Genomic DNA, 234,445 nt, shown 5'->3' on the forward strand with positions numbered 1-234,445 from the left:
CCTATGGTGGGCAATGTTCATGATCAACTGTACAAATACTAGAAATCACTTCCATGAACCAGAACAAATGTATGACAATACAATTAGAAGTTAATAATAGAGGGGCATATAGGGAAGAACTATATACCTATTACAAACTATATACTACAGTTAGTAGTATTTCAACATTTTTTCATAAACAGTAACAAATGTACTATATCAATACTACGAGTCAACATTGAGGGGGGTTGGTTAGGGATATGGGAGGATTAGAGTTTCCTTTTCTTTTTTTCTTTTTTCATCTTTCACTTTATTTCTTGTCTGGAGTAATGAAAAGTTTCTAAAAATTGAACAAAAATTAAGTGTGATGGATGCACAGCTGTATGAGGGTACCCAGGGGCAAGTGATTGTACACTTTGGATCTTTGGATAATTGTATGGTATCTGAACAATCTCAATAAAAATAAAAAAAAAAAGTTCTACGTGGGAAATTAAGACAAGCCCTTTTCCATGTTCAAGGAGATTTTAACAATAAGAAATAGATTTATATTAGAATATATTCTGGTTTGACTTAAGGAAAACCTAGTCAACATTTCAGAACTAAAAAAGATGCTTGGTAGTCTTCTAGAACAATATTTTAGTAAGGAATAAAACCCAACCTGAAATGAAATAAAAATATCCCTAGAGATCTTTGAGACAATTGGTAACTATCTATTCTGAGGGATACCTTTCCCCCTCTATGATTAATTTCACATCATGTTCAGTTAATTTGTTTGTGTATCTGTCTCCTTCACTAGAGGCAGGAGGGGATCTTATTAATCTTTGTTTTTCCAAACCTCAGGACAATGCCTGGCATACAGTAGGCATATAATCAGTGCTTGCTAAATGATATTGTGCATACCTAAAATGCACAGTCATGACACAGGCAAAGGGTGAACTGAATTCATAGGGAGTTAAACAAGCTGGAGAGTTTGGTACAATTTAGCTTTTGTTTAACCAGTGATTCAAGCAATAGAGCAATCAACATATTATCAAGCATCTGTTCTTATTTGCTGTTTTATTTTACTTAATGAACATAGCACTTGTCTTTAAAGGTGAGATATGTGTATACAACATGGATCCTGCCCTCAAAATCTTTTTTTCCCCAATAAAACCTAATTTTGGAAGACATTACCAAATTATAAGAAATAAAAATGACCAACCAAGCTGTAGTTATACTTTGATTAAGAAGTCTGCTGGATTTGGACATTTTTAATAACAAATTATGTGTGAAGCAAAAATAGAGATGTCCAGCTTCTGGAAAACATCAAATTACCTTGCAAACATCTTCTCTTTGCAATCATCCTACTGAAACCACACAGGATTGTTACATTCTAGTGTAAATAAGTCTTACCTTCACAGACAAATGCCTTCTAGCAATATAATTTTAAACTCTATTCAATGAAAAGCTTTTCCTTCTATTAAAAGAACTTCATAAACTAGCAAAAAGTTATATGCATTTATATAAATGCATTTCTATTTTAGTTTGGCTGTCTATTTATCTATTATCATCTATAGTTGGTGGGTCGTGAGGCCATTAGGATTGTGCCTCTATGATCTCTACCCTAGAATGGCACTCTTCTCTCTTATGGGGATGCCAGGGTCCTTCTGCTCAATACCTGATTGGTGATGTTTCTTGGACCAGAGGATACTGTGTGTATTCATTATCAACTCCATAAGAGGTTTGGACTCAATGTTATCTGATCTCATCGATACCATCTGCCTGAGTTTTCCTGCCTCTTTTGCTTCTACCATTCTCTTCCCTTTCTAGACTACATGCATATCAGATACAATTGTTAACATTTCCTAAACCTAATCAAAACTTTCCCTCCCTTCCTCTGCCCTGAGATGCACATTTTATGGTCCCCAATACTCTTGACATTATTTTAGCTCTGTGCAGTTTTGCACAATAGCCCCTCATATTTGACATTTTGGAACGTACACTTAATGTGTCTAGTATTAATTTCCATCTTTGAAAATTCATTAATTCACATACATATATTAACTGAAAAGACATGGTCCCAGCCACAAGATGTTGAGAATCTGGGAAATAAGTTTTTTACAAAGAGGCACGTTATCAATTAAAAAATGCTGTTCATTAATGGAGGAATTAACATGTAGTTATAAGAGCTAATTGCATGATACGCATGTTCAGTGTTTCTGGGGTGCAGGGAAGTGAGAGTTTAGTCAGGGCTAGCATAATACCTGCGAACTCCCTGTATTAGTAAACCTTATGCAGGGCTTTGAAGGGTGGGTGTGATTTAATTTTATGCAAATTATAGTAAAATATAACATCATAGGTGTAATTGTTGTTACCAAGATTTTCTGAAAAGTTGTTCCTGATGTGGACAAGCTTCAGAATAGGAATTGGTATGGTATGTTTCAGTGGGGTTTTGTCACTGGGAATGTGGGTAGAACGTCTTCCCATCTAAGTATTCAATCAGGCATGAATTCAGAGTGCACTTGAATTACTTCTTAAGTAGATACAATGAATACACCAATTATATTCTTTTTGTAAACTGAATTAATACAGATTTAGTATTCCTTTATTACAGTGCTTTTTTTTTTTTGGTAAAGGAAGTTCACTCAACTGAGACTTTCTTTTTTAGAAAGCTCTGCTTTGCATAAAACAGCTACATCATAAGAAAGAAAAAAATAAGATGGGAAGAAAAACGCTAGCCATAGTTTGGGAGAGAAATCGAGTGAGTGAAACTAAGGGCATGTGAAGAACAGTCAATATCCAGCAACAGCAGCAAAACAGTTTCAATTTTCTGGATTATTAATTCAAATTCACATGCACATGCCAGTTAAAATTAAAGGCCTCTTTTTACTGCACTAGTTTAAATTAAAGATTATATTCTGCTCCACAAGTCTGAATTAAATAGCTTATTTTGCACACCAAGCTCTCATTTTAAAGCTAATAAAGAAAAGACATAGCATGTACGTGCAAGCTCGAGACAGGAAGGGTCTAAATTACTACACCTGTTTCACTTGGGAGCTACTTTATTAGTGTTACAAAACTTGGCTTTCAATTTGGCACTCAGAAGCACATTTAGAACAAGCATTTCTTTGTTTTGACAGAGAAGCCACAGTAAATGAATGACGTTTGAGCTAGGTGTGAAATGTGAAGGTACAAAATTAACTGGTAAGGTAATTACTGTTCTAATTCTGCATAAACAAGCATTTTGAAAATCATTAATAGTTCAGGGAAATAATGTTAGTGATTAAATAAGGTGGCTTGCATCACTGAGCACAACTAAGCTCCTTTAATTATATTTGAAAGCAAGGGAAAGCAGCTAATTAAAATTAGCACAAGGTTCCTGAATGACCAACACTGCATTGTTGCTCTAACCTGTATAATTGTGTGTTTATTAATATGTCTTCATTTTCCCTCTTGAGAATTTAAGAAAATTATTTTAAATAACTAATAACCTTTAAGGAGTAAATGTGACTGAATCCAGTTATCAAAATGAATACCACAGACCTTGTTCAGTCCTGCCATCAATCCTCTTTCCCAATGCCCGTTAACACTGGTGGGAGCTCCTTGGTTGGAACTCAGTAAAGGGCTGTTCTATGCTTTGTGTTGTTGGAGTGTTAGCATCCAAGGCGATGCTTGGATGTTGTTTCCTTTATGGGCTCCTAGCTTGGTCCTTCTTTGTCCCCTGAAGGAAAAAATAAATAAATAAATGTAATTTGGGTTTAAGTGTCTCACTTGTTGACTGAACTTTCAGAGGCATTCATTCATTCATTCATTCATGCTTTTATATCATTCGTTTGTTCATAAATATCATTCTTTCAATACACATCAGGCTTTTAACAATGGGTTCTGGATTTATAGAGATGAAAAAGATATGGTCTCAGGCGGAACCAGCTACATAATTTTGTGGGGTACAGTGCAAAGTGCAAATGGGATTCCCTTATGCAAAAATTATTAAGGATTTCAAGATGGTGATAATAGAGCATTAAGCCAAACACAGGGCCCTTTTGGGTGTGGGTCTCTGTGTGTGTCTGCACAGGTTCCATGTCCATGAAGCCTGGGACTCAAAGAGCTCGTCAAATAGGAAATATGATAATGCACATGCCAACAATGGCAAGAAAATGTGATTCCTGTACACAATGGTGGGGGTGTGGGCAATGGAGTGATTCCCCCAAAAGATGGTAGCCCTACCCTTACCTACCAGATCAAAATTCAGTCTTCACACCAAAAGCTTCCCAAAGGCAGGAATCTTAGTTTATTTTTCTAGAACTAGGAATTCAACAAAAGAATTTTAAAATGTGTTGACTTTTGAATAAATGGAACATAACATTATCGATTATGATATCAGCTAACATATTTTTAGTGCCTGTTATATGCCAGGCATTGTTCTAATTACCATACAAGAATGATTTCATTTAATATTCCAGATACTCTATGAGGCAAATGCAGTCATTAACCATATTTTTTAGGTGACAAATTTGGGAAGACAATTTAAATGACTTGTCCAAGTAACTATATGATAGATCTGGGATTTGAACTCAGATACTCTGACTCCAGTATCCATATTCTTTATCTTAAAGGTAATGGGGGTAAGGATGACTTATCTTTTCCTGCATTTCAACTGTGTACACTTGAAATGGTTGTTGCATGTCAATCAAATAATTTTGTATACATGAGATATGGGGTGGAGGAGAATCAGTTATTTTTCAATTTCATGAAAATAATTGTTACTCTGGTATTTGAATGGAAATGTATATATCAAGTAGAAATTTTATGTTAGTGTCTTTGTTATAGGCTTCTTAGGAAGTGTTTCAAGGGACACAATAACTACTTTCTGGTCCAGCAATTCTGGGAGAGAGAAATTCTTATTTCTTTATCTGTGGACAAAAGGTCTAATCTTCAGCAATGCCACATTTGAGAAGGAGGCTGCAAAAATTTGAAGCATTCTTTTGTGTGTTTTAGTTAAGAACTTTGAGTATGCATAAAGTTTACAATAAACCCATATGATGTGGAAAGACAAGCCCTCATTGTCACTCTAGCTTCTAGATAATTTGGGGGTTGTAGGGGGTGGCTGCCAGACTTGATACACTCTAAAACCACAAAGGAAGCCTGGGTTGGAATAATAAACTTTGCTTTTTGCCTTTGGAGGACACATTTTTCATATAACTGCCCTAAACAGCACTCTTAAAAGAAAGCCCTTGCTAGCCCTTCCCTTTATTTGGCATGTAAAGGAGGTGGTTTCTGCAGGCTCGTTCTCAAAAATCTTTTTTGCCTTTAAATTCTATCAGATGTGGGGGTTGAGCCAAATGACACAGCATTTTAAAAATTATATTTTTGATTCTCCACTTTCAACTACCCACACTTTGCTTCTCTGTCTCTCCATAGATTCACCTAACCACAGGCCAGATGTATTGACTCATTTGACCACCCAGATTTTGATGATTTTTGTTTCTGTGGCCACATGTTAACATGATGGACATTGATTTCAGGTGAATCAAAGGAATTGGAGATACCTGAGGCTATCTGATTTCCCAGTGATGCTTTGTTCTGTTGTAGCTAGATTTCTTTTAGTACCGGCAATTAAGATCTAGCTATTCTGCATTACATTTGCTTCATTCAATATTAAATGTTCTGTAGTCTGGTGGGACTGAAACACCCTGGAACTATATCATCTCTACCTTCCGTTTCTATTTCCTAAGTTGTCCAAACCCAAAGAAGCAGAAGATAAAGATTCCTCACCCAGCAAATGTAGAGGGCTTTAGCTGCTTGCTTAATTGAAAATTGAACCATCAAAAGTTAAGTAGGGGAGGAACATTAGGATGACAAATGCTTTTAAATTAAATGAAACATTTGAAGTGTTCTTTGATAATCCCAACAATAGTATCAGCTTTACTTTATTATCCTATAATGTTTTTGAAATCTTCCGCCCAAAGGCACTTGGTACACCCATTCTTCATTTACTTTAACTTTGCTGACTTCTTGGACTCTAATTTTCCCAATAACTGATTTGAGCATTTGCCTTCATGCCATTTCCACCCACTTTTCCTAAACCCACTGAATGTTGACTATTTCTCTGCAACTCTTCTGAAAATGTACTTCTTAAAGATATTCAGTATCTTCCTAAATGTTGAATTCAATGTTTGCACTACTCTTCTTTCTCCTTGACCTCCTTGCATCATTTGAAACTGTTAAAAACTCCTCATTTTCTGCAACACCCGTCTTCCTTGGCCTTCACAATACTACTGCACACTGGTTTGCACCTTATCACTTTGATGCTCCTGTACCTCATTCATGAACTATATTATCTTTCTAATTGCTTAATGTGAACCACATTCCAAGCTCAGTCTTTGTATGTCTTTCTCTGTACTTTCCATTGGATATCTTAGCTATGCTGAGAGTTTCAAGTATGATTTTTAGGAGAAAGGTTTTTCCTTTGTGTCATGTATCATAGTTTACCATTGTTTCTTTATGTGGTTATTGGGTTCACAATAGATTGTTTGCTGTGTGAATTCAACATCTGTAGCCATTTTGTTCACCATATTTTCTTCAAAACTTTCTTAGTGGTTGGTATGGGGGAAGCATTCGGTATATATTCATCAATAAATAAATGAATGGAAGAGAAGCTTCTGTATCTCCTGTGCTCTGGTCTCAGGTCTTCAGCTGTCTACTGGATGTCTACACTTTAAGGTCCCTTGTCTTGTAAATGCAACATGTCCCAAACCAAACTGTCATCATCCTCCAAAGCAGCTCTGGATCTGGCCTTCTCAGTTTATCAGTGACCCTGTTATTTCCCCAGCTATGGAGATTTTAAATCATGGAGTCACTTTACCTCTTTCTGTGTGTCTGATAATTCACTAACTGCCTTATATGCATTGTCTCATTTAGTTCCCATACAAACCAATGCATATATTAGTATATTGTCTAAACATAAGTATGTATATCAGACTTCAGAGCTTGGATGCTGAACCACTTTTCATTTTGTTTATTATCTGGAAGTTTTATCCTTTCATTGTCACTACCCAATCCATCCTCTTATCACCGTGGGCCTGCATTTATACATTTCTCAAAAAATTTCTTTTTCTCTCTATCTTCCCTCCTCCCACTTTTTACAATGTACTCTACATACAGTTTTCTATTTTCCATGCCTCCCCAGTGTCTTTGAAATAAGATCCATCTCAAAACATCATTTTTAGGGACGTCTGCAATCTAATCTCTAACTAAATGTTGAGTACAACTCCAAATGTATGTGACACATGCTGGTCAAATGGACTTACCCCCCACTAACCTCTATTGTCTAGTGTTCTTTACCATTAGTGTCTTTTACATACATGTTTAACCTGTTTACTTTTGAATAAATATTAATCTTATTCTAAGTCCAAATTATGTCTTAACTTCCCTATGACGTCTTTCCCAATTGCTTCAGTTGATGAACATCTCATTCGCTTCTGCAGTTCTTCAAAAACTTACCTATAATGTTCTTCTGACACTCATTGACTAGAATGCCTTGCATACCATGCCTAACTAATTCTTGTTGAATGAATGAATGTATTACTTTTGAGTTTTCCCAGTGAGTCCGTAATCTTCTTAAAGTTACAGATCACATCTCATGCATGTTTGCATACATTAAGAGCAGGGCCTGGCTTACAATAGGTCTTCAGTAAATAATTTTTGCTGAGGATAAACATTATCTTTGATTATGACTCAGTTGAAACCCACTGAAAACCTAGGTATTTTATTCTACTTGTTTAAAAATTATTCTATTTTATATGGTATAAGAATATAACTTTCTTTTTGCTAATTCAACACAAGAAATGATTATTAAATACTTATTATGTGTCAAACATTATGCTAAGCCCTGGGAACACAAAGATAAATAAGACATGATTTCATGAAACCTAAATGTCTCTTAGGAGAAACGAATAGGTTCAGTTGGCTACAACACAGTGAGAGAAGTTCTCATGGCATAATAGTGCTCTGGGAAGACAAAGCAAAAAGATATTATTTCCCCTAGGAAGTCTTCAGGAAAGGAAACTTTTGACTTGGACATTGAAAGATGACTAAGATTCCATCAGGCAAAAAATAGAAGGAAGAACATTCCAGGCAGAGGAAACATCAAGAGCAAGGCTCAGGGATATGAAGGTGTGTACATGTTTAGGGATGGGCAAGTAGTACAAGATGGCCAGAGCTTGAGAGAGGGTGGAAGGAGCTGAAACTGTGGAGAGAGGCTGAACCCAGATTGTGTAGGGTGTAAGGACTTTAGGTTTTATCCTGGAGGCAAAGGGAAGCCATCAAAGTTTTGGGAGCTCTAAATGGCATAACTAGAACTATGCTTTTGAAAGATAATTCTGTTAGGAATGCAGTAGATGGTTTGATATGTAGGAAACTAGTAGTAGGGAGACCAGCTTGGGATCAATTTTAATAATTCCAGCAATAAATATTGAGAACTTGAATGAGGGTGGAATGGATTCAATCACATTTCAAAGACAGACTTCTTGGATTCCAAATGTATTATTTGGATTCCAAATATATGGAATCCATTTATATGGATTCCAGATGCATTAATTGCAAAATATTGTTGATTATTTTTTCCCCTTATGTTAGTGATAGATTTTCAGGGGTGTACCCACCCCCATCATCTACTTCCCTTATGACCAGGCACACCTAATTATTTCTAAGGCTAGGGCTAAGGAGAGGTATATTAAGAGGCTACAGGATAGAGAAAAAACAACTCACCTACTCCAAATAATGTTAAAGCTGAGACTTTGCCTCTTTAGCTCTATATTTTAACCAGTCCTACACTTGAACAAAAGGAAGCAATAGAATACATTATAGGATCTCTTCCTCTAGTGTCTCTCGTTGCATTTCAGAGAGTTCTGAGTCTCAAACTTTGTAGGTAAGTCATATTTCACCAAACGAAATTTCTTTGATAATTCATGGTCAGTTGTGTGGACATAATTTTCATTTGCGTGACAACCGTGAAAGGTTGACATTCCTGTGATCAGAGGTCGGGGAAGAGTTGGGGAGAGGGTGGGAGTGGGTATCTGGGAACAGAGTTTGATTTGGTATTGTAGCCATCCTGACACTTTCCACCTCTGAGTACTTATTTTATTTTAAATCTCAATGTCCCATTCCATTAGTGTTTTGATTTTTTTAAAAGGTACAGACTCCTTAACCTATTCTCCATTTCATCGATATTCTCTTTGAGAACACAGAGCCAGCAAATTACTTAAAATAGCAAAGTGTCATGATTCAATAGTCATAACTTTTCTCCCTATTAATAATGGTCCCCCCCCACCTCGAATCATATCTGCGTGTCAATCACATCAGTAGACTAGAAAAATGATGTTTGGCAATGTTACAAAACGCAGACATCTTGGATCCTGGTTGTTTTCTATTTTTTAAGCCTTTAATCCTAAGCTAAAATTTTATAATAAATCTAAAAACATAATCAATAAGGGTATATTACATTCTTTTAAAATTTTAGTGTAAATCTGTCTTTACAAATTTTGACCTTATGATAGTATAGACAGGTGAATTGTAAATTAGGTGTTTTTGGAACACATATATTTTTAATTAATGCACAATATAATACAACAATAAATACAACCAAGAATAAAATGCTAATTTATATTTTATATTTAGGTATAATCAAGTTGGCTTAAAACAGACACTTGATGTTTCTCGCATTGATTCAGCATTTATATCTCAGATGCGAAAGGATCCAATGAATAATAATTTACATGTATATACATTTTAAACAGTTAAGATAGATGGAATCATATATAGATCTGCAGGGACAGATAGTGGAACACTAAAAAGCAGTTCAATTGTGAGATGTAGAACCTTAGGAAATTGATAAGCTGTTTAAGAAATTTTAAATTATAGCTCCAATTAAGTTAGGAAATGAGTTTTTGAGGTTCTCTATTAGCATATTCCATGTGTTTCATGTTCCTTTACCAGTAACACTTATATTTTTCAAAATTCATAGGGACTTAAAAAATCCATTCTGGCTTGAAAAGTTTCCATCTCTTTTGCTTTTAGGGTGGGGTCTAGAAAGGGGTTGACCGACCTTGCAAAGGTAGCCAGTGAGTCACACTCTGGTAGAGAAAGGGTCACTTGAGGATGTCTATTGACTACAACTTTTCCCCTTTATGTTGGTGGCCTGACTTTCCAGGTATAAACTATTCTGACTGATGAAACTACACAGTATTATAGAAGAGTGGTTATGAATACAGGCTCTGGCATCACACTGACTTGTGACCTTGGAAAAGTAATTTAATCTTTCTTTGCCTTGGTTTCCTCATCTGTAAAGTATAAATCATACCACTGGGGTTAAATGATATAATCTATGTAAAAGCAAAATAGCATGGTTCTTAGCACATGATAAACGCTCAATAAATGTTAGCTATTGTTTTCCCTATGAACCTGAATCCTACCTTTGTAACTCTGATCACCTTGAGTTTCTTCCTTGATTTGGGGAAACTAGTTCTGGGTTTGCTTTATTTTAGCTGAATCAGTCTCATCTCAAATTGACCTTATTAATCTGACTTGGGATTTTATCTGCCTAATTGTATGATTATTCCTTTTGTTTTGACATTAGCCATGGGCTCCTTGCCCAAAGATTTGGATGAACAAAGCCATATAGGAACTCAGAACTGATTTCCCTCTTCGTCTCCATTGCCCTTGCTCTTCCAGTTGTAGCAACTCCAAATCCTATACTTATCTTGGACTATTTACCATCTCTCTTTTTTGCATCATATTCATGTTTAAGTTCAAATAATCGTTCCTTTATTACACCTTTCTCATCTGTCACTTCCTTTATAATCCCATTGCCACCACTCTTTTTCAAGTTTACACTATTCCACAGGTACACTCCCTCCCTTTTCCTACTCCTCCTGTACCCAGTTGCTATATTTATCTTTCCTGAATGCTGCTTTTCATTTATCACTCATTCCCACCGCCTGAGCAAAAATCATTGCCTATAGAAATATAGACACATTTTACCTTATATTCAAGGCCAGCAATACCTCATCAACAACACATCTCACCATGACCCTACATTTGTTTGTTCATCAAAAATTTATTTTATGCCAGGTGCCATAAAAGCCAATGTGATTGCAATGCTTTAAAAAATTAGCTATAAAGCATGCCCAAAGGAAACTTACAGTATAGTGAAGAGAGAAAATAAACCTGGCTTCCCCTTGACATCACACGTGTTCCTATTCCTGTGTTTAAAGGCCTCTCCCTCCTCTCTGTTGATCCAGTCCCTACATTCTTTCAAGTCTTCCTGGAAGTTCTTCTTCCTTCTAGAAGCTTCTTTGAGAGCAAGATTGGTGTTCCAAGAGCCTAATTCACTGTTGGCTTCAGGCAGTGTTGCTGCTGGTTACACTTACCTTTGCTCTCTAACTCATTACCCTGTCCTCTCCAAAATGGGTAAGAGCAGCAAACATCTCTCTGCTCTGCCTCTAAGATGCTCCCTCGAATCTACCACCTTTGCAGAACCTCATGGAAAAAAAGGGGTAAAGCACTGAAAACAGCTTGATTTCTGAATTTCTTTTCTTCTTGATTTCCTTGGACTTACTTCTGTTTAAGTTTAGGTCCTGAGAACATGGGTAAAAGCTCATTAGGATTATCTGACATTCAACTCAAGTTTCCTGAGGGAGTGAAAAAAAATAAACTAAAAGTTTAAACAGTTATTGGACTCCAGAACATTTATTGAATATGTATTATACATAAGAACTCCGCTGATTGTTATGAGAGAATACAGAAGTGAACAACTGGAAGTTCCTAACTGTTGTCCTCATAGAGTTATTGCAAGGAGTCGAGATTAACTCTATGGAGGAGAGAGAGATGAAAACAACCAACAACAAATATTTCTTAATATCCAGTCACTTAATATCTAGTCGCAATTCACATCCAACCTTACTGCCAGTATCATGGCTCACTTTTTGTTATTAACTTGCCTCTCTGCATCAGTTTCACACATTCTCTCCTATCCCAGCCAGAGAGATTTTCTTGCAATGTAAATTTTATCATGTCTATTATATTGGTCTCCTCTTTAAGATTTCCCAATGATTCTCCATTACCCTTAGAATAATATTCAAACTCCTTATCCTGGCATCCTAAGTCTTTCAAAATTCATTTCTCTCTCTAACATCATCTTTTTGTTTGTTCTTTCAACAAATATTTATTGATATCTAAAAGTTACCAGAAAATATGATAGGCAGTAAATATACAGTGGGAGGGGGCTGATATTTGAGGTCTCTGTTTTCAGAAGGATTCAAAACAGTAAATAAATAAGATAATTTCAAAAAAGTTGTTTCTGTGAAAAGTAATTTGAAAACTTGGAAAAAAATCAATAAAGAAAAAGTGCTAAAAATTAGTTGTCAAATCAGGTGTAGGCAAGACAACCATAAAAAGTTGGTGGAAAAATTGTAAAGATCTGCATTCACTTTACTTCCTAAGTGCCCCAAAGTTCTTTTTTTTACTCCAAACCAAATCAAACAAAACTAACAACCTAAAGTAGAAATTGTTGAAAATGTATTATAGTATGGCTTATGCAACAAGGAAAAAGCAAAACTCCAATCAGAGGATTCATTCTCAAAGAAAAGGTCTTAGGTAGTCTTACATCAAATCGTTGATAAATGAACATAATTATTGCAGTCATTAAAATAAAATGTTGAGGGTTTATAATATCAAGTTTTCATGTTTCCTCCCTTTAATGCCATTTTAAATCAACGGTTCAACTACAGTCTCCATATCTTATTGGTTAATGAGCTCTACTGTACTGACAAGAGCTATGAATAAAATAAGACAAGCTAATGTCATGGAGGGCAGCCTGGCAGTAGTTTTGGGGACAGCATTAGCTCAGGTGATCAATAAAGGCCTCTTCTGGCACTGCTGAAGGGAATGCCAGTTGTTCTTTAAGTTATTTTAACATGCAGTGCTTTTTCTTCTGTTTCTGCATCTTCATGTATGTTATTCTTCTGCCTGGATGGTTTGAATATCTTTCCACTTTTCTCCCTTTTCTCAGGCTGATGCCTGTGTACCGGTAGGTCAAACCAAGATATCATTCTCTTAGAAGCCTTTGCTGCTTCCTCCAAGCCTGGGTAGGGTATCCCTCCTGTGTGGCTCCTCTAATACTTCTCATACTGTCTTACAACTGCCTGTTGACTGGTCTCCACCCCCTGGCATATTAAGCTTTGTGAAAACCAGAGGCCCGGTAGATTTTATTCACTCCTATATCTGTGTCCCAGCACCAGCATAGTGCCTGGCATATAATGCTTATCAAATACATATTTATTGAAAGAATGCATTTATCCTGATAAATGAATAAGTTTGAGATGAAAGAAGAGGGGTATGCCTAATTAAACAGATAGCATTGAGCAAATATTTAAGATTTCTAAAGAATTTTCAGTAGCATTTTCTAACCACAACCTTGTGCAAGAAAAAGGAAGAGTCATCTAATGCTTTTCCACTAACTGCTGAGCAACATGTTACAACTTTATAGTGAAGAGGATGTACTGGGTACAGCATGCATACACAATTAAGATTTTGGGGGTGGGGGTGGGGTGGGAGGAACAGTAAACAAGGGAGGGGTAGTAGACACATGGCAGGGGGTAGATATTAATTATTATGAGGAGAAAATCTCTTGCCTTGATTGCTTATAACCATTGTTACCAGGGAGAAAGCTTGGCTCTTTAGTTAATAATTTGTTCTTAAAGCAACATAAAAATATGAGATTCATTAAAGACAGGAATCAAAGTATGGAGGGAATAATTTATAAGCACCGACAGGCAATTTTAGGCAAAGCAGTTCATTTTATTATTCTAAAATGGAGGTTATGAAGTGCAGATTTCTGATTTTAATTTTTAACTTGGATAGTATTAGTGCCAATCAACTGACCTAACTATGTAAACCGCAAGCAAAGTGAAGGAATGCCCAGGCCTCAATAAAGATTTTGATTGGCTGAGAAGAGAGGTTAAAAAGAGTAGGTATACAAATATAATTATACAGGGTAAACAAGTTATTAATAAAAAAATAGGAAGAAAATATTTTTAAACCATATTGTAAAACTACTCATTATATGTCTGAATTAGTGTAAAATGGGGCGCCTAGGAACTTCTGCCTGAGGGGATTAATTTACTGAAGTACCAGTGCAATCTCAGAAACAGCCAGTCTCAGCTCTAAGAGCACCTCTCAGTGTGGATCCGTAAGGCAAGCATTCTACCAAGACTCCAGTGTGTTCTCTACTATTCATTTACAAGCCCTTGGCATTGTACCACCAGTGGTCTGTATGCAACACGTAAAAGGCAATCTTGTTCTTTATCTGCTAGCCCTACATAAAATGGGGCATTTCTAAACCAGCAAAATGCCCTGGGATGTTAGACATGTATGCTGAAAGTGGATCTCTTCTTGCTGTGAGGGTCTTAATTTGGTTTACAGACAATTTATAAAGCTTTTTGTTGTTGAACATGGGCACAAAAGCAGATTTTTTTTGGAGTACTTTGGTTAAAAAAAAAGCCTGCAGACACATATTTTGTATTATTTTGAACTGTAATTTGGCAGGAACTCATATATATAAGTTCTTTTCCCCCCAGACTTAAGAAGAAAGAACTAGGAAAAAGCACTCTCAGCTGGAATAGGGAAGGATGCCAGGTAGATTAGGTAACTTTTTAATGTGTCTCTTTTCCCACTAAAGCCCTGATGTTAGAGGACATTGACTAGTGACAAACAGTACAATTTTCTTTGTATGTGAACTAGAGCATTTCTGCTAAAAGCTTAAAGGAGTTCACAGGTACGATGTCTCGGCAAGAGTTTCTCCCCTGAAAGAATACAACTTAATAAATGTGCAGTGGCTCCGTTTGGACCCCCAACCTGTCTAGAAATACAAAATCACAGTCTGTCTGCTGCCTTAAACTCATGCCTCATGCACACATGAGCTGTCCCCCTCTGAGGTTTACTGGAGTGTATTTCATTAGAACCTTTTCGTGGCATCATGAACCTGATTGTAATGAATGGGTTGAACTCTGAAAGCACTGGGCACTGACCTCCCATCTGCTGATATCCTAAATCAGGCCATTAAAAGATTCCACAAGAAAGAGCATGCTGTTCATAGGTTAATTTATCTCTCATTTGGTTCAACTAGATGTGTGCTTATAAAGGTCCACTAATTGAATCTTATAGATGCCACAGAGATCTTTCCATTTTAAGGAAGTCTTTGGAAATACAGTCAGTTTTCAATTATCTATGGTAATAGGGACCTGGCCAGCACAGATAAATATGGTACAGATGCACTTCTCTCTCCTTATTTATACAACTTACTTTAAACCCCGTCCTCATCAAATACTGAGCCAGAGCTACTGCAATGGCTAATCATAGTTACTTCCACTTTCATTTTAGCCAATAATCTCCCCACTGAAATGCTATAAACAAGCAATTAATGTCCAATTCCTGAAGACCATATCCTTCTCTTTAAAACATGGAGTGTAGATACTGGTGGAAACAGATCTAGAAACTCACTTAATTAATGACACAGTGCCATTAGAAAAGCCAGGCTTTCCTGGTCATCTATAGCATATGTACAGATTGAATGACACAACAATAATAATAAGAAGATTAATAATAATAATAATGACATTGTTCACTCATTGACCAGTCACTCTGTGCCAAGTACTAGTCTAAACCTTCACATTTAATCATTTACTCTTCATAACAAACTGCTGAGTTTGGACAATTACTATCCCTATTTTACAGACAGGAAAACTGGGGGTGAAGTGAGGTTAAATACTTGTGTTCCCTTCAGCACTAGTGAGAATTTGGTGGGGACTGGCAGCCAGGTGTGCCAACTCCTGAGTTCTCCTCTGACTCACAGAATTGGCAAGCCCACGTTGCCTCCTACAACACGTGAGGCTCTCAGGAATCAGTCCCCATGATGGCTATGCCATCTACTTGCTTGACATCCTCTTGGTACTGAAATGCTTCTCTCTCCACATCTTAATTCACCACTTTTTTAAAGGTTGGCTCACTCTAATCTACCAGTTCCTGGTACTGAAATATCATGAAATTGTATTGATGTGCAAAATGACAATTTCTAGTCTGTGCCTTGGAAATCATCTCTGTGCTTTATTTTGGTGCTCCTTGAATTCTCTATGTGCTTTTGCACCTTTTGCCAGAACCAACAAATAAATGATTCATTTTTACCCTGTGTTCTTTTTTTCATATTTCAACTATGTAGAACACCCATGTCAAAGATTTATTAAAATTATTGTTATGACTAGAAAGTATATTAATAGTCTAGAATGCCTACTTTTTGACATGATGCTGTCCCTGTATACCTTGCAGCAGTCAATTTCTAAGTATTTGAAGGTTCGTGCTTCTAGTACTCAGTTAATTCATTTATCGCTTACCTTTGAGGTATAATTGTGGGTGCATAATTTTAGCAACCTCATTATGCCTGTTGATATAATCCAGAGCTGCCACGGTGGTACAGCCCCTGATTATATGTTCAATTAACTGCCACATGTTGTCGGCACATCTCTTCCACCAGGTTTTCTTGTATTCGATACTTGTAATAGTTTAGAGCAGAAATATCCTGTCTAGAATTGTCCCAGTTACCCTGTGGCCTCACAAACTCACTCACACACACGTGAGACATAGCTTTGTCTTCTGTTCTGCAGTTTTGGTAAAGGCAGCACTGATGTGGGGTCAGACAACCTGATTTCTGATTTCGGTTCTACATGACTTTGGACCAGTCATTAACTTTTCCCAGGGACTATTTCACTTGGACATGAAATGAGCATGAAAGTGTTTGGCCTGCCTAACCCCACAGGACTAATGTGAAGTTCAATTGGAACAATGTATGTGAATGCACCCTTAAACCTGCAAAACAGAGGCAAAATGTGACTGATGATTATTCTGTCTTGACATGTTTTCCTGATATTATATTCATATACACTAAAGAAATGTTTTTGCTTTTCATCTTATGTTTGTGCATTTGAACAAATTTTATCCATACTTTAATGGTAGAAAATGGCTATTTTCACTTTTTTACTATATGTAGATTCTATAAAGTCAGGTATAAAAATCTCATACCTCTGTGTTTGTGAAACCTAGATGTGGAGAAGCACTTTAACTTAAAGTGCTGTAACTCAATGGGTTTGAGGTTGTTTGGTTTGAGGAATATACATTGCTGACATTAACAATGCCCTTTCTACGTTCTTTATGCATCGGGGTTGTTAAATTAGAGCTTTCCAGTGCTATATGGAGCTTTGTCACGAAGGTGTTACAGTGATGCCTCTTCATCTAGAAGAGGCATTAGAAGAGCAAATTATAACCTTGCACCTAAGACCACAAAGGCCTCCATTGTGATAACATTCCCATCCCCAGACAAACCCTGCCACATTTTTTCCATTTTTGCACATGTAGTCACTTGGCTTAGTACTGTTTTTGTTTGTTAGTTTGTTGTTGTTTTTGTTGTAGGACTGAAATCATTAGTGCAAAATATGAAACTGAGATCCAAGTAGCCTACAGTTCAAGGGGAAGAGGAATGAAAAGAAGACGGGAGGGAGCTGGCTTATACTGGGCGTTACGGGGATTGAAAAAGGCATCCTCTGTAGGTGAACAAATGCAAAAAGGATGCCACGTCCATGAGGTCAAAGCCCAGTGCCAAGTCATTGAACTAGGAGGGTGGAGTCCAGGCTTGTTTCAGTTTCCACTCTCTTGCCTCTTCTGGATGCCGTTGTGCAGTGTATGAACTGCATAGCTAGACACAGCAATGCTGTATGAAAGGATGTGGGGGCTCAGTAGCCATCGAGTGGAGAACGGAGCATAAGAAGACCTTATCCTGCCATGCGGACAAGTAGAATGATTTCCCTAGGTCTTGGCTGTTAGGGAATGGAAGCAGGAAAAACGAGGTGATGTATTTTATTGCTGAAGAATCAGGCGTCACTGAGAGAAGAAGGGGGTATCTTCTTCTAGTGAGAAAACAAAACCCTCCACCTTCCCTAAACTCATACTCAGCAACAAACCCAATGCCAGGTGACCCTACAGAGTAGCTACTGTCAACATTGTATCCTCTCCTCTCCACCTGTTTTCAACCCTACCATTGACTTTCTCTTGCCCTTTAATGACATCTCTCCTTTTCTTTATCCTCAACCTGGAATGTTCATCTTAGATTTAATCTGTGCAGGACTCTGGGTGAAAAAGGGAGGAGGCTGAGTGGGCCTGTCCTGGGAGGGAGGCAGTTATCATTCTCCAGAAATGGCTCTGGTATAGGAAGCCAAGTACCTCTGGAAACAGAATGATCGACATTAATCTATAGCATGAATATTTATCATATATCTACAATGGTGTGGGCAAGACAGCAGTGATCAATTTTATAAGCTCTTTTCTCTGTCTGGACATTTCTTTATGAATTGTCCAACTTTTCCTCCTTTTCCTTTAGGTATCAGCTGACATGCCCCATCTCCACCCTCCCAATCCAAATTCCTCTAAGGTCCTGTGATCTTCTATGCTTTGTATTTTATAACCTTCTCCATTTCGGTGATGACTTGTGCAATGGCATCCTTCCCTACTAGAAGCTAAGTTACACGAGGGTAGGGACCAAGGCCGCTGTAGTTCCGGGACCTAGGCAAGTGCCTGATACATAGTAGTCCTCAGTAAGTCCTGGGTAAATGAATGAATGGAGAAATGAATGAATGAGTGACTACCAAGAATAGGGCCCAATTAATTCACACTGTGATAAACCTTTGTGTAGACTGTATTATGCATTTGAGTGGGAGGTATATATTCATCCTTGAAATCTAATGGACTTTTAAATAAGCACTAAAACTTCCTTCTTAGACTTTTCCCTGTACTCTTTGCATAATAGATCTTTTTAAACAAAAGTATTTTAAATTAGAGTATCAGGATAAAAATGTCTTTTCATCAGTTTTAACAATAACACGACCATCTTATTTGACAAAAAGAGGACCCTCAGAATTTAGTTCATGGGGGTGATTTATATGATTAATTGTGAGCTGCTGCTGCATTGTGGCATTAGTGATAAATAACAATGTGTTGGAATATTTTAATAGTAAAATGATCATTTCTCCTGGCCTTTGATTGATCATGGTCACTGTAATCATGACTGAAACCTTTCATTAACCTTTTTATATTTAATTTCTTCTTTTGAGTTAACATCATTATAAATCCTATTTCCATGAACAATACAACAGCAGCCTTTCAGGCATCAAGCACCTAAACTCCCTGATGCTGTGTGGCTGCTGAACAAAGGGCAGAAACTAAACTTATTCCCAAGCAAATCTAAAAAAGAAAGGGTTTCTAATAGTCTTTGTTGCCCGTCTTCCCACCAGGGAGGTCTCATCACAAAGTGGGGACACCCAGTGAGTCTAATGTTCTCAAGACCCATAAAACATTATTTGACATGAAATTTTGCCTTGCCTACGAGCTGCCACTAATCAATTACATATGATGCAAGAGGCAGCATGGCTGAAATATTTTTATTAATACTAATAATAGTTTTTGCTTATACAGCACCTTTCATTGGAGAAAACCGAGTTGGAAAGGAAGCTTTAAAGACATACTCAGGGTTAAATTACTGGCTCATAACTTTTTAGACTTGCCGCTCACTGCTCTTCCACTGTGCAGGGTGCAGGTAGCACAGCTGATGAAGTTCACCTCAGAGAATTCCAGTAGCCAAAGATTCCTGGTTTACAGATTCCACAGGAAAACAAAGTAAAGTTTTTTAAAGGAGAAAAGACGTCTCTCTTTCCTTATGGTGGGAAGTTAAACAAGTCATGCTGAAGCAAATGTCATAAGTGGTTTGGTTGCTATTTTGACGTACACCCAATCTGGGAATGATAGTATATAGGGCTCTTTAAATTGCAGGTGATGAGAATCCAATAAAAAATGTCTAAGAAAAGATAACTTATTGGATCAAGGGATCAAATACAGTCAGTTGTACTATAAACTGCCATATGCATTCCTAAAAAAGTCAATGTGGCAAAGGTGATAGATATATGATCATTGTTTAAAGCAGCACTACTGAGTAGAAATAGAATGCTAATCACAAATGGAAGCCACGTATGTGGTTTTAAATTTTCTCATAGCCATAGTAAAAAAAAAAAACAGTGCTATTAATTTGAAAATATATTTTATTTTACTCAATGTATCCTAAATATTATCATTTCAACATATAATCAATATAAAAATGAGCTATTTTATATTCTTTCTTTTTATCTTTTTACCAAGCAAAAAATGTAAAGGAGTGCATATTTTACACTTGCAGCACATCTCGTTTCCAGCCAGCCGCATTTCAAGAATTGGTACAGTAGCCACAGGTGGCTAGAGGCAGCTGTATTGGACAACGGAGGTGTAAGGGCCTAGGTCACATAACTCCCTTAGAGCAGGAAGTGACGTCAAAGCCCCAGACTACATGGGGAATGAGTAAATGGAAACTGAGATCTTCTGTTTGTCAAAGAGAGAATGGGTTTCACAGAGGCAAAATCAACTTCTTCATCACCCCTGTAACCATCATCATCATCATCATCACAAAATTTCCTAACTTTCAAGTCTTTTTAGTCTACATTCCATTGAAATGAATTCTGTATTTCAGTTACAAAGTAGCAGCTGTACAGAGAGACTTTTGGACTGGGATTTAAGAGAGAGGATTTTGGTCCTGGCTCGGTTATCCATCAGCTATATTTTTATTTGAGCTGCACTCTGAAGTTCCTTGGTCTTCAGATTCTTCATCTATAATATAGAAAGGTTAGAAAAGCTATTTTCTAAGGTGTTTCCCAACTCTAATACCGTTAAAATCAATTTTATCGAGGTATAATTTATGTGTAATAAAATGTGCCCATTTTGGTGTACATTTTAATGAGTTTGGACAAATTTAATACTCTCATAATTATCACTACAATCAAGAGATAGAACAATTTCTATCTCCTTAAAAAGTTGCCTTGTATTGCCTCCCAGCCAATCTTCTGTTGAACGGCACTTGAGTAGTTTCACTTTTTGGATCAAGTTAACTTCCAGGCATGGCTGAAATCACAGCTGAGATGGATTTGAATGGATTTTCTGGGTCATATAGTAAGTATATCAACTTTTTAAGAAGCTGCCAAACAGTTTTCCAAAGTGTTAGTATCACTTTATACCAGCAATGTATGAGATTTCTAGTTGCTTCACATCCCTGCCAGGACTTGGTATCGTTCAGTCTTTTTAATTTTAGCTATTCTAATGTGTGTGTGCAGTGGTATCTTAAACCTCCTGCCATGCATTAATTAGACATTTGTATGTCTTATGTGAAGTGCTTGTTCAAATCTTTTGCCCATTTTAAAAACTGGATTGTTTATCTTACTTTTCAGATATGCGTATTGCAAATATTTCCTTTTAGTCTGTACTTTGTCTCTTATTTGTTAAGGAAATTTTTTAAAGAACAGAGGCCTTTAACTTGAAGTCCAATTTATAATGTTTTTTTTTTTTATGATTTGTGCTTTTTGTGTTCTACCTAAGAAATCTTTGTCTACCCTAAGGTCATGAAGATTTTCTCCTTTTTTTGTTTCCTAGAAATTTTATAGCTTTGCTTTTATATTTAGACCTACTATCCACTTTGAGTTAATTGTGTGTATGGTGTGAGGTAAAGATTGAGATTGATTTTATTCCAATTGGATAGCTAATTATTCCATTTGTTAAAAAAAAAGATTATCTTTTACCTTTTCAATTATCTTGGCAGCTTTAATTTTTTTTTAATTCTGTGAAACTTTTACATAGTACATAATTTTATTTTCGTGTTTCTTGTTTAAAGCAATTTGGGAACAAGAGAGTTGAGAGCATGAACTTCTTTTCTTAATTCAGATCCAGCTGCAGACTGTCTACAATAATTTTGAATTTAGGGGCTGTGTCAGTTTGAATGTATTATGTCCCCCCAAATACCATTATCTTTGATGTAATCTTGTGTAGGCAGACCTATCAGTGTTAACTAGATTGTAATTCTTTGAGTGTTTGCATGGAAATGCACCCCCACCCAACTGTAGGTGAGAACTCTGATTAGATATTTCCATGGAGGTGTGGCCCCACCCATTCAGGGTGGGCCTTGATCAGTGGAGCCATATAAATGGGCTGACAAACAGGAGGAACTCAGTGCAGCTGCAACTGTAAGTGATGTTTTGAAGAGGAGCTACAGCCAAGAGGGACACTTTGAAGAAAGCACAGGAGCTGCAGATGAGAGACAGTTTGAAAATGGCCATTGAAAGCAGACTCTTGCTCTGGAGAAGCTAAGAGAGGACAAATACCCCAAGTGCAACTAAGAGTGACATTTTTGAGGAACTGCAGCCTAGAGAGGAACATCCTGGGAGAAAGCCATTTTGAAACCAGAACTTTGGAGCAGATGCCAGTCACGTGCCTTCCCAGCTAACAGGTTTCCAGACACCACTGGCCATCCTCCATGAAGGTACCCGATTGCTGATATGTTACCTTGGACACTTTATGGCCTTAAGACTGTAACTGTGTAACCAAATAAACCTCCTTTTATAAAAGCCAATCCATCTCTGGTGTTTTGCCTTCTGGCAGCATTAGCAAACTAGAACAGGGGCTAATCATGCCTGGGAGACACTGACTGCTGACACCATCTCCCAGCTTTGCTCAGGAGTCAGCCATGTGATGACTGAATGTTTTCAGGATCTTAAACAGAAGCAATTACCCATCTGGTTACTCAAGGAATTTTGTACTTCTGCTTATTCTTTCTGTCCTCCATTCTATATCTTCCCATTTGAAGCTTCCTGTTGATATGGCCACCATGCTGATTTCAAAACCTTTACCCTCTGTTTACATGGATCCATGCTGAAATTTGTAGGGTTTTATGCTTAAGTAGTATGTATCTGTAGGACTACAATACACTAAAACTATTCATACTAGACTTGTATGGAATACAATTTTTAGTACGTTTAGTAGTCTTTGAAAATAGTTTGTAGGGCAACTCTGGATAGTGCTTACCATACAACTCCAAGACTTAGGATGTGTTTTGTTTTGAATTTCCTTGGCAGAAGAAATATTAACCTAACCCTCTCTCTATTTATTTGCATTGCATTGAGCTGTTACATTGTCCTAAATCTGTGGCAGATTTGATTTCTTATAGTGCTGTGCTCCGTTTTTGCTGTCCTTCTCATTACTTCTTCATAGCACCCTGTCCTTGTCTTCATAATACTGGGAGGACCCAGCTTGCAAATATGCTTTTGGCAGAGTTATATATCTTCATCTTTGAGGTCACGTTTCAGGCTTTTGTTCAGTCACAAGTTCTGTTTGGATTTATCCTCCGTGTGTCTACTTGAATATTCAAAAAGTCATCAGCTAGTCTAATTTGTTTTTTTTTTAGCCATGTAAAAGACTGATTTGCTTTGACAGGTGGATCAGAAACAGAATTGGAGCTATTTTATCTGGACCTAATTAAACAACCTTCATTACCGGCAGATATATGTTTGTGACTTAAAATTAGCATGATTGGAATTAAAACTCAAAATATAAGGCATTGAATTCAGATATGGCTGATTTAAAAATAAATTCCATACATTTTAAATGCAGCAAGTCTGGCTTTTAAATATCCTATAGAGACAAATTCCATTTAGGGTTGGTTGTGTGTGTGTGTGTGTGTGTGTGTAAACGTGTGCATGTTTGTGGCCGTAGATAACAGTAAAGATATAGCCCATGTTTTCTGAACAGTTCCACAGCAACATTCTGAATTATGAACCTTTAATAAAATATTTTTAAAATCTCATTTCTCCTCACACAAGTAGTGGGTTCAGCTTTGAGGATTTTGTGAGCTTTGTGGCCTCAAAGGTTACATTCTCTAATCAAATTATTTCTATTCATCATTGTCGAGTGTCTGAGAGTTTGTGATTGCCTTTCATTGTATGTATCCTGTGTGTGTGCAGACATATATATATCTAGACACAGTGGAACCTGCTTAAAATGATCTTTCTCATGTAACATTTAAAATCACATTTGATTTTTCTTATTGTATTTTCCTGTGAGTGCTATTTCCTTAATCTTTTGAGAACTATTTTAAAAGATTTTGTGTGTATATATATATAAATATAGGTACATACACATACATATATATGCACATAAAATTATACATGTTGTAGTTGTAATTATAGAAAGAAATTTAGCAATTATTAAATAATTATAAAATACAAATATATATTTTTGTCTTTCTTTAGACTTTTCAGGATTATTAGGTGCTTAGATATAGGAGCCAGATTTTACCTTATGAAGAAAAAAAAGGTTGAATAAAACATATTGACATTTCTGTTCAACATTAAGGCAGCAGGAATTATGGTGGATTCCTTTTCCTAACAAACATTAATATGAGATTCCTGGTGTGATGGGAACTGGATATCAAGAATCTAATCCCTCCCCCTGCCTTTGTGCATCAGAAGCCCTCTCCAAATTATTAAAATTCCATGTCTTTTGTGATATCTCTTGATGCATCCTTGCAATTTTAACCACTTAAAAATGCAAGCAAGAACACATTCTTTGTATTTATAGACTCATATTTTTAAATAAAATACAAAAGAACACATTTGTGTCTATCCATATCCTTTAAAAAATTGAAATTTCTAGATGCTCCCTTCTTTTTTATGCTTTTCTGGGAGTCAAATATTTCCTGCATATGTTTGTTACCTTAATTTGAATTTGCTTAACTTTCCCTTGTTTCTAATGAGGAGGCTATTTCAACCATTGCTTTTCCTCTTGATCTTTGTTCAGTCATTTCCCTTGATTTAAAAGATGTCTTGGCTCAACATTTGCTCAGTGGTAGGCAGTGCTTTCATTTGTGTTCCAAGTAGAGTTATTATTTTTGCCATGTGGATTGTTACTAAATTTGAATCCTTCTTGAATCCCAAGTTATAAAGACATAAACTACTGGTGGTTGGAATTTAATTTGGGAGAGTCAGGATGAGCTAACTGGCCATACTTTGAAGAAAAGTTCTTGGTTTTTTCTTCCTCCTTAAAGGCAGCTGTGTCTCTTCCTACAGGGGTATTTACCATTCTTTCTTTCTTTTTCCTTAATGCAGTGGGGATGATATTTAATGCAGTTTTTCTACCTGGGCTTCTTGGTGTCACCAAGCAACTCCCTTAGATCTGGAAGAACTTCCAGAGAAGTGGTCACACCTGGTGAGAGGTTGGACTAGGGATTTCTGGACTAGGGATTTTGGATGGTTGCCTTAAACCCCTCAATTGCGAAGGGCTGTGTGTTCATAAAGTTTTATCAGCCTTGCTTTGTCAAAGCCCAAAGACAAGTTTAAGAGCAAAATCAAAAATCTGATTAAGAGCACAGGTTTTTTTTTATTTTTTTATTTTTTTTATTTTTTTTATTCTAGTAACATATATACAACCTAAAATGTCCCCCTTTTAACCACATTCACATATATAATTCAGTGCTGTTAGTTACATTCACAATGTTGTGCTACCATCACCACCATCCATTACCCAAACTTTACAATCAATCTAAGTAGAAATTCTGTACAATTTAAGTATTAACTCCCCATTCCCTGCCCCCAACCTGGCAACCTATACTCTGGATTCAAACTCTATACGTCTGATAAGGTTTAATATCAAGAATATATAAAGAAATCTTACAACTCAACAATTAAAAAGACAAACAATCCAATTTAAAAATGAGCAAAAGATTTGAATAGACATCTTTCCAAAGAGGACATACAAATGGCTAAAAAGCACATGGAAAGATGCTAAACATCACTAGCTATTAGGGAAATGCAAATCAGAACCACAGTGAAATTTCATTTCACACCCACCAGAATGGCTATTATTAAAAAAAAAAAAACAAAAAACAGGAAATTACAAGTGGAAGAGAGGAAATGGAGAAACAGGAACACTCATTCATTGCTGGTGGGAATGTACAGTTGCTGTGGAAGACAGTTTTTCAGTTCCTCAGAAAGCTAAGTATAGATATACCATATGGCCCAGCAATCCCACTACTAGGTATATACCCAAAAGAATTGAAATAGGGATTTGAACCGATACTTGCACACTGATGTTCACAGAGGCATTATTTAAAATTGCCAAAGGATAAAAGCAACCCCAGTGTCCATCAACTGATGAATGGATAAACAAAATGTGGTATATATATATACAATGGAATATATTCAGCCATAAAAAAGAATGAAGGCCTGATGTATATGACAACATGGATGAACCTTTAAGACATTATGTTGCATGAAATAAGCCTAACACAAAAGGACAAATACTGTATGACTCAGTGATATGAAATAATTAGAATAAGAGCACAGGTTTTTTAGTCAAACAGACATAGATTTGAATCACTGTTTCTCAATTTACAAGCTGTATGAGATCTTGGACAAGTTATTTAATGTCACCAATCCTTACTTTCCTCACCTGTGAAACTAGGATAATCATAGTACCTCATTCTAGGAGAAGTAAAGTGTGCTGGTTTGGATGTATTATGTCCCCCAAAATGCCATGTTCTTTAATGTAATCTTGTGTGGGCAGATGTTTTAAGTGTGATTGGGTTGGAATCCTTTGATTGAATGTTTCCATGGAGATGTGACTCAATCACCTGTGGGTGAAACATTTGATTAAATTATTTCCATGGAGATATGGACCCCACCCATTCAGAGTGGGTCTTGATTTAATCACTGGAGTCCTACAAAAGAGCAGAACAGAAAGAACACAAAGCAGTTGAGAGGGACAATTTGAAGATGGCTGTTGAAAGCAGACTTTTGCTGACATTTTGGGGATGCTAGCCCAGTGTTTGCTCCGGAGAAGCTAAGAGAGGACAAAACGCCCCAAGAGCAACATTTTGAAGAATGCACAGGAGCTAAGAGAGGAGCTGGAAGACAACCCAGGATCAGCAGATGCCAGCCACGTGCCTTCCCAGCTAACAGATGTTTTCTGGATGCTATTATTGGCTTTCCTTGGGTGAAGATATACTAGTGTTGGTGCCTTAATTTGGACATTTCATGTCCTTCAGACTATAAATTTGTAACCAAATAACCCCTCTTTATAAAAGCCAATCCATTTCTGGTATTTTGCATAATGGCAGCATTAGCTAACTGTTAACATAAAGGTTAAATAAAAGAGAGTATAGAATGGAGGCTGGGGGCACAAGTGCTTGGACTGGGTGGCCTACCTTCCAGTCCATGTCTTCAATGCTTGCCGTGTGATTTGGGGCAACTCATTTAACCTTCCAGTCACTTGCAAATGTGGATTATAATCGTATTTACTCACAAGGGTTGTGAGGATTAAAGCAGATAATACTCATAAAGCACTTATACCTCAGCTTGACACATGGGGAGTCATTAGTAGATTCATTCATTCAACAAATATTTGTGAGGTACCTACTATATGGCAAACATTATTTTAGGTATGGGAGATACTGCAGTGAACAAAAATTCCTACTCTCTTTAGTTTTCATTCTAGTGGGTAGAAGTTGGCAAAAAAATAGCAGGTAAATAAACAATAGGTGCTACGAAGAAAAATAATGCAAAGAAGGATAATGAGGGTGAGCAGCAGAGTTGCAATTTGAAATAAGCTAGTCAGGGTAGACCTAACTAGGAAGATGACAGTTGAGCAAAGAGCTGAAAGTTGGGAGGAATCAAGTCATGTGGCCTAGGAAAGATTAAGTGTGACACTTCTGAAGCAGGAGACTTAGAATAAATAGAGGTGGGAATTGTAGGAGATGGGGCCAGAAAGGAGATAAAGACAAGCTCAGAGTATCAGCAAACACTCTGAGGGAAACGGGGAGCCACTGAAGGATTTTGAACAGAGAAGCAACATGATCTGAGACATTTTTAAAGGAGTACCCTGGCTGCTAAGTTAAGGGTAGAAACAGGGAGAAAGAGATATAACTATAGACCAGGTGAGGGGTGAAGGTGCAGTGGTGCACAAGAGAACTAGTGGAGGTGGGGAAAAGTGGGCAGAATGTGGATATATTCTGCAGATAGTGCTGATGGAATTTGCCATCACCGTTATTAAATGAGATAATCCACAGTCATTTTGAACATTGCCTGCCACAGGGTGAAATATTTAATAAATGGCAGACTATTAACAAATAAACTGGCATTTGTTTTATAGTTTCTTTGTGAGTTTGGGAGGCTTCCTAATTGCCTCAGGAGGATTTAAGTGTGATGTCAGGAAGGACTTCACTCAAACATATACAGAATGCCTTACTAAGCACTGGATTATATAACTAAATAACTAAGGAGACTTAAATCCTACTTTTCTAAATCCTTTCAATTAAAAAGCCACTTATGTAAAGATTTTTTTAGGTTGAAAAATCCATTATATCAGGGGAAGACAAACCATAGCCCAAGGGCTAAACCCAGCTCACACCCTGCTTTTGTAAATAAAGTTTTATTGGAACACAGCCACACTTATCCGATGGCTGCTTTCATGCTACAGCAGCAGAGGTGAGTAGTTATAAAGCCTAAAACATTTTCTATCTGCCCCTTTACAGAAACTGCATTAAATGAACACTTATGTGTGCTTCAGAATCATGAATGCAGACTTTCTATAATTCAGGGAATATTCATGAAAGTATATGGCACCTGGCATAGAAAGAATGTACGCAGAGGTACTCACAAATATGTTCAATTTGGAGGAAGAGACCAAACTTTAGAATGCAATCACAAGGACTTATCATCATAATAGTACTATTTATCAGTGACATACTATATTCCAGATGACTGTCCTAAACACTTCACATTTACTAGCTCTCATTTAAGTCTCACAACAATCATTGGGAAGATTCTATTGTTATTTCTATTTTACAAATAAGAAAAATGAGGTACAGAGGGATAAATTCCTTGCTCAGGGTTGTACCTTTGGTAAGTAGCAGAATCAGGGATGCAAACTTAGGCAATCTGACTTCAGAGCCCATGCTTTTAACCTATATGTTTTACTTCCAAGCACGCTTTGAAGAGTTTGCTTGCTGGATGCTCTCTGTGTATGCCTGTGGGTTTGCATGTCTGTGTAAATGGCTTTCCCCATCAAAAAATCCCTAAATTTGAACACTAAACCCAATCTTGTGAGGTTGCTCAGTGCATTGATTGTCCAAATCACTGTTTGCTGTTTATGTTGCTACTGCACAATGATACCATTCAGCAGCTGAGTGGTGGAAAAAGAGGAATTACCACATCCCTAATTGTGTTCTTTCCTTTTAAGTTTACAGAATAACAGAAAGCTGTGCCAATTTTTCTGCTTGTCCGGTAAGTGTGAAGTTTCAAAGAATAATGCAAAATCAATTTTTATATGTTTATGAGTTTATCCAAGATGAGGGGTTCTTAACTCTTGAAATTTCAATGTTGGGATGCTAAAAACGGATGTCATTTTCCTTTAAATAACAGGCCATTTTAGAACAGGGTTGTATCTGTCAGAAATGAAAATACTGTATTTATGCTTCATTGTCACCCATTCATTGCTTTAAGGGCTCTAGGTTCCCAAGGGAGCATTAAGAATCCAAACGATGTCCCTAAGTGCTGGATTTTGCATTTGGATCTCTGATTTAGCTTACATGTAAAAGCATGAGTCCTCTGACAATCACCTATTGACAACACATTTGAAAAGAAGCAGTCTAACTTCTTCTGGTTACAGTCTACTATAATTTTGGATCAATATATTCCTCCCTTTCCGTATTCCATTGCCTATTTCAGATGATAGCATGTAAATAAATATGTTTTCCAGCTAATTTCACTCATTTTTGGTTAGCTGTCACTCTGAAGATATAGCTTCCAGATCACAAATTTCTAGAGAAGAGGGTGTTGTGGTTTCTCAGAAAGCTTTTCTCATTTCTTGATTTAATGCCAGAACCCCCAGTGCTTGTCCATTGGCAGAGTCTGATCTAAAGCCCTGAGATATGGCTTCTTGTTGTTTCCCTTTTGATGAAACTTGCTGTTCTCTCTCACACTCAAAGTCAATTCCTAAGGCAGTGATCCACTCTTCAAGGATTTTCCCCAAACTGTGAGACTCAAGGAAAGGCATTAAGGTAACCTGATTTACATGTACACATTAAACAAGTTGAAATGAAGGAACTAACCAGATTCTAGCATTCTCATAGCTTAGTGGGAAATGCAGGGAAATAACCTCAGAGAATTCAAGAGAATAGCCATCATGCAGAATAGTGATGGTGTCAGAGGTGTTTCTCTTTCTCTCCCATCCTCCCTCCATCCCTTCCTTTCTTCTTTCATCCCTCTAACAGCTAGTCATTGTGTGTCTCCTATGACAGACTCTGTACTAGACCCTGAAGATACAATTATAAGCAAGACTGATGGAGGTCATTGCCTTTGTGGAATTTTCTGGAAGAGACAGAAATACAACAAATAATTAACAATAAATTATGTACATAATTATGTGATTACATTAGGTAAATTCTGCATAGAGTAAAGAACATGATGGAAGGGGATAATGGGACCTTAGAGTGAGTCTGGGAGACCCTCAGGGGAAGGGCCATATAAACTGACACTTGGTAGATAAATAGGAGTCATTCAGGCCAGAGAAGGCAGGGGAGGAGGTGGAGGGAAGGGCATCCTTGACTGATGAAGAAGGGCCTATGCTAGAAAGGACTGAACAAGGGCCAGAGAGGATTCAGCACATCAAGTGAGGAACAGACAGGTGTGAATTGAACCTTGAGATGTCGTCAAGGGCCATAACTTGCAGCATCTGGTAGATCTTTATTTATAACTCTGGATTGTATCCTAAGATCAACGGGAAAAATTTAAGTATTTAAGGACCTGTGTGTGTATGTGTGTGTGACATATGGTGAGAATTGAAATATTTGATGAAACTTTCCTATTGTTTGAGAATCTCGCTGAAAACTCCATGGAAGTCCATGCTCATTCCTATATGGGGAGTTGCCAAGTAATATCCTTAAGTGCCTAATCCCAATCTAGAAAAAGGAGCATTTGAATATAGCAAAACTAAGCATTTTCTCTATTTGTCAAGGCTTCAAAAGTCTTGTGAATCATTGTGAGTGATTATTGAGGTTGAGTTATCTAGGAGCATTATTGGAAGACCCAATGAGTGGACAGGATGTAGCTCATTGATTTTTGACTTGAGGGAAACTGGGGAATTAGAAAATGCATGCAACAGAGTCCTAGAGTTCTTGGAAACTAGACTTTTAGTTTTTATTTTGTTGTGTCTTGTTTCTTCCAACATATTTAAGGACTGAAAATTCTATTCTTATTGTTGTTTAAATAATATTTGCCCTAGGTTTTGACTTTCCTTGCGGACTGTGCCAGATCATCTGTTGGCAACTCAATACCATTTCCCATCTTCTCTTCACTACCTTGTATTGCAGGGGCTAGAAGCCTGGGAACTAAATTTCTCAGAATCCCTACTAGCAGAATTCTGCTTTAGATTTTACTAGTGAGAGAAACTTGTTCAAGAGTCAGATGGCAAACAGCTAGAAACTGTGATTGCTTCTGGGCAGCATAAGGCAGGTGTTTGGGCTATGGCAGATGCCAAAAGTGAGGTTTTGCCGGAGGCTTCTGGATGTTCTCCTGCAATTCCTCTGCACCACTTAGGTGCTGGAGGTAGCTGAGATCCTTGTCATTTTCCTGAAATTTCTGCATTTCCTTATTTTCTGAATGATAGTGGTGGCTTCCCCAACTTTTTTCTCCCTCAACCTTTCCAACAGATTTTAAATCTCTAGATTCCTGTCTCGAATTGCTATCTGTTTTTCTGACTGACTTCTGATGAATACGTACCATTATTGGTCAGTTTTTATTGGTAAAACTGCATTAAATGTGTTCCATGAATTGACATCTGTCCTATAAACTACTATTTAACTAGCCTGGATGAAACTAGTATTTCCTTGAATATTCTGTTGTTGGTCATAACCTACACACCCCTTTCTCCTGCCTCTCCCTCCACAAAACTCTCTGATAGGTCTATACAGCCTGCAGTTTAAAATTCCAAACTCCTTAGTTTTGAATATAAGACCTCAATTATGTTTTGCTTTGTCATCTCTGACCGTGCCCTCATGAGGCCCTAGTACCGTAAGTCTCTTGTGGTTGATGTTTTGTGTTTTTCTCTCTGCTTAGAGTTCTGATTCTCCCTGCCCTATTAAACCCATACCTATTGTTGAAGATCCAGTTCAAACATCTCTTCTCTTTCTCTACTTTTTTTCTCATGACTTTCTTCCCAAAAATCACAGGCATAATTATTTGTTCCTTCAACTAAGCCCCAATAGCAATCTATATGTAAGCCAAATTTTAAAAAGTTATTACATTATTTTCTGGCTTTTTACTTTGAGGGCTGGAACTCTTATTCACTTTTTAATCCCCAAAACTTTGTGATACTCAATAAATGGTCAAGGGCTTGAAATATTAAATTGCATCTAAATGCAAAATCCAGCTAAAAGGGCTAACAGAATCTTTATTTTTAAAAAAAAGCAAAAAAACCACAACAACTTAAAATTGAATCTAATGCTTCATGAGGTAGCCTAGGGAAAAATTTGACTTTACTCTTGTCTTGCAAAAAGAAGCAACTACAAAAGGAATTTTCTTGCTTTTCAAAAATTGATGTTTTGAATATGTATTTTTTTTTTTCAGGATTTAAAAGTGTAACTTCTGTTAAAGCCTTTGGGTATATGTAAAGTTACAACATTAAAATAAAAGTATACATTATAGTTTAACTGTACTATTCAACACAGGGAAGGGAGGGGGAATAGTGAGGACTGGTACATGGCATACAGAAGGGGCATCGCATGGAGAGCCAGTAGTGTGGAGTTAGAAATTAAACAGAGCATGAGAGGGCAGGGAGCAGTTTTCAGGCATTAAATAAGATTGCACTGAACAGCAATGTGGGGACTTCAGCTTCCCATCTGGCTACACAACCATACATAAATCTTCCCAAAACAATCATCGATGAACCCAAGGAGCAGTTTTAGATCTTGAGTTTTTGTGAGGTGGATATATGCACAAATAGCAATAACCTTTGCGGTCACCTTCTGAATGTCAAAGGAACTAAATTCTTAGTCTGTGTGTGTTCCACTGGTTCATTGTGGAATTTTGAAGTTATTCAATGTGTTTGGGCCTCAGGTGCCTCATCCATTTATGGGGATAATAGTAGTGTTTGACATTTACTTACTTAACAAGATTGTTTTGTACTTTCCTCTGGACATTTACATATTCAATTCTAAGGCTGACTCCAGGCAAGATTATGAAGTAGAGATGTTTTCTTTTTTTTATTGTTGCCTTCCCATCTCCAAAGTCAGAACACCATCCTTCTTTTAGTTCCCCATTCTATCACAGTTTCTATTCCTACTAGGCCCTCCTACATAGCATGTTAACTGTCCTCTGAATTACAGGGAACACTTACATAGCATTTTATAATATATGAGATGCGAGGATTTATTTTATCCTTGGCAACCTTGGAGGGTAGTAATTATTATGACCCACATTTCCAGACCAGAAACCGAGGCATAGGTAGAAGTTAAGGATCTTGCTCAGCACCGCATACCCAAAAAGTGTTATGTCTTGACGTGAAACTCAATAATTTTACTCAAAAAAGCTAATACTTCTGTGGAACACATGATTTTAATAAGAAATTCTTGAAGATTTAAGTGTTTCAGACCATAAAAGAATGAGCTTTTATAACAGCTTTCCATGAGTAAGGTTCATATTCATTTTGTACATGGTTGGATCCCAGCCGGTGGCAAAGTATCTTACACATAGTAGCTATTGTTTCAAAATAGTAGAGAGTGAATGAATAAAATACTGAGTGAATGAATAAAATATTAAGTGAATGAATGAATAGAGAAATGGCAGTGATAGTATTAATCCATCTATAAATGTGTGTTTCTATGATTATCTATCTATATGTCTATATCTGGTATGGGATATATATATATGTATATACACATGTACATATACATGTGTATATGTATGCATTCATGTATGTGTATGTATATAAATGTGTGTATATGTTATTTTGTACAAATGGGTTATCCCTTATTCATTTTATACTTTTTTTTAAAACAAAAATTCTTCCCTCTACGTTTTTATTCCCTTTCTCTACTTAATCAAAAAACTCCAGGCTGGTCATTTGTAAGATTGTTTTAGATTTTTTAAGTAAACTTTTTTTCTGGAATAATTTTACATTTACAGAAAAGTTGCAAAGAATACAGAGAGTTGTCATATAACCCTCACCTAGCTTTCCCTAAGGTTAACATCTTACATTATCATTTTATATTTGTCAAAACCAAGAAACTGATATGATAAATTACTATTGACTAAACTCTAGATTTTATAAGGATTTCACTAGTTTTTACACTAACATCTTTCTTCTGTTCCAGGATCCAAAACACCGTGCATTTAGGCATCATATCTGCTTAGTCACCTGTAGTCTGTGACCGTTTCTCAGTTTTTCTTTGTTTTCATGACCTTGAGAGTTTTGAGGAGTACCGGTTATTTTGTAGAATGTCCCTCAATTTGGGTTTGTTTGGTGTTTTTCTTCTAATTAGACTGGGGTTATAGGTTTTTGAGAAGAATACCACAGAGTGAAGTGCCCTTCTCATCACTTCCAATCAGGGTGTACGTGTTATCAACATGATTTATCACTGGGGATATTAATCTTGGTCACCTGGCCCTGGTAATATTTGTCAGATTTCTCCATGGTAAAGTTATTAGCTCCATGCTTTACAGACTTTATTTTTTCGAAGCAAGTTGCTAAATCCAGGCCAAGCTCAAAGGTGGGGTAAGTGGATGGAACAGTGGCAGGGAGGAGAGGTATTTAAGCTCCACTTCTTGGAAGGGGGAGTATCTACATAAATTATTTGGAATTCTTCTGTTAGGATGATTTTTCTCTTCTTCCCTTTATTTATGCAATCATTCATCTATAACAGTATGGACTCCTATATTTTATTTTATACTTTGGGTTAAAATCCAACCTATGTTATTTATTTTGTTACTGAAATTCCTCCAGCTTTGATGGCCACTTTTAAGGTTTGCAGTTTTGGGATCTCTCACTTACCTATTAAAGGGCTCCTGTCATGTTAGCCTGGGACCATCAACATCGCTTGGCCAGGGATTTAATCCCGTGGCATTAAAGGCTCCCATCACATATTCACATCACAATTAGTCATGGATTTTCTTCTCTGACTGCTCAACAACTTACTGAAATCAGTCCTGTCTCCCTTCCTCAAGACCACTGGTGATGTTTCTAGAACCACGATGTGAGGTTCCTAAGGCTGCTTCCTACAAACAAAAATGTAGAGAAAGTGGTAAGGGGCCAAGACCCTACCATTTTCAGTATTTCAAATGATCTTTGGGGATGTATGGAGGACTGGGGAAATAAATTCACATGAGATTCCATTCACTCTTCCTTTGATTTCTTTGATTTCAGTAGCAGTTGGAGGCCTCAGACAGATGATGAATTTGGTCCAGAGTGAGTTTAGTTGAGAAGGAAATGAAAACAGAGGTTTAACAGGAAGATTAGTGGACTTCCTACCTCTGGGCAATAAATGTCTGCTTTGGTCCTCACTAATCAGTTTTCCACATGCCTCATGCCATTTGCTTTATTTAGGATGAGTTCTTAGAACTCCATTAGGAAGTGTTCACATCACTGTTTTGAACAGGATTTTTTTTTTTTTTTTTCCTAATGCCCTCCATCTAACCCACTTCCTTTTTTTTCTAAGTGTATTAACATAGAGGGCTGGTCAAGGGGGAAATTATGCTAATTAGGAAGCATGGTCCAATTAAATTGACATGATGGGGAAATTGCCTTGGAGTCCAAATATATGACTCCAGAATAGAGAGGCCTTTTTAACACCTGTATTGAGAGTGTACAGATTTCATAACTCATGGCTCAGGGCAAAGAGAATTGGTGTCCGATAAATTTTCATGTAGAAAACTACTGGAGCCAGCTAAATAATGTGTCTCTTGACAGGAAAGGAAAACTGTACAGTTTCCTTTAGCCTTATGATATTTGGCAAACAGCTGCTATTACAAGAAACAAAGACAGAAGTAGAAAGATGAGAGAAAGATAAGGAGTAAATAGTCATTAGATTTGTTCTTTCTCACCTGTAACCTCTTACTTCCTTTCTCCCCCTTCCATACCCACCCCAAAATAAACAATTTTTCTCAACCCCTTCCCCTCAATTTCTAATGAACATTTGAATTATAAGGTCAGAATATAAGCAATTTTGGAAGTCTAAAATTATTTTAGATTTAGGAGGGAGGATAACAGAGAGTCAGGGGACATAAAGGAGAAATTGTCCATGGTGAAATTTAAGTACTTAAGTACTCCTGTACCTTCTTTTTAGTTTAGGGAAAAGCTGCATAGTAGTGATGCATTATGTAATCTGCTCGCCCACTGATTTTTTTTTTTTGGTTTGGGAGAGATTGTACAGGTATTTCAATTTTAGCCAGTCTCTAGTTAATAATCAATACTCCTGTCGTCTAATGAAGTGATGTCCTTGACACCTGCCCTTTGTACAGTGTTAAAATAACTTTGATGCCTATCATTATCATATGCCCTTGATATACTGAATAAGGACGTGGTTATCAATCTCGGAGCAAAGGAACATTTCATAAATCTTATAGAAATAACCAGTATTGTCCAAAGAGGCATATGCTTCTTGACAGCAATGTGACAGAGGTGTCTAAGACACAGATAATTTATAATTTATCTCTAAGCCCAGACTGAATAAAGACTCAAAAGTACCATTCAGTACAAAAAGTATTTTCTCTACATGCCAAGAGGACTAGGGAGTCTTTTGATTTTCTTTTTTGTAGTAGATGGCACTGGGAGGAAGGGTCTGGGGTGGAGAGAGAGAGGAAGAATTGAATAATTGCTCTTGGCCATCCTTTCTGGACCTGATTTTAAATTTGATGTTACCTTTCAAATGAGTTGCTTATAGGAATCTTCTAATTTGAACAGAGAGGGCTCTAAACGTGATAGGCTCTCATCCAACTGGGCCAGGAACTGCATAAGAAAGAGGATGTGATAAGATACTCTGTTTCATGAATTCATTTTTCCAACAGACTCTCTTCATCAGAACCTCAGAGTTCAAACTGTTTCCTCAGTTTGATGCTTTAATCGGTTCACAACTAGTTTCTACTTGACAGTTGATAATTACTCATGTGATTATCCTGATTATTCTGGTATTAAGGGGCTGGATTATTCCTTATTGCTGAAAAGCAAATGATACAAAATCAGGAACATTGGCTCAAAATTCAAACTAACATTCTTTCTTACTTTGGTAATATTCCCATCCTAAATAATACATTAATAGTTCACGGTCTTTGGAAGGCACCCTCCCCACCAATATAGAGAAGTGAGCCTATACCCAATAATTTTCCAGCCCAGAATAGTTAAAGTTCTTTGAAAATTTTGAGATTCAGGGTGTGAATAATTTACAGTGACTAACTTTTGTTTTAAAGAATTATCCCTGCACTGTCAATAGCATTCCAAAATGGATAAACATGAAGGTGAAGGAACAGTTCAACAATTGCTTGAAATTTGCTGAATTCTCAAACAGAGAAACCTATTCAAGGATGGCAAAAGAGGACAGGAGCCTTAACCCAGCATGTAGGCAGATGAAACCTCAGGATGTACTTAATGTAATTAATGTAGAAATATAAAGTTATTATTTTTATATAGCTTTTATTTTTTAATGTATTTTTAACTATTTTATTTTTATTTAAATGTACTTGTCTTTAATTTAATTAAACTTAAAATTAACACCACCTTTTTATGCAAGTTTATTGAGATATATTCACATACCATAAAATCATCCAAAGTGTATGTACAACCAGTTGTTCACAGTATCATCATATAGTTGTGCATTCATCACCACAATCAATTTTTTGGACATTTTCATTACTCCAAGAAATAAAAATAAAATAAGTATAAAAGTAAAAATAAAATTAAAAAAGAATATCTCATACTCCTTTTCCCACTCTATTATTCATTTACTTTTTGTCCCCCTATTTTCTACTCATCTGTCCATATAATGGATAAAGGGAGTATGGGCCACTAGCTTTTCACAATCACACAGTCATCCCCTATAAGCTATATAGTTATATGATTGTCTTCAAGAATCAAGGACACTGGATTGCAGTTCAGCCATTTCAGGTATTTCCTTCTAGCTATACTAGTACACTTAGAACTAAAAAGAATAGCCTCCAGAATGAACTTTCAACTCAATTTGAAATCTCTTAGCCACTGAAACTTTATTTTGTTTCATTTCTCTTCCCCCTTTGGTCAAGAAGGCTTTCTCAATCAAAAAAAACCTGATTTTTTTATCAGGTCCAGGTTCATCCCCAGGAGTCATTTCCCATGTTTCCAGGGAGAATTACACCCCTGGGAGTCATGTCCCACGTGGGGGGAAGGGCAGTGAGTTTACCTGCAGTGTTGGCTTAGAAAGAAAGGCCACATCTGACCAATGACTCTTGGATACATTATAAGTAGGCTTAGTCTATTCTTTGCAATAACAAGCTTCATAAGGGCAAGCCCCAAGATTGAGGGATTGGCCTACTACAATGATAGTCCCCAATGTTTGTGAGAATATCAGGAATTTCCCAAGTAGAAGTTTAATATTTCCAATTTTTCCCAAGTCCCTCAAGGGAAATGTGCATATACTTTTTTTTCTCTGCCAAAATTACTCTGGGATTGTAACAGGGTTTCATGCTAACCTGTACAAACCAACCAGATCTCACCTGCTATTCAAGGTTTTATGTAATTATGGTGTTTGAGTAAACTGACCATACAAGTTACATGAAATAACGTGTTACACAAAATATAAATTTTCCACCAAATAAACGTCTCTTCCTTTGGTCTCACACAGAAGTTGAAGTTTTAAAACACAGCCAATGTCATCCTTTTCCCTTTAGTCTGGTTTACCTTAGTCCTAACCAAGTCCGTTTTGTTTATATCTCTAATTAAAGCCTGATCTCTTTTTTAGCTTCTTTAACATTTGCTGCATGGAGTAATGCTGACATTCATAGCTATTGAACTCTGGCTCTAAGTCTCAGGTGTCACACAGATACCCAAAGTTCCAGGGACCGACCAGGTCATACACAAACAGCTCATCATCTTAGAATTTAAAAATAACCATTACAACTCATGAATAGATGTGACTGCTGTAAGAGCCTACAATCTAGGAACCTTTACCATAAGCCTTCCCCTGATAACTCATGCTGTCAGATTCAGTTCTTAGAGTTTGCACATTATAGTTAGTCCATTTTAGTGAGTTGTTTGTCTTTTCTATTCTGGCTTATTTCACTCAACCTACTGTCCCCAAGATCCATTTACCTAGTTCCATACCTCACAACTTCATTTCTTCTTGCCCCCACTCAATATACTGTTGAATGTATACACCACAGTTCACCATTCCATTTATTGGTCGATATACGCTTAGATCACCTCCATCCATGGCGAATCATGAATACTGTCACCATAAACACCAGTGTGCAATGTCCATTCATATCCCTGCTCTCAGTTCTTCCAGGTATACACACAATAATGGGGTTGCAGAACCATATGGCAACCCCTTAGTTCTTAGTTAGCTTCCTGTGGAATCACCATACTGCCCTCCTGATTGGCTGCCCCATTCTACTTCCCTACCAACAGGGAATGGGTACATCCCTCTCTCCACATTTTCTCCAGCACTTGTATCCCTCTGTTTATTTTTTAAATATTTTTATTCACACACCATACAATTCATTCTAAATAAACTATCAATGATTCTCAGTATAATCACATAATTATGCATTCACCACCACAATCTATATGATTGTGTCCTATATGAGGACATTTCCATTTCTTCCATAAAGAAAGAGGAAAAGGAGGAAGAAAAATGAAAAATAAAGATTTAAAAGATAGAAGAAAAATAAAAATAAAATACAATGGAAAGGTCAGACAACACCATCACCAAGAATCCTGTATCACTCCCTTATTTCCCCTTCTTCTAGACATTTAGCTTTGGTATATTGCCTTTGTTATAATTAATGGAAGGATCTTGCAATGTTACCATTAACTGTAGACTCTAGTTACACTGACTGTATTTTTTCCCCTATACCAACCAATTTTCAACACCTTGCAATGTTGACATTCATTTGTTCTCCCTCTTTAAAAAACATTTTATATTTGTACATTTAATCACCATCATTGACCACTGTAAGTTTTGCTAAGTTATACAATCCCATTCTTTATCTTCTATTTCTCCTTCTGGTGTCATACACGCCCCTAACCTTCCACTTTCAACCATACTCACAGTCATCTTTGTTCAGAGTACTTACGATATTGTGCTACCATCACACAGTATTATTCTATCCATTTCTGGATCTATACAATCGATCCTATTGAACCTTATGTATCCCTTTATCATCAAATGCCCATTTTCCAACTTCCTTCTATCTCCTGATGACAGCCTGTGTTCTCAACTTTAACTCTTAAGTTTTGCTCATGGATGTTAGTTCATATTAGTGAGTCCATAGGATATCCGTCCTTTTGTTTCTGGCTAATATCACTCAATATAATGTCTTCTCTCTACCATTTTGTGTTTTGGATTTTATATGCCATATCTTATTTTTATTTTTTCTCTCTCTTTTTGCTCTTGTTGATAGCCTTCATTTCTACTCTCTTCTCCAAACCTCTCTCTCCTGTCTTTTCCTATATGCCTGTAGTGCTCCCTTTAGTATTTCTTATAGAGCAGGTCTCTTGTTCACAAACTCTCTCAGTGTCTGTTTGTTTGAAAATACTTTAATCTCTCCCTCATTTTTGAAGGACAGTTTTCCTGGGTATATAATTCTTGGTTGGCAATTTTTCTCTTTCAGTATCTGTGCCTGTTTAGATGTATTATGCCCCCCAAAATGCCATGTTCTTTAATGCAATGCTGTGGGGGCCAATGTATTAGTGTTGATTATATTGGAAACCTTTGATTGAGTGTTTCTATGGAGATGTGACTCAGTCAACTGTGGGCAGAACTTTTGGATACTTTCCGCGGAGTTGTTACTCCACCAATTCTGCCCCTTTACCCTTCTCTTCTTCTGGGACACCTATGACACATATATGCCGGAGCTTCATGTTGTCATTCAATTCCCTGAGACCCTGCTCATATTTTTCCATTTTTTTCCCTATCTGTTTTTTGCATAGGATTTCAGATTTTGTTTCCCCCAGTTTCTGAATCCTTTCATTTGCTTCTTCAAATCTGCTGTTGTATGTCTCCATTGTGTTTGCTTTTCATCTCTTCTATTGTACCTTTCATTCCCTTAAGTTCTACTAATTGTTTTTTCAAACTTTGGAATTCTTCCTTATGTTCACCCAATATCTTCTTTATATCCCTCACCTCTTTTACCATATCTTCCCTCAACTTGTTGATTTGATTTTTGAATTGATTTAGCATATTTGTTTGAAAATCTTTAATTTGTTGCTTCAATTCCTGTATATCATTTGAAGTGTAAGTTTCTTCCTTTGACTGGGCCTAACCCTAACCCCAACCATAACCTAACCCTAACCCTGACTAGTGTGATTCATAATTTTTTGCTGCCTTGGCATCTGGTTTCCTTGGTCACCCCAATCAGATTTTCCCAGACCAGACTGGCCCAGTTCTCAGAAAAGGGTGTAATCAGTATCAGATTTCCATGAGGATGAGACCCAGAAAGTTGTCAGAGTTTCCTGTGATGCCTCTAGACACTGTGATTTTCCTGTCTGCCCAGCAGATGGCACTTGTCAGCCCACAGCTCCCCACTGGTGTAAAGATGTGTGTTGCCATTAATTCTCAGTAGACCCTGTCCATGTCAGGGGCTGAGAGTGTCAGAAGCTGAGGTTAAGCTGTTTCTCTTTTTTTTCCCCAGGCCCTAGGTTCTGAGTTCTATGAGGGAGGGAAGCCACTTGAATGGGACCCTGCATCCCCTTTTATTATAGAAGATAAGTCCTTTAGGGATTTATCTCCTACACTCAATTTCTTCCTTTGACTTTCTGACTATCTTAACTCCACCCTTGCCTGGGTCATCAATGACAGTTGAAAATGCCTGAGACTTTCTCTGATAAGCTGCTTAGACAGGGAGAAAAAAAGGAAAAAAGAAAGAAATTCCCTTTTCAAAGCCAGTCCCCAGCCCCCCAGTTACCAGTCAAGAACCGGACTTGGTGCCAAGTTCTATGTGCCCCTTTTCTTGGGACACAGCCCTTTTCCAGTATTCTGAGCTCAGCTGATTCCAGAAGCCTCTGTTTCTATTTATTTATGCACCTTTTTTTCTATCTGCCCCACCTCCTCTCTGCCATGGGGAACCTCCAGCTCCCTTTCTTGTTTGCTCCAGATTTATCTGTGCTCATAACTTTTATTCAGTATATATTAGTTAGGGTTCTCTAGGGGAACAGAACCAACAAGAGATATTTGCAAATATATGATTTATAAAAGTGTCTCACACAACTACAGGGATGCACAAGTCCAAATTCTGTAGGGCAGGCAGCTTACTGGAAACTCCAATGAAGTTGTTCAATGAACTCCTCAGGAGATGCTTCACTGGCTAGCTGAAGAAGAAGTGAAGGTCCTCTCTCTTTCTCCCTTAAAAGTCTTCAACCAATTGGAATGAATCCAGCTGACTGAATTCTCTCATCACAGAACACACATCCTTCATTGATGTAATCAGCCACAGGTACAAACAATTGACTGATGATTTTATAAACCAGCTTTCTGGTTTATTAACCAACCACAAATGTCCTTGCAGTAATGGTGAAGGCAATGCCTGCTTGACCAGACACCTGGGCACCATCACTTGGCCAAGTTGACACATGAACCTAACCATCACACAGTAGTCCAAATTTGTTAATTAAAACCACAAGTGGAGAAGAGGGCAGAGCAAGATGGCAGAGTGTTGAGGTGTGTGTTTTAGTTACTCCTCCAAAGCGGTAGGTAGAAAGCCAGAAACTGCATGGACTGGACACTGCAGAGCAATTTGACTTTGGGCATACTTCATACAACACTCATGAATGCGTGGAACAGCTGAGATCAGCAAAATCTGTAAGTTTTCATGGCCAGGGGACCTGTGCCCCTCCCTGCCAGGCTCAGTCCCATGAGAGGAGGGGCAGTCAGTGCTGGAAATGAGGAGGGAGAACTGCAGTTGCAGCTCTTATCAGAAACTCATTCTACTGATCCAAACTCCAAACATAGATAGACCGAGACCAGACACTGGAGAATCCAGGAACATCCTGCCCAGCAGAGAGGAGACAGGGATAGCAAAAACAGCAAGGAAAACCCAAAAATAACAAGGAAGGGCAGAGCTCAGGCAGAGTCAAGCAAATATGCAAATCCAGAAGGTGAGTTTTTTTGTCTGAAAAACTGGTTTCTCTGCTCCCTGGGTCATTCCTTAATGGCCCTAATCTCCCTATCTCTTAGTATTTCAATAGCCCATTAGATCTGCAAGGAGGGCCCTTCCTTCTTTTTTTTTTTTTTTTTTTTTTTAGTCTTTTTCTCTTTTTCTAAAACAATTACTCTAAGAAGCCCATTACAGAAAGCCTCAAAGACTTGCAATTTGGACCCAGACAAGAGCAGAGGTAAGAGAGCTCTGAGACACAAGGCAATAAGTCCAGTGGCTGAGAAAATTCAATAAACATCACAACTTCCCAAGAAAAGGGGGGTGTCCCCTAACAGCCATCTTCCTGGTGGGCAGGGAACACTCCTGCCAGGCACCAGCTCCACAGCCCAGACAACCCACTGTGACGGGAAGTGTTTCCAACAACACACGCACACACCAAAAAATCAGGCATGGACATTAGCCTTTCCCACATCCTGAGCTGGTTGTCCCAGAGTTGGGAAGGCAGAGCTGTGTGAATTAACATGCCCCATTCAGCCATTCTTTCAGCAGATTGAGAACGCCCCTACACAGCCCTGCAGCCCAGAACCACCCTGGGGGTTGGTGCTCACTTGTGACATAGCACAGTCATCCCTCAACAGAGGACCTGGGGGTGCGTGGCTTGGAAGAGGGACCCACTCGCAAGTCCCAGGGGCCATACATCAATACCAAGGACTTGTGAGTCAGCAGCAGAGACAAACTGTGGTGGGAATGAACTGAAGGATTAGACTATTGCAGCAGCTTTAAATCTCCAGGAACACTAGGGAGATTTGATCGTTAGAGCCACCCCCCCTTCCCTGACCACTCAGACATATGCCCCATATACAGGGCGGGCAACACCAACTAAACATGCAAGCTTGGTGCACCAATTGGACCCCACAAAACTCACAAAGACAAAGTGGGGGAGAACTGGCTTGAGGGGAATAGGTGGCTCATGGATGCCACCTGCTGGTTAGTTTGAGAAAGTGTTCTCCACTAGCCTGTAGATCTGACAAATTAGAGATAAGGGTTTTAATCAGTCTACAAATCCTAAAAGAACCCTATCAAGTTAAGCAAAGCCAAGAGGCCAAAAACTACAGAAAAATTTAAAGCACATGAAAAAACCAGACTATATGGATAACCTAAATCCAAGCACCCAAATCAAAGGATCAGAGGAGACACAGTACTTGGAGCAATTAATCAAAGAACTAAAGATGAACTATGAGACCATGGCACAGGACATAAAGGACATGAAGAAGAGCATGGCACAGGATATAAGGGACATGAAGAAGACCCTAGAAGAGCATAAAGAAGAAATTGCAAGAGTAAATAAAAAAATAGACTATCTTATGGAAATAAAGGAAACGTTGACCAAATTAAAAAGATTCTGGATACTCATAGTACAAGGCTAGAGGAAGCTGAACAGCAAATCAATGACCTGGAGGATGACAGAATGGAAAAATGAAAGAACAAAAGAAAGAATGGGGAAAAAACAGAAAAAATCAAAATGGACCTCGGGGATATGATAGATAATATAAAACGTCCAAATATAAGACTCATTGGTGTTGCAGAAGGGGAAGAGAAGGGTAAAGGTCTAGAAAGAGTATTCAAAGAAATTGTTGGGGAAAACTTCCCAAATCTTCTAAACACCATAAATACACGAATCGTAAATACCCAGCGAACTCCAGATAGAATAAATCCAAATAAACCCACTCCAAAACATATTCTGATCATACAGTCAAATATGGAAGAGAAGGAGCAAGTTCTGAAAGCAGCAAGAGAAAAGCGATTCACTACATACAAAGGAAACAGCATAAGACTAAGTAGTGACTACTCAGCAGCTACCATGGAGGCTAGAAGGCAGTGGCATGACATATTTAAAATTCTGAGAGAGAAAAATTGCCAACACAGAATTCTTTATCCAGCAAAGCTCTTCTTCAAATTTGAGGGAAAGCTTAAATTTTTCACAAACAAATGCTGAGAGAATTTGCTAACAAGAGACCTACCCTACTGGAGATACTAAAGGGAGCCCTACAGACAGAGAAACAAAGAAAGGAGAGAGAGACATGGAGAAAGGTTCAGCACTAAAGAGATTCGGTATGGGTACATTAAAGGATATTAATAGAGAGAGGGAAAAACATATAAGACAAACATAAACCAAAGGATAAGATGGCTGATTCAAGAAATGCCTTCACAGTAATAACATTGAATGTAAATGGATTAAACTCCACAATTAAAAGGTATAGATTTGCAGAATGGATCAAAAAAAATGAACCATCAATATGTTGCATACAAGAGACTCATCTTAGACACAGGGACACAAAGAAATTGAAAGTGAAAGGATGGAAAAAAAATATTTCATGCCAGCTACAGCCAAAAGAAAGCAGGTGTAGCAATATTAATCTCAGATAAAATAGACTTTAAATGCAAGGATGCTTTGAGAGACAAAGAAGGCCATTGCATACTAATAAAAGGGGCAATTCAACAAGAAGAAATAACAATCATAAGTGTTTATGTACCCAATCAAGGTGCCACAAAATACATGAGACAAACACTGGTTAAACTAAAGGAAGCAATGGATGTTTCCACTATAATTGTGGGAGACTTCAACACATCACTCTCTCCTATATATAGATCAACCAGACAGAAGACCAGTAAGGAAATTGAAAACCTAAACAATCTGATAAATGAATTGGATTTAACAGACATATATAGAACATTACATCCCAAATCACCAGGAAACACATTATTCTCTGGTGCCCATGGAACTTTCTCCAGAATAGATCATATGCTGGGACATAAAACAAGCCTCAATAAATTTACAAAAATTGAAATTATCCAAAGCACAGTCTCCAACCACAATGGAATATAATTAGAGGTCAATAACCATCAGAGACTTAGAAAATTCACAAATACCTGGAGGTTAAACAACACACTCCTAAACAATCAGTGGGTTAAAGAAGAAATAGCTGGAGAAATTGCTAAATATATAGAGACAAATGAAAATGAAAACATAACATACCAAAACCTATGGGATGCAGCAAAAGTGGTAGTGAGGGTGAAATTTATAGTACTAAACACATATATTAAAAAGGAAGAAAGCCAAAATCAAAGAACTAATGGATAAACTGAAGAAGCTAGAAAATGAACAGCAAACCAATCCTAAACCAAGTAGAAGAAAAGAAATAACAAGGATTAAAGCAGAAATAAATGACATAGAGAACAAAAAACAATAGAGAGGATAAATATCACCAAAAGTTGGTTCTTTGAGAAGATCAACAAGATTGACAAGCCCCTAGCTAGACTGACAAATTCAAAAAGAGAGAAGACCCATAGAAACAAAATAATGGATGAGAAAGGTGACATTACTGTGAATCCTGAAGAAATTAAAAAAATAAGAGGATACTATGAACAACTGTATGCCAACAAACTGGATAATTTAGAGGAAATGGACAATTTCCTGGAAACATATGAACAACCTAGACTGACCAGAGAAGAAATAGAAGACCTCAACTAACCAATCACAAGCAAAGAGATCCAATCAGTCATGAAAAATCTTCCCACAAATAAATGCCCAGGGTCAGATGGCTTCACAGGGGAATTCTACCAAACTTTCCAGAAAGAACTGACACCAATCTTACTTAAACTCTTTCAAAACATTGAAGAAAATGGAACACTCCCTAACTCATTTTATGAACCTAACATCAATCTAATACCAAAACCAGGCAAAGATGCCACAAAAAAAGGAAAACTACAGGCCTATCTCCGTAATGAATATAGATGCAAAAATTCTCAACAAAATACTTGCAAATCGAATCCAAAGACACATTAAAAAAATCATACACCATGACCAAGTGGGGTTCACTCCAGGCATGCAAGGCTGGTTCTACATAAGAAAATCAATCAATGTATTACAACACAGTAACAAATCAAAAGAGAAAAATCAAATGATCATCTCAATAGATGCTGAAAAAGCATTTGACAAAACCCAACATTGCTTTTTGATAAAAACACATCAAAAGGTAGGAATTGAAGGAAACTTCCTAAATATGATAAAGAGCATATATGAAAAACCCACAGCCAGCATAGTACTCAATGGTGAGAGACTGAAAGCCTTCCCTCTAAGATCAGGAACGAGACAAGGATGCCCGCTGTCACCACTGTTATTCAACATTGTGCTGGAAGTGCTAGCCAGGGCAATCCGGCAAGACAAAGAAATAAAAGGCATCCAAATTGGAAAGGAAGAAGTAAAACTGTCATTGTTTGCAGATGATATGATCTTATATCTGGAAAACCCTGAGAAATCAACGATACAACTACTAGAGCTAATAAACAAATTAGGCAAAGTAGCAGGATACAAGATTAATGTACATAAGTCAGCAATGTTTCTATATGCTAGAAATGAACAAATTGAAGAGATACTCAAGAAAAAGATACCATTTTCAACAGCAACCAAAAAAATCAAGTACCTAGTAATAAACTTAACCAAAGCTGTACATGACCTATACAAAGAAAACTACATAACTCTACTAAAAGAAATAGAAGTGGACCTTAAAAGATGGAAAAATATTCCATGTACATGGATAGGAAAGTTAAATGTCATTAAGATGTCAATTCTACCCAAACTCATCTACAGATTCAATGCAATCTCAATCAAAATTCCAACAACCTACTTTGCAGACTTGGAAAAGCTAGCAATCGAATTTATTTGGAAAGGGAAGATGCCTCAAATTGCTAGACACCCTAAAAAAGAAAGACGAAGTGGAAGGACTTACCCTCCCTGACTTTGAAGCTTATTATAAAGCCACAGTTGTCAAAACAGCATGGTACTGGCACAAAGATAGACACATTGATCAATGGAATCTAACTGAGAATTCAGAGATAGACCTTCAGATCTATGGCCTACTGATCTTTGATAAGACCCCCAAAGCCACTGAACTGGGACATAATAGTCTTTTCAACAAATGGGGCTGGGAGAGTGTGATAGCCATATCCAAAAGCATGAAAGAGGACCCCTACCTCACACCCTATAGAAAAATTAACTCAAAATGGATCAAAGATCTCGATATCAAAGATAGTACCATAAAACTCCTAGAAGATAAAGTAGGGAAACATCTTCAAGACCTTGTATTAGGTGGCCACTTCCTAAACTTTACACCCAAAGTGCAAGCAACAAAAGAAAAAATAGATAAATGGAAACTCGTCAAGCTTAGAATTTTCTGTATCACAAAGGAATTTGATAAAAGGTGAAGAGGCAGCCAACTCAATGGGAAAAAATTTTTGGAAATCATGTATCTGACGAAAGACTGATATCTTGCATATATAAAGAAATCCTACAACTCAATGACAATAGTACAGACAGCCCAATTAAAAAATGGGCAAAAGATGTGAAAAGACAGTTCTTTGAAGAGGAAATACAAATGGCCAAGAAACACATGAAAAAATGTTCAGCTTTACTAGCTATTAGAGAGATGCAAATTAAGACCACAATGAGATACCATCTCACACCAATTAGAATGGCTGCCATTAAAAAAGCAGGAAACTACAAATGCTGGAGAGGATGTGGAGAAATTGGAACTCTTATTCATTGTTTCTGGGACTGTATAATGGTTCAGCCACTCTGGAAGTCAATCTGGAAGATCCTTAGAAATTTAGATGTAGAGTTACCCTTCGATCCAGCAATTGCACTTTTCAGAAGATCTGAAAGCGGTAACACAAACAGATATCTGCATGCCAATGTTCATAGCAGTATTATTCACAATTGCCAAGAGATGGAAACAACCCAAATAGCCTTCAAAAGATGAATGGATAAATAATATGTGGTATATACACACGATGGAATACTACGCAGATGTAAGAAGGAATGATGTCGTGAAACATATGACACCATGGATGAACCTTAAAGACATAATGTTGAGCGAAATAAGCCAGGCACAAAAAGAGAAATTTTATATGCTACCACTAATGTGAACAGTGAAAAATGTAAAACAAATGGTTTATAATGTAGAATGTAGGAGAACTAGTGACAGAGAGCAATTAAGGAAGGGGGTTTGATAACCCAATAAGAACAGATAAGCTATTGAGGGTAAATTTAATGTTCTGGGAATGCCCAGGAATGACTATGGTCTGTTAATTTCTGATGGGTATGGTAGGAGCAAGTTCACAGAAATGTTGCTATATTAGGTTATTTTCTTGTGGTAGAGTAGGAATATGTTGCAAGTAAAGTAGTTATCTTAGGTTAGTTGTCTTTTTCTTACTCCCTTGTTAGGGTTTGTTTGAAATTTTTTTATTGTATGATTAAAAAATTGTTTTTTATATAGTTGATTTTTAAAAAAAGAGTTAATTAAAAAAAAAAGAAAAAAGAAAAAAGCAATCAAAAAATCTGCAGAGCCCCCTTGAGGAGCTGGTGGAGAATGCAGAGGTATTGGGCTTCCCCACCTCGATGGTTGCTGACATGCTCACAGACTTAGGGGACTGGTGGTTTGATGGGTTGAGCCCTCTACCACGGGACTTGCCCTTGGGACGACTGTTGCTGCAAAGGAGACGCTAGGCCTCCCTATAACTGTGCCTAAGAGCCTCCTCCTGAATGCCTCTTTGTTGCTCAGATGTGGCCCTCTCTCTCTAGCTAAGCCAACTTGGCAGGTGAAATCACTGTCCTCCCCCCTACGTGGGATCAGACACCCAGGGGAGTGAATCTCCCTGGCATCATGGAATATGACTCCCAGGGAGGAATCTAGACCAGGCATCGTGGGTTGGAGAACATCTTCTTGACCAAAAGGGGGATGTGAAAGGAAATGAAATAAGCTTCAGTGGCAGGAGACTCCAAAAGGAGCCAAGAGGTCACTCTGGTGGGCACTCTTACACACAATATAGACAACTCTTTTTAGGTTCTAGTGAACTGGAGTAGCTAGCAGTAAATACCTGAAACTAACAAACTGCAACCCAGAACCCATGAATCTTGAAGACGATTATATAAAAATGTAGCTTATGAGGGGTGACAATGTGATTGGGAAAGCCATATGGACCACACTCTCCTTTGTCTAGTTTATGGATGGATGAGTAGAAAAATGGGGGAAGGAAAACAAACAAACAAACAAAGGCACCTAGTGTTCTTTTTTACTTTAATTGCTTTTTTTCACTCTAATTTTTATTCTTGTTAGTTTTTGTGTGTGGTAATGAAGGTGTCAGGGCTTGATTTTGGTGATGAATGCACAACTATGTTATGGTACTGTGAACAATTGAATGTATGCTTTGTTTTGTGTTTCTGCATGGTATGTGAATATATCTCAGTGAAACAAGTTTAAAAAAAAACAAAACAAAACCACAAGTGGAGCTTGGTTGAGCTTCCTTCCCTCCCTCCTAATAGACTACTTCTTTTTCCTACTGGGGCGTGTTCCAACTCAGCCTGCCATGCCAGTTGGGGAGGGGTGCCATTTCCACAGTTTGGAGAGCTTTACTTACTGTTCTTATGCTGCGATCTCGGTCGTTCCACCCATTCCAGACTGGTGTATGATGTCCATCCAGTCATACATACCCCCAGCAATTACTAGTTGTTGCTGGCTGTATGCTAGTTTTTCCAGAGGACTAACTAAATTCCACACCTTTCTATGCCACCATGTTGCCCTGCCTCCCACTTTTGTTTTCTATCATAAGAAGAGGTTTTGCTCCTGAAAGAGCAAACTATTGTGAATACTATGTTTGTGTTGTATGTTATATATACATTTGTGTGTGTCTTACCTCTCCATGCACATGTATCTATGCATATATATATATATGTGCATACATGCATATATATCTATGTATATATAGCTAATGCTGTTGGGGACATGCCCACCACACAGAAAAATGTACCTTCTTGTAAACTGAATGTGGAATAGAACTTAGTAAAAATAATTTTAATTTCTACATACTAAAATCTATTTAGATAAGGTTAATATCTGTAGATACTTATTCTGGCAGTAACTTAAATAGGACAAAAATAAAATCTAAGTTTAAAGCAATTCTTTTCCATGCCACAAGCTTCCTTCTTAAAAGATTATTGGTTTATTGGTTTACCATTTTATTTACAAGCTCTTTTTGGATATTACACTTAAAAATCGAGTGGACAAAGTAGAAGGAGCACAGACTCTAGGAGCTCATTGTCAAAACTGGGATGGGAATGAAGGAAGTATAAATCTATATCTATATCTATATCTATATCTATATCTATATCTATATCTATATCTATATATACCTCCCTACATCCAAGGTCACTCAGTTGTTTATAGCCTTGTTGTGCCTTCATGCCTAGCAAAGACACCTGTGAAGGAAACAAGTGATGATCTGGGCCTAAGGATTGGGGGCAGGGAGCAGGTACTCACATGACTGAAGCCAGAAGCCATTTTTAATAAATGATTTCCTCCCCTTAACAAAGGAGGAGAGCCTCCGGCTGTGTAAAACCTTTACTCACTAGTCTGCCAAAAATGTAAATATTTTTACAAATTTATTATTTACCAGACAGGAAGCTTTTTGGGAGGTGGTGGGGTGGGAGAGGAACACAGATAAATGTGCCAGCAGTGAGAGCTTTATGACCACTCCAGACCCAACTGTCATTCCTTCGGTCCTTCCTGCCAGTCTGACTAAACTCTGTCATCCCTCAACCCAGTTTAAATTAACAGGTAATTTGTAAATGTCACTTCAGGTTAGGCCGCTCATTTTGTTTCTACTCTACCAATGCAAAGTCTAGGACTAATTTTTCTTGTCTTCTTTTAATAGGATTTTCATTTATAAATAGAATTATGTTCTGAAAATAAATTACAGTAAGTGATGCACGGAACGGTAGCAGCAGTACTTCCATAGAATTTCAAGCACCTACATCAGAAGAGATTAATAAAAACACTTCAAAGGCTAAATTCTATTTAGGCAGAAGACAGCTTCTGGTTAATATTTAATCTGAGTAACTGAGATCTTGGTGGAAAATATAATTTTTTAACATCTAAATTAATTTTCAAAACAAAACCATTAATTTTCTTTGGAGAGTTTATGCAGTGCAAAAGTTTCAGTAATATAATTGTAGAGGGAAAAGTAGTTAATAAATTAATTTTGTAGTGAAAAAATTAGCTTTTTATATTTGTTCTAAATGAATTCTTATTATTTGATCAGGTGAGGTACTTTAGGATTCTTCTTCCTCGGTCTTTTCTCTTTCAGTAGGTAAAGGACAGAAAAAGTTCAGGAGGAAGAATTTTTTCTCTAATTTCTCTTCCATATGGCTGCCATTCCCTTTACCTGGTTCTTATGTGAAAAGTCTCAAGCCAAAATCCTATATCTCTCTACCCCAAAAGACCGGCTAATAGGCTTTATCGTTCGGAAGGTTTTCGGCACTGTCACTGTAGCAGGTCCATTGCAATAAATGAAATTTTGCAGAGAGGAAATAGTGGTTGGGAGATGCAGTGGGGGAATCATGCCAGGTTAAAAGGGAAAATGAGAGAGATCTTGCTTTCTAACACACATGAGAGAAATTCACCGACTGTTATTTGATCATTTGAGATAAGCTAGAATTATATAGCTTGAAAATGAAAATCTGTGGAACAGCCAAGTTCACCATTTGTGCCATTTTACCAGTTCTGCCGTTTGCTAACTGTGTGACTTTAGACGAGTCCTTCCTCCTTTCCAAGTACCAGTTTACTCCGCCATTGAATGGGGATGGTATTATTTTCCTCACAAAGATTTGTGAAGATTTAAGAGACAATGAGTGTGACAGTGTTTTGTAAATGTAATGTTTATGTCTGGTTCAATTTAGCAGAGTTTATGCAGCTGAAATACATTGTTTATGCTGTAACCCTTCTTTGGGAGTAGTTTTAGACATGACATAAACCACAGTCTTCAGTGTTCGCCTAACTGGGATTGGACTTGGCTGGATTGAGAAAGCTTTTGTATTTCTTCTACTTGCAGCCAGAGAAACAACATTTTAGTAGGAAGATGAAGGAAATGTTCATAAAGTTTCAGATCTGAAATTAGTTTAACAGAAGCTCCAGATTTAGACCAACAAACCATTCTGATACTGTGTTCTCCTGTCTTCTCCCTCTCTATCCTGTTTGCTCAACATTCTTCTTGGACTATTCTCTCTATTTTGTAGAGGAGACTGGGAGACAAAGAAATTCAAATTGTATCTGATTCAAGCCCTCACCGAATTTCTTCTCCCTCTTCTCTAATGTGATTTATTGAACAAGTGCAAAGTGGTCTTTTTAATTCTCCAAGGTGATTGCATTCTTACTTTTAATAATTAAGGTCATGTGATTACATTACAGGAAAATTATTAACCACAATCCTGCAGTCCTGAGACACTGTTACCATATTTCTGTCAAGTATTTTCCTAGATATTTGCTTTATTCTAATGTACTTTTAATCACTACACATATGATTTATACCATTTTGCTCTTTATGTGTTGTTTCATTTTCCCATGTATTCACAAAGCCTTTATAGTGATCATATTTCTGAAAGAAAAGATTATTAATTAAAGGAGGTACAATCAGAATTCAGTTTACAAATGCTCAAATTATAATCATTTTAGAATAGTGACTTAGAAGCATTTTTATCTGCTGTGGTTTTTTTGTGTTTTTTTTTTTTTTTTGCAACAAACAAAATATTTTTCCCAATGCCAAAGAACTAACATCTTAACTCTGAAACAGTGCCATGACCCTTGGGGCTCCATTCCCCTGTGTCAGGCCTCTCTGCGGGGAAGCCACCTGGCAGAGGTGAAGCTCTTCATTCCCTAACAAATGCCCCTTCTTTACCTTGTATTTAAGCTTGCCCAAGTACATAAACCTTCTCCTTGGGGGGTGACTTACATCATAAAATACCTGGCTGTGGAGTAATTCAGAAAGCACAGGGAGACAGAGTGAGTGAGAGACTGATAGAAGAAAGAGCATCCTTTTTTCTTGGTGTCTTAAATAATTAGAAAAAAAGGTACTCTGTATGATGAACTTTGCTGAATGCTCAAAAAATTTGCCACTTTTACCCATAATTTAAAGAGCCTATTATAGGACCTTTCTCTTAAGCCCTGTTTTTTGGGGGGGAAATTGATACAGAACACTATGTTGGAGGCCAGGAAAAGTGGATTTTAAGTTTCTGAGTCATTATGCTAGCTTTTTGCAGATTGCTATTAAGGGACAGGGAGTGAGATGTTATTAGCATAAAAAGAATTGAAGATTATTTCCCTCTTTCTTTTATACACATACATCCACACACACACACACACACACACACACACACACATGCATAGGCATACACATATATACACAGATATGCAGATACATAAATTTATATATTGAATAATTTCAATCTAAACTCCTTTTAGGGTCAGAAGCATTATTTGAGGTGCTTTTATAGTGACCTCCACACTTCTGAATTAACTTTTCACCCTTTTTAAAATAGTGAACTTTCTTTGGGTTTTCACTGAAAGCATAAACTGAAACAACCAAAGCTCTAAATGAGAAATTTAGTGTTGGTGAGAGCCAATCCCAACTTTTCCATTAGTATACCAAATTAGCTTGGGGCAAATAATTTCTTTTCTTTTCTACAGTGTTCTTAACTTTTGTAGCTAGAGGAAGTAATTTGCAAGGTAGAGATGTATCATTACCAGTCAAGCTTCGTGAAATTGACTTTAAAATCTGTAAAATATGAAGCATATGTTTAAAAATAATATTAATTTGGTCTCAGGCAGTTTGCATGTGCTTTTTTAAAAACATGCAATAAAAAAAGACCTGCTTCTTATTTACACAGCCCAGTACTTTGAAATTTCTCATGGCGGAAAGCAGTCCTTCATGTACATAACCTATGAATTATCCTTGAAATAAAATGTTTAATTAGAGTTGACATTTCTGAACCCATTGCAGGTGGTGCCCATCTGAAAAGCGACATTGTTTACTGCACTACAAGGCTCCAGGCCTAGTGTCAGAGATTATAAACCAATTTCCATCCCTGCTTTAATGCTGGTTTAATATCAGAAGAAGAACTTTACTGTGTAAATATTAAACATTTTGTTTAAATATTAAGCACCAAAGGTCTTTTCCTTTTGATTATTAAAACAGGAAGAGCCCCAACTTTGAAAGAGGTGCCTTGTTGTATTAAGAAAATGACTGGTTCTTTACCTTCAGGTTAATTATCACTGTCCAGAGATGTGTACGAAGGCAAAATGTCAGTTGTCTACTTGTACCATTGTGAATCTTGGTCATTAAATGCCAATAGTTGACCAGGTGTCTGCATCACTAATAATGAGCTCATTAGGGATTGTGGATTTTCTCTTGTTCTTTATTTAAGAATTGATTCCATGATAACTGACAAAAAAAAATGTTATCTTACTGGATGCAGCTAGATCGGGACAGAGCATCACAAGGAAGTGGTCCATGAGTGACCCCTGTAGCATTCATTGGATTTGATCATCATCAAAGCTCTTATCCAACTGTGAAGAAGTAATCATCTGAATCGTTGATAAGAAGGGATCTGATGTGAAACAAGTGCTTGTTTGCCCACCTAAGATTTGAATTAAACCAGGGAAGTGGAAATTTATGGATCCCTGTTCTGCAGACAAATGCTCAAGATGGATGTGAACTCTTCTCTGTAAGATTGTATCTTCCAAATAATTGCAATGGGTGCTACTATGGCAATATTCTGATTTCCCCTCAATCATCAAAAAATGATCTGTCTTCTTTATTCTGCAGTACAGGGTTTGATAGCTTTTATCCTTTTTCTTATATATTGTCTTAAATTCCTTGAGTAGAACACTCTGCATCTAATAGGCAGGCAGGTAGGAGCGATCCAGATTTTGCTCTTAAATTGATAGCTGTTGGGTGTCTGTAATTGATGTGCTTATGAGGAGGCAAATAAACCAAGGTCTTCAGCTTTTGGTATTCGAATACATTCAACACCTGTAAATCTGAAAGTGTCTTTAGAATTCTGCCTGAGAAAGATGAAGGAAACAGGAAAATCTCATTAGGAAAATGTTTCAGGGCATATGGTTTCATGCAAAAAGGGAAAGGGGCCCTTTTTTCCAAGAACTGTTGAACCTATTAATATTTACATATAGAGGATTAGATGGTAACATCACAAGCAGCTTGTAAGATATGCATCAATTTACTTGTACCTCACTAGCACTCTTTTATCTTTTCAATTATTCAATCAACATGTGATATATTGAGTATCTCTATTATGCCTGGCATTGTGTTGAGGCTTCAGAAATTTTAGATAGATCTGAAAAATCAAGATTAATTTATGTGATCCAATTAGGAAAGTGATTTATGTATTAAACTGCTCAATGGTAGACTGTAAGATTGGCTAGTTAGGGTATGATAACTAGGGAAATGAGATTGGGAGCAGAATTATCTTTGAGTTGCATGATTTAGGGGGAGACTTAGAGTGGTACGGGGAACATTTGGTAAGGGGAGTGACAGGGATTGGGGAGTTCTACTAGAGGCTATGGCAATAATCTGATCAGTTAAAGAGGACTTGGGTTAGTGCAGTGACAGTGGGAATAGAGAGGAAAGGTGACATCTAGGAAATTTCAAATTTCGTGTTTACTAGTAGCTCCTAAAAAATTATGTTTATCATTACTTTTCATTTCACATGTTTGTCATGGAAAATGTAGCACCATAGCAAGAGAATGAGTCAAGGATTTGGAAAGCATGCATTGCTCTCTTGGTCAGATTGCAGCATGCTGTGTGATTTTGGACTTTTTGTATTTTTGGCTTCCTTGCCCCTTAGATTCAACATGGAGGTAATAAATGTGTTAACTACCAGATAAGACTTTTTTTTTTATTATTAAATTCAGTTTTATTGAAATACATTCACACACAATACAATCATCCATGATATACAATCCACTGTCCACAGTATGATAACATAGTTATGCGTTCATCACCACAATCTATCTCTGAACATTTTCCTTACATCAGAAAGAACCAGAACAAGAATAAAAAATAAAAGTGAAAAAAGAACACCCAAATCATCCCCCCATCCCACCCCATTTGTCCTTTAGTTTTTATCCCCATTCCTCCACTCATCCATACACTAGCTAAAGGGGGTGTGATCCACAAGGTCTTCACAATCACACTGTCACCCCTTGTAATCTACATTATTATATAATTGTCTTCAGGAGTCCAGACTGCTGGGTTGGAGTTTGGTAGTTTCAGGTATTTACTGCTAGCTATTCCAGTACATTAAAGCCTAAGAGGTGTTATCTATATAGTGCATAAGAATGTCCACCAGAGTGACCTCTCGACTCCATTTGGAATCTCTCAGCCACTGAAACTATTTTGTCTCATTTTGCATCCCCCTTTTGGTCAAGAAGATACTCTCAGTCCCACGATGCCGGGTCCACATTCATCCCTGGGAGTCATACTCTGCGTTGCCAGGGAGATTTACACCCCTGGGAGTCGGGTCCCACGTAGGGGGCCAGATAAGACTTTTAACATGTTTTGAGCTCTCTATTTGAAATGCTCTTTGGAATTAAAGGAATTATTTTTAATATCTATGATTTATTTTTTTTCATTCCAGCCCATCAAAGGGAGGAGGGCAGCTTGCATTTTGAATCAAAACTCACACAGTCAACCTTTTCAACACTAGTTTACCTTTCCTCATTTTGTAGGTCATTATTAATATCCTTCAAAGATTTTTTTTGAAAAATTTAAGGGCCTGTTAATTGAATTTTGTAATTTATTTTAATAAGATTACATTTTCAATGTCTACTTCAGTGAAATCTTTGATATCTTTCCTTACCTGAGATTTCTTTAGTCTTACAGTTCTGTTTTCCAAGGGTGAATATTCTTTGAAATGTGAAGGACATTTTACGGATAATGGTATCCATTCATTCTACTAACATTACCTCTTCCCTACTTTTCATTCAGCAAACATTAATTAACTTCTTATTTTATAAAAGGATCTCTGCCATATACACTGAAAATGCACCAAAGAGAAATATATCTTCTGTTCTTCTAGGAGCTTACAATCTACTTGGAAAGATCTGGCATTTAATTGGTGACATAAGTAAGTGGCGTATAAGTGGTACAAATAATTGGCGATCTGCATTCATTTGAAAGATATCTACTAAAAGTGAGTACATGCAAAGCATATAATGTGCCAGGAAACACCACTCCAAGTAAAGAGGTGTTTGAATTGGGTCCTGGAAGAGGTAGAATTATGACAGACAAGAAAAGCGTTTCCAGCTCAGGGCACACCCTTTGCAAAGATATTAAGTCACCAAAGTCTAAGGCTCAGTAAGGGAAGAAAAAGCAGAAACAAAGAGGCTGCTCCAAATTCTGCACTTAGTCCATTCTTGGTACACATAGCACACAGAAAGGGATGTTTGCGAGTGCTGTGAAATTAAAAGAAATACTGGGGAATACTAGTAGATAGCAAGAGGCAAGAAGAAAAAGGTCTGATCGAGCTAAACAGGCCCATTGCCTCTTGAAGAAATTTAACTGTTTAGAATTGCATAATGGGCTTTTCTTTCTGGTCATCTCACAAGAGAAGATAGTCTTTAGCACCGTATCCCAGTGGTCCCTTTTCCAGGGTTAGATGTTATCTCCTTCCAACTCATTAGAAGGAAATGTAACAATCAACTTCCATCACTGCTGACATCTATTTCAAGGGACCTGGGAAACACATTCTATTTTCAAAAGTGTCATTGATAGGAGTGTTTCCACTTCACTCTTGGGCTCTTTACAGACAATGTTGTTCTTGGAAATGTTGAAATATTAAAACTAATTCAACATGAAGGTTCAAGGATAAGTTCTCGAGATTCTTAAAACAAGAGTCACTTTAAAAAACGTAGTGTCCTGACCTTTTCAGGTAGTATTACTCTGTAAATACAAATCATCACAATTATAAATAGGCCTTCCCTTTACAGAATGAATATAAATATTTCTCAGAATTCTTGAAAGAAAAAGACCTTCATAAATCCACTCACATTTCAGGAAAAAAATACTCAAAACCCTATCATTGACATGAAAAATAGAACAAATTTTCCAGATGAGGACAAGCATGTTAAAAGAGAATTTACATTCTATCCAAAGTTGGCTGTGTATTTTTTGTTCCTTCCTGCAGACCCCTTGTTGATATGCACCACTTTTGAATTTCTCAAGGAATATGTGAAATGTGCTATTTTCAACCTGTTTTGCTCTAGCTTCTAGTTACCAGGATGCATTCGTAAAATCTCCTGCAGTTTTTGAGTAGAAGAAATGTATGTCTTCTCAATAGATTTGTTTAAGGATTTTGCAGTTGGGATTTGGGTGATTGTATGTTTCACAATAGAGATGTCGCTGAGACTTCTTACACAGCGATTTTTAAAATTATGGTGATTATAAAATAATAAACATAACTTCCCAAGTACATCAGTAAAACAGTGCATGCTGTAGTTTATTAATGTATTATTTTTCTTCTATTCCTTCTGCTTTTGGTTTTGCTGAAAGCCAACTTTCAGAAAATATTCTATCTTCTAACTAAACATATTGATATTTTGGGATGCCAAGTTTTGAAAGTCTATGGCTGACCCTCTGTCAAAGGACTGTATAATATCAAAATGTTTTCTTGGCTATTTCATTGTTTTTCATGCACCATTGACAAAAATCAAATTTCGTTTTGGAAACGATTTCAGATAGATCCATTTCTGTTCTCCTGACATTTCAAACTTGCTTATGTAAAATTATTTCATCTTTTTTTTAGTGAAAAGTACTGAGCATTTCTCAAGTCCTGATATCTCCCCTGGTGTGGAATGATTGTTGAATCAAGTTTAAAAAATGGAAGATACTAACCTAGAGAAATGGAATAGCTGGGGCAGTTTCCAATGTAGCGTCACTGCAGGAAGCATAAGACTAATGCAGAGATTATACAAACAAAGGGTGCTGCCCATTTATTGCCCAGCTAAGCAGGATCAAGAAAGTCTAGATTACTTTTTCTTATAATTTACTCATATTTTTAAATGCATTTCAGTAGTTGTTTATTAGCATCCTTTACAAAATTTTTCCTAAGGTAAATAACAAATTATATCAGAAGAAGAAGAAAGGTTGATTTATTTACTTTTATTTTGCATCAGGAATAAAACCTGAGACATATTGATAAAATTCATGTGGGCTGGCAATTGTTACAACCTATTTACAAAGCAGTAATACATATTCCAATATTCGAATAATATGTATTACAGAGATTTGAAGACAAAGGGAATGGCTCTGACAGAAAAATATACGGCCAGAAGTGCCCCTCATTTTAAGAGATGCAAAGTAAAGACCTATTAAGACTATTATAGGAAACAATTGTTTTTCCTGTGTATCAATCCAATCCTATGAGTTAAAGGAAATGGATTCCTGCATTTGGAATACAGGAATTTATACATTTATAATTTCAGGTAGCACAAACTAAGAAGTTTCCTTTCTATTATCTCAACCTAAACTCCCATATCAGTTTTCCCTTTTTGAGAGGTCTGTGAACTGCAAATTACATTTCAAATCATTCAAATTATTACTGAAGCTTGACCCTAAAGGGTAAATTTTCAGTGCATGGCAGAGGGATTTGGCTGTGTAATTCCTTCTAATACTAATAGCAATTACTAGACTCTGGAATGTACCTGAAGAATTTGTCCTAAAGCCTAAATACATGAAAACTTATTTCTTTTAGTCATACTCAATGTCAGACATGGTGTAAGCCTTCTTGGAGCTGGAGAGAGAAAAGATGTGAATACTGAAAAAAAAAAAAAGAATCACTCTTATAAAATTTGTGGGACAAATTCATATTGCTTTTGCACCTTATCAAACATATACAGACTTGAGAGGGGAATACTGCAAGAGCCAAAGTAAACGACAAATCAACCTTCATGCAGTGTCTATAAAAAAGCCACACCATTCCCACATGGATGCATTCTCTGTGATGCTCTGCTGTCCCTGATTAGCAGGCTTTTCTCAGATCTGAAGTAGTTCAGAGGGTCTGGACTAAATTTAATATATGGGCTTTCATAGTTTGGTTCTTATTATGCTTCATTTGACTCTCCTTTGCACTAAGTTTAATGAAATTGGTAGTGAATACAAATTTATTTCATAAAAATGACACCCTACAGATCCAGTCTTTGCAAAAGCATTGCCTAGAGAGGGGTTGACCTAAGGCAATATTTTCCCTTGGCATGAGCTTGTGACAGGCATTCTTGGGATTGACTATGACCCGTTCAGCAGACATTGCCCATTCCAGGCCCCCATCCGAACCCTACAGAGCCCACTTCAATACTTTGAACACTGATTCTCCTCCCCAGTAAGGCATCCACCCTCCCATCCCCCCGAACCCCACCTTCCACAGCGGCTGAGAGTGTGGCTCCTGAGTCAGACTTTTGTGACTTTGGGCATATTAGTTATCCTTTTTGGGCTTCACTGTCTCCCTCTGTAAAATGGGAACAATGATAGTACCTATTTCCTAGGGTGGCTGAGGGAATTAAATGAGTTAGGAAATGTAAAACTCTTGAGACAATGCTGAGCACATGGTAAGCACCAATAAATGTTAGCTATTTTAGTCCCCTAAATCTTTGCATATCATCCTCTTATGTTTACACAGCGTTATACTTACAGCCTTTCTTCCCTCCCTCACCTCATAAGGCAGATATTGTTTCTGCCTGCTCAGTCCCCAGGCCTTTGGCTCTTCAGGCTAATGTGGAAGAGAAGAATAGGAAGGAACTAAGAAAGGGCAGAAAGAGGTGGAATAGAAAGGACAAGGAGTGATGCAGAGGGGAAGAAAATTTGATTGGAAGAAGGGGTAAGAGGAGAGGGATCAGGAGACTAGATGTACAGAATTTATGCAAGAGACAGAGAGAGGTAAAGAGAAGGAACAGGAAGGGAGGAGGCAGGGAGACTTAGAGGGAAGGACTCCAGCGAGACACCATGCTGAAGTGGACAGTTAGTGTGCATGGATCGCTGAGCTCCAGGAAAGGCTGTTTAGTCTCTGGCATTGTTCAGGAGACGTCAGTAAAGGTTTAAATTCTTCCTCCCTCTCTCGCTTCTTCTCTCCCATTCTTTTTCTCTTTCTTCCCGTTTTCATTTATTCTTTTACTTTAATGAAAGATTTGTTTTTTGTTTGGGGGAAGGGCAGGTTGAATGCAGTGCCCTTTTACCTCCTGATCTGGAGCACTCTAAAAACCCAGATTCACACCGCGTTGTGCTCGCCACGTCTTACGGTGCGCTCTGCATATACCTCCAAATGATATTATATGCATATGCCACATATCCCTCAAAGGATATTAATTCTAAGGCCAAATCTGCTGCTTTAAACTGAATATATTTTGGAAAGATTTAATTTCACATCAGCAACCGAATAATGCATAACAGTTTACGTAGCACTTTAGCTCTTCACATTGTGTCAGAGAGCTAAAACTGTTTCCGTCCTCAATAATATGCACAATAATTATGCACATTTGCAAGCCAAGAGCTTCATTCTCATTTTCCAGAGGAGGAAAGATATGCCTTAGAGATGTGCCAGGCTTAGAACTAATAAGGTCTGGTGACTCCCTTTTGGCAAGGGGCTGAATTTCTTTAGGATGCACAGAGATTTTATCTGAGGTTACAGGTGTTGGACTAGTTTCCTTGCCCTGGTGTGGAAGCCCCACACTTGGATCAGCTTGTTTTGACTTTTCCACTTGTCTTTGTTTTCCTGTTCTAGGAAGCCTTCCCTTAGGTCATACTACCGAAGTGGGGATTAGAACCCACAACCTCTGAGCACCCTCTCTGTGTAAGCCCTTTGAGTCATGCTGCATTTAGGTTTAGTAATTAGCACTTAGAAAGCCATTGAGGTCAATCCCCATTGCACGCGTATAAAATATGGACTGGTTTAATTGTCAAGGCATCTCTGAGAACATTTCTGTGTAATTATGTGCATTTAAAAATAAATTAAGCTAATGCTATTATCCATATCCTCTTAGAATGGGAAAAGCAATAGTAAATGGACAGAACAAAAATCTATAATGGTTACGTGTGGTAAGGTGACATTCATATGCATCTGTTTCCTCCTGTAAAGTCACCTGCTGGAAGCCTATTGAGTAAATGTTAATGAATTTAGGTGTACCTTAGCTGCAAATGGATCCGATCTTCCTAATGTAACATTATGGCAACCTGGATTCACTTGGATTATTCTGCTGAGTTAAATTAAATTGAACACCAAAGCCAGCAAAATGTATTAGAGAGGAATTAAATGTGCTACAGAAACATTTAAAGGGTATTCTTAGAACCTGAAGAAGAGAAGGAAGGATAAGATTATCTCTTTGTATTCTTTCAGTTTAGAGCGTCAGACACACTTTTGAGAGATGGACATAATGATTCTATTGTGTGAGCAGAGTTTGCCACGTGACTTCCATTAATGTTTAAAGATTGCTCCATAGTTTAATCTTTAAAACATCATGCTGAAGGCATGCCGTCAAGCGCCTGCCAAATTTGGTGCTAAAATTCAGCTGTTTTTTAGCTGGAGGTGAGGAAAGAACATGAAACCTTTTTGTTGTTGTTGTTTTACTGTTTCAAAAAGAAAATAAAACTTGGATTTCTCTATTTGATCAATTATTTACAAAATAGCATCCAATTGCCTCTCAAATTAAATTAAAATGCCTAACTGAAGGTTGAAAGCCTTTCCCCCTATGTCTTCCTAGCTCAGTCTTTTAGAATGTCTTGATTCATCTGCTGTACTTAAGCCCAATATATCTTTGCAATTCCTACCATGTCCATTAACACAATCTTCCCCTTTGTGGCTTTTCATATGTGTCATCTCCTCACCCTGAGTGTAAATTTTCAAGCGTAAACATCATGGACTCTGTTTGATGTAGCTTCTTACAGTGGTTTTTAAGAGTTTTCACTCCATTGCATGCACCCATGATCCTTGCTGACTTATTAATCTCATTTAGAGGATGAATTTGGTCAATCAGCAAAAAATACTTACAAAAAACTTAATTTTGACAGTTTTTTTCTCATGGGAAAACTTCCGTGTGCAAAGTGGCCTAAATGTGGGTGACCTTGCTGCCCTCCCCTCTACTTGGGACCTGACTCCCAGGGGTGCAAATCTTCCTGGCAATGCAGGATATGACTCCTGGGCATGAATCTGGACCCGGCATCGTGGGATTGAGAACACCTTCTTGACCAGAAGGGGGATGCAAAATGAAACAAAGTTTCACTGGCTGAGAGATTTCAAATGGAGTCGAGAGGTCACCCTGGTGGATATTCTTATGCACTATATAGATAGCACTTTTTAGGTTTTAATATATTGGAATAGTTAGAAGTAAATACCTGAAACTACCAAACTCCCACCCAGTAGCCTTGACTCTTAAAGATGATTGTATAACAGTGTAGTTTACAATGGGTGACAGTGTGATTGTGAAAACCCTGTGGATCACACTCCCTTTATCCAGTATATGGATGGATGAATAGAAAAATGGGGCAAAACCTAAATGAAAGTAGGGTGGGGTGGGAGGGGTGATCTGGGTGTTTTTTTTTTAATTTATTTTTTATTTTTTTATTTTTATTTTTTATTCTGATTCTGATTCATTCCGGTGTAAGGAAAATGTTCAAAAATAGATTGGGGTGATGAATGCACAACTATAAGATGCTACTGTGAACAGTTGATTGTACACCATGGATGACTGTATGGTATGTGAATATTTCTCAATAAAATGGAATTCAAAAAAAAAAGTGGCCTAAATGTGTTTTGGTCAATAATGTTACTTCTCAAATATTTGTACAATTGTGAATGAAATGAGTGTTTTCTCAGGTTTCATGAGAGATTACTTTCTTTGCCTCCCAAATAGATACAATTTCACCAGGGTTGTCAGGGCCAGAACCACTGTCTACCACCACTGTGTTCACCATGGGTGTTCCTCGAATTAAGGTATTTTACAAAATGTTGGATCATACACTATATCTACTCATAAAGCCTGCAACATAGGATGGGAATTACATGTGGTAAATGTTGATGGCTGGACAACAGTTGGAATATTCTCAACATTTTAAAGATTACTACATTGGTTTGTTGCTAAAAATTAGAAGAATTCTGTGGCAAACAGTAAAGCAGCTAACTTTGGTTTGTAGTTACTGCTGATGGGCAACTATTCTGAAGCCCACATTAAGTTTATGCACATAAAGTACATCATGAGATGGCCAACACTGGAAGCATTGTATTTTTTGGTCAGAATAATGGTGATCCACATTTTTATTTCATTCCATTGGAGTTCTTAGTACAAATGAAATGTCTTCATGGTAATAACAAGTAAAATAAAGCCGCTTGAGTGAAATTCTACATCAATGCTGTCCAGTAGAAAGATAATTATAGTCCTATTAAATTTTCTAATTTTCTAATAGGCCCCTTTAAAAAAAATAAAAAAAAAACAGGTAAAGTTAATTTAAACAATATATTTTATTTAACTCCAAATATTCAAAATATTTTTATTTCAATATGAAATCAATTTAAGGAAACTATCGGTGAGACCTTTTATATTCTTTTTTCCATACTAAGTCTTCAAAATCTGGTGTGCGCTTGCAGAGCATCTGAGTTTGGACTAGCTATGTTTCAACTGTTCAATAGTTACATGTGGCTACTGGCTGCCACCTGGGCTCTGCAGGTCTAGCAGCATCATTTGTAGGGGTAGAGAACACCAGGACTCCCTGAGTTTGACTTTCATCTTTGCCTCATTCCCTCTAGGATCTGGGCAAGTTAATTCAGCTTTATGAGACTCAGTTTTCTAGCATGTGAAACAAGGGTGAAAATTGTTCCTATTTCATTCAGTCATGTTTAAATTAATGTAAATACCTGATAACTGGTAAATACACTGCATTAGAGGATGCTGAGGGAGTTACTTGGATCTGTTACTTTTGAAGAAATGCATGATATCAAAGTTGTGTTTCCATGTTCAACACATTCTCATTACCCCAGCCGTCCAATCCTGACGACCTCAGTGCTTACTTATTATCATTGCTTTGAGCTCATTCTGTCAGGTGCTAACTTGTCTTCTTTTGGGAGTAGGCTTCTCCCAATTCATGTGTTCAGCTAAAATGCTTCTTCATGATTTGTGTTCAAAGAAGCCCAAGGCTGAAAGTAAGAACTAAAGACTAAGTCTGGTTTGAGCTATTTTGTGGAGTCTACAGCATTTCTTTGGGGTAACTAACTTAGAAGCATAGAAAACAGTGATTTTCCCCTAATGCTTACTGGTTGAAAAAATCCAGGTAGCCAAGAAGGAATTGTTTGATCTCCTAATTGTACAAATTGCTAGATCCAGAGGAAAAGAAGACCCGTTTTGTCAGCACACACCATGACAGCAAAAAAAGTGAAATGGCAGTGCTTACATCAATTCAAATAGCTGTCAGAATTCATGGACACCATGACAGTACTGTGGAAAGCCTATCGTAAGTTACAATAGTCACATAACTGCTGGCCACCTAGAAGTGCCAGACATCAATAACTGACTGTGGTGTCCAAGAGAAGCAATAAGGACAAGCACCAATGACACTGCAACCAATATTGTAATAGCTAACCAAGGGGACAATATTAATTCATGACCACAGTATTCTTTGAAGCTAGCCAGGGACGAAAGACAATAGCAAGAATTCAGTCGGACCATCCAGGCTAGCCAGGGCCCAGAAAGGTATCACAGGCCAGCCAAAGCCCCAAATTATCAGTCAGGCCTTCAGGAGAAGAGGGATTTCAGACTATGCTGTTCAGAGGTGATGCTTTCTGTCTGCCACAGAATTCCAAGGATCTCCTCTGAGTTCATCCTTGCCCTGTTGTTAGGAGGTGTGCAAAAAAAAAAAAAAAATAAAAAAATAAAAAAAAAAAAAAAAATCACTGGCATCCTTTCTCCTTGTGAGAAACAATTAGAAAGTCCCATTAGAGATTTGAGGAGAAGGATCATTTCCTCCAATACTCTCCATACATATGAAAAGATTGAGGCCTAGCAAAGATAACTGATTGTTCAAAGTCTGACTGCCAGTTTCTGGCAATGTCCAGGACCAGATGATAGATCTCTTCTGGCCTCCTGTGCATTAGTCTTTGCAGGATTTCTTGCTACCCTCCTTTCATTGACAAGACATGAATCATTTTTCCTTCATTTTATTTCAGCTGCCATTCTAAGAATGGCAGGAGAACTGAAGACAAAAGCGGCAGGAGAATCTTTCTTCTTCATAGCCATCAACAGACTGAGAAATCCATTCAACTATTCTCCCAGGGCTTACTTTGACAGTGGGCAGCCTTATGATTCAGTAAACCTAGATTTGTGGGTGACCACACCAAAGGCATAGTTCATACCTTGTATGCCCTCTACGAGGTCTGGGGTCTGGACTGCTCTGCTAGCCTACTTAATACCATGCAAGCACTATGGTAGTTTATTCTGCTCCTGTGAATGATTAATACATAACCACAAAGTATCTTAGGATCTGGGAAAATTTAAGTTATTTAAATTACTTGTTCATATATAGATAGTGTTAAAGTACAGACATTTTCTCTTTTGTGTTTCCACCAAATCTAAGGAGCATCCTGTTCACAGAGAAGTTAAGTTCCTAGAATGCTCCTCTACTGTTAAAAATCAGCTTGTTCTATAAATAATGGTTTATTTCCACAAATAGCAGTTTTGTAGGCAGCTGTGGAATTATGTTAGGAGTTTTGAATTTTGAGTTATAAAAATTGAATTTTTAAAGCTCTGTTTGGTCCCTTATCAGCAAACACTACCTACCTACAATGGCAATGATTAGTACGAAATAAAGTAACATGTGCAAGCATCATATAAGCTATAGAGCATTGTACAAATGTAAGGGATTATTATTTTGCTCAAAATCTAATAGATATTTGCATGTATGTATTGAAATCTTTATATTTATATAAAGTATTTTCTATATGATTGATAGAGATTATGTTCAGATTGGAGATGTTTATTGATAAGCTTCCTAACTAATTTTTGCAACCCATTTATTTTAACAACACAGCTTTCTTTTTAGCTGACTGGAAATTTGTCTCAAATATGCAACTGACACTGTCTACAGCTATCAGACCCACTGTTTATGGTGCAAAAATCAAACTAAACATTTATAAAAATTTCCACAGAAGATTCCAACTAATGAAAGCACCATTTGTGATGTGCTAAAACATGTGCACACATAGGTATTGCCCCATTTATCAGACATGAGAGCTAATTACCTCATACAACACTATATCTCTTCCACTCTCTGCATTTCAATTCCCAATATTAACACATAGGTGGTCAAGCTGACCATTGAATAGCCTGCATGAGCATGAATGCATTAAATAATTTAATGTTGGAAGAGTTTATTAAACTGCCACATTCTAATCAGCATGTATACCTGCCTTCATTAATTTTGCACTGGTCCGTGGTGTGTCTCTACAGCCAATGCAGAGAGCACTAATGTTAATAGGAGATCTTAACAAACAGCACCGGTTAATCAAGGAAAATTTACTATTAACCACATGACCATGCATACTGCAATCTAATTACAATCAGATTTAACCCTCACCCTGCCACACCCGTTTAGACATCTTTCTTATTACTTCTCAATGAAACTGCAGAAAATAGGGAATCATTATTTCATTAGAGTGAGAGAGATTTACATCCACACGTGATTATGAAAATGAGATGGTTTTCTGCTGGCTACAGTCCTATGTTGAAGAGATTCGATTTTGTTAGTTTAAAGATGACCGTGAAGTGATCTCTGGCTCTGTCTCCTAGATATTTCCTTAATTCCCTGAAAGTAATTTGTTACAAAGAGAACGTTTCTCCAAATGAACATATATAATCTGAACTGGTTCAGGTGAAGTTCAGCATTTGGCAAGTTGCAGTTATTGCTATGGAAATGGTATGGATATAATCTTGGTCATTTTACAAAATAATCTTGAATATTAACTGGACTGGAGCCCCATCATGTAACCAAATTTAATTATTTCAGTACCAGTGGATTGGAAAAAAACCTACTATGGCTGGCTGTTTTGCATATTTAGAAGAAGCAAAAAGAAGCATGACCTACCTGATGACCCATTGTTGTTTTTCTCTTTTCTTTTTTTTTTTTTTTTTTTTTTGCTCTTCTTCAAGTTGTTTTCATGCCTGTCTTTTTACATTTGGGTTACAAGAAGGTCTGTTTCTTTGTGATGGTTTCAAGTTTGGTGATTACACAGTTTGCAGTGAAGGGGTTTTGATTTTCTGAGTCAGAATAAGGAACAAAGCTTTGAGAATTTAGAAATGTCAATTTGGGTATTTTTGAAATATCAAAGAGAAAAGTTGACAATTTTTTGGTCAACATTTTGTCTTATAATCACCTCGCAGATTGGAACACTGGCTCACACTAAAGAAACTAATGAAATATTCTAGCAATTTGCTAAGAAATGCTTCTTGATAACTGAAAGGACTTTTCAAAATATTTTTTGAAAGATTCTAGTTCTCTTCTTTTAGGTATTTCTTCCTACTGGGGGTAGTAAAGACTATCTCCTTGTGGTATATTTTATTTTATTTTATTTTAATCACTTTATTTTGTTGCTTTAATGATGCAAACAATTCCATGTGAGTCCGCTAAGGCATTGATATGGAGTGGGTTTGGGTAGAGGACATTATTTTATTCTGTAACATAGCACAGTAGTTGCACATCTGTGTTACATTTTCTCCTATGAGTCATGGATTTGTAAATTATTTTTACAGTTTTACTTGTTAGAAAGCAGCAACAGTACTGAAGTTTTACTGCTACATTACTTAGCAGTCTTACCTGCTGGAATGTCAATATTATCAAATGTACACTGGATTGGATCACATTCTATCTGTGGAAGATTGCTCCACAACAATGCAGCCTTGGATGAGTATTTAAAATGTGATGTGACATGCAAAAATTCAATGCACACAACTTACCACGAGTCTGTCCGTTTCGTGAGGTGATAGAAAATTCTTCACTTCTCGAACACCACTCTCAGAAGCAAGTGGACCAGGGTTGGAGTTACCAGTCATGACTGTACAGATGGCAGGCCACCGGAAGGAAATTGAAGAGGGAGCCAGAAGGACCCATGTCACTTTTCTCCTAGTGCACTGACTTAAGAAAGAGAGATTAAGGAACAATATCTGTCTTTATCTATTATACTTCTTAAATTATAAAGCATGTACCATATTAAGGGAGAAAACTTGTTTTCAATTTAATGAGAAAAAAATAATATTATCTAACTTGAATGGTACAATGTTTTCCAAAATGACTGACAAAATGCATAAATAACTCCTTTTGGAAACTAGTATTTCATTTTTAGAATAGCCTAGCTTTGCTTTGCTTTTCATGTTCTCATCTTGATGTTTTGACTGAATGTCGTCTGTGTATACAGTTATCTAGACAAACTGTGAGGTTAGGCAGAAAAGTACTGCTCAGAAAGTTGGGAGATCTGAATTGTGTTTCTAGGTCTGCTCAATTCCCTCATCTTTGAAGTAGGTATGTTAGATTAGCTCCTCTTCAAGCATTTTTGAACACATTGATTCTAAGGATACAAAGTAATAGCTTCTAAGAGAGAATATACAATATAAAATTCCCTTTAAAAGTTCAGGAACCTTACATGAGCAGTCAGAGAGATGTCAAATAGATGGCTTCTTTTTTTTTAATTTTTAAAATTTCATGATCAAAGACAAAGGGGGCATTCCATTCCAGACCTCCTGTTGTTGTTTTTTGCCACTCCTTGAAAAATGTACAAACCCCACATTGAAGAATGATAATTCAGCAGTACTCTATATGACTCATAAAAAAAAATTTAGTTTGGAAATGTCATATGATAATCCCATATAAAGCTCTATTCATCAAAGGTCCGCACTGTCAGGTTGTGATGGTGCTTTGATTATTTTACACATTATTTACACAGGAAAGAGCCATAAGGCACATTCCACACACAATTGAAGAAAGAAAAGGGGCTTTTTTAAAATGGAGGGTTTATTCTTTTCATAAACATAATTAAATCTAAAAATTTGAATGGATAGATATGTTAAATTGACTAGACAGTTGCAAAGACACACACTATATACATGCACATGTACATATAAATGTACACACACATGTTTAAATTCACACACACATTATGACTGAACAGGAGAAAAAAGTCTGATGTCATGTGACTGCAAGCACTATGAACAAAATAAAATAAACAGCATTCACCCTGCATAGTGGTGGTTGTCTGGATTCACAGAAAGTGTTCAGCAAGACTGCACAACTACAAGGTGGTATGACAGCTGCATTGACTACCTCAGAGGGCTGAGCAAGGAACCAGGAAAGGAGAGGGAGTGGGGTGGGGAGGTTCTGTGGTGAACTCGATGAAGGCTGGCAGCCTCACCGTTCAGGCAGAGTGAATCCCAACGGGCAGTCACTGAAAGCACCCATTTGTGAATGTATATGCATGTATACTCAGTGCACACCCAGATGTGCACACATAAAATACCTCAACTGAGTCAGTAATCAGTTTTCTGGGGGAAGGCAAAGCTAGGAGAATGACGGAACACAAATGAACAGATCTTTGACATACTGCACATCACCTTTACAGTGGTAGCCCAAATTAGCCCAATCTTCTGTCACATGGCAATGCATATGGCAGCCTCTTCTACCTTTTCTGGATTTCCTTGACTTCTGGCTTCTTCCCCTGGTTTTCTTTCTATATGCCTGAATTTCATTCTGCTTATAAAAGACTCCAGTATAGGATTAAACCCCATTCTGATTCAATTGGGCCACACCTTAACTGAAGTAATCTTATCACAAATCCCATTTACAATAGGTTTTCACCCATAGGAATGGATTAAGATTAAAAACATGTTTTTCTAGGGTGCATAGCTCTAAGCCACCGTAATACCCATTGCTTACAATATATAGATATTTAATTGCAAATCTGTCTTAGAATCCAACAGGCTTTCTTTGTGGAAAGGAAGAAAATATACCACAGTGAATACCTTATGAGTTTATTTCTTCTTAAATTTTGCTTTGCTGAGATGGCTTCCTGAGACACACTGTCATTCATTCTCTCACCCAAAAGGAAGAGTAATCAAGAAATAGCTTATCGTTCAGTAAGTAAGAGTAGCCATATATATATATATATATATATATATATATATATATATAAGAATATATTTAAGGAGAAAGGCTGACATGAGACAAAAGTTCAAACAGAGGGAGAAAGCACTTAAAGAAGTTCTATCTTGTGTGGACAAAAAAAAAAAAAAAAAAAAAAAAATACTTTATCCATCAACACTTAGGCCAGACACCAGAGACTAGAGCTTCATAGCTTCAGGGCCAACAATAATATTTGATATGTGAAAAAAAAAAAATATTGGCTCCAAAATACCAAAATGAAAATTGCAGCATAGATTTTAATAAATGTTCAATTAAATGCTTACATGATATGATGTTATGCCAACTTATTTAATTGTTAAATTTAGCATTCATTAAGACTTCATCACATTTGAAAACAATATATTAGTTTAGATTTTCTCACTTTACGAAATTTCTAATTATGCATGATGATTGCTGGGAGTTCAAAGCAAATTGTGACTCAACTGAGTTACTTGTAGCCAAATAATTTAAAAAGCAAATTCACAAACATCATTTTAAAAAACAAGTACTAATATTAGGCTTAATGAGGGTCATGGGTATATTTTCTTTATTTTTTTTCATACAGTTTTATTGAGATATATTCATACACCTCACAAACCATGTGAAGTATCTGAAGTATACAATCCCTGGCTCATAGTATCATCAAATAGCTGTGCATACAGCCCATGGGTGTATTTTTAATACAGCTGGTAAACTATGGGGCAAGGCCTCCAAATGTATGAGGGCCTAAGGTCAAAGATCTGAAAAATAACTTGAGTAAGAAGTAAACTGTTATAAGTCAGTTTCATCGAGGGTACTGGTGTTGCAAGGGACTTCTTTCCTGTGTTCTCCTCTATTTCTGGAAGAATTCTCTTATGGAGATAATGCTTTGCTCCTTATTCTTAAGTATTCTCCAATTGAAGGGCATCAAGCTAGTCTTAAATCTGAGGTGGTGGCGGATGATTATATGAAACTCTTGCAGCAGGAAGGCTCTCCTTCCTGGCTTGATGCACCTCTTCAATGCCCAGTACTACCTGGCACGTATCGTTAACAATAATGATGCACTAGACACGAGCTCACTTTGACTTTCTAGACTCTTCACAGGCGTTTTTGTAAGCTAGCTCTACTTTCCCATTAAACCATACAGCTGAATTTGTCTCTGACACTGCTCAGCCGTGTCTTGAATGAAATGTTTTTCTCTCAGGACTTGCCTGGGCTTGGCATGTCAGTCACATTAAGAAGACATTCCCCAAATTCAACATTAAACAATTTCTGGGAGGAACTCCTCTCCTGGCGGGATATTTTTATGTTACATTTAGGATTTCATCTTCACCCTAGTAATCTAGGCCAAATTAAAGAGCTAGCTAATGTTTATTTACATCAGACTAGCATAGAAAAGAAAAGTGATCCTGATCATAAGAATAGGATACTCGCTGATCCTGAGACAGACAGAAAAATTTAAATAAGACTGGTAATTTTTTTTTAACACTTACTCTGAGTAACCACAACAGTTGGATACTGTCAAAACTGGCTTGCACTAAGTTGTGTTATGGTCTGGGCTGGAGCTATTTGCTGAATCGTATCAAGTGCATAGTTGTAATTCACATCATTATATGTTAGAAGGACACAATGCTGTCACTGCTCTCTTCCCTCACCCGTTTCCTTCCTCCCCTCCCCAATCTTGCCTTCTACTTTAACTTGCTTTGGGGCAAAATTTCTAATAGAAATCTTTTTATTTCTCTCTGGGTCTACTTTCTTCTACAAAGACTTATTCTTACAAAAATCATAATAGTTTGACAAGCTGAGGGCAATTACCTGATCAATATCAGTCAGAATGAGAAGCCCATGATGGATACCTCTTTGGACTGAAAGAAAAGTAACAGAGATATATTAAATTAAGCTAGTTTCATTTGGCACATCACCAGAAGACACTGAAGCATGGTAATTTGACTTAAAAAATAAAAAACATCTAGACCTCCTACATCACCCCAATATGAAGGAAGATTTGGAACAGAGTGATTAGAGAATTTCAATAATTGCTGCCTTTCCAATAAAGGATATTTTTTCAAGCATTTTTGGGTCTCAAACTAGAAATTAAGAACAATTGGTGAATCCATGGCCTCAGTTCTTACAGAGTAGGTGGGGATAGTCCATGGGGCAAGGAGGGCAAAAGGCAAAATGGGGAGCAAAGCGTCATCACTCCTCAGCCACCTTATCTCCTAACCCAACCTTTAGAACTTGTCAGGTTAATAAAATTTTAATTATACTTTTGGGTTGATACTCCTTCTAAAGCCAAACAGTAAAACTCTTCAGATTATGTTGCCATTGGCTGTTAAGAGAGTTAACAAGGTAATATCTCAAGTATTTAGCCATCATTACTTCTCTTGACTTAAACCATTATACTTAACAACATGCACAATCAAGGGAATTAATATAACCTCAAATCGAAACACTGCTATGGGAAAGGGACCTCCATCGAGTAACTATAATATTTTTAATGATTCTAATGGTTACAGAAATGAAGAAGGATTTAAAAGCTTATTTAAATCATCTCTTTCCCTACATTTTAAGGCACGTCCTGAATTCTTTTCTGTTGATCTGATCCAAAGATTAGTGGCCCTGAAAACTATAAATAAAACACATAAGGATTGAAGATTTTTTGGATTTGGCATTGAAAATTTGCTTCCTTAGAAATCCAGAGTCATAGGAACCCTTGAGAACTTATCTTTCTGGTAAATGTTTTCAAACTTTAGAATGCATAAAAATTACCTGGGGAGGCATAAATCAGTATGCCTGAGGCAGGACCCAGGGATCTGCACTTTCACAAGTGGTCCCAGATGACGCCAACACCGGTGGTCCATGGATCCCGTATTGATAAACACTATTTATTCCTTCTATTAGCCTGCCAGCAGTGTGGGAAGTACACCAGTTTAAAGTGATGAGAATCACTTTTTGCAAAAGTCACCATAGAAATGAATTACAGACTCATTCAATCAAGTAACATTCCAAAGTTTTGATGTTCTGTCACTTGCCTGTTAAGAACTGCCACCTCTCTTCCTCCGTTCAGGATCTCTTTGTTTTATTTCAGCCATTTGGCTTAAATGTATTCCACTGGTAAAAGTGTTCCTGGGGAAAAATATGAGGTTTTAACTTTACCTTCAGTGATGTGTTCCCTACCTTTTTTCATATATTCAACGTCAATGCTTCAGGCTTCCTTTCTAAACATAGGGAAATTTCTTATCAGAAAGAAGAGAAATTTGTAAAGTAACTCATTTCATTGAGAATAAAAGCCAAATCCTTTTGACATCATCAATTCTCTTCTTCCTCTTGCTCACTCATGTCAGCCAGATTGACAGTCTTCTTATTCCTCAAATACCCCAAGGACCTTCCCTCTTTGGGCCTTTATTCCAGCTGTTTCCTCTGGTGGGACACTCTCCTCCCAGATATCCTTTTCAAGTCTTTGCTTAATTCTCATCTTCTCAATGCAGCCTTTCCTTACCACCTGTTTTGGTTTGCTAATGCTGCGGAACGCAAAACACCAGAGACGGATTGGCTTTTATAAAAAGGGGGTTTATTTGGCTACACAGTTACAGTCTTAAGGCCATAAAGTGTCCAAGGTAACACATCAGTAATCGGGTACCTTCACTGGAGGATGGCCAATGGCATCCAGAAAACCTCTGTTAGCTGGGAAGGCACATGGCTGGCATCTGCTCCAAAGTTCTGGTTTCAAAATGGCTTTCTCCCAGGACGTTCCTCTCTAGCAATCTTGCTCCTCTTCAAAATGTCACTCACAGCTGCAGTGAGTTCCTTCTCTTTGAGTCAGCTCGTTTATATGGCTCCACTGATCAAGGCCCACCCTGAATGGGTGGGGCCATGCCTCCATGGGAATATCTCATCAGAGTCATCACCCACAGCTGGGTGGGGCAAATTCCAAGCAAATCTAATCAGCACCAAAACATCTGCCCCATAAGACTACATCAAAGAATATGGCTTTTTCTGGGGGACATAATACATTCAAACCAGCACACCACCTTATTTAACACTGAAATCCAACCTCAAACTCTTTATTCTTGAACCATCATTATGTGATCTTTTTGTCTTTTTTTCCATAGTACTTATTTCCTTCTTACATACTATTTAATTTACTTTAAAAATATCCTTGTTTATTTTCTGTTAACCTCTATCAGATTATAAAGTCCATGGGTGTAGGAATTATTTTCTTTAGGCTGAAAATTTAATGGGTACCTAGAACAGTTCCAGGCATATAATTAGTATTGAATAAATCCTTGGTCAATGAAAGAATAAATCTTTAACTACCTATAATAGTTCCATTTTCACAAGCATTTGCATCATAATTAAGACTAGAGGAGGCGACAGTCACAAATGGAAATTCATGTATTAAGATGTTGATTCAGAAGATACATATGATTAGTTATGATTAGTAGGCATTCTGGATGGGTCTTAAACCATACTATAAAGATTATTACTTTCTTAGCCTACTCCTCTGGCCAGCTGTTTCAAACTCTTTAACATGAATATTGATTACTGTTATAACCATTGAGAACAAAGTAATCCTAGGAAATTCCAAAGTATAGGGGAAAACTGAATAAGTGAAATTCATAAATAACATTATCCAAATGGTATTGAGTATATTTTTAGTGAATTGATACTGCCTTAGCATTTTGGACACATCTCTATTGTTGCTTGTTTTGACAAATTTATAGGAATAGCTATCATTATAGAGAACTTATGGTGTTATATATGGCACTAAGCGCTTCACAGACATCTATTAATTAGGACTCTTTGGTTTGCAAATGACAGAGAGTTCAAGCCAAACTGTTTTAACTAAAAACAAACGGATGAGAGGAAAAAAGAGCTTATATGGATCATGTACCAGGAACATCAAAAGAAAAAATTTACCAACACTAATTACCTAAACTTAAAAAATAATATAATAAAAATAAAAACCATAATTTAAATTATCTGAATATTTTAAAATAACACAAATAGAGCAGTTACTGTAGATTTATATTCACATATTTTAATCAGTTTCTTATCCATCTCTATCTTAACACTATGTCAGAGGTGTTTTTCAGAATACTTTTTTTAAAAATAAAATGTGGTCTGTCTTGTTATACTTAACATTGTCATAAAATTTTGTAAAATTTCCTACCAGGTTTCATTTTAGGTTTAAAAATTTGAAATTTTTGACGTCTTCCATTAATTCTTCTCCATACATCATACTATTTGGAATTGGAGAAAATGTTCTCTCTACACATGCTGTGGTACTGGATAACCTCAGAGCAAAGTCTGTGAAATGAAGAATCCTCTCAAATCTTTTTTTTTTCCTGTACTGAAGTATGTAAATATTTCAGGCCAAATATTTTCATAGACACAATCTTTTTGCCTCCATTCAGAGGATCTTTCTTTGACAAATATTTTTAAAATGAAACTCTTCAAATAAGTTGTCTCTGTAATTCTTTTGAGTGTTTGGGCAGGTATAAATGCTATAAAATTATAAGTATTTTGAATTTCATCCAATTCTAGTATAGAATATAGATTTATCCAATTAAAATAGAAACTTGATCATAAAATTCTTCCTGCAAATCAAAATAAAAAAATTAAATCTTGTACAATGTTTGAACTCTCATTGTTTTACTGTTCAGTCCCTCCCTTGCTTTTGTAGGGATACATTTCATCATCTTCTAATTTGTGTGCTTTGTTCCCATTATTACAGTTTGCTAAAAGATTCAAAAGTTGAAGGATTTGGGCACTCCATTTATTTAATAATTCAATTAAAGATTTCCAACTGATTTTGAACAAAATACAACCAAAATTTAGAGAGTATTCATAAAAATGCACAATATCCTTGTGGCGCAGGGTGGTTGGTTTAAAAAGCAGTTCTTCAAAGGTGCAAATATTCCTAAAATCCATTTGATGATGGGCACAAAGAGAGAAGGCATGTGGTATCATGTTGAAGTTTTTTTCAACATCAGCCTCATCGCATTTTGTAATTCAGCAACTTGTGTGTGTGTGTGTGTGTAAATTTTGACAGGTAAAGTCTCTATTTTCTTTGGTGGAATATCCCAATTATTTGGACACAATTATAAATTATGTATACATCACAATCAATTCTAAGTATGCATCTGCATAGTCTTCTTAATTAAAAACTGTTTTTACAAAGATATTGGGTTCCACTAAATTTGTATTTGTATTCTCACAAAAGAAACATAATTGTGACTTCAATATTGGACTTTTAAACTGATTTTACAATAGCATTCACAATAATTTTAAATGTTTCACCACTGACAAAGTGACATTCCAAAGCTTTACTTGGATTCCATGAATTGTATGCAGAATTGAATCATTATTAAAGGAAATGATTTTCTATCTGAAACATCTGATGACACTGACAGGAAACTGGGATCACCTCTGATAATGAACCCAATAGGTTAATAGCTAGTGCTTCACTTGTAATTCATGTAAAGGAAAACTTAGAATTGAAAATTAACAAAATTAATTTAAAAGAACAACCCTTTGATCTAAATGAAAAACCATGGTTCACAGAGCTATTCGTAAACATAAATTCAGCAGCTACAAATGTTAAATTTTCTTTTTGGTCTCAATCTTTTAAAATAACCACTAACTTTTGAAATAGATTTTGAAACATTTATGTCTTCTGGTTTTCATATAGTGATACCATGTACAGCCCCAAGGTAAGTGTAAATGTTGGTAAGCATGGACAAGTTAAGCGTTTATATCAACTAGAGAAATGAAAAAATCAGCACTTACATTTTTATTTAATGTATTTGTTTTAGCTCATTGCTGTTGAAATCATTTATTGTAAAAATTTAAAAGTTTTACCAAAATTTAAATAAGTGAATCATTATAAATCTATACAAACAATGACCAAATGTCTGTACTCATACTTTCTGTGCTCTGAAAAGGACTGTCTCGTCTCCTTTTCTGCATGTATTTCACACACACTTAAACCATGATCTCTCTCACTTCTCCCTGACCCCAGCAATAGGCAGCCAGGTGACTTCAGGCATTCCACAGGCCGTGGAATCCCCAGTACACCAAGTCGGTGAGAGGCAGTAGCATCATATGTTTCTGCCACCACTACCTGAGAATGGAAGAAGTTGTTGTTCCTTGCTGCATGTTTCCAGGCACACTGTATGCCACTTAGTTACACTGCATTTTGAAGTAAGAGTGACAGGCTGTTCTTGGTTATCTTTCAGATTTAACCAGATGTTAAAGTGAAAACTCAGTTCACTGCACATGTGTTTTTCACACTACCAGATAAGACCATGCCAAAAGCTGTAATTGGAAAATGGAGGGCTACCAAACTTATTCTGGTTTATTTTAATGTAACTGGAATCAGGAACCAATAATGCTGAGCCAACTGACATATCAGATCAGCAGACATAAATCAAGACTGTCACAGGCAAACAAGAATATCTGGTCACCCTAAGCATAGGAGCAGCACATACAAAGTATTTGAGAAACAAACTGGTCTAGCTAGGGTTCAGTAAACACAAGGTAGTATGGGAATGAGAGAATGACAGAAAGATAACCAGAGGCCAGTCATACAGTACCTTTTAGACATGGCAAAAACTTTGGGTTTTATTTTTACATAATATAAGAAGCCTTTGGAAGATATTGATCTGATTAAGATTTAAAAGATCACCTAGCTGCTATGTGAAGAAGAGACAATAGAATAGGATAGAGCAAGAATGAGTGCAGGGAAACCTTCTAGGAAGTGACTGCCATTGTCAAGAGAAAAGTGGTGTGGTGTTTTAGATTCGGACGGAATTTGTAGATGTGGTGAGAAATGGCCCAATTTGGAAAATATTTTAAAGGCATAGATGATAGGATTTGTTGATAAATTGAATGTAGGCAGTGTGAGAGAGAGAGGAGTCAAAGATAAATCCCAATTTTCAACATTAGCCTCTGGATGAATGTTGATGCCATTTATAGAGAGAAGGGACATTATGAGATGTTTGTGAGGGAAAATTAGGAGTTAAGTTTTCAAATGTTAAGTTTGAATGATTATTAGACATCTATGTGTAAAGTTGAGTAGGTATTTGGATATATGCCTTGGTAACTGGTTGGGGCAAGAAATATAAAATAGGAAATCAAGAGCATAGAAGTAGCATGTATAGCTGCAGGAATAGATTGACTATCTGAGGAAATGGCAGACTGAGTCCCAGGGTACTCTTGTAAATATTTGTTTTTAATAGACATAAAACAACCAAAAGAGATATTTTGTAAAATCATTGCACTACCATAAGTGTGTTCTGCTTTAGAGAAAAACAAACCTCTTTGTATCACAGATTGTTTTTTAAAGTTGCATTGATAAAGTGAACCAATGAAGGGAGTAAGATTAGGTCATGTGGGTTTGTCTCTAATTAGTCTTCCTAAAATAATTTGTATTCCTCATTGCAGTCTATGGTTCTTGGTGCAGTGTTGTAATTTAATAAAAGTAGTAGACCACTAAATATCATTGCTTCATTTTTACTCCATTTATTTACTAGAAAAATGCATAGAAAATGAATATTCTACAATTCATAGTACTGAATGGCTAATAAGATGGAACAGCATTCCCAATTTGACTTGGAGATCTGCTTATCACAAAGGATTTATTTCCTATCTATAGTTGTAAGCCCAATGTAATAAAAAAGTGGTTTTCCTGGACACTACCAATCAGTAATTATCACATCAAATGCTTTGTACAAACCCAGAGTAAGTTAATATAAATGGAGTCTAGGAATTTATTAAGCATCTGAAGACAGTTTACTGATGATGCAAAAGGACAAGTAAGAGAAAAAGACCAGAGAAACCAGTATGTCAGAGAGGTATATAAATTAGTGAGCTATTTGCTATATAAAGAGACATGAATAGAATGATAGAAGATGAAGAAATTGGGACAGAAGGGTAGAAAATGGGAACACCAAATGTGTCTAATTAAGGAAGTAGCCAACCTTAAAGTTTCCAAACTGAAACTCTGTTGTTATGGTTTAGCAAGAAAACTTAAATTCTGTCTCACTGATATAGTCAAGAGCCTCTTTCATGTGGGAGCAGGAGTCAGTGAGCTGGTATAACACTTGAAATCCTATACTATCAACATACTCAGCGCTAGACAAGAATACAAGAGAAGAATGGGTCAAATAGAAGAAGGTTCTTAGATTGTATACCAAGATGATATGGATGGTGATGACTAATAATAATAATTATTATAAATATAGCACATTAACATTCACAAACACCTTTTAAAAAATGATCTCATTTTTGGATCAATAAACCAATAAGGTAGGCAGTCCATATCTAATTAGTTTCAATGTATCTACTTTATATACTAGGAAAATAAGACTGGAAAGGGTTAGTAATCACCAAAGGTCACAGGGTTGGTGAGGGATGTATGACCAGTCCTCAGATCTGTCTGACTGCACATTGTATGTCCTCCTCACCACCATATGATGCACACAGGCAAGTGGGGGGAACACAGTCATAATCAATTCTAGCAACTGGTAGATATATGCTCTGAGCACACTTTTCTCTGCCAAATGTTCTTTAGAGAAAGGATCCTTAAAGCAGACTTGGGTGTTCCATAAAGTGGCATTTAAATTGTCCAGAGTGGATCAACATGGAATTTGATTGAGGAATAGCAAGTGTCTCAACTAAAACATGTATCAAAATCAGTAAAATGTGCTTGCATGGAAAAATGGACTAACTAGCAAAATTCAAGTCTGAAAGGATGTGTGCCTAAACTTTGAAAGGAGCTATGGTGGTTAGTTTTATGTGTCAAATAGTACTCAGTTATTAAATTAAAAGTACCCAGTTATTAAATAAACCACTAATCTAGGTGGTGTAGTGAGGTATTTTGTAGATGTGGTTAACATCTACAATGAATTGACTTTACGTGAAAGAGATTTCCTCATTAAATGGGTGGGTCAGTCCCCATCCAATCAGTTGAAAGGCCTTGGGAGCAAAACATATTTCCTAACAAACAGGAATTTCTGCCTCAAGTTTCTCTCTCTCTCACTCTGTTTTGGGAGAGCCCTGATTAATATGGAAACTAACAAGATTATTCCGTTTTACTATATTCAGAACACATTGCAGAGACTCAAGACTTTGAATACGTGGTCTTCATAGTGCAGTGCTTTGAGTACTCTTTTAGGTGGTCAGTTTCCTTTTGAAAATTCTTATTGTCACCAGTTTTCCTAAAGTAGTTATTTCTCCCTTCTTGAGCTGGTTTATCTTTGGTCCTCATTGCATCAGAGCTGGACATTTTGTCAGTTTCTGCTTCTCATAGGAATTAAAATCAGGCTACTATATCCACAAAATCATGGATAATCTTCTTCTCCTGGAGAAATTACACTCAAGATTGAATGACAGTTTTGAGCCTTTTTATCATTTACTACTGAGAGGTATTTTTCTGATTCATATGCTGTAAATGAACAATATAATGAGGCTATTGTGAGAGTCAAAGTTTGTCTGCTATGAATTGCTATCAAAGTTCCAGATAATATACTTACGAATGTATTTTTTGATTTAGCAACTTTAGGTTGTATCTATTCATGTCACATTACAAAACATTAGTAATTTAATATACTTATCTCTAAATTTTATCATTTATATCACTAATACTTCTAGCAGTTGCATTTATAACTTTAAATAATATACCTAAGACCCCATTTACTCTTTATCCATTATTTTAGAGCCTATCTATTGAATCTTCACTATGTAGGTGAGAAAATTCATAAAACTGTTTATTCCATCTATTTTCCTCCATTTCCCAACTCCTATTATCTATATAATTATTTTTACATATTCTGTGATTACAATGATCTTCTATGCTTTGCTAACAAGTTGATTCTATACAATGAAAAATAAGTAAACATATATGTAATATTGTTATAAATATTATTCTCTGCAGAACTAGGTAAAGTGATTGGATCCATGAACAAGGAACTATCACTTAATTTTTACTGCTTGAAGGAGAATGCTGATGTGATAGACTTAATCTTAATCTATATTCCTGTGGGTATGAACCCATTGTAAATTGAATCTCTTGAAGGGTCTCTTATTTTCCATTACTGTGTGGCTCAACTGAGTGAGGTTGTGTTTAAATCCAGATTATTGGAATCCTTTATATGCAGAAGAAATTCAGACACAGAGAGAAAGCCATGGGGAAGAGCCAGAAGCAGAAGTCTATAGCACCCAAAAGAGAAAGCAGAGGGCATCTCCTTGTGAATCAAGTCAGGGACACAAGCCCAGGAACCCCAAGTTTCACTGGCAATGAGCACCAGAATATTACAGACTTTAGGGAGAAAGCATTGCTTTTCTGATGCCTTGATTTTGGACTTCCTCTAGCTTCAAAACTATGAGCCAATAAATTCCCATTGCTTAAACCTACCCATTGTGCGGTATTTGTGATAGCAGCCTGGAAAATTAAGACAGAAGAGTTTATCGCCGTGTGACAAGAAGTGAGGATTCAGGCTAAGGAACTCCAAGGATTGCCAAGAGCGAGTACCAGATCACTACAGATTTCAGGGGAAAGCAAGCCTTGCCGATATCTTGATTTTGGATTTCTAGTTTCTGAAGCTGTGAACCAATAAATTTCTTTGGTTAAGCCAGCCCTTTCTGAGGTTTTTGTGATAGCGTCTCTAGCAAACTAAGACTGTTAATTTTAAGCATCAAGTGGATTCTCCTTTCTTAGCTGTTCTTCGTTTTAGTGCATTTGTTATTTGAACAATGGTTTATTGCAGTCGATTTTTTTTTTTTAATAGAACTGTAAAATGCCTTCTTTTTTTTTTTTCTTTCTGACAGGGTCAATGCAAATTATTTTCTCTTAGAGAAATTTTAATTTCTGAATCCTACAATTGTAATGGAATCTACTTGCTCATTGAAGACAGTCTTTTCATAGTTCTTGTACCAATTTTTCCACTGCCGTACCAGGCTTGCTACACAGGTGTCTTCACTTTACATTGCCAATACATTGGTACCATTGTGCTTTGATTCCATTTCTTACACTTTCCAGGATTCCCTTTTTGCTTTGCTGGGATACATCCTCAAGTAATTTTTTTAGAAGTTTGTATGAGCTCTCTGATAGGATTGACAGGTTGGCTAGAACTTTGAAGTCGCCTGCAAGCTTTCACTTCTAATTAAAAATGCAATTTCACTTATAATTAAAAATGTAATGCCAATCTTGTTTTTGGTCCTATGTAAATATTTTTTCACTCTGGAAACTTCTTGGGTTTCTCATTGCTTGAAAGTTCTGAAATTTCATCAGAATGCATCTAGATCTTTGTTTCAATTTGAATAATCAATTATTCCTATAGAACAGACAAATTTTCTTTTATCTTTTATTTGATCATATTTCCCATCTGTGGGGAAGAGCATAATATTCTTTCCCTCAGGAATTCTAATTAGATACATGGGTATATTATGGATTTATCTGTCACATCTTTTACATTGTCCCATAGTTTCCATTCCTTTGTTATTTAGTTCTAGGAGATTTTTCTCAACCTTATCTTCTATATCACCCAAATTCATCTTCAGCCATGTCCCTTCTATTTCTAAATTCTATTGATTTTTAAAAAATTAGAAATCTTACTTAATTTCTGAAAGATTGGTCTTCCTCTTTTTTCAGAGTGATCTAATCATGTTTAGGAATGTAATGTCGTTTGGAATATCTCCAAGGAAACAAATTATACTCATTTTTCTTAAGTTCTCTTCTATTAACTCACACTAGCTCAGTTTCCCTAGGATCATTTGTTCTATGTGTTTCCTTTTGTAATCCTCTTTTGTGCTATTGACCAGATAACTATTAACATGGATAAGTGAGGATGAGGCTATTAACACAAGTGGATGGCAAGGCTTCCAATGGCAGTCCTCCAAAGGACCCCTCCACTCCCTGGAAAGGAATCAGGGGTCTGTTGTCCTGATAGGCTTCAATGTGGAGAGTATGGGCATGAAATAGAGAGGTAATCTTACTCCTCTCAAAATTGTCATTGGAAAAAAGACCTTACTCTCAGGCCAGACTAAAGAGATATCTTTAGTTCACTGTTGTGCCAATCTAGAGCTCACTTCACTCCCTATCCCCTAGCCCTACCCACACTTTATACTGTTGTGTGAGTCTAAAGTTATCTCCAGTTCTGGTCTTTTTCTCTAAGCCTATATTAGTTTGCTGGGAGTTCTGTAAAAGAAAATACCTCCAAGTTAGTGGCTTAAAACAATAGAGATTTATTTTCTCACAGTTCTGGAGGCTAGGAGTTTGAAATCAAGGTGTCGGCAGGGCAGAATCCATTCCTTGCTTCTTCTACCTTCTGGTGACTTTCAGCAATCCTTACTCAGAGCCGTGTCACTCCAGTCTCTGCCTCCATCTTCATGTCATCTTCTCTGTCTGTGGAATTTCCTGCTACCTCTCTCTCATAAGGAGACTTGTGATGGCATCTTGGGTCTACCTACATAGTCCAGGATTATCTCCTCATCTTTCAATATGCTTAACTTAATCATATCTGTGAAGACCCTTCTTCCTTGTAAGGTAACATTTTCAGGTTCCGGGGATTAGTTGACATGTTTGGATGGCCATTTTTCAACCTACCATAAATCCCAAGCCCCCAAAAAGGACTTTTTGAGGTAAATCTAGCATACTGTTTAGAAATAAATTCCCAAGGATTTAATCTGGGGGCAAGTGCTACTGTACTCTTGTGGGAGGTGGGGGTCAACAGTCCCAGTCATTTCATAGAAATTCACTCATTTACTTCTCCTGAATCCTGTAAAGTCCACCTCTGGTCACCATCCCTGCTGACTCCAGGAGTGAATCTTTTTGGTAATCTTGAGAAGAATGTCTCCTATGTCATTGAATTATAATGACAATGAGAACAGAATTTTGATTCATTCACCACAGTGTACTCAGAGACCACAACAGGGTCTGGTATTCTTGGTTAGCTTTCAATAAATATTTGTTGAATGAATGGATGAACAAATGAATTAATGGATCTTGATGTTTCCTTTTGATACACTCCCATTGTTAGTTTAACAAAATTTTTGAAATATGGATAGGTTATGGAATGTTAATAAGAGTCATTAATATCATAATTAGGAAAATTATATAATAAAATTAAGATACAATAAATAATAAACAATAATAATATATATTATTAAATGAATCAAAATGCATATTTGTATGTATGCCATGATTACCACTTCTCAGATACTACTTGGTGTGTGTGTATGTGTGTGCACGTGTACATATAGTCAGAGACTAGGAAAATAAAATCACATAAACTGGAATTTAATTTGATTTGTTCAATTGCTGGGAACTTGGGTTCATGTTTTCTTTTTGTTTCAATTTATTATAATATTATTTGTGCAATAACAAAAATATCAAATTAAATTAAATGTCAAGGAAAGAGATGCCATAATCTTCCTGTGTAATCTAACATGAAAACATTTTTTTACCCTGCCAATTAGAAAAGCCTTCTAAACTCTAATTTAAAACCTTTATTCATCATTTTTGTATGAGTTGCTCTCCTACCCACTATTCTTACAACTGCCCTTGTCATTTTGCCTCACCATCGTTATCAAGAATTCAATATTATCTGCCTAGACAATCACTATACACCTTTTCTACTGAAATTTTAAATCAAATTTGCTAGTAATTGTGCTGTGATCTGGTAATACAAAGAAAATTGTTCTGTAATTTATATGTTCTCATTTTGTTTCCATATTCTTATGGGTGTTTCTACCTACTTTGTGGAGTTATTCATTTGTTTTTGCATGTTGCTTTGTGCCATTATTTCTATGGCCAAATAAGTGCTATATAAGAACATGCCATACGATTATGTTTAAAGGAAGAGTAAATAGGTGGTTCTGATTGAGAGTTTAAGGAACTTTCCTATATTAAAGTTCATAATTTTGTCATATGAATTTTGCAATATCTAATTTGGTTCCCAAGGAAGAATTATCTTGTAGTTGACCAATTTTGACAATAGTGTGGCTTCCAGAAAACTGAGCTATTTGTTATAGACAAAGGATTGATGTAGTTTTAATGGCTTTTCTTCATGAATTTATGCCTCCACCATAATCTCAGGTGGTTAAATTGCATCTCTATCTATCTCTTTCCTCATGCCAGAAATCTGGGGGTGTGAGACATGCCTCTCCCTCCATCCCTATATCCTATCCATCACCAGCATTATTGATTCTACTATCAAAATGGATCTTCCATTGAATCTTTCCAGGGCTCTTTATTTCCAATGTCAGCCTTCTGATCCTGATTAAGGCCTCCATCTTCTCAAATGTGGATTACTGAAATTGCTTCCTAATTATACTTCTAAGTGTCTCTCTTGATCCCTTCAATTCATTTTCCACACAGCAGCAATGGTACTGTTTTAAAACTCAAATTTAACCACATGGCCCCCTTCCTTAAATCTCTTCAATGACATCCTATTGCTCTTAGAATAAAACCCTAAATTCTTTCATGGTCTCCATGAAGCAGGTTCCCATTTCCTTCTCTGGTCTCATCCCATGCTATTCTCTCATTGATCACACTCCTTTTCTTTTGAGGAGTAGAAGAACTCTTTCCTCCTTCAAGCTCTTTGTACACATCCTTTTCTTCCATTTTTTTACTTGAGTGAATCCTACTTATGATACAGATTCCTGATTAATTAGCTTTTTTCAGAGAAATATTCCTGGATCTTCACTGTCCTCCATAGGTTTAAATGAGGACCTATTTATACTCCTGCAGCATTCCCTATTTTCCCTTCAAAGCATTTGTTCCACATGGTGATTTTATTGGTGATTAACTATTTTGTGGCTATTTAATGTCTCTCTCTCCCACAAAACCTTTCTTCATGAGGACACAGATTATGTGTATTTTGTTCATCACCATATTCTCAATGAATCGAGTGATGCTTGGAAGAATGTAGTTGATCAAACAATTATTTGGTAACTGAGTGGATGATGATGGTCTTTGGCCTGGCAGATGTAGCAATGGTAAGTTGAATCTGGCCTCTAAAATGTCAGTCAGTCCCACAGAAACTGCCCAAGAGGGCTTTCTCTTAAGTTGTGTTGAGTTTTTATCATTGAGATGTATGGTCACAAAATAATTTTTCTGGAATTAGAAGGGGGCTCCTGGCTTCTAAAACAAGCTGTATAATTAAAACTCAGCATTTCAGGATTAAGATAATGAAAGGTGTCCCAATCCAACAAAGAAGCAGATGCCTGGTCTTGTCTTTTAATTCAAAAGATAGCATGCATGGATAGTATATAATAAGCATTTATCAGCATGCTAATAGTGTTTGAAATTCTATCAGGTGATACGATGTGGAAGCTGAAGATGGATGGAGTTGTTATATATTTGGTGCCCTGACTATGCCTGTCAGAGCCTTTAAAGTCAGTTTAGTGATCTATTAATGTGTCCATTATGAACCCAATTTCTTACCTTAGTAATTTAAAATCTCATCTGTCTGTAACTTAGTATATAGTATTAGCTCAAATTCAAACATTTTATACCAACTATAATTCTTAGTTGTTAAACTGGTTTTGACTTATTGGTGCCATATTAAAATCTTAATAGGTGGAATAATTGGCTCTCATAACAATTTGGAGTAAGAGAAGTCCACGAGTAAGTGATGTTTCCAGATACCTGAAAAACTATGAAGGAGCCCCCCTTTACCCTCTCCTGCAGCTCCTACCCCTGGTGATTCCGCGCTATCCCAGTTTTCTAAACCAGTCCTAATTGAATCCAAACAGGAGGTATTAAACCTGGCATGGCCCTAGGGAAACATTTTACATAGGGGTTTCATAGGAGAATCTTTTTCCCAGTAACAGCCAATGTCAATGGTACGAAATGAAGAGTTGTAGATGTTCTTGCTTCAGAGGGACAAGCCTGAGGCCATTCCCAGGGAGAAAATTGATTCACTAAGCTTTCTGAACACTCTGAAGCCCACTAGCATTCCAAATCCTTTTTTACTTTTTAACAGGATGCATGAAAATCTACCCTCTCACCACTATATATGCCTTTTCCATTTTGGTTTCTTAGTTGCAACTTGAGCTTCACCCCCTATATAGCAAATTCAGTTTCCTTCCCACAAAGTGGACTCCTGGGCACAGGTCTCTATGAATTGTAATCCTGTAGCCAAGAGTCAGCCAGGCAAATGTATGCCTAAGAGCTACAGGGTCAGAAAGCTGTGTCTCTGGGCTCTTGAACCTGTTTTTCCTCCTTACCTACCTGCAAAGTCTCTGGTGCATCCTGTATGCCTTGAGTGCTTCTCCCCTCTCTAATTGAGAGAAGCAAAGCCTTCTGGGGTGCAATAAAACTGCTTTAGGAAGGCAAGAAACAGATGGAAAATAAATGGGTTCAGGTGCTCCAGGGATCTGAGTGCTGCTACAGAAGGCAGGCAACAGAGCATCTAAACAGCAAAAGAATATTTGATTTTTGTCTTTTAAATTTTGCATTGGGGCAGATAAAGTTTCAAGGTGAACAGAGTTTCTCTCTCCTTGGTGCAAATGATACATAGGATGGATTCTGACTGAAGCCAGTAGCTTTCTAGATTTCAGGAGAAATTTACTAGTGACTCTAACGCAGATGCAGGGTGAAAGTTGTGCTCTAAATTTGATTCCTGGCAAAGAATTTTAGCTCATACATTGAGAAATATTTTACAGGCAGAGGGTGGCATTGAAAAACTAAAGGTTTTGAAATCAGACGGAGCTGGGTTCTAATCCAGAATTCAACACTTGTTGTCTGTGTGACCCTGGATAAGTCATTTAGCATCCTGAAGCCTTGGTGTTCTCAGCTCTCAAATGGGGATAATAAAACACGTAGTGGAGAGTTGCACTGGGTTGCATGTAGTGTACCTGGCAGGCTGTTATTATTGCCAGGTCAACACATGCCTAAGGTCGCAGCTCCCTCCTCTGCCCCAGCCTCTCAGCTGGTGAGCATCGTACGTGACATCATGCCCCCTGTACACCCCCAGTTCACATTTTCACAAAATTTCTAAGTAAGTGTCAGTTTAGATGGCATTTCAGCTTCTTCTCCCTCTCTCTCTTTTATTTCCTTTCAGTTTTAATCAACGAGGCCAATATAATTTAGAATGAAAGGAAAACCCAACCAGCGATAAGCCATTGGATGGGCTTATAAATTTGGGAGGATCGAGTTTGTCCTGAAGTCAAGAGCCTTAGTGAGTGGCATCCTTGCCTAAATATGTTGCTTTCCAGAAAAAAGCTAATGATAAGCGTTGCTTATTACATGCTGACTTTGTGCTCCATACTGTTTTAAGTGCTTGACTTGAATTTACAAATTTAACATACCCCTCCCCAATATGCTATGGAGAAGGCCCTATTTTTACCTCCACTTTACAGATGAGGAAAGTGAGAAACAAAGAGGTTAAGTGACTTGCCCAAGGTCACACAGGTGAAAAAGAAGGAACGGGGATGCTAACCCAGGCAGGCTGTCTCCAGTGCTCATATCCATAACTACCATGCAATGCTGCTATTTGAAACAAAGAGAGCAGATTTGTCCTGGTTGCCTGAGCTTTCTAGCTAAGTATAAATCTAGCTACATGCAAAGCAACAGGTCCAATACAGTTTTACTGATGTGCTCTCTGCACTGTAACTTATGCACAATGGCTCCAGGCAATGGGGAACATATCTGCTGAGGTTTATTGCCTGGCAGTCTAAGATTTATAACATACATATGGTAGTGGTGTGTTTTTAACATCCCCCTCATGTATATTTTCTTTGAGATAGTAAGTTTCTCAAAGGTTGGCGCAGAGCTTTTCATTTCTCTTGCATATCCCTGACTCACAAGGCTTTGGGGTTCAGTAAATGGTTTTGATTGACGATTGGATTTCAGTGACTCTGCATGGTGGTCACAATGATTAAATTTGAAAAATGTAAAAGGGCTAGGGGCATGGTTCAGCTGCTTAAGGAGTTTATTCAAAGTTCTGGAACTTAACCCTTAGCTTGGTTTTATTTATTTATTTGTTTGTTTGTTTGTTTATTTATTTATTTATTTATTTTATTGGGATTGTTCACATACCATACAATTATCCAAAGATCCAAAGTATACAATCAATTGCCCACGGTGCCATCATACAGCTGTGCATCCATTATCACAATTAATTTTTTTTTCAATTTTTAGAACGTATTCACTACTCCAGAAAAGAAATAAAGACAAAAAAAGAAACTCAAATCCTCCCATAACCCTAACCAAACCCCCTCCATTATTGATTCATAGTATTAGTATAGTATATTTGTTACTGTTGATGAAAGAATGTTAAAATATTATTGACTGTAGTATATAGTTTGCAATACATATATTTTTTCCTAATAATATTGCCCCTCTATTATTAACTTCTAGTTATAGTGTCATACATTTTTTCTAGTTCATGAGAGAGATTTCTAATATTTGCATAGTTAATCATGGACATTGTCCACCACAAGATTCATTGTTTTGTACAATCCCATCTTTTAACCTCCAACTTTCCTTCTGGTGACATATCTGACTCTGAGCTTACCCTTTCCACCACATTCACAGATCATTCAGCACTGTTAGTTATTCTTACAATGTGCTACCATTACCTCTGTCCATGTCCAAACATTTAAGTTCACCCTAGTTTGAACATTCTGCTCATAATAAGCAACCACTCCCCATTCTTTAGCCTCATTCTGTATCCTGGTAACTTATATATCATGTCTATGAGTTTACATATTATAATTAGTTCATATCAGTGAGACCCTGCAATATTTGTCCTTATGTGTCTGTCTTAATTTGACTCAATATAGTGCCCTCAAGTTTTCATCATCAACCCAATTTTTTAAGATGGTTTTGTTCACAAACTATACATTCCATCCTAAGTAAACAATTGATGGTTCCCTCTATACTCCCGTAATTATGTATTCACCACCATCACCGCTAACTATAGAAGGACTTCTCCATTTCTTCCAAAAAGAAGGAGGAAGAGTCAGAGAGGGTAGAAAGACAAAAGAAAAAGAAAAGAGAAAGAGAAAAAAAAAAAGCATGACAGCTAGGAAGCAACAAAAGGAAAGATAGCATTAAACTAAAGTAGAATAAAGAGTCAGACAACATCACCAATGCCAGGAGTCCCATACCCTTCCCCTATGCCTCACCCCACCCTCCACCCCCACCATATGCATTTAGCTTTGGTATCTTGCCTTTGTTACGTTAAAGGAAGCATAATACAATGTGTTTGTTAATTATTGTCTCTAGTTTGCATTGATTGTATTTTTCCCACAATCCCACCATATTTTTAACACCGTGCAAGGTTGACATTCATTTGTTCTCCCTCATGTAAAAACATATTTGTACATTTTATCACAATCATTGAAGCACCCTAGATTTCATTGTGTTATACAGTCCCAGTCTTTATCTTTCCACTTTCCTTCTGGTGTCCCACATCCTAACCTTCCTCTTTCACCCACACTCACAGTCATCTTTGTTCAGTGTACTTACATTGCTGTGCTACTATCTCCCAAAATTATGTTCCAAACCTCTCACTCCTGTCTTTTCCTTTCTGTCTGTAGTGCTCCCTTTAGTGTTTCTTGTAGAGCAGGTATCTTGTTCACACACTCTGTCATTGTTTGTCAGAGAATATTTTAAGCTCTCCCTCATATTTGAAGGACAGTTTTGCCAGATATAGGATTCTTGCTTGGTGGTTTTTCTCTTTCAATATCTTAAATATATCACACCACTTCCTTCTTGCCTCCATGGTTTCTACTGAGAAATCTGCACATAGTCTTATCAAGCTTCCTTTGTATGCGATGGATCACTTTTCTCTTGCTGCTTTCAGGATTCTCTCTTTATCTTTGACATTTGATAATCTGATTATTAAATCTCTTGGCATAAGCCTATTCATATCTTTTCTGTTTGGAGTATGCTGCACTTCTTGGATCTGTAATTTTATGTCTTTCATAAGAGATGGGAAATTTTTATTGATTATTTCCTCTATTATTGCTTCTGCCCCTTTTCCCTTTTCTTCTCCTTCTGGGACACCCATGACATGTACATTCCTGCATTTCGTGTTGTCATTCAATTCCTGGAGATGTTCCTCATATTTTTCCATTCTTTTCTCTATGTGTTCTTTTGTGTATAGGCTTTCAGGTGTCTTGTTCTCCGATTCCTGAGTGTTTTCTTCTGTCTCTTGAGATCTGCTGTCTTTCATCTTTTTTGTGTCTTTCATCTCTTGTGTTGTGCCTTTCATTTCTATAGATTCTGCCAGTTGTTTTTTCAAACTTTTGATTTCTACCTTTTGCACACCCAGTGTTTTCATTATATGCTTCATCTCTTTTGCCATATCTTCCCTAAACTTTTTTAATTGATTTAACGTTAGTTGTTTCAATTCCTGTATCTCAGCTGAAGTGTAACTTTCTGCCTTTGACTGAGCCATAACTTCATTTTTCTTAGTGTGGGTTGTAGTTTTCTGTTGTCTAGGCATCTGGTTTCCTTGGTTACCCCAATCAGGTTTTCCCAGACCAGAACAGGACAGGTCTCAGGAGACAATAGTATCAGGTTTCCCTAAGGGTGTGTCTTAGAAGATTGATACACCCTGTGAGGCCTCAAGCCACCATGATTTTCTGCCCAGCAGGTGGCACCTGATAGCCTGTCACTCCAGACTGGTGTAAGGAGGTGTGGCCCATGGCTCTTTCCCCCAGGCTCTGGGGTCTTGTTCTGAATGGAAGGCAAGTAGTAGAGCCTGGCACCACTTCTTTCCTCTTAGGGAAGATATTCCCCTAGAAAGATATCATTTGCATTTGAATAGTCTCTCTGACTCTGCTATCTCCACCCTTGTCTGGGTCAGAGTGCTGGGAACTGAAGATGGCTGAGGCTTTCTCTACTGAGCCAAAAAAGGGACCGAAAGCCCACATTCAGGGCCAGTCTGTGGCCACCCTCAGTTTCACCCGTTGGCCAGAGAGAGCACCTTGTTCTCTGGGCTTCCCCTCCCTTCCAGTGAGGCCCTCCAGCTCTCCATGGTCGGTTGTCACCAAAAGTCTCTGTCTGCTTGTTGGGGATTCATAGCTTGTATTGAGCAGTCAACATTTGTTAATTAAAACCCCAATTGGAACTGCGCTGAGGTATATTCACTTGTTCAGAGAGTGCTGCTCTCTATCACAATGAGGCTTTGCTATTTAGGCTGCCATGGAGAAAGGGCTTTCAGCTCGGGTCCACAGTTTTTGCGCTATGATTTCAGGCATTCCTCCCAATCCAAGTTGGTGTATGATGTATGGACAGTCATGTTTGTCCCCCAACAGTTATTCCAGATTATTTGCTAATTGTTCCTGGTTGTTTATTAGTTGTTCCAAGGGGACTGACTAGCTTCCACCTTAGCCTGATTTTATAAAACAATGAACCAATAGCCATTCAATAGCTATTTCTTGAGCACTCACCATCAGGAAAGCCTGATGCGAAGTACCATAGGGCCCAAAGATAAACAAGATGTAGTGCCTGTCTTCCAAGAATTCACAATATAGTAGGGACTAAATCAAATAATATGCCACTAGATAGTGGAAATCTGACTACAAGACTCTGGAGTGTCTTCTTGGAGTAGGTAGGATTTGGCTGGACTTCGCTAAAAACAATGGGCTTGAAAGCAATATAAGGGAAAAACATTCTGAGAATGTTCCAATTTTCAATGAGCGGGGTAGAAATTTTAGACTGAATTGATACACCCATCTCAGGGAAAGGTTGTCATTTTCCTACCCTAGAACTTTAATGAGGACAGTTGGTTCTTCCAGAAAGATTTTGTAGGATTTAAGGAAGGAGAGGTGATCATCTCATGATTTCTTTGGAATGGTGGGTGGGAGGACTAATGATTGGTTAAATGCCTAGTGTGTGCCAGGCAATATGTAAAATGCTTTTAAAAAAACTGTATTATTTATCCTCACATCACTACAAATGAGGAAACTGAGGATAAAAAGTAACTTGCTCATCATCATGCAGGTGACAGAGCAGAAATTCAGACACAGGTCTGTCTAACTCCAAAGTTCATACAATTGCATAAAATATAACTCATTCCATCAGATTATCTGAGCCTCATCCTATTATGGCTGTGTATTCTTCCTGTGTATTCTTCTCTGCGAACACTGCATTTTTTATAGTAATGTATAAAAAAGAAAAGAAAATGTCTGAAAATTCTGTTTACTTTTATTCAATGTGCATCAAAGTTTCAGGTTAACTGCCTATTTTTCTTTTCTTTTTCACCCCAAAGTTTTTTTTAACTAGAACTTTTCAACCTTCTATGATCTCTTTATAATTCCCTTTAGAATGCATAATTGTGCTCAATCAATTTGTTAGAGGCTTTTGAAGTGTTAAAAAAACTACATTAAAATTATTTTCTTTCAGGTTTTATGTTAATGAACATAGGTGCTATTCAGAACAAAGTCAGAGTGTCAAGGGAACTTTAGTTAAAGTTATTCATACATAAACTAAAAAAGGAAACATCTTTAGTAGAGGAAAAATACATTTAATGAGTAAGTGCGGCACACAATTCCTCCTTTCAAAAATGTCAGCTCGTATTGAGCCTCCATTCTAGATATCTTACAATTACTTTGTCAACAGAAGGTAGAGTAGTGATGGATGATGCATTGGTTCTTGAAACCAAACTTTCTGGGAGTTACTTAGGCTGAAACTAAGTGCTTTTACATTCCAGTCTTATTGATGATAGTGGTTTTATATTTATCACCCTGTCATTTCAGTTGACTGTATCAGCCTCTTCCCTGGAAGACTACCGACACTAATGGAGGTGTGTCCAAAGCGCTCTAAAGGGTCACAGATCCATTCCGTTAATACAGACAGGGCACAGACTGCTTTGCGTTTAAGCTCAGAAGCAGCTTTACACATTTCAAAAAGAGATCAGCAAAGAGCGCCTTAAAAGGTCTTTGGAAATTGTGTTCTTATTTGCTCTCTTTTGACCATGACCCATCTTTTTGGTGTTGCAGACAGCGGCTTTCGGCTCTCACTATAATAGGGAAAATTCTACAGGACCTTCCTTGGCAAGTCCAGGACCTGATAGCAACACTTTATTTATAAGAAATTCTGTCAAGAATCAATAATAGTCTTGGGTCTCAAGTTCTTTCTTTAATAATACTTTGATATGATTTGTCACAAGCTAGCCCAAAGTATCTACGAGATTTTATTACTTAGCTTGCAGCACAGTGTCTTATCTTTGAGTCATGAGATCAGCCATGGGGAGACCTTTAAAAAGCTATATTCTTTACTGTTTCGTTATTACAGAAAGTCTATATTACTCAATAATACATTTTATAAGGTGTGCTGTCACATCTTCACACAGATGTTTAACCCCAATGTAGATATACTGGATGCCTGGAGGCCATTTTAGTGACATGGACATTGTTTCTCATGATTGGATGCCTGATGTAACAATAGTGGTAAAAACAGAAAACAGACCGAACTCTACAGAAGAAAAACAGAAAAACAAGCACTACTGAAACGAAAAATGTTGACTTATTTTCCCAGCCCAGCGTTTCTGACTAGATCTCATACTAACCATCCATTTTGACAGAGATTTCGTTTTAGAGTCCAGAGTATTAGGTTTTTATTACCTGAAAGCAGCAGAAATTTGGAGAAGTCAATTTAGATTCCTTTCTTCCCTATGATCAGCTCCTTAGGTTTCACTGTACATCTCAATACACACAATCCTGCCACATCAGTAGCATGCAGTACAGCAATAGTTGTAAATATGTTTTATACCGCTTAGCTGTGGAATTCATACTGTTACAGCTAATGCCCCATTGGTAAATGCTTGAATCGTTACATGTTGTATTTACAAAACTATATATTGTCAGCCCAGGGTTTAGTCTTTCCAATCTGTTTTTCTTCGTTGGAGGAAAATGTACTTATACTCGCTGTAGACAAAACACACACATACACATACTCCCACACAGCAAAATACACACACACGCAAACCAAGATTTTAAAGTAGTAATCATTTGGAAATTTGAAATTAGAGGAAATGAGGGAAAAACAGTCCCTGGAAAGTTATTACTTTAGGTCTTTCATCTGTCTCCAAATTGGCACTAATTTTCAATGTAGATTTAAGAAGATTATTGGTATGTGAGCAAACATTTTATTGTAAAAGGTTTGTGTTTTGTTCTTGCAACTGCCGCTTCTGCTACTTCTGTTGCAGAGGGGGCTGTCATGAGGCCAGCTTGTTTGCCCTGCAGCTTCCAGCCTGGCTGGCTGCTTGCAGGGGCAGGAGGAGGCCACTCTGCCTGGGTCCAGCACTGGACCATGTTGTCACTGCCCAGAAGCTTTACTCCCTTGTCTCATGCAAACAGAGATAGCAAAACAAAGAGGCGGTGGTGGTCAAGCCTGCTGGCTGCAGTGAGGCTGCTCTGAAAATTTTGTCCTTCTCCTCTCTCAAGATCAGACAAGCTTTTTGGCATAGAGACTGAGGACACTTTCCATCTCCAGCTTACACTCTTTCTTCAAGCTGGGCTTATGCTTGAAGCAGAGGAACTCTGTGCTCCTGGCTCTGTCCTCCTCCTTGGCTTCCCCAACACTGACCAGTGGTATGACTATGCAGTATCCTACCCTGAAGGTGACCCAAGAATGCCTGCTTTATCGGTAGGACTGCATATCCTATCATGTGCCAAAATCTGATTTAGGAACTCAACACACACTCTCTTATCTAATCCTCACATCTCTGCAAAGAAGGTGTCATGCCTTTTGTGATCAGGTGAGGAAACCTGCATTCAGAGATGAGGGAGTTTGCTGTTGTCATACCGATGAGAGTATAGGAACTGCCTACAAATCAAGGGAAGTTCTTACTCGAAAGTCCATACTTTCTCTACTAAAACTATGCTGCCAACTTACCAAACCATGTTACCAAATTGTCAAACCATGTTGCCAGTCTCTTCCATGTTAACACAGGCCACCATTCCCTTAGATAGTCTCATAAACCTAATTTCCAGCCCATTCACCATATTCATCCATGTACTCTCTTGTCTCCTAGTCCAAACCCTACCCATCTTCCAAGGCCAGTGTCAATCCCACTTCTCCATGAACCCTTCACCAATAAGCCGATTCAGGTTTTAACCTCTCTATTTTGAGATAACTGCAGATTCATATGCATTCGTAAGAAATAATACAGAGAGCTCCTGCATATCTTTCACCCAGTTTTCGCCAATGGTAATATTTTGTATAGCTACAGTACAATATCACAAACAGGATGTTGGCATTGGCACACTCCAACAACCTTATTCAGCTTTCACCAATTTTATGTCCACTTGTGTGTGTGTGTGTATGTGTGTGTATTTAGTTCTATGCAATTTTATTACATGTAGATTTGTGTGACTCCTACCACAATCAAGGTACAGAAGAGTTCCATCACAAGGAACACTTGAGCAACCATTGTATAGCCACAACCACCTCCTTAAACCCTGGAAGCCACTAAGCTGTTCTCTATCTCAATAATTTTGTCTTTTCTAGAGTGTTATATATATGAACTCATACAGTATGTTATCTTCAGAGAGTAAGCCTATTTGAGTTTGAAATTCTCTTCTTTACTGCAAGGAGTATTTTTTTTGTGAAACACTTCATTCATTCATTCACTAATTCAAATATTTCTGTAAATCACCTACAATGTGCCAGGCGCTGTTGGAGATACTGGAGATACAGCAATGAACCAAACTGACAAATATCTCTGTACCATATGTTTTGGTCCAGATTATAGAGTGACATACGTTGCTCTTGAGGTATTTCCTATCTAAACTCTCATTCTCTCAATGGATTGTAAACTCCATAGGAGCAGAGAACCCATCACACAATTTTTCTGTTTTCATATATAAGACCTAGAATGGCAAACGTTTTCAGAGCACATAGAACTAGACTTATTTTGCTGGAAGGAATCTGTAGAGGTCACCTGGTCCATTCTCCTACTGAAAGATCCTTAGAGGAAGAGACACTATTACTCTCAACACCTGTGAAGGGTCTTGCACTGAACAAATGGCACATGAAACAATTGAAGCACATCAGCTCCTTTCACAATCCTTTCAGCCTTTCAGCACCTCTCACTCACAGATGTGGTGCTGTCAATGTCGATTCTTCCCACTCAGTCTAAACTCAGTCTCTACTCTTTGATTTTTGTTGTCCTGTGCATCAGGTGCTCCCTAAGTTCTGAAAAATATTCTGCACATCAGAGGAGAACAAGACTTGTCACCGTGCAAAGATTAAGACAGATCCATTTATATCACCCTTGGCCATACTGGACACTAGGCTTTCTTGTGGACTATGGTTCAGTTGTGCTCTGCCTCTTCACAGGACACAGAGAAAGTTTTTCCTTTTCTCCTAAGCATGAAGATTCTGCTAGCACCTTCAGTAGAACTTGTGAGGATTCTCTCACTCTGGTACATAGGAGAGAAAAATTAACCTAATGGATTTGGTAAAGTTTGATTAGCCTCCAGAAGTAGATCCCCATCAAATTTAGATCTATGAAAAACAAACTGCCAATATATTAGTTACACAAAATGTGACTGTCATTATAGTCCCATAGATTTCCTATTGACTAATAAACTGAGGGGAGTGAATTCTGTTGTGGGCTGCCCTGTCAAAAGATTTATGACTACAGAATTGAATTTCTTGTATGTAATTCTTTAAACTGAGATAGTTTATGTCTGCTGAATTATAAGATTATTGTCCCTTTATTATATAACAATTGCTGACAAAGAATGGAAAGTTAGAACCTCATTGAAGAATACTGCATTTAGTTTTCTGGGTAAGGGAACTTCCAGAAACCCTGGACTACATGGTAAATCCATTCCAAAAAAATTACAATTGTAGCTGATCGCATATTCAAAACAACAATGCAGATTTTACTTTAGCACATCCAGAATATTGATTTGGCACAAAAATTCATTTGCTGACTCTAAAATGATAAAATGAATCCTTGTAGCAAATGATACATTAGAAAGATAAGAACTGAAGTAGTCTATGAACTTGAAAAGATTCCTTTATTAAACATGTCATCTGTTTCAAGGATTGATTTTTTGGCACTAGATGAAGAAAACAAGCTTATTGGCAAAGTGAAATGTGGACTTCGATGTCTGGCTCTTGATGAATTAGCTGAAGATGCCGAATGCACATCTTTCTTAGATTTTGTGTTTTAGGAATCACAATTTCATTGGAGGTGAAGTGGTCTAATTTGGCACTAGTGGTAATAGTGCTACAAGGGAAATTCTAGTATAACAAAATGGACTTGGCCCATGATACATTTGGGCATAATTTCAGAAGAAATCTAATCCTGAACCCATATAGAACACATTCCACTCTGCCCATCATTTGGGGAAGAGTACAGACCCATCAGGAAATAACTATTCTAGTGATGGAAATCTATTTGGACTTCACAGATTGTTTGGATCTGCCATCTTTGGTTGGGATTGGGAAAGAATAAATCATCTCTGTCATGATTACATTGGGGTAGGGTGGCAAAGTCTCCCTTTTTGTTAAACAAAATCCATGAGTCAGATGGAGTCTTATTTTGTGCAATTTACATACAACACAAGGAAGAATTGATGTGCATTTCCAAATTATTTGGCTCCAATAGGCTCTGGAAAGATTTTGGGTAATAAAAATTTCCAGAACAATAAACAAAAATTTAAAAAGTAGTCTGAGATATTTTTAGAAAATTCTTTCCCTTAGTATTTAGAAGACAGTAATTATAGCATTCCAGAAAATCATTAGAGGAGATTTAGTGGGAAAGGTAAAACATGTTTACTCCTCAAGTTATTATAATTTTGTGTTAGGAGGAATTGAATAGTTTTGCCAGGCCCTAGAGGGAATATAATGAAAGAACAATGTCATGCTTACAAAAGTTAGATCTAGAATTTACTGAGGTTATTACCAGTTTAAACAAAAACTACATGTCTTTTAAGAATGAATCAATAGCCAATCCTAAATGATGTTAATGTTCACAAGGTACATCATCATGTACATTGACGAAGATGATGATGGTAGTGGTGGTGGTGGTGGTGGTGGTGATGATAACTGTCCCTGTCTACCTGATAGATTGAGAATATGTGCCAAAAGGGGAGAAAGAGACCTAGGATATGGTTTTCCATGCCCTAAAATGAAATAGCAGGGGACTTGTTCCTGAAGGTATAATTTGACTTGCCAAGTGTTCTAGTTTGCTAATGCTGCCAGAATGCAAAACACCAGAGATGGACTGGCTTTTATAAAAGGGAGTTTATTTGGTTACACAGTTACAGTCTTTAGGCCATAAAGTGTCCAAGGTAACACATCAACAATCAGGTACCTTCACTGGAGGATGGCCAATGGTGTCCAGAAAACCTCTGTTAGCTGGGAAAGCACGTGGCTGGCATCTGCTCCAAAGTTCTAGTTTCAAAATGGCTTTCTCCCAGGACTTTCCTCTCTAGGCTGCAGTTCCTCAAAATTGTCACTCTTAGTTGCCCTTGGGGTGTTTGTCCTCTCTTAGTTTCTCTGGAGCAAGAGTCTGCTTTCAATGGCCATATTCAAATTGTCTCTCATCTGTAGCTCCTGTGCTTTCTTCAAAGTGTCCCTCTTGGCTGTAGCTCCTCTTTAAAATGTCACTCACAGCTGCACTGAGTTTCCTCTGTTTGTCAGCTCATTTATATGGCTCCAGTGATTTAATTTAGACCCACCCTGAATGGGTGGGGTAACATGGATAACCTCCATGGAGATTATCCAATCAGAGTCATCACCCACAGTTGGGTGGGGCACGTCTCCATGGAAACACTCAAAGAATTACAATCTAATCAACACTAATACATCTGCCCACATAAGATTACGTCAAAGAATATGGCATTTTCTGGGGGACATAATACATTCAAACTGGCACACCAAGTTTCTGGTTTTCACTCTAAACAACTGTAGACAAATCAATTTACCATCAAATTTTTGGTAGGTACACTCTTCATGCCTTTGTGATGGAAATCCTATATTTCTAGAATCCCTTTCAAGTAATTAGTATGACTAACCTGACTGACTGAAATTTCTTTCTTATTTTTCAGTTACTGAGCTCAAGTGCAAACACTGTGCTAAGGACTTATGACACATTTCACCCTTGTAATATCCAAATGATGGCAATATCATTGCCATCCCTATATTTTTAAGTGTAGAAACAGAAATCTGGAAAGAGCCTAGGTTCATGTTATAACTAGGACTGGCTGCCACTGTCTTGTTTAAGCCATTGCTATTTTAGGTTTTCTTTCATATTCAGCTGAACTTGATCCTAACTAGTAAGAGTTAAAGGAAAAATGGAATTAGGGCAAGTTTATGTGCTAGGTGATTTTCATGTAATTTGCATGTAATTCTTATACCTAAAGAAGACATTGTGTCCCTATTTTATAGTTGAGAAAGTGCAGTCCCAGAGAAGTTTGCTTACTTTAATGATGAGGCCATAGGAATCCAGAAAGTTTTTCTAACATCATATAGATAGTATGTTAGTTTGCCATGCTGCTATGACAAATACCATACAATAGGTTGGCTTCAACACTGAGCATTTATTGGCTCACAATTTTGAAGATAGAAGATGTCCAAAATCAAGATATTAGAAAGACTTGCTTTCTCCTGGACTCTTTAAGTTTTGGTGTTGGCTGTCGGCAATCCTTGGGGCTCCTTGACTTGTATCTCTTCCTCCTATCACAGGGAAAGTTCCTCTCCTTTCTTCTGCTCTGTGACTTCCAGTTTCTCTTTATAAGGACTTCATTAATCCAGATTACCTAAAAATAACATTTTCGAAAGGTCCTATTTACAATGGATTCGTACCCACAGGAATGCAGATTAAGATTAAGAACGTGTCTACATTGAGGTACATAGTTAAATCCACCACAGGTAGTAAGTCAGGGGTCAAGCCCAGGTCTTCCTGTTCCAAATTCCATGCTTTTAGTTATCACACTCTATTGCTTCATGACATATAACCTTCAGTCTATGAAGCCAAAATAAAAATATCCCTATACTCGATAACACATGACTACTTGAGTTGGTTGGAAAAGCAAGGAAAAGAATATACAGATAGATCTGTAGCTGCCTATGAAAAGTAGTCTGTCCCTCACTAATTGTAGAATGAATTAATGGATAACTTCCTTAATACTAATTCTATTGAAAGTGGATATACAGAGTGTAAAAGAATAGCAACATCAACAATAACAATTTTGTTTTAACCAAAACTACAACAACCAAGCAATATCCATAGAGAGGACTCAGGTGTACTGGGCTCAGGGATGTAGTGGCAAGGACAAATATTTGGGGTAAGCAAACATCAGCATGCTGAATGTTCATAGCACTCTCCTTCCATCCCCATATCAGCTCAACTCTTATGCCCAACTCTGGAATATGAGCAGCAAAGGAATAATCAAAGGAATCTTATCTAGGGAAATTAAGCCACTAGAGACATACAGATAACTACAGTTGGATACCCTATTGCAAAAGCTAACTGGTCACTCTTCTGTGCCACAGAGCAGCCTGTAAGTTCACAATTGCACTTACATACACAGTTTTCCATCAGCTTTTTAGTGCCTAATTATGAAAAGAGAACTGAGGATTATTAGACATTTTAATAGTTAGGAACAAATAAAAGAGTGGACTCAGGATATCTGGACGATGGAAAGAATGAGTATCTTTGGAGAGAGAGAGAATATCAATAAATTGACAACTGAATGCTATGCAAAATGTAACAATCCGAGAAAAATAGTTCTTTAAATTACATTGTGAATGCAATTAACACCACTGAACTGCATATTTGAAAGTGTTAAAAGGGGAAATTTTAGGTTGCAAATATGTTATCAGAATAAATTTTTTTAAAATAATAAATTTGTGTAACACAGACAGCGAACCCTAATGTAAACTATGGACTATGGTTAATACTATAATTATAATAATATTTTCTCAAATATTGTAAAAAAAAGTACCACACTAATGCAAGATGTGTGTGAGAGAGCATATATGGGAACTCTGTACTTTCTGCATGATTTTTCTATAAACCTACAACTTCTCTAATAAAAAAATTAATACAAGACAGTCAAAATTTTTAATAGTGTTGGAAGATGCAGTCAAATAAATATCCCCAAAAGAACAAAAATAGGAAGAGATGAACATAGGAAAGATGAAAAAAAGAAAAGTGAATGAGAAGAACCCAGGCATGAGGTCTAACATTTAACTAGTAGGCCTGTTAGAAAGAGAGAGCAAAGGAAATAATGAAAAGAAAATTATTTTTAAAAGAATACAAGAGAATTTCCTGAAAACAAAGAACATAACTTCAAAATAAAAAGGCCCTTCTGGTACATAGAAAAATGATGGAACAAAAGAGAACATCAAAATGAATCATAACAAAATTTTGGAACACTCTAGATAAAGAGATAGCATTGAACTTCTAGACTGCAATATTGCAAGTTAGAAAAAAGTAGAGAGATAACTGTAAAGTTCTGAGGGGAAAAGGATTTCAAAATTCACCTTTTCTCTGGAAGCTACTGTAGGATGTGTTCTAAGACAACATGGTCATAAAAAACACTGGAGAAAGGATAAGGGAATTTCCCGGGATGACTCAAAGGGAAATATGGGAGACAACTGCTGTAAAGCAGGCCTAGAAGCTACCAGTCCAGATTGAAACTAGAAAATATAGGGTGCAGGAATTTTAATGAGAGAACAAATAGATTACTTGTTAGGTTTGGCTGAACGAGAAATTGTAGTAAGAGGCACATCTTGGAGCACAAGTCAATAATTAGCTAGAAATTAAAAGAAGCTAAGCAAAGGGAGACATGATGCAATTAATTAAAGAAATAAGAGGTTGTACATGAAAATAAATGTAAGCCAACTCAACTATACTTGGTTTGTCAAGGAAATATATGTGCATTGTCACAATAAAAAAAAAAAATAGCTACGGATTCAATCCCAAATTGATAAAACTTGATTGCAAAAATGAGGGAAGGGAGGAAAAGCTTGTGTGCATTTGTATGTGTAGGTGTGTGTATAAAAGGGCTAAAATCTTCATCTATCATTATAAGTAATCAATAGATAATGTTTAAAGTTGATAAATCTCAATATAGCTTCATTGTAGTAGATACAGTTAAAAATATTGGAAAAGTGGATAGTATGTGGGCAGGGGAGTAAGCAGGGGATCAGTCTTTAAAATATAGGGTGTGTGTGTGTATATATATATATGTATAGTGCTTTTAGCAGTGGTTAACTTCTTGATTTAAAAAAATGTTAGTAAAAATTTTCCATCAGTGTTTCTTGACTAGCACTGAATCTATCAGATTCCTTCGCAGTTTTGCAATGCCTCCTCTCTCTGTCCCCGAAGTTATTCAGTGATCTGGGATTGAAATAAAATCTGTTCTATGCACAGCCAGAGTTCTTAGATAGTTAAGAATGTATTCCCCGTGATGCTTCTTTTTTAAGTTCTGAGCACAGCAAAGACATGTTACATAACTTGGAGTTTCAACAAACACCTGGAAATCAGACTGTATGTATCACTTTGCCTCAGGTGAGACCAGACATGAAGAGATTGGTAGTGACAAGTGTTGTCACTTCTCTCTCTGACAGCAGGCAAGTGGCATGCTGTATATACAAGGTCTAATACCACGCTCTTAAGATGAAAAAAAAAATGAGAAGGCAAGTGAAAAATAACATTTCAGGAAGAACTACGTGGGAAATAATGGCAAATTACACATGATTTAGTTTTGCTCTTGGCTTTTATAAAGACTCAAGAACTATGAACTGAGCAGTTGAGCCCTAATTAAGTATCCTCTTGGTCATCTGTGTTGCAGGCCCAATTCTCAGGCTGCATTTTAAAAGTCATCATACAGTCGTCTAATTCAACTGCTCTTTTTCCTGCCTTGCTGATTTTTTTTTATTTTCCTTTTTTTTAAAACTCGAGTAAAAGGAGGTTAATGTGAGTTGTTAAGAATTAAAAAACAATTACACAATGAAAAAATAGTTCAGATGCATTTTAATTAGAGCCTAATTTAATGAGACTGGAATCCAGCACACCGGAAATATGTGGCAGTAACTTTAGCCATTAAATTGCATGGCCTTTGATTAAACTCAGTGAGAATTTAGAGAGATTATTTTGGCTGCTTGAAGACTCCATGTTTTTTCCATTAATGCCAGAGAAATATATTGAGCGGCTAAAATATTACTAATAAAAATAAATGTGAAAGTTGTAAATTTCAAACAATGTAAGGCCCATAGTTCATACCTAGATCTCCAAATATGTATGTGACATTTCATTAAGCTTAAAGCTGAAGACACGTTGTATTACGTCTGACCTCCTTAAATAAGGCACCTAAATATTTCCACAATTTGTCATCCTTTGGAATCTAACAATAAAAAGGCAGAGAATGTGAAAAGGTGAGAGAAGTCCCCTTTGTAAGCACTGGGTGTGTATCTACTATGAAGCATCAATGTGTCATCTCTGCATTCCCAACCACACCACAGCCACCCAGGGGGTTGGTTTTTCCCATCCATAAAATGGAAACAGTAAAATATACCTATCTGGATGGGAGACTGCAAGGTAGATTAATTCCAAGCAACACTGACCTCAAACTTTTCAGAAGATGAGAATGCATGTTAAGAGTGGGGCAAACATTCTCAACAGGATGGGAACTCATCTCAGAAATAAGTGATTCCACACTGAACCACTAGGCTGTACGGCCTTGAGAGATGCCCATGTGGTTTCTTCTGTGTTAAATCAGCCACTGGAGGGAGCCAATATGACTCTCACAGTGAAGTATACTATGATGAACTTGGTAGGAAAAGATAATTTTAAAGTGACATGAAGGATGACAGACTCTGAACAAAATCCCTTTTATTTATTTATGCCAAAATCTGTGTGAATGTAAAATGCCTTCTCGATCATACTTTATTTATGGCATGTAGTTTTTTTCTTTTTCAAAAAGTGGGAGGAGGGGAAGAGGACGAGGAGGGGGAAGGAGAGGGAGGAGGGGGAGGAGGAGGATGAGAAGAATGTTAGCTCTGAAGTTCTACTCAGACTGAAGCTCGTTTCCACTGGCAGGTGAGTGATGTGAGAATGCAGACAATGGAGCAAGTCTCAGCACAAGCTGAACCTTGCATTGGCTTACTCCCTGATTCTGCTTGCGTGCTCTGATCTGGGCAGGTTTTTAAAGGCATTGCTTGTCATTTGGTGCAGCTAGAAATCATGCTTGTGTCTCTCTATGAATAGAGGGATGTGCAATATGTAAAATTCCTAAAGACAATTTTATTTATAGCTATTGCAAACAATGTTTATACAAAGTTTATTAAATATGTCACCCACATTGATTTATCCCAACCAGTCTCCTCAATCACTAATATTTATGTGATGGGTTATAGTTGAAACAATTATTTTATATGCTGTAGAGTATGTTATAACAAGGGATTCACCCTGGCAATTATATCAAAGATAAAATGCTTCCTGAAGACCTCAGGGCAGGTCAGAAAGTATATTATTGGCACAAGGTGGTTTTAACTGAATGCCACAGCACTAAATTTAGAGCTAAAAATGTGGAGCATTTTATACTTAAAAATTAAAGCTACTTTTGTGTCTTTTCTGAAGTTCCTCTTTTATTGTAAAGGTAGTAAGCTCCTCTGAACATTCCCTTGCCAACATCCAAAACTTGGGACTGGAAATGCTTTTCTTGTCATCTCTGAATTTCTGTAGACTCTTGCTCCTCAGCATTTATCTAGTGCCCAAAGTGGGCAGAAGAGTCTACTTGGCATTGACCAACAAAGGGAAGTAGATACATGTTATTTGCCCGTAAGCAACTGGCATCTGATCTGAGGGGCTGAGGAATTGTTAACAAAGAAACCAGGGCTCTCTAAAGAGCCAAGGTAACCATTAAAACTATAAGATGACAAACTCAAAGAGAACAAACAAAATCCAAAAGTTATGTAAAACCGCAATTTAATGCAGCTTCTTCTGTTTCCTAAAAAAGACTAAATAGCCTTTTGTTTAGCAAAATGAACTTGACACACTCACTTTAGGTCTTAGAGTAAGGCCTCAGGGCATGGTATAAAAGTAGATAGTTAAAAAGTGGTGGCTAAACTGTTCCTCAAAAAAGAAGTTAGCAGTAATTTGGAGATGTTCACTGTAGAAAGGAAAGGAAAAGAGTTTGGAATTTAGGGTAGGAAAGAAACATGAACAAGGAGGAGAAGGTGATCACTGAGAAATTCAGGGTGCTGATAAGGCTAGCAAATGATCTTTAAGTGCAGGGTTGTGTAATATTCACTTAAACATTTTTTTGCCATGTCATAATGTAAGCTTCTTCCCATGTCCCCAAATCCGTGTTGTGAGAAGTGAATGAAGTGGGGAGTCCAAACAAAGTAGATTTCAGAAAAGTACAGAATGAAGATCAATAAACAAATAATTTGGTCGAAGCAGGAATGCAGAACCAGGTAACTGGAGAAGTGCTTTATTCATCCTCACCATGACTCAAAGACACCTGGGGACACTGGGAGAAACTCTCACTGAGAGATAAAGGGTTGCCTCAAAATAAATAGAATCTCAGGGACAGTGTGTAACTTCCTGACCTAAGGATCATATATTTCCCCAGGGAAGAGATAAGTTCTTTAGGTATCTCAAGAGCAGTCTCCTTCTACTCTCTCTCTTTCTCTCTTAAAACACTACTGTACCTTTCAGGTTTTGCTTTAAAACATTTAAAAGATTTTTTAAAAAATCTTTTAAGAAAGATTTTTTTTTTCCCAAACAAAATATTCCTGATTCGTTGACATTGTATTTGACTTTCAGGCTGCTTGATTTTATAACCTTTTCTAGTAATTATCAGTAAAAGGAAAGGAAAATGCTTGGGTCCATGGGCTTGGAAATACTGGTCCCCTGTACAACTGTTCACTTTCAGATAGAACCTATTGAACCTATAGAACCTTTGTGGTTGCGTCTTCTTAGAAAAGCAATTACCCATGAGTTACATGAATCAATAAGTTAATTAACTATTTATTGAGTGAGACTGGCACCAGGCTAGAAGCTGGATAAGAAACCAAAGAAAGACCTCCTCAATCTGTAGGGAGTTTGCATCTTCATGAAGGAGAGAAGTGACTGATGGTGCATCCAACAACAAACTGTCAAAACAGAATGGAGTGGATTCTAATCGTCTCTGTCCAACTTACCATTTGATGCAAAAAGGAAAGATTTGACTTTGACTTGATTATGGGAATTTGGGCTTTGCCTTATGTATTCCCATACAACAGGGTTATCTGTGAAGAAGAGTTCACAGACCCTGGGAAATTAGAGACTCTCATTGTAGCTGCTAAAGGAAAGGTTGCAATCTTAATATTAAATTAATATCCAATATTAAGTTGGTATGAACATCTTAAGGGCTTCATAGTTTCACATGGTCTGAGGAGCTATAGTATCCTGTTCTACTCTTCCTATGGGGATTTTGGTTTACAACTCTTGACAAAGAATGTTCAAGTAGTAGAGTCCCACAGGGCCAAATACTGGATAATGTTGCTGTCAGAATAAGATTCCCAAATTTCTGTGTCCTGTGGGATAATGACGACAGAACATTTGATGCTTTCTTTATATGTTCCCTCCAAACCCCAAGTTCCATTGAATTGCCAACGCACTTTATTATCTGATTGCCACAATTCCTTGATATATGAAATCATGGTGCAATTTCCTTGGAATTATGTATCTTAAGCCATGGTAGCATTCAATGACTTCCAGATGCCCTAACTATGATGGCCCACTGCATAAGGAATTACCACAGATTATCTCCCCTTGATTTGTCACAGTTTTGCATGGAATTTATTACCAGTAGAAATATTAGCCTAGCCTTCTACAGATGTCTCTTTCTGAGATCTTAGACAATATTATGATAAAGGAGTCAGTTATCCTTTTTATTGACATGGAAATGTTCTGTGACTTCTGTCAAGTTCTCAGAGGAATCAAGAGAAGGGCCGCAGTCCCTCCTGCCCTAACCAAGGAATGAATGCCTAGGGCTTCATAGACTGCTGATTCTTCACACCAACACAATGAGAAAGGAGAGGAAAGTGGGCATCCACTGTCAGCTATATCCTGCACAGGGCAGCACAGCCCTTCCTATCTTCACTCCACCTTCACGCTGTTTGCCTTGTATGTGATCTCAGCACAGACCTACGTGAAACTAATTGTTCATGTGATCTCCTTTCTGAGCCACTGCAGATGTCCCTTTCTGTAACAATTTAATTAATACTTTAAAATAATGATGCATTAATTAATGCCAAATTACAATGAAAATCCTGGAGAATTATACTTTACACCAACATTAATGCAAAATGAGTTCCTCCTGGATAGTTTTTCTTATGATGAATACAAAAAGAGATAATACTAATTAGGCCATCAATTTAAATTTACCATAATTTCAATCCACGTCATTTATCTGTTCCTTAGCACAAAACAATTTTGTTGTGCCCCGTACGTTTGTGCAGTAATAGGATGTCTGCATAGCAACTAGGACCAGTTCATCTTTAAAGTATTGTGAGATGAGCTTGAATTATGTATCTTGGATGTTGAAAATAGAAGTGTGTGTGTGTATAGTGTGTGTTAAAAGAGAGAGAGGAAGAGAAAGGGGGGAAGGGGAGAGAGAGAGAGTAAGAGAGAGAGAGAGAGAGAGAGAGAGAGAGAGAGAGAGAGAGAGAACTCTTCAGTAAAATAAAATGCCCTGACTTGAATAAAGTAAAATACCAAATCTCATGATATGCATGGCATAAGTCATCAGGCTCAGTCTATCAAGATGCATATAATTCAGTTTATTTCCACTCTCAGGGTCATGACCCATGAGTTGGAAGAAGTGCAGTATCACCAGGATCATTTGTTCGTGAGCAAAACTAAATCATATCTTTGCATTTCCAAAAGTGGCATGATCTGCACCTGTTACGTTTCATTTTCATTGCTTTTAATAAGGAGATGCTCATTTCTGCATCTGTAAAAGAGATAGTCTCAAAAGGTTAATTTCACGATGTTTATTGAAGAAGGAAAATGTGACAGTGACACCTCTATTGCAACTATTCCCTTTCTGAAGTGGCCCTTTACACTTGCTTTTCATATTGAGGCACACTTGCTATTTCGGACATACAGGATCTGCAAGACTTCTTGTTTCTACCATCAAAACACCCCTGGCTAAATATTTTCTTAAAACCTAAGTATTTTATTCTATGAGAACTTTTTAAATGGTTAACAGAATATGTCAGGGGATATTCCTTAGGGGCTTAATCTTAAATTATAACGTCTTTTGGACAAGGAACTCTAAGATGATAGGGTTCCTACCTGGTATATTCGGGAATCTTGACATATACTGTGCCAAAGTGCCTTGAAAACCATATTTAATAAAATGATCAACTACAGTGCATAAGTGAATTTAAAATTTGTCAAAAAAAAGAAAGAATCTTCCAACAATAAGAATCTCTAATTTTATACGGGATCACATGATCAGGTGTGGTTATAGTCCTTGTACCTCTGGGGCATTTTCCTGGAAATATTGCTTACCTCTCATCAATTTGAATTTTCACCATACCCCTCTTGAAACTCTCTTTCCCATAATAGTGAATAACAAGAAAATTTGGCTTTTTATAATTAAGTTTTCGCAGGTTCTAAATCAGCTATGGAAATTTCTGCTTGTCCAGATAATCTCAAAGAGGGAGGCAATGGGAATAAATGAGGTCTGGCAGAAAGAAATTAATTTTTAAAAATCAATAAGCTGTGCCTTTGTTTTCATTCAGCTCTAGGGGAAAGTATATCAGTGGCATTTACCTTAGATTATGTCTCCATGTCTGAAATGACAAGAACATGGCAGAGAACAGATAGTATGGGTCATCCATTTCACCCAGTCAGCCTGGTTGCCTGCCAGGCAGTAGATGATGGAGACAGTTAAAACTTGACCTTGCAGGGCTATTTGGTATCATGCAGTCAACCTTCAATCATATGTATATATCATAAGCACCAGAATTAAGTCATTCTATGTGTGTCCCCAAGCTGTACCTGTAGAGTTTTTCATGAAGACGGTGAAATCAGCAACTAGTTCATTATACTTATCACTAATTACATGTTTAAAATCTCTTGAGATATTCCTAGAAATTAAATAACACATATTCAGTGCTTAGCCCAGTATCTCAAGTAATGTTTGTTTTTTACCCCTTTTGGGACCTCCCTTACATCTTCTCCCTACCTTTACCCTCCCTTACCAGGAATAGTAGGAGACTATGCAAGCTTAGGAGAGTTTTGAGATGGAACTGTTAAACCAAGATACAGATTACGTCAAGTCACAAGCATATGAATGTTTTAAAGTCTGTTCTTTAAATAATCTTTTAGTGAGGTTATTATTTAAAAAACAATTTAGGATATTTCTCATTAATCACATAATTTTATCCTCCTAGCTTGAGGTTTATTTTTAAATAACTATATACTGAAGGTGGTGCCTCCCAAATATTAGATTCTGTAGATGTTAGATATAGCAGCTTCATGAAGTAAAAACAAGCCTCTTTATTGAATAATATTCCTGTTTTTTTTCCATCCACATTCATCAAAACACAGAACCACCAGTAAATATAAGAGCCTATTGGTTAAATCTTGTCTTTGGAATTAGATAGATTTTGGAATTGAAATCCCAGCTCTACCTTGAGCAAGCTACTTAAACTCTCTAAGCTTCAGTTTTCTCATCTTCAAGGGAAGATAATAATACAAGTGGTTTTGAAGATTGAATGAAAGCGCTTAAAGAGTGTTTTGTGCATTCAGTTAAAGTTCCATTGGTTATTTGAAAATTCATTCATTGGTTCTGCAAATGTTGACTCATCACCTAACATGGTGCCATTTGCAAGCCTCTGGCAATAAAAAGATGATTGAGAGAGATTCTCTTTCAAAAAGGACTTAATAGTTTAGGGGTGCATATGGGTATAGAAATAGATAATTAAAATATGCTATAATACAAGCTCTGAACAAAATACTGTAAAAAAACAACAACAAAAAAGAGACTTACACTGAGGAATTTGGGGAAGGATCCACAATGAAGTGATATTTGGGTTGGATTTTAAAGGGTGAGTGGGAATAGCCCAACAAAGAGTAAAGGCAACATCATTCCAAGAAGCAAACGCAAAAGGTGGGTTGATCACATTACAAGACCCCCTTTGTGTTTGCATATAGCATAAGACTGAAGACATCTGGCTGTTCACGCAATATTGAATGCAATTTACCAAACAACATGATTTTTTCCTATTTGTTACTCTGGGCAGTTTGGCAAACATATCAAAAGGCTTAAACTTTTAAGTACGCTATGGCTTGGCATACTTGTGATTAGGGGTTTATCCTAAGGGAATTTCCATGGATATAAATAAAGAGAAATATTTAAAGACATAGTGGAGAAAACTGTTCCAGGATTTTTGAAAAGTAAAGAGCCCCAGGATGGAATAGGGCTTATAGAATACCAAGTAAGAGAGATAAGAAAAACCTCACACTGGGGATATCAAAGACAAAAATGTAAATTCTACTACCTTCCAGAAGAGAATATAATTGATATCAGAATTTTCCACAGCAACATTGGGTGGGAGAAAACAATGAAGTAGTATTTTAGAGAATTAGAATAAAAGATTAAATTATGAAGATGTTTACTGTGGCACTGCTTGTAATAACAAAATATTGAAAGTGACCCGAATATCCATACAATGGCACATCAAGCAGCCACTTAAAAAAATCTGTTGCAGACAAAATGTTTAAAATCTTAAGAAAACGTTTGCAATAAATACATTGCTCAGTGAAAAAAACAAATCGGATGTCTATACAGGATGATACTGTTTTTGTTTTAAGTGGAAAAACTGAAATAATATATGCAGGAATTTTTTTTATCTCTGAGTGATAGGAGAACAGATAGTTTGTGTTTTTTGCTTCTATCATCCATGTTTTCTCTAAAGAGCTTGTACTACTTTTTTAAGACAAAAAGTGATACCGAGCTATAGGAACAATTCTGATAGAACTCAAAGACTAGACACTAATTGGGAACAATTTTAGACCTAGGAAGCTGCCGCAACGTCCCTGGTAAGAAGTGACAAAACTCTAGTTAAGACAGTGACAGTGGGGCTGGATTCAGGGGGACCTAATGGAGTGACACTGAGGAAAAATGAACAGGAATTTGTTAGCAATTGGATAGGGGACATCAGCTTGTCTGATATTTTACTTATCATCAATTCCTAAATTTAGGCTTAAAAGAACTATTAGATATGCTCTTCCAAAATATGTTGTGATACAAAAGGCAGATATTTATATTCTTTTTCCAGCAGCTCCTTCCATGAAAGCACTTTTGAAGCTGATTTGTATGTACACCTACATTGCCAGTCGCAGATATTTTATTTTAAAGGAAAACACGTTCTACAAACTCTTTCCTCACCTGTGTCATTAAGTGAAAGCAATTGCTTTATTCACCACTAAACTCTGCCTGGGTTCTATTGAATGCAGGTTCAAAGACACATTCTATGAATATGTTTTTTCCCACTGTGTGTTGAAACCTGCTGGCAAAATATGTATTATTTCATACCCCTATGGAAAAATGGGCAAAGTACATGAATAGACAATTTACAATAGAGCCAAACGACCAATAACCATAAGAAAAAAAAAGTTCAATAATCTTCATAATTTAAAAACATGAAAATTAAACCTAGATTTCACATTGGCAAAATAATCTTTTAAAAAGATAATACACAATGTTGGCAGGATATTGGTGAGATGAACTTTTCCTTACAGGGTTGGTACACTTTGTGGAAAAATTTGGAACTACATATAAAGAACATTAAAACAATTCTTTTCTTCCAAACCTTGGAATCCCATTTTTAGGAGTCTTTACCAAGAAAGTAATTAGGGGTATGGTTAAAGACTAGTTAATATTTAAAATGTCAAACAATAAGATAATGGCTAAATCTTAAGATGTAAAACAATAAGATAATGGTGAAATAAGTTGTATACCTACTAAAAGCACATTTTCATAAAAAGTTTAATGATATGGCATACTCATGCTAAGTAAGTGGTTAAAGAGTTTATTTGTGCTTTAAAAAAAAAAGACTGGAAAGAAATAACCTGAAATATCAGCATTGAATGGTGGGATTATTGGTGATATTTACTATCATTATTGTTCTGAATTTTTCAATCTCTGAAATGAACAATGTATTTATTTCCAATATGTTTTCAGAGATACTGTACATTTTTTTTCAAATTTGCTTAGGAATTCCTCATGATTTAGTCACCATTTATTGAGAAGCATAAATCGGTAATATGTCAGAGATGGAACTTAGAAATTATATACTCCAAATCCTAACACAGGTGGACTTTGTGAAAATTTGCCTTTCATTCTGAGGCACTGGGAAGCCCATTGAAGGCTCTCAAATTCAAGAATGAGAAAACTAATTTTGGCAATAATGTGGATGGCTGATTGGTGAGGTAATAGTTGAGGAACAGGACATCCATATAGAAGGCTATTTTAACAGTCCAGGAAGGAAGTAGTAAAACCTTGAGTGGGAAAAATAGTGGTAAGGCTGGAGAGCAGATGAGGATTTGGAAAATATTGGGGAGGTGGAATTGACCTATTAGTGTCATATTAATTGTAGTGAAAAGAAGAGAGATGAGTTAAATATAACTGAGTTTTCTGGGTCAGGTACTTATAGAAGGTGATGCTATTGCCTGAGATAAGTAAGCTACAGATGCTTGCCCACAATCTCATCACACTGGGGGATTTTAATAAATATCAACATATTGACTAATTAGGCTAATTTTATGTCTTCTTTTGAGGAACCCAAGTTTGGATTAATAGGTGTTTACTTTTAGCTTCATGTAGTTTTGAGAAATGTAAGAGAAAGCCAATGAATCAGATATATAACACATGTGCACTGAACTTTAAAGATGCATTAATAAAACCTGCAAGGACATGCCAATATGTTCCGTGCCGTTTTCTGTCTAAGCCATCATTTTCACAGCACCAACACCAAACTCAACTCCTAGAGAAATAGGGCTATATTTAGCTTTTCTACTTTATATCAATTAGAAACTAATTTGAAATGTTTTAGTGTAAAGGTGGAAGATATTTCTGGTCCAGTCACCGGCTTTAATTAGTTGTTGTCTAAACCAATATATTTTCTTCCTCTCTTTGGGCTCCATATGGTCTTCTCCACTGAGATACAGATTTATGCCCTCACTGAGACACAGTAAACAGGCATATTCATAGAGTTTGCTTTCTTGCAGGCATGTCCTGTTGACATCACCATGCTTATAAGAAATTGATTTTAGGAAAGGGAAAATTTTAAAGTGGCAAATGTGAGAGTGAGTTCTTCAGCTTTAATAAGGGTGTTATAGATTCAATTAACTCAGCATTAGCTCAATCTCAAAAGTACTAGAATTCAGCCACCCACTCAGTGCTTCTGGCCCACCCTTACCATGTTATCATCAAGTACTTGTTTGAGTACCCCACAAAAGGGACTATTTGTTTTATGCATATTGTTAAAGTTTACTTTTCAGTAAGTTAAAATCTATCTCCCAGTAGTTTATATTCATTTATCCTAGTCTACCTCATGAAGCCATGTTCTCATTTTATGTCAGTCCTTCAACTATTAAGCTTTGTAAACTCTTCTTTATTCCCTTCACCTGCTCTTATAAGACTTATTCCCTTTGCTATCTTGGTTTCTCTATTTTGAATGTGCTCTAGTTTTGGCCATAACCCTAGGTTATTTGTAAGTTTACTTTTTAGGGTATAAAAATAAGAACCTCCTTAAGCTATCTAAAATTGAAAATCAATTGTTCGTAAAATGTTTTTAAGGAAGGTCTTTTAACTGGTCTCCCTGACTCCAGACATGTTTCTGTCAAATTCATTTTTCAGTCAGCCACTAGAATAATCAAAACTGTGTTCTCTAGTTGTTCCGGTTTGCTAATGCTGCCATTATGCAAAACACCAGAAATGGATGGACTTTTATAAAGGGGGTTTATTTAGTTACAAATTTAGGGACTGAAGGCCATGAAAATGTCCAAATTAAGGCATCAACACAAGTATACCTTTACCAAAGGAAGGCCAATGGCATCTGGTAAACCTCTGTCAGCTGGGAAGGCATGTGGCTTGCATCTGCTGACCTCAGGTTGTGTTCCAGCTCCACTCTCAGCTCCTGTGCATTCTTCAAAGTGTCTCTCTTGGCTGCAGCACCTCCTTCTGTCTGTGTTTATAGGACTCCAGTGGTTCAATTAAGACCCAACCTGAATGAGTGGAGTAATACCTCCATGGAAATTATCTAATCAAAGGTCTTACTCACAGTTGATTGAGTCACATCTCCATGGAAACAATCAAAGGATTCCAGACTAAACAACACTAAAACATCTGCCCCCATAAGATTGCATCAAAGAATATGGTGTTTGGGGGACATAATACATCCAAACTGGCACACTAGTGTCTTGGTTCAGGTCCTAGGTAAGCACACACCAAAACAGAATTATAAGTGAAGAAAATTATCAGAGAAATGCTGGTGAGGATAAAGTGAAAGAAGCTGGAGAAGGCAGTGAGAACCTCAGACTGAAATGCAGGTCTGACACCTGTGAAAAGAAGGTGAAGGAAAAAGATTGGGTAGGAAAAAAATCATAGGCTACAGCATTGCAAAGAAGCAAATGATGTAAACAGAATAAATGCAATGTAGTAACAGTCATGCTACTTTCAGTTTCTTCTACCATAAAACAAAGTGACAAAATATCCTGAACATTATCTACAGTAATGCAGAAAAAAGTTTGAAGCAAGAATTAGTCAAAGATATATATGTATGTATATGTGTGTGTGTGTATATATATATGTATGTGTGTGTGTGTGTGTGTGTGTGTGTGTGTGTATTTGTCAGGGTCCATTTGGGAAAACAAAAATTCTACCAGTGTGCATTGGAAGGGATACAAGAATGAAATGGAGAAGGAAAGAGGGTGGGAGGAACAAAGTAGGGGTGATACTGAGAGATCAGAAGCTGCTAACACTTGGGCTGGAGTCAAGGAGCCTGCCTGTGGGAGATGCAATTGCAGTTGGTACTGAATCTGCCCCAGGTGTGCTGTCTTGACCATGGCTAAAACCAATGAAAAGGAGTTACCTCTGCCTATTCTGCTGCTGTTACAGTTACTGACAGCAATTGCCAGCAACCACCACACCTTTGGAGCCAGAAACAGGACACTTCTTCCTGATGTCTTATCTCCCACTATTGCCTTCTATTACTACGACTTATCAGGAAAACAGCTGGCAAGGAAGACTGAGAAATTTAGCTTTTAAACTTCTAGCCTCCTCTAATACATAGCATAGCACAGAGGGTGGGAATAGGGGCTGAGGGAAAATAGGGAAATGACTGGCATAGTATGTATGTCAGTTGATGAACTTAAGAGTATGGAAGTTATAGTATGTAATAGAATTGAGAATTTAAACTAGTTTGACTGCATTAAGATTTTTTCCTATAGTTTCTATTTCTTAAAATAATGATTTTTTGTGTTTTAGCATATAAATTCTTATAAATATTTTTGAATAGAATTAGTATCCTTTTCCTCTGGAATACAAAAGGGGCAAATAGCATACATACATATTTATTTATCCTTAATATCCTATTGCCTTCATCAATAAATTTTTTCTTGTCCAAACTCCCCTTCAAATAAGCAGAAACATAAATTACTATTTGCAAGGTAGGTTCTGGTTAATTGGACTAGGTAGGAGGATGGAAGGTAACTGAATCATGGACAGCAAACATGTAGCCTTGGGAGATCTATTGAAGAAATATCAGAGTCACATCCTCTTTGCCTCACCTCTAACTTCAGCCTTGGTTGCAGCCGACAGCTCCCTGAGACTTCTATTCACTGCACGCTTATGTTGTCTTGCACAAATGAAGACCAGTTTCTAAGGTCTTTCATGTTCTGTCAAGGCTTCTCTTGTTTTCCAGAAGCTGGCAGGAACAACCAACCTGTACAAACAGGAGGTACCAAGGAGTTAATGGTCCTAGAGATATCTTCCAACCAACTGGGGATGGAAGCTGATATATAAGACTTCTCCTGGTCTATCCTTTGGAACATGATTGTGAGTCATTTTCTATGCTCCTCTGAAAGTTCTGGCTAGAACTGAGACGCATCTGCTCTCCCTTGTGATTTCAACAATGCAAAGGTCTTTGGTTTAAGTTTTGCTTTCTAAGAAGCCCAAGTAAAGTTACAAGGCAAATTTATAACTGAGACCCGACCAAAGCACCATTTTGAGGTGTCAGGACAAAAAGAAGAAATGGTTTGTGAGACACTGAATGAAATCAAAATGCACTAGTAGATTTGGAAAAGAGCAGAGGAAGTAGGGTCTGACAGAGATTTCCCAGGCTTTCGTATCAGATGAATAGAGCTGCTAACAATGTTCAGAAAGTCCTGCCATTCTCTCTCGTCACTCTTCCTTCTCCACTCCCTTAAAGCCTTTAGTGAAAGCTTCTGAATCAAAGCACTAACATACACACCCTATAGCTATCTGCTTGTCTATGTATATCTATAAGCAATTTTTATGAACTGTAATTTCCTAGAATTAGCATAAGCTTTAAATTTGTCCCTGTTATCTATGGGCACAAAAGGCAGTTTACTTATTACTTTTAAGCTATATTGCTTTTTTTGAGCATTTGATGCAGAAGAGAAATATAAAGCCAACTTGATTTTAATTCCTTTTTTGAAAATATACCTAACTCCATATATCATCCATATACCACCCCCTCTCAATTCTAGATTGGTTGACTTTATAAATTAATTTAAAATTAGTTAATTCATTCAATAGCTAATTATTGAATCCTTTGATATATGAAGCAGTATATTAGGTGATGGGGATATAGCAGTGAACCAAAAGGCAAAAATCCCAGCTCCCATGGAGCTTAAATTCTTGTGGAGGGAAATATACAGTATATAAGCTAAGTAAATATATGGACTATTTCAGATAATAACAAGTACTGAGGATTCACCTTTTCAATTTGAGTAACTTACCAGGGTATTTCTAAGTATAGGTCACTTTTCATGATTCTGCTTTTAATAATACTTTTCATCATCACCCTGAGTTATTTTATCTGTCCTTGACACTCTATACCCATTGTATTATTCCTCTGATTTTAAATTTTTGTTCGATTTCTCTTTATTTTTCAAGAATGTCCTTTGAATTACTTATTTTCTGCAGTATCAATTAGTGACTTCCTATTTCCAACAGAGATTTAATTAGTTTGGATTCAATGTTTGGATTTACTCTCATATCATCTTAAAGCCTTCATTTTTAATAGAAGAAATTATGCATGCATTCATTCATTCATTCAATAAATATTTAAATTTATTTTGTAGCAGTTGTTAGAGAATACAAAGATGAAAATACTCAGCATTATCCTCTTGTATTGAGAATACAAAGATACAAAGCAAATTTTTAAAAATTAATAGATTCCATTTGTAGAGCACTTTTAGGTTTACAAAACATTAAGAAGATAGTACAGAGCATCCCCTCTGTCTTCCCTGCTCACAATTCCCCCTAATACTAACATCTTGCATTAGTTACTATTGATGAACCAGTTTTGATACATTATTATTAAGTAAAGTCTATAGTTTACATTAGGAATCACTCTTTGTGTTGTGTTCTATGGTTTTCAACGAATGAATAATGTCAAGTATCCACCATTATAGTGTGCAGAATAGTATCACTACCTTAAAAATCCCCTGTTCTACCTATTCATCCCTCCCCTCTTCCCCCTGAGCCCTTGAGAACCACTAATCATTTTATTGTCTCTATAGATTTGTCCTTTCCAAAACATCAGCTGGAATCATACAATATGGAGCCTTTCAGACTGACTTCTTTCACTAAGCAATATGCATTTTAAAGATTCTTCCATGTGTTTTCATGACTTGATAGCTTATTTATTTTTACTGCTGAATAATATTCGATTTTATGGCTGTACCACAGTTTATTGATTCATTCAGCTTTTCAAGGACATCTTGGTTGGTTTCAGCATTTGGTCTTTGTGTGCAGCACTTTGTGTGGACATAAGTTTTCAACTACTTTGGGTAAATACCCAGGTGAGCAATTGTTGGATCATGTGGTAAGAACTATATTTAGTTTTGTAAGTAACTGCCAATCTGTCCTCCAAAATGGCTGTGCATTTTGCATTACCACCAGCAATAAATGAGAGTTCCTGTTGCTCCGTAGCCTCACTAGCATTTGGCTGTGTTAGATTTTTAGATTTTAGCCATTCTAATGGATGTGTAATGAAACCTCACTGTTTTAATTTGGAATTCCCAAAGGACATATGATGTTGCGCATCTTTTCATATGCTTATTTGACATCTGAATATCTTGATTGCTGATTTTTCTATTCATCTCTTTTGCCAATTTTTAAAATTGAGTTGTTTGTTTTCTTATTTGTTGAGTTTTAAGTGTGTTCTTTTTATATTTTGGATATAAGTCCTTTATCAAAAATGTATCTTGCAAAAATTTTCTCCCAGTCTATGGCTTGTCTTTTTGTTTTCTTAACAATGTCTCTCAGAGAACAGACATTTTTAATTTAATGAAATCCTACTTATCAAATTTTTCTTTCATAAATCATGTTTTTGGTTTTTCTATATTTTTTTTAAATTCAATTTTATTGAGATTGTTCACATATCAAACAATCATTCAGAGTGTACAATCAATTGTTCACAGTACCTTTATACAGTTGTGCAGTCATCACCACAATTAACTGTTTTTTTTTCAATTTTTAGAACATTTTCATTACTCCAGAAAAGAAATAAAAAGAAAAAAGAAAACTCAAATCCTCCCACACCCCTAACCAGCCCCTCCATTATTGATATAGTACATTTTTTAATACTGATGAAAAGAATGTTGAAATACTACTAACTGTAGTACATAGTTTGCAGTAGGTGTGTTTTTCCCTATATACTCCTCTATTATTAACTTCTAGTTACAGTGTCATACATTTGTTCTAGTTCATGAAAGAGATTTCAAATATTTGTATAGTTAATAAAGGATATTGTCCACCACAAGATTCACTGTTCTATACATTCCCATATTTTAACCTCCAACTTTCCTTCTGGCAACGTATGTGACTCTAAGCTTCCCCTTTCCACCATGTTCACACACCATACAGCACTGTTAGTTATTCTCACAATAATGTGCTTTCCAAACACTTACGTTCAACCTAGTTAAACATTCTGCTCATAATAAGCAACTGCTCCCCATTCTTTAGCCTCATTCTATATCCTGGTAACCTATATTTCATGTGTTTGAGTTTACATATTATAAGTATTCGTATCAGTGAGACCATACAATATTTGTTCTTTTGTGTCTGACTTATTTTACTCAATATAGTGCCCTTAAGGTTTCTTCATCAATCCATTTTTTTTAAGATGGTTTTGTTCAAACACCGTACATTCTATCCTAAGTAAGCAATCAAAGATTCCCTGTATAATCATGTATTTATGCATTCACCCCCATCACCACTATCTATATAAGGACATTTCCATTTTTCCCATAAAGAAAGAGCAAAAATCAAAGAAGGTAGAAAGAAAAGAAAAAGAAAGAGAAAGAAAAAGAAAAAAAAAGATAACAGGTAAAAAGCAACAAAAGGAAAGACTGAATTAAACAAAAGTACAATAAAAGAGTCAGACAACATCACCAATGCCAAGAGTCCCATACCCCTTCCTTATATATTCCTCTTACGGGCATTCAGCTTTGATATATTGCCTTTGTTACATTAAAGGAAGCACAATACAATGTTTCTGTTAACTATAGTCCCTAGTTTGCATTGATTGTATTTTACCCCAATATCACCCCATTTTTAATACCTTGCAAGGTTGACATTCATTTGCTCTCCCTCATGTAAAAACATATTTGTACATTTTATCACAATTGTTGAACAATCTAGGTTTCACTAAGTTATATAGTCCCAGTCTTTATCTATCCTCTTTCTTTCTGGTATCCCACATGCTCCTAACCTTCCTCTTTCAACCATACTCACATTCATCTTTGTTCAATGTACTCATACTGCTGTGCTACCATCTCCTATAATCATGTTCCAAACCTCTCACTCCTGTCTTTTCCTATCTGTCTGTAGTGCTCCCTTTAATATTTCCTGTAGAGCAGGTATCTTGTTCACAAACTCTCTCATTTTCTTGTTTGTCAGAGAATATTTTAAACTCTTCCTCATATTTGAAGGACAGTTTTGCTGAATATAGGATTCTTGGCTGGCAGTTTTTCTCTTTTAGAATCTTAAATATATCACACCACTTCCTTCTTGCCTCCATGGTTTCTGCTGAGATATCCACACATAGTCTTATCAAGTTTTCTTTGTATGTGATGGATCACTTTTCTCTTGCTGCTTTCAGGATTCTCTCTTTGTCTTTGACATTTGATAATCTGATTATGAAGTGTCTTGGCATAGGTCTATTCAGATCTGTTTGGGTTATGCTGCGCTTCTTGGTTCTGTAATTTTATGTTTTCCATAAGAGATGGGAACTTTTCATTGATTATTTCCTCTATTATTGCTTCTGCCCCTTTTCCCCTCTCTTCTCCTTCTGGGACACCCATGACACATGCATTCATGTGCTTCATGTTGTCATTCAATTCCCTGAGACATTGCTCATATTTTTCCATTCTTTCCCCTATCTGTTTTGATTTCTAACTTATGTTCACCCAGTGTTTTCTTTATATCCTCCATTTCTTTTGTCATATCTTCCCTGAACTCATTGATTTGTTTTTTAAATTGATTTAGCATATTTATTTGAAAACCTTTGTTTCATTAAAGTGTAACAATATCTCAACTGTATCTCAGTTGAGGTGTAAGTTTGTTCCTTTGACTGGGCCATGTCTTTGTTTTTCCTAATTTGATTTGTAGTTTTCTGTTGTCTAGGCATCTGGTTTCCTTGGTTACCCCAATCAGATTTTCCCAGACCAGAACAGGTCCAGATCTCACAATGGGGCTATATTCAGTGTCAGGTTTCCCTGAGTGTGTGTTTAGAAGCTTGACAGACTTTCCTGTGAGGCCTCTAGCCACTGTGCTTTTCCTGCCCTGCCCAGCAGGTGGTACCTCTCAGCCTGTTGCTCCCCACTGATGTAAAGAGGTGTGGTCCCTTTAATTCTCAGCTTAAGTTCTTTCTGTTTTGACTATTTTCCCCCAGGCCCTGGGGTCTGAGTTCTGAAGGGAGGGAAGGCATTAGAGCTGGGCCCCACTTCCTTCCTCTTAGGGAAGATACACCCCCTAGGGAGTTATCTTCTGAACTTGAATTACTTCTTTGACTCTCTGACTCCATCAACTCCACACCTGTCTGGGTCAGAGCACTGCAAACTGAAAATGGCTGGGGTTTTCTCCACTGAGCCACTCAGGTTGAAAGAGAGGAAAAGGGAAAGAAAGCCCCTTTTCAGAGTCAGTACATGGCCCCCCAGTTTTATCCATTGGCCAGAGATAGCACTGGTCTTCTGGGCTCTCTTTCCTGGGATGCAGGCATTTTCTGGCTCTCTAAGTCAGCCATCTCTAAAAGCCTCTCTTTATATATTTTTTAAATTTATTTTTTCTATCAGCCCACCTCATGTCCACTGGGAACAACCTCAGGGTAATTTGCTGCTTGTTAGGGGTTTGTCTATGTTTGTAGCTTGTATTCTGCAGTCCACATTGGTTAATTAAAACCTCAGTTGGAGCTAGGTTGAGCTATATTTGCTTGCTCCAGGAATGCTGCTTTCTCCCACAGCGAGGTCTCGCAGCTCAGCCTGCTGTGGGGGGTGGGGGCTCCTGGCATGTTTACACAGTTTTTACTTACAGCTTTTATGCTGTGATCTCAGTTATTCCACCCATTCCAGGTTGGTATACAATGTGTGGACAGTCATGGTTGTACCTCAGCAGTTGTTGCAGATTATTTACTAGTTGTTCCTGATTGTTTATTAGTTGCTCTGGGGGACTAACTACATTTCACACCTCTCTATGCCACCATCTTGCCCCTCCAGACAAATCATGTTTTTGGTTTTTCTCTAAAAAGCTATCACCAAACCCAAGATCAACTTGATTTCCCCCTTTATTTGTATTCTAGAGGTTTTGTAGTTTTTAGTCTTACCCATAGGTCTATGGTTGATTTTGAGTTAATTTTTATGAATGGTATAAGGTTTGTGTCTGGATTAACTTTTTTCAATGTGGATGTCCATTGTTTCAGCAGAATTTGTTGAAAAGACGATTTTTTCTTTATTGAACTGTCTTTGCCCCTTTGTCAAATATCAGTCCACTATGTTTTTGTGGGTCTGTTTCTGGACTCTATATTATTCCATTATCTATTTGTTTACTGTTTCATTAATAACATGCTGTCTTGAATATGGTAATACTTTGGAAATTGGGTAGTGTCAAGTCCTCTGACCTTGTTCTTTTTTCAGTATTTTATTGGCAATTCTGGGTCTGTTGCCTTTCCCTATAGACTTTAGAATCAGTTTGTCAGTATACACAAAATAATGTGTTAGGAGATTAATTACAATTGTGTTGAATCTATAGATCAAGTTGGGAAGAACTGACATCTTAACACTATTGAACCTTCCTATACATGTACATGGACTATCTCTCCATTTATTTAGATATTTGATTTATTGCATCAGAGTTTTGAATTTTTCCTCATATGGATCTTGTTCATATTTTAGTAGATTTATTCCTATATGCTTCATTGTTTTGGTGCTAATGTAAATGGTATTTTGTTTGTAATTTCAAATTCCAATTTTTTTATTGCTGGTATATAGGAAGCAATTAACTTTTGTATATTAACCTTGCATCATGCAACCTTGCTATAATCACATATTATTATTATTATCCAATTCTAAGAGTATTTTTGTAGATTCTTGTGATTTTCTATAAAGGCAATCATGATTTGTGAACAAAACAAGTTTATTACTTTCTTCCCAATCTGGATATTTCCTTTGTAAGTATTTGTGTGTGCTAGGTCCTTATTGCATAATTTGAACTTCCTGTAAAATGTTGAGTAGGAGTGGTGAAAAGGGACCTCTTTGTTTTGTTCCTGATCTTAGGGGACAACCTTCAAATTTCTTGCCATTATGTACAGTTAACTGTAGTTTTTTGTTTTTTGTTTTTTTTTCGGTAGATGTCCCTTAACAAGTTGAAGAATTTCCTCTGTAATCCTAGATTGCTGATTTTTATCATGAATGGAATTTTAAGGCATTTTTTTATTGTAAACTTTAACATATATACACAACACGATAACTTTCAAAGTATGATTTAACAAGTAGTTGGACAGCACTTCGTTGAGGGTTTTTGCATCTATGTTTATGAGAGACTTTGGTCTGCAGTTTTCCTTTCTTATAATGTCCTTATCTAGTTTTGCTGATGGCCTCATAGAATGAGTTAGGAAGTGCTCTCTCTGTTTTTATTTTCTGGAAGAAATTGTGAAGTGACAACATTTCTTCCTCAAATGTTAGGTATAATTTACCAGTGATACCACCTGGCCCTGGAGCTTTCTGTTTTGTAAGGTTTTTAAGTATTGATTCAATTTCTTTAATAGATATGGGTCTATTCAGATTATAAATTTCTCTTTGTGTGATTCTGGTGGGTTTCGTCTTTCATGTATTGGTCCATTTCATCTAAGTTATAAAACTTATGGGCCTAGAGTTGTTCACAGTATTCCTTTATCATCCTTTTAATGTCTATAGGATCAGTAACAATAGCCCCTCTTTCACTTATGATATATGTAATCTGTGTCTTCTCACTTATTTCCTTGGGTGGCCCAGCTAAATGTTTATAAATTTTATTGATCTTTTCAAGGAAACAGCTTTTGGTTTCACACATTTTCTCTATTGTTTCCCTGTTTGTAATTTCATTGATTTCTGCTCTTTTATTGTTATTATTATTTTAAAGAACACTTATCTATTGTATTAAGAAAAAGAAAATGAAGAGGTTTTATTTTACCTTCATCCAATCCTTCTCTAAGTTTCTTCCTTTTTTTATGTAGATATGAGTCTCTGACCTGTATCATTTTCCTTTTCTTCGAAGAACTTCTTTTAATATTTCTTGCAAGGAAGGTCTATTGGTGACAAATTCCCTCAGTTTTTGTCTGAACAAGATTTTATTTCTCCTCACTTGAAGTATAATTTTGCTGGATACAAAATTCTAAAAAGAAAAGGCTTTTAAAACAAAAATGTGCTTTTTCTGACTAATTTGACCATGGGAAGAATTTTTACATCTGTACTGTAGATTTCCTTTTTATAAGTTACATGTTGATATTTTCTGCTTACTTACCTTTGAATGGAGATTTCTATTTATTCCACGGGTTTGAGGACAGCCAGGGTGTAAGTAAGGATTATCCTCAGTTCTTTACAATAGGCCAAGATGCTGGCAGGCTACGCAACTGCTCATTCAACCTGGAAGACAGCTTAATTCTTAGAGGGCCTAGTTGTTGGCATTGGCTAACCACACACACACACACACACACACACACACACACACACACACACATCCATTCATTGCTTCATTTCCTTTATTTGTTGATTTACTTGTTCAACCTATCCATTTCTGTAGTGAAATCCAAGTTGAAGGACAAGAAAAGGAGCGGCTAGAGATTTAACAAGTTGTATGACTTTGAGGCACATGAATCATGGGAACTAATGGTAACTTTAGACAGAGCTTTTTAGTTGTGTATTTGTCTTTATAAATGTACATTTGTTCAGAGGTAGTTTGTGACAGTGACAAAGAAGGAGGAACAACCTGAATCCATGGCTCTAATGGTCTAGTAGATGAAAGAGTTGTCAGAAAAATGGGGAAGGCTCGGAATAGAAACCAGTTTTTCATCCTGACCCATTAGAAATGAGGATTGAAAAATTCCTCCAGAAATGGAATATTAATTTCTCATTTCATAGTGGGATTACACTACATATATTTTCTTTTTCATATGGTTTAATAGGAGTAATATGTTTGTATGCAATTTTGGTCCTTCAAATCCCTAAAGAAGAAAATTCCCATGGTCTAAGGTATAAGACTCCAACCTATTTTCCTATAATATTATTATGAACAATTTCAGATATAAAGTAAAATTGAAAGACTTTAGATAGTGATCATGGTAAACTTTGCTGTATGTTTGAAATTAACATTTTACTATACTTGTTTTATCACATGTATAGTGGTTATCCATTCCTCTACCTATCCATCAATTCATCTTTTATGGATCTCAGCAGGTCTCCCTAAATACTTCAGTAGGCATAACATTAACTAGGATTCATATATTTATTCTTTGGGGATTGCTGAGATTCTTAAATCTTTAAATGTATGTGTTTCTCAAAATTTGGAAAAAATTCATTCATTATTTATTCAAATATATTTTCTGTCCTTTCTCTTTCTCCTTTTCTGGACTCCAGTTATATGCATAAATCATTTGATATTGTTCCATAGGTCAGAAAGCTCTGTTCTTTTTTTTTTTTTTTTCAATTTTTATTCTCTCTATTCTTTGGATCAGATAATTTCTATTGATCTCACTTCGAGTTCACTGACTATTTCCTTTGTTTTCTCCATTCTGCTGTTAAACCTGTGAGCTGTATATATCAAATATTATACATCTATACAGCATATATTTTCAGATTTCCCATTTGTTTTGTTTTGTATGCATTGCTTATATTTCTCTGATGATATTTCCTATATTTCATTTATCATGAGCATGTTTATACTGACTGCTTTGAAAGTGAGAAAAGTCATACTGACTGCTTTAAAAATCCCCATCTGCTAATCCCATATCTGAAACATTTTGAGGTTGGTCAATGTTGATTGGCTTTCGTCAGGATAATTGGTCAAATTTTCCTGTTTCTTTTTACTAAGTTTGGCTTGTATCCTAGATATTTTTTTTTTCTTATGACGAATTTCAGTATTTTCATTGTAGCTGGCAATTAAATTGGTTGTACTGAAATGCAAACCATGTTTCTTGGGCAGTAGCTAAAATATCAGTTGTTTTTACATCTCTACCTGTACTGCTTTGAGTCTGCCTCATGCATGCATGGTTCAGCGATCAGCAAGAAACACATACCGAGTTTATCACAGAACTTGGGCCCTTTCCACCTCTCTGCCTCTTTCCTTTCCAATATTTTCCCCTCACTCTTCAGCTTCTATAGTTACAAACAAGTCTATTCTCTGGTCCTTCTGGAAAGAGGAAGAGTGAGATTTTTATTTGACTTCCGCTAGCCATAGGCTAAAAGCCATAAAAAGGAGAATTCAAGGTATTCCAGTTGCTTTTTCTAAGTTTATGGTTCACAGCATAATATATCTGCTTTTGATGATACTCCTTCAGGTTGTTCATTTTTGTATTTGTCTAGAATTGTAGTTAATATATTCAGGAATATCAGTCTGATGGGAGTTTGTTCAGCCTTACCAGAATCAGAACTCACTTCATCCTATTTTGATCCAACATCCCATGAATTAAAAAATGTTGAGCATGCACTCCAATAATTTTTAAAACAGCTTTATTGAGATATAATTCACTTACAATAAAATTCACACCTTTAAAGAAGACAATTTAGTATTTTTTAGTATATTCACAGAATTGTGCAAGCATTCTAATTTTAAAACATTTTAATTACCCTAAATAGAAACCCTGTACCCATTATCAGTCACTCCTCACTCTACTCTCTGCCCCTCCAGTGCCTAGCAACAACTAATCTTTCTTTCTGACTGTATGGGTTACACTATCCTGAATATTTCATATAAGTGGAATCATAGCATATGTGGTCTTTTTTGACTGACATTTTTTACTTCGTATAATGCTTCCAAGACTAATCCATACTGTACATGTCTCAGTATTTCATTTTTTTATTGCTGAATAATATTCTGTTGTATAGCTATAGAACATTTTGCTTAATTGTTCTTTAGTTGATGGACGTATGGGTTGTTTCAATTTTTGAGCTGTTATGAATAATGCTTCTATGAACATCCCTGAACAAATTTTTGCATGTACATGTTTTCATTTCTCTTGGATGTATGCCTTGGAGTGGGATGCTTGAGACCTATGATAATTCTGGGTTTCCCCTTTTGAAGAACTTGCAAACTGTTATCCAAAGTGGCTGTACTCTTCTATAATCCCACCAAGAATGTATGAAGGTTCCAATTTCTCCATGTCCACAACAGTACATATTTTCTGTAGCCTTCTTAGTGAGTGTGAAGTGGTAGCTCATTGTGGTTTTGATTTGCATTTCCCTAATGAGGATGATGTTGAGCATCTTTTCATGTATTTTTGGCCATTTTCACACCTTCTTTGATGGAACATCTGTTCAAGTCTTTTGACAATTTTTTAATTGGGTTGTGTGTCTTTTTGTTTTTGAGTTGTAGGGTTTCTTTACAGATTCTGGAAATTAAACCCTTATCAGATGTATGGTTTCAAAATTTTTTTTTCATTGTGTAGCTTATCTTTTTACTTTCATGATGAAGTCCTCTGATACACAAAGGTTTTTTTTAGTTTTGATGAGGCTCCATTTATCTGTTTTCTCTTTTGTTGTTTGTGTTTTTGATGTGAGGTCTAAGAAACCGTTAACTTAACACAAGCTCCTAAAGCTGCTTTCCTATGTTTTCTTCTAGGAATTTTATAGTCCGGCTTCTTATATTTAAGTCTTTGATCCATTTTTAGTTCATTTTTGTATATGATGTGACAAATAGGGGTCCCCCTTCATTCTTTTCCATAAGGACATCCAGTTTTCCCAGCACCATTTATTGAGATGTTTCTTTTGATTCCTAATTTTCTATGTTTGTTTTTTTTTTGTTTTTTTGTTTTGTTTTGTTTTGTTTTTTAATCAAGAAAGGGTGCTGGATTTTGGTCAAATGGCTTTTCTATGTCAACTGAGATGATCTTGTGTCTTTTTATTCCTTCTTCTTGTTAATGTGGTGTATTACATTGATTTTCTTACATTGATAACCTTTGCATACCTGCGACAAATCCCACTTGAACATGGTATATAATTCTTTTACTGTTGCTGGATTTTGGTTGGTAGTGTTTTCTTGAGGATTTTTGCATCTATGCTCATGAAGGATATTGGTGTGTAATTTTTTTTTCTTGTGGTATCTTTATCTGGTTTTGGTATGAGGATGGTGTTGGTGTCATAGAATGAGTTAGGGAGTATTCCTTTCTCTTCAATTTTTTGTAAGAGTTCAAGCAGGATTGGTGTTAATTCATAGAATGTTTGGTAGAAAACACCTGTGAAGTCATCTGGTCCTGGGCCTTTCTTTGTTAGAAGATTTTGATTACTATTCAGTCTCTGTACTTGTAATTGGTCTGTTAAGATCTTCTATGTTTCCTAGAGTTAATGTAGGTTGTGTATTTCTATGAACTTGTCCAAGTCATCTAGGCTGTCTAATTTGTTGGCATGTAGTTATTCATAGTGTCTTATGATAATTTCTATTTCTGAGGGGTCATTAGTAATGCCCCCTTTCATTTCTATTTTAATTATTTGTGTCCTCTCTCATTTTTCCTTTGTCAGTCTAGCTAAAATTCTGTTTCTTTTATTGATCTTTTCAAAGAACTAATTTTGGTTTTGTTAATTTTCTGTATTTTTTTTTAGTCTTTACTTCATTTATATCTGCTATAATCTTTGTTCCTTCCTTCCTTCTGCTTGCTTTGGGATTAGTTTGCTGTTCTTTTTCCTATTCTTCCAGGTGTGTGGTTAGGTTTTTGATATGAGCTCTTTCTTATTTAATGTAAGCATTTAGGGCTATACATTTCCCTCTGAACACTGCCTTCCCTGCACCCCATAATTTTTTGTTATCTTGTGCTTTTGTTATTTGCCTACAGATATTTCCTAATTTCCCTTGCATCGTCTTCTTTGATCCATTGATTGTTAAAGAGTATGTGGTTTAACTTCCATATATATATATATATATATATATATATATATATATATATAATTTTTTTGTTTCTTTCCCTGTTATTAATTTCCAGCTTCTTTCCATTGTGATCAGAGAAGATGATTTGTGCAATTTCAATCTTTTAAAATTTCTGAGTCTTGTTTGTGACCTAATATGGGAGATACCTGGAGAATGATCCATATACACTTGAGAAGAATATGTATCCTACTGTTTTGGAGTACAGGGTTCTGTATTAGTCTGTTAGGTCTTGTTCATTTATCGTATTTTTGGACTTCTCTATTTCCTTATGGTCCTTTTGTCTAGATGTTCTCACCATTGATGAAAGTGGTGTATTGAAATCTCCAACTACTATTGTAGACGTGTCTGTTTACTCCTTCAGTTTTGCCATTGTTTGCCTCATGTATTTTGGGGCACACTGGTTAAATGCATAAACATTTATAATTGTTATTTATTCTTGGTGGGGTGCCCATTTTATTAATATATAATGTCCCTTCTTTGTATCTTCTAACAGTTTTGAATTTAAAGACTATTTTGTCTGCTCTTAGTACAGCTACCCCAGCTCTTTTTTGGTTACTGTTTGTATGGTATGTTTCTTCCAGCCTTTCACTTTCAAACTATTTGTGTACTTGGTTCTAAAGTGAGTCTCTTGTAGACAGTATATAGATGGGCAATATATATTTTTTTCCATTCTGCCAGTCTGTGTTTTTTGATTGGGAGTTTAATCCATTAACATTCAATGTTATTATCGTAAAGGCAGTACTTATGTCAACCAGTTTATCCTTTGACTTTTCTATGTCATATCTTATTTTTGTCTCTTTTTTTATCCTTTTAGTCGCCTTTACTGATGATCTTCATTTCTACACTGTCCTTCACACCTTTTTTTTCCTTTCAGCTTGGAGAACTCCCTTTATTATTTCCTATAGTGCAGGCTTCTTTTTAACAAACTCTCTCAGTTTCTGTTATTTGTGAACCTCTTAACTCTCCTTCATTTTTGAAGGGCAGTTTTCCTGAATAAAGAATTCTTGGCTGGAATTTTTTTTTCTCTTTCAGTATCTGAAATATATCATACTACAGCCTTCTCACCTCCATGGTTTCTGTTGAGAAATCAGGACTTGGTCTTACTGAGCATCCCTTGCATGCAATGAATCAGAATACTCTCAGAATTCTCTCTTTATCTTTGACCTTTGATACTCTGATTAATATGTGTCTTGGAGTAGGTCTTTTAATATTTATCCATTTGGAGTACATTCATAGGAGTTGGCAAATTTGGGGCCATTATTTCCTCAAATATTCTTTCTGTCCCTTTTTCCTTCTCTTCTTTTTCTGGGACACCCATGATACATATGTTTGTGCACTTCATGTTGTCATTCAATTTCCTGAGACTTGGCTCAATTTTTTTCCATTCTTTTTTCTCTCTGTTATTTAATCTGTAAGATTTCGGATGTTCTGTCTTCTATTTTGCTAATCCTTTCTTCAGCCTGTTCAAATCTGTTGTTTTATGCCCCTAGATATATTTTTAAACTCATCTATTGTGACTTTCATTCCCATAAGTTCCATTATTTTTCTTGACATGCCTTCAAATTCTTCTTTATGATCACCCAGTGTCTTCTTAATAGCCTTTATATCTTTAGCCATATTTTCCTTCATCTCCTTGATTGATTTAGGAGACTTGTTTGAACATCTTTGATTAGTTCTTCCAAATATTCTGTCTTTCCTGACTTTTTGATTTGTTCTTTTGACTGGGCAATATTTTCCTGTTTCTTAGTATGGCTTGTTATTTTTTGCTGATGTCTAGGCATCTGATTAACTTGATGTGTTTCCTCTGATGGTCTGTTTCTCACTTGCCTAGGGTTTTATTGTTGTATTAAGGCTTTTTTGACACTTAATTTGACTTATTCTAGATCTTTGGAACTGCCCGTGTTTAACTGATCAAAACAGGGCTAAAGACCCACAAAGGGTGTGCAGACAGTCCCTAAGGACCCTAGGCAGAGGGTCAGGAAAGATGGCAAAAAGCCTTATTTTCTTTTGCCTCCCCTAAGGTGTACTTTTCTGGCCTGCCCAGCAGGTGAGGCTCTTTGGCAAACCGTTCCCTGCTGATCTAAGGGAGGAGTGTATTTTTTCAACTTCCACCAGGTGGTGTTAAAACAATGGCTACAGGGATCCCTATTCTGGGATGTGAATCAGAGCCAGAACCCAGAAGTCTAAACTTGCCGATCAGAAGCCATAATCAGCACTTAACTGTGCCCTACCATTCCTGGGGGTGGGGGAGACTTTTGTGAACTTCTCTGTCTGGGCAGCCAGCCATGGAATGTATCTAAGGCAAGCTCCAAGGGTTGAAGATGGGCACTGGCAACTGCCACAGGAGTGATACACTCACAATTTTTGGTGCTTCTCATTCTCCCTGTGCTGCTCTTTCCTGGATGCTATACAGTGCTTCCCTGGTCTCCAGAGCCCCAGAACCACTGGTTCAGGCAGTTTCTGACTGTCCATTTTCTGTTTTTGTAGTAGAAATGTGTTCTTTTGCTCCCAAATTTGCCTTCTTCCCCAAAAGCCCCAGACTCTTCTGACACTTAATCTTATTGAGGATTCCTTGTATATGATGAACCATTTTTCTTCTGCTACTTTCAGAATTCTCTTTTTATCTTTGGTATTTGACATTTTGATTAGTATGTGTCTTGGAGTAAACTTATTAGAATTTATCCTGATTGGAGTACATTGTGCTTCTTGGACATGTATATTTATGTCTTTTTTAAGAGTTGGGAAATTTTTAGCTATTACTTCCTCAAATATTCTTCTGTCCCTGGGATGTTTACGTTCGTGCGTTAACTTGGCCAGGTTTTGATGTTCAGTTGTTTGGTCAAGCAAGTACTGGCCTGATTGTTACTGTGAGGATAGTTTGTAGACTTAAATAATTATATGCTGATTGCATCTACATCTTCCATCAACTGAGGACATTGCCTTCAAAAATGAGAGAAGTCTCATCCAATCAGTCAAAGGCTTTAAAATGAGAAGTAATGATTTCAGCAGTCAAAAGAGAGAATTTCCATCTCAACTTCAGCCAGCCATCTTCTCCTGGGGAATTCATCAAAAATCTTCCCAGCTTGAAGCCTACTCTATGGAATTTGGACTTGCCCATCCCTACAGTTGCGTGAAAGCATTCTCATAAAAATTTCACAATATTTACATATTTCTCCTCAATTCTGTTTCCCTAGAGAACTCTGATTAGTACATTCCTGTTTCCCTTCTTTTTCTTAGATGCTCATGATGCATAGCTTGGAATGCTTCATGTTGTCACACAGGTCTCTCAGACACTGGCAATGCTCTGTTTTTTCTCTTCTTTTCTCTATCTTTTCTTCCAACTCTATGATCTCGATTGTCCTGTCTTCTATTTTGCTGATTCTTTACTCTTCCTGTTCAAATCTGTTTTGCACATCTGTAGTGTATTTTTAATTCCCTTTATTGGGCTTTTATTACCCACAATTTCTGTTATGTTTCTTTTTAAACTTTTTAATTCTTCTTTTTTTCACACATTGTTTTCTTAATATCATTTGGTTCTATATCCATACTTAGTTTATATCTATTTCCACATTTTCCTTCAGTTCCTTGAATTGATTTAGAAGAATCCTTTGAACCCCTTTGATTAGTTGTTCAAAAGTCTGTGCTTCCTCTAAAGTTTTAATTTTTTCCCTTAGCTAAACCATATCTTCCTATTTCTTAGGTTTCCTTATAATTTTTGCTGATGTTTTGGCATCTGATTATTTTGGTGTGCTGAGTCTGAAACTCAGTTTCTTCCTGTTGCTTAGGGGTTTATTGCAGTTTATCTATGTGTTAAGAGTCTTCTTTGATGCTTTGTCTGGCTTACACTGAACCTCTAGAGCAGCCCATTTTTAACTGCTCAGCTTTTCTCAGGTCTTCTGCACCACCTTGATGACTTCATTCTTTTAGTTATTGTATTTTTCAACTCTGAATTTCTATTTTGTTCCATTTTATAATTCTCTCCCTTTGTACACATTCTATACTTGGTGTGACATTGATCTCTTACTGTCTTGTAGTTCTGTATATGTGGTTCCTTAAACATATGTATAATAACTGATTTAAAGTCTTGTAAGTTCCACATCTGGGCACCTGCAAGAATAGTTTCTATTGACCATTTTTCTTTCCTGTTTTTGGTCCATACTTCCTGTTTTTTTGTATGTCATAATTCTTTCTTGAAAACTGCACATTTAAAAGGATATAATGTGGCAACTCTTGAAATCATATCTCTTTCCCCAGGGTTTGTTGTTGTTATTGTGTACTGTTCTTGTTGCTGTGAGTTTGTTCATTAGTGACTTTCCCAGACTAATTCTGTAAAATCTGTATTCTTTGTAGTGGATAGCCATTGAAGTCTCTTTTCAGTTAGCTTAGTGGTCAGCTAATGATTGAATAGAGATTTCCTTAAATGACTTGAACAAATATCTCTCTCACCCTTTGTCAAGGAGCTCTGCATGTAGGAAAGAATGTGTTTTGTGAATCTCTTGGATAGTTTTGCAGGCACCTTGGATATTTGGTTCCTAGGATGGAGGTTCCTTGGATGTTTGGCAAATTGTCCTCCTTGGACTCATTATGATTTCAGCTACTACTGTTTCATCCACCTTGTTGGAAATGGATGAGTGTACAAAACAATAGTTTGTCTAAGAAACTGACTACATTGAATCATTTTCAAACTGTGCTATGGGAAATGGCAGATCTTCCAAGATAATATGCACTGAAGGACTCTGCTCTTCATTGATATGATCAGCACTTTCATCCACTCAGCAGTTTCAGCTCAATGCATTTGTCTTTCATCCATCTGTAAAAAGTATAATATAATGCTATCCTTGATTCCAGATACTATGTATACCCTGCAGATGTTGGGAAATCTTCAAAGAACTTCTTGCTTAATCTGCATAACAAATATGTGAGCTCACTTCTACTATTATTCCCATTTTACAGAGGAGGAAGTGGAGTCACAGGGAGATTAAGTAACTTGCCCACAGTCACAGAACTGGTAAATGGAGAGTTATGGATCTTAGTTATTGTGAAAGAGAATAAAGAGAAAGTGGGTGAAGAAATGCTGTGATAGGTCTTAGAATGCAAATATTTTGCTGTCTCTTTATATAATCTGTTAACTGTTAATATGACCAAATATTTGCCTTGGATATTAGATGCTAGACCTTTAAGGAATGCCAAATGGTTTGCAGAGAGTGTTTTTGGTAACCATACTCCACAATGAAAGTGCTCTGTGGCCATGGACAAATTTTTAGCATCTCTGTTCCTTCAAAAAATGGAGAAGATTATTTTAGCTGTCTACCAGGTTTTTTGCTGCTTGGGAATTTGAATGTAAACTGTTTTTTTTTTTTTATTTCCTTGGAAAAAAATTGTACTATATAAACAAAATTGGGCTATTATAATGACAAGTGTGTGGGTGTACATTTATTTCTCCCTTATGTTCTTATTGCCAGCAGATGGAGGTCGAAATTGAATTGCTGCTGACTGTTGTCCCTTGATATGGCCTGTGGAGATATGACAATTGAGGAAGAACTTAGAGGAATGCCAAGTAGCAGAGCATGAAGCAGTGGGTGTGACACACTGCCTTGGACATTTCACTGCTGACAGCATTTGAAAAGGAAAAAAATTGCAGTCTTGATAGTAACCTTGCAAATAGATCTTAAAATTAACCGAGTACCCCCACACACCCTTATTTGTTTTACCCTATAATATACACATTTGCTGCTCTTCTAATAACACTCACCTACCTCTACTGATCCTCTTGCAAAATTACTAAATCACCAAATAAATCATTCTTTAGGAAATCTCTCCATTTCATTACAAATTTGGACCCAGAAAGTAGACGCAAAGCATGTTAAACTTCTTTTCCATCCTAGTTTTGATTGCTTTGGGGTCTTGTCCTATCTTGACTTTCTTTGTTTGTTTGCTTATTTAGCCAGAGATTTTACCTAAGAGGATCTTGAATGACCTTCAAGGGGTGACTGACTTTCTGGAATTAGAAGTAAAATACCTGTGCATGTTACAATGTGCATTTTTTCCCTGTAGGACTATCCACAGTTTTTGTGAGATTATCAAAGGGGTTTAGCATTTCAAAAAGCTTATGAATCACTGCATTGGATCTTTGGTTTATGTGGCAGTGAAACGTCATAGGCTTGCTTTAACAATTGAGACACAGCATTTTATGTGAATGAGTACAAAGGAGTAGAGGAGAAAAACAGCTTGGAGAGGATTATTACCTATCCCAATCTTCATTTCTTGTCCTGAATTATTAATCATGAGGTAACATCTCACCTGATGCTTTGAAAATTCTCTCCCTGGTAAGAGCAGCCTAATTGAATTGTAGGAAGTAGAGATGGAAGAACTAAATGTAGATGTTGATGGTTTCACCAAAAGCAATTATACACCCTACAGCCTTCTATACCTGTTGGAAAACTCAAGGCCCACTAATGCTCAGGCCATGGGGGAACAAATGGGAAAGTGAGGAAAAATTAAAATTGTTGAGCTTCAAACGTATCTTCGTTGAGAGTACTGTATTTTGGCCAAAGTGTGGAGGTGGGGTTGGGGAGTAAGGGCATGGGCAGATGTCTGGCGCAATTGTAGTTAGTTTATTTTAATTTTGTTTGCGACTTTGTCATTAAATGTACTAATAAAAGTGTGGACAATATCTTCCTTTGAAATTGTAAACTCCAGGTAAATATATAAGTCATAACAGCAAAAAGCCAATCCTAAAGGTCAGGTTCCACCCATGAAAACTGCAGCAGTAAATAGAGATGATGGAGAGTGACTCATCCTCCCTCCAGATGATGAAGAGAGGCCAGCCCTGGGTTATGTTCCCTGCTTCTCTGCCACCCACTTCCATCTGCAATGGCAGGTCAGATAGTACATAAAAAGGCTTTTAAAGGCATTTTAAAACAAAAGGAAAAAAATCAGCTCAGAACCTTGCAGAATTTCCTACTTCATGTCGCTTAAATGTTGAGTTCCCCAAGCTCTCTATGCTTACTCTGACTGTAGCATTTTTGTAAACCTTCTAGAATTACCATCTGTCTTTCTTACTGGAATGCAAACTCTCTCTGTCTTGGTTTCCACTGTATCCCTAATGCTAGCAAAACATCCCATGAATAAGTGTTGAATGAATAAATGATTAAATGAATACATGAAAGAAAAGCATCATGGAAGGACCCACTTAGCTATGTGGGCTTCTCAAAAAGCAAATGCGATAAGGTCCAAGACCGAGAGACAGATATTTTGACAAAGGTAACCAGAATAGAACAGGCATCCCCAATGGGGTAAGAAGGGATGACTCAAAATAGTGTATGTGGGGAGTTAGAAGGGCTAACAAAGAGGGAAGGAGTGCTGCAGAAACAAGCTGAAAGAAAAAGGCAAAAATGGGTTGTTGCAGTCAAATTCAACCATTATAAATGGCATTACTGTAAGGATGGAGGAACAAAGATTTTTTTAGTTTGCAGAGAAGTGGATTCTTAAATGGGTGAAAATTAAATCTGCCGGATGATTTGAAGTAGAGAGAGCACACAGGATGATTTTAGCCATATAAACAAGAGTGGCTGTGTGCAATGATTTCTATTCAACCCCCCTGGCTTCCTGGCCTAAGCTGATTATTATTAAGCATTTATGTGACATTTCATATGTATAAGTACTTTACAATCATTTATTATTTATTCCTCACAACGTGAGAAAGCCACAAATCAAGGGCAGGAATAAAGTTAACACAATTTTATTAAACAAGAGGGGTGTGCCTAGCAGCAGGCTCAGCTACAACCAGGGAGTATGACCTCATGGGAGAGAAACAACGTGACAATTACTTTTTCTTTCACTTTGTGTTGCAATTTGCACTTTTAATCAGCATTAAGTCAGGTGACCCTGTACACCTGGGAAAACTCCTGGGAGTCTGGAAACCTAGTGTACCAACTTAAAGGAATGCTTGCCTCTGATCTGTCATTTCTAGCATGTTTCCTCCTCCCCTCACTGCTACCACTCTCCCTTTCTCCCTTCTGCTTTCCAGCTTTTATTTCTCATGTTTCCCTGACTGTCTCCTTGGTTTCATCCCATTTCCTTCTCTCTCATTCTTCATCTGTCTTCTTTTACCCTTCTTCTCATCTCTTTCTCTCTCTGATCTCCTCTCTCTTTCTGTGCCCCTCCCTGCCTCCTTCTGTCCTTCTCTCCCTATCTTTCTTTCTCTCTCTCCCTCTATCTCTCTTTCCCCTTCTCTCCCTCTTCCTTGCTCACTCCCCCCCCCCACACACACACACATAGACAGACACAGGGACACTACACACAGGCACAAAGCAGAATCTAATTGTTGGGAGGTACAGAAGGTCATTTCCTCTCGGAGGCAGCACTCTCACTGCCTTCTTTGAGAACTGACACATGGAAAATTTTAACTCGATTTATAAAAGGAGAATAATGCCAATGTTAATCCAAGTTGCTTGGAAGGTCATTTAAAAACCATTCCAGGTTGTTTTACTCCCACTGCTAGTGTTCTTCAGGCACTTCTCATAAATGCTAATGAATAATTCACCTTGGTAGTATAGACAAACACAGCCTGGTGGTGTTATTTGGAAATCATTCAACTTGACTAATTAGTCATTTCTTTTAGATTTTATTTAACAAAGGACAAAGGATTTTGAGATATTTGGTGAATCATACATCATTACATTACTAAAATCTGGCTAATTCATTTTAATTCAGAGTGGGGTCTATCTAATTCAGTGAAAAAGCCCAAATGGTTGCAAATTTTAAAAATTATATATGCATTTACTACATTATAGGCAGAATTTTATTAGACAGTGAACAAAAATATCTTAGCTAACAATTTCACTGGCCTAATTTTGAAGAACAAGCAAAAATCATTGGTTATTAAACACATTTATTAAAAGCAATAGATGAACACTCTAAAATATTTTTAAATACTATTATTTATTCGTGAGCACATACTATGTGTTGTATACATTACTATATTAGGAATAGAGTAGCGAACTGACAGAAAAGGTCCTTGCTTTCATGGAGTTTAGATTCTACTGGAGAAAATATTCTACAAATATAAAGATAGATGTTGATAAATAGTTGATAGATGATGATAGATGGATAGAAAGATACAGAGAGGGATAAATAGATGTAGATAGATGCTGGATGGAGTTCACATAATGACAAATGCTAGGCAGAAAATAGAAAGAAAGTGATTGGATGTGTTTTTGGAGGTGTCAAGGCACTATTTTTAGATAGAGTAGTAAGGGAAAGCCTGCCAAAGGTGACATTAGATCTGAGACTAGAATATTGAGAAGGAGCCAGCTATGTTAAGATCTGAATCTAAACATTCCAAGGAAATGGAAAAACATGGTGTAAGTTTCCTGAGGTGGGAACAAGTTCAGTGTGTTGAAATCCCAAGTGTCTAGAGCCTATGAATAAAAGAAAGAAAGGTAGTAGAAATGGGAAGACTGGCCAGGGACCAAATCTTGTTTCTTCCTTTTGCTTATCAAACTCTTGATAGTCAATAAAAGGAAGTTTTTATCACAGTCCTGACTGAAACATCACAATTCTCAATTACCAGTATGGGCAAGAGGATATTAGGATATTGTTAAGTTTTAATCATCATCTCTTCCTTCCCCTTCATACACATTTCCTTTTAAACCTACAGTCCTCTCTATTCAGGCCAATAATAGGAGTTTCTAATGTCCCAATGAAGAGAAAAACCAGAGAACAAAGATGTCACATTTTTGGCTTTTCAATTCAGTGAAAGGCAGAAATAACTAAAATAATATATGATCAAGTATATTCTTTGGTTTTATCCTTTAAGATTATACTAAGATCCTCCTAGTGGCTAGATGGAGGATGCCTGTACTATATTTTCCCCATTCCAACTCAGGCGAAATTCAGGAAATGGAAGATAGATGCCTGACCTGACCAGATGCTGTCTCCGGGCTGCAGTCACTTTGCTAAAGCTCATCTCCTGTTCTTACTCCTATACTAGGAAGTGAGGGTCTGTCTAGCTCATGTTGCCTTCCATTCCTGCTAGTCCCATTGGTCACCAGTCAAAGGCTTGAGTTATAACTCATGAAATTAATGGGAGATAAAGACAACTTGGCTTTTCCATTTCCACAAAGAAGGGTGTTGGAATTTTAGCTGGGATTGCATTGAGTCTGCAAATCTTCTTGTGTAGAACTAGCATCTTAACAATATTTAGTCTTCCAATACATGAATATGGAATGTCCTTCCACTTGTTAGGTCTCTGATTTCTTTTAGCAATGTTGTAGTTTTCTGTGTACAAGACCTTTACATCCTTGGTTGGATTTATTTATTCCTAGATATTTGATTCTATTGAAAACAGATTTTTTTTTCTTGATTTCTTCTTCAGATTGTTCATTACTAGTGTTTAGAAACAATAGTGATTTTTGCATGTTGCTCTTTACTGAATTCATTTATTAGTAGCTTTGTTGTGGATTTTTCAGTATCATGCCATCTGTAAACAGGGAAAATTTCCCTTCTTTCAGTCCAATTTGGATAACTTTTATTTCTTTTTCATGCCTAATCACTCTAGCTAGAACTTCCAGTACAATGTTGAATAACAGTGGTTACAGTGGGCATCCTTGTCTAGTTCCAGAACTTAGAGGGGAAGTTTCTCTCTTTCAGCATTAAGTATGATGGTAGCAGAGTTTTTTTCATATATGCCCTTTATCATGTTGAGGAGATTTCCTTTTATTCTTAGTTTTCGGAGTGTTTTAATCAAGAAGGGGTGCTGGATTTTGTGAAATGCCCTTTCTTCATGAATTGAGATTATCATGTGTTTTTTCCCTTTATTCTGTTAATGTGGTGCATTACATTAATTGATTTTCTTATGTTGAATCACCCTTGCATATCTGGGATAAATATCACTTGATCATGGTGTATTATTCTTTTAATGTGCTGTAGGATTTGGTTTGCTCATATTTTCTTGAGGATTTTGGGTTTATATTCATAAGGGATATTTGTGTGTAATTTTCTTTTCTTGTGGTGTCTTTAACTGGCTTTGGTATGAGGATGATGTTGGCCTCATGGAATGAATTAGGGAGTATTCCCTCATCTTCAAGTTTTTTGGAAGAGTTTTTGCAGGAGTGGTGTTAATTATTCCTGGAATGTTTAGTAAAATTTCCCTGTGAAACCATCTGGTCCTGGTTTTTTCTTTGTCAGGAGGTATTTGAATATTGACTCAATCTCTTTACTAGCTACTTGTTTGTTGAGATCTTGTATTTCTTCTTGAGTCAGTATAGGTAGTTTGTGTCTTCCCAGGAATTTGTCCATTTCTTCTAGGTTATCTAATTTGTTGGTTTATGGTTGCTCATAATATCCTATGATAATTTTTTTTATTTTTATGGGGTCAATAGTAATGTCCCTCAAATAGCCAAAGCTATCTTGAAAAAGAAGAACAAAGTTGGAGGACACAAACTTCCTGATCTAAAACTTATTACAAAGCCACTGTAATCAAAACAGTATGGTACTGGCACAAGGACAGACTTATAGACCAATGGAATTGAATTGAGAGCTCAGAAATCAACCCCCTCATTTATGCCCAACTGTTCTTTGACAATGATGCCAAGTCCACTCAATTGAGAAAGCATAGTATCTTCATCAAAAAGTCTTGGGAAAACTGGAAAACTTCATTATTTTGTCCCTATACAAAAGAATGAAGGTGGACCCTACCTCATGTCATATACAAAAATCAATTCAGATTAGATCACAGACCTAAATATAAGAACCAGAAATAAAACCTCCTAGAAGAAAACTTATGGAAGCATCTTCAGGATCTTGTGATAGGCAATGGTTTCTCAGACTTTACACCCAAAGCACAACTAACAAAAGAAAAATAGATAAATGGACCTCATCAAAATAAAAACTTTTGGGCATCAAATTACCTTAACAGATAAGCAAAAAGACAACCTACACAATAGGAGAAAATATTTGGAAACCACATATCTGATGAAGTTTTGAGATCAAGAATATATAAAGAATGCCTACAACTGAACAACAAAAAGACAAAAAATCCAATGCTAAAATGGGCAAAAGATTTGAATAGCCATCTCTCCAAAGACATAGAAATGATCAAAAATCACATGAAAAGATACTCAATATCATTATCCATTTAAGGATATGCAAATCAAGACCACAATGAGCTACCATTCACATCCACTGTAATGGCTACTATTACAAAAAAGGAAAATAACAAATGTTGGAGAAGAAGTGGAGAAATAAGAACATTCATTCATTGTTGATGTGAATGTAAAACCATGCAGCTGCTATGGAGGACAGTTTTCTGGTTCCTCAGAAGGTTGAATAGAGAATTACCAAATGATCCAATCCCATATCCAGGTATACACCCAAAAGAACTGAAAGCAGTGACTCAGATAGTTACATATTGATATTTATAGCGGCATTTTTCACAATTGCCAAAAGATGGAAGCAACCTAATTGTCCATCAACAGATGAATGAATAAACAAAATGTGATATATATATAACATGGAATATTATTCAGGCATGAAAAGGAACGAAGTTCTGATACATGCGACAACATGGATGAACCTTGAAGACATCATGTTGAGTGAAATAAGTCGGACACAAAAGAACAACTATTGTTTGATCTCACTGATAGGAAATAATCAGGATAAGCAAATTCAGAGTCAGACACTAGAATATAGGTTACAAGGGACAGGGTGGGAGTAGGGAATGGGGAATTAATGCTTACATTGTAGAGTCTCAATTTGGGTTGATGGGAAAGTTTTGGTGAGATGGTGGTGATGGTAGCAGAACATTGTTAATGTAATTAACAGTGCTGAAATATATATTTGAATGTGGTTAAAAGGGAAGATTGTATGTATACTAATAGGATAAAAATTTAAAAACAAACAACCCCACATATGCCCATTAAACACAAACAGTGAATTCTAATGTAAACTATTGACTATAGTTAATAGTACCATCATAAAAATGTTCTTTCATCTATGTATCACATGTACCAACTACCACACTAATACAAGGTGCTAATAATATAATAATAGGGTGGTATATGTGAATGCTGTATTTTATGCATCATTTTTCTGTAAAACTACAACTTCTTTAATAGAAACAAAACAAAGCAAAACAGCAACATAATATGAAGTCATCTGGGATAGATCTGGAAAATAATGTTGGATGATATAGTAAGCTTGTAATTTTAGAGAATTTATCAAAGACTCGGAGGCTAAATCAATATAGAGATTTGAACACAGCTCCCTTACATTCTTCTTTTCCTTTTCTTTTACCTCTTCTTCCTTGTCCTCTTCTTATTTCTTTATTTTCTACTGCATTCTAAATGCAGACTTTAGTGGACCACCACAATGAGAAATGTAAAGCATGAGTCAAACTTTTGAATATTTCCAACTCTCTGGTTTGCTAAGTATCTTGACCTTGCTCACTGGTGATGGAAAAGTCAGTCTCTGTGTCCCCACAACCCTGGATAATCTTGGGGTCAGGGATTCACCTTTCCCCTAGAGATTACTGGCTTACGCTAAATTCTCAGTCACCACTCTGCATGTAGTCTCCTATACACACTGTTTATTTTTCATGCCATATCACAGAATTGGACACTGATGTAATCTCTTCACTACACAAAATATCACCTACTGAAGACTCTAATGTAGTAGACTTTACTGAGGGTTTGGAGTCAATGGATGAGGGGTGAGAGCATTGGATGGTTGAAGGGTGATTAGATCCAAGTGTGGAACAGCCCACAATCTATAAAAGAGAATTAGATCACTTTCTTCTTAAAAGCCTCAGTCATCACCTTCTCTAGAAAATTTCCATTTGTTTTCTCAATCCAGTTTCAGTCCCTACTATGTCAAAGATTCCCAGACTTTATACTTTCACACTCTTCCCCAAACTTACTTGCCCTTCCCTCCAAAAGTCTTTTCAAATCATAGAGGTGGTTTAGCTATCACTTTGCCTCACTCCTAGTCCAAAAAGGATAGGGTCTAAGAACTATCCAAAGACAGAAGACATATCAGTGTTTTGCCAAACAAAGGCAGTTCTCTTCCTTAAGAAAGTTGCTGCAATCGGCTCTTAAACATTCTGTTTTCTCTCCTCAGTATAGAAAATTCCTTGTTGGTCATTACTTCTTGGTTTTCTATCTCATTTTTCAAGACAAATTAGGTATACATGTTATGTGTGTTTCTGTTCATATAGAAAAAAATGTGGCTTGATTTAGAAGGTTCAGAGGTGAGTCATTCTTTTACATAAACGATGAAAATACTGTTTTGTTGGTCTGAAGAAACTTTTTAAAAAAATTTATACTTTACCCATTGATCACCTTTACACTTTTTTGAAGGATTTTGCAGGTAATGAATAAAGGAAACCTGCCCTTCTCTTCTTTGTGCCACTTCCTCCCCAAAATAGCAGAATTTGTATGTGGTAAATTCAAAAGGAACTACTTTTACACTTCTTCCTTAGAATAAGAAAAGAATTTCATGGCAAACCAAATGATTGAGCCCTGGTAGATTTTAAAGTTAAAAAAAGACAGAAAAAAACACAAAAGTGTTCTAAAGGCTAGTATAGATCTTGAATTTGTTTTAAAAAATAATGTCCTATGCTGAAGAATTCATGAAAAAAAAGAAAGAGTAGCTAAAATCAAAATCTGAAACTTCACAGAATAATTTCAACTGTGAAATTCTGCAGCCTTAGCAAGTCACTCTCTTAGTAAGTGTGAAGGATAATGTGTGCTCCAATTATACTTGACCTCACTGTTTTCATTATATACAAATTCTCTGACTGAAGTGTTGAAAATAAAAAATTGTGTGATAGAGATTCATTTAATCTTATTTCAGGGCCTGAACTTCTTCTTTTTTTTTTTTTTTTGTATGCATGGCTATCTCTGTCTGTGTGTGTGCTTATATATATATATATAAACACATATGTACATACATATTACATACACATATGTACATACATATTACATATTACATACACATATGTATGTATATATATGTATGTATATATATATATATAAACACATATGTATGTATATTACTAGAGGTGGGTGTTTTAGTTTCCTAGGGATGCTGTAAAAAGCACCAAAACTTGAAGACTTAAAACAATAGATATTTATTATCTCATACTTCTGAAATTTAGAAGTCTGAAGTCAAGATGTCAGTTGGGCCATACTCTACTTGAAACCTTTAAGGTAGAACCCTTCCTTGACTTTTCTAGCTTTTGGTGTTTGTAGGTGTTTTAGTATCTGAGGTTGCTTAAAGCAGATACTGTGAAATAGGTTAGCTTTAAACAATGGGAATGTATCAGCTTAAAGTTTGAGGCTGTGAGAATGTCCAAATCAAAGCATCATCAAGGCAATACTTTCTTCTTGAAGACTGGCTGCCTGTGATCCGTGGCTCCTTTGACACATAGGCAGGCCCATGCAGCATCTGCTGTCTGCTGGTCTTTCCCTTCCCTTCTGGGTTTCATTGCTTCCAGGTTCTTGCTTTGGTGGGTGATCTTCTCTCATTCTCATTCTCTTTGTATTCATTCTGTTTATAAAGGACTTCAGTAATAGGATTAAGCCATATCCTGATTGAGTTGGGCCATACCTTAACTGAAGTAGCCTCATCAAAAGATCCTATTTACTATGGGTTCATACCCACAGGAATGGATTAGATTTAAGAACATGTTTTTTTGCAGTACATACAGCTTCAAACAACTATATTGGGAAAATCCTTGGCATTCCTTGGATTGCAGATGAATCTGCCTATGTCTTCATATGCGCTTCTTCCCTATGTCTGTCTATGTACAATTTTTCCCTCCTAGTAAAGACACCAATCATATTGGATTTGGGCCCACCGTAATCCATTTGACCTCGTCTTAACTAATCACATTTTCAGAGATCTCATTTCTGTATAGGGTCATATTCATGCATTCACAGGACTGGGGGTTAGAACTTGAACATATCTTTTGGGGGACACAATTCAACACACATGCGTGTACACACACACACACACTGTCTTAGTTTGCCAGAGCTTCCCATAACACACAATAGGTCGGCTTAAGCAACAGGAATTTATTGTCTCTCACTTTTGTAGGCTAAAAGTCCAACAGCAAGGTACTAGCAGGGCTTGCTTTCTTCTAGAACCTGTAGTGTTCTGACAATCTTCCATCAAATGGCCATTTCTCCCTCTTTTGTGTCTGCTCCTTTGATTTCTGCTGACTTCTGGCTTCTTGCTTCTACTGACTGACTGCATCTGGATTTTCTTTGCTTAAGAACTCTAGTCACATGGACTAAGGCCAATGCTTATTTAATTGGGCATCTTCTAAAAAGGATCTTTGAAGACCCTATTCACAAATGAGTCCACACCTTAACTAATAACCGCATCGTTAAAGGTCCTATTTCCACATAGGTTCACACCCACAGGAATGCAGATTAAGACTTGAGTGTGTCTTTTGTGGGAGACTGATTTAATCCCCAACATGCACATACACACATTTGTATACATATTCACACACACAACAGTGTGAATTTATAAAACAATAATTGAGACAGTGAATTAAAGCAAAATCATATAAATATACATAATACAGCTAAAGTCAGAACTTTTTTTGCTTCAAGAAGCAGGCATTGAGGGGAAAGTTGAGGCAAGCAGAAATTTGCTTGGACCATGTCTTTCCCCTTGTGAGAGCCTCCTGTAAACACTGTTTGTGAACTACTTAATTTGAAGTGAACTGCATGTAGGAAAAACAATCACCAAAGGGGATTTTAACAGTTGGATAGAGAGTTCTTTTAAAATATACCTCAATTTATGCTTGTTCAGAATCCTACTCATTCTAATTAACCACCACCTCTGTGAAGCCCCCTTTGGAGGTGGCCTGGATGGGAAGGAATTTTTGCCCCCTCTGCTGCCTCAACAGCATGTCATTCTACACCTCTCAGTGCTGGACACGCTGTATTTTATTATGTTGTGGGTGCCTTAAAGCCTTAACGTCTTCTCCATTTCTGTATACTAAGAGTCTGAGCCAGTGCCTGCCTCAGAGTTATGTGTGACAGATGAAACCACCTATCTTGTTGTTTATAGAATAGATGTGTTTTGAGTGAAAGAAGTCAGGCTCATCTTTATAGCAAAAGAGTAAGCAACTTTGATTTTAGGTTTCCATTTCTCTCCTTCAAGTTCATTTTGAGTAGACTGATGTGTTATCGAATTAAATATAATGTTCTTCACTTACAGAATAAATTAAAATTAATTTTTATCTTAATGCTTAAAATTGTATGTGCTTCATTGGAATAAGTAAGATGTTTGAGAGATTAGGATCTTAGACCTGTCAAATAATTGGTGTTAGAATCGTTGAAATATTTTTTATTATTTTAATATGCTTCAAATTAGAAATTAAAGAGAAAAAGTGGATATGAGGAAGTAATGAGATTAAAACAATCCTGTAATCAAAATCACAGCTTTTTTATTCTGCTATCTATGTAAAGTAATGGAGAAAATGTGAAGATAATTATGAGAACAAGAGGTTTAATAGATTCTAGAATCATTAGGTTGGAAATTGCTTCCCAAGATCCCTCTGCCATGAGTACTTTGAATGAAATGTGGCTTCGATTTACTTTTGAATCAAGAAAGTAACAAACAACTATATTTTTGAGTGAATGGAGGAAGGTGTGTGGAAAATAGCACTGACCCATAGTCCCCTCTGTTGGTTGCCAAACCAACTGGCTTTGAAAATCCTCCTAATGTATTTAAAAATGTTCTAAGAGCATAAAAACTTTGGCAAGAAATCATCAATGTGTAAGGGTAGGGGTCGGTGCTAAGGTAATGCTAAAGGAAATGGTGTTCTGTGATGTATTGTCATACCTTGCAAGAGCTTCTATTTGGTGGAGGGAAATGGGCTTTACAGATATGCCATGCTATTCCCACCTCCTGTTAGTCTAAAAAAAAAAAAAGAAAAAAAAAAAAGGAAGAGATGTGTTTCACTCTTGTTTAATAATTAAACTGTAAAGTACTTCTTTCTGATTCTTTTGAAGATTCATAAGGAGTTTTTGAAAGCTCAGCAAAGGGAATGCCCCATGTGTTTCTTTCCTTCTTTTGCTGATTCCATGACATAGAAAGGATGAAAGAAATACCCTTAAGAAGAAGCCTATTGAAACTTTTGACATTTTTTAATTTTATTAAAACTGAGTAGTCATAGGATTAGTTATTTAAGAATACATAGTTACAATTGACAAAGTGAGAGATGCTTTTGAGGACAAACTGGCCTGAAGCACCAGAAGCATATAAAATTCCAGAAATGGTCTAAATTAAAATTTTGAATGACTTAGAAAGAAATGTCTTAATTAAACTATGTATGTAACATTAGGGCTGGAATAAACGAAAAAGAGTTGACATTGACTGAGAAAGATACAAAACTATTTTTGTATGTCTTGTTCTTTAAAATCATTCTTTATAATTATGTGCTTTACTGCTTACCATTTTCTTTATTGAGCTATTTAAATTGAGTTATATTTTTTATTAAAAGTAAGATTCAATGTTTATTTTTTGTATAAGCCAAATGCACCTGTGGCATTCACACACACACACACACACACAGTCGTTGGCTTATGTGTTATGAGATTGTGGCCAAGCACCATTGCTAACTTTGAATAGCAAAATATGATAACAAGAAAATATGGAATAGGCTAAAAATGCTTCATGAATACCAACACTGAAAAATAAAATCTCAGGACAGGTATTTATTTGGGCAGTGGGAATAGCATACTGGATTCTTATTACTGGCATCTGCCCTGATTTTTTGTGCTTCCTTTTTGATTGCCCATCAAAAATTGGTTGTCTGCCAATTATAACATGGCAGACAACACTTCACAAGTTTTCACAACTTTACATCTGCATATAATCTAGCAAAAGACTTCCTAGTATCTTCACAAGAATAGTCACTGTGGCATTGTTTGTAGAGAGAAAAAATGGTAAACAACCTAAATGCCCATCACTAGGGGAAGTATACCCTCACTTCGATATACTCTGGAATGATACAAACGAATGAGGTAGAAAGCTTTGAATTGCCATGTAAAATGTGTAAGCTATATTATTTAGTGAAAAAAGGTTCAAAAAATATCCACAGAATAATATCATTTGCTTAAAAAAAAAAAAAACTCAGAGAAGTTAATATTATACATATATATGTAAATTCTGGAAGACAGCCCAAATCAGTTACTGTGGTTACCTCCACACATGGTACATGGTATGGGAATCTACAGGTAGTTATCAATGTGGACATTAGCCTTATTTTTGATGTTTTCATTTTTACTGGAAGTATGCATTCAGGCATTAATTGTATTACTATATTTGTGTTTAAAAAAAACCTACTAAGGGTATTAGAAAGGAGTCATTGGGGGCTGCGGCAATGCACTCCATGGATTTTCCCCTTCGCGTCCACGTCATGACCTTCAGATACGGCCCAACTTCAGTGGACATGGCAGGGCAACTGGCCATATGCAGGGCCCTCCAGTCCCTGCAGGAGCAGAGAGTGCTGGCTAAGGAGCATTGAGTCTCCCCCCAAAGTGTGAACCTGTTTGTGAGGGTTTCACTCTGGATTTATATAAGCCTATCTGGTGTGTCTATCCTTTTTTCCTGCCCTTGTGGTGAATGTGGTTCTTACTGACTAATGAATGTCAAACATATATTTTTCAGAAGACATAATATATAGATTTTAATAAAAACAACATATAAACTGATATATTACAGTTAATTTGAGAGATTGGAACAAAGAATCCATTGAATATAAATTTCCTTATTCTGGTGAATCAGCATTCTGAATGTTGGAAAGATGGATTGTTAATAACAATCCTTGGCTGTAACAGCTCTTCTGTAAAAACCCTAGCCAACAACGCTTGCCCCCTTGTCAACCAAGGATAGACTTCTTGCTTATATGCTTATGTGCTCTCATAGGATTGTGCTTCTTTTTTCAGTAGGGATAATAAATTAATTGTTGTGTCCTGATGACAATAAGCTTTAAGAGGGAAAGAATATGCATGTTGTTGTTAACCTTTATATATGCACAATGCCTAGTAAGTAATTGACAAATTAATGAATGAGAGAAATTAGTATATACAATGGGAGTGGGCAAAGACTTTTCAGTGAAAATATGCTTAATTTTTCTATCTCATGAAATAGAGATAAAGCCATTTTGTAAACTGCAGAGCAATTTAAGTGTCATTATTGCTACTTTAGTGATAATAATGAAAATATATACCCACTGTATGCCACTCCTTAGTCTACAAATTAAGGGATAGGACGTTGGATGAGCCATACCACAAATAACTCAAATCACCACAAGGAATTTCAACAAATCTGAACAATTGCACCCTAAAGTCAAGGAGATTACACGATGCTGACACTGGAGTGGATGTCCCAATGTTGAGATGACACTGACAGAATCATAGCAATGATTAATACTGTAAACCAACCCTGAAGTAGAGCTTACACTGTACCATTCAATCTTCTAAGGACTTTACATTTATTAACTTAATCCATTATTCCTAATTAAAGAGGTAGTACCTGCTCATTGTAGAGAAATCGGAAATCATAAAAGATGGAATTTATGATTATCTTTAACAAATCCTGCATTTTAGTGCTTCTATAGTTATTCTATTCTTGGAGGATTACATCATTTTTAGACATGTTTCTGAGAGGCTTTGTATTTTAATAGAATGTATAAAGTATTTACATATATTTTCTTAGCTAGTATATTTGGCCTTGCTTTTCCCATGTTTTATGAATTCACGGTTTTTTGTTTGGTTGGTAGTTTCATTTTTCCTTCTCTGATACTGCCTCAATTGTTTGTATTTCACTGTATAGATGATATTTTGACCTCTCAAACTTCTCTTCTTATGTGGAAGCTGTAAATTTTATTTTCAATTCTACTTTTGAAAATAAGTTGCTTTTCAGTTTGTGGTATACTAATTCAATCTATATTTCTTTAATTATCAAATAGAAGCATAAAATATTAATACACATTCTCCTTGATGTCTAATGGAGAATTTAGCAGATTTCTCAATGTCATGTCACATCCCAATCTTTGATAACTGTGGTTAAAGCTTCACACATTATTATACAATAATATTTTATCTTGTGAACGTTTTCCATTGTTTTTGAATTTACCACTGAAATTGATAACCACTTCTATGATAGCAATTCATACCCAAATCTATAAGCTTATTTTATTATTAATTATAAATAATACTGTTAAATAAATAACAATAAGAAATATGTATTTCACACTTTTATGTATCAGACATAGTAGCATATGAACTATTTCATTGAATATTCACTAAAACCCACTAAAGGACTATTTTTATCTCCATTTTATAGAGAAATAATTCAAATTCAAATAGTTTAGGCAATTTACCCAAGATCAGCAAATGAGGCTAGTAAGGGCCAAAGCTGAGATTTGAATCCTGCAATCTCAGTCCAAGGAATTCTGAACTCTTATAAACCCCAGTAACCACCTTAAGAATGTTTTGTGAAATATTTGTTAAGTACTTAATATGGATGCACAGTCTTAGATGAAGTAGTGAGTTCTTGCCTTTACAGCCCAAAATATGATGTTGAAGAGATTCATTAAAACAAGCCTTGATGCTAAACAAGAGAACAAGCAAAGTGCTAGGAAATCTCACACAGTAACCGCGTCCAATGTGGGCCATGGTGGAAGTCACTCTCTCTGCAGAGAGAGTGACTTTTTGGTGAAGACCTGAAAGATGAGGAGTTAACTTCGGGAAGGAGTATGGTATATGAAAGGAGGTGAATATGGCTGAAGAGTCAAACCATTATCATTTTTGATGGTAAACAAAAATGAAAATGACAGATTTGAGGAAGGAAGGATGAGAGAAAAGAATGGAGAAGTGCTCATAGTTTAGAAATTCCCTTGCCCTGGACTTTGTTGCTTATCTCATTGAATTTTCCTCTTAGTTCATAGAACTGTTGCTGGCTTGTGTGTTTTTATATTCGTCCATGGATATTTGGAAGTGATATTCAGAGCAGCCATATCAGGCACTTGAAATTTGCTCTCATGTTCTCATGAAATTTCAAATGAAAAGTTAACTTCTAAGTATTTGATATATTGAGAAGGAAATTCTAATGCAGCAGCTTTAGATTTATGTTTGTTGAGCTATTGGAAATGATGAGAAGCTCAGTGGGGCTCAAACTCTCATAGTGTTATTAACATGTTTCTGTTGGTTTTTGAGGAATGGTCTCTGAAACAGTCATTGGAATACTAATGAAAGTTTTATGACGAGATTAAAAAAAACCCTACAACTAAAACAAAACAAAACAAAAAAACATACGTTAACCAAAAGTATCGGTGGAATACAACTTCCATGGCTGCAAAAATACTATTCTGGTTTTTGTTAAGCTGAGAAATTAAGTGAATATCTTGCAAAATGGTAAATGGAGTTTAGCCCTGTTACAACAATGGAGAGAAAGCAAAAATATTACCTTTCAGTTTCTCCCATCAAAAATGAATACCTTATAAGTAGAGATCAACAAGCAATGGCAGGATAAGTAGCTCATTATGAAGTAATTGTGAGCCAGATTTTCTTTATGATGTATTCTCAGGAAAGCAGATCATGCTTCTAGTGAATAAATAAGAGCTAAAAAACAAAACAAACAAACAAAAAACAACAAACAACAACAATAACAAAAAAATGAATACCTTAATCTCAAATCTATGGAATGAAAACTCCAGTATGAGTATTTGCACCATGAATGAGATATAGGGAAAAATCATCAGTAAATTCCAAATAGAAAAGACATGAATAAATATTCTATAAATAAAATGATTTAACAAGGATATAAATTATGGTCCATTTCATGGGCCAACTTGGCTAGATTATAGTGTCCTATTGTTTCCTCAATGGTGTCCTACTTCTTACTGTAAAGATATTTCATAGATAGGATTTGCATCCATGAACAGTTTATCGCATCTACAGTCAACTCTTAATCCAATCAGTTGGAAGATTTAAAAGGCAGAACTGAAGAGATCAGAGGTCAAAACAAGAATTTTTGCCTCCGCATCAACATTGGCTCTTCTCAAGGATTTCCAGGCAAGCAGCTTCCCCATGGGGCATACAGACCAAGGACTTCAAAATTCCCTTTATCAGAGGGTCTGGCCTGTGGCTCACTCTACAGAGACTGGACTTGCTGCTAGCCCACAGTCATGTGCGCCTGTTCAATATAATAAATCTCTTAATGCTTGGATCAGTTTCTCTGGAGAACACTGACTAATACGTGGGCCCTAAAATATTTAGAGATTCAAAAGTAGCAAGTATAATAGATGGAGATCTAGTTCTCCCTTTTGTTTATTTGCAAAATAAATATAATTTAACTTAAAACCAAGTCTGTAGACACAAGTAATTGAAATTCAGAGCCGTGATATAAACAGTGAGGTAATAAATGTTCCTTATGTGATGAAAACCATAGTTTTCCATTCCCATCCTCCAATAAAAAAAAAAAAAAAATCCTCATACCGCCACAGGTAACAAGAGGAAATCTTGGAGATAGAGGTGAAAATGAAAGTGGCACTGTGTAAAGTATGCTAACATCAAAAGAGGGGGTTTTAAAATTTGGGAATTAGACAAAATATTGCTCTGAGAGATGGAGTAATAAGAATTTGTGGAAAATTTACAACTTATTTTCAGAATATTGCTAAGTGCCCAGTATTTTTCTTTAAATTACATAAAAACTTTTTTGAGCATAAACCAGGCACACAGTAGTCACTAAATAAATCAGAAGCAGTGATCAAAAGCATAGACTCCAGATTTAAGCACCCTTGGTTTCCTAGCTCTACCAGCAAGCACTTTACCCACCTAAGTCTCAGTGTCCTCATGTGTTAAAAGAGAAACAAAAATATTTAAATCCCAGATGAATGTCGGGATTAAAACAGAGTATGTGTGCAAAGACCTTAGTTCAGCAGTGCATGTAGATCCTACAAAAAATGCTGAGATAATGAGGACGCCCCAGTGACTACATGATAATGATGATGATGCAGGAAGAAAGCCTCAATTAAGTGAAGATGTATAATTATCCCTTCTTTTTAAATGATTGCTGGGTAGTCCTCTTTAGTTTTAAATAATTAGAAACTAGAAGGTGTCAACCTTGAGATGGCTGTGATAGCTGCCTCATACAGTAAGAACGGGGTTAAGGCTGGGGATGAGTGCCCAACATAGGTGATACTGATTTGAACCTCTATTAGGCACAGATCCTAGGGCAAGTAATTGAATCATGGGGCTGCTGAATTTGGGAAGTTTCCTGTTCTTATCAGCTCTTGGAGCCACAGCTGCTATTCTGCTTTCAAATCCTCCATGCTCCCAGTAATAAGTTACCTACACAGCTTCTCTTGGTTTTCCTCCTTTCTCTCTCTCTCTCTCTCTCTCTCTCTCTCTCTCTCTCTCTCACTGCTATTTCTCAATCTCCTTTGTGCCATTATTTTTTTTATATTTTTATATTTCCAAACTCTAGGAAATGGAAAGCCTTATGGCTTCTTTCTTGGATCTTTTCCCTTCTTCATTCTGCACTGTCTCTCCTGGTATTTAGTCCCAGTTCCTTTAAATAATTCTATTCTCTGATAACATCCATATTTGCATCTTCAGCACTGACTTCTTCCCTGAACTTCACATTCCCATATCCAACCATCCACTTGTCATTTCTACTTGTATATCTAATTAGCATCTCAAACTTAACATATGAAAACACAGTTCCAGCTCCAAACCTCTTTCTCCCTTCTCTACACTCCAGCACTTCTTTGGTTCATTAAATTCCAACACCTTATTTTCAATGTTTAAGTCCACAAAACTTGGATTTATCATTGGTTTGTACTTTTTCTCACACCCTAAGTCCAATCTACCAACTAATTCTATCATTTCTTCTTCCAGATATATCTATTAAATGACCATTTTCACCACTTCTACCCCCACTCTTCATTCTCCCAGGCACCTTGCGGATAAGTTAGATGATATCCCTTTTTCTTCTCTGCTCAAAACACTAATCTTTACAGTGTCACCCAGAATAAAAGTGACCTCTATTGTCCTAGTTTCCATTATCTCTGCCTCACTTCAGGCTACCTTCCCCCTTAGTCACGGTTTGCCAATGCTGCTGTTAAGCAAAACACCAGAAATGGATTGGCTTTTATAAAGGGTGTTTATTTGGTTACACAGTTACAGTCTTAAGGCCATAAAGTATCCAAGGTAACACATCAACAATTGGGTGCTCCACTGCAGGCTGGCCAATGGCATCCGGAAAACCTCTGTTAGCTGGGAAAGCACATGGCTGGTGTCTGCTCCAAGTTCTGGTTTCAGAGTGGCTTTCTCCCAGGACATTCCTCTCTAGGCTTCAACTCCTCAAAAATGTCACTCTTAGTTGCTCTTGGGGCATTTGTCCTCTCTTAGCTTCTCTGGAGCAAGAGTCTGCTTTCAACAGCTGTCTTCAAACTGTCTCTCATCTGCAGCTCCTCTCTCAGCTCTTATGCATTCTTCAAAGTGTCCCTCTTGGCTGTAGCAAGCTTGCTCCTTCTGTCTGAGCTTATGTAGTGTGCCAGTAAACGAATCAAGGCCCATGCTGAATGGGTGGGGTCACATCTCCATGGAAATTATCCAATGAAAGATCTCGCCCAGTTGAGTGATCACATCTCCATGGAAACATCCAATCAAATGTCTCCAACCCAATCAACATCAATATCGTTCCTGCCCACACAAGACTGCATCAGAGATAATGGCCTTTTGGGGGACAGAATACATCCAAACCAGCACAGCCAGAGTCTTTCTTGCTGTCCCTCAAACACCCCAAAGAGGTTCCTTTCTCAGGCCTTTTGCATTTATTCTTGGCTCTGCCTAAAATGGTATTGCCCCAAATATCCTCACGCCTTGATTGCTCACTTCATTCAGGACACTGCTGCTCAAATTTCACATTATCAGGGAGAATTTTCCTGGCCAATCCCTCTAAAATAGTGTCCCCTCCATGTCCTTACCTTCTTATTTTGAGTTATTTTGCTTCAAACAATGGGACATATTATATATTCTAGTTTGCTTATTCCTTATTCTATTTTGGTATGCTGCTGTATTCCTGATACCTAGAGAAATAAATATTTGTTAAATGAGTGAATGCCTGGAATAGAATATGAGAGGGAAGTTTTATCCTGTGAGAAAAAGCGTCTTCCAATTCTTTGTTAAAATCTTTGAAACCAAAGCTGAGTTGGGCCGTAAGTACTTAGAATGGTACTTATGCCCCATAAGAATCCAGTAAACCTTCATGGTATCAAGCAAACATACCATTCTGAACAAAATGTTGCCAGTACAAGAATCAGAAAAAAGTAAAAGTTATTGCAACTGGCTTTGTTGATGTAATGAACCTCATGGTTTAAAAATGTCTATACATTATGAAGCATTTCCCCCTAAAGCCACACGCTTCCTAGATAAGGGGAGTTTTTAAGATCCTTTTTATAAAGAAAAAATACTCCCCCAAACCAGTGCTGAAAGGCTGGGAAAGTTTTCTTATGAATGTATTCATGTCATTTCTGAGACAGAATGCAATTTGATCACACATTAAAATAAGAGTTTTGGAGCCAAGGAACTCTTTTCTTCCCTTCTCCCTGAGGCGTCTATTCTCCCTTCCAGTAAGGTCTCTTGGTATAAGCCTGGCTAAACAAAGTAAACTGCACATATATTAATAGGGAAACAGCTGTTGCAAGAGCAATATCACCAACTAATATTAGGGCAATATATTTCAGTCTCTGAAGACAAAGAGCTTTTCAGTTCACCTTTACATTATAACATTTGCACATTCATAAAAAGGGTGGGGGGTGGTATTTCAAGTCAAGAATTGGATCCTTTCAGAGGAGAATTTGAGTTAGGATTCTGATCATTCACACTAGAAGGGAAAATAACAGAGCCACGACCTCATTAACCAGGTATTTATAATATGATTTGGATTGTTTGTTTGTTTGTTTTAGCCAACATTATTGGCCGGAGAGCCTTCTATAGGACTTGTATGTTTGGGACCAATTCTGACAATTTCTGGCATCTCTCTCTGGGCCCCTCTGTTCTTTCACCTTGGAAGGCCTCTTTTTTCCTCTCTCTCTGTCTCTCATGTCTCTCTCAATACACTCATTTGAAACCCTCCTCCTTCCAAGATGCTTTCCCTCATATCTCCAATATTTGTTCATTTTGGCTTTCTCTGAGATACAAACTATTAGTATTTTTGCCATCACATTCAGCTTATGTGTTCCTTTTATGTGTAGTAGTGAGTGTATGTGAGTGTTTTGTCTCCCTAATGAATTTGTAAGCTTTGTTTTTGAGAGCAGAGGGCAGGTTTTGGACATATGGCCATTTGTCAAATAATCCATAATTGCTGTGCACATAGTTGGCCTCCATGAACACTCGTTGAGGAAGTGGGTGTATGTGAGAGTGGACGCTTCATGGTGTTAATGGTGAGGGACCAGGGCTTTGCAATCTGGATCTGCTGCCCACTCACTGTGCGACTTTTGCCAAGTTTATATATAGTGGGAATAAAAATGTCTTCCTCAAGGGATAGTTGAAGGGATTAAAAGAGATGATACACATTAATTTGACTAGTTCAGTGACCAGCAGTTATTACTGTTGACTTGAACATGAGCAAATGAGCCTAAAATTAGTGATGGATTATATGTGGTTTGGGTAGAGCAAGAGGGAGCAGCTAAGGTCTTTTAGGGCTTCTGATATCCGTTGTGGCATAAACTGAAAAATAAGGAGATAGCTTGTGGAATCAGACAAACCTGAGTTCAACTCTATCTATGTGCTAGCTGTCCAACTTTAAGACATTTCAAAATCTTTCAGAGCCTTATTTTCCTCATGGAAACATTAATACTTAACTCACAGAGATGTTATAAGGATTAAATGGTAAATGCTGTGGGAGAGTACCTGAGGAGTTAATAAATGCAAGTTTATTAATTTACTTCTAGGGCTGATCACCCCTTGAGCTATAGCAGAGACTCCTAGCTGACAGCTCAACTCCACTCTCCCGTTCCAAGAACACACTAGTGTGTTCTTGTGACTACAGTATCTCCAGTGGAATCTGAACAGAAATGCCACATGTCTCTTTCAGGAATGACCTGTAAACACCTTTCACTCATTCGCCTCCACACAGTTTCCCTTCCACTGACTGAATGCAGAGGGTGACAGTTTATTTCGGGATGGTGGAGCAAAAAGAGGAAGGAGCCTGGCTTCTTGGGCAACCAAAAGAGAGCTGCTTCACCAACTTGAACTCTTACGTGAACAAAATAAACAAACTTTTCTTTTTGTCAGCCAATAAAATTTCATAGTCTCTTGGTTATTGCAGACTAGCCTACTCTATATTAAATTAGAGGACTAATCCTTCCTCTTACATTTTGATAGCTAAAAACCACATATTAACCAATCTATAAGTGTTAGCTATTAATATCATTTCTACCAGCAGCAAATAAGAGTGTCCTATCACTAGGTCTTTTGATTCTCTAGGTCACAAATGCTATATCTTTTATTATTTTTTAATAAGGTTGAAATTTTTATGTTATCTATTGTCTTGCCTGAGCTTCTCTCACAAATAACACACAGTGGGCTGACTTAAATAATGGGCATTTATTGGTTCGCAGATTTGAGCCTAGAGGTCCAAAATCTAGAAATCAGCAAGGCTTATCTTTCCCCTCAAAGATTATAGCATTCTGGTGATGGCTGCAGGCAATCCTTGGGGTTCTTTTGCTTTCCTGTCATATGGTAATATCCTCTCCTTTCTCCTTTGGGTTCCTCCTGATTACCTCCTTCTGGCTCCTTCCTGTAGCTCTCTCCAGTAAATCAGATTTGTTTCATGTTTTAAAAGTCCTTCCCAGAACTAAGATTACATATGCATTACCCCTCATTAAAAAAATCATGGGACTAAATGCACACTGTACTACCCATACATGTTTTCTGGGCTACCACGTCACCTTGCTTTACCATATATTTAGTACTAATCTCTAGCATCCTTTTAAAGTCTGAAAACTTTACCTTACTTTCCTTTTCCTTCTAATTAAGCATTTGGGATCTGAGTGATCTGAGGAATATTTTCCTGTCTAATATTCTAACTTTTATTTTGTCGGTATATCTCTAACATCTTTTTGTTTCTTTTAAAATTTATTAACGCTGTTATCAATGATTTGAAGGTTTCATCAACATGTATTTATGCCTTCAGTGGCTATTACTGAAGACAGTTCAATAAAAACAGTTGAACTGTTCCACCCATTATTTGATTAGCTAGTCTGTACATTCCAACTTGACAACTTCCTATATTATACTCACCCCATGTTTGCTGTATTCAGATATTTAGGATCTGTGTATTCAGTCAATTTAAATTAATTAAATTAATTAAGCTATCAAGATTTCATGAGAAACTGTATCCAGCACTTTACTTATGCACTATCAAGATATGAGATCAAATAATCATCTACACATTCCCTTTAGCTAATATAATCTTTGTGATTTAAGCCAAAAAGTTTCCAGTTAGTCTAATATGTTTTATCCTATGTCAAACTAGGGTCTTCATTGCCAGTGGCCCTACTCTTTGAGTTGGTTTATCTCTAGGAGAAGTCTGGAAAAATTTTTTCATTGGAAGATTCCCAGTGAAATCTTGAGATGGCCAGGAGTTTAGCAGGTACCAAACTGAGCAAAGGAGTCATCTAATTCTGATATCAATGGTGCCAAAGAGGATATAGGCATATAAAACACAGAACACTAAGAATGGACTGTATAATTTCTGCAATCTTAACTGCAATGAGATTGTATCTTAATTATTCCTGTATAATCCCCTCTTCTTCTAATCATGTTAAGTCACTCATAACATACCTTTTCTTTAAAATATTAGAGACCTTGAGTTCCTTGAACTCTGTATTTCTCCAGCCTGCCAGCCCCTTCCTGGCCTCTGTCCTTTCTTTCCCAAGCCCTACCAACAGATTTCTATCTAAAACCTAACTCATCTCCATGTTTCCAGTGGTATAGGGTGTGATGTATTTCTGTTCCAAGCTAATCTTCCAACTTTGTCCTTGATTCCTACTCCTCATATGTCTTCTGGGACTTTACTCCATCTCTCCTCACCTTTCCCCCAAGTATCTTCTCTTTCCTTCTTTATGATTCCTTACTTACAACTTATAAATATGTTTAAAAATTTTCTTACATTGACCTTACTGACCTCTCTTGTTATCATTCTTTTTAAAAATATACATACCCTTCCTTATTCTTGATTTCTAATTCCCTTCTAAATCCTGCTGCAATTTTCCTTACTGTCAAATCCAATGGACATTATCCAAATCATAGTTGAGTAAAACTCTGCATTTAATATTTTTATTATTTTTACTTCCTAAAAATGTTCTTCCTGCCACAGTACTCTTTGGATCTCCTTGGTCCTCTTTGATTATTCCTTTTTGGTCTACATTGTGAACTCCTTTCTTAATTGTAATGTTTTCCTAGGCCATGACACTTCCAAAATTTTCTGAGTGATCTCACCAAGTTCCATGGTTTCAGCTGCTACTTACAGGCTGTTGATTCTGAAAACTCCAAATACATATCTTCAGTCTAGAATTCTGATATTAGTTTTAGACTCAGATACCCAATTTTTTCCATAGATTTATTTCTCTATCTGGATGCATCCCTGTCACCCAAACATCAGTGTCCTAGTTTGCTAATGCTGCAGAATGCAAAACACCAGAGATGGATAGGCTTTTATAAAATGGGGGTTTATTTCGCTACACAGTTACAGTCTTAAGGCCACAAAGTGTCCAAAGCAACACATCAGCAACCGGGCACCTTCACCGGAGGATGGCCAATGGCATCTGGAAAACCTCTGTTAGCTGGGAAGGCAGCCAGCGTCTGCTCCAAAGCTCCGGCCTCAAAACGGCTTTCTCCTAGGACGTTCCTCTCTAGCAAGCTTGCTCCTCTTCAAAACATCACTCCCAGCTGCACTCAGTTTTCCTCTCTTTGAGTCAGCTCATTTATATAGCTCCACTGATCAAGGCCCACCCTGAATGGGCGGGGCCATGCCTCCATGGGAACATCTCATCAAAATCATCACCAACAGCTGGGTGGGGCACACTCCAAGCAAATCCAACCAGCACCAAAACTTCTGCCCCACACAAGACCACAAAGATAATGGCATTTGGGGGACGCAATACACTCAAACCGGCACAATCAGTAAGAACAAAGTTGAATTACTTTATCTCTAAATCTTCTCCTCTAATAATATGCTCCTCAGCTTAAGGGATCTTATCCACCTGGTCATACAAGTTAGAAACCTGAGAATCATTCTTGAATCTTCCCCTCTCCTCATTACCATACATAATTTTTGAACAAATATTATTTGTTGAAAGCAAAAACATTTTGGGATTTGTACCCTACTCTTATCTCTTTAATCATCCTCAAATTTAGGCCTTCTTTATCTTTCTCTAGGACTATTTCAATAGCCTTTTAAGGTTTTCCTAGTGCTTATTTTATCCACTTAACTCTTCTCCCCAATTACTTTCCATGTGGCAGGTGGAAGAATTTATCTAAAATTCACGTGTGACCACCTCTCTTTTCCCATTAATATCCTTCAGTGATTATTTTTTCAGTAACTTCAGTTAATGTAACTTCATGCAATTTAGCATCAGATACAAGATCGTCCACCTCCAATTGGCCTTAAAAGGGCACACAATTTCATATTTACACCCCAACCTCATTTTCTAAAACTTCATCAGGATCTAATTAAGTATGAACCCCCAGCATGTTTTCCTTGCTTCTGTGGCTTTGCCCATGCTATAAATTCATCCTGGAATGTCCCCTTCTCCTTCATTTTGCTAACTCTATTCATTCTTTTAGACTTAGCTCAGGCATCACCTTGGGTTAGATGTTTCTCCTGATCATCTCCTGATTGGGTAGGTACTAGATCAGTCAGATCGGTACAGGAAACAGAAACCACACTAGGTATTTCAAGCAGGCAGGAATGTAATAACAGAACTTGGATAATTTTAACATTACCACCAATCTCTGCACTAGTCAGGAAAACCTAGCTTATGATAGAGAAACAAATTATCCTCAAATTCCATGGTTAAGCACAACAAAGTATTTCTTACTACCTTGTACAGCTTGGTTGAGTAGAAAGGAATTTACTCAGCTTTACATAGTCTCTCAGGGATCCAAGCTGACAGAGCCTCAAATACTTTGTGTTTGTACCAGTTAGAACTTGTGGTCTTAGTTGCCATAACAGAGGAAGAGAGTCTGGAGAATTTCATGTGGCTTTTCACTGTCATACCCCAGAAGTAATGCTCATCACTTTTGCTCATTTCATTGGCCAGGACTAGTCACATGGTCCCTCAAAAAAGGGGACTGCGCATTGGTAAACACTATTTTGAAGGTGTAGAAACTAAAGCACCAAGAGATTAAATGATTTCCCTACAGTAGTACAGTTAATATCAGGCAGAATTGAAGTTCAAGTCTAAATTTATACAGTGTGAGCTTGCCATTTACTGCCTTTTAGTTAAGAGAAAGCTGTTGTAGAAGGAGAAACCCAGAAATTTCTCTTCATATCAGCTAGGAATATTTGTTTGTGAACAAAAGCAGACAAGAAACTTATCAGAAGAATTTTCTAGTAAATTGTATTATTGTTCATAAATGTCTGCAGCCCATCCCTTTCTGTCTCTTGTTGTCAGATTTCTCTCCAGAGGATGATTATCCTGCCAGCCCTACTCATGTTAGGTTTGCCTTGGCCATCTGAAAGGTGAGTGGCAATAACACAAGTCATTCCCAAGTTGGAGCTTTAATAGGCATCATGTGATCTCCTCATCATGCTTTTCCTTCTGCTACAAGAGTGCCAGTTTCCCAAATAGGAGATGTAACTTCAGTCTGGATCCTGGAGTGAAGAGTATATGGAGCAGAGCTTCAGGAACTTGCAACCAACATTTAACATGAATGAGCAAGATATAAACTTCCATTGTTGTAAGCCATTGAGATTTGGGGATTGTTTGTTACCTTAATGTAGCTTAGTAAATTCTAACTAATACAAATACTGAATAACTCACAAAATCCAATGAAAAACTGAGCATCCGGGGATCAGAAAGGACTGGAGCCTAGGTGACTATAAGGGATATAAGTCAAGGTCCACGGACAATGCTGTGTAGCCATGAAATCAGAATGATTCGTATCGAATGCCTTCTGGTTATGTGTCGCTCGGCTCAAGTTCCATATTCCCAAGAGACAAAGTTCTTGTTGGTCAGGATGGTCACATGCCCATCTGCCCCTTTGCCAAAGAAGGTGAGGCTGGCAGAGGGCAGATGAAAATAGCTGGCAGTCCTACTGGGACAACATGGAATGAGAAAGTGGTAATACCTCAAAGCAAATTAGGATGCTGGCATCAAAAACACACACACACACACACACAAAAGGGATGGCATCCTCACTAGCAGTCCACTGAAATAGTAGTAATCATTTATCATTGGCGTGTCTCCTATATGCTTCTCTTTCTCTCTCCTTTATAATCACATGAAAATACCTCTCACTCCCTGGCTACCAAACCAAGCATCCCTAATAACCTTGTAGAAGTCTTTTATTTGGCAGTACCCAGCTTCCCATCCCCTCAGCTCAAATCAATAGGAAAAAAATAAAGATAATCTACATTAATTTGGTTGCAGTTGTTTTAACATCCCCTGAAACCTTGAAGTTCAGCAGTGCTGGGCCGGCTTGAAGAAAGCCTTTCTGACAGGAAAGCGAGTTTCAAAAAAAAAAAAAAAATGTTCCCCAGTTTGCTAGGCTTATAAGCCTAGGGCAAGTTTAATTAAACTCAATGGAGCATTTTAAAGTGAAGAAAAAATTAGGACAGCAAGAAAAACGTGTTGATTGTTTCCTAATTATGCTGTGGACTTTCTCTCTAATGTATCCCCCCTCCTTTCTCTCCCTAAATAAAACAACTGGCACGTTAAGTTTGCACATAGAAGATTACATCTCAACCACGCTTTCTGCACCAGCTAGGCACGATGCTTCCCACTTCACTCTGGGATTAGTTTTCAGAGTCGTTCGTAGTCATTTCATAGAGACACTCAACAAAATGCAACAACATGAGAAAAATACTAGGAACACATTAGACCCCAGCAGTTTCCAAACTTTTTGTCACTAAGGACCCTTTTGATTCACCTCTGTCCCCTCAACATGGGCTCTGTATTTTGAAAGAATTTTTCTATGGAACAATCTGTGTGTTTTTAAAGAAATAATTAATTTACTTTCCCATTTTTATTCACAAAGACATGCATTAACACAAACTGATCTTCTTTCCAGACAAGGATGACCACACTGCTGATATAATTATATCCAAAAACAAGAAACAAGACCCGGAGTTAGAATTCATTCATTTCACAAATGAGGGCCTACTGCGTGCCCAGGGTGATCTACATCAGGATTTGAGAAATAAAGAAACTCATGGATCCCAGGGGCTAAGAACCTGTGTACAAGACCAAGTATTGACTAATACCAGCTGCTCAAGACTTTAGAGTGGCTGATGAAGAGAGGCCGTAGGTCTAGACATAAATAGAAAGGATGATTTCAATTAAAGGCCTTGGGCCAGGGGCTCCCTAGATCAGCAGCACACACAGAAAAAATCACTACATGTCTCAAATTATGCATAAACTTATTCTAAGAGTAATAATACTAGTTAACACTTAAAAAGTGCCTACTGTGTACCAGCTATTGTTCTAAGCACTTTACATATTTTAACACATTTTATCATCTTGACATTCCTATAAGGCACAGGGAAGTTAAGGGATCTTACCAAGGCCACTCATCTAAATAGTTCCAGAACCAAAATTTGAATCAACTTACTCTGACTCTTAACCCAGTGTTAAGTTTGCACATAGACTGTTAACTAAGCATGTCATAATAGAGAGAAACATGGGTAGCACACTTAATTCAGTAGTTCCCAATCTCTTTACCGCTAAGCTCCCTTTGATTATTTTTTTGCCTACAGAAAATCTGATCCCCTTGCTTTGAAAGATGTTGATGACTGCCTCACACAAAAAAGGGGTGGTGCTCAAAATGAAATTAATTTTATTCAATTTTCTTTAAAAATAAATATGTCTTGTATAATTTTGGAAGATTTCTAAAAGCACATATGTCAGGAAACTACATTAACAATTATGCAGCGCTAAAACTATCCCCAAATTAGGAATCCAAGTAAACTGAACCAAAAAAGTCACTTTGGAGTCTGCTATGTTAGATTTGACTCCCTGTTAAGAACTTATACAACTGCCTCTCAACCCACTCAACAATGGCTCACTATAAGCAGTGATTTTCAAAGTCTCAGAGTAGGCATTTTGGAATATCCCTAGGTGGTATATTAGAATCTCTAGGGATATGTACCAAATTTAAAGAAAATCTTCAGATGATTCTGGGATGCCTACAACTGGGAGTGGTGATGAGGTTGCTCCCCACAAAACTCAGAAGTCAGTTGAGAATCACTGGACTTGACTCACCAGATAGCTGTTAGCTCTCCTTCTTGATCTAGCATGTATGGAGCTAGCATGTATACGAACACTGATTACAGCCAGGGAACGCAACAGAAATTACAGCCTTAGAAATGCATAAGATATTCTTTTTCCATTGCAATATGCTGGTAGCATCTTCTGGAGTCAGCACAGTGCAATGGAAAAGAATTAGGCTGAGAGTGATGGGAATCCCAGCTCTTGCACAACTGGCCTGGTGGACTTGGTCAAACCACATGGCCTCTGTGGGCTTCAGCATCCTTTCTGTAAAAAACGGACAACTGACCAAAAGATGTCTACAATCCATTTCCAACTCCAAATGTATTTGACTCTGAAATAATAGAACATAATGAACTAGGAACTAGAATTATTAATTTAATGTTTACTAAGTTTGGTGCTTCAAAGGGATATAATCTGAAAATGATAACGCAAATTCTCTAGCCTCATTATTTTAGGCCTTGAGCACTTTGTCTCCTTCTTCTTCCACCCTTCCCATCCTACTCTTCAAATGATTCCGGCTGCTCTATCTACTATTGTATGTCTCCTTAGACAGCAACACATTTTAAAAATGTATAATTTTTCTTTTCTTTGCTAGAAATCTATTCTCCAACTCTTAAACTCTATAATTTCCATCTCTCAAAATCACAGCCAGATTGCAATGCACAGTAAAATGTCACTTTCCTCTTTGGACTTTCCCAGATTATTTCAGGCAGAAGTGACTCTCTTTCATAGCATTTTCCTTCAAGCCCTTACATCGTATGTGGCTTGTAATGACTTATAGTACAGGTTTCTCTATTTTGGCACCATGGTATTTGGGACTGGGTAATACCTTGTTGTGGGGACTGTCCTGTGCATTGTAGGATGTCTAGCAGCATCTCTAGCTTCTACCCACTAGATGCCAGTAGTATACCCCCAGTTGTAGCAACCCAAACTATCTCTAGACACTGCCAAATGTCCCCTGGGGGCAAAAGCACAACCCAGGAGGTTAAAAAATCACACTGGTCTAGATATTTGCATATATATCTTAGCTTCTCTTCCCCACAGGACTTAGTTCAGTACCTGCTAACATGAATATTTGTAGATGAAATGAACTAATAAATCATTGTTGGATAATTGTTTGTATAAAGAATGGATTTCTGTCAAACCACTATAATTCAGCTATCTGTTCTATTAAGTCCAAGATAAAAGAAGAGGCAAAAATTTGTGGTGGTCAGCTAGAAAGACTTCTTGGCAGGACTGATATTTACCTAAAGTTCCTCCCAAACTTGCACTCTGCCTTGATTTCATGCTAACGAATAAGCAGCTTGCCCTCATCCTTTGGTTTCTCTTTAGATCCACTAACATTTGCCATTTGCCTTTTTCTAGTTACCCATTGTATTAGACAGCATTCTTCATAGAAACGGAACTGACAAGATAAAATATATAGATAGATAGATAGATAGATAGATAGATAGATAGATAGATGTTTAGATAGATAGATAGATAGATAGATGGATAGATAGATAGATAGATAGATCCATCCTGTATCTAGTGATTTATTTTAAGAACTGGCTCATGCAACCATGGGAATTGGCAGGTCTGAATTTCACAGGGAGGGCCCCAAGTTGGTAACTCTGATGAAGGTGCAGTTAAATTCTCCAGGACAAGCTGCTGGCTGGCTGAAGTAAAGGCAGACATTCTTCTTTCTTGCTTCCGAAATCCTCAGTACTGGCTTTAAAACTGTGATGCTTACCTTCGTATGTCAGCTTGGCCAGGTTTTGGTGTCTAGTCATTTGGTCAAGCAAGCACTGGCCTGGTTGTTACTGTAAGGACATTTAGTGGAATTAAATCATCAGTAAGTTGATTGTATCTATGGTTGATTACGTCTACAATCAACTGAGAAGACTGCCTTCAACAATGAGATAAGTCTAATCCAATCAGTTGAAGGCTTTAAAAGGAGAAGTGTTGATTTCAGCAGTCAGAAGAGAGGAAAGGAACATTGCCATCTCTTCTTTGGCCAGCCAGCTTCTCCAGCGGAAAAACTTCACTGTAGTTCCCAGCTTGCATCCTGCCCTATGGAATTTGGATTTGCCCATCCCTGCAGTCACATGAGACAATTCTTACAAAAATCTCATAATATTTACAGATAGCTCCTATTGGTTCTGTTTCCTAGAGAACCCTGACAATGCAAAGACCTTCAACTGATTGGATAAGGAGACTCCCCTCAATGCTGAGAGCAATCAATCACCTTTGTTAGTTGTAGATGCAATCAGCCATAGATACAGTCAACTGACTGTAGATGCAAATTCATCTATGAAATACCCTAACAGTAACAATCAGGATAATGCTTGCTTGACCAAATATTTGAACACCAAAATTTAGACAAGTTGACCCATGAAATTGACCATCACACCCATGGAATGGAATGAAGTTGGCCCCTTTCTATAAAGACAGCACCTTTGTGTTTATGATGCTAGCCAGGACTAAGAATGATAGCAGGGAGTAACAGCACTGGTGGAGACAGGGGGAGAGGGGAAAAGACCTGTAGCTTGGTAACTAGAGATTTTGGAGAAAATCTAGGCCTGGAATGATTATATTTGCTAGAGCAAATTAATTTGTCTCCACATAGGTATGCCTTTAGGATACAATGGGACTTTTAAAAGTAGAGCTTAATTCTTGGACCAGTAGAACTTCTGGCCTTAAAATAATAAGCTAGGAAGCTGGAGTGGGGAGGGTTCTGGGGTAGAGAGTAGTTGAACAGTACATTCAGGGTTGAGTCCCAATTAAGCTCTTCCATGGCCAAGGCCCATGTTGCTCTGTGAGAGCAGCAGGTACATCACCAAGAAAGTTCTTTCTCAGAGATAGTCAGTTTACACGCACCCACTAACAACTGGGACCAAACAGAACTAGGCTGTAGAGCAGAAAGGAATTGGTTGCATGTTTGTGTCTCTGATAGGATTTCAATGCCAAAATATGCCAACTTGTTGAATCACATGTTATCTTGGATTATTCTTCTCCCTTCTATTAGCAGAGATAATTGAGAGATGACTGAGGATTCTTTGCCACCAGATTGATGCCCTTTGTAAACTCATTGCCTCTTTTCCTCTCATTGTCATTATCAGTCTCTTACACTGACTTTCTCAACCAAGAATTTTATGGGTCAGCCCTGGGCATCATTCACTATCTATGCACCCAGTTCTTCTATATTAATAGTATTACAACAGCAGCAGCAGCAGAATTAGTAGCAACAATAACAGCAGCACAATAGCAGTAACAGTAATTGTCACCTCCACAACAGGTAAAATATTCAGAGAGTACTGCTTTGTGACAAGTATAATGCAAAACCCTCACTCATATTATTAATAATCCTCATGATAACTCTATGATCTGTTATTCTCATTTTGAGGTTAAGAGAACTAAAGTTTACCTGGTTTAGTAAATGCCTAATGTTACATAGCTGATAATTGGGTAGATCTAGGATGCGACTCCAAATCTGTCTGATTGCAACTGTGCTCTTAATCAGGAGTTCTCCTTTCCTCCATGATTCCTGGCTTGGGAGTGTTAATAGGCACTTATTCCAGAGAAGGACATCATAATAATACCCAGCAATATCTCAGTCTCATGCTACTGAGGTTTCCCTAAGCCTGTCTTATTCCTTCTGTAAGGCCAAATAGTTCTCTGTATGCAGCAGTAGATGTTCCAAACATGCTTCTGGACTGATTCACTGTGGTTCCTGGAGTTCATGTGGCAATTCTTTGAGATTTTGAAATGCAAACAAACTTGTAGAGATGCCTTATTTTTTGCTCCTTTTGTTCCTTGTTTCTGTTTCAGATACCGGTTTTCAAATATTGGTTTTACTTTTGCAAAAGAAAAAAAATAAGTTCCACTGGTGCTTTGAGGCTGACTTCCTTCTGAAAAAGAGAAGAGAGACCTTGAAAGAATTGAAGTCCTACCTGAGTAGATGTTTAGTGTAGCAGCTCTCATCAACTATGCTTGTCTCAAGGCTTACATTTGTTCCAATCTCCTAATCAAAGTCTGTGGAGCTTTTCCTTGGTTCCTACTTTGAATCTGGCCCAGGTCAATAGCCAGTAAAAGAAAATTGTGCTGAATTATCACAATTTTTATTTGTGCTGACTTATTGGAAATCAGGCAAGACAGATGAGTTGCAGCATCTGCACACTTGATTACCCCCTTCCCCAATTTTTCCGTGGCTTCATTTTGGATCTCTGTGCTACAGCGTTTTAACTCCAACTTTGGGCACTGAATCATGCTCTGATGTCCCATCAAGCTTCTCGGTAATGTGATAAATTCGTCCAAAGTCTTGCAGGGCCATCCTGCACGTGACAAATGCAATAACACGTCAGGTTCAGAATGATACCCATATTAGGCAGATACTCCCTCTGCTGACAGCAGGTGTTTCTGCTTTAGCTGAGAATAATTCACTGTATAGATAATTGGTGAATCCCCAGTGGGAACAAAACTTGATTCTGTCTGAGCATAGGTTACCAAGTGTAACACCATAAAATAATTGATTTTGTGATATATTAAGTGGGGATGTATTCAAGACTACTGAACTTTTCACTTAGGGCCTGGGGCTGAAGTTGAACTAGGCTCCCAAAGGTGAAGAACCCATGCATGACACAGGCCGGGCTTCACACTCCAGCAACCAATTTAACTTTCATTTTCTCTATTAATCTAATATGTTCTACCTTTTGCCAAGATGTGATGTGCAGGGAGTTTCATTAACATGGTTGAGTTGTTACTGGAGATAATCACTGAAGGAATGTATCACAGAAGTCAAGAAAATCTGAATCATTTTTTATGCTGTTGTTTTAGGGGAGAGGTTTTGGATGCTGATAGGGAAGTTACTCTAGCTATAGGGCAAATTTAATTGCATTTTTAGAAACTTCTTTTAATCCTATAATAACACAAAAAATTAAATCAGTGCTGACATTTTTGTTGCCAGAAGAAGGTAATAAAAGGGTAAAGAAATAATTGTTAGTTCTGAGAATATAATTAGCAACTTTAATGCTTTAATCTAAAAAAAATGCATATTTTGAGCTGGGGTGAATGATTAAAGAAAAGATATTGAAAGTCTTTGAAATTTCTAACTGTGTTGGTTTTTAATTGTGAGTTATGATCATATAATTAGCTCATTTAGTGTATTTATAATGTAAACAAATATGAATTTCTACAAGTTCAGGGATATTTCAGGGCAAATAAGATCTATCCTGACCTCCGGCTCTCTGTATTAAGCCTTTCTAGAATGTCTTGCAGAAGTATATACATTGATTTGGGGGTGGGAAGAGGAAAGGGGCTCCTAAGGGGTTAAAGAACCTAGGATCCACCAGTGGGAGATGGGTGACAAGGTTGGGATGATAAGGATCTTCCCATGGTGATCTGGACTTTCGCCAGCACCTGCCCCCCTTGGCCCAGCAAGCAAGTGCTGTGTTTCCCTGCACCTCGGATGGAGGCTGAAGCTGGGTGCCAGGCTTCAGGTAAAGAAAAGCCTATGGGTACCTGGGACTCTGAATGCTAAAGCTGACTATCCTGCTCTGCCTCAATGGCAACCTCATTACCATGCACTAGAAAAGGGGAAGGGAAAAAGAAAAAAAACCCAGAGGGATCTGGGGAATGAACTTTTTGGGGCTCTTATTTCTCTCAGAGGTATACATTAAAATTCTCTCTTTCATTCATTAATGTGAATACAAGCTGCCTGAGAAAATAGCTGGTGGGACTTCACTTAATGAATAGTGGGGCTTTTCTATGCTCCAGAGGCTTAAAATTGGGTTTCATCCCACTGAGGATTTTTTTTTTTTTTTTCTCTCTTTTCCTCCTCCTTCTCTCTTCTTAACACAGCATGTTTGGTTTTATTGCTAGCTGTGACCTGCCACATCCAGTTCTAATCGCTCATATGATTAGGCTGAGCCACCCACAGGTAGGTGGGAGGGTTTGGTGTCAGAGGCTCCCAGAAGTTCAGGTATTTTTCCAACATTATTTGAAAGTTTCTGCTCTGTCAATCATACGCGATCAGACTTGTTCTTGTGAAGTTCCTCATACTGCCTGGTTCAGAATAGGCCAGTTGTGAATATTTTTATTATATTTATTTATATATATATATATATATAATATATATATAATATTTATTATATATAGTGGTTTCGGGAGTTGTGATTCTGTTTGAAATGGAATTAACCCTTTCTGGCATTTTATAGCTTTGTTTCTTTAGGACTCTGGTCTCAACTTACTTATTTTTCTCCCATATTGTTCAGAAGTTGTATTCAATGACTCCATTTCACTATACTCATGCCATCCTCCAGCAATTATTATCTATACTATCCATTTTGTCTGTTTTTATGAACTACCTTATGTTGCCAGTTATCTTTTTATGTACCCTACTAAGTTTCTTAAGGAAACATACTGTGCCTTCTGCTTGTTTCTGTCTCCAGAGTCCAGTACAGAGCCTAGTAAATGGTAGCTGCTCAATCAATGTTTTCACAAGAATGATGCCCACTGACACAAGGCCATGTTGAACAACTCATGCCTTTGCTATGTGCTTCTCACTCTCACCCAAGGGAAGCTGGGATGACCATGAGCCCTTAATCATAATTCCAAAACCTTAGCACAATTCCTTTGGGACTAGTAAGGAATGTGGCTGTAGGACTGAATTCTACTAATCTAGATATGATTATGGTTGGAAGAGAAATGCTGAGAAAAATCAACTCATGCAATGTAAGAATGAGGTGACAATGTGACAGCAGGTTCCAAAGGAGCTTGTACGTCAGCTCCAATAAGATGGCATAAAGACTCAGATTCCAAACCACAGAGACACTCAGCAGCCAATGGTCACTCCGTTCCACACCACTTGGGAAACAAAGAGCTATCTTTCTGATGGGGAAAGTATTGAAAGTCTAGTTTAAAGGCTGTTGTCTTCTTTGGTTTTTCCTTGAGAATTCTTTTAACTCATGGTACATAATTTCCCTTTTGTATACCCAAATATTTTAAGCACAAACAAATTTTTTAAAAGTATATCATATTATTTGAAACAGGACTTGTTAAGAAGATATACACAAAAATGGTAGAATGATATTTAAAGTTAGAAAGAAAAAGGAGGCAAGCAATAAATACTTATAAACAGTGCTATATTTACCGAAAGCTCTAGAAACAGTCCTAGATCACTCACTTATTCATTCATTTAACTAATATTTATTGTGTGTCTACTATGCCAGGTATTATGGTAGGCACAGGTTTATCTGTTTATTATTTAATATTGTAAAGCTACTCCAAATATTTTATAAATCAATGAAATTTATAGTCTCATAGACTATTCAGTATATTGGGCCATTTAGAAATTCTGTGGCATATTTATAATCATGATATTCTGGACTTCACACTGTTGATAGAGAGCTACTTTGTCAGTAATTGTCTACCAATTTGCCAGTAGGCTTTTAAGAGCCAGATAATTTTTCTCAGTGGGATCCAAGGAGAATTTGGTGACAGGAAAATGCCAAGATGAAAATGTATATGTGTTTTCTTTTTTAATTTAGCTATTAAAATCTTGCTTTAAGCCCTATATGCTCTAGTTCATACCTTAAGGAAACACTGACTGCTTGAAATTTAGCATGCATGATGTAAGGAGTTAATATCGTGCAGCCAAAGTGTGCAAACTAATAAAGGAGAGGCTGTGCTTCCTCTGTAGGATCCGATCTGTTACCTGTTATTTGGTTGTACTGCTGAAGAAGAAAAATAAGTCTTGGATATTACAGCTGTCACTGTGACATCTGTTGTTTCGGGACCCGTGACTGCTTCAGTCACCGCCTGACCCAGATCATCATCATAACATTCTGTCCACTATTAAACTGTGAAAGGCCCTCGCCCTCCAGGTGGTACTTCAAGGTTGACATACCAAGGGGTTTGTCTCCATCCCCCCGACTGCCTCTCAACTGAAAAATACAGCCTCACTTTGTGCAGAATGGATGGCAAACCAAGTCTCCCAGGGGTCAAGAGGAGCAGCTGAGAGCAGGAGTTCTTGAGGCCTAGCTCCATTCTGCTTTTAATCACTTGTCACAACTACTGGAGGGCCTCAGAGCCCTCATAGGTGTTGCTTTTTGTTCTTATTTCTGGGTTCTCTCCTTTTCCTTTGAAGAGATGAGTCCAGCTATTAAAACAACAACAATGATGACAATGCATACATATATCAGAGCTTACGAAACCAATATGACTAATATTTTACTTTTAGAAAGAATCTAAATAAAGCACTGCTTCTGGTGGTGTGCTTTTGGTTCAGATCATTAATGAGCTAACAGATAATTCAGATGCAAAGTTGACACATCGCAAAATGCAAGTGTATCACGTGATTTACCAATATCAGGCCTCCAAATACATTTATAAGAATGTAACAAATATGCAAAGTGAAGCACATCTCTGCTGTAAAGAGCTTTCCTAGCAAGGATTCATTCACTTATTCATTCATTTGCCCGTTCTTTAGTTCAGTACCCAGCACTGTGCTGGGGACTGAGAATATAGCAGTTGAAGAGAGAGACATGTTTTCTTCTCTCATGAAGCTTCTCTCATGAGCATGACAAGAAAAATCAGTGTTCACCTCTATATTTGTGATACATGTTTCCCCCATGTAATTGAAAGACATAGAAAATCTAACCAACCTAAGCCATCTAACCATTGATAGCTAATAAAAAGTAGTTTACTTTTCATTACATAATGAAGGCATCAGATTATCTAAATCAGGAAAGAAAGCAGAAGAGCCGGGAGCTGTTCCTTGCATAGTGTACCGCAATTTACTTTTCTTATTTCCATTTCTCTATACTGCAATAATCTAACCCTAATTCTGCCACTGGTTGAAAGTATGAAATTATACAAGTCATTTAACCTCTCCAAATCTTGGTTATCCCATAGATAAAATCCCTTTAGATGATATCTAAGATCCTTTTTATTCCAATCTGAAAAATATAATATTCTCTTTCAGAAGAGCTTAATTCTTTATTAATTCACTGTCTTCAGATGCCTCAGGACATTTGCAGTGGTGTGGCCTGAGCCTTATTGCTCAGCAGGCAGGGCAGGGAGGACAGAGGACGTGTGCTGTCTGAGGAGTCAGCGTTCCGAGTTCTGAACTCACCTCAAGAGCCCCTAGATGTGTCTTTGCCTGAACAAAGGCACATTATCTGGCCTGGCAATATTTATCCAGCTCAGAACACACAGAGGTCTTGGCAAGAGGGAAGGCTGAAGACTGTACTTTGCAGCATCTGCTGTTGCTTTATAGGTTTGGGTTTACAAAGGCCTGTCTCTCCTTTCTCCCTGTCTCTGTCTCTGTCTCTGTCTCTCGTTCTCTCATTCTCTCTTTTGTTGGCATCTTGTATAAAGGCTGTACTGGTTAGGTTGCCCCAGCCATGGGTAACTGAGAGGGAGAACAAATATACTTGAAATTAAACCTCATATTTTATGTTTTCTCTGTAACAAAAATTACTGCAGAATATTAAATTAAGCACTATTAATTATTACATAACAACCGAGAGGAAAATAAAATTTTGGATAAAATTGAAACACAATACAGGCACCTAAGAGCCTTTGAATACTTTTTCCACTAAACCTAAATAAATTATTGACCTCTGCTTCAGTTATTCTTGGCTCATTCTTCACATGAACTTTCTTTCACAAGCAACTATATTCTGAGGTCTCTGCTGACTAGATCAGGTATTTCAAGAAAAATGATATCAAAAGGCCCTCTTTAGATGAAGGAGCTTCTAAAGCAGCGGGGTTACAGTTACAACATGAGGTTAGTGGCATGTTTTCTAAGAATTATAGAATATTTTTTAGAATATATTTTTCTGCAAGTAGAAAGTTGAAAATGAGATCTCCCAAAGCCCATTTGCTCGCTGGCTTAAACTGATCCTCCACCTCATTGTTTGTTGCCTGGAAACTTGCAGGCACTTTAGTGCTGTAAAAGTGGGAGAGCACAATCATTTACACTTATAGGGATTTTAAAGACTGTGTTAGTGGACTATGAAACATCTTCCTAAGGAAACAATTTCAAAGGCATTTTGTATGCCTTTCTGATTGGGGGGTGAGAGAAAGGAAAAAACATAAGTTTTTGGAATTTAACATATTTTTTTAAAGTTTGTACTTAAAAGCTACTCCAAGAGTCCTTGATTATCTCAAGGTGAAGACAGTGTTGAATTACTAATGGTGATGGCCTGTCAGAAAGAACTTGTAGCAGAAGGATGAGGGGAGTATGGGCAAGCCCAAAATGAATCCAAAGTGGAGTGAGCCCCGGGGTTTGAGACTGCCTTTTAGGAGTAAGACAGAAATGGGTGGAGGTGGAACTTAGTGCCATGCCTCAATAAAAACCCCTGTTACGGAGCGTGGATAGTTTTCTTTTTCCCTTGCATGTCGGGAGCTCCTCTGCTCTGTGGTGATCTGCGTATGTGGATTGGCACTTCTGTGAACACACTTGAAGAACACAGGCATAGTGAAGGATGAGGACTTCAAGTTCTCAGAGTAAACATTGGAAAGTATCGGGTTCATCTCACTGGAAACCACAAGGATCTGTTGTTATGTAATAGGTGCCTGGGTTTGCTCAGATCTTATAGGACATGTGAGGTTTTAAAGCAGAAGCAGTTGGTAGGAAAATGGTAGCATTGATATATACCATGGCTAATAAGGCAAGAGTAGAATCAGATGAACTCCCTAAAGAATTAGAAAATTTTAGTGTCCAGAGCTGCATTATCTAATATGTGGCCACTAATGACAAGTGGCTGTTGAGCACTTGAAATGATGCTAGTCTGAAATGAGATGTAAAGTGTAAAATGCAAACAGGAGTCTAAAGGCTTAGTATGAAAAAAGAATGCAAAATATCTTGTTAATGAATTTCTTATGTTGATTATATGTTAAAATGGTATTTCAGATGTCTTGGGTTACATAACCTATTATTAAAGTGAATTTCACCTGTTACTATTTAATATGGTAACTATTTTTTTAGTATGGCAACTAGAAAATTAAAAATTACATATGTAGCTTGCATTTGTAGAGCACATTATATTTCTGTTGGGCAGTCCTTGCCCAGAAGCTGTTGGCAGGAGCAAGCCCTATGTATTTGAATGTGGGGGAATACAAGAGGGTATACTTGTATTAAGGGTTGTAAAATCCACATTGCTAGAATAAATTCTAAAGAATGGTGTTATAACACAGCTTATTATTATATAGTTCTGGATATGCCATGGGTCAAGTAACATACCCTATACCTTAATAACACTGTTCAACAAAATCCCATTGACTGTATTGGCTTAGAATAGATGCGACTTGGATCTGCTGACATGAAAGAAGAGAAGGAAAGAGTATAAAGAAACAGTGTTATCGCTGAGGAATAGGAGCAATTCATTCAATATATAAAAGTGCTTTCCAGCAACTCCCACAATTAGAGAAATTCCAGAAACAATTAAAGAGTTGAAAGTCCCTGAAGATTTATTATAAGAAAGCCTATTGTCTTAAACAAAATGCTAAGGGAATCAAAGAAATGTACTGGCTTAATGGGGTTTTGTTTTGTGACGCTGGCACTGTGTTCTAGGTAGTTTCTGACATGCTGAGCATTTTTTCCCCATTTTACTCCAGAAGAGTTCTATATGATTTGGGTCTTCAAAGAGAAATTGCTTTTTTCTTTTCCCTTCCATATGAAGCCAAATGAAGAACGCCTTTTCGGAAGACCGTCCTCTCTATTACTCAAATCTCCTTGCTCATTGCTCCCGATGGTTTTCAATCCCAGTGTAATTATCTCCATAATGGAGGAGGCTCTCCAGATGCATTTATTTGCCCTTCTCTGTGACTAGAGAATGTATTCCATATTCAGTTAAAGTCAGTAATTAAAATGGCCTAATCTGCATTCACTGTGTAACCACAGGCTGAAGTCTCCTCCTCCCCAGCCTCAGAGGTGGGAAAGCGGCTGCTCTTAAACCTGGTGAAGATCTCTGATTGGCTGGTCGATAGTTAGGACAGGTGAAATAATCTAATCTGGAATATTGCTCTCCTCACCTATTTTAATAAACATTTTGCCTCACCACAGAGCTTAATATAACAGCAGTAAAGGCAGGAGAGGAAATTGGAAACATGGCCAGGAGTGTGCCTTATGGTTCATAACAGCCCCAAATTGTGACTGTTTATTAAAACTAACACCCTTTTTGTGAGGGTGTGGATCAAAATATCCAGTGGTTTCTCTTCTTTGATATTCTTTTTTTTTTTTTTTAATAGCACTGGGTTTAAGCCTCAGTTTTAGGATTTAATTAAGTTTCTAAAATTGTTTCTGACTAAAACATTGACATAAAAAAGTAACTTGCCCATAATTTGGCCCCATCAAATATTTCCAACATTTAATTCAGTCAGTAGGAGATGTGATTGGATGGATTGCCTCTTGTTGCCCCTTGGGCCACTGGGACGAGAAAGAGTTAAAGCAGGTGAAGGAAGGAAGGAGTTAGGTGGCCAGAGAACCACCTCCCAAAATACACTTAAGGGCCATTCCCAGCCCTAGGGCACTCCGGAGCTGCCAGGGGAAAGTAAGACAAGCACAATGTTCTCCTTGTCCATACACCTCCCTTTTGTTTCAGCAGCACTTTGGCTCCCACACACGCAAAGGTTTGAATTTCCTGTTGGCTCTGAGGTGAGATTTATAACATTTATTAAGGTTGCTATTCATTGTGAGTTTACTGGGCAATAAGCCTAAGAGCTTTTAGGGGCTTAATTGCCTGTGTTTACGGGGGGTTGCAAAGCTCCCCACAGTGTCACCATCAGCCAGCACAGCCAAATGTGGACTTCTCGGAGTGTCCAGGGAGCATGTCCTAGACCAAAGGGGAAGGTCAGGGAGAGGCTGAAGGGCTAAGAAGAAGGCTTTTACCTTAGAGTACGAGATTAGTTTTCTGCCCTGGCTATTTTGGTCCACTCCCATCTGGCTCATCTACCTCATTCTGGCTAAGTTTTGAGGCCACATTTGAATTTTCTGTATTCTCCAGCGAGAAGGAAGGAATAATGTGAAATAATTGTGGGGGAAAAGGGGTTGGCAGGAATGAAAGTAAACATGTGTTATAGACATTATATGGGTTAACCATTTTCATATACACTGTCACGTTTTATCTTCGCACCAGTCCTGAAAGGCAGATATTATTATTCCCATTTTACAAATGAGGAAATTTTGGCAAGTTAAATAACTTGCCAAAATTAAAACAGCTAGTAAATGGAAGAGCTGGGATTTAAACTCCACTTTTGTGTGGTTCCCAGTCCCAGTTCAGAGCTCCACACCACGTTGACTCCTGTCTTAGCAGCTGATTACTCATTGCTCACTCATCCTTAGCAATTGGTTCAGTTGTATCATCCAGACATTGGAGAATACAGGATAAAAAAATTTTTTTTTTTTTTTCAGGTGGAGGGGTTTACTTTGTCACAAAAAATGGTAGTTTTTCTGTGCTGGTCTTACCCTTGATCTCAGTAAACCAAGGAAACCTCCTGGGATGGATTTGACAAGAGGAGCACAGCCAATTGAGCAATGCTGTGGACCACGTAGGAAGATGGACAGACATTCTGCTGTCTCCCAGAGTGTCAGCTACTGAGTCAGCTCTGTAACTTGATGACAGAGTTGGAAAGAGAGGGAGGAAGCCCTAGAGCCCCTTTTATTTGTTCACTCATTCATTTATTAAGCAAATAATTGGGAAGCACCTACCATGTGCTAGACACTTCAGCACTCTAGATGCTTTCTTCTCACTTCACAGGAGTGGACAGAATCCTGCCCATGCCCTGTCCCTTCAAGGCTCTCCCAGGTCTATCCAGGATCTGTCACAGTGACAATTTCCCAGCCTTCTTAATGGAAATGGTCCTGCCTCAGGAAGGAACAAGGAAAAGGAGAGAAAGTGAACAGAACTGGTGAGCATACAGTGTACACTTCATATGAAATATAGATGTGTATGTATGTATGCATATATGTATATATTATGTGTGTATTTTTATGTGTATATGTATGTGTGTGTATATATGCATGTGTACGTGTATGTGTATATGTATGTACAGTCAGTCTGACAATGTGGTTCTGAATCTATGATTGGATTTCTGACAGGTAGCAAACCTATTGACACAGAGGACTAAGCAGTCAAGCCATGATGGTTGGAAATGTATTGTTCAAGACACTTGCTAATTTATTGATGCAGCAGCAGAGGTACAATCAGATTCACTTGAAGGAAAAATTGGAATATTTGGGAGCATTTCTTTTTTTTAAAAAAAAAGCCACTTTAAAGCCTATGTATTAAAATGACAAAGTCTCAAATAAGGGTCTGTTTTTCTAAACAAAAGATATGCAAATTGCAATTCAAGATTTATATTATGATAAAAACTGAAATACAAAAGAGTCATTATCCTGCAAAATGTAAAAGTACCTTGCTTCATGAGTCTATAATGATATAATGTGATGTTGATGTAGTAAGAGGTGTCAGGAGGGAGACAATGACCTTAAAATTTCAAGTCAGAAACATTAGAATTGAACAGTAAGTATCTACCTACTCACCTGACTACCCCTCTATCTATCGAATATTGCATTTTTTGAAAATTTAAGATGAGGAACAGTACATTTTTATTTTTTAATATTGTAGCCTTAATAGGGAGGAGACTGGTGAAATACGTTTAACATAACCATTCCAACTCTGAAACTGGATAAATATTTACCTTGAATTTTTGGTTTACAGGCCTATTTCTCATAAAAATCAGTGATCTGTTATGAGGCTTGGAGACCCTTCCTGGCCTAGCCACAAGGCCAGACAGTGCCTTAACATCAAATGTCAGGGACTCCAATGCTCCCTGCATAAGAAAGACTTCCAGTTAGTTTGCACGGACTCCCCATTTTTAAGATAATGGGAGCAATTTCTAGTTGATCACTGTATGTCACTGAAAGAAGGTAGACCAACTTAAAGAAACTATTAGAACACAATAGATTTATTCTGTTGGAGAAACTATGGGAAAGCAATATTTAGATTTCAGCTTATATTACTGACTTTCCTCAAAAAAAAAAAGAAAAGGTGGCTTGTTTGTGTGTTTATGTGTATGTCTTTCCAGTGGAGACATAGTTTAAGTAATCAAGTGATACACCACATGTGAAGCAGATGTACAGGGGTGCTCCCACTACCAAACAGCAGAATGCCTGCTTTAGCTTTATTTGGCAGGAATTTATATACTTGCTTCACTATTTGATCTTAACTTAAACAAAGGACGTTGGTCTCAGTCACCACTGATTTCAAGGCAACAGCTCTGCCTTATTTCTGAAAGGCAGCAGAATTGTGACACTTCAAAAATCATATGGTTGCACAGTGTGGAAGTATCTTAAATGTTTATTTATTGTTTTAGTGAGCCAAACCCTCATTTTCTTGTTTCTGAGTGTGCAATTGATTGCACTGAATGTTGTAGGCAGAAGGATCTTGGTTTTATACAAATGTCAGAACCTTGGCAAAGCAAATCCCAGAACTTCAGAACAAACCAAAATAAGCCAGAGACTCTAAATAAGGCCTGAGAAAATACTCTCAGACTGAACTCCTGATAACTTTCCAGTTCAGAAAATTGCTGAGGGTCTTCTGTCAGGGCGAGCTCATGGTTTACGATTTTTGAGGCTGTGCAATGCTCCTTTCTATTTCATCTTGACTTAATGTCATTAGTCTTTCTTCACAGAAACCTGAACGTTCATTTTCTAATCTATCTAGATGATACACTGACAGCGTTTTCCCTGATCGAGACTTTACCACTTATGTCTCTGCCTCTGTTAATCATTTTCAGAAATGAGATTTATAGTAAAAAGGATTAAATCATTTCTGACTACCTCCAAATTTCTAAGATTTCGGGGATTCTTGATGAACACAGAAACCATGGCCCCTTGGAGATGCTTTACTAAGAAGATCTTTCTTGCCTTTGTTAGTTGACCTTTGGAAACTGGCCTCCTCTGTGGATCATAGCAAGTCCACTTCTCTATGTTTTCTTTGGCAACCACACCACAGAGTCTGCCCTCTGAGCAATTCAAGCTATTTTTTATTGGAAATAGATTAGTGAGCTATCATTTTCTTCTCCTTTATTCTCTATCTTTCTTTCTTTCTCTTCTTCCTAGTCCTAAGATAGTTACTCTTAGGAAAGTTATCAGCCTATTTCAATTAAATGTTTATCTTTTGACTTTCCTGTCATAGGTTAAATTATGACATTTCTAGCAGCCAGGGGCTAAAGAGAAAAATTTCACCAGTCCAAATAAATCACAGCTTATTTTCTTCCTTTCTAATTTCTCCAATCTTCAACTGACTTCAAATAACATCACTACTATGTATCAGGCCTTATGAAAGGCAGGAAACTTTCATAAACGTTATCATTTTCTTTCCTTCACTTCCTTCTTTTGTTCCTTCCTTCTGTAATTCCTTCCTTTCTCCTTTCTTTTTCAAGATTTACTCTCACTCTTTTGCTTCACGGAATAAACTTTTATACCCTCCCCTAACCTTGGATTTCTCCTGTGGCACTCACTGGAGAGTACAGGAATAGTATTCCCTGACATTTTCTTCCCCCTTCCATAAAACCTACTTATCCCATGAGGTGTGCTACCTCAGAAAAAGGACAGTGATTATATCAACATATTTTTGGTCACATGTCTAGGTAGGTGCTCTATCCCTAACCTGTGCCTTTAAGTTCAACTGAACCACTTACCCACCAGCAGTTGTCCTAAACCATCTACTTTAAGTTATTCCATTCTAGCATCTCCTGGATCATAATCCCCTTAGTTTGGTTTCCTATGGCTGACCCTGTGCTCACACCCTTTGTCTGGGTAATATTTTGGCTTTCCTGGCTCTTATTACTCCATGGATTCTAGATCCTAGAACACTATTATTCCATGGATTCTAGGACCTAGAACAAAATCTGAAAGTCCATCCATCAGGCTCTCTCCTTTTGGGGCCACTCTGAGCAACTACCAGAGGTATAATCACCTTGTACTCCCAGAATCTTTTCTCAATATCATCCTACTTGGTTACTATAGGGCTTGCCAAGCACCCCCATGTTGAGGGAGAAGGGTAGTGGATAATATGTCAAACTTTTTGGCCTCAAATCAGAATTCTGATTTTTATCATGGTGAGCTGGCTCATGTTTGTATGTATGACTTTTAGTCACTGTGCTATCTTTTTACCCAGTGAGGACTAAACATTTGTGTGTATAGGATTTGGGTCCTATATACACAAAGATTTCAATATTCAGGATCCATGATTGTGGATGTCCACACTCCTTCTTCTTAGTAATTATACTTGGAGGTAGAAGAAGCATTGACAATGCTTAAATTCTTTGGACCAAGATAGTATGTTTGTCTACACCCTTCCAGCTCTCCCATCACCTTTCCCTCTGCTAGCATCCAGGGACTAGGAAAGAGCAAGAAGTTATTCCCCCTACCAGAGAGGTAGATTTCTGGCCATGCTTAAAGATACGAAAGGTTAAAAAGGGACATCAGAAGTAATATCCAGGGCACATAGTCCTTTGTTAGTTGATAATGAGGGATTTAACAAGTCAGATCGGAGCAAAAAAAACATTACTAAAGCATAGTTTCGGGCATTCCCTGATGGTATACGTGGTGCTCACCACCATCAATATCCACAACTAGCACCTGCTGTATACACAGGGCAATTTGGAATTCACTGAAGATACAAAGTACAGTTCTTTCTTTCCTGAGACTTATGATGAGTTTAAAGGGGACCACTATAGATTTAAAAGCTAGAAATTATGAAGTGGGAGTTAAGGGAGATTCAAAGCATGTGGTAAGCGCCTTACATCTATGACTGAGTAAGCTAGGGGGAGGGGAGCGCTGACATCCCTGAGAGGGCAGGCTTTCCGTTCCACCAGAATTTGTTTAGAGCACAGAACACAGAAAGAAGGCATGGAGTTCCAAGAAAGCAAACAACCAAGCAACTCTATCATACCCTTTCTTCCTATGTTACTTTTCTGAATAAGGCAACAAATTATGCTGAAAATAATGACATGGATACCATGGAAGGAAGGGCAATGATAGGGCAACTCGTAGTTCCTTTTCCTTTCACTCCTTCCTTATTCATCATTAGCTGGAAGTAGAGTGCCCATCAGGAAATGAATAAAAACATTTGCATAAGTTCTGTGCAGTATTTCCACTGTTCTGTGTAAAAGGAAATACATATGCATGTACAACCTACAAAATACTAATTGTGTAATTTTGGTAATTCTGCATACAGGTTAAATGTATTTAAAACTGGCATTGCACAATATAAAGATGAAGGGTAAAATTCATGCTAATAATTGAAATTTTTAATTTTTCTTTCCTTGGAATGCCATTAAATAGCAAATAAAAACATCATAACAATTTAAGAGAGACACCAGAGAAGGAAAAAGCCTTATATTTTAGTACTTTAATGACATGTGTGTCCTGCTTTTTGAACAAGTGGCCCCATATTTTCATTTTGCATTGATCCCCACAAATCACTTAGTACCCTGCCTGAGGATCTTGACAGAAAGATGGAACCTAGAGATGCAACAAGCCTCTATTGGAAGTGATATTTTTGTGTCTTGAAGTTGATTTCCCCAATTTGGTCCATCAAAATACAAGTGTGAATGCTCAAAAACATTTATTCAGTGTCATCATATATTGATTTTCTTCTATTGATTCTTAGCTTAGAAAGTTAAACCTATCCCAATGTTTGACAAATTCTCAATTTTATCTTCTTCTGATTAATCTATGCTCTTTAATTTTTATTTTATATAACTATAGGATAAGGTATAGGGCCAGGGAAATTAAGTTTTTCTCAAAGTGCTAAACAGTTACCGAAGACCATAGTGGTCTCCTAAATTGTATTTCCTGATTTTATTTCTAAGTTCCTTATAAAATTTTATTTCAACTCCATCCATTTCTATTCCCTAGCTGCCCACACCTTTGAACACTGCATATATTCTAATATCCTTCTACCTGGGTTCTCAGCTCCAACCCAACAACTGCCTTCGTATTTGCTTTATGGGACTTGCCTCTTTATCTCCTGAGTCACATATGCCACTCTTTCCATCTGGAATAATCTCAACCATCTGATTACAACTATTTCTTTTCCTCCATTAAGAAAAATGGAGATTTCTCGATCTACTATACCATCCTCCCACCCCCTCAACATGACTGAAGACCAACCAAAAAGAGGTAGAAATACTGAACTATAAAACACTACACAGATACGTAGCATCGTTATTAGTGTTATTTTAATTTTATTGATAACAATTAACACTTACATAGGATTTACATATGCTGGGCAGTATTCTAAACCGCTTAGATGTAATTATTCAATCCATTCTCCCTTTTGAGGGAGGTGCTGGTATTACCCATTTTACAGATAAGAAAACTGAGGCACAGGGAATTCAAGTAATGTGTCAAATTCACACAGATGATAAGTGGTGGAGATGGGATTCCAACCAAGTAATTTCCTTGTTTTACCTTTCTACCTAAGGAGAGATGCTGGAAAATCTCATGGTATCATACATTACTATGCAATAATACTAATAAATTATCATGCTTTTAGAAAGCATCCATTTACATTTGCCCAAGGTAAAGAAGAAAGCAGAACCCAATAATCTTCGTATCAGGAATTGCCTGCCAGAAAAATCCATCCACTGTTTGCCCTATGGTTTTGCCTTGCTCCATTTCATTTTTTAATTTTGGAGAACAGATCTTCTCTGGGGAGTCAGATTTTACTTCGGTTTTCCACCTGAGACTGGAGCGTGGAGAACCTACATGCCTTTGCTTTCCCCCCACAGATGCTTACTCTAGCTGTATGACCACCATCTATGTGACTGCTCTGCAATCCACTTGGAACTTCCTAGCAGGACCACCCAGAAGCTGCAGCTGGTGCAGAGTATGGTGGCTGCCTGTTTACATGAGAATGTGAGCTGAAGAAAGTGGACCTGCTTTCTGCTGTCAGCCAAAGCCTCTATTCCTGTGGAAAGATCCAGCATGGAATCTAGAAATATCCCTAAGTTTTAGGCCCTATTTTCCAAACATAGAGGTGTTCCCCTCTCAGAATTGGGGCAGAAGAAAGCTTCTCCCAGGGTGTTGCCAGCCGCCCCCGGTCAGCCGGAGCCAGCTGTCGCTCTGGAAGCATGGTTCAGGTGGACTCCAAATGTGCTGATCTTCAGACAGACTGAGCTGAAAGAGCCATTTTCTCATACAAAAACTTTCAAGTGAATCATATCCTATGCACTATCTCTGGCGTCTCGGAGAGGAACTGCCCTGAACTTGTAAGGAAAAAAATTTGTGTCCTTAAAACCCTTCCCTCGATCTTTTGTGGGCAGCCAAGTTCAAACCTGGTCACCCCAGGAGGGCATTTGGCAATAGTTTCAGATAAAAGCTTTTCTGGCAGGATGAATGACAGCATCCAGAAAAGCCAACTTGCGGGGTGAGGGGTGCCTGAAGCAGCAAGGAGGGTTTTATAGAGCTGTTAGCAACGCCTTTATAACACACTTCATGCAACCGATTTTTCACTGAACAGGTTATCTTACTTCTCTGTTTTTGTAAATCAAATCCATTTTTAAAAATTTGTTTTGGAAATCTTTAGAGAGCTCACAATTTAAAGAATTTTGGTAGCAAAAATCATTTTATAAAGTAATGGGAATAATCGTTCCTCAGGATAATTACCTCCAGTGACAATTTAGATTTTCAAAGGTCAAGTTCTCTTTAAGTGATGGGTCCTTTATAAACAGATTGTCTTTTAACTAAGCCTCTCGATACCCACTGGAGTCCAAGCTGCAGACAGGCTTTGGGAAGGAGAAAGAAGTCAAGCCTCGAGAGAATGGCCAAAAGCAGTTGAGGTTTTCCATCCATTGTTTGTTATAGAGCACAGATTTTTTTGAGGCTGGCTTTAAAAGGAAAAAAACTAAAATTTATTGAATTGGTACTATGTGCCAAGCATTTAATAGCACAATAACCCCAAGAGGGAAGAAGGAAATGAGATAATACTTAATGAGCACCTACTACCCACTGGGCACTAAGCTAGTAGTTTTACAATGCATTATTTCATTTAGTCTTTATAATTAGGGTTGCCATATTTAGCAATAAAAATTGCTATATTTAACAATAAAAATAGAGAACACCCAATTAAATTTGAATTTCAGTGTACCACAACTAATTTTTTAGTATAAGTATGTCCCAAGCAATATTTGGAACATAATTATATTAAAAATATTCATTGTTTATCTGAATTGGACACCCTGTATTTTATCTGGCTGTCCTATTTACAACAATCCTAAGAAGTAGGAAGTATTTATTATTCACATTTTATAATTAAGGAAACTAAGATTCAGAAACATTAAGAAATTTTCCCAAGATGGAAAATAATGTCCGAGTGGGGCTAATAGTCTGGCTCCATTTGATTCTAAATCTTATACTATCGACAATTACACCATACAGTCTCCTCACTGTAGCTCATAAATAGAGCCATCTTCAGTTAAATAAAACACCTCTAGAGAAAGTGCTAACTTCTATAAATACTAATAATTATTGATGGTCCAAAGCCCTTTATTGAGGTTGGGGGGAGAAGAAAGGATGCATTACCAAAGTAATTTAAGACCCAGGACCTGCCCTCATAGGAAAACCTAATGTGGAAAAGATGGATGTAAGAGTAAGAAAAAGAGGGGGAAAGGGGCAGGGAGTGGGGGAAGAGAGGAGGAAGAGAAGGAAAAGGAGGGAGGAAATGCTGAATATGTTGGTAGTCAGCCTCAAGTTTTTAAGCTGGAACATTGGTGTTACAGATGGTGCTGCTGTAAAATCTTGAACCAGTGGCTCCATGTAGAGAATCTTACAGGGAGGGGCAGCGTTGAGGGAGGGGAATGGGTGGCCATCCACAGTGTCTGGAAGGAAGAAGATTCCTCCTTGTAGATCAGAATCGACCTCTTTTCGATGTTTCCACCGTCTTGTGTCCACGTCTCCAGGTTACACGGTAACTTTCAGGGTTCACCAGTGCTTCAGCTGCGCCAGGCTTACCCCACTCAGATCAGGGTGACCTTGGCAAAGGGTAACGGCTGCCCCTTCTTCCCTAAGTGCTTTATGTGGAGCTGGCCCAAAGCTGCCAGTTTGTGTGAAGATGATGATCAGAATCCAAGATAACAAGAACTGGAAGAAATAAAGTCTTATTTGCGTACATCCCTGCGTCAAGCACTTGGCCAGATGTTTTAGGAATATTATTCCTAGACATCACAGGAAAACATTATGGTAAGAATTATCACCTTTATCTTACAGATGAGAACACTGAGGTCCAAGGATGTTAAGGGATGAGCTGAAGGTCAAACAGCGCCTATGGGGATCTGTCTGCTCTGAAACCTTGCTTTTTGTATTGCACTGAGCTCCCTCCTAAAACGAAGGGAATCCAGCCACACAGGCAGGGAAATTCACCACCAAAGAGTAAGCAGAAAGAGATGATGTTTAGGTCTTCTGAAAAGGACCAGGGTTGAATCTAATGCCCCTCTCTCATACCTCTCAGTTGAAACTGGGGATACAACATGCCTATTTTATAGTGACATCAAAAATAGGAATCAACCCTGCTCAAATGTATATCTAATAGCATGGCTTACAGTATGATTCCTTTTCTCTGTATCATTTTACAAAATAGAAGAGATTCAGAAAGAGAAGCTTAAGAAATGGACACACACATGCACCCACAGCTTATATTTTGATAGGAAAGGCCCTTTAAAAGTTGAAGTTCTGTTCTTGATAAGGAAAAGCTTTTAAGAATGTTTTTATATAGCATTGTGTGTTGTATTTATAGTCAATTCATTCCCTCACTTTGCTTCTCCTATGCTACAATGTTAAGTTTTCCTTCATATTTTCCCAATGGTTAACATTCTGCTTCTGAAAATTATCCATTAAAATTTTATCAATTTTGTATTTTGGTGAGACAGTATCAGGAAATGCCATTGTGAAATTAGATTTTCCTTTGACATCAGGCGCCCAGTCAGCAATCCAATCCCATGTGTTTCTATTGAGACATTAGGGTTTGATATAATTTTGGGCAGAAAACATTTTAAAAATGAAACAATTGAATTTTCTAGATGGTCTTGGGGACCACTTAGCTTAAGAGAATACACTTCCAAATCAAAAGCCTTTCAATCATTTTAAATATTGTTTGGATGATATTTGCTCTCTGTGTAGTAGCAGTTTGAATTGTATTGAATGTTTGACCGGCTCATGCACACATAGATGATGTATGAAATTATTATTTCATATTTTTCTTGTGTTTGCATTGCAAGTGACATCTGGCTGACAGGAACTTGGAGAAATGGGATACGAAGTGAATGCTGCAGTTACCACAAGCATCATATTTATCAAAAGGTTTAAGGTTGGTCTGTCTTTGTTTAACATATGAAACTTGGAGCAATGTCTGGGAAGCACCGTTTTTGTGTGGCGTGCATTTTTTACCCGAGCTGTTTAGTAAGAGTAGTCAAAGAATAAACACTAATTGTATTATTTGTTCTGCTCATGAAACTAAGTATTATACATCCTAATTTTAAGAAAACACACTTAAATTAGATTTGATATAATTTCCATACATTTTCCCTGTATTCAGAAAAATTTACAGATTTCATGTAGAAAATCATGCATATTGAACACTATTCATCATTATTCAGAAAAGGCAGTATGGGAGAGAAAATGCTAAGCTGCATTTTAAATTTTATTTTCTAGTTTTTAAATGTACAAAACAGCAATAAGACATATGAAAACATGTAGTACAGTGTTTGCAAACTCTGACTTGAAACATATACATGTAAATATACATGTTCTCCTATTCTCTTGTTTCTTGGAGGTCATGGTTCAAATTATTAATCCACTCATGAGAAATATACATTCAACAAAAATTGATTTGCCTACTATGGGCTGTGGACCAGCCAGGTGCTGGGATACTCAGATGCATCAGATAATGTCTGTTTTTAACAGACTCACAGTCAGGTAGCAGGGGAAGCCAACATTAAACAACTAAGTTCAATATAGGGTTGTAGGGACCATGGTAAAAGTAAAGAATCGCTGATAAAGTCAAGATAAAATGGCAGCAGTGGTCCATTTACTAGAAACAGAAAAAGGCTGCATGGACACCATTATGAAAAGCCTTTAAAATATAACAGTAAGACATGTCACTTTTTGAAACTTGAAAATTTCAGGAAAATAGAAAGATGGCAAAAATCATTCTTGCTCTGATCATCTAAAGACAGATTCTGCTAGCATACTTCTAACATTTACTTTCAGTCTTCTCTCAATAACTAATTTTGTTTGAGTTTTGAAAGCATTGTGATAATACTACAAATATACCCCATAGATTTAAAAAGAAAGGATATGCTGCTTTCAAAAAATCATCATTATTGAATGCATTTCCATGTTATTTTAAACTCTGTTATTAATGACAATGTAATAGTCCAATTGACAGCCAATGACATAAATCAGCCATTACTTTATTAGGATATTTGGTTTGTTTTCCATCTCCCTTGACTAACAGTAAGTTGGTGACTCCCAAGAAAGAGGCATTCAGGAGAAGAGAGATAAACCTCCTACAATGAAATTTTGGGCATGAGCAAGACATGAAAAAAGTAAGTAACACTTATTCAACATCTGTCACTGTGCCATGAACTTCCCGTATGTTATTTTGCTTATTGCCACAGGAATTGTGATTCAAGTGTGCTATAGTGCACACAGACTGTGAGTTCATCTGGAGCTGAGTTCAGCTTTAATTCTCAGCTTTGTCCAGCTGTGTAATTTCCAGAAAATTAGTTAATCTTTCTGACCCTCATCTTCCTCATTTAGGAATTGGGGTGATATTATTATCCATTCATTTAACAAGAGTTCATTACGCTCATATTATGTATAAGGTATCTTCTAGGACTAGGGGATGTAATAATGAGTTCAACATGCTCAATGTCTTTGAGGAGCTTACAGCCTAGTGGCAGAATCAGGCATGAAAACAGGTCTGACAAATCCTGACAAGTCCCAGAGGCACACAGACGAGAAAGTAATATATTCTACTTGGTGGTGTAACATTTGGGCTGGATCCTAAATAACAAGGACCAGGTTTTTAACATGCTGCTCTTCGACAATAGTTACTATCTTCTGTTAACCAAGCAATAATATGCCCAATGTTATGCATCTATGTTCTTGTCCCTGCCATGAAGAAGCTTACTTGCTAATTTAAGTCCTAATGCCCAGAAGAACTTGGCTTCTGTTTTACAGATTAACACACTGACTAATTTAAGAAGTGATTCTGTTGGTCCAGAGGTTGTTTCTGCCAGAGTCCTTCCTTTTAAGAAATGTGTCTAGCCTTGTGAACAAGGGGGCCTGTTGACCCATCAAATGGCATCTTATGACATTGAATTTTAAAATCCTCGCTAATCAGAATAAAATTTTAACCAAAATAACTTGGTTTTACAAATGGTCAACGGCATTCAGCAATATACAGTTATACTCTGAAATCAGATTTGGACATGCACATATTAGTCCCAGATCTAAAATGAAAGCTAGACTAGTCAGACATAATGCAAGTTTTCAAACATGCATAATTTGGCAATTTAAAATGCTTCAGACAACATTGACGTTTTCATTTGAACCAGAAAGATAATTTTAGCAAATTTTCTTCTTCCTTCTCCTCCACAAATTTTACCCAAAAGTGTATCTGAAGGTTCACTAAATATGAAAAAGTAAATATACTTGCAAATTTCAGTAATGAAATCCAAAATAAAACAACTTATGACTCTTGTCTTGTTATAAACCAAAGGTGTATCAGTTAGCTATTGTCATAAAACTGCTGCACAAAAATTCACCCCAAAATCCAGGGGCTTAAAGCAATCATTTATTTATCTCTTAGGGGTGGATTAACTGGGAGTTGGTGATCTAAACTGGACATGGCCAGGAGTGGCTGTGTTCCATGCATCACTTATTAACTCTTCCTGGGACCTGCAAGGTAGTCTGAGCATTGCCTTCTCTTGGCACTGGAAGGGCCGCAAAAGAGTATGTCAAATAGATTTTCAAATCTTTGCTTGCATTACATCTGCTAATATCCCACTAGCTAAAGCAAGTTGCTTAGCCAAGCCCCGAGTCATGTTTGGGGGGCCACTGGAGAGTTACATGGCAAACAGCATAGATATGAGTGGTGAATAATTGGGGGCATCAGTGCAATATACCACGAATGACTATAGCATTTTTCTAGAGGCAAGAATGAAGTCTAAATTTAATAAATTTTGGCTTTTAGTTCCCATTTATTAAAAGTCTTCTATATCCAAGACACTGGTTTATTATCGCATTATCTCCCTGTACTCCTACAAAATGCATTTTAATGTCCCTGTTGTGCAGATGAAGAAATTGAGGTTCAGATATATTGAATAACTTGCTTGAACTTTCAGGAGTCTCCAGTGAAATCCTATCTGTGGACTCTGGCCCTTGGTTTCTGTTCTTTATACTACATAATGCTACCTCTATGTAAAATTTTGATTGTGAAATTTAAGAACAGAAGGAATTTTAAATCTCAGCTCATCTAATCATTTAATTTTGTAGTTGAAGCAACTGAGCCTCAGAGAAATGAATTTCCATATTTCTATCTTACTAGTTCATAGAAAATCCAGGTACTAGAACCTGGGTTTCTTGATTCCTCATTTTCTCCTTTACTTCATGCATTTTTTCATTGTACACACCTTTACTGACTGCCTGCTATGTGCCAGCCATGGTGTTGATCCAGTTTCTGTTGCTAAAATCAGATCCCAATTATAGAAATCAATCATTTGAATACTTATGGTGTGACACAAATGGGTGTCTCTTTTTTCCAAAAGTGGCAATTCTGAACTCCTGCATCAATCTATTTCCACAAAAGTATAGGACAGATTTTCTCTTTGGCACCAACCACACTCCACATTATATAGGGGCCAAGTGGTCTGAGAAGCTGCAGGAAGGAGCTGTGCAGCCTGAGCTGCTGCTGATGTTGAAGGTAGGCATCTAGCTCATTTTGGCAGCTGTGTAACAACCCTGAAATCTTGCAGCTGCCAGGCCCCAACTTAATTAGAGCTGACCTTAAGATGGATTTTGCAAACCACTCAAATAGATCTCTCATTTTGGAAAGTTTTCAGAGTAAAAAAGGAGAAAACAATAAAATGTCTCCAATTCGCAGTCCCTCCCTCTGAGATCTGCTACATGTAGCCTCCATCCTCTCCCCAGCACTGAGTCATTATCCCCAGGGGGTCCTTCAGGCCTCAGACTGATGGGAAATAAGTGGAATATGGCTTAGAGCTGCTTGCAAGGGTTCACGGCTGCCCTCCTCACATTGCTGGACCCATTGCTTTGGCCACAGGAGGAGGAGGAGGGTGTGGAGGAAAAGTGGAGACAGGCATGACTGGGTACAGGAGGTACTGGGACAAGTCATGTGGCATTTCCCTCTGAGAAAATAGCACCACCTGCCCCTAGGACAGGGCCTGGCACATAGTATGTGCTGGATAAATCTTACTTGAATGAACGGAAGATTTAATGAATGGCAATCCACCTAATGCTATTGCTAGTCTAATTGCATTTCACTTGATTTTGGACAAAAGCCTGTTTGCACAAGAAGATGGTCTTGCATAGAGGTTAATAGTTAGGCTCTGTATTCAGTCATTCAACCAATATTTTTGAGTGTTTACTATATACCAGGCAAGAGAGTATGATGGCTTGCAAAACCAGGTGTGACTGCTTCTCTCACGAAGCTTTCAGTCTAAGAGATAAGTCAGACCTGAGTTTTGAATCCTGAATCTGCCACTTACTAGCTATTTGACCATGGACAGGGTACTTTACATCTTAGTGCCTCAATTTCCTCATATGTCATAAAAAGGATAACAATAGTACCTAATTAAATATATAATAGGAATATTAGCTGGCAATTAATGAGCAATACATTGTTGTGAGAATTAAATATGAAAATGCATGGAAGGAACTGATCATAATGCTTGGCACATATTGAGAATTTCATAAATGGTAAATATTACTATTACCTATTTGGGGTAGCTTTAAACATCATAAAATGCTAACCTAGATGTGGAGGAGGAGGAAAGGGGGAGGGAAAGAGTTGGAAGGGAGAGTAGTAGAAATCTAATCTGTTTTCTTATGAGTAGGCAGGTACTTTGAGCAACAGAAACACATGCACACACAAACACATCCTTTACCAGTTTTAGTGGCATATTTAGGAGGAAAGGCACCTGAGTCCCTAAATTAAATCAACCTAAAATTTTGGACCTGTTATTCTGGCCACAGTTATTCCACCTGCTACAATGCAGCGGGAGGAGGGAATTTCCCACAAAGCCCAGAACAAGGTGTCATGCCTGGTAGTGCACCTCTGCATGTGTGAAGGAGAGGCAGCTCCTTTCCACCCTGGAGGGATTCTTCTCCATCCTCAGAGTCTGTTAACATCTGTGGGAAGATATGTTTTTCTTCACACTTATGCTCCTTTCTGAAATCAAGTGTTTCTTACTGAATATTGTCCTGTTCCTTTGGATCCAATGAAACCATTAGAGATTGGCCATTAAGCATTCTCAATTTTATTCCCTTCTTCTTTTCCCACTGGATTTCTTCGAGGGTCTCTCCTCCTGTACGTATTCACTCCAACCTATTTCTCCTTCTCTATGGGTTTCTTTCTCCATTTGAATAGCTTACAAACAGAATCATCGAGCCTCTACATAAGTAGATGCACAAGTACCTCTGTACTTGAAGCTTCCCATCTGGGCAAATCCTCATCCTCTCACCAAAGCATGTCTAAGACCGAAGTTTTTACTGCTCTCTTCATCAGCAGAGGTAGCGTCTGGCCTTCTCCCTCTCACTGCACCTCAGCAAATGTAGTACACAGGTAATCACACCCAGGTTTCCAAATGGCCCTGAGTCTTCTGCTCACCTAGCACATACCTAAGTGGGTAAAACAGAAGCATTGGGTAGGATGATTAGAAGGGACAATAAGAACATGCATCTCAAGGAGCACAATTGCAAAGAGTGACTTACTAACAGTCAGTACATGTACGAAGAGTTATTATAAGCAAAATTCTGAAAAGCCGTTTTCTGGTTTCACAGAAAATGGAGGAGAAAAAAAGTAGCCTCAATTATAGCAGGAGAGGAGTTTTGCTAAACATGCAGAGACCCTCTTGACAATGGAGGGGAAAAAAATCAGAAACAAGCTGCCATGTAAGTTTATGAAAATTGGATTAAGAAATAGGAAGATAATGATTTATTTTGAATGGTTTACAAAGTGACTTTTCTGGAGTTAGGATTGGGAATAGGGCAGGGTTGGGCTAGACAAACACGTATACTCTTAGAACTGGAAGGGACAATGAGGGCTTTTGCCATCTGTTTTACAGAAGAGCGCGGAATAAAATTTGCCCAGGGTTACAGAGCTAGTTAGTGTTTGATACCCCAGGCTTTCTTACTCCAAATCCAGTGCTCTTTTCCGAGCCTCCGCTTAACTTAGAAATTCTGTCCCACTTTGAGATCACTATTTTAGGAGGAGGAAGAGGAGAAAAACAAACAAAACACGATAGGTGGTAGATTTATCATTATGGATCCTGGTAAGTTCAGTTTGCTTAAAGGATAAACTTCCCGTCCAAGGGAAAGGTAACCCTAGTTAACAGGCAACCCTTAGCCCTGAAGCTGAATGCGAAACCAGTGCCTGTGAAGACTTGCAGTTTTAGTTTCATTTTGTCATTTAAAGTACTGGGTCCCATAGGCAGAGACAGAGCTGTGCTGCATAGCGGCACTTACCATTTGCTCCTCCAAACACATTATGTGGGAGGGCGTGGGATTTCACAGCAGTGAGAGCAAAACTATTCACAGCAGTACCATATGCTCCCCACCATCAGGAGCGGCAGTACTGGTCACTGGACTTGGCAGGCAAATCAACTGAATGGAAATTCTGAAGACCACAGTAGGAGTTTTGTCTTTGTGGGTTTTGGATGGTAAAATCTTCAATCTGTTCCACAGGCAGAAATCAGAGTGAAAAATAATTCTAGACAAATTGTGTGTGTGTGCATACGTGTGTATGTGCGTGTTTGGGGGGTGTGTGAAAGAGAGCATTAGAATGTGGTACTTATAGAAAAGCTAAAGGGGAACAAAGGATCAGAGTTTATCCTGAACTTTATTGAACCTTACTAAATGCAAAGGGGAAGAGGCTGAAAAAGTAAAAAAAAAAAAAAAAAAGGAGAAGCATTATTTCTAGTTTAAACTCCATGTTTTCAGCTCTTTCCTCTAAGAAAAAAAGTAAGATTGAGAAGAATTTCCCAAATGCCAAGACTATTTAATAGCAGCATTACAACCGACGACAAATGCAGCACTTTTTAAAGCTTGTCCTTTCTCTGTTATTAACTTTGTTCTTTCAGTTGTGCCAGAGAAAGCACAAGAGATAGAAATTGGCAGAAATACTAGTCTGAAGAACAGAAATTCAACTCTAATGAAAATACCGTGAAAACCTCTAGTAAAAAAAGTCTTTTGTTTAATAGCACAACTTCCACCATCAAGAAAAGATTTATTTGAATTAAAAGTAAAATTTAAGACAGTCTATCATCTAATCATTACTAATTCTATGCACGTATGGGGTATTTTCTATTTCCAAAGTGGTTTGCAATCATTAGTTAATCCACTCAGCATGCTTAGTCTAAATTGTGTTATATGCATATAATAGATAAGGATGGTTTTGGTGAGAGGCAGTGTGACACAGCCAGCTCAGTAATGGACTGGTAACTCGGGGCTGTGAGTTCCCGTCTTAACCAACCAGATAGTCTGAGGTGGAAGCCAGGAGTTTACACAGAGGACTTCAAACCAAGGAATCAATATGTTTAAAAAACATCCACTATATCATATAAAATATTGTTTCCAACAATTACCTGAAAGCCTGGAGTTTTAATTTTCCGTTCAGTTCCTTTGTCATTATGTAGACCCAGTCTCAGTTTTCCCCATCAGTAAAATAAATGTTAAAGGGCTAGTCTCTCTGTAAATACCCACACTGAGGGCAAGCCTGCTGGTTAATAAGGATATGCGTAGAAGCTAACTGCTGTCCTTTTTAACATGAGGGAACACTCCAGATAGTTTAAAGGCATTGGAGCAAATCAGCAGTGCAATTTTATTTCATTTTATTTTATCTTATTTTATTATAGACCATCAATAATACTAGTTTTCTGAGAAACAATGTATTGTTTTCTGAGGGTTGCCAACTTCCATTTTTCTCTTGATAAGAGGAATCCTCCAAGCAAAATGTTGCTTTTTAGTGTTCTCATGTAATTTTTTCAAAGATAACCACATGCTGGTGCCCAGCAGACCTTACTTACATCATACATGGATTATAACCACATAGTTTTCCTTTATTTTCATTTGTTTGCTCCCACCCTATCTGAACACATTAATATGGGGTTCAGATAATGTATTCCATATGTTTAATTAGCCATTACATGAAATATAGGAAAGTGGGTTTTTTTAAGTGCATTCTCCATTTTCTCCTTGTTTCCTGGCTTTTGACTCACGTTCTCTGGTGTTCTTTTATTCTTCTCACAATAAAGATTCTGTCCAGACTAAACTTATTTAACTGATTCAGGTTTTAGACCTTCTTTGGATTATGAAAATTTAGTTTAGTCTATAGACAGATTAAATTAATTCTGCTCTACCTTACCTAATACGTAAAATATAGTCATTGCCCAATAAATGGATACTCGTAATAAAGTACTACTTAAGTAAACCAGTGTTAAGGAGTTTCCTTCTATGAAGTTTCTGGATTTTTAAATTGTATTTAAATGTCCATAAATTCCCAATTTCTTCCTAAAAGATTTTCTTGGTAGAAGATTTGATTCCTTGAAAGATGTCTAATTTGTCTTAACTGTGATTGGCTAATGTTAAAAAAAAAAAAAAAGACCGGCACTTCATGTGGAGTCTTTCAGAAAGTCTTCACTTGCACTAATTGACTAACAGTAATTACCGCCCCCACAACGCCCCCACAGAGTACGTGTCCAGCCCAGGGGTGATTCACTGTGGCGTCACTGGGAGAGATCATGAAGGCCGGAGCTGTGATGGTGTCAGTTCATACCTTTTCCATGAGAAAGCATTCGGGTTACACAGAGTGTTAATCTGGCCACAAAGTAGGAGACAGCTAAATCTGCCTGGAATGTCTGGCTGCTGGTTGGCAGACGCAGCCCTTTCTTCACCTTGGATCTGCTGGGCGAAGGATGCTTTCATAGCAATTTTCCAATGTCTTCCTTGATCAGTAGACTGCAGCATTTTATCATTTTGCAGATTTTTGTTTTCTTCATGGGTTATTACTTCCACTGAACTGCACTTAACATCTATTAGCTTAGGTCTCCAGAAGATCAAAGTCCCTCTGTATCTGATTATTCTGCTCTTTGCAATTTGCGTTTTCCCCTCACCGCCTCCCCCTGCCTGCACCCTTCAACCAATCCAGGAGCCTTGCATGTTTACAGATTTGGTATCAGTGTCTTCCCCCAAAACATTTATAGACATAAAAGCACCATAAAGAGGACATAATACCTCTAGAAAGAGAGTCAGACAGAAAAAAAAAGTGAAGACAGCAGTCGTAATCCTTGTATCATTTCTATCCCAATATGAATCTTTTTAAATTCATTTCAATATTTTCCTTTTTGAAATGGGGCAGGCAGGAGAGAGGAGGAGGAAGAAATTTTAATGTCATAGAATTATGCTAATGTCATAGATGCTAAATTCCTGTTGAGATTTATTATCTTTACTAAATCACTTACTCTCCTCCCCTCTTTTTCCTCCAAAGCCCTGCCTGGTCTCCCCACATTTTAGTTAAAAACATATTCGTTGTCTTTTTTGGGAACCTGTCCACAGGGCTGACATTCCATTCATTTTATGGTTTGCCAGATACCCTAATGAAGAGGTTCTGATGGAGGATTTTATTTCATTTCTGAACCTTTAGTAAATAATCATCATCCTCTAAATTTGGTCTCACAGCTGTGATCTACCAAAGATGCTCTATCAAATGTCAAACCATCTCAACAATAGACCAAAGCAGGCCCACGCTGGGCGTTTGCACTAGTCCTAAAAGAAATATTTTTAGAAACTACAAGAGAGGCTCAGTGCAAGTCTATCAGCAGACATGAAGTGGGTGCTTGTGAGCTGAGACAGGTATTAAAACTCAAACTACGTCAGACAGCTGAAAAAAAAAAACAAAAACGTAACTCTAAGGAGATTTGGATCTGAAGAGGTTATTGAAATAAAGACCAGGACCTTTCTTCACAAGGATATTTCCTGATCAGAAATGCAGCAATGCTTTTCTCCATGGTGAATAAAAGAAGTCAAAACAAGAGGGAGAAGAAAGAGAGAGTAAAAACAATGTGTGAGCTAAAGCAATTCTTCTCAAATTTAAGTGTATATACAGATCATTTGGGGATTTTGGTAAAATGAAGAACCTGGTTCTGTAGTTCTGGGGTGGAACCTGAGATTTCTTGATGCTCCTAGGTGGTGCCCCTGCTAATTGTCTCAGAGCCACACTTTGACAAAAGTCTAGAGGGTGTTTCTCTGTTGCCCCGTAGTTAGTGTGAGATCACAGAAGGCCCCTCACAACACCTACACAGCACAAGGAACCATTTCCCTGTGGGACATTAGTCTCAGAGGAGAAATTATGAGGACTTCTTCTAGAGCAAGACTCAAACTTATTTTATATGTATATATATAAAATCATCTGGGAGCTTTTAAAAATCTCTATGCCCAGACCACTCCCCATAACAACATAACAATTAAGTTAGCATCTCTAGTAATGGGATCCAGGCATCAGTATATTTTTTATGTTTTTCAGGAAAGTCCAGTGCACAGCCAAGTTTGAGAACCAGTGGCTTAAGACAAAATAATATTAAATAGAATAATAAACATAGCTGATACACATTGGCTGCTTCCTTACAAGTACCAGGCCTTGGGATAAACATATGCATTATTTTCATTGAATCATCATGATCAATGCCATTTTACAGACCAGAAAACAGAGGCAGAGATGATGTAATATGCTCCTAGCTAATAGGTGGTAGAGCTGACACCAGAAGACAAAGAGAGCAAGATAGTTAAGGAGAAAGAACATGATGGAGGGTGGAGGACTTGCAATTTAATCATGTTTGTTAATTCAGGGTTTTTCTTTTGTTTGTGTGTTTGATTTTTTTAACCAGTTTATCATGCCATTTTAAAAATGCAATTCCCCTTTCATGCCCTAGCCCAGTTGCCAAAGACCTAGGCCTGCCTTCCTGCCCTTTTGCCTATTTCAATCACAGGCATGAATGAGGCCCTAAAATCTTGAGCTAAGTAAGGTTAATTGCCTCTGATTGCTGGCTCCTGGGGATAACTTGACTCCAGGTAGGCTCTACTCTTGTCTCATTTCAGAGGTTCCTCTGGCCTCTTTTGTTCCTCACTTGGCAACAGAGGGAACTATGGCAATCAGGAAAAACAGCCTGGAAGCTGCCCCTAAATATTCTCAGTTCCCCATAGAATGACTTTCATGTTCTCTCCTAAAAGAAAAATTTCCTAGCAGCTCCTCACCCCGAAGATAATGCCAAAGCCCAGGCAAATAGCCCATCCCAGGCACCCTGGAGACAGAGAAACCAAGGATGCTTTCTTGGGGCTCAGAGATGCAGGTACAACCGGAGAGGGGTTACCAGGGCACAGTGGTCATTGTGATTAAAATGGTTGGTCTAGAAGAATGCCATAAATTGTAAATTGTATTTTCTCAATGGTGCTTCTTGTTCAAAAAGGACTGAGAACTATAATAAAATGTGTAAAATATCAACATGAGCTTTCTTTTAAAACTCTGCTGACCAATGCCTTAAATGGAAATTTCTCAGTCCTCAGTTTTCCCAACTTTAAATGGGTATAAATCACGTCATCAAATTTTCACTTAACTTAGATTGTACCTATATTAGAGGACACATGGTTGAGCGAAGAGTCAAAAGTCCCCAAGACAACATCATCATGTCCTAATAGTTTAAGGAGAATTTGAAAAATCCAAGAAAATTCTCCCTAAGTTCACCTTCAGGGCAGGGTGACATTTCACCAGAACCATCAATTCAGAGAGGCTGCATCTTTAGCCTGAGAGGATTTTCAGAACTGCGGTGGCTCAGACCCTTAAGACCCTAAACATGTGACATTCTCTGAGGAGATGATAGCATGTGTAACCATGACTACATTAGGTTGTCTAAATAGAACTAGAAGTTAACTATACTGACTGACTCCATAAGAAGCTCTTGCTCTCCCAGCTACTCTGAACTGTGCCCCCACTTCATCCTTCCTCCTCAATCCTGATATAGAAATCTCAAGAGAAAGGTGATGAGTAGCTCTGTGCTCCAATGCCATTTTTGCATTCAGACTGAGAATCTCTTTAGAATTCCTCTTCTACTTTTCCTGCTGGGGCATTTATGTGTCATCGCCGGGAGAAAGTGAAGGATGGTGGAACCAGAATCTCTCCCCTTGACCAGACTTTGGCAAACATGATGCTAGAGGCCTTGAATGTGCTGCCATGAGTAGATGATGCTCCTGGACAATTGATATGTAAACTGCATAGGGAACATCATGGAGTCTCTGTGATGGATTTTCAAGTATGAGCTATATAGCTTTGAGTCACTGGACCAAGTGTGATGTGAAAATAAGTAGTGTGCTTATTAATCTTAATTTCACTTTTTGTGTTGCTCACAAGTGTGTTCTAATTGCATGTGAGCTTGCTTCTCTTCTCCTGGACGTACTCAATCTAAGTTAAGTAACTGGGCTATTGCAGTGCAAGCAGACAGATTAGTAGTGGCACAAATGCATGCAAAAATACACAGACAAGGCTTCACCTTGAAGTTGGAACCTCCCTGGTAGTTCTCTCGTGTCCTTGAAATTGAGTTGCCAGTTCGCTTACACCAGCTAAAGTGTCTGCTTCTCTTCATTGAACTCTGTCTGCACACCCTTGCATGACTTGAGTATATGAGAGTACATGCTTTACCCTTCCCCGTGCTGAATCTATCCAGGATTCTGGGCTAGACCAGGGCATTTGAAAACACACACAGACCCTCTTTGGGAAAACATTTCACTTGAGAAAAGGGGAAGTGACATTCTTTCTAAGTCACTTCCCCTTTTAGGATTTTAGAATTTCTTCTTTTTGAGTCTCAGTGATTACAGAGACTTACCTGGTGAGGGCTCAAAGGAAAGGTGGCCTGGAGTTTGAAAGACTTTGCAGCCACTGCACAGTGTACACTCACCAGTTTGTGGAATTAGGGCCTAAGGAAGGGAAGAATGTGGAATGGTCAGATATAGGAGCCAACTCTCCTGCCTAGGAATAGAAACTGCATTTCTACATATTTCGTTTCCATGTTAAAAAAAAAAAAAAGTGGTGGGCAGTTTTTCCCTAATATTCAAATAGGCTCTCTGATGCATATAAGCATGAACATCTCACCTTGTTAAATGATAATCCAAAAAGGAAAATTGAGACTGTATCCAAATTAGATGGAAAACACATGCATGCATTCCCTGATTTCTTGTTAAGCAGAGGAAGGATCTTTTCATGACAGCCATGGAAGATCAAGGAACATTGGAGGACCAACCAACGTGGAAACTGGGAAGACTTGTTCAGCTATGCTGACCTTTGACTTCTTGTATCCCAAAATGCTGCTTCAGTAGCTATTTCAAGGGCACCACACAAATATGTAATTTCATTTTTCTTTCCTGGGCTTAATCTCTCCCATCACACCCCACAATAAATAAATCTGAAGGGTCAGAGATAGACTAGGCTTCTTTAAGGACACATCTTTCTCCTCCATTCTCTCCTGTTGTGTTCCTTTTTCAATGCCAGGCCTACCTGCTAGATAGAGAAATTAGATTTCCCTAACAATTGCACCTTCTGGGGTGGGCTAGATTTTCAAATATTTGGACTGAAGAAACTATTCAAAAGCTCCCACCAAACTTGAGGCAAACCCCAAAGTGGGGGCTGCCCGTCAAAAGTCCCAGCTCCACCCTAACCTTTGATGCTTTACTTCTAAAGAAATGATTTACCCTTTTCCTTCTACATGTTGTTCTGTTTGGCGGGTGTGTCAGATACTGCTGATGTACTTACTTGGCACTCATTCCCAGCCCCTTGTTCCTTGCCCCCTTTCCCTGGGGAAGCAGGAAAAGCCCCACTGTGCTTTCCTGCTCACTTTCCCAGCCTCTGTTGAATCTGGGAGGGGGGCTGCAGTTCTTCTGATCAGAGTCACATTCAGTCATGGAGCTGCTTTTGGAAAAGCATTTTTTTCTCCGACAAATGTAATAAATGAGGCCAGCACCGATCTTTTTTACTTTCTTCCTGCTGAATGTAGATATGATGGACATATAGCCATCATCTGGCAATAAACAAACATGCTAAGGATACCACCTGAAAATGTAGAAGGATCTTGGGTCCTTGATGACTTGGTTGAGTTTTCATGCATACAGCTCCACACATCCTGTATAGATACCTGGACTGCCCATCTGCCAATTTCTTAAGTTACAAAAAAACAATAACTGAAGTCAGAAATATCAGGTATTCTGTTATTTGTAGGTTAATATGTTCCTAAGTGAAATGAATAATACAAAGACCAAAATCAAATTACCATCCCCCCAAACAAGTAAAAACCAGAAAAAACAAAACAAAACAAAAGTAACAACAACAAAAAAAAACATAGCTATTACCTAGTGAGTTCCACCCCCTTGTAAGGGGACTTATTTACATGATCGGTAATGTTGTCATATTCTTATTTCTGCCATTTTACAGATAGGGCCACTAAAGGCTAGGAGCTAAAGCAACCTTACCAAGGTCACACAGCGAGCCACTAAAAGCTGGAGAGCAGAGCCATGAGCTCTATAATCCCAGGCGAAGCCTCCTCTGCTCTCTCTCTCCCTCTCAGTTGGGAAAATGTCAAAGGATTTAGTAAAAACAGCCTGAAGCTAGATTAGGTATTTTAATACCCAAAGCACTTAATTACTAATACAGTTTAAGGTACATTAACCTAATTGGAAACTTTCTGCATATGGCATAGGTTTTTCTTTTTTTTTTTTTGCCCTCAAAAAAATTAATAGTATTCTGTTCAAAATTTTATACTAGTGTGCCTCATCTTTATGTGATGTTATTGTTTTCAAAGTTGGAAAGAATACCACAGGTCAGAACTGAATTTGTGTTTTCTTCTATAAAAAAAAAATAAATAAAAATAATAAAATAATGTGAGGAAAAGGAAAGTTAAAATTATGCTTGATAATTGAATGCCTCAACCACTTAGCATGCTGGGGAACTGGCCTAGGGGCTCTTTCTCCTTCTCACCCCAAGTGCAATCAGCACCACATCCTGTTGTTTCTGCCATCTTGAACCTAACCATTTCTCTGCCCGCCCCCCTTCCTGCTTTTCCCTTGGGCCAGGCCCTCGACATTCTCCCTTGGATTACCTCGATGGCCATCTAGTCGGTCTGTCTGGTTCCAATCTGTCCCCCACACTGCAGTTAGAGAGATCCTTATAAAATGCAAATCAGATCTGTCATTCACCCACTTAAAACCCTTCAGTGATTCCCCATGGCCCTCCAGATAAAGTCCAAACTGCTTGATATGATTTAAGATGCCCTTCATTGTCTGGGTTTATGTCTATTTCTCCAGTCTTGTACTTGATGCTCTAGCTGTGCTGAACTATTTGCAATTCCCCAGACTGACTATGCTGTGAAGTTCCTTCTTCTTTCTCTTCCTTTCTCTTCCTTCCACCAATTCCCAAGCTAACTCCTAGTCATCTTTCCCATCGCCTCCTCTGGAACCCTACCCTGACCACCTCCTCCCCAGACTGGGTTAAAGGTCTTTTCTATATGTTTCCATAGCAACCTGGCAAAAAACATACTAAAATATGCTGAAATTATGTGTTTATGGGTCTGTCCTCCCAGGAGCATCTTGAGAGCAGGCAATATGTTTGTTTACCTTTGCATCATCCAGCCTCTAGCATAGTGATGCCTGCAAAATAGGTGCTCTAAAAATAATTGTTGAATGAATGAAAGAACAAGTGAATTACCTTGTATCAAGGTTTAGGCAAAAGACTAACAGGCAGGTGAGCCACAAAATAGGTTGGGGCAAGGAAAGGAGAAAAGATGACTTTAATGTCCATGCAGTTACAGAGAGCTTTGTTCATCCCTGCACTTAGTGAGGAAAGCACAGAGTCTGGCATCTAACACACAGAGTTGAAGGTTGTTCTGAGTTAGTAAAACTCAAATGAAGAAAACTAGCAGATCTAGAAAGCTGACCCATGCTATCCAAGAAGAAATAGATGTAGGGCATTCTAGTAGATTCTTACTAGCCATCTGGAAGTGCATGTGGGTAAGAGAAATGTTAGGATTCTGATTCTACATGCAAGAGCTCTTCTCTCCCCATACCTCTTCCTCTCCTCTTCATCTCTCCTCCCTGTTAATGCTAATATCTTATTTTTTTAATCAACAAAACCAGAGGTGCCTCCAGAACCCACTTCTTCATAAACTGAATAACTTTATAAAATATCCACATACAGAAAAAAAAAAAAAAAAAATTCCGCATACAGATAGCTTGTAGAAGCAAAGACTGACATTTTCTACTAGAACATTATGTATGAAGAAGCATTAAGTGGGGAACTGATAATGGCATTTCTCTGTGCTCTCTTCTAATGTATTTTGCAACCTTTAAGTACAAAATAGTCTGTATAGTCTGAATGGTTGGTAGCCTTCAGCCAGCACTGTCTTAAACACAAATGGATGGGTGACCTAAGAGGCAATACTACATCTCTTAGGGTCCTCTGGGTCTATGGCCTTTATTCATTACATAAGCATAATAGCTGATTAGGCTACTGTTGTTTCTTTGCATGCCCATGGATATGACAGTTTGTGGACATGTTGGCCTGTGGTAACCATACTTCTTAGGTGTTAAACTCAAAACCAGGGAAGCCATGCATGGTACCTCCAAAGTAACAGACAAATTGCCCTTGAGCAATCCATTATCTGGAGCTGCATTGTGAGCACAGAGGAGGATTCCATTTTAGAGTGAGTCAATGAACACAAATTTGGAACAAACGTTTTCTGTATGTATGTAAATTGTCCATATTGGCTCTGATTTGAGTTCCATGGCCAACTTGGGGCATAACCAAATGAACACTTGGGAGGCCCTTAAAAGCAATATAAAACAAAAGAGCAATAGAAGTGGTAGCTCCACAGGCACACTCCAAAGTTCTTTTTCCTGGAGCTCTTGCATTTGGTCATTCAAGAAACATTCATTGAGTGTTCAATATGTGTAGGACACAGCACGGAAAATACTATGAAGCAAATAACAGTCCCTGACATCAAGGAGCTCTAATGTGGGTGATAAGAAATTTATCCAATAAACTCAAATATTGAGTAACAGTTACATAAGTGCAACAAACAAATATTAAAGAAGTCAGAAAAAAGGAAAACCACTGCCATCCACAATTACCTGGAAGTCTTTCTGAAAGCTCAGCCAGCTGATCAGGCTTCACTATGGTGAAAGGGTTACCACAGGGACTCATCCTCCTCACAGCCCTCATCACACTTCTTACTCACCACCCGCCACGTACTTAGGACTGAGGTCTCAGCTACTGCTGTCATTTGAAAGATTCCATGATAGACACTAAAGAATAAGTAGAAACAATGATCAACTTTTACTAACATATTTAATGGAAATTGGGGGTCCTGGATTCATTGTTATCTTTTATTTTTCTGTAAGACCAAAGTATTAGTACTCTCATCTTCCACATGAAGAACAGTTTCAGGAGGTTTAAGGAGGTGGTTTTTTCTTCCTCCTTAAAATGTATTTGCAGATACACTGATGCTTTTTCAAAAGAACTGGGCATAATGCTTTCACATGCAAAGGACAAACTGATCGTGTCCATATCATAAACACGGTTCAAACTAATTTAGTTATTTCCCCTTAGTTTTTCTCTCCTCTTAACCTCTTGGTGCTTTTATCTTCTGCCTGCTTTCTTTTCAGATTGTGAAACCCAGGGGGCCTTTGTATCCAAATCATAAGGCTTTGCTTTTCCTCTCTCACTTGCTGTTCTTCCTCTCTCACTTGTAATGAGAACTCACAAACCCCTTTCAACACGTATGTCCTCCTTTTCACCAAATCTGCTTCTCACTTTCACCTTCTTTCCCCAGTCCATTTATCTCAATATTTTATCCCATGGCAAAGGCTTTTAACCTTTTGAATCTTTCCACATACCTGTGTGTGTGTATGTGTTATCATTTTAATGGGGATGTATGACAGATGAAGAGGCTGTCAGAGTAAGGACTGGCAGCTTCTGCTCGTTGGCATTCTACCACAAAATGACTCTTTTCTATTCCTGTGTCTGCAGGATTCTTAAGGATTGTTTTCCCCACTGCTCCCACCCAACAGTGCATGTATGTTGAGGACACACACACATGCACATGCATACAGCCTGGACCCAGGGATGGGAGTTGAAGTAGAATCAGAGGGCTTTGATATGTTAAACACCATTATTGGTGAGTACAGTGATGGGAACTTGGGAGAAGCATCAAAGCAGCAGAACATATTGCTTAAGAGTATTTGCACTGGCATTCTTTATCTAGTCAGTGTTTCAATTTTCTTTCCATGATACAGAGCTAACAACAGTACCTGCCTCATGGGTTAAATGAGTTAATATATTTAAACCACTGAATACAGGACTTGGCATATTGTGAATACCACACAAGGGTTTGCTAAATAGATGAAATAAACATGTAAATCAAGAACCCAGCACATAATACCTGCTCCATATGTGTTATTGATGGAGCCCTATTCTTAATTAGCTGTTGCTTTGAAAGTCCCTCATGGCCCTTTGAGGAGCCAGTTGGTTCAGGATTCTTTTAGTGAACAGCTGCTGAGTTGTCCTCACTCCATATTCACCACTTTTTCCACGTGGTGCGGTGTTTAGAAACCTTTTAGGGCATACTTAAATTGAAGCAGGTACAATCGTATCAAACTTGGGTAGCACCTGCCCACATTGAAGTTGGGCTAAGGCTTGACTATGGCCAGCCTATGAAAGTACAGATACCAACATTCTTCCCAAAACAAATAGACTAGAATTTTGCAAACTTTTTAGATAGTGGCCTACAGTAAACAACAACAACAATAAATAATATTTCCTATTGTGATCCAATACAAAGGTACATATGTTTATGACTGAAATGGACACTTCCTGCAGCAATATTCTTGCTATATACAACTTACTTAGACATTTTCTCTTCTATTTTATTTCATTTTTAAAAATACTGTTTATGACCCACTAAACTGAGTTCACAATTCACCAATGGGTAATGGTCTGACGTTTGAAAAACATCATCATACCAAAAGCATCTTTAAGAATGGACCGATAATAGGAAATAGAATCCTATGAAGGGTTCCAAATTTTCTTTAGTGGAAGAAAAATAAGTATTAATTCAGATCTATGTACCCATGTTTCATTCTCCTTGAGCATTTAAATTGCAAAAATAAATTTCCAGACCCAGGTGTATTTAAAAAAAAATACCTTTGACTCATAAAATAGTATCTAATAATGGTGCAACAAGCAGCACTCTGGGACACATAGGTTTTCTCTAGGAAAATTAATTATGTTGGGGATTATCCAATTGAATTCCAAATAGGCATAACCATGTCTAGAAAATGGTAGAAACCAGGATCCCGACTGCTTCTCTTATATGCCAACACTTTATAATCTAAAAGCTCTTTTGGCAACTGATATCAAAATAATTTGGGGTTGAGGTCCCTTTCCTACTGGACAAGTTACCATGGTACTCTGATTTCTTGTATGATAAACATCAGTAATGCCTTACTTGTATATAGCACTTGGCAATTTACAAAGTCTTTTAGTACATATTATCTCAACCTGAAACAATCCTGTGAGGTGTACTGGGTAGGTACTTTTGAACATTGCGTTTATGACTGTAATGTAATTTAAGACAACTCTTTCCATTTTCATCATAAAGGGAAATCATTTTAAAACATGACAAGAAGGCTAATGACAAGAAGCAGGGCAGTGTGGAAAGAACACTAGGTTTGGCCTCAAAGACGTGGGTTAAAATTCTTGGTGTGCTAATTATCAGGTATGTACTCTTGGAAAGGTCTCCTAAGCTCTAGCCTCATGCTAAGATTTGTAAGTAGAGAGGCATAAACCATTCTCATGGGTGGAAGATTGATGTAGTGGAAAGCAGTATGACCTTGAGAGTCAAACAGAACTGGATTCAAATCCTGGCTTTGACACAAGTTATGTCACCTTAGGTGAGTGATGTCACCTCTCTCTAGTTTCTCATCAGTAAAATAGGCACTGCAATTAAATATTACTGGCTAATTGTAATGTCCTCCTAATTGATATACCGTATCTACTTTTTAACTGCCTTTAATTTATTCTTCACATCAGTGCCAATTTTAAAAAGTAAATGTGAATATGTCCCTTTCCTACTTAAAAGCCTTCCAATGCATTTGAGAGAGATCAAAATCTGTGCTTTGGCTTGCAAGGCCCCACATAAACTGGTCTATGCCCGTTTCTCCAGTCTCTTTTCACACACTCCCTCTCTTGTCACAGACATTTGCCTGATACTGGCTGTGCTGAATTCTTCGTAGCTCCCAGCATCTTACATTTAGAGCCTGTGCACACTGCTGGTTCTTCTGCCTGAAATGATTCTCCCATCATCATCCCCACCTCACTCACTCTCATCCTTTGTGCCTCAGTGTAAATGGCACCACCTTGAAGAACACTCCCCTGAACTCCCAGGCCAGGTCAGGTCCTCAAGCTCTACACTGTCATCACAGCCTATTCTTGGTCTTCAGAGCCTTTACCACAAATGTAGTTAGATATTAGTGTAGCTATTTGTTTCATGTGGGCTCATCCCACTGGAGTTTAAATTCCAGAAGGGCAGGAACGAGGACTATTTTGCTCATGGCTCCTACCTCACTGCATGGAGTTGAACTCCGTTCACTTGAATCCCATTAGCTGGATGACCTTGGAAATGTTACTTCCACTTTCTGTGTCTCATTTCCTCTCTATGAAATGGGGGATGTTAATAGCGTTCCACAGGGGCACATGAAGATAAAGTGCAATAACATAGTCCAGTGCCTGACACAGAATAATTGATAACTATTGTAGGTGATGAATATTGATTGATTTAATAATTTATTTAATTTTATATATTTTATAATATATATATTTTATAATATTATTTAATTAAATGAGAGACAATTTGTAAAGAACCACATTCAAGGCCTGCCATAATAGTTAGGCAATAAATGCTAGTACCTCCTTACTTCAGTATTGAGAGAGTCCCTCAAGGGAAGCTGTCACCAAAAGAGTTGAAGGAAATGGTGAGTGTACAAAATTATGAGGAAAAGATATGAGAGTTTCTTACTGTTCAAGTAGCAAACTCTTAAGCAGCTGAGTGGTAATTTCTGAGGGAGATGATGCCATGGACTTTTACTGCTGAGTGTAAATTCTAGCAATGAATTGAAAAGGGATTGGAGGCTGGGTGAGCTGAGGATTTGTGGATTCAGTTCATGTTATGCATAACAGGAGAAAGTGGCTATCAGGGCAGCTGGAACTTGGTAATTGATGCAAAATATGGGTCTGGAGCAGAAGCAGTAAGAAGAGCTGGAAACCAGGAGACCTTGGAAGACATAAATAGAAAGAAAACAAATAGGTGATTTCGTAAAAGAATTTGAAGAACAGGAAGTAGAAGTAGTGGAAAGTCTTAACCTCCAGCAGGACCCATAAAAGAGAAAGAAGCTTTTCATGAAGAAAAGCACAGAATGGAGGATAAAACCAGTTCTGTAAAGGCTACCAGGAACAGCAAGTATGTGGAGAAGTTAAAAGAAAATAGAATGACATTCACAGGTGTTAAAATGCACTGGGCTTACCTGGCTTGCTGACCTGGCTAGGATTTGACAAGGGACCTCACTGAGGGTTTGAACTGAAGATCATGAAAGATTGTAGCTCATCAAGGCAAGATGGAAAAGGGGAGGTGGAGCTGAAGAATTACCATTAGGAATGGAATGTAGATAGCCTTAAGGAGGCAGATGATTCATATATAACATCTATACATCATATATATTTGCATAAGCAATTTAAAATGGCAATTGGGAATACAGATGAGAGCAATAAAATAGATCTTTGATGTTGCTATCCAAAATTCAAGGAAAAAGTTCATATAGTCACCTCAACCTAAGAGACTGGAGCAAAAGTATACACATATTACAGTTTTGGATCTGGTAAGATTCATGTGCACTCTCTGGAATCTACTTATCCAACCATCAGTTCCTCATCTCAACCCAAAACCCATGTTGGGGAGTTGACTTCTCTAGCACAGGATACCATCTGGCAGCCAGTAAGGAAGGGGTTAAAGAAGCCATGGTTGTGGCACAGCTGGGAGCCATTAACAATTAAGTTCTTGGGCAAAAACCCAGCAGGAAGCTGAAGAGAGGCTACAGAGGAGCCCTGGGTCTGAAAGGCAGAAACTTGATTTAGACAAGAATGAGCTTGCTTCCTTTAGCAGTGAACCTTCAGCAAATCCCAAATCCCCTAATTAAGAATGAAGAGCAGATATTGGTTAAGAATTTATACTATGTCTAGCCGTAAATCAGAGTTCTTAACAAGGAAGATAATGAGTAAGTTAGCAATTTCTAGAAGTATATTTTTCAAAAATACCTAAGATACCGGAGTGGTCCTGACTTTATTTAAAACTCCTAATTGGTGAGTTGCCATAAAGTATAACGGTTCATTTAGCCTTTTGCCTCTCAGTTCTGTTTCTGTTTTGGATGACGGAAAGTTTGATTTTGGAGATGTAGTAAAGACAGCACTTCAGATAGAGTTCCAAGGTCCCATGCTTTTCAGTTTACTTTCTTTCTGCCAGTGCTCTCCTCACATTAGAGATCACATCTTCCTATGAATTTCTCTTGTTTCTCTCCACCCTACATGGATTCATATCAGACACTTATTGTTCCCTAATATCTTACAGTGTAATTAAATTCATGACAAAATTGTAGAAACCTATGGGCTACTTTTTGTAGTCTCACCAATATTCAGTGAGACCCTTCTGGAAAATTTTAGCCAACCCTCATTTCTTCCCTCTCCTACCACCCATAGTCCTTATATGTATGCACCATCTCTACCATCCCTACTGACCAAACTGATCATCTTCAGTTTAGCATTTTATTCTATGCTCTCTTGGAACCATTCCATTTTCTAATGCATAAGTTAGTCCTGCTACAAAAGATTATAAACCACTTGAAATCAAGAGCATGCCTTGTGCTTTGTTTTTATCTCCCATACTGCCTTACACAGAACTATTTACTATTTACACGATAGGTCCTCGAAGGGTATTAAGTCTTGTAGTACTGAATTGAACACCTCCATGAGATTGAAAACTGCCCAGACTGCTTTAGAAGGTTGTAGGTGAAGAAAGTATAAAAAAAGTATGTCGACAGACAAAATAGTAGTTCTGGTCAAGAGAACCTCAAGGAGCACCTAATATAATAGGTTAGATGGAGTTGTGTACGGCCTGCATAAAATGGATACAAGGGTAAGAACAGTTTCCTTATTTGATCACCATCACAATGCCTGACACAAAAGATGAGCTCAATCATCTGGATTGAACAAATGACTGGATTAATAAGCAATTAGCCAAGGTCAATGATGATATTAGTAAATTGGCTAGATTAACCAGGGAATATTTCCCAGATAAATTGGGGAAAATAGTAATTTAAAGATGAGAAGGGATATAGTGTGAGAATTCATAAGGAGTGAAACTGCTCAGACAAAATTATGGCCTAAGAAATCACAGGGAGAAGAAGGTGATAGAGATCCTTTTTCTCTTGAAGAGAGAGAGTTAAGGGATGATGGGGAAGACTGATAATGAGTCCCAGAGAGTTGCAAGCATTGGAGAGGTGAGTATAAAATGAGATTTGAGCAGAAAATAATTTAAGTTGGTAGAGTCAGAAGTTTGAGAGGCCTTTGGGAAGTTACAACAATTAGGTGAGAGGAACCCAAGAAGATCATTTGGCTATTCTATCAGGAACAGGAAGATATTTTAAAGGGGCTTTGATTTGGCTAAATGCTATCAGGGAGCATCATTTTCTGGGATCTAGTCATACAGACTTCCATAAGGTTAAACTCCAGCTGATAAATCCTCAGAGAACTTGAGAGTCATTTTACTGCTCTCATTTGGAAAGTGAAGCTATTGACTTCAACCCCTAGGAATGTATCAATTTGTTCTTTCCATAATAATAATGGATTTTCCCAGAGCTAGCAATGTACAAATGCAAGATGCCTAAAAAGTTGAAGGTGCGCTGCAAAAAGGATGATCCAAATGATGACTGTTTTTGGAAATTTGTACCAAAGAGACCAGCTTTTAACCAGTCAGAAGAAGTCATTTGACCAGTTTTCACAGCTAAATGAGAGAAATTCAGAGGAAGGGTCCTGATTGAGTAGGTTGTATCTGAAACAACTCGATAAAGACATATTTCACTAGCACCAAGAATCACCCTCACCGTTTACTTCTTTGAAATATTAGTTGAGATTTTGTAAGCAGACATAAAAGGAGGATAAAGCTTTGCTAGACAACCATCAATTCATGATCGATGGTCACGATATTCTGCAAGAGGTGTAAGTAGTGCAGGTACACACCATTTCTATGATAAGTTTTTCTTATCTATTTTTCAGAGATGGCCCCAAGTTTTAGTAGAATCCTTGGTTGTAAAGAGACTATGACCTCAGATCTTATTCAATTTTGATTCATATTCATGTATTTCTCTCTGAGTTTGACACACATTCATCAAAGAAAAATATTTTATAGAAGCATTTTTCTAATGCTGTAGGTAGGCTTGTCTGTGCTTTCTAATTAGACCCTATAAAAAGCCAGTTCCCACACGTATGACAGGTCCCTTGGGTTACCAATAGCAGGCCTCGTAAGAATGCTGGGAAATTCAGACACTATCATTGGGGCCAATTTCATGCCATCTGCTCAGTCTCTGCTCAGCATCCTCAAAATGTTATTCCAGAAGGCAGTTCTTCGAGTTCCTAAGCGTCTTTTTGACTTGACTCTGTATGGCTGATAAAAATAACCTTCATATTTTAAATCACAATCCCCCTGCACACTTTCCTAAAATTGGACAAAAATTTGTCAGTCTCTCTAGTCTCACTCATTGTCTGTCTCACAAACTGTACTTAGCTCTGAGAACCAGCCTCCTTTCTTAATGACTGTATATTAAGAAATGTTGTCATCTTGTCAAAGAGTATGCCAAGTGGATGTCTTCCTTTGATCACTTGTCCTCTGTTTCTGTGGACTCAGAGTTGAAGCAGCCTCTATTGTTTAAGTGAAAAGTCCATATCTTGTGAGCAGAGGAGTACTTGGTATCAGGATGAGAGAAATGTCTTTAAGTATTTATTATCTGCTTTTTAAAACTCAACTCAAATATAGAAAGAGGAGAGCAGAAACCAAAATGATGTCTTGTTAAGATTCATAGTATTTTCTCTGAAAAGAACATATTCTTTATGAAGGACTGAGAAAGTGTCCTTTTCCCTTTTCCTTCTGCATATGAAATATTTACTTGTTAGGCCGCCTCCAAAATAACCATTTTCCATAGAGCTGTACTGCCCAGCCCATCAGTGTGCTGGTTAATTAAGTGTGACCTAAACCAACTTGACTTGAGCTTTGCATTAAATGCACAAAACCCATTTGAGCTGACCAGCAGCAGAAGTGGTACTCAGAGAAATTGGAAAGGATTTCTCCCAAATGCTTTCTACTTACTTACAGCACTCAAGTAATGGCTGAAGATTAGCATATGACATGACAGATTACATTAAGTCATGTCTTTCCAGTGCTTTATGACAGCACTATCACATTAGCTTCTTAGCACTGGCACATCGAGGCATGCAAATGTTTTCAGACCCTCTTATTCAAATCTACAAGCTGACATGGCAGCCCTGATATGATTATTAGTCATTTGAGAGACTTTAATTCACGTCATCAGATAACAGGTTCTGCTAAAAGGTTAGAGAAACTGTCTGCTTTTAATGAAGCTCTCAAAAAAGACCTTCAAAAACCCTGTTACACACCAAGAGCCTGGGTTTGACTTTATTGACAAGATTCCTCCCTCCCTACAAGAATGGATTTGAGTGGAATAACTAAATAGGCATCTAGACATTGGGAAATATTGTCTGTTCCATAGCAGAGAAAACCCTGTTGGATGGTTGTGCTTTTTTCTACCTTCCCTGTCCTCATCCCACTCCATTCTAATTTGACCGTGGCCTTCAGTACAGCATGGATGACCCTCCAACATTTTTAAAATTTGATATCTGTGACATGCAGACAATTATTCCTAAAACATTCATTACCATCAGGGCATAAACAGTGCCATTGCTGAGGAGAATGGGTTAATGGTGTCTGCTCAAGCAAGGTAAAACTGAGTGGTGATAGGATTGAAGATCATCAGAGTTTGTAATCCATAGTTTGATTGCTGTAAATTGGCTTTGTAGCCAAATATTTGTTTTATAATGCAGTGATCTGCACTTAGACCCCCACAAAAGCCCTCTTTTCAAAGTGCTTCCACTTAGATCAATGGAGTTTGTCACCAATATAAGACGGCATGAGGAAAACGAACTGGCACTATAGACAGAGCCAGAAAGAAGCCTCTGCAGGTGAAATAATGTGTTGATGATATAGCAAAGAGAAAGGAAAAAAAAAAAAAAAAAAAAGAAAAGAAAGAAAACAACAAACAAAAGAACATTTCCTTAAACCTGGAGAAGTAAATGCAAATGCACCTTTTTTTTTAAGGTCCAAACAGTAAATACTGTAAAGCCACTACTGGAGTAAAAGTACTGAAAGTAAACTAATTTATAACATTCTACTATTAGAGAAAATGTTCAAAACTATTTGATTTGTGGTTGATTTAATTCCTTTATATGCATGGATGTTACCACGTATTGCCTTAACTGAAATATGAATTTGATACCTGTCATATTGCCTTTTCTCTAACCTTCTTTTCCTGGGTCTCTCTAACTTAACTATTCTTGAGATCCTTCTTTATATACTCTCCCTCTCTGTTATTCCTTGTAGTTTCCCTTCTAACCTAAATTACAGTATGTTTTCTAAAGTAATCTTGGCTGAAGAGGTGATCAAGCTGCCAAATATGGAGAATATAAAGGGACATTAATAAACTGTAGGGTAAACAAGTTCTTATTTAACTAAGAGCTGTTCTAAAAATAGTCTGAAAAGAGCAAAGAAACCCAGAAAAAAGCATTAGATTATGTAAATTAGACTATTCTCTTCCCTCCTATTGGAAATCATCTTCTTTCATCACTTACACACCTTTACCTGTTCCAGATGGAAATGATGACCCTTTCCACTAGACCCACAAAGCACAGATGCACACTGCATGTTTACCAGAAGACGGCTCTCTGTAGAATTTCAGTGGCCATCAGGAAAGTGCTGCCGGCCCTCCCCTCCCCTCCCTGTCAGTTGCTTTCTGCCACCCTGACTCCAAAAGCAAGATCCCCTGGGCATTTCAGTCGCACCAGCAGGTAGCAAGCATCTACCCTAAACCAGCCACTATGTTCAGTGCTAGAAACTCAAGCCAAGTATTCAGTAGTTGTACTTCCCTCTTCATCCAGCCCTCAAAACAGGGAAGGTAAGCAACTCTCTTTTTCTGCAGGCTGGTTTGATTTTATGCAAACTCGACCTTCTCCATATTTTAAAAGCGATAGCAGACTTTTTCTCTATCTTTAGTACTTTAAACTCACTTCCCTGTTTGGTTTATGTCTCCGTTTGCATTTTAATGCTTTCAAACACATATTTTTCTTCTTTCAATTACAGCTGACCTTAATTAACAACATTGTCTCCTCCTTTTCCTTTTCAATCACATCATTTAAAAAAAAATATTCTTTTTCTCTTTTCGGTGTTTTTCTCTTAAAAATAACTCCTCTAGATTACAAGTAGCCCGAGGATAGAGGCTATGCCTTTCACATCTCTGTCTGCCCAATACCCAGCACAGTGCCTGGTAAATGGGTGGGTGCTCAGTAAATGTTTGGTGAATGAATGAATGAATAAATGAACAGAAAATTATTTTGGAAACTATCATAACTATCTGGAGAGCTGGGTTCTCATTCTTCATCTCATTCTCCCTTGCCCTTCCTTCCAAGAAACCTTTCCTTATTCGGGTCCTTTCTGCCTCCCTGCTACTCTCTATTAATTTATTGCAATTTGACTACAGTTTTAATGTTTCTTCCTTATCATAGATGGTGATTAGGAATTTAGTAATTTTGCATTTTTGACTCAGAGATACTTGGGCATGAATTGTAGTGAAATTGCAAGCACTGTACAACCTGCTCTTATTGCTACTTTAATCTCCTCTGCCTCACTGATGCAGCAACCACCACTGGAACTGGGATCTGGTCACCTGCACAAACTCTCCTTTAACAGCAGTGCTTGAGCTTCCCAATATTTTTGAAAGAAAGGACGTAACAAATGTTCTGAGTATGTTCTTGGCTCACCTGCCTTTTCTGTGGGCCATAGAGACCACATCCTGGCTCTCTGGTCTCCAAAACACATAAAGAATATACAAGTAATTTAAAAATATCATTTGAATGCCAACCTTTAACATACCACAAAATTTGTACTGGCTTAAGCCAATTTCCCAACACAGTGTTCTCCCATTTCTCTGCCTCTCCATCTCAGGGTTTTAAAAGAAAACAAACATCTGCATGCATAGATGAGAGTCCTACCATAAACACATGTTCCTATCAAAACCAATCAAAATGGAAAAAAGAAAGAACAGAATATTATGCATATTTCTTTAGATCTGATGTCTGATTTTCATTAGGTTTAACCTTATTTCTTTTAGATTCTAGGCAGTGACCCAACATTTATTTTCCTGGCTGGGCCATTTCTTGCCAATATTTCACTCTGGCTCCTGGAGGCCTGCTTTACTGAGGAGTTCAAGGCTCTCACACTCCACTTTCTCTTCTGCTGCCCCTTGGAGATACACATTTGTCACATGTATCCTTCATTTCATCTCAGAGCTATTTCTGAGCCCTTTCTTTCCCTCTATTCACTACTTCTTAATTTCTCCCTTTCTTATTGGATTTATGGCTGAATGCTTTAATTTATTCATCATATAATGTCTTTATAACTCCTTTTTTCTAGTAATTTAGACTGGACCATATGCTTTCTGCTGCTGCCTCATATTATATTGATCTGTAAAGCTTCTGGGGGCAATGATTAGCATGAAATAAGCTCTGTCAATGAAAGTTATATTGTATCTTATTTGTTCTCTTTTCAACAGAATATATTTAAGAGTTCTCTATGTGGTATCAGATGTCCTTCAATTTTGCAGGGTTTCATATATATATATTAATATATGTATATAAATATAAAATCTTCTGAAACATAGTTTCAAAAATTAAACAGTTACTTGAAGTTAACACAGTACTCAGATTCAGTTCACTAGTTACATTTTGTAGACCACACTTGTCTACAAACCTAAAACTTCTCCAAAAATTCCTTATAAAAGGAGTTTGAACCACATAGCATTAGCTTGTTTTCAAAGGGCATTCTCTGTTAGATCTGTCTGATCTGTTTCACAGGTCACATGAGATAAAATATAGGATAATATTTTTTAACCGTAAGGATGGTACAAATACCAGTGTAGGAACTGTACTCAAGGGGTGGCACTCATCTCTCTGAGTTCTCATTTCCTTGTGCATAAAACAAAGATAATATCAACACCTATCCCTAGCAAGGCCATGAGGAGCAAGGAGGGAATATATGTAAAAAGACTCTATAAATGGAAAAGAAGTATACAAAATATCAATAAATATCACAGGCACACTTCATTTTATTGTGCTTCTCTTTGTTGCTCTTTGCAGATATTGTGCTTTTAACAAATTGAAGGTTTGAGGCTACCCTGCATGGAGCAAGTCTCTTGCTGCCGTTTTTCCAACAGTATGTGCTCTCTTCATGTTTCTGTGTCACATATAGGAAACTCTCATAATATTTCAAACATTTTCATTATTATTGTATCTGTTATGGTGATCTGTGATCTCTGATATTCCTAATGTGATTGTTTTGGGGCATTCATATAAGATGGTGAAGTTAATAATTCTGACTGCTCCATCGACCAGCCGTTCCCCTGTCTCTCCCTTTCCCTCTCCCCAGGCCTCCCTATTCCCAGAAACACAACAGTATAGAAATTAGGCCAATTAATAACCCTACAATGGTGTCTAAGTGTTCAAGTGAAAGGAAGAGTCCCATGTCTCTCACTTGAAATCAAAAGATAGAAATTGATTAAGCCCAGTGAGGAAGGCATGTCAAAAGTCAAGACATCCCAAAAGCTAGGCCTCTTGCAACAAACAGCCAAGTTGTGAATGAGAAGGAAAATTCTTGAAGGAAATTAGAAGTGCTATTCCAGTAAATACACAAATGATAAGAGAGCAAAATAGCTTTATTGCTGATATGGAGAAAGTTTTAGTGGTCTGGATAGAAGATCAAACTACTCACAACATTCCCTTGAGCCAAAGCCTAATCCAGAAAAAAGCCCTAACTTCCTTCCATTCTATGAAGGCTAAGAGAAGTGAGGAAGCTGCAGAAGAAAAGTTAGAAGCTAGTGAAGGTTGGCTCATGAAATTTAAGGAAAGAAGCCCTCTCCATAACATAAAAGTGCAAGGTGAAGAAGCAAGTGCTGAGGTAGCAGCTGCAGAAAGTTATCCAGAAGATCCAGCTAATATAATGGACGAAGGTGGCCACACTAAACAATAGATTTTCAATGTAGACAAAACAGTCTTCTATTTGAAGATGACTTCTAAGACTTTCAAACTAGGGAGGAGAAGTCAATGCCTGCCTGGCTTCAAAGCTTCTAGGACAGGCTGATTTTCTTGATGGGGATAATACAGCTGTTGACTTTAAGTTGAATAGAATGCTCACTTACCATTCTGAAAATCCTAAGGCCCTTAAGAATCATGCTAAATCTATTCTGTTTGTGCTGTATGAATGAAACAATAAAGCCTGGATGACACCACATCTGTTAACAACATGGTTTACTGAATATTTTAAACCCTCTACTGCACAGAGAAAAGATTCCTTTCAAAATATTACTGCTCATCTCCAATGCACCTGGTCACCCAAGAGCTCTGATGGAGATGTACAATGAGATTAATGTTATTTTCATGCCTGCTAATGCAACATCCATTCCACAGCCCATGGATCAAGGAGTCATTTTGACCTTCAAGTTGTATTATTTAAGAAATAATTCCATAAACTATAGCTGCCATAAAGGATGATTCTTCTGATGGATCTGGGCAAAGTAAATTGAGAACCCTCTGGAAAGGATTCACCTTTCTAGTTGCCATAAAAAAGTTTGTGATTCATGGGAGGAGGTCAAAATGTCAACATAAGTAGGATTCAAAAGAAGTTGATTTCAACCCTCATGGATGATTTTGAGGGGTTCAAGGCTTCAGCGGAGGAAGTAATTGCAGATGTGGTAGAGATAACAAGACAATTAGAATTAGGGGTGGAACCTGAAAATGTGATTTAATTGTTGCAATCTCATGATAAAACTTGAGCAGATGAGGAATTGCTTCTTATGGATGAGCACAGAAAGCAGTTTCTTGAGATGGAATCTACTCCTGGTGAAGATGTGAACATTGTTGAAATGACAGCAAAGGATTTAGAATATTGCATTAATTTAGTTGATAAAGCAGTAGCAGGATTTGAGAGGTTTCATTCCAATTTTGAAGGAAGTTCAACTGTGGTAAAATACTATCAAACAGCATTGCATGCTACAGAGAAATATCTCATGAAAGGAAGTGTCAATTGTTGAAGCAAACTTCATTGTTGTCTTATTTTAAGAAATTGCCACAGCCATCCCAACCTTCAGCAACCACCATCCTGATCAGTCATCAGCCATCAACATGGAGACAAAACCCTCCAACAATAAAAAATTATGACTTACTGAAGGCTCAGATGATTTTTAGCATTTTTTTTAGCAATGAAGTATTTTAAATTAAGGTATATACATTGCTTTGTAGACAAAATTCTATTTCATACTTAACAGACTAGAATATATCGTAAATATAACTTTTTTATGCACTGAAAACCAAAAAATTTGTGTGACTTGCTTTAATCCAATTGTTTGGAAACAAATCTATACTATCTCTGAGGTATGTCTGTATTTAATAGGCAAAATATGATATGTAATATATTTATATTCTTTGTTCTTTGGATGTTATAGGGATTAAAGCATGTGTATTTGAATACTATAAACAAAGCCTTGACTGGGACTATTTGTCCTAACAAATAATATCTGATATTAATTTATACAAATCAATCAGCCAGAATTATATAGTACCACACTTTCTAAACAATGCCTTACAACCAAAAGCTGTGGCTTTTGGTACTTAATAAAATGACATAATCTGTAAGTAGTCCTGTAACTCCTAAGTGATCTTTCATGAGCCACAACATATTGAATACTGGGAGTCTTGCATCTTCAATCATTTCAGGAAATAACCCTAGGTCCAGTCTATAATTCTGATTAACTTTTTTAACTCAGACAGGAACAAGCAAAGATAAGCCCTGGAGTGAGAGTTGGGTCAATAGTTTAACTGGGCCTCTGCCACCAGATCTCAACATTACCTTGGGCCAGTTTCTCCATTTACTTGGGCTTCTGTGTCCTCTGGGAATCAATGAAAGAACTGGACTGGATCATAGGGTGTCAAATTCTTTATCAATGGAAACCTGTGATCAAATGTGATTTCCATGAAAGCCCACTATATAAAACAAATGCAAGTAGAGCTATTGGGATTGAAATAGGGATGGGTGTCTCAAGCCCTGATCCTCTGAGCTCTACCTGTCATGCTCCATGTCAACCTGCCAACTTAAGAGTCCATAAGGCACCTTGGAAAACTATTGGATGAAATGATCTGTGGTATTCCTTCTTCCTAGAACCTTTTTTTTCTCTGCATCTTATGTTACTCAAGAACTAACTTGAAGTGTTCTCTGTCTTCTCTCCACCAATCTGTAAGTGGTTTATTTCTCCCCTCTAATTCCTAAAGATCTTCCACTCTTTACTATCTCTTTATTGTCTTTCTTTCTCTATTTTTTTTATTTTGAGAAATGTAAGAGATATTAAAATGTAGGAAAACAGTAAAACAAATGCCTATATGCATGTCAGTTAAAATTAGTAATATTTTTTCATATTTGGTTTTAATGATTTTAGGAAATAAAAAACTTACCTCTATATACCTAAGTATATATAACACATAATACATAATATTATTTATTATATATTTATTAAATAACAAATCATTTGATTAAATATTTCTTTCTTATTTCTTTTTCCCTCTCCAGAAATAGCCATTATCATGAATTTGCTATTTATCCTTCCCAATTCATATTTTATCTATAAAAACAAAACAAAACCCATATATGCAACCATAAATAATATGAATCATTTTAGTATGATTTTATAATACATGAAATGTTCTGTTTTTTGGCTTCTCCTGCCACATACTTTCTCAAGATTATGTAAATAAAATCTACCCAGGTTGGTTATTTCTTGTCTCCTTTTTTCTTCCAACTTCTCCCTTCTGGAATGGGAATGTCTATCCTATGCCTGGCCCATCATTCTATTTTGGAAGCAGATAACTTGTAGTCTAGTTTTCATAGGTCCACAGATGGACCTATGAAAATCTCATTTTCTAAATCAGTCAGGATTTAGTTGAGATATTGGACATAGAGATGTTACTGAAATGGCTGAAGGCTTTTAGGATGTTAGGATGGGTGAATGTATTTTGTATGTGGGAAGAATATGTCTTTTGAGGCTCCAGAGGGTGGACCCTTGGGACTAGAATCATGTCTCCCACAAAGATATGTTGAGTTCTAACCCCTGATCCTGTGGATGTGAACCCATTTGTGAATAGGATCTTTGAAGATTTTATTAATTGAGATGAGACCTAAATGAATCAGGATGGGCTTAATTCAGTATGACTGGAGTCCTTATAAGATAAGGAAATTTGAACACGGATAGCAAGAATCATGTGGGAAGAGAGAGACAGCTATGGCCATATGACAGAAGCAAATTGCCAGCAGGTCAGAACCAGAATGCTGCACACTTCAGAGAAAGCATGATCCTGCTGGCACCTAATTTGGGAATTCTGGCTCTAAAACTGTGAGACAATAAATTCTTGTGGTTTAAGCTCACCAGTCTGTGGTATCTGTTATAGCATCCCTGGCAAACTAAGACACAAGCAAAGACCAAAGATATGAATGGTAGTAATTACATGTATAAACAGAAGATTCATGGGTTAATGGAAAGAGACTCTTATGTTAGAGCAAATAAAATCTGGACATATTCTTTTTATAAAATACTTAAAAGCAAATGATAGAGAAAGACAAAAAATGAAAGCAAGGAAGATGTTGGATCAGACAAATACTAACCAAAAGTCTAGTAGCAAAATAATGTAAATTTGAAGCAGGGTGTCTCATTCTCAGCATTATTGACATTTTGGCTCAGAAACTTCCTTGTTGTGGAGGCCTGTCCAGTGCAGTGTGGTATCTACTCACTAGATGTCAGTAATACCTCTCCCTTCCCCAATTGTGACAACCTAAAATGTTTCCAGACATTGCCAAATATCCCTGGGGTGGGAGAATCACTCCTATTTAAGAAGCACTTATTTAAACAGAATTATATTGAAAGGGGGAACAAAGAGAACTTCTATGGTAGGCAAAATTCTAAGATAGCCTCAAACATTCCCACCCCCAGTATAAGCACTTTTTCTCAGTTATTTAAAAAGCAGTAATCTAGGTGCTGTTGCAAAAGGGTTTTGAGGATGCAATTAAGTTTTCAAATCTGTTGACTTTGAGATAGGTAAATTACCCTGGGTGGAAATCAGGTAAGCCCTTAAAAGGGACTGGGCACTTTCCTGAAGTCAGGGATTTTAAGTGAAGAAGATTTGATGCAAGGGAGATTCTCCATTATTGGCTTTGCACATGGAGGAGGCCATGTGACAAGGAATGTTGGCAGCCTTTAGTAGCTAAGAGTGGCCCCTGGTTGACAGTAAGCAAGGAAAAGGGCCCTAAGTCCTGCAACAACAGAAACTGAATTCTGTCACAAATGTGTGAGCTTGGAAAGGGACTCTATGCTTCAGATGAGAATGCAGTATGGCTGGAATCTTGACTCTAGTCTTGTGAGAACATGAATAGATTACCCAGATCCCAGCTGATTTATTCCCCAGGCTTATGACCTGCAGAAAATGTGACATAAATGGATATTGTTTTAAGATGTTAACTTTGTGATAATTTGTTACATGGCAGAAAACTGACATAGATTTTGGTGCCAGAAGTCAGGTGTTTCCATAATAAATACTTAAAATTGGGGGATGGCTTTGAAACCAAACTGTGGGCAGAGGCTGGAAGAATTTTGAGAAGCATGATAGAAAAAGCTTAAATCATCTTACAGAAAACCTAAATAACATTGGGCAGACTGTTAGTAGAAATCCAAACTTGGAGAATGCTGCCAGTGAAGACTCAAAAGGAAATGAAGAACATATTTTTGGAAACTTGGCAAAGGGGGATTCTTCTTAGGTAGTAGCAAGTGTCTTAGCAAAATGAGAAAAGCCATGACCATCTCTCCCTCCCCATCTGACTCATGCTCCTTGTGTCCAAATTTCCTTTGCCTGTAAGTACTCCAGTCATATTGAATTAAGACCCACCCTGATTCATTTTGACTTTACCTTAACTAGTAGCATCTTCTAAGATCCCATTTACAAATTTTTTCCCATCACCTGGAGTTAAGACTTGAAGATAACTATTGGGGATTAAATCATCCCCTCACAAATGATATGTTCAAGTCTTACACCATGTTCTTGTGGGTATGAACCCTTTTGTAAATAGTATCTTTGAATATGTTAAGGTGGATCAGTGTGTGGACTCATTTGTGAATAGGATTTCCAAAGATCCTATTTAGGTGTGGCCAACTGAATCAGGATTTGATGCAAGGGAGATTCTTAATCTTAAGAATCTGTATTACTAGAGGCCTTATAAAGGGAGTAAATTCAGATGCAGTCAATCAGAGAAAGCCAGAGGAGGAGACCAGGGACATGGCCATGGGATAGAGGCAGAGATGCAAGTCAGAGAACACCAAGGCTTGTGACAAGTCATCAGCAGAATGCTGCAGACTCCAAGAAAGAGCATGACCATGCTGATGACTTGATTTGGGACTTCCAACCTCTAAAACCATGAGCCAATAAATTCTTATTGTTTAAGTCAACCCACTGTGTGGAATTTGTCATACCTGTTCAGCTAAGCTAAGACAATGGTCTTTGTGGAAGAACATGATTCAATACATAACATCTTGCAATCCTGTTTCCCCCCCTTCTTTCCTGCTATCTATCAGACAATAAGCTTTGCAAATTTTTTTCCTTATTCCGTCTCATAGATTGAGTGTTAAATATTCTATGCCTTTTGTTTTAGTGATTATCTTAAATTTTAAATATGAATATTTATTTTTTTTTTAAATTTAGACTCAATCAGTAATTCTATTCTCCTAGAACAAGATACAATTCCTAGCATATTTTAAACTTCTCTTTATATTAGCATCTTTCCTATTGCCCAAGTTCTTATCTATTCTTTCTTGTTTTCTAAAAAATGTGTTGTTACTAATTATTGTTTTCATCATAATTATTTATCACTCCCTTACTATTTATAAATATTTGTAGTAATATTTTATTATGTTTTAGTAATTCTTGTTTTACATTTACAATCATAATTATTTATCATTCCTATTTATAAATATTTGTAATAATACTTTGTATATGTTGTTTTAGTAATTCCTGTTTTACATTTACAATTTGTTTTCTTGATGTCCTTGCTCATCAGTTTTTTTCTTTCATCCCACATACTCCTCATAGCATGTTTTTAACTCTGAAGTAATTCTGAAGTAGTTGTTTTAGTGAAACCCTCTGGGTAGGAAATTTTCTAATCTCTATGGTTTCTGTTATTATCCCTATTTTATCCTCTTGTTAAGTGGTAATACTTCGATTTGTTTCTGAATTCTAAGTTCATAATTTTTACCCAAATGTCCAAATATATAATTTAGATTATTTTCAGACTTATACTATTGCTAATGATAAGTCTGTTGCTAAATTTATTTTTATGTTACACCTTTTGGAATAATCTTATATTTTTCTAGTGGCTTTTATGATTTTTTTCTTTATCTATGATATTCTACAAATTCCCCACAGTGTTTCTAAGTGTAGACTTATTTTTAATTCTATCATATCCCGGTTCTAAAGCTATTCTGTGTTGCTTTCCTGAACTCTCCTAGGCAAAGTTAAATGTTCCCTAGAATTTCTCCCATAGATATTTATTAAGACTTCTAATCAAATAAATGTTATGATGTTTCTTGCGCAGTGGACTAGAAATTTTTGAAGGCAGACATTTTTAGGGCAATAGCTGACACCTAGTAGGTACCCAACAATATTTGAAAAAATAAAACTATTTTCAGAATCATTTACACCTGATGTTTTCCACATGGATTCTGACTCTCTAGTGAGTTGGAGACTGAATAAAGTTAAGAACTCAGCAACAGTTCCCCTCAGTTTACTAAGGCCTTCTGCTTCCTTCACCAGGACTCATGCCTGGATCTGCTGTTTCAGCCTTAGCTGACTAGTGAATATTTGATCTCTTACCAGAGTAACCAAGCAAACTTTTCTCATGCAACCAGAACTTCTGCGAGTAAACAGAGGCACTGTTAATTATAAACTGGGGAACACCAAAGCAAACTGGATCTATTGCTTGCTTAACTGTATGCTTTGCCTGATTGTTACAGGCCAGTATTTTTCTAACTGAAGGTCATATTCTTTTATACTAACAATTATCACTTACTGGGCACCCATTATACTTTAGGCTCTTAATAAACTATTTCTATCTGGCTTGGCCAAGACCTGCAAGCTATGAATTAGCAGATATAAGATTTGAACATGGATCCATCTGTCTGAAAGACGTCTTTCCTTTTTGCTACACAGTCCTTATTCTGTAACACACAGAGTCATATAAATTCCATTGCCATAGGCAATTTTTACGATACGAAATTTCCCTTAAAATAAGGGAGGCATTTGCTAGGACTTGGAAACATTTTGGGGGATGGAAGATTTTCATTGCTATGATAAGATGTAACTTGAACAATGTGGATTTTCATCTCTCACTGTACCATTTTTTTCTGGGGACTCTATACCTGTCTATTCCCTTCTCTCAGTGCCATCCTCACCTCTTTTTTCCTTCTTTATCCACTTTCCTCCTTCCTTATTAAGTCCTTTGCATCACTGTGATTCCATGAACCTCTTATTCAGAGAACTAAGCCTAGGTGTTGATTCAGCTCTACAGCACGTTAATATCTGGAGCTCACAGCAATTTGACACTCCACACCTGATGAGGCCTGAGGTTTGGTGAGTTGCAGTTGTTATGTTTTCCTAGGTTGTTGCAAGTTTAACACTCACAGACAAGGGGGCAGCTTCAGGGATAAGACCAATTTTTCCAAGGGTTACAGAACCCCTGGGCTTGGTTAGATTAATCCTCCGTTAACAGCACTTATTACTCTTGCAGGCAGAGCAGCCTTTGGTGCCAGAACTGCTTACCAACATGGAAGGGCTCAGGGGCCTGACTCCGTGACCACAAATCCCAGGTGTGATGTGGGAGAATGTCTGAGATAAGAGACAATGAAAGTGGTAGGAACTGTGAAAAATCTATTGTACAGGAGGTGAAAGGGGAGAGATTAACTCAGTAAGTTGTCAGCTCATTTTCTTACTGTGCTATCATGAGCTTTAACTAAAAAAAAAAAAAAAATCTTTGATCTCCTGTATTGGAGATGTATTTCAAGGCCTGTATCTGTCACTGAAATCTACAAAGTGTGCTTCAGCTATAAATTTCTATCCTTGAATGTACACATGCAATTATCTCAGATCTGGCTTCATAAAAATGACAATTGTCATTCCTGGTCTTGCTTGCCTTTGTATAAATGTAATGTTTATGTTTAAAAAAATAACTTTCAATTGATAGGTAACAGAGAAATTTATGTCATTATCATATTAAATGTCATACCCTTAAATGTCTCCTAGTAGTCAGAAAAAACAATCCCTTTACTTAGACTATTTCTTCCAGTGGGGCAGCTCTGAAAATCATCAGTAAAATTACTTTATAAATTAAATGTGGAGAGTTTCCAAGGGTTATAAGCATTATGGATTTGCATGAATTCTGGCTGTGATGTTGTTTCTAATTATGAGTATAAAAGTGATTTGAGACAATTAGATATTTCCTCCAAGTTGCCATGTTATTGTCCAAAAATCGTATAATTCTGCCATTGCCAGACGTGGTTTTCCAAACCAACCCAAGTTCTTGCTGTTTAATGACCATGCTCTGTATTTAAGAATGGGTAGTGTTTTTCAAATGTAAGAGCTAGAATTAAAACAAACTTTAAAAAAAATCAAAACATAAGTCAAGATGGAAAGGTTTAATTTTCATGGCAAACCCTCATGAGGTTAACACTCATGTAAGCCAGGCCTTTATGCCATGCAGGCAGGCACTGTGCCTAATGCATCCTATGACATCCTATAGGTATTTAATAAACATTTGCTAAAAGAGTCAATGATATTTATTATGGCCATAATAATGATAAGTAACATATATTGAGTTCTTGGAATGCACAAAGTTCTGTGCTCATCTTGTTTATCCTTATTAAAACTCGATGATTTTACAAGTGAGAAACCTGGAGCACAGAGAACAGAATTAACTAGCCCAAGATCACAGATGTGATAAATGATAGAGCAAAGACTAGAGCACCTGTTGCCTAAATGCAGAGCCTGTGCTTTTAGCTACCACATTATACTGAGTGAGCATTTTGATGCTATTAACTACCAACTTAATAGCTTTTATTCCAGTGCTAATGGTAATGATAGTAAGTGGTGGTGCTGGTTGCCTTTTTTGAATGTGTTATTCTGTATCAAGCTCAGTGCAATGTCCTTGACATACCCTATCTCACTTAAGCCTTTCACTAACTCAGAGTTGGTGGTTGTTATTCTAATGATGCTGACAGGTAATGAGCTATCAGAGAAGTTAGGAACCAGCTCCAGGCCATACAACATAATAAATACCAACAGAGGATTTGAATCCAGATAATATACTTTCCACTGCGACAATTAATACCTGACAGTTTTGGACTATGCCTATAAGAATCAACCAAATCCAACAAAATACAGTTTGTTGTGTCTTATTTATTTTTAAAATCAGCTTTGTAAGAGCCATTCAATCTTGGCTGAAAACCCTCAGACATCTACCTCCACAATGTGATTCTGACTAAATGTCTGAAGTCCATTTTCTAACATGGACTCCTGATAGATAATAAGGTTGACTAATAAAACCTGATTTTGGTGTCCACTAATTGTCTGACCAAACTGCATTCCAAAGAGAGCCTCAGTGACTCACATCGATGGTTTTCAAACTCTATCCTTTAGTCAGTGCTGCCCTCAGGCTTAGGCAAAAGAGGCTTTGTGGCCTACGTTAGGTCACCTTGCCTTGGTGTCCATCCTCTTCCTCTCAGGGCTATAGGCTGCGGTCTGTGGAACCACTCTCCAGACGATAGTCTATGTACCCAGGATCCCAGATTTTCCCACCCACGTGGTCTGAAGTTGGACAGGCCTCTTTCCCAAACTTTACCTCCTAAAGATATACCACTCAGCCAATTTGCAGAGAATGTAGACAGGGTTTCTATTTGTGGTCCCGAGTGTCCATGGGAGTGTATGTAAAGCCCCTCACTATGGAGGATGGAAATGGGAATGGGAAGAATTGATGTACCTGGGGCAGGGAGCCAGAAGACAGCTGTTAATGTTCCAGAATTTTCCATCAGATATTATGTAGAGTCCAAGAATTCTAGGTTTGAATGTGGCCTTCTAAGCCACTATGAATGTATTTTTGACAAAATAGGAATATAGAAAATATTTTATTTAATGGTTGTTTATTTTAATTTATGTTTTAAATATGTAGACATGTGATCTCCATTTCTACTCTTGCCCTGGGCCTCTCAAACGTTAAGGATGGGCCTTCCCTTAGGACCCCTTGAAGATACTTAGGCGTCACCTTGAGGATTTGAGGAGGCTGAGCACACAGGGTTTTGGGCTTTACTCCTATTTTCAATCAGAACAGTGCTTTTATTTATTTGTCTCTGATGTCATATTTTTTGGGTAAAAAATAATTCTGTTGCTTTAAAAATAAATGTTTACAAATCATAGGTAATTATATCACAACCTGAAAGGGACTTTAGAATCTTTTATTAAAATTTTTTGACTTTGATAATGTGGAAAAAGAGACTAATGGAAAATGAGAGAACTCCAGAGTCCTCACTTAGTGCTCTTTGATATGGCTTGTTTTGCCAGCCTCATTGAAAAAGCAGTCTGGAGTAGCAGGGTAGAATAGTTAAGTTTTCTTTAACAAATCCAGCCTACCTTTTCACGTATTTCCTTACACCATTTCGGGATCTTAATTTTCCTGAGTTTTCTCCTTTTGTACTCATTCTTACTGAAGTCTGGGCTCAAGAAAGGCTCAAAAATTTAGAGAGAATTTAATCTTATATGGTATCACTCCCAGGGGCAATGCATTTTAAGCCTTTTCTCTATTTTGGAAATGAAGAATTTCATGGTCAGCAAATACAGGAGGCATTTTGTATGCACATTGGAGTTAAAGCAGGGAGAATTTAGGGTAATGAAAGTTGCATGATATTTGTACTCATGAGATTCCCTCTGGAGGATAAGATTTATAATAATGTAGGCTACCTAAGAAAGATAAAAGTCTGCCACTTCTTTCCAACTCTTTGGGTTGCAGAGACATTCTAAGAGCAATAACCCCACCTAAAAATTATCTTAGATTTACCATCACCTTACCCATGAAACAATTCATTGGAAGATTTCTGGGAGACTAGAAGAGAACTGTTCTTCAGTAGTGGAATCTTATCTTCTTGCTCCAGAGACTGGGGACTTGGAGTCCACTCTCCTTGGACTGAGCACACCCTCATAGCCACTATTTTTCTCAGTCTTCCCTAGTCTTCCCCCTTTCAGGGCTTGGTGCCAACCAGTGCTTTTCCCAACCCTCTTTTTTTCTCCCCTCCTTTTCATAGCTTTTAGCTTTCCTTTCCTCCCTATTAATACCCTCCACCCAAGGCTGACCTCCACCTTTTCCAAGGCTTTGAGGTGCTCATTCTCATGATGTCCTCTCCATTACAACTTATCAATCAATATTTAATGGTTCAGTTCTCATTTCCCCAGGTAACTGAACTATCATGAGTTGACATGAGCTTTGGCTAAAACTCCTACCTTCCAAAATGAATGTACCAGAAGCCTATAGCCTGAGGCTTTGGTGACACAGGATCTTCTAGGAATTATTTTACATTCAGGGCAGAAAGTAACACCATATTTGGTTCTAGGCAACATGCAGTGCAGGCCCTAGGAGGAGAGTGAGAGGAACAGTGCACACAGAGCATTGTTTCCAGATTGCAGTGGACCCTATATGTAGAGGAACCCTAGAAGAAGACTTCAGAACATTGTCTTCTAACATGTGCGTTAATGTTGGTAGGCAATAAGAGAAAAATCTGGTAATGATGATGCTTATAGATTCTAGGAACAAACAAAATAGAATGTAAGTTTTCTCTGTAAATTAGAAATAAGTTTAAGGATGAGCTAGGAGACCATAAAGACTGGTAAAGAATTGGATCCTTCCACCATGTTCCAGGTGGAACATTACAGGACCCTTCCTTTTAGAGAGCAAACTGGCTTATTAGAGAGGTTCTAAATATAGTGGTTAACAATGTAGACTCTGGGTCCCTAACATCTTGGTTCAAATCCAAGTTCTGGTGCTTATTGGTTGTATGATTTTGAACAAATGACTTACTTTTCTGTTCCTCTGACTCCTCAACTATAAAATGGAAATAATAACCGAATCTATCTCAAAGGGTTGTTGTAAGGACTAAATGTCTCCTCTCCCTACCCCGCCTGCCCTCTCTCTCTTCTCTCTCTCTCTCTCTCTCCCCCCTCTCTTCCTCTCTCTCTGTCTGTATGTATATGTATATATAAAACCAGTTTCTCCCTTTCTCAAAATAAGATAGTAGAGTTGGGAACTTAGATAGCAAGAGAGCTGTTTGATAGCTCTGTCAAAGGAATGCCATACCTTATTTTCGTATGTGTTACAAACAGACATCAGTAGAATCCCACAGAGAAATTAAATACCATTTACTGAAGGCCCCCAAATACTAGACTCATTGTTGTCTGTATACCACAGTAGGCGTTTAGCTCCAAGATTAACTTCAAAGTTATGGTAATGTTATTTTCTATTGGGCTGAGGGCCAAGTTTGGATTCAACTGGGAATGTTAACAATTGATGATTGTACTTTCTTGCACCTAAGCATTATATTTCTTTAAGTTGTACATTATATACATATGTATAAATTTAGTGAGGATTAAAATAGCAAAAAGTGGCATATATATGTACATGGGATGGAAGTGGGTACAAAAATCAGATAGTCTATTTGTAAAACCTTTTCACTTACATAGGAGACCACAGCTTAGGTTCCATTATTCACCTGGTGACAGCTACCCAAGATGTA

General features: G+C 37.3%; 2 long non-coding RNA genes across 2 annotated transcripts; both read left to right on the top strand.

Annotated features, from left to right (window-relative positions):
- Nucleotides 1-58,292: 58,292 nt before the first annotated feature.
- On the top strand, nucleotides 58,293-187,834 carry LOC119518686. Its single transcript, XR_005213815.1, has 3 exons — nucleotides 58,293-58,392; nucleotides 164,950-165,017; nucleotides 187,555-187,834. It is a non-coding gene; the product is annotated as an uncharacterized LOC119518686 (long non-coding RNA).
- A 2,035-nt stretch (nucleotides 187,835-189,869) lies between these two features.
- LOC119518698 lies at nucleotides 189,870-192,351 on the top strand. The gene is made up of 3 exons (XR_005213820.1): nucleotides 189,870-190,003; nucleotides 191,038-191,126; nucleotides 192,276-192,351. It is a non-coding gene; the product is annotated as an uncharacterized LOC119518698 (long non-coding RNA).
- The last annotated feature ends 42,094 nt before the right edge of the window (nucleotides 192,352-234,445 follow it).

This window comes from Choloepus didactylus, chromosome 2 (genome assembly GCF_015220235.1).
Source record: "Choloepus didactylus isolate mChoDid1 chromosome 2, mChoDid1.pri, whole genome shotgun sequence".
NCBI classification, from domain to species: Eukaryota; Metazoa; Chordata; class Mammalia; order Pilosa; family Megalonychidae; genus Choloepus; species Choloepus didactylus.